We start from the raw sequence: 288,358 nt of genomic DNA on the forward strand, positions 1-288,358 counted from the left end.
AGAGGGATATAATCTCCAACATGCTCAAGATAAAGTGTATATTTAAGTGCTTTATTGAACCAGTGCTTTTGCTGCAACACAAAGTACATTTGCCCAGCAAAAGCTGCTCCTATAGATGTAATTCCATAAAAACTGGGGGATGGGGGAACCTGTGGGCATTTATCAACATAAACCACACAGCATCTCTCCTGACAGATCACACCTGGGATCTTGGGAGGTGTGAGAAACCTCTGGGATGTAAGAAACCAGTGGATCAGCTTTGCAGGAGCTGGACTGTGCTGGACAAAGGACAGGCCCAGCTTGGATGGCTGCTGGGGTCCACATGGCTGAGATTTTGGGAAGGTTTGAGCTCTGTGTTGACTTTGGGGAAGTTAAATATATTTCTACGTTTGATATATATTTAAGAGAAGCACTTATGAATACCCCAGACAAAGAAATTCCTATTTTCCCCCTATTGACTTCCTTGCATGAATAGATACAAATTCATCCTCAATTTAAGTCATTACCTGACACCTTCTAAAGGCCTCCAGCCTGCCAGTGCTGCAGGTCTTCCAAACTATACTGTGGAATTTTCTGCAAAATTCTGTTGCTACTTTGGGATGTGGTGAAGGCTCCTAACCAACCCCAGAGACACTGAGTGTCACCCTGGTGTCACCCAGGGCAGGTTTGTCCCCAGGGCAGGTTTATCCCCATCCAAACTCTCCCCAGAGGCAGCAGCTCCCACTGGCAGTACAGAGAACTGGTGATATTAAATTACATCAAAATTAAAATCTGACTCTGCCTTCACTCACAAGGAGAAGCCACGGGGCCATGCACAGACATGGATGACGGTTCATCCAGAAGTTACAAGTGTTTTAATTATATGTGCTATTATATAATATAAATGCAGTGGATAAACACAACCCCATTTACCAGGTCCGTTCTGTAGCATGGCTCTGGTGGATGGAGGCTCTGCTTGTTTCGTTAAATTGTTTTGGTACCACTCACACCAAACATGGACCGGCCAGCGTGGGGTTGTGTCAGCACTTGAGAAAGCACAAGATTGAACAGGGTCCCCAGAATGAGTTTTTGAGCAACACAACCCTGATTATGGAGAAAATATGCAATAATAGCTCAGAGAAACAGCAGCCTTCCAGTTTGTTCCAAGCCCTATCCAACCTGGCCTTGAACACTTCCAGGCATGGGGCGTCCACAGCTTCTCTGGGCAAATGTGTGCCAGGGTCTTGCCACCCTCAGTGTAAAAAATTTCTTCCCTACATTGAGTCTGAGTTTACCTTTTTTCAGTTAAAACCATGTCCCAATCCCCTGCTGAAAAGTCTCTCCCCCAGACTTGCCCTGAGGAGCTGGAACATTTCCAGCCCGTGGGACACAGGATTGATCCCCCATGGGTCACAGGATTGATCCCACATGGGACACAGGCTTGATCCCACATGGGACACAGGCTTGATCCCACATTGGACACAGGATTGATCCCACATGGGACACAGCTTGATCCCACATGGGACACAGGATTGATCCCACATTGGACACAGGATTGATCCCCCATGGGACACAGCTTGATCCCACATGGGACACAGGATTGATCCCCCATGGGACACAGGATTGATCCCCCATGGGTCACAGGATTGATCCCACATGGGTCACAGGATTGATCCCACATGGGACACAGGATTGATCCCACATTGGACACAGGATTGATCCCACATGGGACACAGGATTGATCCCACATGGGACACTCCTGATGGTTTTGGTGGCCATGGGCCTGGCCCATCCCTCTGTGTGTTTTATTTATTGGAGAGCTTCTAGTGCCAGATGAAGCTCAGCCCTTCCCAAAGGTTCTCATGGGCTTCCCTGGACCATGGCCCCACTCCAGCCCTGTCACACGAGCACTGGGGCACTGAAATCTCTCCTGGCCCCATTTCACTCATCTGAAACCCCTCTGTGAACACAGGCAGCTTGTAGAGCTAGCAGCTCTGCTTTTGGGGATTATTTCCCAGCCCTTTGCCAAGGGATCCACTTGCAGAACACAGTGTTCATGTCCTGCTTTGTGCTGGCAGGGCTGGGAATGACCCAGCCTGAATGAATTCATTACTCCTATCAATACTAACAAATGCAATTGTGGCTTTTAAGACAAGTTTTATTCCTTTTCCACAAGAAACTGAAGGCACACATGCTCCTTCCCAGGAAAAGGCCAGTCTGGAGTGTGCTGGGCCAGTCCCAGGACAGGGACCCACGCAGGGACAGTGGGCTGGGAAAAGGCTCTGCTCCCTTCCAGCCCCACCTCTGCACCCACGGAAGGCAAAGCCTGAGTTTCCATTTCTCAGTTAAAGCAGCCCCACTTCACAGCAGAAGTGACCCAAGCCTTTTCCCCACCTCCCTCCCTGATGTGCTTCCCACTAACGAGCATCAGCCCAATTAGGTGAGGCCTGGAGTGCCCTGGGAGGGGGCAGCCAGACAGATTTGGTTAAAGAAACGATTCCTAATATTCAATAAATGGCAGTTTTAATTTCTTCTTCATACATGATCTTAAAATGAGATTTTAAATTTTTTTATTTATTCCATAAACAATATAACAAAACTCAGCAAGTTAACAATATGACGTTTTCACCATACAGAGTCAGTCACAAATATTTAAAACCTTTGCAACAAGAACAACAAAACCCAAAATATTACAAGAATAATTTACAAGAGGATCTATAAAACAGCAAAGCGCTCACAAATTTTCCAGTTTCCTTTACACAATATCACTACACTCTTTCACAACATTTCTTTTTATTACAAAATTCCCAACAAAAGTTTAATTTTTTTCTTTGTATTTTGGTTTTTAAAACCAGAAACTCTTAAGTATACATCCTTTTATTAACACCCGAAGGTGCAAAAAAAGGGAAACCTCACACATACAAACACTTCACAGCACTTTTCTAAGAAAAATATACACTTACAAAATATTTTACAAATTGGCACACTTAAAAATATACAAGATTTTGTAGGCGTCTTAGAGTGATCCTTAAGAATTATACTTCAATTGACTCTACAGAATATTTATAAAGCTTATTCTAAAAGAAAAAAGGCAAATAATTTCCAAACATGTTAAAATTGCAGTGTAAAATGTGGAACAGAAATGGATATGTTACATTCATAAAAAGGGCCATTTAATAGTTCTTAAATGCTCGAGGGGGGGAATAAAAGTTTTCTTTAGCACCATAAAACAGGAGCAACTTCCTAACGAGGTGCCTCTAGTTCTATGGAAGGGAACTCAAGGAGCAGTACATTCACATCTCTGGAGGCAGCAGTCGAGGCGCCCGGCGGCGCCGGGGCAGCGGAACAGAGCAGCTCCTTGGATTTCTACCCTGCTTCCCACCGGGGGTAAGAGACAAAAGGAGTTTCACTGGTACCTTGCTTTTGTGTGTTTGTGTGTGGTTTAGTCTAGGTTTAAGTCTTCCCTTTGTGCTTTAGAAATGGACGTCTGTCTGTCTGTCTGTCTGTCTAGCTAGCGAAGGGTAGTGAAGAGACCAATTTTATTTCTCGTTTCCTTTTGCACCAAGTGATTAAAGGCTCAGTAAACGTGTCTGGCAACCCAAGCGTCCTGCGAGATGGAGGGAATCCTCCTGCTTCAGATCCCAATTCCCTTAGATGGCTGTTACTCCACTGTCATTAGTGTCACTTGTTTACCTGAGAAACAGATTTGAAAAGCCTTGCTTCTACCACAGACATTGTACTTGGTTTAGTTTATATATTTTTCTTTTTTTTTTCTTTTTTTTTTCTTCTTTTTTTTTTGCATTATTTCACATGCTGAAGAGATAAAGAGGCACATTCTCCAATAGATGTCAGTGGTCTGAACCATGCAACCTCCTCTGGCCACCCTGGGAGCTGCACAGGCAAAGTCCAACACACTGAGCTGAGAAAGTAAAGGCCTGATCCTGCACCAACCCAAGCCCACACTCCTGATCCTCTTCCCACTTACACTGACTTCAGGGGAGTTTCTCTTGGGACTTGACATCACTGGCTGGGAAAGCACTTGGGAGTGAGCTCTCACCTAAGTGCTCTGCTAGATTGGGAGCTTAGAGAAAGAACATGGTCCAGCAGCTCAAGGATGACAATGCTTAAAACATCTTTATTTTGGTTCCTGGCTTGTTTGGCCCATAATGCTGAAAAAATTAACAGCGATCCTGATTTTTTAAAAGAGCAAACGGTGCAGCAATGGTTTCTCCAAGCAATCACCAGCCAGCCTTGGCTTCTCCTCTCCAAGCCAACCCAGCCTCAGCAGGACAGCACAGCATGGCAAGGACAGTCCTGTGGCTGCCCCTGCCCTCCTCTTCCTCCTCCTCCCAAAATGCCTGGCTACCTCTGGTTCACAAGTCATTATTCTCAAGATGTTCTTTAAAAACATCCATCCTCCTATGCTCAAAAAAAAAAAAAAAAAAAAAAAAAAAGCAAGATGTAAACCTGGTAAATGTATTTTGTAATAAAAACCCAAAAGGTTTTTATTGGATCCCCATCACTGATATTTTTCTATTTACAAAACCTCTAAATGCAATTGATGGCCATGGGCTGGGTTGGCTCCTGCTGCAGGATTCCTTTCTGCAGGACATCTCTCCTATTCCTGTGCCATGGGAGACCCATGCTCCTATGGCAGAGTGGTAAATACCACCTTTGCCCTGTGGAATTCTCCTATCAGATGGATTTTACAACCTTTGGAAGTGCCCAGTCCCTGCTTTGTAACACCAGTGCCAATTCTAAGTCACCCAGATCACGGTGACACCACGGCTCAGCAGCACTGCTGGCACCACCCTCCCATCCTGCACTGGAGTTGGAGTGAAAAGAGATGAAGCAGAAAAGACATTTTAAGGGATGCTGCAGAATAAATATCTTTTGTGTGGCTTGGCTTCATCACTCCCAAGAGCCAACAAGGTCCTGGAGCCCAATGAGGAGATGCAAGAGGAGGATGGAAGCTGCAGTGGGACTGGGCAAGAGGATGGGCCAAGGTGGGAGCCAGCACAAGCAGGGCAGGGAGCCCTGGGGTGTGGGGTGGCAGCTGTGAGCAGTGCCATGAAAAACAAAAATGCTATTGGAGAACAAGAGCTTGTACAGTGAGGGATGAGGCAAAGGTGGGAAGTGAAACCCTTGAGGTAGTGATAGGCAGGTGGAGATGAATCCTAGGAAAGTAAAGTGCTGGCTCCTCAAGGAGTGGATCAGGAGGATCCCCTGGGAAAGTGCCCTTGGGGAGAGGGAGCACAAAAGAGCTGGCAGATCTTTCAGGATGCTCTTCACAGAAAGCAAGAGCTCTCAATCCCCAGGTGTGAGAAATCAGGCAAGGAAGGCAAGAGACTGGCCTGGCTGGGTTGAGACCTGCTGGTCAGGCTGAAGGGCAGGAGGAGATGCACAGGCAGCAGGAGCAGGGACAGATATCCTGGGAAGAGAACTGGGATACTGTCAGGCTGTTCAGGGACAGGGTGAGGAAGGCAAGGTGCAGATGGAGCTGCATGTGGCAAGAGACATAGAGAATAACAAGGGCCTCTACAGGTGTGTCAGCATGAAAAGGAAGGGTCAAAGCAGGTGTGACACAACTGGCAGACTGGCAACAATGGATGACAAGGTTGAGGAAACCTCTCTTTCCATCTCCCATGAGTGGTGGAATCACAGGACAGGGATTGGAGGAGCAAAGACCCTCCCACTATAAGAAAAAATCAAGTTTGTGACCATCTGAGGAACCTGAATATACCTAAGGCTATGGAACCTGATGAGATGCATCCCAGAGCCCAGGGGGAATTGGCTGATGGAGTTGCCAAGTCACTCTCCACAGTATCTGAAAAGTCCTGGCAGTCAGGTGATGCCTTGGATGACTGGGAAAATGAAACCATTGAACCACTGCCCTGCCAGCCTCCCCTCTGTGCCTGGGAAGACCAGGACCAGACCCTCCTGGAAACTCTGCTGGGGCTCATGGGGGACAGGGAGGTGACTCAGGACAGCCAGCACAGCTTCACCAAGGGCAATCCTGCCTGGCCAGCCCAGTGGCCTTCTAGGATGGAGTGACTGCATCCACGGACAAGAGAAGGGCTCCAGGTGTCATTTGTCTGGACTTCTGTAAAGCCTTTCACACAGTCCCCACAACACCTTTCTAAACTGAAGAGAGATGGATTTGAAGGATTGAGTGTTCAGCAGATGAAGTGGTTGGACAGCCACATCCTGAGGGCAGTGGTCAACAGCTCACTGTCCAGGAGGACACCAGAGCTGAGTGCTGAGCCTCAAGGGTCTGTCCTGGGACCAGCAACGTGGAGTAGCTTCACCAATGATGCTGACATTGGGATTGAGCCCCCTCAGCAGGTTTGCAGATGACACCAAACAGAGTGGTAAGGTTAACACACCTGAGGGACAGAGTGACATCCACAGGGACAGGGACATGCTCGAGAAGTGGGCCCAGGGGAACCTCAGAAGGCTCAACAAGGCCAAATGTGATGTGCTGCACCTGGGATGGGGCAGTCCCTGGGATCCACAGGCTGGAAATGAAGGGGTTTAGAGCAGCCCTGCCGACAAGGACTTGAGTAAGAAATGTTTTATGAGGGTGGTGAAACGCTGGCTCAGGTTGCCCAGAGAGGTGGTGGCTGTCCCCTCCCTGGAAACATTCAAGGTCAGGTCAGACACGGCTCTGACCAACCTGGTATAGTAGATGTCCCTGCTTTTTGCAGGGGAGTTGGACTAGATGGCCTTCAAAGATCCCTTCCCACCCAAATACTCCATAAGGATGAAAAGGGAGGAGGGCAAATGGTCAGCTCAAGGCAATTTCTAAATGTTGGGGTCAAGCAGCAGAGTGATGACCTTTTCAGCCACAGGGAAGGGCCAGTGCCACACCATGAGGGACCCAGGCTCTTTAACAGCTCCCCAGCAGAGATTTTTGGAGGACATGGGATGACCACCAAAGCTGTCAGCAACTGGAATGGTAGAAGGACTGAAGGAGAGCAACAAGGCAGCTGGAATTGTGATTAACACCGTTCTGGAACACCCAGCTGGGTATCCATGGATAAAACAGTTGATATGTTTCATGCCTGATCTTCATGCCCTATTGCACATTTCTCAGATGCAGTAAGTATTGCTATCCCATCCAGTCAAGGGGTTTTATTCTGAGTCCCATATTCATAGCATTAACCATAAGGAGCACAGTGCAGGCCAGGTGAAATGTGCTTTCAGCTGATGGTTCTGGGTCAGAAAGAAGGTCTGTGCCACATCCCAGCCCTGGGCCTGACCTGTCTCTGTAAGAGCAGCAGCCAGAACATCCAAAGGAAGGGAGCTGCCAGACCATTCCTGCAGCACATGGAGGGAATGATCAAAAACTGGGATATGCCACCACCACAGCAGTGGTTGGAGCTTGTGGTATGTGATGAGCCTGTGAACAGAAAAGAGAGCTGCTGGGGAAGCAGGGAGAGTGTGGTGGCTGCAGGCCAGCCCAGAGGCCAGGGATGGAGGCCTACCACAGCTCTTGTCTCCAGAGGAAATCCTGAGCATCTTCTGGACCTCCCTCCTGGAGCCAGAGCTGGGGTGGGACGCTGCATGCCATGGGGCACCAGGGACCACTCTCATCCCACTCCAGGCAATGCCAGCATTTATTCCATGAAAAAATGAACTTGCAGGGTGTTTTTTTAATTACTAATTTTTTTTTTTTCAGAGTTTGTCCTCTCATCTGTTAAATAAAACACAATGCAACTACCGAGCTGTTCTCTCTGGGATCGCAGAGCTGAGCTGAGCTGCACCCAAGATCTGCAAGTGCTGAAAACGTGATTCTAACCTAACACTCTGCATCTCCACTCTGATTTTAAGTGATTACTCTGCTTTTTCTGCTAAATTAACTTAAACCAATTCTGCTGCTTCGCCTGGTGTGTGGGTGGAAAAAAACTGACTTGGGAGGAAACCTGAGCCCAGTCCTGCCCTCTGTGTGACACCACATCTACGCCTGTGGCCGTATCAGCAACGAGATCTGTCCACTGCTAGAAAGGCTCCTCTTCCTCACCGCCTGCTACTGCATAAGGTGTCCAAGCCTCACTTCCCTCTGCTCCCAATCGCTCCCAGGGCTCTTGCATATCAAGGGTTTTCATGAGAAATCAGCAGCAAAACGCACAGGCTCTCAGTTGCACAAGGAAGATAGATCTTTGTTGAGTTCCTTATTCTCGTGGAGGGCGAGGGTGTGGTGAGGAGGGTTACAAATAAGGCCTTTTGAGAATACATTTAGCATTCAGTACTTAACGCTGTCTTAATAAAGTCCAGTCATGATCCGGCCCTGATTGGTGAGATCACAAATAGCTCCATTGGTTGTATTTGTTTCATGAACTGAATCAAAGAAAAGGTTCAGAGTTGTGTTTTAAATGAATGACTCTGCTTTTGAAAGCTCAAACTATATTGGCATCGCAAGGTTAGACATGGAGGAAACACCAAAGCCATGATGGGAGAGCGCTTCTGACAGGCTCTGCATCGAAAATGTTTAAGAAACTATCCAAAGGAAAAGTGAATAGCACTCAATGTATGAAATGTATTAGTTCTGTTTTTATACCTATTTCAGAATTTATCCCAGGTTCTTATAAAATATATAAAACTGAGATACAAAGAATTAGCAATGTAACTTTGCATTTCAAATGATCTTCAGCTACAGGTTTTGCTTTAAGAAAACAGACACTTGAAAAGCAGCTGTTCTGTAGTCTCTAGATGCAGACACTTGAGTTCCTGGCAAACTTACCGTCAGTGGTTTTCTGAACTCCTCCACCATTGCAACTCTCTCCTATAATGAAACTCAACATTTCACCATTAAGTTTTTCTGCTCGTGGTTTCAAAGAGAGGACGTTACCATTTCCCAGCATCGGTTTCAAAGTTCCTTTTTTTCTTTTTTTTTCCCCCCTTTTTGTTTCTTTTTTTTTTTTTTCTTCCCTTTATGAGCTTTAAACCACAGGGTGAATCCATGAAATGAGGTAAGTAAATTTGGCACACTTCTAGTCATGTCCATAAAACTTTTGGTAAGTTGTATCAGTGAACAATATCATTTTTCATCGTGAGTTACAGGTGCTTTCAAAGGGGGATGGTTAGTACTTAACAACTGGAATGTTTCTAGTAAAACCAAAAGGCATAGCTGCAGAAAACACTCACAACCCAATGTTGATAGAGAAGTAAAAATATCTACAATACAGTCACTTGTTCATAGTTTGGCACAATTTTTTGTTGTTGTGGGTAATAGTGCATAAACTACTGTACAACAGTATGACTTTTAAAACAGTCTTTCACAGAGAATACCAGATTAGGTTTGCTTCCAGATAATAAAATTCCCACAATTTCAAACTCTTCATTTCAGCACTTACATTTCAACAGACCACAAGGCAGATTTCAAAAATGAACCGATGGGGGGAAAAAAAGAAAAAACAACCGGGGAAAAAAAATCGGTAAGAAAAAAACCAAACATCAACCGTCTTTCTAGAAAAGGGAGTCTCTTCTTCAAATACAGGAAAACCCAAAAATGCTGTTTCTGCTTTAAGAAGAATGGAGTCTGATTCCCTGCGGGAAAAAATCAAACATTTGATGCCATCTTAGTTAGCTCGTCCGGAGTCACCACGACGGAGCGAACGCGCTAAAGGCGGGCGGGTAGAGAAGATGCAGCTTTAGATGATGCAGGTTAGGAGACACAACAGCAGAGGGGGCCAGAAAGCACTCAAAAATTGCCACGTGAAGCTCAATTAGGAACGAGTTCTCATTTGCAAAGTAAAGAGCCTTTAAGTTTTGAGATCTTGGCTTTTGGATGCAGAACCTCTTTTTTTTTTTTTTGTGGTTTATTTTTTACAAAATGTTCCAAAAAAAAAAAAAAGTCTTTCCTTGTCAAAATCATTAAAAAGAGCATGTAATTTTTTTTTCTTTTTTAGTTTTTTTGTTTTTCCCCCAATAAATAAGTAATTAAAAACTGAAGAAGCCAAACAGCAGAAAAGAGTAGCCTTGTTAGTTTTTTTAACCCCAGCCAAGCCAGAAAATTGGTCATTCTTTTAGGTAGCTTGCAAGTCATAAGTATTTTCATGCATTTAAAAATAATAATTAAAAAAAACCAAACAAACAAAAAAAAGAAACCAACCCCAAAACCAAAACCAACCAAAACTGTAAAAGGGGAATGTCTTTTTTTTTTGTTTTTTTTCTCATGCAAACTTTTGCTTTCAGGAAGGAAAAACTGAGGAACAGCGGGCCTAGCAGGTGGGAGGGAGGTTAGGGGCATTCCAGCCAGTTTGGTGCAGCATTACCTCAGTTTCTCAAAAGCAGCTGTCACGGGTGGGTCCTTGTGGGGCTGTTCGCGGTCCGTCCGCTTGATTTTACAGTTCTCATCCCTCAGTGATTTCGAACTGGATTTATGACGGTAGAGTTTTTTATGGGTAGGTCCATTATTGCCTAAAGTGCTCAGGTTACTATAGTTTTTATCAAAAAAGGGAGCGTGAATGTCCGTGGTGAACCCGGTGGAGCAGTTGGGGCGCCCGGGGTCGCAGGTCACAGCTTTGCTGTTTTTGCTTGAGCCCTTGTTGTTCGACTTGTGGTTCTTCGCCGCCCCCGGCGAGCCACCGTTCGCCTTCTTCTTCGACTCTTGGGACGTCCCTGCCAAAATTTTAAGAGTTTTCAGTTTCAGGCTGTTGGACTCCGGTGACCGGAATATGTCTGGAACGCTGTTGTGGCCGACGGGCCCCCACAAGGGCTCAATGGAGGCCATCATAAACCTCTGCACATCGGCCATTCCCGACGCGATGTTGGACAGGATGTTGGAGGGTTCCTCAAACTCCCTCTGGTCATCGTCCAGGAGGCTGGTGGCATTGCCCAGGCTGGCTTCTGACCAGCCCGTGCCCCCCTCTTTTCCCAGTGCCCACTCTCCAGAGAGCCCGTTGTGCTTGCCCAGCTTCACCCCCGCCGGGCCGCAGTGCTGAGTGCCCTCGGCCACGCCCTTGGTGGCCGTGGCCACGGTGCCCAGCTGAGTGACCACCCTGCCACCAACAGCTGGAGCCTTCTCGCCGTTGACTCCTGCTGCATTTTTCCCTTTCCTGGTGGATTTGGGTGCCTGCCTGGAGTTTTTCCCTTGCGGCTTATCGGTTCCTTTGTTGGTTTTGGGTGATTTTTTCCGGGTGGCTTTCTGGGAAGAGCTTTGGTTTGTACCCACATTCTTGCTGGATGAACTTTTCCTCTTCGATTTTGACACTTTGCTATTGGTGCTAATTTGACCAGATGGCTCATTAAATGTTGACAAGCATGGACTCTTTTCGAGAAGGCTGACAGAATCTTCATCGTTGAACATATGGAACTGGAACTGGTGATTATTTAAAGCAAACCCATTATCTGCCTGATCCTCGGTCTGCAGGACCCCACAGTTCCACTTGACCTTCTCGGAACTGTTGAGGGAGGCCTGGGGGCTCTCCTGAAAGCCCTTCAGGGTGCCCAGAGGCTTGGCATCGGAGCCAGCTATCTGTGGGGACAGGTTGGGAGTGTCTGGAGGGGACATCTCCGAAAGCGACGACTGGCGGAACCTATCAGGCGTGAAGTTGGAAATGTCTAAAAGGTCCGTGGACTCCTTCAAAGGGGTGATTTCATCTATGCTCTGCTGGATCACTAGCTTGGGACTGCAGTGGGCCAAGAAATCATCATTAATATCATCCTCGCCGTCCTTTTCACAAGACTTTAAACTTAAAGAACTGTAATTGCTAGAACTAACTGACAATGAACCCACTGAATCAAAACTAATGAGCCTGCCATCATCCGTACTGAGTGTACCTCGTTGGAAATGAAAGCGCCCCTCTCCATTATTGAAATGACATGACTGATAAGAATCATCAGACTGCACTTGTTGGCTATCCGGCATGTAATTTTTTTGGTATAGCAATTTGCCGCTATTCAGATTGACTTGAGTGTATCCAGAGGCGGGGAGGCCGTCCGTGCCCGGCGCGAACTCGCTCGGCATTGCGGCCGCCTCCGGCACGTCCCCGGGGAAGTCCTGGCGCTCGCTGCCCTTGCTGGCCGGCCACATGCTGCCGAAGCCGCCCTGCTCCATCTCCAAGTGGCCGGGCGACTGCTGCAGCTCCGACTCGGAGGGCGGGGAGAGCACGCAGCTCTGCGCCGGCTGCAGGGACGGGAAGGGCTTTTCCGGCGGGACGATGCTGGGGAGCGGGTGCTGCTGCTGCTGCTGCTGCTGCTGCTGCTGCTGCTCGGAGGGGTGCTGGGCGAAGTACGGGATACCCGTGTTGCTCGACAGATCTGAAGCATCTAACAACGTCTGCAGATACCCTCCGGGGATCAGGGGTACATTGGTGGTGATATTAGCAGATGGCAGAGGCTTGTCTGAAGAGGAGGTGGATGGTAGGAAAGGAGAATTTTTAGCAACCTTATCCTCGTGGCACTCTGGGAGATGGGAGCTGTCTGAAGCACAGGGACTGTTTTCGTCCTTCAGACGCGCTGCGGAGTCCTGGTTTTCCAGGGCTGGAGAGTCCTCTGCCGTACTGGTGGCAGCTTTAATCTTCTTGCACTTCAACCTGGCCTCACTTTTGAATTTGATTCTGCGGAGCACTTTCCGCTCCGTCCCCTTGTGCTCCCGCTCCTGCGGTTTGCATTTCACGGCGATGCCCGCGATGTCGTGGACGTGCAATCCGTTGGCACAGCTGGGGGTGGCAATGGCTAATGCCGGCAGCCCTTTCAGGCCCACGTCCTCCTTACTGCTGCAAGGCTGCTTGTGATCAGAGGAGCACGAGCCCAGCTTGTTCACTGATTGCTCGATGGCTTTAATTCTTTGAATCCGGTGCCTGTTTGCTAGCTTGCATTTTCGCTTCCGTGGGTGAGGGAGGAACGAAGCATCTGAGCCGTTAAGATAGAAATTCTGCTTGTGGTAGAGAGACGATCTGAGCAAATCCAGCCGGCTCTGCTGCCTCTCCTGCCAGAAGCCCTTCAGTGGGGCCAGCTTCTTGTATTTACTGAGCAGCTCCTCGTTCAGAGTAACAGTTGTCTCGTTGGCATCCACTTTGCTGAGCTTCACCAGCATATGCTTCTCCCCTTTAAACCTGTTAATGATGATGTACTTGATGATCACGGGGGGCTCCTTGCGAGAGACTTTTCGCCGTTTCTTGGGGCACCACTCGTCGTCGTCCTCCTCCTTGGGCCCGTCGGGGAGCCACTCCTTCTTGTCCAGGATCTTCTCGTTCTCGATGGAGTCCACATCGTACAGGTAGTCGTCGCTGTATCGCACTTTCCTCTTGGCCCGCAGCCCGTAGTTCTGCTGGATGAAGGAGCCGGAGTGGTCCCGGGCCAGGTACCGGCTGCAGTCCTTGATGTCCCGCAGCACGTCGTAGGAGGACTCCGTGCAAGTGCTGTCGTCGCTGAACTCCCCGGAGTCCTCTGTGGAATTCACCGAGTCCAAGAAGTGGCTCCTCTTGGAGCCCACGTACTGCACCATCTCTGTGCTGTTGCAAGATTTATTTAAGGCAGCTTTCTCCTCCTCCTCACCGTCCTCTTCCTCGCCGTCCTCCTCCTCCTCCCCCCAGATGATGCCTTCCTCGGATTTGAATTGAGAAGGGTCGGTGGCACCGCTGGGCCCCCTTTTCAGGGTGCTCCTGCTGTCCCTTTTGGTGCAGTTGCTGAACACGCTGGGGAAGAAGTTGAACTGGGCGTCCTCTTGTAGCGTGGTGGTCTTCTCCCGCACATTGTCCTGGAAAGATTCGTATCTAATCTTTAGGGAGCAGACATCACTTCCCAAGGTGGAATCGTCATCATCGAACATGTAATTGTCCACGTCTTCCTCGGAAAACAGATTTACAGAAAGCTCATTTTTGGAGCAGAGGTCAAGCAGCTCAATTTTACTTTCACTAATGAAAGATTCAAAATAGCCCCATTCCTGGTTGGGATTTGTTAGTAAAGGTTCCTCACCATTGCATTTGTCTAATAGTAATCCCTCGTAATAATTTTTCTGAGTGGGGTCCTCTGAATCACTGTCAGATTTCTCTGCATCTCTTTTGTCCGCTGCCCTCGATTTATGCATAGGGAAGCTTAAAAGCTGGTCTGAAAGCAGTTGATCCCCATATCTCATGGTTTCTCCTGTGCTCATGCAGTGAATCCCTATATCAGAGACCGAACAGGTGTCATAATCCCTATTTATATCCCCCACTTTCAAGCTTATTCCCGGCTCCGCATCGATGCCGTCCTTGGATTCAATGAAGCAGCCCAGGCAGGTCCGGCTCGGCTGCATCAGGCAGTCTCCCGTCAGCGCCGACATCCCCCCGGGCTCCATCATGCTGAACGGAGCCTTCTCGCAGTCGCCCGGCAGCGACCACGAGCTCATGCCCTTGGTCACGCACGACGTCAGGGAGATGGCGTGGGCCGACGAGTCGTCCGAGGCGTGCTCGGGGACATCGGTGAGGCGCAGCGGGGACGGGGGGCTCAGCAGGCACGGCTTCTTGGCCGTGGGGACGCGGTGGCACGCGGGGCCCTCCTTGGGAGCCGCGCTCAGCGCCGGGAACGGCGCCGCTGCCTCGGCCGCGCTGCAGGGCCTCTCATCGGCGTCCAGGGCGTGCGACTCTGCGGGATGGAGCAGAGGGAGAGAAACACACAGAGGTTACCAACTATCCCCTATTCAGCCACAACCAAACTTCCCTTGCAGGCAGAAAAACAGAGAGGGTACAAAGGTTACCACCCTTAAAAGTTTCAGGCTCGCCACCCCGCTCCCCTTCTCCCAGTGACTTTTCCCAAGTGCTCCTTTGGGAAGCCCTTCCCAGCAATCCAGAGTCCAGGGTGTGCGACTCTGCAGGGATGGAGGAGAGGGAGAGAAACACACAGGGGTTACCACCTATCTCCTATTCAGCAACAACCAAACTGCCCTTGGTGGTAGAAAAAGAGAGAGGGTACAAAGGTTACCACCCTCAGGCTCGCCACCCCGCTCCCCTTCTCCCAGTGATTTGTCCCAAGTGCTCCTTTGGGAAGCCCTTCCCAGCAATCCTGGATCCAGTTAACGTGGAGATGTGTGTGGAAGGCAGAGGTAAACAGGCTGCTCCCTGCAGCCAGCTGGAAGAGGTACAAGAGTACGTTTAAATCACGCAACGCATCCGCTCTTCCCTCCTCATATCCATACGGTTACCTGGAAACTGCCTCTCAAACCTCACAATGTTATTAAAAAAACAAAACAAGCCTAATAAAAATGTTCTCATTAACATTGAAAAAATTAACGGGAAAGTGAGATTCTTAAAGAAACAAAGCACCCCCCCTGCAGGGTCTGAGCTTGCACACACACCTGAGCTGCTTTACTGCTCCAGAGTCAGGGAGTGATGGCTGATTTTAAAAACCCAGCGGTCTTTCTGTCACTGTCCACGCCAAGAGAAGGCAGAAGATAACACAGAGTTTAAAGCAATTATTGTTAGAATTATTGTGGGGTTTGCCATTCTTCCCTAATTGCTAAAAATGCCTTTTTAGTCATGTAAGGATTTTTTAACCTAAGGATTTTTTTTTAGTTTTACCTCGCTGCGCTTCTTTTATGGCAGAATAAAGTTATGAATGTACTTTTATCTGACTCGTGGCTCAACGGACGGTATGACCCTTGAAATTTAAATACGATGTCTTTTCATCCATGAACACGCTCTGATATCTCTGTATTAAAAAAAAATATATTCCAATGAGTGCATTCATCCCAGCCAGAGAGCTCTGCCGACTCCGAGCCTGCTGCTTTTGTCATGGCTCAGGTCTCTCCTTTTTGGTGGCTCTGCTGAAGGCACAGGGGTGAGAGCCAAAGCTTTCCAAGGAGGGACAAGTGCTTTAAAACACAACTGGAGCACCAGGATGTGGCATTAAATGGAGCATGCAAAAGGATTTATTTGGCTGCTGTGACCCTCCACAAGTGTTCTTATTCCAAACTGAGAGGAAAGTGAGTGTCCTGCATCCTTGGCAGCCTGGGGAGGGGAGGCTGGTGCTGGTACAGGTACCACCAGCACAGTGGAAAAGCCCCAGGTGGGGAGGATGGAAAGGAGCAGGATGCCATGGAAGGAGTGGGGTGCCTGCCTGTGCCAAGCAGGAAGTCAAAACCCCCCTAATTTCACTCCAACAAGTTTTGTGCTACAGGGGCCTTAGGGATGGAGCCATCAGTGAAGCCTGAACAAAGCACAAACTGCAGCTGGAACCTCAGAGCACTCCCAGGACTTTAAACCTCTTCCCAAAGACTCCCTAACTCCAGAAGTGCAATGCAATGCCTGTCATCATCTTCAACATGTATGACTTGGGAAAGGCCAGACTGGCTTGCTTGAAAATGGTTAAAAAAAGGAAATAAATAAAAAAGCTGATTTTTGAGTCCCTCCCACCAGTCTTCAGATCAGAAATGCAGAGGTGGTATCTTTTTCCTTAAGCACCAAAACAAATTAACCAGTGCAGTTCCACTTCAGAAGTAAAATAAAATAAAAATCAGCTTGGAGCTGACAGGAAGCATGGAGAATTTGAGGATAAAAGAAGAATGTCTGTGAATGCTGTAAGACTCAAAGAAGGGGGAGGCAGAAAGCTGAAATTCAATCTCAAAAGCCACATTCAATAGGCAAAGCTGCTATTATATAAAATAAACCCTCTCTGGGCGTTTCTTTAGGTTTATACTTGTGTGAGTGAACTTAACTCTTGGGAAATACAAATGCCAAAACCTGATTTTCTGGGGCTCCATATCAGCCTAAAATCAGGCCTGTGTTCAAGTGATGCTCCAAGGGAATACAGTTCAGGCAGAAAATGCTGGAGAAGCAAAACCACTTTTCCCAGTTTCCCTCAGCATCCACCCAGCAGCACATGGGCAAGGGGAGGTGGCAGCTCCAGAGCTTTGTGCTGGCTCCTGGCCTTGGATTCAGCAGCAACTCCCACACAGCAGTGTTCAAACTGAAAGCTCAAACTGGCAGAGGCTGGGATGGGATGTGGGGAGGGAATTCTGAGCCCTGAGGGTGGGCAGGCCCTGGCACAAGGTGCCCAGAGATCCCTGGAAGTGTCCAAGGTTGGATGGAGCTTGGAGCCACCTGGAATAGTGGAAAGTGTCCCTGCCCATGGCAGGAGTGGCACTGGATGGGCTTTAAGGTCTCTTCTAACCTAAAGCAGTGGTCTGTCTAATTAAAGCACTTTTATAGCCCTGTTTAATTGAATTCCATGGAATTGGTGTGAGGCTCTAAAAACCCCCTCCCTACTGACCAGGGCAGCACTGACTTTGTTGTCCCCTGGATCAGACAAAGGGACCATGGCTACAAAACCCCTCTGCAGCTCCAGCAGCTGCAGCTTCACCCTGGGTAGTGAGGAAAGGGATGGGCTGACAGGGACAGAGCCTCCCAAATTACATCCCAGGGACAAACAAGGGTGAGCATGTTCCTCACCTGCCACCAGCACCAGCTGTGGGGCCCTCATGGGCACCCACGTGGCTGGAGCTGCTCCAAGGTTTTGGCAAAGAACATTTGTCTCTACCACCTTGCACAGAGCTGACAGAAAGATCTGAACATATGTCAGAGGACAAAGTCCTTGACATCTAACAGGATCAAATTTATATATAAATAAAATATATCTATCTATCTCAAGATTTATGGGCCAATACAAAATGTAAAAAGCCATGAAATTAAACATAAAACACAGTGAAGAATGAAAGCATCAGGCTCTGCCTCCCTTCTGCATTCACTGTGGCCGGAGATTACAGTCCAAATGACCTCAGAAAATGCTTGGAGGCTTATTTATTTCAATCAGGGTTTCAGACAGCTGAGCACTGTTACTCCTAATTAGTTATTCTGAGAGCAAATATAGAATCAATGAAAGAGAGACAAAGTTGGGCATTCTGGGATGGCTGCAAGGGGCTGATCCTTCCCCACCTGGCTGCTGGCTCCCGGGAACCCTACCTGTGTATGCAGAAAAGGGATTACAGGACAGGGAATCCCATGTGCTGGGTGATGGGACACAGGCAAGAATGAGCTCACAAATCCAACCTTCCCTTCCCAAGAATCCTGGTTCCTTCCTCCCACCCAATCTCTAATTTTCCCACAGTTTGTAGGACTAAGTATCCTTCAGCTAAATCTTGCTAATATTGGCTAATGTAATGCCAAGGGAGGGGAAGATTCCCCACAGATAGAGGGGGCTACAAATCCTGGATGACTTTTTCCTCCAAGAAACCAAACTAAAATCTCTAATTCACACTGCATGTGCATATAAACATTTCCAGCCATGCACAGGTAAGAGCAGTTCTTGTTAAGGCCTAAAAAGGTGTAGATTTATGGCTGGAATGATTCCTGTGCAGAAAACACCCATTTACTCCCCTGCTCCACATTGCAGAGATACCCACAAACTGCTAATATTAAATGCACAAAAGGAATTAGGAAAATAAGTTGGCTTCCAAGTTGTCGCTGCTCCCTCATGTACCATAATTAAATTCCTTACCATTTTCTTTCACCCCATTAATCAGGATAGTTTCTTGGTCTTCTGAGGCACAATCCTGCTCTTGTTGGTCATCCATCAATTTAACCTCTTTCTGTTCACTCCATGCCCCAGTGCATCTGGCCAACCTGCACATTTCCAGAAACACAACCACAGTCAGTGCAATCCCCAGGATCAGCTCAAGGAACCGTGAATAAAAAATAACAACAATAAACCACCCCCACACAGCCTCACACGCTGCCTGCAGCCTCCTTAAGAGGACAAATCCAATTTATTTAGGCTCTCAGCTTGTCACTTTTCCACTCCAAAAGCCAAGTCCCATGTATCTTCAGCGAGGTGAAAATGTTGTGGATCAGCATTTCCATCCCCCAGGTCCTGCTCTGGGAGGTGGGGAGGTGCTCAGCACCTCTGCAGGACCCTCACATCACCCAAAACTGCTGTGCAAAGGCACATTAGTCATGTCCAGCCAGGAAAGGGCATCCATCTCCAGATGGATCAGTGCAGAGATGAAGGACACGACTCATCCCAGTTCATCAACAGCAACTCTACGATGGAGCTGGAAAATCCACAGGCGTGGAGTGACAGCTGCTCACCCTCACTGTCAGCCCTTCCAAGCACTGGCAGGCATGAAAAACTTCCCCAAAAAGAATTTTGTTGTGGAAAAGAATCTCCAGTGTCACTGTTCACCATGGGAGCCCCATCCCTGGAAGCCTCATCCCCCAGACCCCATGGCTGCCCCCATTGTCCCCAGTGGGTGAAGCTCCAGCTCCAGGGAGGGCTGAGCAGTCCAGGCTTGGTGGGGCTTCAGCAGAGCAAAGAACCTGAGGTGAGGATCCAGCCCAGATCTTCTCATTCCTGCACTGAGGGCTCCCCACCCTTCAAAGCCACCACCTGCCCGTGGAGTGATGTTGGAACCTGGGCATGGCTGGCACTGGAGAACCCTCATCAGTGCTCCTGACTGACAGAATTTCACCTCTTTAAATGCAAATCCAAGTCAAAATCTATTTTATGCTCTTCTGGCAACTCAAACTCAATTTTTTTTCTCTCTCACAGAGCAGGTACTAGATTGCAGCATTGGTTTAGGTGTTTTTCTGGGTTTGGGTTGTTTTTTTTTTTTTTGTTTTTGGCTTTTTACTTTTCACATCAACATTTGTCAGTGTCTGCCGTTCCCACAGCACTCATTGCCCTGGGGTTCAGCAGCCAAACTTCATTCATATTCAGATTTGCAGTGGAGTCCTCTTAATTAACGTGAAATCTTTACAACCGCCTTAGTAAGTGAAACCTTCACCCAACTTAAAGATGTTGTGACACCAAGAGGAAGATAAGAATAACAAGCATCAGTAACTCCATTCCTTTGCATATTTAGAGGAATATTTAACTAACCCCGAGAGTTTTCCTTTGATGCAAATCCCCATCTCAGAGCTCTCCAATGCCAGCCTGTTTGCTGTGCTGAGACCCCAGCACCCTCCCCACAGCCTGAGCTCCCTCTGTGCCCTCTCATTGCTGACATGCTGCAGCAGGAGGGGCTCCAAAAGCCAGGCCAGAGATCAGAGCTATTTTTCCATGAAGGAGATTAATGTCTGAGTGTGGAAGGTGCTCTGCATCCGCCACTGACAGGCTGCAGCTTTGTGTCTCCTCGATAATATCTGCCTGGTAAATGCGCCTTAATTAAGAGAAGTATTAATAAATTAAGGTTTTTAGAATATCTATTAATGAAAATATTAATAAAATATTCTCAGGGGAGCAGAGAGAAGCACCACTGGCTGCACACATGGGCCAGTGGGGCTGCTGGGGAGGGCCCTGAGGTGTCACAGAGTGGTTTGGGTGGGAAGGGACATTAAAGCCCATCCAGTGCCACCCCCTGCCATGGGTGGGGATGTCACAGACACCTTTTCTGAAAAATCCTTTCCTTAGGATTTTTCCTCCTGAGAAGCTGAGAGGCCTCAGGAACAAAATGTAAACAATGATTATCTGCTGCTGTGGAATGCAACAGGTGCATCTGTGATTGGTCTCATGTTGTTGTTTGTAATTAATGGCCAATCACAGTGAGATCTCTGTCTGAGACACAAGCCTTTGTTATGATTCTTTTTCTATCCTTAGCTAGCCTTCTGATGAAATCCTTCCTTCTATTATTTTAGTATAATTTTAATATAATATATATAATAAAATAATAAATCAGCCTTCTGAAACATGGAGTCAGATCCTCATCTCTTCCCTCATCCTCAGACCCCTGTGAACATCATCACACATCACACAGGGACACCTGCCACTGTCCCAGGCTGCTCCAAGCCCTGTCCATGAGGAAGGAGTCCATCCTTCCTTGATTCTGATGGACACTCAAGGGCCAGCCTTCATGGAGAGAGCAGGAACAGATGGGGGAGAGCAATGAGCACCCAGGCACCAAGGGAGAGTTCACAGACCCTTAATCTCATGGTTTATGATTTTTGGGGATGTGTATGCACAAGGGGGAGGGAACACACCAGGGATGTTCCTGGTGGATGAGATCCAAAGGCTGGAGAAGACAATGAAGACAATGAAATGCATCAGCAAAGGGGATGTGCTTGAGGAGAAGCCTTTTCCCTGACCCAGAGAGCAGAGCTGAGCTCCAAAAGCAGCTGGGAAGAACTGAGCAGGGTCCAGGTGGGCCATGTTCCCACTGGGACAGACAGCCCAAGTTTGCTGAGACCTGCTGCACAAGGGGACCTTTGGGACCAGTGTGAGACCCCAAAAGGGACTGGGAGAACCAGCAGCAACTGGGAAAGAAAAGTGATGCAGAGCAGGAAGGAACAGAAGGCTGGGGATAACGAAGAGGAGAAGAACAGCTGGTCCCAGGCAAGGAAAATGAAAGCAGGAGAGGTCTGGGGGATAAGGGCAGAGAATACTCTGGGCAGCAGGAGAGCACAGAACACAAGAGCCATCTGCAGACTGAGGTACAAAAGGGAGAGAATATAAATTTCAGATGGAGTCAGGCTCTGAAGAGAGGCACTGCTGGGGTCAGGGTATTATGGAGAGCTGGCAGGAAGAAAATCAGGCACCAGCTCCAAGTTTGTGAACTTGACTGGAGCCAGAGTGGATGGAGGAAGAGGATGGTGGGTGGAAGGGACGTGGGGTCAGATGAGCTGCAGCCTCTGGAGGAGGAGGGCAGGAGCACAGAGGGGCTGGCTGTGCTTCAAGGACAGGCACAGCACGTTCAGGCCCAGGGAAGAATGCAGAAGCACTTTTGGTGATTGCACCATGGAGTTCAGGGCACTGGGCTGCTAAGATCACAGCTGGCAGCACACAGAGTCACTGGCCAGCAAGGAGGTGGAGGGGAAGGAGCAGCAGGAAGCAAGCAGTGGAGATGAACAATAATCCAACTCATTTTAGGCACAAGATGGACAAATTAATGGACAGAAGGGCAGGATGCAGAGCTGTGGCAGCAACACCCAGGGCTCACTGACCTGGAGAAATCCCTTTCAGCCCTATTGCCCAGGTCAGGTGAAGGTCTGCAAGTGCCTCTAAACACCCTCAGCATCACAGCTGAGGAAATTCCCCATTTCTCACAATTCCTGTCAGTTTTCCTATTTCTAGTGCTAACAGGACCATACAAAGCCTGTTAGTGACCAGCCCACGTGCACACAAACAGCCCCACAATGGAGCCTCTGCCACAAACCTCCTGCTGCCTTCCAGCAGGTCCTTCATCCAGGGGGCCAAAAAACCCAAAAGATGCTTTTGTTCTGTTTAAAAAACCTCCTGAGACACTCAAGAGGTGTTAAGGGTGTTGGTGCTGCTGGAATGGAGGCAAACATGGCTGGGAAATGATGACCCAGCTGAGGCTCCACCAGCTCCCTCTGCTCCCAGCACAGAGCAAGGTCCTGGTGGAATCCTTGGAGTAAAACCAGATTATTTCCTGTTCTAGAAATTCCTAGAACTGCAGAATCCCAGAATGATCAGGGCTGGACGGAACCCTTGAACAGAGAAGGAAACACCCAAATTGCAAAGCTACAAATCCTGGACATGTTCCTTCACTCAACTCCAGTCACACAAATGATGGAGCTGCTGCTCACTTAAGCCCATCCAAACTTTAGGATTTAAGCATGTTCCTATTAACACTGATTTTACAAAAACAAAAGGGGAAATGCCATCCTTTTAAACAACCAAAAAATAACATCTGCTCAATGGCTGCCCTCTACAAAGAGAGCAACAAGTTGCTTTGCTTCTTTGTCAGCCAGGAAATGCCCATTTTCTGCTGTTTTTCTAAATGGGTTTTCACAAAGCACACAGGCCCATCACTGCACTCTGTCACAGGTGCCATGGGGAGGTGACATCCCCTTCAGCCTCTCGAGCCCCACAGATGCCAGCCCAAGGAGGAATTGCACCAAGGGACCTGCTGGAGAGGTTTCCTGCCCCTGCAGACTCTTCCTTGGGCAGCATCAGTGATTTGGCTGATGGCATTTCCCAACAGAGCCAGGGATGGTCACAGGGATGCCCTGGATGCACTTAGAGAGTGTCAGGGTCTCTAGCTGCTCACAGGGACCCTGAGATGTGTTAGAAAGTCTCTTTTCCCAGCCTGGTGCTTGAAGAATGAGTCAGGGCTCTTCATTTCTCGGTCTCAAGGTTGTTTATTTTATCTTATCTATAAAATTCCTTCTCCTGCCCTGCTGAGGTCCATCCAGCAGGACAGTTCCAGGCACTCTGCCTGCCCCAGGGCAGTGTTATGGCTTTATACTAAAAACCACGTGTACAATGTTTACAGTTACTTTCCAATACCCATCACCTGTGTTAGACAGTGAGCTTCTACTCTAAACCAATCCAAAAGTGCCAACATCACAGCAGAAGATGGAGGCCAAGAAGAAGAAGGAGAAAGGCTGGATGCACCCAGTTCCCTCCATCTTGCCCCCATACCAAAAACCCCAAAATCTACTTTTCCACCCTGTGATAACTTCACTATTATTCTACCTAAACTGTTGTGGCTTGCTGATCTTCATAGAAGGTTGTTAATTTGCTCCATGGGTCACAATCAAACCCACAGGTGTTTTGGGCTCTGTGCCAGGGTCTCTGAGCCCCCTGGCAGGGTCCTGGCCATCCTGGACAGCAGAGGGATGTTCTGGGTCCTGACAAGAGGGGACAAACAAAGGAGTTGGTCATGATTGCCACAGAATCCAGTGCCTGGCCACTTAAATCTATGTATCTACATCTCAATATAATCTATAAATACAAATATTTATCTGCTGCTGCTTGAACATCACCTCATTCATATTTCCTGGGTGTCACCATTACACTACAGAGCTCAATACTCTGCCCAGGCAGAGGAAGGAAAATAAATCTACCAGGAAAAATAAGGAACAGCCCATGACTGGAAGCTCAGCTGCACACTGGGAATTCTGGGAGGTGGACAAGGTTCTGAGCTGGGGGTGGCTGCTCTGGAATTGAAGTTACAAGAGTGTTTCTCCTTCAAGCTGAATAGACAAAAAGCCACTCACACCCAGACAAAACCCAACGTGCCAGCTCCTATTTACACACAGCTTCCACATCCTGAGTGTTGCAGCTCATAAGGGGAGATGGAGAGGGAGTATCCGAAGTGAAGGAGAATCTTTTTATGGAGAAGTGGGGGAAGAAAGCAAAGAAGAAGAAGAAGAAGCTGTACCTTTTTTTCCTGCAGAATTGTGAATAAGTGCAGGTGTTCTATATATGCAGTTGTATCTTTCAAAAAAAGAGCTTTAGAGAAATTAATTACATATCAGAGCCTCTGACAGGTCTTTTAAGAATTGTGATACTTTTGAATGAAAACATTATATACTTAAAAAGAAATACCATGTAAATGTCTCTGAGATATTTACAGTCAGTGGAGTAATAGTAGGAGAGGATTCAGCTCTCCCTGTGCATGGGGGATGCTGAGCACACCCTGCTCCTCCCAATGTCTCCTGCCCCTGCAGGACCTCAGCAACTGCTGCAGGAGCTCAGAGCAGAGCCAGGAATTGCCTGGGAACACAACCCAGGCTCTCCCCAAAATGCTGAGCCACCTGTCTGTCTGTCTGTCTGTCTGTCCCCTCCATCCCTGAGCACCAGCTCCTCCCAGCAGCAAGGACATCACACACCCCTCCTCCTGTGCTGCACCTCTGCAGAGGACAAAATCCGGGTGGTTTTCTGCTTGGTTGGCTTTTCCTTGGGTTCTTTTCCCCCACTTTTCCCCCTATTTTAGTCCCACAGCAGGACACAGGACAGAAGTTCCCATGGAGAAATTGTGGTGAGGCAGCACCAGAAGCCACAGCAATGCCAGGCTGGTGTTCACTGCCCTGAAGGAGGCTGCTTTCCCACCAGATCCTGAAATCCCCTGATCCTTTATATTCCAAGAATGCCATCTGATCCTTGTTTTTTCACTGTAATTTCACAACTGGGGGATGAAGTGCTCAAAATTTTCACTTGCCAGCAAATGAAGGTATTAATAATGTTAGAATTTTAATACTAACATTTTATTTTATTTTAATACTAGCATTTTATTAGTAATGTTAGTATTTTAATGCTAATAGCACCTATCTGAGTAAAGCTCTGTTTCCATTATTTTCTTTTCTACCTATGCCAAGGGTCTCTGATTTTTGGTGAAATAAGGAAAAAATGCAGAATACCTGAGGTTTCCACATCTGACAGGGTCAGAATTCCTAAGGAAATGGTTCCTAAGCGTGGAACCATCTCCGTCTCTGACCAGCACAAAGTGCTGCTCCAGTCCACCAAAGGGATGTTGGACTTGAGACTTCTGGTTTCAAAGCTTTTTTCCCAGAAAATTCTCACAAGGAAATTGCATCTCCCAGCAGCTCCCTGGGCTTCTCCTATCAATGATGGTGAGCACACAGGAGAAAAGCCCAAGTGAGGGAGAAATAGGAAACAAAGAAGGGTTTTGTGGGTCAATCCCAGCAGTGAGACATCTAAAACCCTACAAGAAGGTAAGGCCTGACAGAGCCAGTGTTGGCTGAGAATAGGTTCAGGTATAAATACTGATAAAAGCCTCCAACGAGGAATAAATCTGGAGTGGGGGGATAAAGTTGATTAAAGAAAAAGGAGGTTGCAGAGAAAATGGAGAACACAAAAACCATTAAAATAGGAAACAATTTCAGAACTGGTGTGTTCCCAGAAGGTGCAAAGGATGGATGAGTTGTTAATATTCATAGCAAGCCTCCACTTTCCCTCAGCTGAAAGCAGATGCAACAATTACTGCAGAGCCCAAGCCCCAACTCCTGCAGACCCCCAGATATGATATTAAGAACAGGCTATTTAAAGCCAGCTCTCAAATAAATGACAGTTTCTGACCTTACTCTGGGAGGACATAAGGTGTGAGTGTTTCAAGACCTGTCACAAACAACTTAAAGGCAAAAGGAAGGAAGTGAACAAAATTACAGCCTTCCTGACAAAGCACACGTTAAATACCAAAGGAGCTCTCTCTGCAAATGTATTCCCAGCCATCAAGAGCAGCAGTGTATCACAAAGGGAAAAAGGTGGCAATTAAAATCCTGGAGGAGCTGAAACGCATGAGGGAACGTCTGAAATGTGGAGAGGGCTTCAGCATAAAACTGTCCTGGGTTAGGGAAGGCAGAGCTGCCAAAGCCCAGGGAGGAGAGCTCCAAAATGCAAAGCAAGGAAGGGAAGAGTCAGGGGAGAATCACTAGTGGGGAGCTCGTGGGGAAATGGAGAACAGAGAGAATGAGGAGATGGAAGGGAGAAGGATGGCCCAGGCCACAGACAAAGGCCTCAGATGAGCACAGCTCCACTCCACATCCCCACAGTGACCAAGAACCTGAGGAAACCTTAATGATTCAAGGCAGGAAGAATTAAACATCCCTTTTTACCAAATGTGGGATGAATTTGCACATGGGGCAGGTTAAATATTCCTGTGGGAATAATGAGGAAACGCAGGAGCCCAGGAGGACCTCATGAGGGTTTCAATGAGTGCACCCCATTCTGAGGACAAGAAGCATAAAGAGAATTCCTGCCTACCCAGAGCAAGGGAGGATGATTAAGAAGAGTCGCTGGGGTTTTTTTTGGTCATCCTCTCATATTTTATAGAAGTGGAAGGAAATGAAGCAATAATTAGTGTCAGCAGCTGCATAGTTTTGAAAAGCACTGGCAAGTGAGGGGGAGATTTTCATCTCCTGAAAATGAGTAAGAACACAAACTTTGGTTTAGCTGTGATGGCCAGAAGTAAAAACATTCCTAATTAATAGATTCACAGAATGGTTTGGACTGCAAAGGACCTTAAAATTCATTCCACCATGTTCCACTGTCCCAGGCTGCTCCCAGCCCCAGTGTCCAACCTGGCCTTGGGCACTTCAGAGATCCAGGGGCAGCCCCAGCTGCCCCTCACAGTAAGGAATTTTCTCTTCATTCCTAATCTAAATCTCCCCTCTGGCAGTTTAATCTCTCTGTTCTGTCTGGAAAGCCTCTCTCCATCTTTTTTCAGAGCTCCCTTGAAGTAGCAGAGATGCCCACAGACAGCCCATGATGGTGCTTTTTTCCTTTCTTCCTTAAGGGCAACTGTATTCCAAACATGTTGTTTTCACTCCATCTCTGCATATGAAGTTAAATAAAATCAGAAATGTTAAGGGCCTGGATTTCTGAGAAAATTAGAGTGGAATGATTGAAAACTCCAACTCTCATAAATCTGCAAAGGTTGAAAATTCAGCAGGATGGTGGGGTATTAACCTCACAAAAACACGAGGACTCTCCAAAGCTAATTATACATCAGTCTGCTCTAAAATAACAAAACCAATAAAGAATGGTTTGGGATGGAGATTTCTTGATGGGCAGAATTGCTTCATTTAAATGAACTTATTACCCAGATTCCCTTTCTGCTGCTGTATTTATGGATCCATTGACAAACCAGCTTAACAAACTCTTCCTGTGAACATCATCAGGAAAGAGGAGAGGCCAAGGTCACGTGCATTAAGATTACAGAAGCCGATGAAGAAAGGGGATGTTTCAGAGTCCCTCACACACTGGGTTTTATGAAATAACTCAGCTGAAGAAGGGTGTGTAAAATTTTGTTTAGAGATATGGATTAATGCAGAAACAAAACAACACAAAGAGTTGGATTTCACAGGGATATGCTGAAGAAAAATCTCAGTCCTAAATTTTGCCATTGCCTCTTTCCCTATGAGAAACATTCTCTTATTTTCCCTGTTAAAAAAAGAACACCAGGTTTAAAAAAAGAAGGAGGAAAAGAGGAATTTTTTTTTTCTCTAGAATTTGTAATATATTAAAGTTTGGGCTAAGGAGGGTAATTAGGCTGGTGCCGGAGGAGGATGTGAAAGCTCATCAGGATATTTGCAGTAACCCTAGTGGGGTAAACATTTCTCTTTTCTAATATCTTCAAATTAGAAATTTTATAGGAGAAAAAGAAATTTTAACAAATCTCGTTTGTCTCTTATTAGCAATTAGCCAGCGTGGACTATGGATAAAAAGTGTTAATTTCTAAAGTACACATAATTTTCATAAAAGCACAGATAGGAAACCCAACAGCAGAGTGCTTGGCTCAGGCACAGGAAGGAATTCAGATGGAGCAAGGGAGGAAGGGCTCATTCCTCCCATGTTTTACCCAAAGAACTGGTTCACGGAGCTGCTGTTCCCTTACTGTGGGACATGGAATCCCAGAATCCCAGGATTGTTTGGGTTGGAAGGGACTTCAAAGCTCATTTGTTCCCATGAGCAGGGCCATGCCACATGCTACATCCCAGGCCATCAGCTTCAAGAAAGTAAAGATGGCCAGAAAAGATGCAATGGTGAGAAATCCCCCCAAAAAGGGTCATGTTCCACGGGGATGTGGAAGACAAAATCCCCTTAGACATTATATCCAAGTTCTAGCCAGATCCTTTGAGTATTCCTGAACAACTCCCAAGCTTCATAAGGATTTTTCCTTTCTATGTACATATAAATGATTGCACTGATAGCAGATGGGCCCTTCCATACGATTTCCTTTTTAAAACTTCCAGCTCCATGCAATTCCTGCATATTCCTTGTGCTTGGAAAGGAACTCCTGTGCTTTCAGCTCCAGAGCACAAAACTGGGGTTACTTCTGCTCATTTGGTTTTAAAACTTTTAATTACACAAGCAGGTAACAGCTCTTAAATACATCATCACCATCATTTTGCCCTGAGAAAACCTCAGTGCAGTGGCTCTGCCTGGCAAGGTGAGCTTAAAAGTGAGCCACATTTTGGAAAAACATGCAGCACCTACTGCCTTGGGTTTGTTTTCCTGAGTAGTTTCCTGCAGCTGACACAGCTGGACCACAGATTTTCCAGGTAAAACAGCTTCCCAGTCTCATCCTGTGATGTGCATCCCAAGGAGTAAATGCTTCTGACTATAAAGGGAATCAGGGGAGGTAGGCAAAGGAAATGATCAAAACACTTATCACACCAAGAAAAGAACTTATTAGGCCCGATAAGGAGTTGGAATTGGTGACAATTATAAGATACCATCCATTTTTAGCTAATAATTCAGAAAATGGATGAATTATTTGAGGAATAATATGTGATCATTTATTTAAAGACTTGTACTAATGTATACGCTGGAGGAAGTGGAGCTGAGGTTGTGGGAACACTTTAACACTTCCATTCCTGGTGGTTCTTCCTTTCCACTCAAATATAGAGATTTAATAGCACTGGATTTGGTTTGAGGGTTACAGGGCCCCTGCAGAAAACATCAAGCCATTTTCCAAGGCTGTTTTATACACAACCTACTTTTCCTCCACTTGCCTATTCACGTGTAAGAAATCCACCAACATTTTCCCTTTGAGAACAGTTTCATTTATTCAAAATTCCCCACACCAAACAACCCCATCCCCACTCCACAGGCCTTAGCAGATCCCACAATTAGATGGAAACAACAATTAAATCTAAAGCCACGTCTCTTAATTTTACTTGGGAAGGTTTTGGGTTCTGCCAAAGGTCGGAGGCGATTTCTGAAGGGAAAATCCCACATTAGGAGAGATTGCATTTCCTAAGATCTCAGCCCAAATCTCCATCTGTATCCAGGTAACAATCTGGAATGCTGATATTTAAGAAGAAAAATATCTGGACAGCTGCCCCAGCTCCCTGGGAAGCAATGTTTAGTTAAAGTCTTGGATATCACTGAAAGAAGATGTGGAGATGTCACACTGAGGCTGAAGCATTTTTTCAAGTGCTGAATTATTCACCCGTGAATCTCAGATGTGAAATCCAAATGCTCCGGTACTGCCCCGGCTTTAGACAATGGCTAATTCCTTTCTGTGCCACTGCAGGGTCTCTTCATCAGCTTTCTTTCATCTATAATCACAGCCAGGTCATGGATTATTAGTCATACTCAGTGCAGAATTCAAACCCTGCCACACCAATCAGCCGGGCCGGGGCTCCCCCGGCGTTAACAGAGCAGCTCCTGGCACGGCCTCACAGGGCAGAGGGAGCCACAGACACAGCAGCACTGCCCAAACCAACAGGGATGGAGCCTGAGCTGGGACAGGACACAGAATGTGGGAACCCAGGACATCCCTCTGCTGTCCAGGATGGCCAGGACCCTGCCAGGGGGCTCAGAGACCCTGGCACAGAGCCCAGAACACCTGGGGGTTTGATTATGACCCATGGAGCAAATTACCAACCTTGGATGAAGATCAGCAAGCCACAACAGTTTAGGTAGAATAATAGTGAAGTTATCACAGGGTGGAAAAGTAGATTTTGGGGTTTTAGTGTGGGGGTTCAGGAGGCAAGATGGAGGGATCTGGGTGTGTCCAGCCTTTCTCCTTCTTCTTCTTGGCCTCCATCTTCTGCTGTGATGGTGGCACACACAGATTGGTTTAGAGCAGAAGCTCACTGTCTAACACAGGTGATGGGTATTGGAAAGTATCTGTAAACGTTGTACACGTGGTTTTTAGTATAAAGCCATAACACTGCCCTGGGGCAGGCAGAGTGCCTGGAACTGTCCTGCTGGATGGACCTTGGCAGGACAGGAGAAAATTTTTTATAAATAAGATACAATAAACAACCTTGAGACCAAGAAATGAAGAGCCCTGACTCATTCTTCAAGCACCGGGCTGGGAAAAGAGACTTTGGAACTTTTCTTGAGGTCCCTGTGAGCAGCTAGAGACCCCGACAAAAGAACAACCTGGGGCTGCAGGGATCTGCCCCAACATCCCACCTGCAGCACCAGGCACAGAGGAGCACAAATCAAGGCATGGCTTGGGTTGGAAAGGATCATAAATAAAGATTAGCCCATTCCAGCCCCTGTCACAGCAGGGACACCTTCCACTGTCCCTGCTGCTCCAAACCACATCCAGCCTGGCCTTGGGCACTGCCAGGGATCCAGAGGCAGCCCCAGCTGCTCTGGGAATTCCATCCCAGCCCCTTCCCACCCTCCCAGGGAACAATTCCCAATTCCCAATATCCCATCCATCCCTGCCCACATTGCCTGTGTCCTGTACCTCCATGCCTTGTCCCCAGTCCCTCTCCAGCTCTCCTGGAGCCCCTCTAGACCCCTCAGGGCTCTGAGCTCTCCCTGGATCCTTCTCCAGGTGAACACCCCCAGCTCTCCCAAGCTGGCTCCAGAGCAGAGAGAGTCAATATGTTTCCCCTCCATGTAAATGTAGTGGGAAGAAAAAATCCTAAAGACAGGAATTTATCAGCCTGTGCTGGAGGTGTTACTTTGCATATCAAGCCATGAGGATGCAATTGTTTCATTAGGACTTCGCTGGTGTTTGTAACGTTTAATGAGTCTTGGAGAACAGAGGAAGAAAATACTACAGGCATTGCTGCAGCCAAGATAAATAGGTAAACATCCCCTGCCTGACATCAGCTAATGCATCACAGCTCTGCTCACTTAGGGCAGCCATGAAATCAATTCTTCAGTAAAAATAAAAAACTCAAATCCCAATCTGCGCTCACGAGTTGAGGGACGATGTGAGGGAGGGAAACTTCAGCTGGGCTGGAGGCTCCAGGCCTCTCTTTGTCCCCTCCTCATGCCAAGCCCTGCTGAGGGCTTTGCTTTCCACAAAATAAGGGTTTTGTGACTTTTTTCCTCAAAATAAACAATCTGGCTTTTTAAAAACTTTTTCAGGAGTCAGCAGCAATGTGTTCCCAACCTCTCAAGGACACTTCACTGTCACTTCCAAAGTACCCCAGATAAATTGAGAGCAATGATGGAGCTGCTAAGAAAAAGTCAAACAAACAAAAAACCCAACTTCGCTTTAGCAAAGCTAAAACACATTTTAAATCACTTCAAATCCTATCTTATTTTTGTCTATACTTCTCAGCCTCCCACTGTAAAGAGTAAGATCTCAACAAAGTCAAAACCCAGCTGAAAACAGATTAACAAATTCCAGCTGAAGGATGAATTCCTGGTTTGGTACCAATTCCCCTGGAAAATCAAGACCAGATAAAGCACAGGATGCGCCCTGTGGTTCCCCCTTTGGGTGGGCTTTGCTCATGTCACCCACCTGTGTCACCCTGACCCTCAAACCCTGCCAGGATTTAAGGGGTGACCACTCTTGTGCCATTAGTTTGCCCAAGGGGCAGCACACCTCAGTTTCCAAGGGGAAGATGGATGTGATGGACCCAGAGCTCCCCACCCAACATCTCCCAGCAGCACATTGGCTGATATTCCTCCCACACCCTGCAAAGAGCAGGGAGAGGGGAAATGCAAAGGGAAATGGGGCCCATGGGCTCTGGCTTGGCAGCAGAAGCACCACCAGGGAGGAAGAGTGTCATGGATGTGCCTGCACGGTGCCATCTGCACCCTGTGGTGCTCCAGCAGCTGCTGCCACTGCTGCTGGCCCGAGGTGGCCAAAATCCAGCAAATTCCACCCTCAAAGTCAGTGCCAGTAGACGACCAGGGTGCACAGTTACCACCTGAAAGAGGAGAACCTCTTCTAAAACCTCACCTCTAAAAGAGGAGAACCTCTTCTCAACCTCACCTCTAAACCTCCTAAACCCAGCCCTGCTGCTGGGATTAAAGGAGGTGGGAAGGTGTGACCTTGGCATCACAAAGAGACACAGCCACCTCCAAGGGATTCACCAAAATCCCCACAACTCCTCCTTCCCTTTCAGCCTCCACAGTCTGGTTCTCCACCCTGAAAGGAGAAGGGGTGCAAGGCAGGAGCTTGGGGATCCTGCACGTCACAGAGGCACCTCAGATCCTGCTCAGACTTCACAAAACCATTCAGGGCTTTTTTGGGCAGCAGCTTCCATCTATTTTGGGCTCCAACTGATTGGCAATTTTGAAGAACGCGCTGCAAATTGCTCTGCTAATCACAGCAACTCCAGCCGTGGAACTGTATTAAAATAACATCAGTGCTGAGACACAAAGCTGAGATCAGCCAGGGAATGCTGAGCTGAGGCTGCCTGCTCTGGAGCCATCATCCTGCCTGCCTGGAATGCTGCAGCTCCCCAGTTTTTCCCTGCTGATTCCAGATTCCAGCTGGCTGCTCGCATCAATTCAATGATAACAACACTCAGGGTTTCAGTATTTACAGAAAAGCAAGTGGTTCTGTGGTGGCCATGGCCTTTCCCAGGCTGCAGGTGCCTTCTCAATGCCACCCAGCTTGGCACACAGGGATCAGGCTGCAGCTCTGCAGCTCTGACATGCTGAGTGTCAACCACACCTGGGAAAGGCCATTCATCCAGCTGAAAAATAGGGATCTCTCCAAGGAAATATCAACAGACACAAAAGAAGATTTAAAATTCCTCTTATACCAAATTGTCTCTAAATCCTTTTCGTGGAGGCAGGAAGAGACAGGGCTTTGTGGCCTGTGGGGAAAGGGTCTGCCCTGAGCACGTGGGTGCCTCTGTCTGACCTCAAACCCTCCTCAGCTCTGCTTCCCCCAGCTCCAAACCAACAGAGCCCTTAGGGAGCATCATCTGTGGCCTAACAGCCTGCAAGGAGGGTCTGTGCCTCCATCCCTGAGATGAAGATGGATGAATCCCTCCCTTCTGCACCACAGGTGAGATGCCAGCACCTCTGTTGACGATTGCAATGCAAGATGTTTTCTGTTACCATGTATGGCAGATTATCAAGTGGGCAGTTTGCCTTATCTCTCTCTTTGAGTGACCACAATCACTCATCCCTTGGGAGGGGACATTGCTGATAACAGCTATTGAATGTCCCTGCATGGCTGATAAGAACTACAGCATCCCATTGGGAGATGTGAGCCCAGAGGGAGGAGCCAAGCATTCCTACCCAGATATAATCCAGAGGTTTTGAGACACCAGCACGGCTTCTCCACTGGATTCCCAGAGGAACAGCAGCTGCCTCTCCTTCCACTGGATCTTCAGAGGAAAAATCCATCCTTCTCTACAGGATCCTGCTCCAGCAGAGCCACCCCTGACACTGCAGGAGGGCTGAGCCACAATTCCAATGGGACTGCTGCCAACACCCTGACCCACAGGGTGTCAGGCTGGGTTCTGACTCTGTCAGTGTTGTTCTAGTACTGCATTGTTTATTTGATCCTTTTTTTTTTCCTTTCCCTATTAAAGAACTGTTATTCCCTGCTCCCATATTTTTGCCTGAGAGCCCCTTAATTTATAGCAATTGGGAGGGATGGGGAGCGTTTACATTCTCCATTTCAGGGGAGGCTCCTGCTTTCCTTAGCAGACTCCTGGCTTTCCAAACCAAGACAACCTCTCACCAGGGTCTGGAGAACTTAGGGCATCAACTCCCACCCCAAGACACAGAATCTCCCATCATGGAGACACAATGAGACTGTGACACTGCGTTGTCTTATTTTCCAACTCATCACTTCAGATTTCTAATGAGATAAAATGAAAACTTCCAGTTGGATAAACCAAAAATCATCATTCAAACTGCAAGCAGGACCACACACCCAAGGCTGGTCCTGAGCACTGCCATGGGTCAGCCCAGGTTGTTTGCATTCAGTGTGTGCTGCAGAGGTGGATCCTGTGGGAAGGGGCTGTGCTGCATCCATGTGGGACAGAACCAGCAAGTGTGGAGCAAACAGCTCTTCAGGAGATGTGGATTAAAAACCTTCTGGCAGAAAAACGAGTCTCCCATGTGCAGAAGGGTGTTCCCACCACTGACTGTCCCAAAAAAACAAAAAGGGACGGGGAACAATGCTCTCTCTGCTGGCTGGCAAACACAAAGGTGGAAATGGAAGGATAAATCACCCAGCTCCCCTTCCACCATTTCCCTTACACTGGTGAAATATCCTCCACAATGGATGGAATCAAAGTCCATCCCCAAGTTCAAGAACACATTTGATGCAGATCTATTCATTCCAAGGAGTGTCTGCACAATGGACAGCCTTCCCCTTCAAAAATTATTCCCAACGGCACGCTTGCTTTTCATTCTTCTGCATCTTAACATTTAAAAAATATAGCACATTTGTAATGAAGACACACGTTGCATAAACCACAGCCTGCTCTAAAAAGTAGATTTCACAAAGACTTGCCACGGTACAGGGACAAGGACCACTTGTTGATAAATTACTTTCACTCCCAGAGTGGAAAAGTCATATTTGTACACAGCATAAGTGGTGCTATTGTTGAGCAATTTGATGGAAGTCCAGCAAAACATGTTGTGCAGGTTTTTATTTAACCTCATTTAAATCAAATTAACCAACAGGGATGGTGTCTAGAGACGAAGCAGGATCCTGTACATAAATGAACCAAATGTATCACTGAGTGCCACATCCAGCCTTCCCTTACACACCTCCAGGGATGGGGACTCCAGCACCTCCCTGGGCAGCCCCTGCCAATTTCTAATCACCCCGACTGTGAATAATTTTTTCTTCATGTCCATCCTGAACCAGATGAGCTTGCAGCTTGGAGCCAGGTAAGCTTTACAGTCCCTCCCAACCCAAATCACTCTGTGATTCCATGATTTGCTGATGGAAAGATTGGTACCCCTGCAAGAGTGACACATGTGCATAAAAAAGGAAATAACAACGAAATCCCTCTGAGCATAAAGCCAGTGTGGGAACAGAGCTGAAAGTGAAGACATTCAAACTGCACAAGAGGCTTTTAAAAATCAAAGTGAGGGTAAAAGGTGCAGGGGGTAACTGCTGCCCAGGGAGAAGAGCCTGGGGTTTGCTCCTCCTGAGCCCCAGGGATCTGTGCCATGCCCACCCCAAAATGAGGAGGTTCATTTGGAAGATTCAGACTCCTGGAAATTAGTGCAGAGCTCCAGATCACAGAGATAACAGGCTGCCTAAAACTGACCTGGGATTTCATTAGAGCTCATAATGGTGGGAAAAAACCCTTCCCCAATGTGCATTACCAATTCAGTCTGTAGAAACTCTTTCAAAGGTATCCTGGTTAAAGCAAACCATGGGCTGGCATTTGATTTGCACAAAATCAGGGATTCTGCCTCTGTGAGCAGCAGGTGGTGGGCATGGAGGCTGCAGGGAACGTGGGGCTGAGACTTTGCTAGGAGGGACAGAAGGAACAGAAATCTTTGTCCTGGTCCTGGACCTCTGGTGAACTCAAAATCCCAAAGCAGAATTGATCAAATCTCATCATTGCTGAAAAAACCACAGCTGGAACATGGGAGTCTGTGAACTCCAGCATGGAGGGTGACCATGGTGGGATGCAGAGTGCTGGGCAGGAGGCAGAGATGTGCTCACTGTCACTGCAGCCTTTCTGCTGATGCAATGGGGAAATCTTCCTGACTGAAGACTAGGAAAATGGTCTGGAGACAGGGACACAGACTCACAGAATAGTAAAATGCTTTGGGTTGGAAGGGACCTTAAAGATCATCAAGTTCAACTCCCTGCCCTGGCAGGGACACCTCCCACTGTACCAGGGTGCTCCAAACCACATCCAGCCTGGCCTTGGGCACTGCCAGGGATCCAGGGACAGCCACAGCTGCTCTGGGCACCCTGTGCCAGGGCCTGCCCACTCTCACAGAGAGGAATTCCTTCCCAATATCCCACCCATCCCTGTCCCCTGGCAGTGGGAGCCATTCCCTGTGTCCTGTCACTGCAGGCCCATGTGTCACATCCCTCTCCAGTTCCCCCAGAGCCATTTAAGCAATGGAAGGGGTTGTAAGGTCTCCCTGAGCCCTTCTCACAGGACAGGAGTTACATGATAGGAGTTACATCATTCCCATCACCTTTTTGGCCTCCTCTGGACTCACTCGAGCAGCTCCATGGCCTTCCTGTGCTGGGGACTCCAGAGCTGGAGGCAGCTCTGCAGGTGGGGTCTCTGTGAAATACCCATCCTTTATCTTATCAAGACAGCAACAACCCACTGAATAACCTCCAGAGCAATGCATAAATTAAGTCCTAAACCAGTCCTCTAGCTGTGCCCATGGCTCTTGTTTAAGGAAAAGGCATTAGCACAGCATCTTAAAGTCACTTAGAGGATTCCTGGATATTACCCTGGCGAGGTGACGCCGCTAATGATGCTGCAGGCAGAGTCTGTTTTCCCAGCCTGGATGTTAAAAAAAGGGGATTGGCATGTCCAAGTATATTTAAAGCACAGGGGACAGGCTGCTCTCCCAGCAGGACAGGCCCTGCAGCAATCCAAAGCCAGGGCTTTTGGCTCGCCACGCTGGAGAGGTTAATGGGGAAGGCCCGTGTGCTAAACCCACATGATATCCCTGCTAAAAACCTCTGAGCAGGAGCTGATAAATGGGCTGTGCTGAGCTCAGGGCTGCACAGCTCACGCTGCACCCCAAGAAATGTGAGAGGTTTCCAAAGGAGCCAATTTAGGCTGGGCACGGTGAGGTTGAGGCTGTCAGAACAGAGCTGTCAGCTCGGCCAGGCCTGGCGCCCATTCCAGGGGCTGGGCTCTGCTCTGGGAGGGTCATTTGTGAGTTTTTTGTCTGTATTTAAAAACATTTTGGGGTTGGAGTGAGTCCAGAGAAGGGAATGGAGCACAAGGAGGGGCTGAGGGAGCTGGGAAGGGGCTGAGGCTGAGGGGGCTGGGAAGGGGCTGAGGGTGGAGAAAAGGAGGCTCAGGGGGCCCTTGTGGCTCTGCACAGCTCCTGACAGAAGGCGACAGCTGGGAAGATTTGGGACCTTATCCCAGGGAACAGGGACAGGAGGAGAGGAGATTGTTCCAGAAGAGGCTCAGGTTGGCTATGTGGGGAAATTCCTTTCTGGAATGAGCACAGGAGCCCCCATTCCTGGAGGGATGTAAAAGCCATGAGGATCTATTACCTGGGGACAGGGTGAGTGCTTGGGGGAGTGGTTGGACCTGACAGTCTCAGAGGGATTCTCCAGCCTGAATGAGACTGTGATTCCATGACTGTGTAAGAAAACCAGAGCTCTTCCAATGGCAAGCAGTAACCTGAGAGCTACAGCCTGCCTCACCTCGGTTTAAAACAATTTATGGGATGGATTGAGGGCTTCTGCTTTGGGCTCATCCTCACCTGAAAAACACAAAGGTCTTGCCAGAGGAGTGACTTATCCCAGCAAGAATTAAGTGCTGCAGAAAGGAAGCAATTAAACCCCTCACAGTGATTCAGTCCATAAAACATTTTCACTGCTATTTGTCTGGGAGTAACTTGCCAGAAATGACAGACCCCACTTATGTGTAATGGCTTTTGGAAGAGGTGGGAATCCCCTGGGATGAGACACCCAGGCATCCTGCAGTGCTCTGATTCTGCACCCAGCCCCAGACAGGGCCCACTCCTTGCTGATCTTTCCAACCTTAATTATTCTGTGAAAAAATCCAAAAACCCCAGATCCAAGGGAGGAAGGGAGCAATTGAAAAGCACAGCTCAAAGTGGAAGCTTCCAAGGTTCACATCAACATCTTTAAAATCTGAGAATATTAAATATTTCCTGGCCTTTTTTTCTTTAATAGACAGGGCTGTATCAAGGAGATAGCCCATTACAAAGTACCTGAAGTGGCTCAGAGAAGAGGAGCCAGGCTGGGGGTGCAGAGGATGCTCCCCAACCCTGGGCTCACTCTACATCCCTCAGCTGCCACTCAAACACCTGGACAACAACAACCAGGGCAGGGAGTGATGCCTTGGGAAGGCTGACCTAGAACAGAGGCTGGACAGAGTTAAAGAATAAAGCAGGGATTTATTAAAAGGCCTCAAGGGATCCACCTTGGGCGGCACAAGAGCCCAGCCAGGGCTGCACCCAAGATGAACCAAAATGGTCACAAAATGCATGAGCGGGCATGAGGTCTCTCACTTTGATCAGTTCTGCTCCATTTGCATATTGGAGTTAATTATCCAATTACAGCTTTAGCCCATCCTTCTTGCTTTTCTCTCTTCATTCCACATTGTTTGTGCTCTTGGGCTGAGATTTGGATCATTTGTCCTTGGTCCCTAGCTGGAGCAGGAATTGTTTTGTCTCCCTGCTCTGTGCACAGAGCTCACAATCCCCTGATATGAAGTCCAAACCCACACACTAAAGCAGCACAGAATGTGAGAAACAGAAAAGCTAAACCTGAGGCCTCAGGAGGAGCTGGGCAAGCCCATCTCCCAGCGGTGATTCTGGCCCCCAGGCACCTTCCAGCCCCACACTGCTGCTCCAGGGGCAGCCAGGCTCCCTCAGGAACCCTCCCCATTCCATCAGCCCACGGACAGGCAGGAAATTTCCATGTGCAAGCCCTGTAAGGTTTATCCAGCCCAGCTCCGTGCCTCAGTCTGCCAGATGACAAACGTCCTTGGCTCCCATTTACTTCAAGATGTGCTGAGAGCCTTTCAGAAATTAAACCTCTTTATTCCGAGGTAAATGACGCATGTTTTGCTGCACAATCTCCTTCCCTATTATCCCCCATGCCCAGCACTGAATGCAGGTGTCACAGATGGTGCAACTCCATCCCACTAAAGGGTTTTTGCCCTCCTTTCTTGGAGCCAGGAATATTTTCTCTCAATAGCAATCAGATCTCTGGGTTGGATTGGCTCAGTCGTGTCAGGTCACTGCTGCAGCTCCCCTGTCTACCAGCACAGATTTCTTTTACTGTTGCTTCTCCTGGAGAGGATCTGCCAATATTTCATTAGCAGATCCCTGGTGTCTGTTCTTTGCATGGATGGGGAGGAAAATGACAGAGCTTCCCTCTCTCTTTGGGCCTGGCTGTGGGAGGGAGGTTAAACTCCACAGAATTTATAGGATTGAAAAGGATGGGATCAGTTTGGAACTCAAAGCACTTCCGTGGTTTTTTCACCCAGGTTAACACCCCAGCAGCACTGCAGAGGGGAAAGATTTTAAATGATCTAAATTTAGTGCTTCCAGCTTGCCCTGTGGGATCAGCTCTGACTCTTTGGTGTCTTTCTCCTGGAGCTCAGACCCGACAGTCTCACCCGAACCAAAGCCTCTGCCTGGCCCACCAAACTGTAAAGAAATGCTTGAAAACATGAAACAAGTGTGACTTAGAAGCTCCAAACCCCAGCACACACATAAAAGAAATCAGGATTTACTTTTTAAATCGCATGGTTTCAGCCAGTCTCACAATTTCTGAGCATGTGAGGATTCACCATGTTCCTTATCTTTCACCATTTATCCAGTCTGCCCACATTTTTCCCTGACTCCACCCTTACACAGTCACAGTTGCTACAATTCCTGCTCTGATTTACCTGCATGATGTCACCATTGCATTAAATGGTGTTGGTTTGCTTGGAACTGCATTGTTTCCCTCTTTTTACAGAGGTTCAAAAAAATCAGAAAGCCATCCAGTTCTGAATGGCAAATTAAATTGGACTTAAAATAGCATGCAAAGAGCAGTTGTGTTTGGGACCAATTCCCCATCACAGGTCCCTTTAACAGGCACAAACCCCTTCTCATGTAACAAAGCAAAGAAATCCAAAGATATACAAGAGATTTTTCTTGAAAATCTTACAACACATAGATGCAAATCCATAAAAATATTCCCCAGCAAGTCAGAATTTACTTTTTAAAACCACAGCTCTAAAATGGCTTAATGGATGAAAACCATTTTTGGTTTTCTGTTATTTTTTGGGGGTGGTTTTTTTTGGTTTGTTTTTTTGGGCTGTATTTTTTTTTTTTAAATTGCATCTGGGCTGACAGCTTGAACACTGAGCTGCAGCCTGTGAGACAGAAATACCAACTCACACAAGTACCAGCAGTGCTGCTCCCAGTCGCTGTAATGATCTTAATCAAAGAGTATTGTGATAAAAAAAGGGATTCTGGTCTGCCTGCCTTTGGCAGATCCTAAATATCAGTGTCCACATTCCACATGATGCAGCTGGAAAAGAGAAATTCCCTCCATGGTGAATCACAGAATGGTTTGGACTGGAAGGGACCTTAAAGATCATTTTATTCCAGCCCTGCCATGGAAGGGACACCTTCCACTGTCCCAGGCTGCCACAACCCTGTCCAAGGTGGCCTTGGGCACTGCCAGGGATCCAGGGGCAGCCACAGCTGCTCTGCCCTCTCCACCCGCACAGGGAAGGATTTCTCCCCAATATCCCATCCCTCCCTGCCCTGTGGCAGTGGGAGCCATTCCCTGTGTCCTGTCCCTCCATCCCTGGTCCCCAGTCCCTCTCCAGCTCTCCTGGAGCCCCTTCAGGCCATGGAAAAGGTAGTAAGGCTTCCCTGGAGCCTTCTCCTCTCCAGGCTGGCTCCAGAGCCCAGGGTCTGTGTGTGGCAGGCTCAGTGCTCCCACAGCTCCACCCAGTCCCTCTGTGCCCCAAAGCCAGCAGGAACCCAAGGGAAGAATGCTGCTCTTGTCCTTGCCCTCCTGCCATCCCTGCCCCAGAAAGGGCTGGGCAAAGGAGATGTCCATTAAATATCCATTAATCCCTGCTGACCTCGTGTGCTCCCCAGCCAGCTGCTGCCTGACCCAGGGGTTCCCCTGCCAGGTTACACCAAGCACCAGCAGCCCCACCAGGACCCAGGAGCATCCCAGCAGGAATTACCCCACCTAAACAGCACTTCAGGAACCAAAGCAACAACGTTTTGATGCTGCTGGTGGTACCTCATGATGTTGGTAATTATTCAATGCCAGCTCTTAATCCAGGTGTGAAAGAGCAGCCACCTGGGACCATCTCAGCTCAGCAGACCCTACCCTGCTGCCACCCTGGTACCCTGGGCAGGATCCAGCCCTGCAGGGCTCAGAGCCCCACAGGAGCCATTTCAGCCCTGCTGGGAAAATGTCACACTGTCATTTGTGCAGAGCACAACAGGGGCTGCAACACAGGCAGGGAAACAGGAGGAGGAGGAGGAGGAGGAAAGTAACTGTGGTGTTTGTGAGGTCCCCAGGATGAGGTGGGAGATGAGAATTTGACTCCATGTTCTCAGAAGGATGATTATTATATTATATTATATTATATTATATTATATTATATTATATTATATTATATTATATTATATTATATTATATTATATTATATTATATTATATTATATTATATTATATTATATTATATTATATTATATTATGTTATGTTATGTTATATTATATTATATTATATTATATTATATTATATTATATTATATTATATTATATTATTCTCATATGATATTAAATTATTATTACATTATAATATTATATACATTATGTATTATATCTTACTATATATTAATATATATTATATATTACATATATATTATGTGCTATATAGCATGATATGATACGATATGACATTATATGTATGATATGATATTATATGATATGATGCTATACTAAAACTATACTAATGAAAGAGAAGGATACATCAGAAGGTTTAACAACAATGAATAATAAAAACCCCTGACTGACTCCTCAGAGTCCAACACAGTTGATGGTGATTGGTCATTAATTAAAAACAATTCACATGTTTGGATAAACAATCTCCAGAGTAGCAAAACATGGAGAAGCTGAGGCTTCTCACCTTCCCAGGAGAAGAAATCCTGGTGAAGGGATTTTTCAGAAAATATCATAGTAACAAGCAACACCAACAGGAACACCTGGACAGGCAAGGGAGAGGCTCCGTGTAAATCCTGTGTGAGCTCCAAGGGAAGCACAAACAAGGTGAGGAAACAAACATGGAGCTCCTGCCTCCCCCTGACTGCCAGGTGCAGAAATAGCTGGGGCAAGTTCAGATAATGAAAGCACAAAGTGCAGAAGTGTTCCTGCCACACAGCCCCCCGTGACTGCATGCAGGAGGGCTGGAGGAGGCTTTCCCTGTGCCAGGTAGGCTGTGCAGGAAGAGCTGCAATGCTGCGTCTCCTGTGGGTGACAGTGCTGTCACAGAAAATGTTTAAAAACCTCACAAGCCCCTGGGAATCTGTGCCTCTGGGAAAAAGCAGGAGGAACAGGGCAGCCCAAGAGCTGGCAGTCTGGAATCTGGGCTCGAACCAGCGGAGCAACCAGGGGAGAACCACGGGATCATCAAGGCTGGAAAATGACCTCCAAGATCACCAAGACCAGCCCTTACCTGGACACCACCATGACAAACAAGGAATACCACAAAGTGCCACAAACACTCAGTTTTTGGACACTTTCAGATATGGGGACTCCACCACTGCCCTGGGCAGCCTGTTCCAATGATTAACCACTCTCCAGGGAAGAAATTTTCCCAATATCCACCCTGACCTCCCCTGGCCCAGCCTGAGGCCGTTCCCTCTCCTCCTGTCCCTGTTCCCTGAAGCACAGCCCGACCCCCCGGCTGTCCCCTCCTGTCAGGGGCTGTGCAGAGCCACAAGGGCCCCCTGATCCCCCTTTTCTCCAGGCTGAGCCCCTTCCCAGCTCCGTTGCCTTCTCTCCATCCCCTCCATGTGCTCCATGTCCCGGGAGAGGAGGCGTGGCAGAGGCACAGTGTCCTGAAAAGCCTGGAACACCAGTGCTAATAATAACAACCTCCAAAAGCCTGGCCGTGTTTATCCCGGGAAAAACAAAGAGTGAGCATCTGTCACCAGCCCCTGCTTGCCAAGATGCAGCTTCCAGAGAACTCTGTGCAGTCCAGATTGGCAACTCTGGGCCAGAGCAGCATGGGTACGTGAGCCACACGTGTGTGACACGTGTTGGGGACATGGTGCCCCTGTCCCCAACGCCTCCCCTGTCCCCAACACCTCCTCTGCCAAAGGTGGAGCTTCCCCTCAGGGTCTGCAAACCCCTCAGGTGATCAGTCCATGGATGCTGTGGCTGGAGTCACAACTTGGACCTGTTTTTCTACAATGATTTTTCACCAGGAAGAGCCTGTGTGAACTCCACCAAGTTGAGCATTCTCCAGTCCTGCTGGAGAATCCGTGGTGAAAAGCAGGAGGAATCGCAGAAATTCAATCACAGAAATTCAGCTCATGGTATCTCTGTGCAGTTTAGATCATAACAACTCTGTGGCTCCTGGGCAGTGTCTGTCACCTGCTTCCATGGGCTGGTGACAGAGATGGCTGAGACTGCAGTAAATCCACCTTGGGTTTCCTCCCTACCAAGCCACAAACTCTCCATCACTTCCCAATTTTAAAGCTGACACTCACACACTGTATGGACCAAGGGTGACTTTCCTCCTGGTGTTATTATTAAAATAATCACACTGGCTGCAGCACTACTGCAAACAAAACAACATTTGCATTTCACTCCACAAAGGTGGCTCTGCTGGGCAGGAACATTCCTACCCTTGCACCCTGCCTGTGTTTTGGGGAAGCAAAAATAGGAATAAATGTTCACATGGAAACACAAGTAGATTTAGGTGAAGCTTAAGGCTTGAGTACAGCAAAACACAGATATGAGCAAAATAAACATTTCCTCTTTATTAGCTTCAATTAAAGAGCTATTTTGTTTGAACTTCTCTCTTCTGTGTTTAAGCTGCACCAAAATTGCATCATTGTTTGAAGCCATAAAATCAGAGAATCATGGAATTGCTTAGGAAGGAAAAGCCCTCTAAGATCTTGAGTCCAACCATTCCCGCAGCACTGCCAATGCCACCATCACTCGATGTCCCCAAGTGCCACATCTACACAGCTTTTAAATCCCCTCAGGGACAATGATTCCACCACTGCCCTGGACAGCTCATGCCAGGGCTGGGCAGCCTTTTCCATGGAGAAATTTTCCTGCATTCCCTGACCCTGGGACACATAGGGAGCACTCCTCACCACATCTGGGGGAGGTTCTGCCAGCAGGAAAACAGCAGGAATGGTGGTGACAATGACAATGATGAGGAGGGAAGAGAATAGTGATGATGATGATAATGGCAATAGTAACAGTCATGATAATAATTACCCTATGAAAGGTGTCATTAAGTTTATGCAACTTCTAAATACATAATATAAATAAATATGCAATAGATATATAGTGTGTACATAAAAATACACATATTTTACATTTATATATATTTTATATATAATATATATAATATATTATATAATACATTATATATAAAATATATATAAGAGAATATATATAATATATAGTCTATATATAATATAGAATATATTAAATATTAAATATAAATAGATGTAGAATATAATATTTTAATATTATAGTATACATATATTTATATTTAATATTTTGTATATAAATATTAACTATAAATATATAAAAGTATATATAAATAATAAAAATATATAAAATAATATAAAATATATAGAAAAAAATTAAAACATATACAATTTTTTAAAAATAATGTAATATTTTTAATAATTTTAATTTAAAAAGCCCTGTGCACATACCTGACTAACTGCCTAAATAAATCTGAAATGGTGCCTGAAAGCTTTTTTGGCCAGGAAGCGCTGGATGTACCAGGGGTGAGGTGCTGCAGGTGGGCCCAGTGTGTACCAGGGGCTGAGAGGGATCCAGCAGGGCTGGGTCCAGCAGGGCTGGCTCTGGCACACCCAGGGCCTCTGTGCACTTGCAGAACTGGAGCCAGGATCCAAACCCATCCCTGTCCAGCTGCCAGCCCCCAGTAACTCTGCTGAGAGTGGAATCACTGAGCTCTCACTGCTAAAAAGCCCCTTTGAACGTGCTGGAGTGTCTTACATAAGATGGCAATAAACTGGCACCAAAAAAGAAAGCAAGTAATTACACTAGTGCCTTGTAAGCTTTGATTCTGTGCTGTTTGGGAACAATCTGAGGATTTTTTTTTTGTTAGGCTTATGAGGATAATGCCGAGAACAGCAAAGGTTTGGAGGTGGGGTGTCCAGCTTTCAAGCTCCCATGTACAAACACAGGTTTCCTTAGAATTTCACAGCCTGACAGGCACAACCAGAGAGAAGCAGGAGACATTTCTGCCCTCTCCTAGCAGCTTATGTATTATTCCTTAAAAAATAAAAAATAAAAAAGGAAAAGAAAAACTTCCAGAGCAATGTGGTGCCTTTATTCCCTTGTGTTGTTTAAACCATTTTTCAGGGCACTACACAATGAGCTTTCTTTGGGAAGTAGAACAGTAGCTTTTCCTCAGACCACAGTGAAGCACTTACAGCTCCGGTGCCTTGAGAAGGTGGTGGATAAAATAGGAAAAAAGGGAGAAGAAGCTAAAAGGAAGAGAGAATGAATTGGGAACTTGAATCAGGAAGAAAGAGAGGGGGGAAGAAGGAACAGGCATCAAATGCAGGGATAATTGCAAAGCACCACCACACTCCTGGCCAGGGAAAAAAAGGAATTGTAGATGAATCATGAGAGTGACAAAGAATCCCTTCAACAAGTTGTCTTTTATCACAACTTTGCTGCTCTACAGCTACACTGCAAGCAGGAGAAATTGCATCATGTCAACAGCAAGTTTATAGAGATAAAGTGACTGGAGCAGGGGAAAGACGCTGCAGTCACTTGGGCTGCAATGAATTCCCTGAGAGCAGCACACACAGGGCATGAGAACAAGAACACACCCCTGAAAGGGGCAGCTCCAAAATATCCCTGGAGGGAACCTCCTAAAAATCATCCCAAACCAGGGGCGCATCCTTCACTAGATCACTATGACTCAAAGCCACAATCTTTTGTTGAGGTTTAGATTGGATTTTAGGAGAAATTTCTTTCCCCAAAGGTTTGTCCAGCCCTGGCAGCAGAGGAATCCCCATCTCTGGAGGGATTTAATGTGGATGTGGCACTTGGGGACACCTGGGGTCAGTGGTGGCCTTGGCAGTGCTGAGGGAGTGGCTGGACTGGATCTGAGAGGGCTTTTCCACCCTGAACAATTCTGTGATTCTATTCAGTGACTCCCAGCCTTGCCCAGCAGCTCTGGAGGGATTTTCCTGCCTCCTTGCCCAGGCCCTTGCCCTCCTCTCCCCTCTGCCCCAGCCCCCAGAACGGCTGCTGGCTCAAATGCAAATAGTGCACATGCAGGCACAGGAGCTTTTTTTAAATTCTGAAAGCTGAGACTTCTAAGTTTATCTCAGAAGGACACTGGAAAGATGAATAGAGAGAAATTATGCAGAGAAAGAGAAAATATTCAAAGAGTGGAATTATGTATGCATAATTGCCTGGCTCCCTGGGGTGCACGGGCGAGTACACCAAGTCACTTTGTGAAATCATTCCCCACAACTCCTGGATCCTAATTATAGTGCAGTAAGTGGGGAGAAGCTAATTTTTAAACAGTCCTGATGGGGTAACTGGAAGAACCATAAGGATGCTGCTTAACCCCTTGCCTACTGAGAGGCTTCAAGCAAAGAAGCCACCACAGGAGGAATAAATGAAATGCTGGTGAAGCCAGTGCATTGTTCTCTGGTTGATTTAAAGGTGGCCAGCAGGAGAACCAAGCAAGCACAAGCCTTCAGGTTAAAGGAGAAAAAAAAGGGCAGACCTGAAGAAATAAGCCAAAATTAAAAAACCACCAGTAAACATGACCTCTGCCCAGGCTTCAAAGGAGACTGGAGGCAGCATTAGGGTGTTTCTGAGTCCCTCTATCCTGCACAGCAAATTCTCAGCCAAAAGCTTTATAAATCCTAAGAATGCCTGTGCAGGAACCTCTTTATCCATGCAGAAAATACATCCACAGCTGCCTGGTACCTCAGCACATCCCCAGTGCAGCAGGAGTACCTGCAGCACAAAGAGCCCTATTTAATGCTCCCTGGAACCCTGGCTGGCTTGGGAAGGACCTGGTTCCAGCAGGGATCTGCTGATCCAACACCTTCTGAACCCTCACAGGTCACAGACATCAGTGGGACAGCAAGAAAGGACAAAACTGGGCGGTTTTCCTGCATTATATGTGCAATGCTAAACCTGATTTTTTACAGCAAAATAAAAGCAGTAGCAGGACATCCCTGCCCTCAAGGTGTGCCAGAGGAGGTTTAGGTTGGATAATAGGGAAAATTTCTTCCCCCAAAGGGCTGCCCAGCCCTGGCACAGCTGCCCAGGGCAGTGGTGCAGTGCCCATCCCTGGAGGGATTTACAGCCATATGGATGTGGCACTTGGGGACAGGGGTCAGAGGTGGCCTTGGAGGAATGGTTGGACTCAAAGATCTTAAAGGGCTTTTCCAGCCAAAATAATTCCATGACCCAACCCATGCTCCCACACTGCCCTGCGAGTTCAGCTAATGCAGAAATCAGCCATCAAAGGCCTTTTATTCTCACCATGCTCGAGTTTAAGCCAACCAAAACCACTCCTGGAAGTCCTTAAACTCAGATATTTTGACTAAATTCCCTTTAAATTTCTCAGCCTGGTAATGTTTGTTCTCATTCATTCCAAACCCCTTCCAATGTTCCAATTAGCATTGTTTTTCCCCTATCGGAACAGATGCAGGCACACAGTACTAAAAAAGAAAAATTAAAAAAAAATAAAATACACCATTTACCCATTCTAGATGGACAAAGAATGATTTTGTCCCTCAGCCATGCCTTGCACAATGGCACTAAAAGCGTGAAAACACCACTCAGGACTCCCAGGGATGCAGAACACCTGGATCCAACATCTGCTGCCAACAGACACAGGGGGAAATGCTAGGCTTTCACTCCAGGTTGCATTATTTTGAATCCCCAGTGTGTTTTTCAGCTTTTGTGTTTCTACCACACCCTTTTGAGTGGAGAGACCCCTGGAGATGGATCCCCTTCAGGGGAGCTCTTAGCCTGGAAAAGGGAGGCTGAGGCTTGCAGGGCTCCTCTCTGAGAAAAGCCACCTCCAAAATTTTATAGATATCCACAGGGTTTAAGACCAGAAGACCATTTAGGAGGACCTCCTAGAAAAATAAGCAATTAAATCTTCCCCAGACACCTCTTTGTTGAGGCCAATTATTTGTTCGGAGGAGAATTTGCAGAAAGTTGTGCTTGACTTCCAGCCTTGATCTCAGATCTCAGCACGTGAAGAACTCTCAGTGCAGCCTTACAAATGATGAACTCTGCCAGGCCCACATTAATACCTAACCCTCATGCTTAGAAAATTATATATTCTACTCAAATTGAATAGTTTTTACTTTTTTTTGGCCAAAGTAATAGACACAATTTTGCTACTTAATCCTCTCCTATTGTCTCAAGCTCACTCAAATTACAGCCATTTGAACTTGATCTGAGCTCCCCCGTGCTTAAGGAACTCATTAGACCAAGGACAGTCAAACTTCCCAGCTCCCTGAATACTAAACTCCTTGTCTGGCCAGGAGCCACAGGATGAGCCCTGGGTGCTGTGGGAAGGGAAGGAGGGAAGAGCAGGAGCAGGTCCCAGGTGGGTGGTGGCTCCAGGGACATCCCAGTGCCTCCTGTCAGCTCCAAGGCAGGGGACAAACACTGAGTGGAAGAGACAGTTCATGTTTTCACTACTTCCTTGGAAATAAATGTTCTGTTCCATCTGAAAACAAGAGGAAAACCTGAGGGAGAGCCTCCAAACACTGTTCTTTGGGGCACTTGTCCCAGAAGAGGAGACTCTGGTTTATAATCTCATTTTGGGGTGGGATTCCACCTCTCTCCTTTGAAAACCTCACAGGGAAGCACGCAGTTTGCCTGAGTTCAGAGGCCCCTCAGGCTTCAGGCTGAATCTTGTGTCACCCCCTGTTCTGTCCTGTCCTGTCCTGTCCTGTCCTGTCCTGTCCTGTCCAACATGGGCAGGATGGCACAGCCAAGCCAACCTCAGCAGGTCTGGGGTGGCACTTGGCTGTGCCACATGAGGTCAGTGCTGTAAAACACGGACACACAGCACTGTTCAGGCAAATTTCCTCCTCTTTTTCTTGGGAGAAGAGAGGGAATCAGGCTCCAAGGGTAATAACATTTCAAAACAGATGTAAAGGAGGAGTTTGAGGATGAGAGGAGGGGCTGGGACCACAACTTGGCAGCAGCACCTCACCTCCAGCTCCAGTCTGGCCCCAGAGCAGGAGTAAACCAAGGATTTCCTGACAAGGTTTATTGCTGAGCCTGCTTGGAGCCTGACAGCACAGCCACCTCCTGCCTGACAGGACACCAGGAGTGACAACACCTACAGAAACTGAAATTGCTGTCTGCACTTGAAGGTGGCCCCGTCTGAACTAAAACGTGCAAATAAATTTGCACCACCAGTGTTGGGTTCTCTGGGTGAGCTTCAGGGCTGTCAGTAAGATTTAGAGAATTGCCTGGGTTGGCAGGAACCTTAAGGAACATCTTATTCCATCCTCCTGCCATGGGCAGGGACACATTTCACCATCCCAGGCTGCTCCAAGTCATGTCCAAGCTGGCCCTGGACACTTCAGGGATCCAGGGGCAGCCACAGCTGCTCTGGCCAAGGCCTCACCACCATTAACCACACTGATTTCTAATAATCATTATTATATGTGAAATCCCCAAAGAAGAAGCCTGTACAGATGCCATGCCACAGAAAATTTGACTGGGTGCAGCAGCAGCATGCTTGCCATCAAGAGATAAGGGTGGAGGAGCCACAAGAGGCAGAGAGGCCACAGGGTGAGGGCACAAGGAGGCCTCACAGGGCCAGGCATGTCTGCTGCCCTCACACACCATCACCATCACCATCACCTCACAGACAGTGTCACAGGAGAGTTTAGGGAGATCTGTAGGGAAATATCCCTGCAGGAGCTTGCTCAGACAGCTTTCAGTGTTACACAAAAGGAAACTTCCAAGTGTTGGGAAGGCCCAGGCAGGATTTTCTGCAGGATGTGCAAGGGTGTTCCAGACTGCAGGACCAGGAGCCCTGGACAAGGGCAGGAACCCCAGGAGAAAGCTGAATTCAGGCAGGTTTCCACAAGGATCTGCAAACTGGCTAAGAGGGTGCCAGAGGACTGAGACTCAGCTGGGTGCTGTCACCTCCTGGAGACAGATGATTGTAGGGATGTGCCCCTTGTTGATGGAGTGGCCAAACTATCCTTTGTCTCTTTAAAAAGGAAAAAACTCAGAAGTTTCTCTCCTCAATTAGGTAAAAAGACACCTCATAGGACCTGGGGGACTTCACCTCAAACTTAAGGATGGCCAGTTGGACAGAAGCCAAAAAGTCCCACCTAAGCAAATTCACTAGAAAAAGAAGAGAACAAAGGAAATAATCACTTTCATGAGGTGTTTTACCAGGAGCAAGAACTTTTTGTGCCTGGCTCAGTTTTTCTCTGTAAAGAGTTTTGTTATTTTGCCTTTTACTAAAACCTTTCTAAGCTAGTGTTTCTAACACTATCACAGAAGCCATCCTGCTGATTTTATGCTTCTAAGGTAGCTGAGCTATCTCAGGTGTGATATAGACCTCCAAGAGCTCATGAGACCTGGCTGGAGGAGACCATATATCAGATATATATATATCTGTATATATATATATATATCTATATATATGTTTATATATATACATATGTATATATATCTATACCTTGGGCTGTGCCCTGCACGCTGGGGACACTCTGGGATGGGTCACAGCCCACAGGGGAGATCCAGGCAGTGCCACCCTGATCCAGCCTTCCAGCAGCACCAGGAGCAGCCCCAGGGCAGCAGAGAGCTCTGTCCCTTTTCCACCCTCAGAGCTCCCACTGGGTGCAGATGATCTTGTGACAAGATCGATGGATCCTGATATAGCAGCACTTGAGACAAACACTGCTGCAAAGGGCTCTTGTGGGAGTGTCTGGTGTCAGGAGGAGTTTGGAGGGATGGGGCTGAATGAGGGACAATGGAACACCTCCAGCTGCTGGGAGCACTGTGCCACCTTTAGTACAAACACACCCTTTTGGGGTGACACTTAACGCCATTTCTTATTTCCAAGCCTTCTTTCCACAGCCCTTACAAAAGCTTTTTGGCATCAGCACAGCTGCTGGATGTGTCTGACACAGAATTCCTGTGTCACTGGCTCAGAGTGCTCCTGTAGATGGCAGAGCCATCTACACCTCAGTGGTGAGCCCATCTCCTCAGCTCCAGCACCTACACCTCAATGGTGAGCCCATCTCCTCAGCTCCAGCACCTACACCTCAGTGGTGAGCACATTTCCTCAGCCCCAGCATCTACACCTCAGTGGTGAGCACATTTCCTCAGCCCCAGCACCTACACCTCAGTGGTGCAGAGCACATCTCAGCCCCAGCATCTGCACCTCAGTGGTGAGTGACCACATCTCCTCAGCTCCAGCATCTACACCTTAGTGGTGAGTGACCACATCTCCTCAGCTCCAGCATCTACGCCTCAGTGGTGAGCACATCTCAGCTCCAGCATCTACACCTCAGTGGTGAGCCCATCTCCTCAGCTCCAGCATCTGCACCTCAGTGGTATAGAGCACATCTCCTCAGCCCCAGCATCTACACCTCAGTGGTATAGAGCACATCTCCTCAGCCCCAGCATCTACACCTCAGTGGTATAGAGCACATCTCCTCAGCTCCAGCATCTACACCTCAGTGGTATAGAGCACATCTCCTCAGCTCCAGCATCTACACCTCAGTGGTGAGCCCATCTCCTCAGCTCCAGCATCTACACCTCAGTGGTGAGCCCATCTCCTCAGCTCCAGCATCTACACCTCAGTGGTGAGCACATCTCCTCAGCCCCAGCATCTACACCTCAGTGGTGAGCACATCTCCTCAGCTCCAGCATCTACACCTCAGTGGTGAGCACATCTCCTCAGCCCCAGCATCTACACCTCAGTGGTGAGCACATCTCCTCAGCCCCAGCATCTACACCTCAGTGGTGTAGAGCACATCTCCTCAGCTCCAGGGAGATGAGCAGGGCCTCACCTCCTCCCTGCAGCCCCCAGTGCTTTGGAGGGATGTGCTCCAAAATCCTGGGCATTGTCACTATCCTGCTGTGGACCTGCTGTACCCTGGGGTGTTACAGCAGTTAAACAACTCCAAAATATCACAATTCCACATCTCCCCACTGCCTCTGGCCAGATCAGCAGGAAAACAATGATCCTGGTGCCTCAAAGCTGCCACAGCACTGCCCATCATGGCAGAACATGGCAGAGCTCTCATCTCAGAGGGGCTGGTGGCACATGGCATGAGAGAATCCCAATCCCTGCAAAGCCAAGAGGAGCTGAGGCACACCAGGACATCCTTTGAGCAGGACACACCACTGAGGACACAGATCCATAGGCAGACAACAGCTTCCTCAGGGACCTGATTCCTAGAACCACACCAGACTGAATTTTTACACTGATTTTTAAAAAAACCCTACACAAACACACCCGTAAATTCAGGAATCTTGCCCCACCCTTTGGCCAGGTAAAATCACGTGAAAGCTCCAGCTCTGGCTGGCACAGGGGCCAGGATCAGGAAGGGGAGGGGATGTTTATGAAATGGTTTTAACCAATTCAATTTTGAGGCAATTTGTGCGCAGCAGCAGCAGAGGCAGCCCAGGCTGCAGCAAACAGGGAGCAGACTGGATCAATGGCAGGCTGGAGGTGGGGGCAGGAAAGCAGGAGCAGCAGACTGTGGCACTGAGGCTAATGGCTTTGGAGCCATTTATTCCATGGGAAACACAGAGCCACACGGGGTATGGCAGTGCCTCCAAGGGACAGTCCCCAACTCCAGGGAGGATCAATACCAAACACTCCAGGAAAAGCAGGAAACTTCTCCACTTACAAGAATAAATAAATGACAGTTAATGGATGCAATCAGGCTGTCTGCAAAACCCCAAAATTCTGCTGAAAAAAGCCCCCACCCAGCAAAAGTTCCATTGCTGTGCCAGCATTGCTCCTGGGACAGCCACTCCTCACAGCCACCTCACCCCAAACAAAACCCTGCTGCCAGAAATGGGATGGGCTCCTCATTTTCTGTACCAACAAGGGAAAACACATGGAAAAATCTCCAACCCCTTCCCCAGCTTGGTCCTCAGCAGCCAAGCTTCACCTGGAGACACCATTTCCCCTCTCCCCCATCATCTCCATCCATGCTGTGGAGGAATATTCAAGGAGTGGACAGTGAGAGCTGGTTTGGGGCTGGAACAAAGGGAAATGGCTTTCTGGACCTTGGTTTTGACAAATGAGGGGAGGAATTGCCCCTGATGGCTCTGTGTGCCCTGCAATGCAGGATCAGCAGCTCTGGATCTCTGCACCAGCAGAGTTTGCTGGGAACTGCTCCTGATGGTGTTTGCAGCCCAAGGATAATGTGCTGCTCTTTCCACATCCCACTATCTCCATGCCCAAGCACATATGGTCTGGCTAAATAAGAAGCCTTGGAAAGGCTGTCAACAAGACTAGAGGAAGGTGGGCATCTGTGCAGAAACATATGCATGTCCCAGCACTGCACTGTGAGCACGGAGAGGATGCCCAGAATGCCACCAAAACCTGCCTGGCTCCAGCAGAACTGGACCAGGGACACTGTGGCTGCCACTTCCCTTTGTGCTGAGGGACTGCAAACCCATCATTCTGCTTCCAAGAAAGCTCCTGCCAGGAAATCTGAGATGTTCCCTGCTCTGGTCCAGCATTTCAGGGCATTGCTGCTCCAGCCCTCGTTTATAGACTCACTGATGTGTTTGCTTCAAAGTCTTGTGTGTTTGCTTTATATTCATCTGTAAAAAATCTCCCCCACGGTACTAAAGGCAGTGGAATAATCTACTATTGCAACCCGCATTCCTCAGAGAATTCTGCAGTTAAAAAAAAAAAAAAAAAAAAGAAAAAAAAAAAGAAAAAGGGGAAAAAAACCTGGTTGAATTTGATTAAACCTTTGGAATCTCTCCAATATTTCCAGTTATTCCATCTGTAGAAACACTCTACTGGCACTTGGCACATTCAGAGCTTTAACTGCCTTCTAAATCAGCAGCAGTTCTGCCTAACAATTTGGCATTTGCACAGTGCCTTGTAAATCACCCACCTTACATCTCTGGGTACGAGCACCAAACCCTCCAAAAAGCCCATTACTGCCTCAGAGAAATTCTTCAGCAAGAAAATACCTTCCTATGGGCTTGTCTCCTGACAAAAGGAGGGGGGCCCTGGCATGCAGTGGGCACAGTATTGACACCAGGGCTCCTGGTGTTACTGTGGCGCTGAAATGAAACCCAATGCAGCCAGCTGGTTGCTGCACTGCTATTAGAGCTTCTTCTCTGTTTCTGACCTTTCTAGAACTCTCCAAAATGCATTAATCTGTACCAAATCCAGCCAGGATCTAAGCTTGATGCAAGGTGAGGGTGTTGGTGTCCTGGTCCTCCCAGCGGGCACCATGGAGGAAACGATTACGATTCCATCAGACCGGATTTGTTTGGTTGTTTTGTTTGGGTTTCTGGTTTTTTGGGTTTTTTTTTTTGGAAGTCAGGAACCAAGCTTGGAAGGGCTGCAGCTCCAAATCAAGCCACAGAGCAGCAGGAAAGCACTCAGCAATATCGGCAGCGATTTGTGCATTTCTTGCAAACAAAGAGCGGAGAAGGTCGGCGTTGTTGCCTCCCTGCTTCCACCTCTTTTGTCTTCCCAAATCGTTGGAGGCTAAAAACCTCCCCTTCCCAAACTGCTCCTGGCTCTTCTGAAAATGCTATCCCCTTATCTTTATGCACACCTGACCCTCTTTTATGCCTCCCCATCGACAAAGTGTAAGAAAATCATCAATTTAAGCACTACGCTCACGCCTTGCCCCTCGCCTGTGCCTCAGATGTTGCTTTGTGTGGGTCCTTCCCAGCATGGATTTGGGCTCTGAAGTGTATGGGGGGAGATAAAAAAACAAAGAAGAAGAGGACAAGGTAAAAAAGAAATAAAACACATGGGGTTAACTCCCCTCCTACCGCCCTTTGCTTCCAAAATCTCACTGATTGTCACACGTGCTGTGACCCTGCAGCATCAGAAACCCTGAGGGTCACCTGAGGACTTGGAGATGGTCACTGGGCCATGCAGAGTGACCACTTGGAATGTGCCAGCAGGACAGAGTTCAGGGCTCTGTGATTAAAGAGGACTGGCCACCGCAGGCAGGGCTGGGAGGGAATTTCTGACTTGTTCTGCAGGTGCAGATCCAACACGCAGAGTTGAAACACTCTGGGCCTGTCCCACTATGGGAGGCAGTGACTCCAACTGATTTACTCATTAATATTCCTTAGGAATTAGTGGCTTAATTAATGCTTCCCATGCTAACATTTAAAAAAATTGCATTTTGTCCATCCTTTTATATCCTTTGCTCTAGCCCTGCTTGGTGTCTTTCTTCTTTTAATCCCAAGCAGGAATAATTTCCCTCTCTGGCTGCACTAAGACACCTGCAGCAGTGAGCACCCACTGAAGTGTCCTTCACCATTTTCTATCAGTTCATCAGGCAGAGCAAGGTCCCGTCCTACATCTACCTACCACAGGATCCTGTGCCACATCCATAATTCTGAGGTTTGGGTTCCCCAGCAAACAGCTTAAACCAGGAAAAACATCCCAGTAAAAAGCTTAACCCAGTAAACAACCCAGTAAACAGCTTAACCTCTCTCTGGAAGGAGCTGGTGGGGACAGGGTGTGACCAGGACACCCAAGGATGCTGCCCTGGCACCAGGGGCTGGGGCAGGAGGAAGGATCCTCAGCAGGAGCTTTGGAGAAGCAGAGCTGAGCTCAGTGAAATGCTCCCCACCAGGGCTGGGAGAGCAGCAGATCTGTGGCCACTCAGCTCTGCACATGATGAAAATATCTGTTCCCTCCCAGCCAAAAACCCTAAAAATAATAACTGAGCAGAGCTGTGCCTGCAGCCAGCGATGCATACGAGATGATGGCCTTCTCAACACGAGAGCAAAAGGGCAAATGAATCACATTACACTCCATGAATAAAACCAGAGCCTCAATGCACAGAGACTTAATGAGTCCATTCTGGATGCACGAGAGAGTCTGGCCTCGTTTGCAGGGGTGCTGAGCATTCCCAAGCGCCCCTCGGCTCCTGGGCACAGCCAGGACTCTGAGCTCTCCTGACACCCCTCCACTCTGAGGAAATCCCCCCACTGGCAGGGAGGCTTTCCCTGAGAGCTGTGAAATCAGAAGCTCTCAGCAGCTGGGCTGGGCTAAAGACCTCATATCTCGGACCTGCTGCACCTGAATCCATCCCTGGGCAGGTGGGATTGGGGGTTGCAGCTCTGTTTGAACTGTGCTCTCATTTCATGCAAAGGGAGGAGGAACAAACCCCTGGATGGTGCCCCTGGAGCAGGGAGAATCCAAAATGTCCCCAGGATGTTCCCACTGGCACCAGGAGGCAACCATGGCATTGTCCCAGCCCACCTTGGCACATTCCCTGGGCACAGTGGTACCCTGAGGAGACCCCTGAAATGGAGAAAAGAGCATTTCCAAATGACCTCCTCAGCCAGGAGCTGATGGAGCTGTGACAGAAAAGCACATCATGGAGAGATGGCAGAATAAACCCAAACCCCAGTGTCAGGGCATTGCTGGGAAGGGTGCTCTGCACAGCACAGCGCCCAGGGAGAGTGGGAATCACCTCAAATGGGATCCTGCTGGGATGCTGAACATGCCACCACCCCTCCCTGGGCTTTCTGGGCTCCCCATGGCGTTTAAACCCAATCCTGCTCCCATTTTGTTTGGTAGATCTTGCAAGGGTGGGGATTCTCCACAGCAGCTCCAGTGTCACACCCCTGTCACAGCCACCACACAGGCAGTGCTGGCAGGGTGAGCTGCACCCCAGCCTGGCACCAGCCTCCTGGGAGGGACTGAAAATCCTCCATACCTTCACTATTTTCCTACATCTGCTTGGAAAACAGAGCCCAGGACAACCTCTTCCAAACATCAGTCCTCTGGCAAACAAAAGGAAGTCAAAGGCAAACTATTTATTGCCAAACCCTCTTCCTTCGTTGTAAAATACTGCTTAATTTTATCCCTCAGGCATCTATTATCTCATAGCCCATATTATTTTTCCAGCTATTACTGCTTCATTTTCCCCATCCAGAAAGTCCGTGCAGGCAGCAGCCAATTTCCGTCTTGGCAGAATTGTTTAGGAGAAACAAGCAGCTGTTTCACTGGGGTCCTAAAGAATTGATGGGGAATCAATGCTCCTCCTTTCTTTGGCCACAAGAAACCTTGGAGGAAAGTCACATGTCCTCTGCCACCAGCACTGTCACCCTGCCAGGGGACACTTTGTGATCAGAGAAGCTGGGGGGGATCCACCAGACCCCTCATTTACAGCCCCACACTGAGGTGAAAATAAAGGTGAGCATAAATACTTTTATTTTTTAAAAAACTTTAAATAAAAGCTTAAAGCAAAAAGTAAAACCTGGGGCTAATGGAATCTGCCTGAACTGCTTCTGTTTCCCATTTCTGATAGAATTTGTTTTACTTCTTGTTGGTTTGGTGGGGTTTTTCTTAGCAGCAAAGCTTCTGTGGGGAGCTCAAAGTATTCCAAAAATGCCAACACTGGTAAACACAGGATATTCTCCAGGCACAAAGCCCATAACCCTTATTTTATGGAGACTTTGGAAAAGTGATTACCAGCATCAGCTGGCACAGGAGGGACCAGCACACACCTGAGGTTTGCAGGAGAGCCCCCAGGAAACCATCTCTGCTTCCAGACTAGCATGGGGCAGGTAAAGGAGCTTAGAAACAAACTTAGAAACAAGCTGAGAAACTCTCACCAAATAAAAATGATTGAGCCAATTAAGAAATACACAAAATGGTGAAATACTGTAAAGGCACACAAGGAATGAGCAAGTTACTGGCAAAATCTGTGAATTTTGTGTGTGTCTGTGTGGGTGAGATGGACAGGGCCAGGAACCCATCTGGCCTGTGTTCACAGCATTTTCCATGCAGAGGTGTGCCATAGAAACATGGGAGATCCTGGGCTGGAAGGGACTAACAAGATCATTGAATCCAAGTCCTGCAAGGACACAATCCCATCCTGTTCCTTGCAGTGCTATCCCAACCCTCCTGCAGCTCTGGCAACCTTGGCACCATTCCCTGGGGAGCCTGGGCAGTGCCAGCACCCTCTGGGGGCAGAACCTTTCCCTGATCTCCAACCTAACCCTGCCCTGGCCCAGCCCCAGCCCTTCAGCCCCTGTATTTCAGCCTAATTCCTAATTCCAGTCTGGGTTGAACATTTGCTGAAGCACTGCTGACACCCTTTTCCCCAGACACATATTTGTGATAGTGTTGGGATTCTGGGTGCTTGTGTAGTTGACTTTTTGTGTCACAAAGCACCTGCACATCCAAGGGTGCCCTGGTGAGTGGGCAGGAAGGGATTGGTGATAATGGAGGGAATGGGAAAACATTTTTTAGGGACCATGGAAGAGCCTTGATGGGCTCAGCACATGGACAGAGCGTTCCCCACACCCTCCTTCCTTTTAACACTTTATTGCTGCTCCTGAAAAAAGGCATTTTCCTTTCCCTTCCTGGCTTTAGGAAAGAGAAAAGAAGCTCCCAAGGCAGTGGGAAGCATCAGGGCTTTGCTCCAGCCTTGTCCAGTGGGAGTTCCCAGAGCAAACAGGAACTGCAAGGCAAGGATGGCAGTGAGTCAGGGAGGCAGAGAGGCGTGAAAACAGGATGGATGGAAGGCAATAAACCCCCAGTATTTCACTGAGGGACTCAGCTCTGCATCACCTCCATCCACCAGCACCAGCAGGGCTGTGCTCACACCAGTGGCACAGGAGGGGCTGTGGCCATGTGGGAGCATCACCAAACCAAGGGCTGAGGCCACCCAACATCCATCACCTCCAGCAGCTCAGATCCCCCTCCAGAACAGCAGGGAAAAACACTGCAGCTTTTATCTGTACATGAGAGAAAAGGGATGGGGCAAATCCCACAGCCAGGAAAAGGAGCAATCCAGGAAAGGCCCTGACGGTGGATGCAGGATTGAAATGATCCTGCTCAGGGACTCTGCCCAGGAAGGATGAAAAGGGCTCAGCCATCCTGGGTCTGACCTGCTTCAGGAAGAGGAACCTGAGGAATATGTGTAAAAAGGAAAGTTGTTCCCTGCAAAAATCTGGGAAAAAATTCAGAGTCAAATCAGAGAAAGGTCACCCCCAAAACTCCCAGTGTCCCTCATCCCCCATTTCTCATGGAAGCAAAAAGCAGGGCAGCTTTTTTTTGGGAACTAAAATGAGAAACCTCCCCTCTCTCTTTATCTACAAAGAAATCACAAAAACATCACCAAGAACAGAGGATGGGAAGCACCTCACCACCTCAGTGCTTCATTTTCTGCAGCTCCATTCCATTTCAGAAAGAGACACTTGTTTTCAGAAGGATTTTAACGGGTTCCTGCACCTCCTGCCATCGCTGCCCATCTCTCTTGTTCCAGAGATCCAGCCACAATTCCTCAGCAAAAATAGCCATGCATGAGCTTTGCCTGCACACCAGGCTCATGGCATTCCACAGAGAGCTGGCACCTCCCAAACCAGAGCTCTGGCAGGTCCAGCTGACCTCCAGCCTGGACACAGGTGGGGGCACCCACCCAGGCTGTGAGTAAATCCCACCACTCTCTCTCCCCAAAAAGAAGCAAATTCCCCATCAGAGCTGCAGCAAACTCAGGCAATCAGCAAGAAGAAAGCTTTTTAAAGAGATACAACCCAGGATTTCTGTGTTGAAACACACGCCACAGATGGTGGAGCAGACGAGGATTAATTCATGAATCATATTTCTTAAACGATACAATCTCTCTTTTCACTTCCATGCTTTCCCTTTTTGACTCAGAAGCAGGGATTTAAGATGCCCTTCCCAGATATGAATTTTGCATGAACAAACATTGCAGGGGTAAAAAAAAACATAAAATAAAACCAACAAAACTTAGAGCAGCAATAAACCAGAAAACCCAGATGTTTAAAGAGAAGTTCTCAAATGTAAGTGAAGGTGGATCTTGTCCATCTACATGAGAACATGTGTGGAAATCCAATATATGCAAGCACAGAGCTGGGAATGGGGTGGGAAAACGAGCTCACTAATGCTTCAGCCAGGGTTCTGGATTGCACCAAAGCTGATTTTCTATCTCCTCCTATCTCATCCCCACCCTCGCAGCAAAAGGAAAAGCCTGGAGGCAAACATTTCCAGGAGAGGCCTCCTGGCTCTGCCAGCCAGTCTGTGCCTCCTGCAGCCCCCATCCACGCTTCCCTTTGGAAAATCCCAGCACAGGCACCGCCAGCCTGCTCTCCAGGAACTGAGGGGCTGCAGGGAGCAGCAGCAAGGCAAAACATCCTGCCCCACAGGAGCACACAGCTCCCCACCCCAGCTGAGAGGGGCTTGAAGTGGGGAAGAGAGAAGGAAATGACACAAGAGCTCTCGAGCAGCGGGAGACTCCGATATCCCGGCTGGGGGCTCCTTCAGGCCAGCCACAGCCATGCCAGCCTGAGCAGAGCCTCTGCTCCCCCCAGGCAGGAGCAGAACCAGCACCAGCACCCCAAACTGCCCCTCACCTTGCTCTGATCAGCAAAGCAGCATTTCAGACATTTTTTTCCACTTTGCACACAGAGCAGCTGTGTGTGTGCCTAACAGCTTCTTTACACAGTCTTGCACTTCCTATTGTAGCTTTACACACAGAATAAGAGTGAAAGAAAAAAAAATCACTTACCCTTCAATTATTTCAACCTTTCCCTGCTCTGTGTGTGACGTGGGCTTCTCTTTTGGTTACTATTTCCAGATTTGGTCTTTGGGTAGGTGAATGGAAGAGGAGAATGACAGGAGTTGTATTTGATGACGATGGAGACTGTAAAATAAAGAGAAGCATTTTCAGCACAGAGCAGTCCTCCCCTATACATCCAGATCAGATTATATTAAATTAAATTAGTGACACCTACATAAATGCTTCCTACTGTTTTTATGCACACATACAAATATCACAACTGTCAAGGAGAACGCGGCTGTCAGTGATACGGCAGGGGGGAAAAAAGAGCAATTTCTAAAATGGAAGGGAAAAAAGGAAATCTAGGCTAACAACCAGCATTTGAGCAGCAGCACAGGGGTCTGCAGGAGGGCCAGGAGGCAGCTGGAACTGCCACAGGAGCTCGGGAAAGGGCTGGAGCAGAGGACAGCATGGAGGGAGCACGGGCAGAGAAACTGCAACAACAACCCTGACAAAATGCTCCTCTGCTTCCCAAAATACCACATCAGCTTGTGAGGAAGGGAGGAAGGAGCTGAGAGAGAGCTTCAGGAAACACAATCCCCCATCCCCTGCAAGGATGGAAGGACTCCTAGCACGGGAAGGAATTAATAACGTGGTCATCGTAGCAGCAAGTACCCCCCTAAAAACCAGATTAATCTCCCACCATCTGCTTTAATAGCAGAATTTCTGCTAAGTGGTTTTCCCCTACACAGCCCCACACACCCATGTAAACAGACAAACAAACCATTTGGCTTCCTGCAGTCCCGGGGAACGCAGCTGCTCCGAGCAGGGCTCGCTGCCTCTGACACTGTGCCAGGCTTGAATTCCTGCCATGCCATCTACTCCCACACCTCTGCCCACACCCTGCTCCTCTGCAGCCTCCTCAAGGCTTGGGGTACCCCAAATACTGCCCATCAAACATGGCAGCTGGGATCCCTAAAATATCCTCTGATTGTAGCTGAGGAAAACAAGGGAGGTGAGGAATCAGAGCGATGGACTTGCGTGCTGTTATTTTCCTTGTGGCAACTCTCCCATCCTCTGTGCGCAACTGGCACCTCCAGCACCACGAGTCCCAGCCCAAACACTGAAAACACCCCAAAAAAAGCATATTTACAAAATCACTTGGAAGATGCCACGGCAGGCAGTGGAAAAAACCAACCCCCCGAGTGAAGGAGATTGTCTGCTTGGTTGGAAAAACACAAAGGTCACCGCAAGGAGTATATAAAAATACATGCTAACATTGAAGAGGTATAAACATAACACTAAATAACGCTTTTTATACCCAGCTCAGCATTTAACACTTGCCCAGAGGCCTTTGATAAATCCCAGGTGCCTGAACAAAGCAAGGAAGCTTTTTCATTGCTATTTAGCAAAACAGGGAAAGTAAAGCACAAGAGAATAAAACTGTTCATGACATCAAGGACCGAGTCAGAAAGAAACAGCCAGGTCTCCACATCCAGCTCTTCCATAGCCAAATGCCCTACCAGGCTGCTGGATGGAAATAGAAATACTATTGTTAGCCCCAAGCCATGCAGACTCATTAACATTTATTTTAGTGCTATAAAATATATTTTTAAATACTTGAAGAAATAATCTGGAGGAAGTGCTAAAAGCTAGGAGCATATTTTCAATATGTCCCAGCTTTTCCAGGGAGATTTGAGAGCTCCTGGAAAGACAGTGACTGTCTTGGAGGCTGTGGGAGCATGAGGGCACCGCCAGCCACCCAGCAGATGCAATCCCCTGCTCTTGCTTCTGCTCCCAGATTGTTCAGTGAGAGGGAAGCCTAAAAATGTCATGGATTTTAATTACTTGTGGACAGCAGAATCCCCAAAGTTATCGTTTCCCACAGGTTTTTAATGTGTGTGCTTATATGGGAATAACATCTGAAACAGAGGAACTGATGCCTGTGGGGTCACTTCAGCAGGGACAAATCCTGCTGAGCACCTTCCACAGAGCCCTCATCCCAAAAGTGCATGGGGACAAAGCATGTCAGAATTATGAGGAGCATCTCCCCATCCTTGTGGAGAGCAGCAGCCCCATGGATCCTCCAGTTCTTAGCGTTTGGGGTTGGTGGAGAGGAGCTGAGGTTATTCCAGAGGCACTCATAAGCACATCCAGAGAAAACTATGGTGTGGGAGAGGAGATTCAACAGGGAACAGGATCCAGAGGTACACGGGGACACAGGGGCCTGTTCCTGCCACGCCCAAATGGATCAAGCATATGGAGAATCCATTTTATCTTAAATAAACACTCCATAACACAACTCCTGCTTTCCATCTGAACCAGCCAGCCTTGGATAAAATAAAATGGGAGGAGCCAGGGACGGACAAGAAACAGTTCTCTGTCGCAGACATCTTTTATGAAAAATCTTTTCTTTAAGATTTTGCCTCCTGAGAAGGCTCAGGAACAAAATGTAAACAATGATTATCTGCTGCTGTGGAATGCAACAGGTGCATCTGTGATTGCTCTCATGTGGTTGTTTGTAATTAATGGCCAATCACAGTCAGCTGGCTCAGACTCTCTGTCCCAGTCACAAGCCTTTGTTATTATTCCTTTCTATTCTATTCTTAGCCAGCCTTCTCACAAAATCCTTTCTTCTATTCTTTTAGTATAGTTTTAATGTAATATATATCATAAAATAATAAATAAAGGTTTCTGAAACATGGAGTCAAATCCTCGTCTCCTCCCTCAACCTGAGACCCCTATGAACACGGTCACAGTTCTCTCCCTTTTCCTTGTCAAAATGTTGTTGGAGATTTCATGTTTCATGAATTTGGACGGTCTTTAATCGGTGTTCTGGCAGGGGAAACAAAGGACCACGATCATTTGTGCAGTTCCAGGGCAGGTTCAATAAATGTCCACTGTGCTTTGCCATGCCAAGCTTGGAGACACCACCTTCCCCAGCACCAAGGGGACCAGCCTGGCCCGGGGCACTGCCCATGGGATGGCACAACAGATCTGGAGGCACCAATGCTCCCAGGTTTCACGTCGCTGGTTCTCCCCTGCGCTCTGGAGATCAGCAGATCGTCGCACTTTGGGTGCCCGTCCCTCAGCAAATTCTGCACCAGGCACCGAGTTCAAAGTCAAAAGGAGCATTTGTTGTACAAGAAAACACACTGCAAACGACCCCTAACAAATTGTGGCTGCTGGAGCAGCCAGCTCAGAGCACAGCAGCGTTTCCCAGCCCCGCTGTCACTGCGGGCGCTGCGAGTGGCAGCGCAGGCACAGCCACAGTTTGTGTTTCAGCACAAATTACAGAGCTGGAGAGGCAGCTCTGCTCTTCCCTGCATTGCTTCCCTCACGTTTTGATGCCCAATAAATTCCTTCCCATTTAGCTGCTTTATTTCAGCTCCTGGCTGCATAAAATCGCTCTGCGAGCGCCGAAGCCGAATAAATAATGGCAAAACTTTCCCTGCAAAAACTCCACGAGCTGTTATGTAAAGCAGGGAGGGGATCAGTAGATAGAGACAACTTGGAGGCAACCTGAGGGTTGGGATTCTGTGTCAGCTCGATACACAGGGGAAATAACCCTTTAATCCAGTGCAGTGTATTTCATTTACTGTAGTGTTATCCAGTTCGAAGATGTTATGAAAGGAATCCCTGGAGAGACTTAAGACTTCAAAACCAGCCTGAGTTTGAACTTAATTCCAGTGTTGCAAAAGGCTGGAGCTGTGGAAGATGACCTTTTCCATACCTTGGATGCCAGGAGCCATCCTGCCTCATAATGTCACGCCAAATTAGAATATTCTCTTTTTGTTTTACTCGGGATTTTGTTTTGTCGTTTCTTTTTAATTAAAAGCATCTGTCACTGTTAATGAAACGGGGGGAAAGAGAATAAAAAATATCATAACACACACAAAAAAATTACAGCTGGTGATGTCCAGAGAGATGGAGAGAGTCAAAAATCTGGATAATTAACAGAGGAACTTTCACCTCCCCATGAGATCATCAGCAGAGCCCAGGTCAGGACCAAAGGATCACCAGGGCCATCTCCTCGCTGCTCTTCACCTGAACAAAGCAAAGGGATGCTCCCCACACACATCCCCCAGATCCCACTGGCAGCAGGGCCTTGGGTGGCCTCTTCTCCAATAGGAAACGAGTTTTGAAGTGCAAATCCCAAAGCTGTTCAGGTCTTGCCAAGGTTACCCTGAATGAAAGCTCAGAAATAAAAACCAACCCATAAATCCATGCTAGTGAACCAGAAGCTGGTGGAACCCCAGGGGTGAAGGTGTGAGGTCTCATCTTTCACCAGCTGCAGGAGCTTCCCTGCCCAGGGGGTGTTTTTAAGGAACCCTGCAGGAATTCATCGAACAAGTCATGGAAATCCCAATTAAGGTTGCTCACTACTGTTAACTGCTTCCATGGACTTTCCTGTTTGGAGGTGAACCATAAAAGGCCAGTTTTCACTCGCTGCCTCTTCCAAGTCAGATTGTGAGTGCAATTAAATGTAAATTTGTGTTTTCCAAAAATAGGGTTCCCCCACAAAATACTAAATTAATTACAAAATGTATTCCTAATGTGAAATTATTTAGCCTGTTAAAGCGGTACAAACAGCTTTATTGGATCATTAATGGTTAGAAATGTTCAGTCAGCACAGTTGGAAAAAATGTAAACTAAATATGTCAAGGATACGTTGCTTTCTCCACTCACTATTTTTTTAATGTCTTATTTCATGGTAGATAAGTGAAAAATCTTTTTACCTGACTTAGTAAGAGGCTCATTTACTCATGCAAATTTAAAACCAAGTGTCATAATACAATGAAATTATAAAAACATATCAAAAAGGAGTTAGTGAGTCACTAAATTTAGCTCCTAATGGAGTTCAAGCTGTCTTATACAGTTGTATGTTAATGGGAAGAGCTCTGGTGGTCTGTAAACACCAGAGCAGAGCTCAGCCACCATCCCATGTGCCCGGGGGTTCTGGAGAAGCCCTTTGGGTTTCCAGCCCTCCACACCTGAGGAAATCTAAGGGAAAATACAACCAGTATTAAATAAATTAAAATCCATTGCTATGAGCTTTGCAGAGTCACATCCCAAGCTCTGCTACCAGACCTGGGGTGATTTACAGGTGTGATCCTCAACATCCACAGGGATTTTCCTAATCCATCCAAAATATTAGGGCTGGCATGGGGGAGCACAGACTTTGTGGGTTGGAAGGTACTGAGCAACACGAGGGCTCGGCTGGGAATCTGGGCAGATCCAAGGAACAAATTAAAGTGGTGCCTCCGAAACAACAGCAGCAATCCAGGTGCCAGGGCAGGAGCAGGATCCTGGCTGGGGTTTTGTCACTCACAGATAGTCCAAGGACAGCACTAACATGAAGTCTTTACATTCTGGAACAATCTCATTCCAGGAGTAAGGAAAGATGGTGTAAGAGAAGAAAAAGGGAGGGCCAAGGTTAAGAGATGACCAGAGCTCCAAAATCCATCAAATCCAAAGCACGTACTGGGCAGGGTGAGAAAAAGAGGATTCTGCAGAGAAATTGGCTTAAGATACAGGGAGGCAACTTCTTAAAGGTGAAATGTCCCTATAACACCTTCCAGTGCCTAAAGGGGCTCCAGGAGAGCTGCAGAGGGACTTGGGACATGGGGATGGAGGGACAGGACACAGGGAATGGCTCCCACTGCCAGAGGGCAGGGATGGATGGGATGTTGGGAATTTGGAACTGTTCCTGTGAGGGTGGGCAGGCCCTGGCACAGGTTCACAGAGCAGCTGTGGCTGCCCCTGGATCCCTGGCAGTGCCCAAGGCCAGGCTGGACAGGGCTTGGAGCACCCTGGAATGGTGGAAGGTGTTCCTGCCCATGGCAGGGTGGAACTGGATGGGCTTTAAGGTCCTTTTCAACCAAGTCATTCTGGCATTCCCTGACACCCCTTGTCCCTGGGGCAGGCTGGATTTAGGTGCCAGCCCAGCAGGATGAGGTGGCTGCAGGGAGGCTGTGGCCCCATGCAGCCCCTTCAGCTGCTGAAGGGCAAAACTGGGGTCCAGCACACCACAGAAGGAAGAAATAAATATTCCCAGTGTTTCCTGACCTGGCAGAAAATCATGAAAATAAGGCCCTGTAAGGAGAAGAGGCGAGGGAACTAATGGGAAAACATCTTGTTGCATTAAGGGTTGTGTTAAAGGTTTACAGCATCATCTCCAGACAAGCCCACTGATATTCCTGAACCCTCATCGATCCACAGGTCAAACCAGGAAGGAAAAATATCAATTTCAGAAAATATCACTGGCTGAGATACAATAAACCTACCCTGTTCCTATGCACAGGTAAATAGAGAGACCTTTCCACGTGAGAGAGAAACCTGCCAGAGAGCTTGGCTGTAACTACAAAATCCCTGACCTGTCCCCATCTCTAACACTCACAGGCTGATGCAAGGAATTAGGGAGATGTCCTACATAACTGCTTTAATTAATTTGTGAAATTTTGCACCCTTCCTGGAGGCGGGCGACGTGGCCCTCTGTGCTCCCTCGGATTGCCACCGCTCTCAATTTTATTTTTATCCCGAGTTTGATATGAATCAGGCTTTGCAAAAGACAAAACAACCCACTGTAATCATCCAGCATGCCAATTAAACTAAAAGATACCCTGGAAATTAAAATTAAATGCCATATCTATGAAAAGCAGCAGACAGCTTCCTCAGAAACAACAAAAAAATCCCATTTTATAGGAACACGACCGTAGCAGCCCAAAATCAGCGCTGAAGCACTTCTGTAACTTACTGCCACCCTTCACATCTGCATACTGGAGGTCTTCATCAAACTGGGTATGTTTTTGCACGTTTATCATCAAGATTTATTGAAGTTGATTCCATAAATTTCATTGAGTTGTTCACTGCTGCTATTTGTTTCCAAGGCAACAAATGCACTTTGCCCAAGCTGCACAGTACATCACAATTGTTCAGGATTTGGGGGTCCCTGCCCCTGGAGCTGCACAGCACCAGCACCTCCCAATGCCAGCCTGGCAGTGTTGGCAATTAATAAATTTGAGGGGATTTCTGGAAAAAACAATCCCTATTAGGGGAGAAAAATGTCAAATGAAGCAGGCAGGGAGCAGGGTGCTGGCGAGAAGGTGGGATTTGTGGAAAGCCCCCGCTCCCATCTCATTTACACCTCGGATAGCTGGAGGTTGAGAAATCCATTCGCAGGTTCAGAAGGAGTTGGAAGGTTCTTTCTGCACAAAATAATGACAGGAAGTCGCCTCTTTGTCATCATTGTGGAGAAAGGGACAACAGAAGTAGAGAGGGGAATGGAGAGGAGGAGGAGGATTTACAAACACTGCACAAGCAGCTCCCCATCAGCAGCACCCAGAGGCACAGAGAACTTGCAGGCAACCTTGGAAAAGTTTGGCTTGGGAGTAGAAAAACCAAGCACCAACTGAAAGGAAGCACTGCTGCCCAATTTCCTGCTATTTGAAAAGTGGCATCGCTGCTGTCCTGGCCCCACCAGTGCTGGAAAAGCTCAGGAGCACCTCTTCCTCTGCACCACAGCACAAGGCACAGCGCTAACCCACACAGGACCACCAGAACATCTCGTGAATAAGTGGCAGTGACAGAGGCAACCTCAGCTGCAGGAAGGCAAAATTCAAATGCAGCAGACCAAGGCAAAGCAGGTTCTGCTCCTGGGGACTCCTCTGGGAAAAGCCTCCCACAAAAAGCCATTCCATCAGCATTTCTAAAAACAAAACCAATCTTGGACACAGCGATGATGTTTCAACAGGACACAGTATTTTTCCAAAGATAATGAAGATATTTTTGTTTATCTGTCATAAGCAAATATCCACCACTGAAAGAAGGGGTGGCTGCCAAACTCAGCACACCAGGGCTGGCTGGTACTGACTGAACTGGAAACTTCATGATGTGAGTCGGGGAAACCTGAAAACCATTCAGCTTCCAAACCAGAGTGCTGTGTAGATGCAGAGGAGACAGCCCCAATTATCCAGAGCACAGGAAGCTGCAATCCCTTCCCTTTCCCCTTTTTTTTTTTTAAACAAAATTGCTTTGTTGGGTAGCACATTCCCTTGGATTCCCAGAGCGATCAAAAAACACAGCATCCCTGATGACAAAAGCCACTCGTTTTCCTGCTTTCAGCCTCAGAAACGTTAAAGGATTGTTTGCTTTCTAAGTGCAAGTCCACATTTAAGAGGAATAAAGAATTTCTCTGGCAGGCTGGATCAATGATGCAGCAAGCCAAGCATGCGACCTCCCGCAGGGAGCCTGGGTCCGGCGCTCCTGGAAACAATAAAATAACCTCACACTGCTCCTGATCGACTGCACGATGTGGGGAAGGGGGGGAAAACTTACTCCTGACCCTCAGTGTGGGAAAGGGAGGGAAAACTTACTCCTGACCCTCGAGGCAAGGAGCCACCCCCTTCTGAATGAACCGATGGCTTTCATTAACACTGCTAGGATCATTTCATCCCCTTCTCCCCTTGGTCAGGCTGGCAGCCAGGATGCCACCCCTGCTCTCAGAGCCGTGGCAGTGGCTCCAGCCCATGGATTGCCCCCTTCTTGCAGGAATGATGTTGGAAACAGACGGTCCTTGCAGTCGGGCGACGGCTGAAGAACATCCCACGCCGCCGAAAACACTGAATGTAAGGATATTCTCCAGCCAGCAGCACAAAAGCAGGGAAGGGTATAAATAGCCTTTGAGGAGGGTGTATAAATAGCTGTAGGTAACATTTGTATGCTATAAAAACCCTTCATTTTTGGCCCAGCTTTGCAAGAGTGAGTTTCCTCTCGCAGTACTTTGGAGAGCGGCTTCCCCTCGCCTTGCAGGCAGCGCAGCAGGGAGAGGGCAGGGGCTGCTCTGAATCCACAACCGCAGCCCTCGGAAAATGGTGGGAGTGAATTTCCCTGGCTGTTTGAAAGAGACCCTATCAAGGCCTATCCTAATAGGAGACCAAAAATTGGATAGCTCCAGGCTGGGGGAGCAGTGTGGTGCCAGCAGCATCTGCACATCAGGCCACCCCTCTGTGTCCCTCCACCTGCCTCGACCATCCTTACCAACCGCAGAGGATATCAAGGCCTATCCTGATAGGAGACCAAAAATTGGATGTATTGGGCCAGATCCTTCTGTGGGGGGCAGGCATGGGGCAGTGTGGGGCTGCAGATGATTTTCATGTGCCTTCCCTCACATAAAACCCAAGTGATTACAAGGCCACACACACATCTCAAGCTCTCCCTCTCCAAACAAACCTATCTGTCAAAGTGGGAATGGGGAGCAGTGTGGTGACAGCAGCATCTGCACATCACACCACCCCTCTGCGTCCCTCCACCTGCCTGGACCATTCTTACCAACCAGCAGAGGATATCAACGCCTATCCTAACAGGAGACCAAAAATTGGATATATTGGGCTAGATCCTTCTGCAGGTGGCAGGCATGGGGCACTGTGGGGCTGAAGGGGGGTGGTGATTTTCATGTGCCTTCCTTCAACATAAAACCCAAGTGATTGCATAGCCACATGCACATCTCAAGCTCTCCCTCTCCAAACAAATCCTATCTATCAAAGTGGGAATGGGGAACAGCGCAGTGACAGCAACATCTGCACATCACACCACCCCTCTGCATCCCTCCACCTGCCTGGGCCATTCTTACCAACCAGCAGAGGATACAAATGCTCTTTAAAAGGCTGTATCTTCCTCCCAGGCTATTTGCTGGCGGTGCAGCCTGTGGTTCACACAGCCAAAGCAGAGGGAATTTCACATTCTGACGGCTCAGCTCGGCCGTCCCCCCTCCTGTACCACAGCATCAAAGATGCTCAAGCCCAACCCCATCACTCTCCACACCCCCTTCACTTCTCCCCCTGCCGGAGCAGTGTCCTGGCACACCCCAGAGCCCCGATCCCAGCTCACAGCCCTCCCCAAGCCCCGGGGAGGCCGGGCAGGGAGCAGCCCCTCCGCTGCACAGCCAGGCTCGGCGTGAGCGCTGAGCGCTGGCACCGCTCGCCCACCCCCGGCAGCGGCTCCCCGCGGCGTGCAGGTGGCTCCTTTCACTGCTGATTGCTCCTCAGCCTTCCTTCCCTCGGGCTGGCACCGTGCCTGGGGCAAACTCTGCAGCGAGCGGGGCACCCCACGCCGCTCCAGGGATGCTACCGGGATCGGCTGGGCCCCGGGTCACCCCACGGAGGATGGGACACCCATGGAGGATGGGACACCCCATGGAGGATGGGACACACCAGGGAGGATGGGACACACCATGGACACCCCATGGAGGATGGGACACACCATGGAGGATGGGACACCCCACTGAGGATGGGACACCCCATGGAGGATGGGACACCCCACTGAGGATGGGACACCCCATGGAGGATGGGACACCCCACTGAGGATGGGTCACCCCATGGAGGATGGGACACCCCACGGAGGATGGGTCACCCCATGGAGGATGGGACACCCCATGGAGGATGGGACACCCATGGAGGATGGGACACACCATGGACACCCCATGGAGGATGGGACACACCATGGAGGATGGGACACACCATGGACACCCCATGGAGGATGGGACACCCCACAGAGGATGGGTCACCCCACAGAGGATGGGTCACCCCATGGAGGATGGGACACACCATGGAGGATGGGACACACCATGGAGGATGGGACACACCATGGAGGATGGGTCACCCCACAGAGGATGGGTCACCCCATGGAGGATGGGACACACCATGGAGGATGGGACACACCATGGACACCCCATGGAGGATGGGACACACCATGGAGGATGGGACACACCACGGACACCCCATGGGGGATGGGACACACCACGGAGGATGGGACACACCATGTGGGATGGGTCACCTCACAGAGGATGGGTCACCCCATGGAACAGCTGCTCCAGGGATGCTCCCGGGATCAGCTGTGCCCTGGCTCACCCCATGGAGAATGGGACACACCATGGAGGATGGGACACCCCATGGACACCCCACAGAGGATGGGACACACCATGGAGGATGGGACACAACACAGAGGATGGGTGACCCCATGGAGGATGGGACACAACACAGAGGATGGGTCACCCCATGGAAGATGGGTCACCCCATGGAGGATGGACATCCCACGGAGGATTGGTGACCCCACAGAGGATGGGACACCCCATGGAGAATGGGTCACCAGATCCCAAATGCCTCTCCAGGGCAAATGCTTCCCCCTCACCAACATGATGCCCCCCAGCCAAAAGCTGGCACAGCACGAGAGCTGCAGAATAGAGGTATTAGAAAAAAATCCCTGTTGAGTTTGTCCACCAATTCATTGATGACAAAATGTTGCATCAGAACATGCTGGTTTCAGCAGAAATCACACCAGGAATGTCTCAGAAACCCCAACATTCAGAGAGGGTCACAGCATCATCTGCCAGGCAGAGACCTGGGTTCAGGACCCTGCTGTGTCCACCTCCCACCAAGCATCTCCCAAACCTCCAGGGAAACCCAGGGAGCAAAATCACTGCACCAAAACCTTCCAAGGCTATGGAACAAAAAACCATGCAAGGTTGTGGAGCAAAACCTTCCAAGGTTGTGGAGTAAAAACCATGCAAGGTTATGGAGCAAAAACCATGCAAGGTTGTGGAGCAAAACCTTCCAAGGTTGTGGAGCAAAAACCATGCAAGGTTGTGGAGCAAAAACCATGCAAGGGTGTGGAGCAAAACCACCTAAGGTTGTGGAGCACCACAAAAAGGCCCAAGTGTGTGGACAAGCCTCTACAAAGCTAAATACCCAGCCTGTCAAATCCACAGCTCCACAGGCTGGCAGCAGCAGCTCTCCCAGTTCCCTGTTCTTCACTAAAGCTGGGAAGCACAGGACCCCAGTGCAAGATCCCAGCACCCTCCAGACCAGGCAGGCAGTTTGGGTAGTTTGGGCTTTTTTAACTTTGCCCAAACCCTGCTTTAGTTCATTTTGGGCACAGGGTGTTTCCCAGTCTGGATGTGACCCTTCAGCTGCAGCTCTCCATGAGTGCCTGCACCAGCAGGGACTGTGAGTATTTGTGGGAGAATGAAGGAGCTCATTCAGAGCTTTGGTGAGATGAAAGGAAAAACCTTAATTAAAATAAGTTTTAAAGCCCATCAAGATTTTTTTTTCTCTTATTCAGATTAGCAGCCATGCTAAGATTCCACTCTAACTCCAAAGGTGCTGCTTCCCTTCTGCTACTGTAAGACACCACACCCCACACCAACCTTAGAAAATAGAAATAGGGGGGAAGAGACATCTGACAGTAACTGAAATTACACAGACTTCTCCAAGAATGCAACGTAATGCCCTTATTTTGTAAAAAACTCATGACAAAGAACTTATTTTGTAAAAAGCTCATGACAAGCACTGCTGGGAGCACACCCTTACTCACAGAGGGTCCAAGCAGCTTTCCTTCTTCATGGAACCATGGAATAGTTTGGGTGGGAATGGACCTCGAAGCTCATCCAGTGCCACCCCTGCCATGGCAGGGACACCTCCCACTGTCCCAGGGTGTCCCAGTGTCCAGCCTGGCCTTGGGCACTGCCAGGGATCCAGGGGCAGCCACAGCTGCTCTGGGCACCCTGTGCCAGGGCCTGCCCACCCTCACAGGGAAGAAGAGCCAGGTTCACACAAGGTTTGGATGACAAGGACACTCATTCATTCCCCTGTGGGTTCTCCAGAGCCAGCAGACACTGACAGGAGCAGCCTGACCGAGCAACTCCAACCTCCCAGGCATGGAATTCTCCTCTCAGCTTAGGGAGCTTTGTCCCAGGGCAAAGGCAGAGGTGGGGCAAGGACACATGGCCACAACAGGCTGATTTTAAAGGAAAATCCCAAAGCCACAGAAGCTCTGCATGTTCACAACACTCACAACTGATCCTGGCAGAGACAGAGCAATGAGTGATCAACAGCGCATGAGAAATGCAATTTAACATCGCAGCCCCCCAATCCCTGCCTCTGCTTCCACCACTGTTTGTGATCCCCAGGCATCCCCAGCACCTCCAGGAGAATTTTTTGAGGAACATCTGCAGAGTTACAGCAACAATCTCACACAAACGTGTTTTACAACGAGGAGCAAGCACACAGAGAGTCTCTCCCTACCATAATTCCAACTAACAAAACTGAATCAAAGATAACAAAAATCCTTTGTGCTCAGAGGTTTCTGCAGCAACACCAGTCCTGAATTTCCAGTCACCCATCTGCCCTCCAGCCCCAGAGTACAGGATTTGGATGCTTGCTGTGATAGGGAAGAGGAAAACCAGCATTTCCAGGCAAACCTTTTGAGAGATATTTGTTCTCAACTCCACAGCAGCCCGAGCCAGGGCATTACCTGTATTGCATACCAGGTACCATCAGTTTGATATTGAGATTGCTTAAAGAAAAAGAAAAACCAAATTGATTTCTTGGGAGGATAAACTCGCAGCTAAAGGGAAAAAACTACAATTACACTTTTCAGCCATGAAAAGTAAATCAGATGGTGCTGAAATCCCAGCAGAAAACACAGATTAATTAAAGTCTGCACTTTCTAAATCTGTTATTCAACTAAACACAGCTGTTAAAAAAATGATGCCTTTGCTGTAATTTCCATGTACATTCATACCACCGAAATACTGCAAAAAACATTATTAAGTGTGTTCAGTGGCTGCTCGAGTTGAACAAGAAAAGAAAGCACACACATATCTTGAATTATGACAAGGACTGCTTTCTTTAAAAGAAAAAAAATTTTACTTGGGAGCTCAAATGCTGCTTCCATGGATGGGCTGGGATTTATTGCAGTGGGAGGAGAGCAGGACTGGGACCCTGAGGTGGAGCAAAGCAGCAGCATCTCAGCAGGGTGGGAGCTCAGGGCGCTCCCTCCTCCTGCATCACCAGGGGCATCCATCAGCCAGATCCCAGCTCTCCTTCTGGTGCAAACCCACTTGTGCTTCCAAGTGCTTTTGGCCATCTGTCCGTCACAGCAGTGCTTCCCAATTGCACTGATTTCATTAACCCTAATATATTTTAAGATCTTGCACAGATTAAAAAAAAAAAAACCCAACCCACCATCAGTTATTCTGCAGGGCCTCATCTAAAAGCCCATCAAGGCGAGGAGAGGCTGGTGCTGACCCCTGTGGATCCAGCTCTGCTTCCACACTTTATTTATCAATTATTCACCAGGAGACAGCACAGTTACCAACGCAGGGAAATCCTACAGGACACATGTCCTGGTCCCTCTGCACATCCCAGTCCCTGCCAGGCTGTGGGGGAACCTGGCAGGGTGAGGAAGAGCTCAGAGCTGGCAGAGCACAGCCACAGTGCCACCCTGCCAGGTGGGGACAACCCAACACACCCCAAACAAAAGCTTCCCTTCCTTTTCCCTTCCTTTCTTTCCAAGTCACCATCAAGATTCCAAATGGAGAAATTGGGATTTCAGTGGGACCTCAGGGGCACTCTGCAACTCAGCCCAGCCATGAGAAGCTTCCATCCCAGCCCACCAGAGCTGAGATGGAGGGGAAAGCAGCACCTGAACCTCAGCTCCTCTGCAAGGGGAGAAGGCCTGGGAGAGCCTTGCTGCCTCCCAGTCCTCTGAAATCATTCCAGCTTGAAATATAATTATGATGATCTAATACAGTCATATATTAATGTTGGCAAGAGCTCCCTGCCTTAATACCAGCCCGGAAAGCTCCTGTAATGCAGACCTGGGAGGTGACAGCAGTGCCACCAACACCCCCCCACAGGCACTGGCACCAGGGAGACCCATCTGAGACCCTGGAGAGGGGAGAGCCAGCAGCAACCAGGACTCTGTGAGACACAGCCACCATTGGGGTCACCCTGTCAGGACTCTGTGAGACACAGCCACCATTGGGGTCACCCTGTCAGGACTCTGTGAGACACAGCCACCACTGTGGGCACTCTGTAAGGGCTCTGTGGGACACCAGCCACCATTGGGGTCACCCTGTCAGGGCTCTGTGAGACACAGCCACCACTGTGGGCACTCTGTAAGGGCTCTGTGAGACACCAGCCACCATTATGGGCACCCTGTCAGGGCTCTGTGAGACACAGCCACCACTGTGGGCACTCTGTAAGGGCTCTGTGAGACACCAGCCACCATTATGGGCACCCTGTCAGGGCTCTGTGAGACACAGCCACCACTGTGGGCACTCAGTAAGGGCTCTGAGAGACAGTCACCCCTGAGGGCACCCTGTCAGGCCTCTGTGAGACACCAGCCACCATTATGGGCACCCTGTCAGGGCTCTGTGAGACACCAGCCATCACTGGGGTCACCCTGTCAGGACTCTGTGAGACACAGACACCACTGTGGGCACTCTGTAAGGGCTCTGTGAGACACCAGCCACCCCTATGGGAACCCTGTCAGGGCTCTGTAGGACACAGCCACCATTATGGGCACTGCAGAGCTCTGTGAGACATCAGCCACCCCTGTGGGCACCTCAGGCCTCTATGAGACACCAGCCACCCCTGGGGTCACCCCAGGGCTCTGTGAGATACCAGCCACCACTGTGGGCACCCCAGGCCTCTGGGAGACACAGCCACCCCTGTGAACACTCTGTAAGGGCTCTGTGAGACACAGCCACCATTATGGGCACCCCACAGCTCTGTGAGATACCAGCCACCACTGTGGGCACCCAGGGCTCTGTGAGACACCAGCCATCATTATGGGCACCCCAGAGCTCTGTGAGACACCAGCCACCCCTGTGGGCACCTCAGGCCTCTATGAGACACCAGCCACCCCTGAGGGCACCCTGTCAGGCCTCTGTGAGACACAGCCACCCCTGAGGGCACTCTGTCAGGGCTCTGTGAGACACCAAGCCACCATTATGGGCACCCAGGCCTCTGTAAGACACCAGCCATCACTGTGGGCACCCAGGCCTCTATGAGACACCAGCCACCCCTGTGGGCACCCCACAGCACCCCTGGCCCAGCAGGGAGAGCACCCAGCCACCACCACCCCCCAGTGAGGCCCTGTTTGCATTTAACCTCAACAGAAATCACCATCTCTTCATTCCCCTGCATTGTTTTTTGTTCTTTTTTCTGTTGTTGGTTTGGTTTGGAGTCTTTTTTTTTTTTTTTAGGAATGAAGAAATGGATGAGAAAAAACATACATTCAAATGGCTGTAAGGAGGCTGTAAAGAAAACCACTCTCAAGCCCAGGGAGGCCCCTGAGTGTCCTCCCAGCCACCTGTGTGGGACAAGGAATGTGTTGTGTCACAGACATCCTTTATGGAAAATCCTTTCCTTAGGATTTTTCCTCCTGAGAAGCTGAGAGGCCTCAGGAACAAAATGTAAACAATGGTTATCTGCTGCTGTGGAATGCAACAGGTGCATCTGGGATTGGTCTCATGTGGTTGTTTGTAATTAATGGCCAATCACAGTCAGCTGGCTCAGACTCTCTGTCCAAGACACAAACCTTTGTTATCATTTCTTTCTATTCTTAGCCAGCCTTCTGACGAAATCCTCTCTTCTATTCTTTTAGTATAGTTTTAATGTAATATATATCATAAAATGATAAATCAGCCTTCTGAAACATGGAGTCAGATCCTCATCTCTTCCCTCATCCAAGAACCCCTGTGAACACCGTCACATGTTGAACAAACTGGGCTAAGCAACTCCTCCACAGATCTACAGAAAAAGACACTTTTCAGGAGGTTTCACTGTTGCTGGCATGAAACACCTCACTGCACCTACTCATTATTACCTTTATACCTAATCTACCCAACCTCATCAGTGTGCACCTTCTGGGAGCTCCCAAAACATGATCAACTTGGAGAAAAAAACAATGAAAACCAAGGAACTTCTGGTAAAAAAGAGGAGCTGCATTTTTCAGGGATGAGGAAGATGCACTGGTAGCAAAGTACTTCCTATAATCTTCCATTACAGGGTGAAGGTTTTAATAAAGTGCAATAAAAAAAGCTCACATTTTGATCTTTTCCCAGAGCTAGACATGGTTTAATTAGCTTGATCTCATTATGTAAACTGGAGAGGAAAAAAGAACACCATTAAAGCAATATCCCACTGGCAAATGAGACAACCTTGACATCAACTATGATATTTTCTTGGAGAACTCTCCCCTGCCTTTGATGCAGCTTCCACACCTCTTCCCCATCACCACATCCTCATCATCCCACCTTTTCCAGCTGCCCTGCTCAATCCAGTGGCATTTCTTGGTTTCTGCTTTCCCCCAAGCAGCCTGGAAAATGCTATTAGGGGAAAAAAAATAAAATAAAAATCCAGCTAGATGCTGCCTTGGTTGTATTTAGCCCGAGATCACTCAGCATGCTCTTTAGAAAAGATCAACTGGAACTAAACGTTGCCATAATATAACTCCATCTGTTAAAGTACATACTTTTGTAATAACACATTCAGAATTCAATGAGAAAAGCCAGAATTACAAACAAGGTGTCCATAATGAGCCTCAATATAATTATTAAAGGAGATAAAGTAAACCTGGGTTTCAATACAAGGAAGTTATTTGGACCTTAATGATAATGAAAAGTAAAAAAGCATCTGTAATTTCTGCTGAAATGTATTTCAGAAAGTCAACTAAGTGCACGTCACTTTGTTAAGACTATTCTTATTATTGTGTTTGCACTGACAGCAAAATGCTTCTTAGTTCCAGCTCCTGGGATATATAAAAATATGATTAGAGCACTATAACAATACAACAATGGATTAATTTGCCCAAGCATTACATTTGGATCTGAAAGACTTTGATAATTTATTTTACCAACTGAAAGGTGGTTATTTTGGGATCCTGGCTCAGAACTAAGTAGTTCAGTGCAGCATTTTGAATTTTATTTTTTTTTGTTATATTCCAGCACTGGCAGCACTGGGAGGTTCCAGTGATTTTCTCCTGTTTGCCTGTAACCCTGAGCTTTTGTGGCAAGCCTTATCCTGGGATTTAGCCTACTCCAAAGGGCACCACACACCCCACAGCCTGCAAAACATCCAGGCAGTGCTGATTGATCTGGTAAAACTGCCACCCAAGGAACAGAAAATGATAGGGTTTGGGGATGTTGAACAATCTTACCTACAACAGGCAAGGAGAGCACAGAGAACTAATCCATGTTGAACACTGAAGGTAACAAAGATGGACCAAAAGCTGTTGGGAAGTCTGGCCTGGAGGGCAGATGATATAAAGGAAAATAATGAACTCATCTGCTGAGTGTCGAGCAGAGCCATCCTCTACAATGGCAAGATTAGCATGGAATAATCACAGATTATCAGCAAATCCAGGTGCTCCCTCTCAAATGAGAAGGTGATTAGGAAGAAGTTGCCATTTTGGCCAAAACCAGGTACCAGAACCACGTTTTCCCAACAAAGTAAAGGCCCCAGGAGCTCAGCTATGGAGCTGTTCCAACGGAAGTGGGTCTGCAGAGGCAGGAACAAAACACAAGCCAGAAATACCCAACATCATGAGACAGCACAGACAGGATGAGCTCCGACCCCAGGCTCTTAAATCAGGGAATCACAGAGATCATTTCAGCAGGAAAACCCCTCTGAGATGATGCAGTCCAGCACTGCCAAGGCCACCATCACCCATGTCCCCAAGGGCCACATCCCTGGGGGTTTTTACATCCTGCCAGTGATGGGGACTCCACCTCTGCCCTGGGCAGCTCTGCCAGGGCTGGACAAAGCTTTCCATGAAGAAATTGTCCTTAACATCCACTCTGAGCCTGCCCTGGCCAGCCTGAGGCCATTCCCTCTCCTTCTGTCCCTGTCCCTGGGAGCAGAGCCCAAAGGTGCCCCCTGAGCCTCCTTTTCTCCAGGCTGAGCCCCTTTCCCAGCTCTGGATTATTGTTTCAGGAATATCCTCAACTCTCAGGCAATCAGACTTATTATGTAGCAAATTGCCCAAATCTTGCATGAGACTTTTTTTTTATCCTAAAGGAGATTTTTAGGATGATTTAAATTTCCCTGCTCTTCATCTTCCTCCCTAACTCTAGTTATTTTGCAGTCAACCTTTATGCTTATTTTTTGGTTTGATAAACAATAATTTGGTCAAGTATAACATGTCATATGCCCTTTTTCACTTGAGGAGTAAAACAGACCAAAATTTTTTTTTTTTCCCCCAGAAGAGAAGAAAAACAATAATGGGGTCAGGGCTCAGTGACATGGCTCTTTAAAAGTGCCAGTGAAGTTTTCTGGAAGGTCTTGTTCTGCAAGTTTTAATTAAAGTCATAAAGCTTATAAATGCTCTTTGACAGACTTTCTTCCCTGGAGAGCTGGGGGCAGAAGCTGCTGGGTGAGGATTCCAAACAGGATCAGCAATTGGCCTCCCCAAATGGGCACCAGGCAAGGATGGGAAGGAAAAATTTGGAATTTTGTGAGCATTTGAGCAGCCTGAAATGCTGTCTGGAATTCATATGCAGTGTTTTGTAAAGGGTTTGTCCCCTCCCCAACCTACAGGATAGTGAGATAGCATGGATTTGGGAAAAGAGGAGGAGGATAAAGGGCAAATGGAGGCTGGTCTGTCTCCTCAGAGTCATCTGAAAACTCTCCCTGCCCTGCTTTCCATATGGAACCACGTGAGCTTCCCATTCATTCCTATCAGTGCCTTGCAGATTTGGATGATTGCCCAATGCTAGTGTTGTTGCCAGAAATCCCAAACTTCTCAGGGGTGATTCATCTGAGCCTTGACAGCTCTGGAGCTGGGCTGGGGCGGGGGGGAGACCCAAAAAACCAAAGGATGGAGGGATCTCAAATCCTCCTGGAGCCACAAACAGAGCAAAACTCTATTCCATGGCTCTTCCATCAGGAACTGGAGTGACAGGACGAAGAGCAATGGGTTCAAACTGGAAATTTAGGTTAAATATTAGATGGAAACTCTTCCCTGTGAAGGTGGGCAGGCTTGTGCCAGCTGTGGCTACCCCTGGATCGCTGAAAATTTTCAAGGATGGCACTTGGAGCAGCCTGGGACATGGAAGGTGTCCCTGCCCATGGCAGGGGTGGAACAGGATGATCTTCAAGGTCCCCTCTGACCCAAACCACCCCATGGCTCGACCCTGGCAAAGCCCTTCCCCCCTGATGCTGTCTGAGTCTTGTTTATACAGTGCTCGCTCATCCAAAGAGTTCACAACTGGAGAACAAGGGAGGCTTTGTACCTCCTTGCTCTGCTATGTTAAAAATTGATTTAGCATAATGGTTTCAAAGAGATTCAAATCCAATTTTGTAAATCAAAGCAGGAACTGTACTGACTCATTCCACAGCAGCAGAAAGGAACCTGCTGAATTCTGGAAACGACAGTGGCAGCCCTGAGCCTCTGCTCACACACACACACACACATACACACACTCAAAAAGTGATGAACCAAACAAACCCACAGTTTAATAAACTGCTTTTTATGGACAGCATCTGCTCTCCACATCTCTAAGAAGGGATTTTAGAACCTCAGAACGGTTTGGGTTGGAAGGGACCATAAAGATCATGTAGTTCCAACTCCCCTGCCACAGGCAAGGACACCTTGCACTAGACCAGGTTGTTGCATGCTAAATCATCATCATCATCATCATCATTTCCAGATCTTCTCCAGATGATTTTCATCTGGAGAAGAAGAGCAGAAGAAGCTGTGGTCGGCCCCAGCTCCTCAGGTAGCATCATCCAGCTGTCCTGCTCATTGTGGGGCACTCATGGCTAACCCAACATGAGATCCTTTCTCCTCCAAGCATTTCTCATCATTCAGGAGTCAGCTTTGCATTATTCAGTTCTATAAATGGCTTTCAGCATTAAACCTGATTTACAAAAAAACCACACCAACCTGTAAACAAACACAAATGGGCAAAATAAGATAAACTGAGATAAAACAAATGCGCTCTGCACATGTTCTAAGAACTCCAACATACAAACTACCTCCTTCAAGGAAAACACATTCCCTTTAATATCCTGGATATGCAGAAATAGCTGTAAAGCAAAAAAAGCATGCATTCAGAATCATTTACAGTGAGTATCTTTGATGGTGATGGCAGCTCTTGAAGCAAACACAGGCAGAGCTGACAGAGCCTGATTCCAGGCAGGACAGAGATGTTCTGCTGGCTGCAGACAGCCCTGCACTCATTAGATCTTTGAAACAAATTCTGCCTCATTTCTTACAAGCAGTACAGAAATCCTATCACTAATTCACATATAAACAAGCAATCTGAGCTTTAAAGAGCACCTGAACCCTGCACAGGCACGGGAGGAATTGTGGATATTCCAGCTCAAGTACTTACATAGATAAGGTGGGGTTTGGTGGGGTCATTTAATTTTGTTTTCTTTTAGCGAGAAGATATTGACATTTTTTCCTGGCTTTCTTTTCAATTCAACACTTAACCTTGTTTATGCTACTGATTTCTCACCTAAATCAAGATCTCTGTGCTACAACACAGAAATATTTTGTGTTTATCCTTAGTTCCTCAGCTCTACCAAATCTGTTCTACAAAATCCCTGTGGAAAGCTAAGGGCTTGTTCCCTATTTAGGGGGATGTGGAGCCAGAGAAGCAGGAGGTGTGGAGGAAGCCCTATGTCACAGATATTATCCCAGTGATGTTTTAGAGTTGGGAGCAACAGGGAGGAGGCAGTGACAAATTTCCCATTGAGAGGAGTGAGATAAAGAAATTCCTACAGAGAATGGCACACCTGGGGTTGCTGGGGAGGAGTCAGACCCCACGCCCTGCCTGGGGCTGCAAAAACAGCCCTGGCCAAGCCCAGATCCCAGACAAAACTCTGAGAATGTTTGAGACAAACTGGGTGAAGTTCTTCACTCATCCTCTTTTCTTCTGGCGTCACTCCAAGCCCCCACCACAGCAGGCACCAGGCACCGGGGACTTCGCATCCTCCTGAGCCCCCTGGACAAATCCCCCTTTCCCTGGGATGGGGAGCCCATCCCAGCCCCACAGGAACAGGGACAGCATCCCAAGCACAGCAAATCTGCCAACTCTGCCTGTGGGCCAGCACGTGCCACCAGAGCCATCCTCAGGAGCTGCACTGGTGTGGCTCAGATATGGATTAGGGAAGGGGAAAAGGGAGGAAGAAACTGTTCCTCCTTCTCCCGCTGACACGTCAACCAAATACAAACATCCCTTAATTAGCAACACCCTCCAAATCCCTGGCAGCTGCAGTTTTGATGGGCATTTCATCTAATCCAGCAATTCTTTGCATGGAAAACAACCACCTTAGCCCCACTTGGAGGATTATGGATTTCCATGGATTTCTGGGGGTGCTGAGTTAACTCCTGATGCTTCCAGCACCAGTCACAGCTCTGAGACATTCCCAGGGGACACCTGAAGTGCCTCAGCTCCAGCCAGGCCTTCCAGCCCAGCTCCAGAACTCCCTGACTGGGACAGATCACACCAGCACAGCCAGAAAAAAAAACTTTTCTTTTATCCCTTTGTAAAACTGCAAGGAATATTTTGGAAATGCACCCATCTCTCCTCTGCTCTATCATCATCATCATCATCATGAAGAACCTTCGGTGCACAGCAGCAGCTCTCACCTCACAAGGTTTTTGTCCCTTCTGTTGCTTTTAACTCACATGAAGTGAGAGGACGAATGGGGGGCTCTCATTTCAAGGAGAAAACGATCCTTTTCCCAATTTCCATGCCCATGGGAAGGCTCATCCTGGGAGGACAGCTGAAGATCCTGGCTGCTCCTCACAGACCCAGGAACAGGTTCTGTACTGAGAGCCGGCCTGCAGCACGGGATTAATGCAAATGAGGAAAATGAATATTTAAATAAAACATTTATTAAGGACAGATTAACTCTGTCAATCACTGCTCACTTTTGTTTTGCTGCGCGTGCGTTCGGAGCGGCTGCACAAAAACCAGTTTTGGTTTTTCCAGGGTATATTTAGCTCTGTATTTAGAAGTGCAGCATCCTCCAAGATTTTTTTTTTATTATTATTAAAAATGAAGTGCATTTCCTTGTGCAAAGGAGTACAAATTGCTACTTAAACTTTCTTCTATTGTCTATTTGCCTGCAATTTCCACCTCATTTAGAGCCTTTTTGTGTCTGCCCTTTTGTTTAGTTTTTACCTTTGACGTTCTCTTAATTTCTCTTCAGAGATACCTGACACCTTTACATTAAACTCACAATACCCATAATTCGGGAGTTTTTGGAGAAAGGCTGCTCAGCAGCAGCAGCAGTTCCCAGGTTGAGGAGCTTCGGAGAACAATTTCCAAAAGGAATTTTCATTTCTTGTCTCCAGAGTGTGTATGGAGAGGAAGGAGTACTGGCACACTGTGGTGGGCTGACCTCAGCCGGACCCCCACTCAGCCACTCCATCCCTGCCCTCCCCAGCTGGTTATGGGAGAGAAAACACAGGAAAAGATTTGTGGGTTGAGGTGAGGACAGGGAGAGATCACTCAGCAATTACTGCCACGGCCAAAACTTGGGCAAATCAATTTCTTTTACCACCAATCGGATCAGAAATAAGAAAAGCAAATTCCCCCCACTCCTCCTTCTTCCCAGACCAGACATCACTCCTGGTTTTTCCATCTCCTCACCCCCAGCAGCACAGGGGGACAGGGAATGGGGCTGTGGCCATCCCCAGGGATCCTGCAGCTGGACAAGGGCCCAGCACAGGGCACAGCAAAGGAGGATGAGCATGAACCAAGTGCCCAAGCGCCAAGGCTGTACAAAGACATCCCCTCACCTCCACAACTCCCTCCTCCTCCTCCTCCTCCCATTTGCTGCAATGACCTTACACATGCCCAGGGCTGCCAAGTGCCCAGATCCCCACTGATATTTGGGAAGCAGGAGCTCTACAACCATCCAAGGTCTCAATCTCCTTCAGAACTGTCACAGATTGAAAGATTCAACCCATCTTCAACCCCACTGTGTGGGGATACAATCCTACCTCAGGAACAGCCCCACCAGCACAGACCCCCACTCATCTCCCCCCTATGTCAGGTGAGTCCCATCCCCACCTAAATGGGATTTAGTGACCCAAATGGGAATTAGTGACCCAAATGGGATTTAGTGCCCCTCAGCCATCACTGCCCAAGGCTTCCTGGGTTTGCAGAGGAAGCACAGCACCCACCCTCCTCACAGGCCCCCCAAACTGAACCCAGCCAAAGCATTTTTGCTTCATCGTGGTCCTTTTCAATCTTGATTTCCTTTCAGCGAGTGTTCCAGTGCAGCACTGCTGCTAACAATGGGGTTATAATACATTGCTGCTGGAAGACATAATGAGAATCTCCTCCACCTCAGCCTCTCCCAGAGCCTGCCAGGGCTGGAGTGGCTCTTCAGAGCACACCAAGGACAGGGCACACTCTGAATGGTTACTGTGAAAAGCACTGAGACCATCACCCCAGCCCTCAGCAGATCAGTCATGACCCTTCTGCTAATGCTTCCATTTTGTTTGCAGAATAAAGTGAAACTGGCTTGCCCCTAAATGTTTGCTCCCTTTCTCTCCAAGCACTCCTGTGCTCTTGTTTCCTCCCCTCCTGATGTCAAGCCAAACCAGCTGTTTGGTTTTGCTCCCCAGGCAGCACAATCAGCCTATTTCCCTTTAATAAAGGAGAGGGGAAAGCAAAACAACCCCAAAACTCAAACCCAAGAACAGCCAGGAATTGGCATCTCCATCAAACACACTGGCATGACAGTAACAGTAAAAAAATAAAGCAAATAAAAAGACTCTTGGCCATGAAAATGTGAAAATCCCAGAATTTTCACTGTGTCCCGAGGCTGAAGGGCTTCATAAAATTGGTTTGGGTTGGGAAAAAAAACATCTTGATCCACCCTTGCCATGAGCAGGAACACCTCCCACTATCCCAGGCTGCTCCAAATCCTGTCCATCCTTGGGCACTGCCAGGGATCCAGGGGCAGCCACAGCTGCTCTGGGCACGCTGTGCCAGGGCCTGCCCGCCCTCACAGGGAGGAATTCCATCCCAATATCCCATTATTCCTCCCCAACATTCCTCTGGCAGTGGGAGCCACTCCCTGTGTCCTGTCCCTCCCTTGTCCCCAGTCCCTCTCCACCTTTCCCTGCCCACCCCAATCCCACAGCAGAGAGGATGAAGCCCTGTGAGCTGCCAGCACCACATTTTCCCCGCCTGCAAACACTTCCCACCCACCAGTGGCACAGAGATTTGATTTTCATCTGCTTTGTTGAATTTCTGCTAATTGCTCCTAACGCGCTTCCTCCCGTGCCTTTATGGCTCCATTCCTCCTGGGCATTCCAGTTTCACTGAGTGCAGCAGGAAAATGAAACCCAACCACACTCTGATGATGGAATCACTCATGGCCTTCACAAAAACCAGAGCACAGCTGGGGTTTTTGGGAGGATTCGTGTCACCATCATATTTTCTGAAAAATCTTCTTTGCCCAGGATTCTCCTCCTGGGAAGCTGGGAAGCCTCAGAGAAAAAGGAAAACAATATTATTTCATTTGCTTCTCCTGTGTTTTGCTGCTTTGGAATGTGGTTGGAGATTTTCTTTTATCCAACAGGTGAATTGTTTTAATTTAATGACCAATCAGGGTCAAGCTGTGTCAGGACTCTGGGAGGAGTCAGGAGTTTTCATTTTCATTCTTGGTAGCATTCTGTCTGTATCCTTTCTCTATTCTTTAGTATAGTTTTAGTATAGCACTCTTTTATATAATATAGATCATAAAATAATAAATTAGCCTTCTAAGAACATGGAGTCAGATTCATCATTTTCCTCCTTCATCCTGGGCACCCAGCAAATGCCACAGATCTGGGTTTTCTGTGACCAACAGCCATCATCAGGTTTTGTAAATCAATGAAAACTGAGCAGAAAATGCTTCAGCCCCATAAACACCATGAGACTGGGTGTGATGGCAGCAAGTCCAGTGTTTTAAAATTGATTAGCACATGGGGAAGTGCAGCAGAAAGACTCTGGAGTGGAAAAGTTGGCTCAGAGGCTGCCCCTGGATCCCTGGCAGTGTCCAAGGCCAGGCTGGAGGGGGCTTGGAGCAGCCTGGGATGGTGGAAGCTGTCCCTCATTCCCTGGTGGAATGAGATGAGCTTTAAGGTCCCTCCCTACCCAAACCACTCCAGGATTCTATGAAGTTTTAAGAAAATTCACCTCTAACCTCCCTGGTTTAGACTGAGAGAAGCTGTCACCACAAAATAAGAAACTTTAGCACTTCTCCAGTCACCAGCAAGCTGCAGCCAGCAGGAATTAGTGCATTAATGCTCTTTTACTCCCTGACAACAAGGATGGAAGATCCATAACTCCCAAACAATATTATGCACAGCACATACTTTTCATCATTACGCATTAATAGATTTGGGAGTGAAAGTTGGAGGGGTGGTGTTACATGTCAAAATTAATTATAATGCCAATAAGCTGAAATTCAACAGGGAAGATCAGGTTGACTAAATTATTGTGTTGAGTTATCAGCACTGAAAAAATCAACTGCAAGAGGCTGTAGCCTTTGGCTGCAAATCCAAATGTAGACTGAAAAATAATTAGAAGTAAAAAAAAAAATACCAAAATTCCCAGCCCAACCCATTGCAGTATATTTGAAGTGAATGAGAGCAGTTCAGAGTTAGGCTGAATTTATTTGGGATATAATTTTGCATTGCAGCTGTTGGAGAGTTCAATTGGACCTTAACCTTCCATCACAGGCTCACTAAAATTGGGGACCAGTGGTCACAAATGGTGTCAGCTCAGGTAAATCAGGCTCTTTGCTTCCCCTGCACTGGAAAGGAAAGTGCAGCCCCATTTCTGTAAGACTTTCCCAGTGTCTTTCCACATGAGGCACCACCAGCATCCTTAAGACAATCAAAGGGAGACCAAAAATTCCCCCCATGCTGAAAAGAGGCCACCTGGCAACTTCAGAAGAACATAAACAGCTTTTTTTAAACAATATTGTTTATATTATATTAATTAATAGGTTTTAAACAATATTAATATAATGTTGTTTTTATTAGTTTTTTAAACAATATTAATACAATATTGTTTATATTAGTTATTAACAATATTAATATAATATTGTTTAAAAAAACCTAAACCAAACAAACCCCAAAACCCTGCAAGCAGAGACCCTCCCCAAGCCCACAGCATTTAAGGCTTTGCTGCTTTCCTAAGAGCTGAGTACTAAGAAAAATCTTCTTTTGTACAAGGATGAGAACAAGCAAGTACCACATGGACATTTGATTCCTCCAGAGCCAATTAAATGGGAACAATAAAATACAGTCTGAGTTAATGCTGGACAAAAGGATTAAGGAATGAGGGAAGACTTATTTATAAACATCCACACGAAAACCTGGTTAAGAAGATGTAGGGGAATTAATAAAATATAAAAAGGAATGATTCCAATATGGCTAAGAAGGGGAATTCCTTTATTAAATTTGTCTTCAAAAGTAAATTAAGGGAAGATGCCTGTGCTATCAGAGTGATGGTGAGCTTACAAAAATAGCTTCCACTGAAGGAGGGGAAAAGGGAGTATCTGGAAAATGCAGACATGTGCCAAATCACTCAATCTGTGCAATTAACCAAGGAAATAAAGTGTTGTTGTTTGTAAAGAATTATTTTTTCAAAGGGAAATCTAACAAATTCCTTCAAAACATAAGGCTAATACCTAATTCTGGAAATTACTGAAATGGATGGATGCAATTAAGTTCTATTCCAGGCAAAAGAATGGGGAGAACATCCAAAAAAAAAAGAAAAAGAAAAAAGAAAAAAGAAAGAAGTCTCTGTTGCAGAGAGCAGCTCAGCAAGCTGCAATAGAGTCTCACAGAGAACACCTCTCCAGGCACAGTCACTCAGCACAAACTATTTATTTAAGGAAAAGAAGAATGGAAATGCCACATGGATTACAGGAGCATTTTCCAGAGACAATCCTAAAATTAAAAGCAAAAAACTGAGCAGCTTCAACTCTCCCAACTTTAGAAGGATTAGGATTTAGCACCTGCAAGGCCAACTGGAAACAAAGCCAAGGAATCACATGGGTCTGTGTTAGAGTTAATTTTAACACTTTTGTTAACAATGTGGGAGAGGAAAGAATACAGTTTAATAAGTTTCCCCTACTATGTAGTGAAATGTATTGCAGGATTAGACAGGAAAAATAAATACAAACAAAGGAAATCTTGCTTTGATTGCTTGGGACATCACAAATTTGGGAAGGTGCCTCACTTCACTCAGGACCACCAAGAAATCTCCCTGCCCTCTTGAGGAGACCCTCCCCAAACTGCCAGGTCTGAAAGCAGATGTCAAAATCACACAAAGATTTTTCCTTTTGGAAAAAACAGAACTGAAACCGAGGTGGTATCACCAAACCACACCACACTCCAAGAAGGAGCTGGAGTTGGGGATGCATCCACCCAAAGAGGGAGCTGGAGATGAAATTGCAGAAGGATGGGGCAGCTAAAAGGACAGTTTTGTTTCAGAGGCAGAACACACACGTCTCACATAGCAGGATGTTCCAGTCTCCTCTCTGCACAGATGTAATTAATCCATAAATGGAATAATGTATTCACTTCTGGACACCTCATTACCAGAGAAGACATTGACAAATGGAACCGAGTACAAAGAAAACAACAAAAATGTTTAAGGGTTTGGAAGTGAAAAATTTCTCTGGGAAGATCAAAAGATTTGAATACATCCAGCTCTAAGCAAGAGCACAGCTAAGCTGGAGGAGATGTGTATCAATATGTGCTTGAAAGGTGTAAACATCAAGCAGAAAAACCAGCATGGAGGGCTTTTAGCAGGAAAAACGGAATCAAATTAATAAAACAGAAAACTTGAGATGAAAATCTTGTTGCCCTATTAGGATGTACAGTTGGTCTGGAGGGATTGTGGTACATGTCTGCAAGGGAACCAGACTGGACCTGTCCAGCAGCCAGGAGAGGTTTAGAACTTCCACGGTGATCTCTGACATCTGTCCCTCTTATCTTAGACACTGATGTAATCTAGTTGTGGACTTTCACATAAGTACTTTATCTAAACCTGGACCAATTTAATAAATCCAAGTATCAGCAGAAATGCACAGCTCCCCAGCTCACATCACAGCTGAAGGACTCAAGGCAATCACCCTGATCTCCCAAAACTGCAGTGGGTCTCTAATGGTAACAAAAACTGCAAAGACAGACAAAATGGGAGGAAAGAACCTGTTAGACCTTCTTTAAATAACCCCAGCAGCTCTCACACCCTCCTGCCAGGGCCACAGACCTTTCCCAAGCCAACCCTGTCTCCAAGTCCATCAGACTTTGCCCAAGGAGCTCCTGCCAGGTCAGATTAAGCCTTTGGATGAGGACATGTTCAATAGCAAAACATTCCTGCTCTTGTGCTCACCTCAGAGTGCACCAACAACTCACTGAAATCAACCTTCTACTGAAAGGAGATAATTAAAAAACTGCATTAAGGCAGATGCAAGCCTACAGCAGCATTTAATGACTCCTGTCAGCAGAGTGACACTTGGTAGCTGCGCCCCATCCAGCAGGTTGTTATCTGAAGGACTAAACCATGGAATTTCCTTTAAAAAGAGCATTTTAGAGCAGCAAGTAGGGAAAACCCAAAACCAAACCAGCCAATTTGATAGGAAACTCCACACCACAAATCCTGGTGTCATCCTCCCCTCTCTGCTCTGGGAATATCCAGGCAATACCTTTCCATTGGCACATGGAGCTGCCAGGCTGTCCCTGGCAGTGCTCCTGCAGTCAAGAGCTCTGAGCACATGGGATTTATTTCCCTTTGCTAAGGGATGGCAGACAGCAGCTCCTCATCCAACCCCAGAACCAGAGCCCTGGGCTGAGCAGAGCTGCAGACAGACATAGAGCCATAAAATACCTCAGCATTCCTGTATCCTTTTTTTTTCCTTTTTATTTTTTTTTTTTTTTGGAACTTTAACAAAAGGTTAAACTGCAAAAGAAGGAAAATGTGCCAGGCAGGTGATGTGGAGGCTCTCTCCTGGCACCCACAGAGGCTGTGTTTGTGGGTTATGGATGTGCCCCAGCCTGGGCTGCTGCACACTCGGTGCCCAGGGTCTCTCCTTTTCTCCAAACCTTCTGAAGGAGAACAGGAGGAAGCTCTGCAGAGGTTGGCAGCCAGTGCTGCCCTACACTGCCTCATCACCATGACAAAGGGAGGTTTGAACATCCTGCAGCAAACTCAATGGTTCCCTTCTAGCTCCCCACTGCAAACCTGGCACTGAGCATCCCCAGCTCCTGAGATCCCATTTACCCAGGCAGAGGAACAGCAGCAAATACATTTTAGGGCTTTCTGCAGTTCTTAATGGAATTGTCTGTGTCTGTAGGATTCCTCCCTGTCTCACAGCACTGCCACAGCGCTGTGCTCACTGTCTGCAGCCCCTGTGGTAGCTCCCAATAAAGTCATCATGAACTTCTTGACCAATCCTCCCCTCCCCAAAACACTACAAGGAGGGCTGGCAGGCTTTCACCGAGTGAAAATGTCAATGTTTGTTGCTTGCTGAGGCAGGATTTGCAGCCAGGCTGAGCCAAGCAGCTTGTTTCACACCCTCCCATGTCAGGGGAACAGTGCTCTGCTCTGAAGGCACCTCCCAGACACTGCAGCAGGGCAGGCACAGATCTGTCCATCACCAGGAGCAGCAGAGCTTTCCAGAGGGAGATCCCAACACAGAATGGCCAACTGAACATCCCACCCTGCTGCTTCCTGCACCATCCCTGCCCCACAGCCCAGCCTGAGGAACACCACTGGAAATTCAGGATACACAGGAGGGGGAACTGTCACGGACATCTTTCATGAAAAATCCTTTCCTTATGATTTTTCCAGCTGAGAGGCCTCAGGAACAAAAAGTAAACATTGATTATCTGCTGCTGCGGAATGCAACAGGTGCATCTGTGATTGGCCCATGCTGGATGTTTTTAATTAATGGCCAATCACAGTCAGCTGGCTCGGACTCTCTGTCCCAGTCACAGGCCTTTGTTATCATTCCATTCTTTTTCTATTCTTAGCTAGCCTTCTGATGAGATCCTTTCTTCTATTCTTTTAGTATAGTTTCAATATAATATATATCATAAAATAATAAATCAGCCTTCTGAAACATGGAGTCAAATCCTCATCTCTTCCCTCATCCTCAGACCCCTGTACTGTCACAGGGAACAGCACAACTGGGAAGAAAGTCCTGAAAAAGAAGAGGATTTTGGTAGCTCTATGATGATATTGTAGGCTAATATGCAAATGAAACATGGCTATTCTAATAAAGCAGGACCCAAGCTAAAATCAGGGCCAGCAAGAGCCAAGTGCTGAGGTTTGGCAGGAAAACCCAGGGAGCCTTCAGAGGGCACATTCCTGAATCCCTAACTCTTCAGCTAATGTGAATTTATGCTGAGATGTGATTAGATCTGTGTCACCTCTGCTTGGGAAGTAACTCCATGTGAGATGAGCACACTTGAGAGGCCCCTGTGCTGATCCTCAGGGGTTCTGTGGTCACAGGAGCCTGGTTAAACTGCACAACCTGCACACAGCACAGGTGAGGGATGCCATTTGCACAGCAGTTCCCTGACTTTTCTCCCAGCCCTGATGTCCAGGAGGGTTCTTTCAGCTTGGCTAATTCAGAAGAAACTTCAGCCAACACCCTGAGACCTCTGGAGGGGTGTGCACCACACAGGATTTGAGCAGGAAAGCAAACACACCCATCCTGCTCTCATTTCTGCAAATTCCATCACACTTTCTGCTACCATGTGCATGTCAGATCAGCCTCTCTACAGAGGCTCTCATTTCCTCCTGTGCTGCGCCCAGAATGAAGCTCAAGGGTGGTGAGAACCCAGAGTTATTCCCCTGTTTGCCAAAGTCCTGCTCCCAAACTGGGCCTCCCCTATTCCCGCATCATCAACCCCTCAGTCAAATCCCACAGGTTCCTTCTCCTTACTGCACAAGATTTCCATGTCCAGCTGTATTCCAGGAGGTTCCACAGCCTCTCTGGACACTCCCCTGCCTCCAGCTTCACCTCCAAGGAGGATGTGCCGCCACACAGGTGACATAAGACATGGCTGAGCTGGGAAAGGCCCCATTTGTGTGACACAGGTGCTGCATCCCAGTGTGGTTTTAGATCCTACAAATCCTGTGTGAGGAAGGGGCTTCTGGATGCCCACAGAGCAGGAAAGGAACACTGGGATGCTGCTCTCCCTGAGCCCTGGGATGCTCCTGCTCTCACAGCCAGGCAGGGGTGACAGGGTGACACCCCCAGCCCTTGTCTCCCCGAGGCTGCTTCTCACCCCAGACAGGCTCGTGCCTCCATGTGAACACAGCTGACATCCTGACAAGCACAACAAGTCTGCCCCAGCTGCTAACAAGCCTCCCTCTGCTTTTATTTTATTTTTTCTGGATACTCTACACAGAACAAGCAGGTTTCTCTGTATGAATTGTAGGTGCTAGAAAACAAGGTGTTGAAATGACTTCGATTACACTGGAAGAATATCCCACTGTGTCCTTAGGGAAAAGAGAGAGCAGAGAAAACACATTAAAAAAAAAAAAAAAAACCAACATTTTTACTGGCTCCTGTATAAACCTACTCTTACACTGGGGCAATGTTTAAAAAGAAAAAACAAAAGATCTTTGTGCAAGTTCATGGAGGAGGAAGGTGAATCCAATGAGCAGATTCACTCTCCTACTCAGCAAAGCCACAAAGGAGAATCCCAGAGTGGTTTGGGATGGAAGGGACCTTAAAGATCATCCTGTTCTCCCCTCTGCCATGGGCAGGGATATTGTATTTGCAGGGTTGCCCCAACAAAGGCAGGAACAATGCATCTGACTCCATGTTCTCAGAAGGCTAATTTACTACTTTATTATACTATATTATATTAAAGAATATTACAGAAAGGATACTTATTGAATGCTAAAAAGATAATGATGAAAACTTGTAATAGCTTGGCCCCGATTGGCCAAAGAGTAAAAACAACCAGAATCCAATGAAACAACCATCTGTGGATAAACAATTTCCAAACACATTCCACATGAGCACAACAAAGGAGAAGCAAATGAGATAATATTGTTTTCCTTTCTCTCAGGCTTCTCAGCCTCCCAGGAGAAAAATCCTGGACAAAAATTTTTTTCAGAGAATGTGAATGGCACATAGGGACAGACACCTCCCACTGTCTCAGGCTGCTCCAAGCCCCAATGTCCAACCTGGCCTTGGACACTTCTATGGATCCAGGGGCAGCCACAGCTGCTCTGGGCACCCTCTACCTGCTCACAGGGAAGGATTCCTTCCCATTCTCTGCTGAAGCTGAGCTGTGCTGGGATGCTCTGCAGCCAGAGGGATCTGGGATGCAGCTGGAATGGGGAGCTCCAGGCTGTGGCTGCACGGCCACACACACCCAGCACAACTCAAGCTGCCATGGGAAGAGGTTGTTTTGTTTGATTTGGGGATTTTTTTCTTAATTGTTTTTTCAAAATATCTGAACATTTTGTTTTTTGAGTCCTTAATTTTTTTGCCCTAAATTTTCTCATGGAGCTTCACAGCTCTGCTTACAACAGCGCTTGTCACCCCATCGGGAAAAGACAGCAGGCATGGATTAATTTTTGAGGAAAGCTGCTTTCATGCCAGTGCACTTGGCAATAGAGAATACAAGAAGAGCTATCCCAAAAATGCAGTATTTATGAGAGGAGTGGTTTCTAAAATTGTTTTCGCTATGGATACCAAGAAGCACCACCTGATTCCTGACTCCCCTTCCCCACACGTTTTCCGGGGATTATTTTTAAGGCAACATTGATTTTGCAGAACTACAACCTCAAAGCAAAACAGTTCTAGCTGGACATCCAGCATGACCCATTTCCAAAAGTTACTGTGGAGGGTTTGCAAATGGAAACTGCACTTTTATATCCACAGAAAAAATAAAACGTTGCCCGCAGAAACAGAAAGATTCTCTCGGTGCGGTTGCGATTCTGAGATTTAATTATCTCAGCCCAGAACTGCAGGTATCAATGCTTCAGAGCTAAAGAACAAACAAGGCAATTATTCCCAGAAGTCCTCCTTTTACCCCTCTAACAATCGCCAGGGTTACAAACATGCCAAGGTCAAAGAATGTGTAATAAAGAAATGTATTTCCAATTGGAATGCACAGAAACCTTGCACTATAATGGTGGAAGAGCAGTGGTGTGAGCTCAGCAGCACTGAGATGAATGCATGGCTAAAGATCATAAGGACTATCACGGAGCTGTGGCTGAAATGACAAGGAATAAAATTACCCAGCATCTTTCCAAGCAACCCCAGCTCCTTCCTCCTCCAGATTCCTGCTGAGCCCGGAGCTCTGCCATCCATCAGCCACGTTCCCTGTGCCCTGGGATGGCTCCAGGACCTGCTGAGGTGCTCTGGGGGGGAACTTTTGGGATTTGCCCTCTCCAGTGTGGATGGACAGTAGAGAGAGGGAAGGAAAAGCCCTTTCTGGTGGCAGACTCCAAAGGGCCTAAAAGCCACATAAGAACAGGAGTGGAACATGTTCAGTTCCCTAATTTATCCCTCAACTGCAAAATCCTGGGATTCCACAGGGGATATTCATGGGCAGCCACCCCAGCAGCAGCGCAGGCTGGAGCCATGGACATCACGAGGACAGGGAAGCATTAAACACCAACCAAATCCTCCCTGGTCACCTGCATGGACAACACAGGGAAAACTGACCATCATGAGGGCACTGACAGACAACTTTGTAATTTAAAATCTCCTTTAAAAAGCCAAGATGTTGTTTATTAAAAAGAAAAGCCAAACTGCAGACAATTACTTTGTGCTTACATTGATATTATAACTACCTTTGCCCTATCTCCAACATGGCAAGGCTCCAGCAGCTTAATTTTTTGCAACAGCAAATCATGATATTTTCATACATAAGGGCAGGAAAAATGTAACTGGGTCTAAAAACAAGACAATACCCCATGTATTCCAGTGGCCAGAAAAAACAGAGCCATATCACTGCTACAGAAAATTATTGACTGATTACAGCCCAAAATAAACTAAAAGGCATGAAGTGAAAATAACTATTTTAACAGTTTCAAGCTTCGTCCTTTGGACTTCTTAAAAATCCTGTTAAAAAATAGTTTTTCCTTCAAACAGATACATTTCTGTGCTATTCAACCTGCAACAACAGCATTTGACTCAGACTTTCCACGTGGCTCCCACTCCCTCTCAGCCACAAGATTTTTGTCATCAAAGTTGGGCAATTTTTGAAAACAGCAAAACTGCTCATGTGCCATTTTATGCAAAATATGCATATTTAGGAGAACAAACATGGACCTGGTGCATACCACAGACCCTATTGATAGAAACTTTAGAGCAGGGATATCTGTCCTGCACTGGGCACTGATGAGGAGCCTCCAGTCCTGGGGCAGTTCTGGAGAAGGACATGGAGGGGCTGGAGCAGGTCCAGGGCAGGGAATGGAGCTGGGAAGGGGCTGGAGCCCCAGGAGGGGCTGAGGGAGCTGGGAAGGGGCTCAGCCTGGAGCAAAGGAGGCTCAGGGGGGACCTTGTGGCTCTGCACAGCTCCTGACAGGAGGGGACAGCTGGGGGGATTTGGGATCTTAACCCAGGGAACAGGGACAGGAGGAGAGGGAACAGCCCCAGGCTGGGCCAGGGGAGGTTTAGGTTGGGTATTAAATGAAAGTTTTCACTGGAAGGGCTGTCCAGCTGCCCAGGGAAGTGGAGGAGTCCCCATCCCTGGGGGGATTCAACAGACCTGTGGATGTGGCACTTGGGGACACGGGTCAGTGGTGGCCAGGGCAGGGCTGTGGAACCAGCTGGACTTGATGATCCCAAAGGTCTTTTCCAATCTAAATGATTCCATGATTCTGTGTTAAAGCACATTACACGTTATTTTAAACCTTCAATCCCCAAATCAGATGAGCACAACTCACTTCATTTTGTGGCTGGGCATGGATTCAGTCAAGTACCAAACAGTGCAGAACAGCTCAATCCGGATTTAGACACAGATATCTGAATTTCCACTCCTTCCAGCCAGCACACATGCCCTGAAACGATGGCACTGGACCTGGTATTACACACACCACCCAAACATTCTTGCTCCCCTTTGCTAGAGACACAGTCTGCTGGGCTGAGTCCTTCCAGCTGGTTTTTGTAAATGATAGGAAAAAGTGAGGGTGGGATCATTTTGATTTGGCTGTGTGCATTACAACTTACTCACTGGCACATGCATAGCATTATGGCATGTTCTCAACTTTTTTTTTAAATTGAAAAGTCTGAATTTCTTGCAAAAAATTCCACCCATTGACTGCTCTGTGCTTGGCAGGGAAGGGAAAAGGAATAAATAGAGGATGCAGCATTTAGGTTAAGAGAAAAAATACTATCTTTGTTCCAAAGCATAACTTTACTAGAAAAATATTGCAAATGAAAACCACCCAAAATTAAATGGCAGTTCTGTGAATTTGAACTTTGCCAGCACCTTCAGCCAGCTCCTAACCCTGGCTCCCAGCAGGATGGAGCTGCAGCAATCCCAGAGCCTCACCAGGCACAGCTCAGACACTAAACCCACTAACAGCCTCCTCCAAGGGCTCCTCATGCGCAATGAGCAAATTCAGACAAAAAAACCCACAAGTTTTTAGTAATAAGGGAAGGAAAAAAATCCTGCAGTGTGTCCTGGAGCACAGGAGAGAGATGGAGAGCTCAGCCAAGCCTGCTGGGTTTGTGCACACTCTACAACACAGGCAGGCAAACCAGCAGTAGTAGCACAGCCCAATAAAGGCAGGAATCTGTGGTTTTGGGTGGGAATCCACCCTGGCTGGCAGCAGCAGGGAATTCTCACCTCTCCCAGCACAGTGCCAGGCAGGGGAGTGCTCATGACAGGCACAGCCCCACCACAGAGGGACAAAACAAAGCAAGGCAGAGAGAGAGAACATGGGGGAATGGCTTTAAACCCAAAGGGAGTGGGTTTACATTGGGTATTGGGGAAAAACTCTTCCCTGTGAGGGTGGGCAGGCCCTGGCACAGGTTCACAGAGCAGCTGTGGCTGCCCCTGGATCCCGGGCAGTGCCCAAGGCCAGGCTGGATGGGGCTGAGAGCAGCCTGGGATGGTGGAAGGTGTCCCTGCTCATGGCAGGGGGTGGATCTGGGTGACCTCTAAGGTCCCTTCCAACCCAAACCACTGAACCATCTGTGAAGGGTGGGTCTGCTGAGGAGGATGAGCAGAGCTGAAAAAACAACATCAGCAAAGGATGAGCTGGAGCCAGCAACCAAAACCAACCCATTTTTTGGAGCCAGCCCCAAATCAAACCATTCCTGCCTCAGAGCTGGGGCACAGAACAGTGGGGTGAACCCCAGTGTGTGCCTGCCAGGCGGCTCAGTGTCACATCAGTGCCACCAGCACCACACACCCCCAGGCAGGAGCCTGCAGCCCCACTGAGGCCTTAACAGGGGACAATGGCAGCGGTGCGACCAGCACTCCCTGCAGTGTGGCAAGGCCACAGTGGGAATGCACCCAGGGCTGGCTGCAGAGCTGCAGGGTGAGAGCAGCACCTCAGCCCTGCCTCAGCCAGGTTACAGAGCTGCAGGGTGAGAGCAGCACCTCAGCCCTGCCTCAGCCAGGCTGCAGAGCTGCAGGGTGAGAGCAGCACCTCAGCCATGTCACAGCCAGGCTGCAGAGCTGCAGGATGAGAGCAGCACCTCAGCCATGTCTCAGCCAGGCTGCAGAGCTGCAGGGTGAGAGCAGCACCTCAGCCATGTCTCAGCCAGGCTGCAGAGCTGCAGGATGAGAGCAGCACCTCAGCCCTGCCTCAGCCAGGCTGCAGAGCTGCAGGGTGAGAGCAGCACCTCAGCCCTGCCTCAGCCAGGCTGTCCCTGTTCCTCCTTTCCCAGGGACAGACACTCACTGTGAGCGAGTCTCTCTTATTACAGCGACAATTCTCCACCTCTCCCCAGGGATCAGCCCATGGAGCTCACTCTCTCTCTCTGTCGCTCTCTCTGGTTTTTGTTGCAGCTGCTGTTAAACTGCGCTCACCGATCGATCCATGCCTGAAAAAACTTGAGGAAGCTCGTGCTCCTGGCTGAGCCCTGCCAGGGGAGGAGCAGCCACATCCTGCCAAAGGAAAGCTCCTTTGACAGCCTCTCCCTACCCATGGGACAGGCCATGCAATCTGCAGACCAGGGAGAGAGCAAGGGGTGGGAAAACAGGTGAAAAAACCAAATTCTCCTCACTCTCTACCAGAACTGCTGTTTGTGCAGGGATCATTTTGGGTGTGATGCCCTGGCCATGCACAACCACTCCAGACACTGTTCATGCACCAGCATTTTCTGCTTAATTTTGCCTTTACAAACAGACTGTGTTTTAGGGCACTGATTTTCAGACTTTAGGCTGTAAAGGACATTTTAAGGTGCAGCAGTCCATAGGCATCACCACTGACCTCCTCAGGGCACTCTGCAAGTGCTGCCAAGTGGAGAATGCCCTCATATCTGTGCAAATGCCTCATCTGAGCCTTGGCTGTCTTTGGCTCCTTCTGGAGACCACCACAGTCCAGGGAAAAACCAGGGAACACAATGACCAGGTCTGGTCATCACTGCTCCTCAACAATCTCCTCAAGGAAAAGCCAAAGGATGCACAGACATTAACAGCACCAGCTCACAGCAAACTCTTCCCAGGATAAAGATTAGCACAGGCTGCTCAGAGGTGCTGCAGGCAGGCAGATTTTTCACATATTACCACAGAAAGGCAGTCCCTGATAACAATAACACAGTTTCTAAAGGCACTCACCACCCTGGCTCCAGATGTGCAGCAGCTTCTCCAGCTGCTGCACAAACAGCAGCATTTTCAGCCTGTTCCAAAGCCCTGCAAGGAGACAGCACAAACCCAGCCTGCCTGAAACCTCCTTTCTTCAGCAAAATACCAGCAGACAGAGCTCTGACCTGCTGCCTCCAGCAGAGCCTGAATATCCCCGTTTATTTGTGTTTTATTTGTGTTTTCCCGAGGATTCCGAGCCCGCAGCCCCCCGCAGCACACACACAAAGGAGGGAGGACCACCACAGCTCCTCCAAAGAGAACAGAGCTCCTGGGGTCTGAGCCAGCATGGCACAAAGGTCACATCACTGCTGCAGGGGCGGGGGGGCCCAGGGAGAGCAGCCACCAGCTGAAATATTTGGGGAATAAACGCGTTTGCTAATTCATTTTTGCTCCGTACGAAAATGTAAATCGGGTGCAAAAATAAAACAAACAGAAGAGGCCTAATTATTTATACAGGCATTTTAATCAAACAATGAATAGCGCACAGCAACCTTCTACATCAATTAATAAAGCTGGCTTCTGCAAAACAAAAGAGTTACACCATGTGCCCTAATTATAAAATCCAGCCTGGAGATGCTGCTTGGTTTGTTTTTTTTTTTTTTCCTTTTTCCCTCCTCTATACACCTGGCTTAATATATGCCCACTGCATTCCTGTGCTGAGGACACTCGTTAGCCCTAGTCTCTAGTTACAAATTCATTACTGTGCTGCATTTTTCCTCCCGGCTGTGGCAGTAGGAGTGGTCACACTGCAGCACTCCAGGCAAACCAGCAGCTAATTGAAGGCAGGGGCTGGGGGGGCTCACAGGAGGGTCTGTCCTTCTCCCCGTGCAGGAGGCAGCTGCTTCCACTTATGCCAAGCACATTTCAGGAGAGGAGGGTAAAGCAGGAGCGATGAGACGCTTGCACTGGATTGCAGGGAGGCACCTCGGTGTGTGGCGTTTCCAAAAAGCGTTTTACAGCGCGCTCCTTCTTGGGCTCCACTCCATCAAACACTGCTCACCACCCCTAAATGTGTGACCAAACTGGCTAATGATGAGCTGTCCCTTTCCTGACAAGACAGAGCTTGTGTCTCCTGAGAGCTGATCTGTCAAAAGCAGCCCTGGTGCCTCGCAGCTCTCTGCACATCCCGGAGATTTTTGGGCTCAGCCCCACAAGGGCTGGGCAGGAGTTGCAGCACCTCCAGCAAACAATCCCCACACAAATCAAATCCCCAGCAGACAATCCCCAAGCAAATCAAATCCCCAGCAGACAATCCCCATCAAATGCATTTTGTCCCCAGTTCTGCTGGGTTTGGGGAGCAGGGATGTTGCTTGTTTATTTGCAAGTAGTGACAACAAAAGGCAGCATGAACATTGTTGTATCTATTTAGACTTATGGCATTAAACCACAAGTTTTATGAATCTATCATCCCAAAACTTCTCCAGGGCTAAGCAACACGTGGTTTGGCCCAGGGCACGTGGAAAGTAGGACCAGAAGACACCTGGCACTGGGGTCATCCTGCCCTTTAAAAAGCACAGATGAAGCTCCCACCCAGCTCATCTAAACAAACACCTGGAAACTCAGATAATGCCTCAATTCCTGTTTTCACATTTCTCCCTACAACTCACAGGTGGGCAAGACACATGGGCAAGGGTTTCCCAGGAGGGATGAGGAGGTAAAATCCTGGGAAAATGGCAATGAGGACAGCTGAGCAGAGATGGGCACTGGGCTGGGCTGGGTTTCCCACCACACCCACCCAGGTGTCACCACCCCAGGTAATGCTGGCAGGGGAGCAGCCCCAGCCCAATCCACACTGCCAGCAGTGGCACCAACCTCCAGGGAGCCAGCTCCAGCTCCTGGAAGCTCAGGCAGAGCTCGTGCTCCTCTCTGAGCCTGTGAAACCTGTAGGCACTGGCAGGGCTCAGCAGCTCCGGGCGCATCCGCTCACCCAGCTGTACAAATGGGTTACGAGTACAGAGTGTTTTCAGGACTATTTCTAAAAAGGACAGCTCATATTTTGTGTTCAGCCCTGCAGAACATCTAAAAATGGTGATGAAGTCAGACCAGCATTTATCCACACAAATGGGAAAATATGTCTGTGAAATAAATCTAAATAACAGCGACAGATTTGCTTTTGTCTCTTTTAGCAGCACGAGGAAAGAGACCGATAAATTAATTTAAAAGAAAAATCACGCTCAGTTAATAAATTTGGTCTAAATATTAATCTAGAGGCAGTGTTACACGCTTTAGAAATTTGGGGAAGAGGACTTTAAAACCCAGAGTGTGTGTTTACAGATTATATTCCATTTTGCAACAGGTAGGACAGGCTGGTAAACAGCAACAAAAATGATGATTATCCTTGGCTGGCACCTCACAGAAACCATCCAGATTTACTTTGATTAAGTCCTTCATCCAGAAGTCAGGCACTGCAGTGCCAATACTGCATGTGGTACTTTCCACAAGGCAGGAAAATATAGAAATGCAGTATACAAATATAGAAATGCAATTGCAATTGAAATCAGTAAGGAAAAAAAATGGATTTTTGAAACACACCAAATGTAATCAGATACTATTGTTCAATTATTCCTTGTTACATTTAAAAAATTTTGTTAATATACATTTGATTCTCCTAGAGAATATCACTCAATTAGAAAGCTCTCCAAATTTCAGAACCAATGCTTATGTGGAGTAAGTGAAAACGTTCAAAAATGTACTTGTCAGTTCCTGTTGCATAATAGGCCTTGTGGCAAAGGAAAGCAAGATGCACATTCAGTGCCTGCAATTCCAAATTACCACCATGAGTCACGGCTGGGGCTCGGCTGCAGGAGAAGCCCTGTGCCCTAACTCTGACTTCAGAGTTAAATAACAGAGATTTCAGCAGCCCTGGCACTGACAACAACAACAGCAGAGACATCGACAGAGTTCCTGAGGGAGGACAGAAAACATCCTCTCCTCCTTGTTACATCCTGACACTGCAATTCCAAGAAACAACAGGAAAGCAGGAGCAGCTCCTGAGCTGTTGGATCCACACTCCAAATCTGGGGGTGAAACAAGGGGCACCTCTGAGACCCCCTGCCTTGTCCAAAAATGGTCCAAAAGCTGCTCAGATAGCACCAGAGAAGAGATGGAGAACCTCTGCCCTGAGGAAAGGCTGAGGGAGCTGGGATGGCTCAGCCTGAAGGAAAGATGGCCCTGAGGAGACACCAGAGCCCTGCCAGGGCCTGAAGGGCTCCAGGAGAGCTGGGGAGGGACTGGGGACAAGTATGGAGGGACAGGACACAGGGAATGGCTGCCACTGCCAGAGGGCAGGGATGGATGGGATATTGGGAATTGGGAATTGTTCCCTGTGAGGGTGGGCAGGCCCTGGCACAGGTGCCCAGAGCAGCTGTAGCTGCCCCTGGATCCCTGGAAATGTCCAAGGTTGGTTGGAGCAGCCTGGGATGGTGGGAGGTGTCCCTGCCCAAGGAATCTTAAAATCCCTTCCTACCCAAACTTGGCTTTAAACTGAAAGGGAGTAGGTTTACATTTGGTATTGGGGACAAAACTGTTCCCTGTGAGGGTAGGCAGGCCCTGGCTCGGGGTGCCCAGAGCAGCTGTGGCTGCCCCTGGATCCCTGAAATGTCCAAGGTCAGGGCTGGAGCAGCCTGGGATAATGGAAGGTGTGACACTGGATGATCTTTAAGGTCCCTCCCAACCCAATCCCCTTCTGTGATTCTCTGATTAAAAGCCAAAACAGCAGTGACGAGCTCCGGGTCCATTCCACCACTACAGGATTTCAGGGATTTGCAGTCACCAGTGCACAAACCTCAGTATCAGCAGCACAAACAACCTTTCCTTATTTCTTCCCATGCCCTCAAAGTCCTCTTCAGAAGCAGAGGACACTGAAGAGCATCTCTGTTAGCCAGGGAAATATTAACACATAATAATCACTGTTAGATTGTACAACCTGACACCAACCTTTTCTCCTCCTCTAGACCCTAGAACCAGCTCTCCAATAACAACATTTATGAGAGTCCTTTAACAACTCCTGTAATGATTCACTTAAAAAAGAAAATAAATCATTTTTTATTGCAGTTCCCTGCCTCTTTAGGCAGATACAGCATCCTGACAAATAAAATGTACCTACTGAACAACAAGACCTTAGCTGTGACATTGTGAGCAGTGAAATAACACTTGGAGAATAGATGTATTCCAGAACCAAATATCCCCAGGGAGCTTGGATGTTAAAAGCAACAGCACTTGCAATTTTGGATATACACATCTGAAATGTCCTTCTAAGCTACACCACAAATTTCACAGGTGAGAAAAACAGGGGAAAAAAAGCCCCCAAACCCTAAGTGCAAACCAGAAATGTGCTTCAGAGAGGAGAGATGCTGCTTGCTTTCTCAGCAAGCAGCAGGACTTCCCCTCTTTGTGATTTACAGATACTTAAAAACAAGTAGGTTAATGAAGCAACAATACACTGACTGCAGAGTGCTGATTAATACAAACTTCCCTGCACTGTGATCCATGAGCCAATTCAGCACCAGGGCAACGGCCTGGCTGTTTGGCTGGGCTTATTAAGGAAAACAATAAAAATAAAAATAAAAATAAAAATAAAAATAAAAATAAAAATAAAAATAAAAATAAAAATAAAAATAAAAATAAAAATAAAAATAAAAATAAAAATAGAGGGGGAAGCTTTGAAGAAGCAACAATGGCATTTATTTGGTGTTAACTAAATAAAATAATTCCTAAGAAATAACTGCTTGCATTGCCACTCCATAAGGACTAAAACCCCACAGCTTACAGTATTCTACTTTGCATATTGAGCTTGGCTTGCTCCACTATTTTCACTATTAGCTTTTTCATAGTTTAATTTAGAAAAAGTTTGGCCCAACCAAGCTGATGTGCAACCATCAGGGCTTTAAATATGCCTCTGGCACTCTGTGAGTCTCTGCCTCAGTTTCCTCTTCTCTAAAGAAAAGGCAACAGCCCTGGCTGGGGATTGACCACAAACACGCTTGGGAAGCCTCTTCAGCACTTAAGAAGATGGAATTTCTCTGTCAGGAAGCACAGGAGCATCCTCTCCTCACCCAGAGGACCAGGAGCCCCCACACCACCAGCAGATGACAACAAAATCTCTCCAGCACCTTCCACAGTGTCCTCACCAGAACCACCTGGAGATGGGCTTCAAAAAAAAGAAATTAAAAAATGCAGAAGCATCTTCAAGCTCTTCAAGGGTTTTGTTTAGGGCACAGTGATGACTTTGGGAGACTCTGGAGCACAACAGGAGCGGTGCAGGGACTCGTCACCCTGGCTGGTGGCACAGGCTCAGAAGGGCCAAACTTATGCTACACACAAACAATCCAAAAATCCCTTCCCAGAGCTGCACAACACCTGGAGCTGAGCCTTCCCAGCCCAAATACACTGCTGGAGGAGAGGAACCACCCAGCTCCTGCCATCACTCCAACAACCCAGACATCCCAAGCACTGTGCTCCTTCCAGTGAACCACAAGACCCTGCAGCAACATTTCCCATTTTTCTTTTTCTACAACAAAAAAGCACAAACTTGCACATTGGTATTTCAGCTGTCACCTCCAATGAAGATTTCCTGAGTCCCACCAAAACAAAGGGACGGGATTGAAAGGGGAGCCCTGAGTGGGTGAGACCATCGAGGTTTTCTGTACCAGCTTCTCCATGTTGGGTGAGGGCGTAGCCAAGCTCAAAGTGATCTGCACTGCATGGTGGCTGTTCAGCAGTCAATGATACACTACTGGAGGTCTCAACCCAGTTCTCAGTGAATAAATGGCTGTATAAAAATAGCCATTACCTAAGACGACCATTTTCATTCCAGGACAAAAGAACGTCAGGCTGGAAATTGCAGAATTAATCCCCTGAGTCTGCAACCCACCACATTAAACACCACAACGTCTCGTGTTTAATTTGCAATAAGGGAAAAAAAATCACATGATGGTGACCAAGAACAAAGGACACAAAATAAGAATTAATTTTAATATTAACTACCACTGAAACAAAGGGTAAATTGCTCCCTCGCCTAAAAGAAGGTTCCAAAGAGACCTGAGAGGTCCTTCCAGGGCCTAAAGGGGCTCCAGGAGAGCTGGAGAGGGACTGGGGACAATGGATGGAAGGACAGGACAAGGGGGAATGGCTCCCACTGCCAAAGGGAAGGGATAGAAGGGATATTGGGAAGAAATCCTTCCCTGTGAGAGGGGTGAGGCTCTGGCACAGGGTGCCCAAAAAAAGCCCCATCCCTGGAAGTGTCCAAGGCCAGGCTGGATGGGGCTTGGAGCAGCAAAGGCACATTGATAGAGACAATGGGCCACCTAAAATAACCGTCCAGGTGTTCCCTGCTGCCCAGCCTGCTCCATATCCTCTTTCTTCACACTAAAACTTGCCAAATTTATGCCAACAACAACAACCACCTGTCCATTCAGACCCTGGGAAGGGCTGCTCTGGGATGGAAATGGAAAGCTACAAATCAACCTTCAGGAGAGCACCACAGGATGGAAGGGCCATTTATACAGGCAGAGCATTTATTTGTTGGGATTAATTTGTTGAAAGGAGTAGCAGGTTAGCACCAGGTTAGACGCAAACACAGCAGCTGTGGTTTGCAGTGCCTAACCAGGGATAACAATTTAATGCCAGAGGAATTCTCCAAACACACCCAAAGGAGTGAAGGTGTAGAAGGCTGAGTTAGTGATGATCAGAATGAGGGAAAAGTCAGCTTTTCCTTCATGGTTGCTGTAGGGAAGCTCAGGAAAATGCTCCTGAGTGATGCCAGCAGCAAGCACTGCCTCCCACCATTCCCAGTGCTCCCAGCCAGCCACATCCCCTCTCCTTTTTCACCAAATGTCCCTCCCTCCAGTGCCACCAACCCCAAAATCAAGCTGTTGCACATGAAGGATTAAAAGGACAAAAAAAAAAAAAATCAGAATAATCATAGTAATAAAAACTCAGTGAACCCATTTTTTAGGGTTCACAGAGAACCTTTTAGGATGTCAGGGTCACCCTGTGAATGCTGGTCTGCAGGTGGCAGCTGCATCCTGCCATCACTGGAGTGGATTAAAACCATCTGAGCACGCTCCTGTGCTCCCTGTGTATCACTGAGTGTTCAGGGAAGAGCTGGCAAAGGTTATCCCTGAAAGTTTACCTCTGAATCAGAGCTGATAGGAAAGAAAAGCAAGCAGATGTTGGAAGAGTACCTTGAACATGCTTAAACGGGCTTTCAGAGCAGTCAGAAAAAGTAAACGTCCCTGGGGGATTTCTCAGGACTTCATGTTTAGCATAGTGCATATTGATTAAAAGCAGTCACTGGTGCAGGTATGTAGGAACACAATATTGGGTTAACACATGGGCAGACTGGGACTGACAGCTTCAAACACATCTGGAGTGCCCAACCACATCCCAGGGTAACAACACAGCCCTGGACAGGGACAGCTGCCCTCAGTGCAGCTTTCAGAAAGTCTTCAGGACAGAGTATCAATGCAAACCCTTCTAAACCTGCTGCTTGTACCCTGTTTTCTAGGTGCAAGTCTGATGTGTCTCTTCCAGAGGAAGCAGTGATTGGTTTGGTTCTCACTGTCCAGCTGGGAAGAACAGTTTGGAATGCAGAACACTCGCACCTTTCAATGCCCAAAGAGTGGCTGCTGGAAGAAATGAGGGAGCAGACACAAAAAGAGCAGCTGATGTGCATTTTGACTTGAAAATCCAGGTACATTTTGTGTTTAGCCCAGTTGGAGTCGAGTGTCTGCTGCAGGAAGGGGGCAGGAGGAATCCCTGAAGGCAGAGCCCAAAAGGATGAGGCAGAAACACACAAGGATGAGGCAGAAACACAGCTGGAGGTGACCAATGCCTCCTCAGACAGGGGACACAGCCACACTGCTCTGGGGACACACCTTCCTCCTTCACTGCTGATCCCTCAGGAACTTCCAGCCCAGAATCTGAACACCCTCAGCCCCATGGCAGAGCCTCACAAAAGCTCACATTTCCTCAGATTCCTCTTGATTTATAAATCTGCCTCTTGCAAGCCCCATTTCCGACACCAGAATTCCAATTTGCTATTGCGACCTTCAAACCTACAACTAAAAACTGCCGTTTTCAACACTGCCCAAGTGGCAAACCACAAAGAAACTCAAAACCCCAACCACAGAGGTCTTTAAAAAAATAAAAAAAAATTATTTAGAAACTCCACAAAGCCGTTCTGGCTGCTGCACAGCAGTGGGAAAAGCTCTCACCAGCCTGACCGCTGGGCAGGGGCCAGCATTCCCTGAGAACCTGGCTGGCAGCAGCACTTCCACAGGTTCTCCACCACATGCTGCTTGAATTTGCTTTTTAACTACCCAGAGATATGACATCAGCCTTTGCTGGCAAAACAGTCTCCAAAAAACCCAACAAAAACAAGCCCAAGTAATGCTGAGCTGCAGCTGTGTGTGTGTACATGGAAAGGTGCAATTCAGCAGAGCCTGGGTTTGGACAGGGGAGCCCTCTACAAAGAGAGATAAATAAAAAAGACCCAGGTCTATTTAGAAATGAGAAAGCATAGATAAAGCAGTAAAAATTTAATAAGATTGCCATACCCCATTTCTTTTCTTCTCTCTTTCCACCCCATTCATCTCCACCTATTTCATTCAGGGGCTGTCACTCAGTCCCACACAAGGGAGGGATCTCCACTGTGTCTTACACAGTCTTGTAGGGGAGGAGAAGCTCAACATGGCTTCAGGTGTTTTTCTGGCACACCAAAACCAAAGCCCTGTACAAAACCAGCAGGTAAATACCCACAAGGAACAAAAAACCACTGGATAATAGAAAAGAGGCAGCCAACACTGCTCTGATTTATAAATATAAACCTGATTTATATGGTGTATAAAACCAATCAGCAAAGGGGGAAGTAAGCCCTGTCTCCACATGATTTTGGGGGTGTTTGTAGCACCCACACACCATTTTCCAATTGCTATCTGCAAAGAGTGCACTCTGGAGGAGAAACTGAGGCAGCAGCAGGCTCCAGGATCCAGATTTTTCATTTCCATCTGTGTTTAGCCTGTTTCTCCTCTCCTCTGTGACTCACCAGAAAAATGGAAGTGGAGGAAACTGCTCAGAGATTAAGCTGAAAAGCAAACAGAGAAAAAAGGGATGACTTCACACTCTGGGGTCCGAGCAGTCTGGTGATGCTGCACACCAGCTGCTCCCAAAATTCACAATTCACCCTGCTGGCTGGCATTGCCTCCCCATCCTCAGGGAGAAAACCCCAGGGGACAGGGTGGGCTGCCTGCACTGCTCACAGAGAGGCCTCTCTGAGTCTCCTGATGCCACCCAGGGTTTTTATATGGAGCCTCCAAGCACAAAATGTCCTGAGGACAAGTGGTCTCATAATTGGTTAAAAAGGCAGGGAGGGTCAGTCTCTGAAACATTAGGCTTGTGGCTACCTCAGTACTCAATTTCACTACTATGTCTCTTCTCTCCACAGTCAAATCCTGCTATTTACTCCCACCTACATACCATCAGGCAGATGGGAGACACTCAGCATAATTCTCCACTCTGATCCCTCCCCGTGTCCCTCCAAAACCTGATTTGGTTCCCTATGCAGCGAGACAAAAATCATATTAAACTGCAGGGAGGTAAAAAAAAAAAAAAAAAAACAAACCCAGAACCCAAGCAGCACTGCTACACACAGGATTTGCATCTGATCCCAAATTTCCTTCCCAGCCTGTGCTTATGTTTTGCAGATTTCCAGCGTGGCAGGACTTTTATCCCCTCCCTCTGCACAGCCACTGCTTGTCTTGCAGGGTGAGATTGAAGTAGACAAGTGTGAAAGAATCATACAGGGCTCAACATCATTAGGCTCACCCTGCAAGCACAAGAGTTGACAAGGCTGAGGAAGAACTTCCCATTTCCCCCTGGGGCTCAGATTTGGGAGCTGGGAGCTTGGGGAGAGAAAGGAAGATCTTTAAAAAAAATAAAGCCAGGGAGGCTGGGTGTTTGTGGTGGTCTCTGCAATCCTGGGGGAGCTGTGAGGCCACCAGGATGTCAGAAATTATGAGGAATTAAATGGCTATGAAAAGCCTCGAGTTAAACCTAAACCCAAACTGCGAAAACACAATGAAAGTTCAGCCTGTTAGAAATAATGTGCTGGGCAAAACATTAACACATTTACACTTGAAAGTTGTGAAAGAGTCAGAATCACCCTCCTTAAAATGTATCAGTCAGACGAGATCTGATTTCAGGACAGAGCATCCTGCACATACATAAAAGAAAGTACTTGAATAGGCGTCATAACACAAACATCCATTTATTTTCTGCCAAACAAGATCAGTGTTCTCTCTCCACAAAATAATGTTCCCTGCAAAACGCTGCAGCTCAGCTTGCTCCTTTTTTTTTTTTTTACAGAAAATCAAATGGCCCCAAATACTTCAGTTATTAAAACAGGCTCAGTTGCACACTTCAGGGCATTTGTCCTTAATTCAGACTGCTGGGTTTACACAAAATAAAACATAAAATAGCCTTACCCTAAAGGCTGGCAGATTAGCTCTGCCTGAAAAGTCAACCAGGCTTTCCACAACTGGATCAATGGCAAAGTTAAGAAAAAATCTGAAAAAAAAAAAAAAATCAGTCCAATGAAAAAAATCCAGTGGTTTTAAACTTGGGGCTATTATGCAATGATCACCTCATCATCATTCCAGGTAATCCTCAGTGGTTTGTGGATGGATAAGTGGAATCTCTGAATGGGAGCTGCAGCTTGAAACAATATTTGTGGGGGCTTGGTTTGGGGTGGTTTTAAATTTATTTTATATTTATGTGTGGAAATAAGTGTGAAGCAACAGCCCCATCACATCTTGGTGTTGATGGGCACCAAGATGAGAATCAAGCCTGATGGCCACAAACCAGGCAGGCAGGTACATTTTGTACTTCTCAGGGCCTTTGAGTCTGCCTTGTTCAGAAAACAACACAACAGCTCCAACCAGGCAGCACAGGAGAAAAGGGCACCAACACAGCCAAAGGGGAGGGAGATCAACAAACCAACAGGATTTACAGCAAGGCCACCCCAAAAGCAGCCAAGGTGCATCCCAACAGCTCAGAACCAAGGGGAGAGACAAAGAGCTAACTCAGGGAGTTGTGTAAAAAGTATCCTTCATGACTTTTTAAATAAATACACCTGGCACACAGGTTGCAATGGGAATATACACTCATTAATTTCCAGGCCAGTGTCAGCTTTCCAGGTACCAGCTTGTGCCACAACAATGGCTGTAACTGAATACAAACCCTCCAGGTCACTGCTCTGCCTGGGGTATTAAACAGCACTGAGGAATAAAAGGCACAATGAATATTTCAAGGGGCTGCAGCACCAGAAGTAATGGATGGGGATGAGGAGTGAGCAGCTCCTGGGCTGAGCTGAGCCATGGCACAAGGTTGGCTGGCTGTCAAAGCCATGACCAGCCAAAATTTCCAGAAGCAAGCCACAATTCATAGCACTCCCATTTATACCCTATCCAGGTGAGATATTTCATCTGCTTTGTTTCCAGGCATTCAGCACTTCTGAAATCACTCCTCCCCATCACATGTGGGTGCACAAACACTGCCTCTCCTACAAAATTTGGTTTATCTTCCCCTGACTCACCTGCAACAAGATGGAAGTTCCTTCAGCTGTAATCCCACAGTTCCCAAAGTTGTTGGGAGGGGCTGATTGAGGTCCCCTCCTTTTAATTTACTGATCTCTGATATCCCCCAAAACTGATTTAACAACTCCTGCTTGCTAAAGTGAAAACCAGGCAGGCAGAAACTCTTCCTGCTATTCAGGTGCTTGCCAGAAAACTCAGCTGCAAAATATTTCTGTGCAGCACCGAAAGCCTCTCCTGAAACCTTTCATGTGTCTCTCTACACGTCAAGCTCCCTTTCTTCTTCCTTTTATCTTCATATTTAGATAATTCTCACTAAAAGCAAGGTGGTCGTTCTTGTGAAATTACCATAACATCTCTTGATGGACTTTTAAGATCTCTGCTGCTTGTTACACAGCGCGGGGATGTGTTTTGCCAAGAAGCGAGACATTGTTTATTCTTGTATTAGGGAGACAAAGTGTTTCCCACTTAAAGGGCTTCATCTCTCCTAAAAACACAGCAGAGAGAGTGGCAGAGCTGGAGGGAGGAGGCTCCTGATGGCACCGGAATTTCAATCCCATTGATTAGCCAGCATCGCTGGAGGAAGGAGATTTAGTGCCCAGCCCGGTGTAAATTGGATTCCAATTGCTGTCCCTGTGTAAAAGGGGGTCTCACATAAAGGATTAAACGCAGGCCAAGGGTGCACAATGAACCCACTGGCTCATTCACAATCAGCTTTGTGTACTCATTAGAAAAGGGAGCTAATCACCCCAGTTTGTGCTGGTTTCAGAGCTGCCAGCACAAAAGGCTGTGACCTCCCACTGCGAGTCAAAGACAAAATATCCCACTTTCTCCCATGTACCAGAACCTCTCATTTTGTGCCTCCAAAATTCAACCTTCTGATGGACCCACAATAAAAATTAGCTATGGTCAGCAAGACTCAGCTACCCCTAAAATCCCAATTATGTTGCTTAATATAGGGGGTGAATTAGGAAAACCGAACATGTGTCCAGTGAGGAGTCTTCCAGTGACCTAGTTCTGTCCCAGTGTGTGGCTGGCTTGTAAATGTGATCAGAGCATGTGCAATGCAACAAAGCCCACAGATTTCCTAAGCAATCTCCCAGGTAGTCAAAAATCACATTTTCAAGCAGCACATGGAAGTGTATTCCCACACTTTTTGGTGCAGCACAGGAAAGCACAGGAGTTAAACCAGAAGTCGTAAGGAATTGAAAAAATGGAAACTTTGCTGTGAGTGCAGTTTTGAAAGAAAGTGCTGGGCAAGGGGTGTTTTGTTCCCCCACAGCCCCTTGGGTCCTACAAGCAGCTGCTTGAAAAGAAAAAGCACTCCAAGGCTGGACAGCAGCCCTTGCACAGCCCTGTGTAAATTCACCATGCCAAGGTTGGGGTGATGGCACCTCCATACACGGAGGGGTCCCTGAACCCTCCTCACATCTCCCTGGTGAAACATCACAGCCCCTGAAAAACGGGGTGACTCCCACGCTGAAATCACCCCCCAGCCTTCCCGGGGGTGACACCCTGTCAGAACTCAGCGCATCCCTCTGGCTGTCCTGAGCAGCCCAGACCCCTGCCAGGGGGCTCAGAGACCCTGGCACACAGCCCAGAACACCTGGGGGTTTGATTGTGACCCATGGAGCAAATTGCCAGCTTTGTATGAAGACCTGAAAGGCACAGAACTAGTGTAATAATAAAATTATCACTAGGTGGAAAAGTAGATTTGGGGGTTTTTAGAATAGGGGTTTTGGGGACAAGATGGAGGGACTGGGGTGTGTCCAGCCTTTCTCCTTCTTCTTCTCTACCTCCATCTTCTGCTGTGATGGTGGCACTTTTGGATTGGTTCAGAGTAGAAGCTCACTGTCTAACACAGGTGATGGGTATTGGAAAGTAACTGTAAACATGTTATACACAGTTTGTAGTATAAAGAGGTAACACCACCCCGGGGACAGTCAGAGTGCCTCTGTGTGTCCTGCTGAGCTGACCTCAGCAGGGCAGGGGAAAAATTTTTATAGATAAGATACAATCAACAACCTTGAGACCGAAACATGAAGAACTTTGACTCATTCTTCAAATGTGCAGGCCGAAACAGAGACTGTTCATGTGTCTCGGGGCTGCAATAAACTGCAGAACTGCCGAGAACACCCCTGTGCTCTGCCTTGAGCCCCCACCCTGCTGATGTTCCTGTCCCTGGTGTGCTCTCCTCAGCACACTTCTGTTCCTGTCCCTGGTGTGCTCTCCTCAGCACACTTTTCTGTTCCTGTCCACTGTGTGTTCTCCTCAGCACGCTTCTGTTCCTGTCCCTGGTGTGCTCTCCTCAGCACACTTCTGTTCCTGTCCACTGTGTGTTCTCCTCAGCACTTTTGGCCCCCACATCTCTCCCAGCAGAGCTGCAGCCACTGCCTCCCTCCTGTCCAGCACCTCCAAATAGCCCCGTGCCACTGCTGAGAGATCTGGGAGCAGCAATCAGCATTTACAGCACAACACACGTTTGGTCCTTTGGGACATGAGTTAATTGCCCTGCTTCCTCCTCCTCTTCCTCCTCCTGGCTGCCTGGTGTCCCCCATGGCCAAGGATGTGTCCACACCAGCAGTGAGGGTGTCACCAGCAGCTCATGGAAGCACCATGGGCACTTCCAAAGCATCTCCCTGGCTGGGAGAGCAGCTGGTCCGTGTGTCCTCTCACTGCACACCATGACACAGACATCAGCAAATGCCACAGGGCCACTTGTGATGCTGGAGTAACCCAGGAGGCCACAATCCAACACATATTCTCACAGATTCCATCCAAATTGTGCACACTGTGTCAGAGAGACCAAGACCCTCACAAGCAATAAACTGCACCCACTTCATGAAGATTTCAGGGAAAAGTACATCATAGCAACAGTGAGGGGTCAAGAAAGGTTCAGATTGACCTTGCATGATGTTAAATTATCCTGTGCCTTGAATAAAACCCTTGGTTTCCAATTTCTCTTTTACTACAGAAAACCCCAGGCCACAGAACTGCCAGCATCCACCCATTTTCAGATGAGGAAAACCAAGTTTGAAATCCCAAGTCTGAGGAGGTAGGACCCAGTATCACAAGTGCCTTTACTGTGCACAGCTGCTTTCCCAAAAAATCAGGGAAGCAATTCCTGCTTCTCTTGCAGAGGAAATGGACCCAATGCAGCCTCCACAGCACAGCACAGCACTCCTGCAAGGAACAACCAGCACCAGGCACACCAGGGATCTGCCACACCAGCAAGGGCACCAAAATGGAATGGCTGATCCATTTATCCCTCCTTACAGCCCTCCAAGCCAGTGTAAAACCACAGGCACACCAGGGATCTGCCACACCAGCAAGGGCACCAAAATGGAATGGCTGATCCATTTATCCTCCTTACAGCCCTCCAAGCCAGTGTAACACCGCAGGCAGCACCACCCTGTGTGCCCCCACAACAGGATCTCAACCCAGGCTGAGGGACACATCACTGCTGTCCCATGGAGAGGAAAGCAGGTCAAGGAAACTGAAGAAATGCAGAGAAAAAGGTCAGAATGGTAATTTTCGTATTATTTATAGCACAGCTATTTTATTTTTCCTTAATAGAGGATGTTTAATAGTTTGGAGGAAATCAGTCGACCTTTAAGAAGGAACAATTCTGAAGGAAGACAATCCAAAAATATGCTGAAGGACCACTCTTGTCAGTGGGGAACAATTTCTCTGTCCACAGGGACCTCTGTCAGGCAAATAAAATCTTCTGTCAGCAGCTGCACACAGAACCTCCAGTGCTGGAGGATAAAATCTGATTGTGTGCACATCTGAGGAGATGGTATCTATTCACTGCCTATTGGCACACAATGTGCTGGCTAAAAACAGTTTAAACTCAAATCTCATTCTCCTCTTTAGAAAAAGAAGGAAAGAAAAGCTGTAGGCCTATGGCAGCATCTCCAGTCCAGATGTGTCTCTCTGCTGATTTTTATGTAAGCATCAAGTGTTTTACTGAATTTTAACCTATTGGCAATAAGAAGGGAGAATACTCTGGATGATTTTCAGTGTCACCAAACTGAACTATTTTTTAGGATATATGACAAAAAGCCAAATCCAAATGACACACAGAAGTCACAGAGCATTAAAATTACCCTCTAATATTTTAGACTGAACAATCCCCCAACAGTTATCAAAAAAAAAAAAACACAGATTTTTGTTGTTATTGGAGTTGCATCACATGCACCAGTTTCAAGCCACTGTGTCATAATAATATTAGCAATAATATTCACTGGTTTATTGTCCTGGGAAATCAGTGCTTAGCAGCTTGACATTTCACTAACACGACTGAAGCACTTGAAAAATTCCACCTCACATTTCTGCCACTCAAGCAGCACCCTGCAACCAGCACACGAATCCCTGCACTCCTCCATCAATATATTCACCAGATTCTCCCACCAAGATGATAATACTCAATCTGCACTTATTTTCCAGATGATCAACTGGACTTCTGCACGCCTTACAACCTGGCCTTTGGCATTCTCAGCAAGAGCAGCATTAGGTCCAATGATCATTATCTCCATGACTTCAATTTTCCTCTCAGCCTCTCACAATCTCAAACCAAAGCTTTCCAACTCCTTATCCACTGCAGCATGAATAGCATCTCGCTTTTCTATAATGTCTGCCAAGCACTTAGCAAGCCCAGCACTGCTTGATAAGCTGAATCCATGGCTCCTGACAGTACAGAGCTGGGAGCAGCCAAGCCTGACCCTCCCAGCTAGGAGGAAGTTGGAAAGTGAAATATCAGGGCCTCAGAGTGGCCACTCTGCCTGGTTTTTGCTCCAGAGTTCCTGCAGGCACACAGTGCCTGACATCCCATTGCTGGGGGCACACCACAGCTCTGACAAGCTGCCCACATTTGCAGCCCACAACCATCAACCCTAAAGGTCCATGTTGGTTTATTGCAGCTTAGATGGAGGAATAAGCTTTCCATTCCCAAATATTGGATTACACCCCAATTCCAGAGGTAAAATGGCATGGCAAACAAGGGAGGCAACTGTGTGACCTGGCTTTCAGAGTTACAAGAGGTGAGAGAAGGGCCCCAGGCACAAGTCCCTTCCCCAGAGCCACAACACCTTTCCTTTTTCCTTTCCTTTCCTTTCCTTTCCTTTCCTTTCCTTTCCTTTCCTTTCCTTTCCTTTCCTTTCCTTTCCTTTCCTTTCCTTTCCTTTCCTTTCCTTTCCTTTCCTTTCCGCACAGACCAGATGAGTTCTTCCCTCCCTCATGTAAAGTGAGGGAAAAAAAGCTGCCTGGGTATAAAAACCACATGGCACCTCCTTCATAGAAACATCCTCACTGATTTCCCTTCTGGGGTAACTGGGATCCCCAAGTCAGGCTTTGGGAGCAGCAGAGTTCCCACTGCACCTCTCCATGGATTACCCAGTGCCAAGCCTCATCTCCTCTTACTCACTTAAACCCACCCTGCTTTTTTCAGGTATCTACAAAGAATCAGTTGTGGGCTATGAGAAGAAATTCTATGAAATAAAGATTTTTTTGGTTGAGGTGAGGGGAAGGGGGAGCCAGAGAAGAAGGAGGGAGGCTAGAAAAGATATTAGCTCTCTGAAAAAATCAAAACAGAGACAACTACAATTTGATACTTCCATCACCTGAAGAATACAAACAGCACCAAACTGCACACACTGTAGAAAACTATTACCTGAAGGACTCCAACAGAATATTTGATGTACAACACCTCCTCGGCTCTGAACTGCAGCCTCTTCCATGAGGGAAAAAAAACTGAATTGGGTAATCATCAAGGTTGGAAAATCCCTCCAAGATCATCAAGCCCAACCACTCCCTCAGCACTGCCAAGGCCACCACCAAACCACGTCCCCAAGCGTTTTTGGACCCTTCCTGACAGTGATGCCACCCTGCCCTGGGCAGCTGTTCCAGAGGGAAGCTGACAGGGGGTGGAGGACAAGGAATGGTGTTCATGTCTGGATTTAAACATGAGAACTTGGAGAGCTGGGAAAAAAGGACTGGGGAAGGAAGGGAGGGCTCTGAGAGCCACTTGTGGAGATGGGAACAAGGAGCACAATGAGTGGAGGATATGAGGATGCAGCAGCTCAGACTGACAGGAGATGCTGCTTCCCCCAGCAAGCCCTGTCAGCAGAGAGCAGAACCCAGCAGCTTGATTTTGTATTTGTTATTTCTTTCTTTAAGAGCTACATAAACGTTCTGATTAATAATAATGGACCTGTTACTGCTTCCACTATCCCCAAAGGGAGGAAAATCAGGTTTGGCATTTGCAATTATGACTGCTAAAGCAGGAGTTATCAAGTGTCATGTTAGAGAATAGAGGGCTTGATCCTGGGCAGTGCCGAGTGCTCCCAGCATCGCTCAGCGAAACCATCAAAGCATCTATTAATTTTGGTTTAATACACCTAAATTCATCCTGTGCCTAAAGATGTGCTCGAGCCACGTGCCTGGGTCACAGCAGAGACAGGCACTGGGGACATGGAGGAAATCTTTCCCTTGGGAGAACTCAGCCTGGAGGAGAACATGAGATGCAGCAGGTGGCCCAGCACAGATCACATCCCACATCCTGCAGGGATCTGCTCCCTGCTTGGGTGGGCATAGGGCACACAGCGAGATAGGGGGCATCCAGAACCCCTGAAGCTCCAAAAATCCATTCCTGAATTGTGGTGGGCATGGGGCCCACAGAGTCATCAGGCTCCAAGAGTCCATTCCTGAATTGTGGTGGGCATGGGGCACACAGGGACATCAGGCTCCAAGAGTCCATTCCTGAATTGTGGTGGGCACGGGGCACAGTGGGAGGAGATCAGGGGCACACAGAACCCATGGGGCTCACAGAGTCCATTCCTGAATTCAGGTAGGCATGTGGCACAGAGGGACATCAGGGGCACTTAAAACCCATCAGGCCCCAAGAATCTATTCCTCAGCTAAGGTGGGCATGGGGCACAGAGGGAGATCAGGGGCACACAGGACCCCTGAGGCCCCAAGAATCCATTCCTGAATTGTGGTGGGCATGGGGCACAGAGAACCTCTGCCCTCTGTGTCGGGCACACAGAACCCACCTGGCTCACAGAGTCCATTCCTGAATTGTGGCAGGCATGTGGCACACAGGGAGATCAGGGGCACACAGAACCCATCAGACTCCTAGAGTCCACTCCTGAATTGTGGTGGGCATGGGGCACAGAGGGAGGAGATCAGGGGCACACAGAACCCATCAGACTCCTAGAGTCCATTCCTGAATTCAGGTAGGCATGGGGCACAGAGGGACATCAGGCTCCAAGAATCCATTCCTGAATTGTGGTAGGCTCGGGGCACAGAGGGAGATCAGGGGCACAGAGTCCATTCCTGAATTGTGGTGGCCACGGGCCACACAGAACCAAAGAGGCTCCAAGAATCCATTCCTGAATTGTGGTGGGCACAGAGGGAGATCAGGAGCACACAAAACCCATCAGAGTCCCAGAGTCCATTCCTCAGTTGTACCCTTAAGGACTCCAACACATTTGTTGCTGGAGCTAGTGGATGTCTCATCCTATTTACATAATATATGACCTAATTTTGTGTTCACTGAGTATTTAATTACAGCCGATTGAATACAAAAATGACTCAAAATACTCCCAGCACTAATAATTAATGTTTTAATTGTGTTTTCTTCGTGGGGTTGGTTTTTTTGCCTCGCATGCAGCATTTAAATAATTTGAGCACATATCAAAAAAAAATTTAATAAAGAAAATGCACTGCTCCTTCTGGAAGCAGCTCAGAAGGGACTGGTGCTTGTTTAGCATGGTGGCCCCTCCTTTTTCTCCACAGACACAGGGATTCTGTATTTCACACTCCTGCTACCAGAATTAATAATTCCAGCCCATTTTGTGAACTAGAACCTCTGTCAGCTCGCTCACCCAGCTGCATCCCTCCGGGACAGGCCCTTGTCAAGCTGTGGAGCATCATCTGCTGCCTGTGGCAGAGCTGAGGCACAACTGTGCTGAGAGGAATCCGAGCACAGCTGCTCAGTGATCACCACAGAGCGTCTCTGTGAGGAACACCAACTCCCCACCAGGGTTTGCAAGGTATTTCATAAGGATCTCCTTAATAAGTGACTATTTCCATCCCAGGCAGGGCTGAAAATCCCCATCCCATTGCCAAATGTTTGCAGCAAATCCAGTCCTGACCATTTCTCAGGGCAGAGTGGGCTTTGCAATATTGTATTTCAGCTCATCAAAAGGCATCAATGACCATTTAAATAGGCCAGTTCAAAACACTTCACACTTCAGATAGCAACAGATTTTAAAAATAAATAAAAATTGAAAAAAGAGCAGAAGGACTAGTAACTGGAGAATTGCTCACATACCTCAGATTGAAAGGGTTTACATGTTGTAAACACTTCAGGAATTGTGTGTACTGAACCCATAAGGAACAACCCCATCAAAGAATCACTACCACAGTGAACTGGAGCAGCATCAGTCCTGCTGCAGCACATCCAGGACTACTCCCTGTGTTTTCTTCCCTGGGAATGACTCAGATAATGACAGCAAGTGGCAAATTAAATCATACCAGTGCTATCTGAGAGCTGCAATCCTTTATAATTAGGGGGCTTTGTTTGTTTAGGGGAAAAAAAAAATCACATCTATAAAAAGCTTATCTCAGGGATAAGGGAGCATTGTTTTTAGACTGTTTTTTTAATAATGCCAGACTTTAAATAAAGAAAAAAAAAACACACAAAAAACCAAAAACAAACTCTAAAAGATCTTCTAAGCAGAGAGTCATTATAAATAAAACAAAACATTAGCCTGTAAACCACTGTTTCCACAGAGCCAAGAAATGCTCAGACATGCACAATATGTTGATCCCACACTAAGTTGGACCACTAGTTTTCACCTTTAACCAAATTAGGTATTCTTTCCAAAATTAGTTTATATTATTATTAATAAAATATATAACATAATATTATATATAATATTAATATACTCTATAAATATTATCTACTTCTATATAATTAGTTTATATTAGATTATTATTCTAAATAATCTCCTCCTCCTCCTGATTCTTCTCCTGAAATAATAACTCTGTTATTACACGGCCATAATATACACCAAGAAAGCAGAGTGCTGTAGAAAGGCCTGTTAGCTTTTGAGATCAATACAAATTACTATGCTCAGCATTCCTCTCTCCAGATATTTACACCATGCTCATCACCTCAGTATCCCAGCTCAATACAAGAAAAGCAAAAACTTGTTCACAACGCCGCATATTTAATCTTCAAGTGCTTGACAAGCACCAGCCAATATCCAGAACTCCCAGGTGGCTGCTCTGATGGAGCAGCTCAGAGGCTGAGCAGAGACAAGGGCTCAGTGCCCAGGGCAGGCTGGGCAGGAATTGGTCTCACCTGGTCCAAGAACCCCCAGGTGTAGCAGCCCCTAAATCTGCAGATACCTGAGCTCATTGTCACATGCCCCAAGGTGTTGAGTCCAACACCTTCAATCCCTCCAGCTCTGTGCCCAGCATCTCTCTGGATATAAAGAATTGTCCTTGCTGTCCTCTCCTGCCTGGGCAACTCTGGAAGGTGCTCCAGATTCTCCAGGCTTTAAAAAAAAAAATCACCTTATCCAGAGCCAAACCCTTCCAAGCAGTCTGTATTTAACCCAAATTTAGGGCTCCACGCAGCGATCCAAGCACTTAAAAAATAAGATGCTGCAAAAGCCAAGTCTTCTATTAAATTTAATCCCAAGCAACCTCTGACATCAGAGGCACAGTGACTAATCCAGCAATGATCAGTGAGCAGCTCTGCTCCACAATCATTCAGAAAAGACTGGGAACAATTTTAGGATTTGGGTCTTTGAGAACCTGGTGCACATCACCCACACAGCCCTGGGAGGGATGCAGAGTCATGGCTGGGTAATCACTCTGTGGGTTTGTGAAACACAAGAAATGCAGGAAAACCAGAACTGGAGAAGCCACTCACAGGTGACTCTGTCATGGACAGAGACCCCATGGCAGCAGTGACATTTGGATCTGATTTTGCTGTCATTGCCTGAGGTACAAGGTAAGGCCCCCTCAGCTTCAGTGCAGAATAAAGACTAACACTGCCTATAAATACCCTTTAATGCATCCCCCTTATTGTTTCTAATGCCTCAGATTAGGTTTGGTTTCATTTTTAAATGGAAATTAGGTCTTCATCAACCTTGAATGCTCGTTCTTGATCTCCCAGTTACACAAATTATCCATTCATCCTTGCTGGGCTTTGGTGAGGATTGCTGGGATACCTCCTGGAAATGAACAGCCCTTGGTAATCACTTAATAAACACAGCCCCAACCAATACCTAACCTGACTTCTAACCACAGAGACCCTAAATAAGCTGTTGTGATGTTCTGTAAGAGTCCAGAACATGGTGGGGGTAAGAGTGAATCTGGAAAAATTACTCAAAGGACTTGCCTCATTGTTTTATTTACTACCTAGTGACACTCAGTTCTTAACCAGCCATTTTCAAGGAAGGTTTTATTAATTTTAATGGCAAACACACAACACAAGTCCATGTATACACATATATTCATCTGCTTTAGTCCCATTTAACTCCTGCTGAACACAGCTTAGCACTGGAGCTTGGACACAGTTTTCTCTCACTAGAACAGCTATGAGATTTCCCAACCTCTGTGATTACAAAGCCCACAAACATTTCCAGGAAAGGAATAAATGGGGTATTACCTCAATCATTATACACACAAGTTAACCAAGGAAGGACAATTCAGAGGAGGATGGTTAAAAAGTAAGGAAGAATTTCTAATCTCCAGCAGGGGTTTGATGGTTCCATCTCCCCCCTGGAATATTCCTCCTGTCCAGACCAGGGCTCTCCATGCAGGAAAAGAAGTTGGGGGAAAGAAGAAGAAAAAAATAAAGCTTTCTTTGTCTTCAACGGATTTTATAGTTTCTGTTTAGCATTTCAATGAAATATTTACTTTTCTTGTACTTTATGCTTTAATTATTCATTACTGAAATCAGTTTAAAGAGCTGCCATGCTCTTAAATGAACTTCTAAAAGCGATACCTTGGAGCTCCCCATTTATAAACTATTGTAGTTTAGTGACTTTCATCTCAAGTCTGCTCTGACAAACTCACCCAGACAACACACGAGGAGCTGCCTACAAACCCCAGGCTGAGGCAGCAGCAGGGGCAGATCTGGCTCATTCTGCCCCTGCAGGATGGGGAAAGGCCAGCACTGGGTCTGACTGCAGGGTTAAACACCCCTGGGGGACGTGGGAGGGTTTGGTGGCACTGTGGGTCCACCACACAAGTGGCAGAGATGATCAACATCCAACTTTAAAGGTAAAAGACAGGGGAAAAAAGAGCACAGAGAATGCTGAGAGAATACTGGCTCCATGCAGCACATGAAACACCCAGACAGGGCTGCAGAGGGTTTGCAGGTAAATCCTCATCCCCCCATACTCACAAGAGAAAAGCAAAATACAGCTCAGAGCAGCAAAATAAATACAGCCACAGCAAACCCAAGTTTAAAGTTCACCCGGGGCCTTTTCACAGCAAGATGTGTCTGTGGACAACCCAAAGCCCTGCTGGCACTGGCAGGGCCTAACAAAAAAATTCCTGCCTGAAACTTCTCAGTTTGTCTTCACAAGGAAAAGCAGAGCTGTCATCACCTCACCTTGGCTAACCCAGGGCAGCTTTCAGAGGCAAAGTCCCTGCAAATGGTGCAGCTTTTGACAAATGACCGTGGTCAGACCAGCCTGGAGGTCCCCATCACCTGCCAGCATCTCTGGAAATGCGTTCCCTGGTCTCTCCTCAAGTGCAGCTGGTGGCAGTGATGACAGTGAGGCCCAGCTGCTGGTGCCAGCACTGAACACAGAGATGATTTCAGCTCACAGTCCAGCTCAATATCACTCTGGAGGGAGAGGGGAATAGGAACAAGCAGCCTACACTGGTCAGTGTGACAGTCATTTGTCACCAGCTGAACTCTTGTCAGGTCCGGGGCATTTCATTTTTTTCACTTGTTCAGCATCACAGCAGAGGAGATGACTGAGAACAGCACTGTGGTGTCTGCAGCGAAGGCTCCCGGGGGGACAGCAGGATGCTCACTGCGGTGGGGCAGGAAGGGAACACAGGTTTGAGGGGGTTCTTGTCAGAATCAAACAGAACAGTCGGGGTAGGAAGGGACTTTAGGATTCCTTGGGGACACCTCCCACCATCCCACTGCTCTGAGCTCCATCCAGCCCTGGACACACCAGGGATCACCACAGCTGCTCTGGGCACCCTGTGCCAGGACTGCCACCCTCCCAGGGAAGGATTCCTTCCCTCCATCCCATCCATCCCTGCCCTGCCACTCCCCCTTTCTTTTATCACTACATGTCACTGTAAAAAGCCCCTTTCCAACACATGCTGCTGTTATTTCATGAACAGTAGATACAATATAAAATCAGACCCCGAGAGTAATTATGAGGTTCAGGATAATGCTACTATTATTTCTGGTGCTCACTTTCTCTATCTGGTGTCTAATGCATCTCAGAAGCTCATTATTAATCTCAAAAAAGAAAAAAAAAAGTGTCTCTATCTAATTCATGAACTGTGAATACTAAGTATTTCAGATTGTGTTTTGTTTGTTGTTGTTGTTTTTTTGAAGAACTCAAAATTTTCAAAACATCTAGAGGGCTCCTAAGGAATAGCATAAAACAAATACTTTGCATTTTCAAAATTAAAATTCTGGAAGAGGCTCTAAACCTAACACCAAACACTTATGCAACTTGAATTTTAACCATCTTCACATCCTTAATCTTCATGATGTTTAGTACATTACATTTCTTTGACAACTAATCAATCAAAGGCATCATACCTTCTGTAAAGCTGCCAATTTAGTGTCATTTTGCCCTCTCTCAACAACGATTTATTTTCTACAGAAACTTCCTTGTTTATTTTATATATGTATAATTTATATATATACAAAAATATAGCAGAACCAAGAGGAGAAATAAGAAAAGCAGAGCAGCCAACACAATATTTCACCACTCAGGACTGTCAAGAAGAAACCCATGGCTTTCCATGGACCATCACATCATCGACGACATCCCCACGCCTCGGTGTCCAAGCAGGGAAAGCAGAGAATTGGCTCTGAAAGGACTCAGAAGCTCTGGAAAGAGGCCACGAGGAGCCAGCAGCAGTAATGAGCTCTGTGAATGAAGAGAGGAGCAGTTTTTTCCCAGCTCTGGCACAGGGGATGGCTGTGAAACGCAGTCTGGTGGTGGAGAGCGCTGCCGAAAATAAAACCCCGGCACATCGCTGTTTGTCCAGGGCCTGACAGAAATGTCAGGAGAGATAAAGGGAGAGTGGAGAGAGATCAGCATTAAATACTAACAGAGGCAGCAGCACAGAACTGCTGAGGAAATGGCAGCTCCAAAATCACAGCAAATCTCCCCACAGCAGGGAAGGGAACACCGAGGGATGCCCACCAGAGCAGGGGAATTCTGCAAGGGAAGCCAGAGCCCTCTGCCAGGTAGTTCTGCTCTCCCCAAAAGGGGTTTTCAAAAAGAGATTGATTTCCTAAACGGGAACAACACCGCAGCCTAATTCCATTATTTTCAAGGGAGCTGAATTTGAAAGGTCTATTCAGGTGTGATGGCACCTTCCGGGAAAAGGCGCTGAGGAATCAATTCCACAAAGCACGGTGATTGAGGCCACTTAAGGAAAAACAACGGGAAAAATCAAATCTTTCACAACAACTCAAAGAACCACCCCTACAGCACCTGACAGCCCCAAGGGCAGATTGTTCTTGCAGGAGGACACCTGGCTCCATCCCTGACTGCCCATCATGGGAATCCACAGCTCCTTCTACAACCTCCAGGCTACTCCTGGGAGCAGGATTTTCCAAAAAAAACTTCAGGGTGAGGAACTGAAGATTCCTTGGGCAGGAACTCCTCCCACCATCCCACTGCTCCAAGCAACTTTGGACACACCAGGGACCTAGGGGCAGCCACAGCTGCTCTGGGCACTCCCTTCCTCACAGGGAAGGATTTCTTCCCTCCATCCCATCTTCTTTTTATTTGTTTTATGCTATTCCTTAGGAGCCCTCAAGATGTTTTGAAATTTTTGAGTTCTTCAAAAAAACAACAACGAAAAACAAAACACAATCTGAAATATTTAGTATTCACAGTTCGTGAATTAGAGACACTTTTTTTTTCTTTTTCTTTTTTTTTTTTTTTTGAGATTAATAATGAGCTTCTGAGATGCATTAGACACCAGATAGAGAAAGTGAGCACCAGAAATAACAGTAGCATTATCCTGAACCTCAGGACCCCAGGGCTTGCTCTGGCTAAGTGGTCTGGGGGAATGGGGCAGGGACATCATCCCCTTACAGAGCCTTGGAAAGGCTGGAATGATGCCTGGATGCAGGGGATGCCAGCACTGACTGGTACAAAGCTGATATAAAGATAAAGATACATCCAGCCCACAATCCTCCCCCTCAGAGTGAAAGCAAACCCATCCCACACCATGGCAGCACTGCTCTCAACCAGCTTCAGGAAGAATCCCAGGATTTCAGACATGAATCTGAATGACAGACTGGGAGAGAAGGGGAGGGGAAGCTCCCACCTGCAGGAAAGGCTCACAGGTGCTTTTAAACTCATTAGCAGAAACCTGCACGGGCAGAGAGTAAAATTCAAAATTCAAACACCCAGTTAGGGAGGGTAGCTGGGCACACAGCAGCCTCCCAGCTCCCAGGATATTGGTTTAATGTCCAATTATTTAATGGCTATTCATAAACTTTACCAAAACTTCCTGGTCACCTGCTCACTCCCTGCCCAGCTGGTGCTGAGATCTGCACAGTGACCTTCCCACACCACATCAGCACCCATAATTTGATGAATTAACAGTTCTTCCTGCTGCTTTTGAATACATATCAAATGAATTCTGAGCTACCACTCAAGCCTTAAAAGCTTCTTACAACCTACCCTAGAGCCAGATCCAATTTGGAGTGCTGGGCACAGAAAACCTGCAACACTGCGAGCCCTCAAGATCAAGATAAAAACTTCTGCCTAAAATTTATTGCACCAGCACCTAGAAAATGAAATTAAATGGTCCAAGGTCACAATAGGCCCTAAAAGGCCACAGGTACCTCCCACCTTATTTCCATAAGTTGTACCCAACACCTTGTGCTCAGAAATTCTTGCACTTCCATTTCCTCTCTCTGAGACTTCAGTAATTCAATTATTCCCTTACACTGTGCAAACTGAGACATAAAACTTTGCCCAAAAACTATAAAGGATGTATTCTATGCAGTAAGATGTATGAGAGCCCAGATTTCATTATTTTCCTCCGTTCTGATCACGTTTCAGGCAATCTTGTGAACATCACAAACAGCAACTCTGTGACGGTATTCACAGGGGTCTGAGGAAGAGGAAAGAGATGTAGATCTGACTCCATGTTACAAAAGGCTTGATTTATTATTTTATTATATATATTACATTAAAACTACACTAAAAGAATAGAAGAAAAAGTTCTCATCAGAAGGCTAGCTAAGCTAAGAATAGAAAAAATGAATCAACAAAGGTCTGTGGCTTGCACAGAGAGAGAGCCAGCTCTGCCATGATTGGCCATTAATTACAAACATCTACATGAGAGCAACCACAGATGCACCTGTTGCATTCCACAGCAGCAGATAACCATTGTTTACCTTTTGTTTCTGAGGCCTCTCAGCTTCTCAGGAAGAAAAATACTAAGAAAGGATTTTTAACGAAAAGATGTCTGCAACACAACTCCTCTGCTCCATGTGTCAACCCAAAAGCCAGCCATGGCTGGGCAACTCTGCCAGGTCCTGCCCGTCCCACCTCAGGAAGGCTGGCCAAGCCTAGAACTGGTTTTAGCTGTCTGTGAATATCCCAGAGCTGGACATCAATGAGGGGAAGAGAAACCATCAGACATAAAGCACCCGACAAAGAAATGCAGACATATTTATCAGCTTGCACTCACCACCCTGCACCCTGTGTAGCTCAGGCAGCACCTTAATCTGGCAAATATTAAAAGGTGTAAGACAACATTGCTCCACCAGTGAGGTCCTGAGCCTCTGTGCTGGCAGGGGACATGTCCCCACAGCTGTTCCTCCTTCCTCTGATTCTAATGAATCCTGTTTACTCCTCTCCTGTGCACCTCCAGGCAAAAATGGCCCTTTAGCTACTGTACATCTTATTTGTCCTTGCTTTTGCAATAAGCACTCACATCAATGAGTGTTTAAAACACTGCAAAATTCAAAAGAAACTCCCCTAGGTGGTCTATGCATACAAATAAGTATATATTTTGCTTTTTTCATAAAAAGACACCCTGCAGGTTTCAAGCTCCTCTCACTGCAAGAGATATTCTCAGGCAACAATGCTGATTTGGTGTAAGCTGATCCGTATCACTGAATCCTGCCTTTGTTTTTGGCAGTCCTCTTTCAAGGTGACTAAATTAAAGTGGAAGTACAATTCCAGGCAGCTCAACAAGGGGCAAGGCTGTTTTGCAAAATCTAAAAAGGCTAAATAAGATGAAGCAGACCTTCAAGCTAAAGAATTAGCTCATTAAAAAAGAAAAGGCATCGAGAATGTCACTGGTCATCATGGAATCAGAATCCCAGAGTGGTTTGGGATGGAAGGGACCTTGAAGCTCATCTCATTCCAACCTCCTGCCATGGGCTGGGACATCTTCCACCATCCCAGGCTGATCCAAGCCCTGTCCAACCTGGCCTTGGGCACTTCCAGGGATCCAGGGGCAGCCACAGCTGCTTTGGGCACCCTGTGCCAATGCCTCAGCACCCTCATAGGGAACAATTCCCAATTCCCAATATCCCATCAAATCTATCCTGTGGCAGTGGGAGCCATTCCCTCTTGTCTTGGCACTCCATGCCCTTTTCCAAAGTCCCTCTGCAGCTCTCCTGGAGCCCCTTTAGGCCCTGGAAGAGGCTCTGAGCCTTTCTCAGAGCCACCTTTTCTTCAGTCTGAATAGCCCTGTATCAGACCTGGAAAAATTACACCAGCAGGTGAAACCAACACCAAAGCTCCTGACTCAGAACCCCTCACATTTAATGGTCAGGGGTATGGGCAGAGTTTAAGCAGCTGCTTCCTCAGTGAACGACTGCCATGAACACAACAGGTTTGGCTGAATTCAAGCAGTTCAGCCCAAATCACATGGCTCGTCACTAACCCCAGTCCCTCCAAAGGCATCCTGCACAGCAGATACAAAGAGACAAATGGAGAAGATAGCTGAGTTCGTTCTAAGTGTGTGAGCCTGAAATTGCTAAGAAAAAATATTTGCTGTCTGCACCTGTGTGAAATTGAGCTCAGGGCTGTAAGTGCTCTCAGCACCGTGCACGCTGTGGCACCAATACACTAATCACCCAAGGGTTCAGCAGCCTCGTTAAAATGCAGCAGCAAAGAGCACATTTCCTCATGTAACAGACTCCAAAAATGAGCTGATGCACCCTTCCTCTGCAGCAAAAGCGGGGCTTGGCAATGTGGGCAGCTGTGTGCACCCTGAGCTGAGCTGTCAGTGAGGCCACGGCCCATGGCAGGGTTACCCAGGGGTGTGAGGGGTGCCTGCAGCATCCAGGGCTGCCAAAGCACATTCTCAGCTTTTGCACAGAGTAAATCCCCTCAGACAGAGCCACTCCTCACACACACCAAGGCTGGCTGAGATACTCCAACTCACCACACACAAACCTTTCAGTCTGGCCAAAAACCACATCCTACAAGGGAGCCACTCAAAGGTAGCACTGCTGGGAATTCAGAGCACACAGATCTCAGCAGGAGACCTGGAAGGCAAAATCTGCAGGTGTAACATCTGCTGTTCCTATTCCTATACCTGCCAACACCAATTCCTGGTGTGGGAGGCACTGGACACCCCTGCAGCCCACGCTCCTCACCTGTGGGGCTGAGGGTGAAACCAGGAGCCCAGCCCAGCCCAGGGAGCAGAGCAGGGTTCTGCAGGCCAGGCTCTGCTCACAGAGCCCAGCCCAGCCCAGGGTGCAGAGCAGGGGTTCTGCAGGCCAGGCCCTGCTCACAGAGCCCAGCACAGCCCAGGGAGCAGAGCAGGGGTTCTGCAGGCCAGGCTCTGCTCACAGAGCCCAGCCCAGCCCAGCCCAGGGAGCAGAGCAGGGGTTCTGCAGGCCAGGCTCTACTCACAGAGCCCAGCCCAGGGAGCAGAGCAGGGTTCTGCAGGCCAGGCCCTGCTCACAGAGCCCAGCCCAGCCCAGCCCAGGGAACAGAGCAGGGTTCTACAGGCCAAGCTCTGCTCACAGAGCCCAGCACAGCCCAGGGAGCAGAGAAGGGGTTCTGCAGGCCAGCCCTGCTCACAGAGCCCAGCCCAGGGAGCAGAGCAGGGGTTCTGCAGGCCAAGCTCTGCTCACAGAGCCCAGCCCAGCCCAGCCCAGGGAACAGAGCAGGGGTTCTGCAGGCCAGGCTCTGCTCACAGAAACCAGCACAGCCCAGCCCAGGGAGCAGAGCAGGGGTTCTGCAGGCCAGGCTCTGCTCACAGAGCCCAACAGAGCCCCTGAGCCACAGCAGGACCACAGGAGAGCCCAGGCAGGTGCTGCTGCCAAGCTCACCAACCCCACTCCAGGCCAGACTGCTGCACACTAAAATAGCTGCTGCATGAAAGGCACAGCCAGCTCTGCATATTCAAGATCAGAGCAGAGATAGATGATGAGATTCTCTGAGCTACTCACAAAAGCCAAAAATCACCAGTGCATTTACAGTTCAATATTCGCCTAATCCCATCTTTATTTCTGCTGCATAAATGAAGCTCATTACAAATTATTTTCTTCAGAAAGCTACCAGCAACGCAAAATAATTTATGAATGTGCTGTTTGCATTTATACATCCTTGACACCCACAGCAAACATCAAAACAAGGAACTCAGTCAGTCACATTGGTTGTAATACACGATTCCTCTTTTCTCCGTGGATTCTGTCAAAGCTACACCCAGCAAGCTCCTCCAGCAGCATCTTTTATGTTATCAGGTGAACAGACACACACAGGTACACATCTCCCCTTCCTGGGGGCTCAGCCTCAGCCCACCTTGCTCTCCTGCATGAGCAAAGGCATTTTGTGACAATGAACAGACACCTGAATAATCATTCAAAATAAACGGTAAAATGTTACAAAAATGGTACAAAATAAACAGTAAAATGTTCTGACCCTGCTCCCCTCCTCACGCTCGCACTACACCATTTGCCCACCAGTAAATGGTGAGGTCCTGACGTGCAGGACACACCAGGGATGGCAGCAGTGCAGGAATCACACACAGCACTGCCTGTGCCACCCAGAGAGACCTGGAGCACCTGCCAGCCCAGGACAATGCCCACATCTGGAACATCTGCCAGCCCAGGCAGGGCTGGTACAGGATGCTGCCATTCTACCTTCCCTGCTGGGTGACTCTCCCAGCACCCAAGAGGCAAAGCTGATATATCAGGACTTGCTTTGCACTTCTTTGAGCACTTCAACAGGACACAGATCTCAACAAACAAATTCAGGGACAGGATTCCCGTTTTTTTTTTTTAATTATTATGATTACAAGAGCACACACACATCCATGAACACCTCAGCACACAGAGCAAGGACAGGATCATGCAAGGGCTGCACACCTGGCCCAGGGACACAGGTGGCACATGCCCAGGTGATGCTCAGGGCACCCTGGAAGTGCCTGGGTGGCTCTGCCATGGCTGGTGCCCACGGGGCAGGGTGGATTTGTTCAGCCCCCAAAGCCTCTCCAGCCTCTGAACCTTGGCACTGCCACAAGGAGTGTTGAACAGCAAAGCCATGGCTGGTGGGAGCTGAGCACACACAGGAGGTGCTGAGAGGAGGGAGGGATGCAGAGGAGCCCCCACCCCTCCATCCCTCAGGGCTGTGCTGCAGGAGAGACCCTGATGCAAGGGGAGGGTGCTTGGAATGGGGGGAGACTCCAGCCCTGCTGCCTCTGGCCCCTGCAGCCAGTCTGGATGGGCTTGGAGCATCCTGGGCCAGGGAAGGTGTCCCATGGCAGGGGTGGGATGAGTTTAGAGTCCCCTCCACCCAAACCAGCCTGGATTCCATGAAGCAAAAGGCCCCCAAGGCTCCCAAGAGCTCTCCCATGTGCAGAACCCAGATCTCTGTGTGCCCAGCACATCCCAAATGTTTGGATGTGCAGGACCTGGTGTGACCACCCCAGAGAGAGCCACCAGCACAGCCTGAGAGCAGCACAGCTCCCTTTCTTCCTCGGGGCTTTGTGTTTGCAGGAACCAGACACAAAGAGGGACTCTTATTATCAGCTCTGTGCTGAGCACACACACACAGACACACACACACAGAGCCCTCCTGATTGCACACACCAGGTAAAATCATCATCAGGAATTCTCCTCAAATGTTATGTTAACCTCACTCCATCAGCCAATAGCTCTTTTCCTTCTAAGTCCTTGAACACCAGTGATTTTATACCAAATTCAATGTTTGGTCTGTGTAGTATGACAATTTAGGGGGGAAAAAAATAAGGAAAAAAAAATAAGGAAAAAAAGAGAGAGTACTACACTTAACACATTTGGAAATACAATTAATCAAATACAACTTCACAAATAAGCAGTCCCCTCTGCCCTCAAAATAAAAACCTAAAACTAGAGTGCAAATTTAGGAACTGAGAATGGAGCTTGGAAATTTGCCACTAATGGAGAAGAGGAGCTATGGCTCATGGAATAACCCCACCGTTTCTGTGGATAATCATTATTTTCAGTTTGGCCTCCCTAAATTAAATCAGTTTTAATCTTTCCTGCTAAACTGGCACAAGGCTGACTCCAGCTTTTGGGTGTCCATTTGTTCTACCACATGACATCACGAGATGCCTGCCAATAACAGAGAGATGCCTAAAAGCCTTGAAATTCTTGGCTTTGGGACTCCAGGTTTTCTGAGAACTGTTAATTTACTTTGGCTTAAATCCTAGATTTTGGCTCCACTTGAGAAAAAGTATTTCTCACACAGTAATTAAACTTGTAGTGGACAACACTGAAGCAATAGGGGACGAGCTGCAAAGACAGGATGCTGTCTAGGCACGTTTTTCTGAGCTTTCTCTTCTTGCAGCCATGAGAAGAAAGCACTGAAGGACCAATAACACAGTTTAAGTTCTAATTAGAGGAATCAAGCAAGAAGAAATGGCATTTGTTAGACAAAACTTTATACATAATTACAAAATTGGAGAAAGCCAAGCTGTCAATTGGAAAACAAACTGAGACCATGCAAAATTTAGAACAGGAAACAGCAGCAGTGAAATTACCTTTCCCCAAGGAACATTTCCTGGGGTCTGAGCAGCTTCTTTGTGCTGGTGCACAGCAGGAGAAGCTTCACCTCTCCCACCTGCACGGGGATTCTCCTTGAAAACACAGTAAAACCAGGGGACAGCACAAAACCAGCACCCTGACCCTCAGAACCAGCCAGGACAGAGAGCCTTGGCTGCTCCTAAATGGGAATTTGGCTGCATTTCCCTGCCCTGCTCGTGGAGCAGGAGAACAGAAATGGCACAAGACTGCAAGTTCAAATACATGACAAAATAGTCTGCAAAAATAGCTGGGCCTTGTAAGAAATATCCTTCTCCATGGAAACCACCAGACGCTCCCAATTCTGGCAGACGGAGAAAACGGGTTTGTATTATTAAAGGAAATGTCTGTGTGTACTTGGGCTTTCAGAATCGTAACCTTCAGCAAGAGGGGAGCAATTGCTGGTGTCCAGCACGGGTCAGCTGAACTTCCCCCAGCCTCTCCTCCCCCAGGGATGTGAAATTCCCCAGGGACAGAAGGATGGGCGGGGGGGTTTGCTGTGCAGGTCCCTGCAGTGCTTTTAATCACAGATATGGAATGGAAAGAAGCAAGGAACAAAAAAGGCCCCCTGGGGTTTGAAAACACCTGTCCACACAAATCAGACACCTCCACGGATCTCTGTGTGGAACGAGGCAGAGCAGAGCTCCTGCAGCACATTAATAAATGCAATGTATAGATTCCAGCATCTGTGCGTTGCAAACCTCTCACACTCAGGCAAGTGCAAGAAAAGCCATTACTATTCTCTCCCTCACCCAAAACAGTTTCCACTTTGGATGCCAGGTGGAGAACTATAGATTAATTAACTCCCAACTGGCACTGATGGGATAATTACAGTCTCCTGTCTCTGGATTTCACCATTTCCAGCTGAACTCCCACACCAAAAAGCAAATCCTAACCATGAACCTCCACTTCTCTGCTGATTCCCAACAGGGCACTGACCCCTTACCTGTGGAGGCTGGGATTCACAATTCAGAAGAACTTAATAGAATATTTTTAAAGAAATAAAAGTGCTGCAGCCTCAAAACATGAAAGGGCTGGGCTACAAAGGAGCACTCATATAGAGAGCAATTATATTTTTGATATCTAATGGTTCTGCCTCAGGAAGCAAGAGCTGGCTAGCATCAAACTGTATAAAAGAAAGGATTATGGGCTCATGAAAAAAGAATGCCATTTTGATTTAAAACCCAGCAAAGCATAGTGCAGATTTGTTATTTTAACTCACAGTGCTTAATTCCTATAACAAGCCTGAATGCCATTAAGGACGAAAAATACACGAAATACTTGTGGTACAAGACATTAAAAGTAACCTCAGTTCTCATCAATGGCTCTGAACATGCCATTCTCTGCTTCCTGGAGCTGCTCTGCACCTGCACAATGCATCTGGGCTACACAAGGCTGCAGCAGGGAAAATTAAACCCAAAAAAAAAAAAAAATTAAATTAATTTCCCAGCATCAGCTTCTCCCCAGCATCTCCCAGGTTAAGGAGCCCAAAACGTCCTCCACCAAAAGCAGCTCCCACCTGGCTTCTGAGTGATTTCACTCAGGGCCACAGGTACCACAACCCAGTTTTTAAAAGAAATTCTCAGCATTTAATCCCCAGCACCAGCAATCATCATCACGGGTAAAATACAGAATTTGCACAAAAAGAAAAAGATTTAGTTCTTCCTCAATTCATGAAATTAAAGGATAATCCCCAATTATTCAGAATACTTTTGTAGTCTGGTATCTCAATTTGCCTTTTACTTTTATAGAGGGGTTTTGGGTGGTTTTGTTGTGGGTTTCTTTTGAAGTCACTCGTGTCCAGAGGATTTAGAAATTATGCAAAAACCAGTTGCTGCTCCCTGTTTTGAAGAAATGGGTGTGTTCAGTGTGCCTTGTTCCATAAAGCAGCATGAGCAAATAAACAGAGAGAAATGTGTTCTTGCTGCATTAGTCCGTTAAAAAGAGAAAAAAACCAAAAGAGAGTTCTAACAAGCAGATGAGGACGTGGTTTCTGCAGCACCTGCACCATCACCACAATCACTGGGTCACAATCAGTGTGACACTGGGCACACACACAAGGGAGGATGGCAAAGGAACCAAGGCACAGCACAGGGGTGGAGAATTAAATCTGGGCTAAAATGTGATGTTTTGGGATCCCTGGCAGTGCTCAGGGCCAGGAGCAGCTGGGACAGTGGAAGGTGTCCCTGCCCTGGACCAAAATGGGCTTTACAGCTCTTTCCAACCGAAACCATTGGAATTTTTTTTTTTCCTGCTCAATCATTCCAAAACGTGTTTGAAACTTCCCATTTTTGTTAGGTAACCTCTAAATAAAGACCCTGGAAGATAAATTAATAAACTGTAATGGTTAACAAGGTACCTTTTGACAAGATTGATAATCTATTCATTCAAATTCCTCTGCTTGTCAAAAATCCCAATCCCACACCTGTGATGGTTCAGGAGGGAGAAGAATCCCCTCCTGTCACACCCCATCCATCCCAACCCACCCCATTCCCCCCAAAATCCCACCTTCATCACTAATAAAGCTGTGCAGGCACACTCTGGAGAAGATTTCTGTGGAAAAGCTGGGGAATGGTGTCAGGGATGGAACAAGAAGTGTTCTGCTGAGAGCTGTAACAGGAGATGCTGCTTGCTCACTTTCTGCTGTGAAATGACAGCAGCTGAATTTCCTCTGCTATTTCCTCTGCTGACATCTCTTTCCATGGCCACCACTTTCTTCTAAACCCTCCTGAAAACCCAGTCCCTGAAACTTTACACCAAATTATCCAAAGGGCTGAACCAAGGGAATGTCAAATGATTACGTTAAAGAATAAAATTAAGTAATCTGAGAATGAAGTGATCCAAAAGCCATCTAAATAACTCCACTCCCTTCTTTTCTGTCCCTCCCTTATCCCATTTCTCAGATCCCAAGCCCAGAGGCTGCTTCAGGATGCATTTGTGTATTTTGGGATGCAGGTGACACTGATTTCTGACTAATTCCAGCTGGATCAGTAATACAAAACAGCACATTCTGTGAGATTTGGGTGCCTCAAGCTGGCTCCTTTAAGAACACTCCTGTGAAAACCAGCCAAACCACAACTATTTTCTAAGATTACCCTTTAAGTAAAAGTCCTGGGTTTATTTTTCCTGAATCAATAAAAAAAAATTTATAAGGGTTTTTATGACTCTTTTGATATTTATAAGAGCCGTTTAGCAGGGAATAAAACAACCCTACTGACTATTCAGGAAAATAAAATTCTATACAAAAAAGAGCTGTCAGAAGCCTTGGCTAGTTAAAAAAACTTGCTAATTTCTATAAATCACAGCTTAAATTTTGGGTGAAGCCACAGCAGGTACATAAGGGCAAAACTGTAGTCCTCTTCTTAACGTCTCTCAAACAATCAGATCCAGACAGAAGAAAGAAAATTCACTGCTTTCAAGTGATGAAGGCTATAAATTATTATTAAAATATTTAAACATGAAATCCGAAGAGACAAAAGGCTGCTGGAGGACAAGCACTGCAGCAGCCAAATTCAGATTTTCAGCCTCTGAAGGCTTCATGCACTCAGCCCATCCTTCCAGGGGTCTCTACAGCTCCAAGCAGTGGAAAAACATCAAGGAAGTACAAAGATGCCCAAAAATAAATGGGGATCCTGACAGGCAGAGCTCCACCAGGATGAGCTCCATGGAAGCCTGGGCAGGACCCACTCCCCTCCCACAGGAGATGCATTTAAGCTGGGACAGCACATGGAGGATGGACCCATCAGCTGACAAATGCCCTTTTTGGTTTCTACAGCTCAGGAAGCTTTGCAGCTCATTTAAAGGAAATGTCTTGGATTTTTTATGGTTTAAAGCTTTGGGTTTTTCAGTAAACAGTGTCACAGCTCAGAATCACTCCTGCCACACACACAGTGAGAGGCTCCTCAGAAGTGGCCTCTGCTCCACCACCTGCCCTTGCCCCAGAAGCTCCATTCAGGTTGCTTTTCTGGGGAAGAGGGAAACACCCCAGGAACACCTTTCAATCCCCACCACAAAGCCTCTAGCTCGCCTTCCACTGACCTGTATTTGCAAACCTGCACAAAAAACTTCTTTTCCCTCATATTAATTTAATTTAATTGAGAAGCAGGTGCCTGCTGCAGTCCCACAGGGCACATCTGCATCCTCCTGCTGACGTTCCAGAGGTTCCCTGCCACTCCTGCTGAGCCAAGGCAGCTCTGCCCAGGCAGGCAGGGACAGGCTCCAGCTCCTCCCAAGGCTGCCAGGAACTGGGGCAGTGTCCTGCTCCAGGAACCACAGGGATGGAGGGATCCATGGAGGGAGGGATGGAGGGATCCATGGATGGATGGAGGGATGGAGGGATGATGTATAGATGGATCCACGGATGGATGGACGGATGGATGATGGATGGATGGATGGATGGATGGATGGATGGATGGATGGATGGATGGATGGATGGATGATGGATGGATGGATGGATGATGGAGGGATGGATGGATGGATGGATGGATGATGGATGGATGGATGGATGGATGGATGATGGATGGATGGATGGATGGATGGATGGATGGATGGATGGATGGATGGATGGATGATGGATGGATGGATGATGGATGGATGGATGATGGATGATGGATGGATGGATGATGGATGGATGGATGGATTGACCCATGGATGGATGGATGCATGCATGCATGGATGGATGCATGGATGGACGGATGGATGGATGGACGGATTGATGGATTGACCCATGGATGGATGGATGGATGGATGGATGGATGGATGGATGGATGGATGGATGGATCCATGGATGGATGGATGGAGGGATGGATGGATGGATGGATGGATCCATGGATGGATGGATGGATCCATGGATGGATGGATGGATGGAAGGATTGACGGATTGACCCATGGATGGATGGACGGATCCATGGATGGATCCATGGATGGAGGGACACACAGCCACCTCCTTGCCCAGGTGGCAGCTCCAGTGGCAAAGGCTTCCCTGGGGTAATTCCAGCTGTTCCAGGTGCCCAGAGTAGAGCTGTGTCCCACAGTATGGTGGCCATGGGCTGCTGGGGCTCAGCTGAGCTGCACTAACTGGTTTATTGATGACCAGACCCCTTGCAGGAATCACCACAAGCTTTGGTCATACAAGGGTTGCAGATTTCCAATGCAGAGAATTAAAGCCACAAAGGCAAAAATAAAGCTTCAATGGGAGTGACACAGAATTTGTACCAAGGAGGGCAAAACAGGACAGGGAGGAGCACAGTTAGAATTTGTTCTTACAGGGAGAAAGGAGAGGCAACCCAACAGGCCTGGGCTCCTTTCCATCATTTCTACTATGGTTTACACCTCTTGATACCCAGAACAAGGCAAAGTTCACTAAAAGGTCACAATGCAAGGAGCTCCAGCCATTCCATATCCAATTTTAACAGATCTGAAACTCTCTGAAGTCAAAGCAATATTTCCCTGAACTCTTATGTGCCTTTTGCTTCTGTCTTTTCTTTTTGTCATTTTCTTTTTCACAAGTTTTTATGTCAAGAATATTCATACTCATCCTGTCCACTCCTCGGGAGGGTGGAGAGGTGTTCAGTGCCAAAGGTATAATCAAGTGCTCAGATAAGCTTACAGGTTTACAGCCAGACATCAGTAATAGAAGCAATCACAGCCATCAAACTACCAAGATGAGCAGTAATGGGATTATCTGTCAACACAAACAAAAGGATAAATACAAGCAAACCCATCAGTCCCTGAAAGCTAATTCTCATGTTAATCTGAGACTATGGCAAGAAGATTAAAGAAGCCTAGGATCAAATAAAAAGTTATTGATTGTGAAATTCCTGCCTTAAACAAAGCAGGTGTCTGTGGTTTGGGATGTGTATGGCACCAGCTGGCTAAGGACAAAAACTGCACCATCCCAAAGGAGCAGCAAACAAGGGACACAAGGCAGGGAATTCCCTCTTCCAGGAGGGGCTTGGAGCAAGCAGGGATAGTGGAAGAGGGTTGGACAAGACCCCCATTCCTGTCTCCCTGCACCACTGAAGGGAGGAGGTACAGCTGGAATGAAGGGAGAAGTGAGGGCATGTGTTTTCAAGGCCTTATTTCACTTCTCATTATCCTGCTTTGGCTGTGATAGTAATAAATTCAATTAATATCTCTAATTCAAGCCTGTTTTGCCTGTGATGGTATTTAGTGAGTGATCCCTCCTGGACCTTATCTCAGCTCATGAACCCTTCATTACATCTCCTCTTCCATGCAGAAGGGAGTGAGAGAGAGGCTTTGGTGATCAACCCACTACGTCTCCCTTCACCACATCCCAGCAGCAAGGAAAAAACCCAACTCACCACTAAACCACAAAGAGCTGAAGGCAAACACACCATTGGAACTCAAACCCCCTGGCACTTGGCCAGACTGACTGGTGTGCACACAGCCAGAGCTGAAACACCCAGGGCACAGGGACAGCTCAGGGCTGAGCTGCTGCCCTCCCCACATCTGCATTTTACAGCCCAGCATCACCTGCCTCTGCCTCTTAAACTGCTGGGAGCTGTGTCAGGCAGGAAAAGAGCCCCTGGGCTTGGGCTGCCAGGTGAGCAGGGGAGGTGTAAAACATGAACACAGGTGTAAAACACATGAACAGGGTGTGAAACACATGAACAGGGTGTGAAACACATGAACACAGGTGTAAGACACATGAACAGGGTGTGAAACACATGAACAGGGTGTGAAACACATGAACACGGTGTAAAACACAGGAACATGGGTGTAAAACACATGAACACAGGTGTAAAACACATGAACAGGGTGTGAAACATGAACAGGGTGTGAAACACATGAACACAGGTGTAAAACACATGAACACAGGTGTAAAACACATGAACAGGGTGTGAAACACATGAACAGGGTGTGAAACACATGAACACAGGTGTAAAACACATGAACAGGGTGTGAAACACATGAACACAGGTGTAAAACACATGAACAGGGTGTGAAACACATGAACAGGGTGTGAAACACATGAACACAGGTGTAAAACACATGAACAGGGTGTGAAACACATGAACACAGGTGTAAAACACATGAACACAGGTGCACACACTTGACCACAGGTGTAAAACACAGGAACAGGGTGTGAAACACATGAACACAGGTGTAAAACACAAACACAGATGCACACACATGAACACAGGTGTAAAACACACAAACACAGATGCACACACATGAACACAGGTGTAAAACACACAAACACAGGTGCATACACATGAACACAGGTGTAAAACACAGGAACAGGGTGTGAAACACATGAACACAGGTGTAAAACACAAACACAGATGCACACACATGAACACAGGTGTAAAATACACAAACACAGGTGCACACACATGAACACAGGTGTAAAACTAACAGGTGTGATACACATGAACACAGGCGCACACACATGGACACGGGGTAAAACACACAAACACAGGTGTAAAACACAAACACAGACACACACGAGAACAGGTGTAAAACACACATGAACACACATCAACCCCACAGGCCCTGGCAGGACTCTGAGCACAGGGAGGGATCCAGCCCTGTTCTCCCTCTCCCCATGCTCCCCAGCACACCCTGCAGCTGCCCTCCTGCCTCTGCTGGGTTCAGCACAGCTGCCAGGGCTCCATGCAGATGAAAGGGCTGCAGCATGGCACAGAGCACCCACCCTGCTTCCCTGGCAATCCAGGTACTGCACTCACCTGAGCCCAGGGAGCAGGGAAGGGAGAGAGGAGCAGGAACAGGCTGTGGCAGCTCATGGTTAAGGTGATGGCACCCAAGTTCTGATCCAGTTCCAGCCCAGCACTGGGGGACTGGCAGAGCTGTTTGCACCTTCCCACCTGGATGAGTGATCCCAGAGCTGTGCTCATCCCTTGGGGCTGCACCCTCGGATTGCTGCTCAATGAAGAAATCCTCACTTTTTTAAAGGATGGGATCAGGCCCTGGCTGCACAAAAAGCCACAGTGATGGCTACAAAACTGGCAGCACAGCCAGTGGGAATGCTCAGAGAGATGCCTGCCTGTGTCTGGTGTAACAAGGAGTTATTTCCCTGACCCTGTCTGCTCCAGATGCTCTCCCCACACTAGGATTTCAGATACACACACATTTATAGGAATCTGCTCCTCCCCTTTTTCTCCACAAGTGCCTCAAGTCCACGCTGCTCCCTGAGTGCCAGGCACAGCTCCAAGCTCCCAAGGAAGGGTACATGAGACACCAGAAGGCTCCACATGCATTTTTCATCTTCTTATGCAACCACAACCGTGCCCCTCCACACTTGGCTGAGGAGATTTTCTGCAAGCAGTTCAGCCATCCACCTAATGCTTACTTAATGGCAGTGTTTGCAGAAAAACACTACAAGAATTTTCAAATAGAAACAATTAGCATTCACAGTAATTTGCATCTACTTTCCCCCATTTCTAAAGCAGCAGGATCTGCTTTAATATTAACCCCTGCTTGCTCCTCAAAGCCCAGAGCAGGGGAGTGAGCCACACAACTCCCATTAGAGACCACAGGAACAATTCACTTCAGTGGGGAGAAGATTACATGGCAGTGCTGGAAACTTTGGGGGACAAGCCTTTGTTTTTGAGCATCCTGTGTGTCAGCAGAATGAGCAGCTTCCACCACACCACAGCTGTTTCCACCAGGGTTCCATTTCCTAATCCATCCAGGCACCACTGATGGGATTTACATGTGCAGCATTCACCAAATCATTCCCCCATCACCCAAACTGCCCTGAACTCACGATGGGCTGAGCCCAGAGCAGCCAAGCTCCTCCAAAGGCTCAAAAAATCCCTGAGCCTGTGCTGGATAGCAGGAGGGAAATATTTCATTAACCAGAAATTGTGTTGTAGGCTCATTTTTGAAAGCCGGCTATCCCATGAACATTTACATCCTGGAAATCACGAATTACACTGGGAAATCTGGGTTTTCCATGGCATGGAAGAGCAGGTTCTGCCTTCCAGACCCTGCCAGCTGGCTCAGACATCCTGCAGACAGCAGGTACCACTCCCTGTGCCCAGGTGTGCAGAGGATGGGACAAGGGAAGGCCAGGATAACTCCCATGGATGAGGCTGTGTTTGTAGGGGTGCCCCAGAGAGTCACAGCTCAATCAACACGAGATGAGCGAACTCTGTGGCAAAGAAGAAAGGGAGCAGCTTCTTATTAATACACAGCAGCTTTTCTGCTGTCTAGCACTGAGTTCCACAAGAGAGCAGGTGGGTTTTTTCCCCCTCTTCCAAAACCCTGAAGAATTCCATGTAAAATAAGTCCTAGCTTAAAGACTCCAGATCTGACAGCATCTAAGCAGAGCCCACTTGAGCAGAGCAGTGCTGTCCCCTGTGTACACAAGCTGCTTTTCACTCTTTAGGAGATCACAAACTCCTTTTCCTGCAGGACCTCTGCCTCCCTCAGCTCTCTGGTTTTATGGGAAGCAGCAAGGGATGCAGAACAAACAGGAAAAGTCTTGTCAATCTCTGTCTGATCCAGGAAAAAGTTCTGTTTGCAGGGCAGATGTGGATTTATGCCTGTGGTACTGAAATACCTTGTGGGAACCCAGGACATCCCTCTGCTGTCCAGGATGGCCAGGACCCTGCCAGGGGGCTCAGAGACCCTGGCACAGAGCCCAGAACACCTGGGGGTTTGATTATGACCCATGGAGCAAATTACCAACCCTGGATGAAGGTCAGCAAGCCACAACAGTTTAGGTAGAATAATAGTGAAGTTATCACAGGGTGGAAAAGCAGATTTTGGGGGTTTTGGTATGGGGGTTCAGGGGGCAAGATGGAGGGATCTGGGCATGTCCAGCCTTTCTCCTTCTTCTTCCTGGCCTCCATCTTCTGCTGTGATGGTGGCACACAGAGATTGGTTTAGAGTAGAAGCTCACTGTCTAACACAGGTGATAGGTATTGGAAAGTAATTGTAAACATTGTACAGGTAGTTTTTAGTATAAAGACATAACACTGCCCTGGGACAGGCAGAGTGCCTGGAACTGTCCTGCTGGATGGACCTCGGCAGGGCAGGAGAAAGAATTTTACAGATAAGAAACAATAAACAACCTTGAGACTGAGAAATGAAGAGCTCTGACTCCTTCTTCAAGCACCAGGCTGGGAAAAGAGACTTTTAACAATCTCAGGGTCGCAGTGACCCGAAAAGATCCCGAGATAGCTGAGCTCTGTAAACAGGATGGTTGGTGTGCAGGGAGGGGACAGAGCCAAGGAACACCTTGGATGCTCTGGATTATTGCTGGTGAGCTGGGTGTGACACCACTCAGCATTGACAGAGTGCTGCCCAAACAGAGGGGACACCCTGAGTGAATAAAAGTCTCTCTTCTCTCTGGTGACCCATGACAGCTCCCACAGAAATGGCTGGAGCTGGGCCAGGGCAGGTTTAGGTTGGATTTTAGGGAAAGGTTCTGCCCCAGAGGGTGCTGGCACTGCCCAGGCTGCCCAGGGAATGGGCACAGCCCCGAGGCTGCCAGAGCTCCAGGAGGGTTTGGATAATGCTCCCAGGGATGCCCAGGGTGGGATTTTTCAGGGGTCTGGGAACAGCAAGGATTGGACTGAGTGATTCTGTGGGTCCAACCCAGCATATTCTGTGATTCTATGACACACTTAGTTGTTTAAAGCATTACAATAGAAACTGTAGAACCAAGGGATTTCCAAGGGATCCTCTTTGCAAAAACATCTTCTTTAAATGTAGGTGTTGAAGGGCTTTTTGGGTAAGAAGGCTTTTGTTTGGTTTTTAGGGATAAAGAAGTTGAAATACCATTATATCACTAAATTACCCAAACGTGTCTGGCATCAGCAAGACACAAACCAGACTGAACAACAGAGGCCCCATGTCAGCAACTCCTGAACAAGGTAAATGCAGCAGATCTGATAAATGGATCTGGTGATAAATGACTCCCAGAGCTGCTGAGCACACACTGCAGGACACCCCAGGCCTGCTGCTCCCCAGGATGCCCTCAGAGCCTGCAGGTACAGGGTGACTCCAAAAACCCCAAATGCTGACCTGTGCATGAGGAATAGGGTGAGTTTTATCACAGGAACAGTGACACAGGCACACACCACCCCTGGGGCAGCAGCCTGCACAGCACCAACACCTCCTGCATATTCTGACATGAATATTTCCTCCTCACAAAAATAAACACAGTTAAAGGCAAACCTCAGGAAAAGGTAAAGCTAAATATCACATCAGGCTTTGCAAACACCTTTCTTTGCCTTCTCATTAAGTCATATCCTGTAGTAACTGCAATGCCAGGGAGATGAGGGTGCTGGGAGTGTTTGCATTTCCCAGACACAAAGCTCAGAATGAAAAGCCACTCCAAAAGCCACACCAGGCTCTCCTGATTTTCCTGGGAGCTCAATTAAAGATCTGCTCAACCTGCCTCCATACAAAATTCAGCAGCCTGCAGGACTTTGAAACGCTTTATACCCTGGTGTGGAACAGCCACTGGATCATTAATACTCCACTTCAATGTAAATGTTTAAAAACTATGCAAGAGTTGAAAATGAGATCTGTCTCTGCCAGTTGGGTTTGTACACTGGGAAAAGTCACATCTGAAGAACTCCAAAGTGCCAGCAGCAGGTACACTGAGCACTTGGCAGGGCCACCTGGGGACCAGCACTGCAGAGGGTGATGCTCAGGCAATGAGAGCAGAAAGCCTTGGCTGGACCCAGAAGATCCAAGCCTGGGGTGGGCTCCAGAATGAAATCCAGAGCACAAGGATGTTTGCAAAAACCAGGAAATTATCATTCCCACAAACACTTCCTTTGGAAAGTGCCTTCTCCCCTTGAAATTCAGCTGCCTACACTTGGCTTTTTTCTGGCTGGTGCAGCAGTGATGGCTCTGCTCACACCAGGAGCTGACACATTCCCAGGCACAGAAAACACAAAGGAAGCAGAGATTTTGTCCATCACCTGGAGATAAAACAGCCATCCCAAGCTTGCCTCCTCAGCTCTGGCTCACTGCAGCAGCTCAGCACTGCTTGGAAGTGCCTGCTAAATAAATCACAAAATGCATACATCCAGGATGGCTCTCCTGGAACTTTGGGAACAGAAAGATCCCAAGCAGCTAAAACACTTCCAAAACCAGTTTTCAAATAGCAATTTATCCTCATGATATTGCTTTAACTTAGGCCTGAATTATTTACCTCTTTTTTTGCAGATGAGGATCTGCAAGGAAAGGCTAAGCAATACTTTTCTGGGAACCCAGACATCTGCTGCAAGGTGTTGAGACTGTTCACACACCTCCAAAATTCTAAGGAAAGGGAGGAAAAAAAATATAATTTGACATAGATTAAATGCCAGCACATATCTGTGGGAATGTCTAAAGAGCAGGACCTCCCAGTGCCAGGTGTACATGGGCAAAAAGGAGTCTGAAGTCCTTGTGTTGAAGACTGCAATGCAAGATGTTTTCTATTCCCATCTGTATGGCAGATTATCTTTTGTCAAGTGGGCAGTTTGCCTCTGAGTGACCACAATCACACCTCCCTGGCAGGGGACATTGCTGATAACAGCTATTGAATGTCCCTGCATGGCTGATAAGAACTACAGCATCCCATTGGGAGATGTGAGCCCAGAGGGAGGAGCCAAGCATTCCTACCCAGATATAATCCAGAGGTTTTGAGACACCGGCACGGCTTCTCCACTGGATTCCCCAGAGGAACAGCAGCTGCCTCTCCTCCCACTGGATCTCCAGAGGAAGAATCCATCCTTCTCTACAGGATCCTGCTCCAGCAGAACCACCCCTGACACTGCAGGAGGGCTGAGCCACAATTCCAATGGGACTGCTGCCAACACCCTGACCCACAGGGTGTCAGGTTGGGTTCTGACTCTGCCAGTGTTGTTCTAGTGTACTGCATTGTTTATTTTATCCTTTTTTTCCCTTTCCCTATTAAAGAACTGTTATTTCCTGCTCCCATATTTTTGCCTGAGAGCCCCTTAATTTAAAATCTCTAGCAATTTGGTGGGGTGGGGAGGGTTTAAATTCTCCATTTCAGGGGAGGCTCCTGCCTTCCTTAGCAGACTCCTGCTTCCCAAACCAAGACACCTTGTCAGAGTATATTGGAGTCTGTGATGTATTAGGAGAGGAAAAGGTGTTTAGCAAACAGGAACAGCACCTGCAGCGAGGCCTGGAACAAGATCTCCCCATAGGAACTCATGGGAGGTAAATAACCAGGAAAAATTATGGCAACTTGGGGCAAGGCAGAGGAAAAGACAAAAAGCTCTGGAGTGAGGACAAGGAGAAGAGCAAGAGGAACAACAGCCAGTGATCCCAGCTCCTCCCTCCCCACACGGCTCCTGGCTGTCCAGAACAACCCAACACCCACTTCTGTGCATCTCAGGATGTTCCTTTTCCCTTTTATAACCCCTGAGCTCCCTCAGAGCTGCAACAAGGACACTGCCAGAGCCCACCCTGGAGTGAGCCTTCCATGGATCCTGCACACCTAGGATGGTGAACCCTGCACTCACTGAGCTCAAAACTCACCAAACCCTTCCTCTCTCCCTCCCCAGGGTAAGAGCAGGCCTAGGGATGTTTATCTGGGATGTCTGTGTGTGTCTGCAGGCACAAGGATGGGTGTGCTGCCTGTTTGTGAGCTGTGAACCAGGAGTTGAGCAGGGAAATCTGTGTGTTTCTCCAAGGACTGCTGGGGAGGAAAGCACAGCACTCTGTAAAGGTCACAGCCTGTGCAATCATACATTCTGCATGGGTGAAAGTCACTCCTGTGACAGAGGGAACAAAGGAGTGACAGGAAGGTGGAACAGCAGTGGCAACACTTCAGCATCCCAGGTAAAAAGGCAAATTGCTACTCTCCAATTTGAGTGTTTTTGGGAAGGTGGTTTCAAAAGCAACTTTTCTATTTTCATGGATTAGTCCCTCATTTTCTTTTCTTACACAATTTGTTTAGAAAAATCTCCTGAAAGCACATGCTAGATGTCAAATATTGTACAAGCCACAACGGAAAATAAAGGCTTAGGCAAAAATATATACTGCAAACATCACCTTTTTCATTTGGTTGAAGTCATTTACTCCAGTAACACTGTCATGCTGAGAAAATGATCTTTTGTCTATAACTGCTACATAGCTATTAAGCATTTTAGCATATAAGTATGATATTTTTCTTCTTTAGTGTGTAGCTCTGCTTGGATAGGTGTGGGGGAAAATAAAATCAGTGATTAAGCTTGGATAGGAAGTTCAAAAAACAAACACAACAGTCAACAAGGAGATGGTGTTTACACTACAGAGAGAGAATTAAAACAGCATTTAAGTAGAAGCACAAATGGCTGCCCCATGACAAAGTCACTGATGCCACATTGTCAGTTGTGCCACGGGTCAATCACTAAATAAAAAATGCTCCTTAGAAAACATCAAACAAGAATTTACCTCAGCAAACCCCTGCCTGGGGGTGCTGATGGAGTAACAGGTACCAAATCATGGATGTCTTCATTTATATATCACCCTCATCAAGCCAAACAACCCTGTGTTTGTTTTTTGTCTTGAATGAGAATTCAGAAAAACTTGAGGCCCCTGAACAAAAAGAAAGTTCAAGTGGATGCCCAGAGCCATGCTCAGCAGCCAGAGCAGGGCAGGGAGGAGCAGCAAGAGGCCACATCCTTCCCTTTGCCATTCTGAGGTGCAAAGACTTCTCCAACACGACAGATTTTTAAGAAGCTATCACACATTCATAACACTAATTGATTTTCATAGAGGAGAGAGCAGATGAGGTCTCTTTGGGAACTGCCTGCTACATTTCTGCTTGAAAGAAGATCGCTGCTGGTGTGCCTCAGCTCCTTCATAAAAAATTTAATTAACAATATCTCCAAGAAGGAAGGCACGGTGAGGTCCCCAGCTATCATGTGACTGCCAGCGCTCCGATGCACCACGGCAAATTAAACCTGAGCAAACAACACCTGGCACACGTGAGGGGCTGGGCAGCACCCCCAGCAGCACAGGGATGGGATGGGAGGCAGGGAAGGACACACAGAGAGATGCTGCACCCAGCCTGGCACTGCCAGCTTGTGTGGGAACCCAGAACATCCCTCTGGCTGCCCAGGATGGCCAGGACCCTGCCAGGGGGCTCAGAGGCCCTGGCACAGAGCCCAGAACACCTGTGGGTTTGATTATGACCCATGGAGCAAATTACCAACCCTGGATGAAGATCAGCAAGCCACAACAGTTTAAGTAGAATAACAGTGAAGTTATCACGGGGTGGAAAAGTAGATTTTGGGGTTTTGGTATGGGGGTTCAGGAGGCAAGATGGAGGGATCTGGGCATGTCCAGCCTTTCTCCTTCTTCTTCCTGGCCTCCATCTTCTGCTGTGATGGTGGCACACACAGATTGGTTTAGAGTAGAAGCTCACTGTCTAACACAGGTGATAGATATTGGAAAGTAATTGTAAACATTGTACAGGTAGTTTTTAGTATAAAGACATAACACTGCGCTGGGGGCAGGCAGAGTGCCTGGAACTGTCCTGCTGGATGGACCTCGGCAGGGCAGGAGAAAGAATTTTACAGATAAGAAACAATAAACAACCTTGAGACTGAGAAATGAAGAGCTCTGACTCCTTCTTCAAGCACCAGGCTGGGAAAAGAGACTTTGGAACTCTTCTCAGGGTCACTGTGACCAGCTAGAGACCCCAATGTGGGGTCTCACAGGGGTCTGAGGATGAGGGAAGAGACGAGGATCTGACTCCATGTTGCAGAAGGCTGATTTATTATTTTAAGATATATTTTGTATTAAAACTATACTAAAAGAAGAAAATATTTCATCCTAAGGCTAGCTAAGAATAGAAAAAGCAGGAATGAATGTGTCTCAGACTCTCTGTCCAAGCCAGCTGACTGTGATTGGCCATTAATTAGAAACAACCACATGAGACCAATCCCAGATGCACCTGTTGCATTCCACAGCAGCAGATAACCATTGTTTACATTTTGTTCCTGAGGCCTCGCAGCTTCTCAAGAGGAAAAATCCTAAGGAAAGGATTTTCATAAAAGATGTCTGTGACATCCCAACACTTGTGCCCCTCACTGCCACTCCAGAGGGTTCCTACCCATGGCAAGGGCACAAAGTAAAATGTTCCCCAGGCCAAAACTCCTGTTGCTGATCCTGGTGGATCTGCCTGTCAGGAGAGCTCCTGGATCCCCAGAGCCTGTGAATGGAGTGTCCCAGCCCTGTCACCCCTGAATGGCACCAGGAATAGACAGGCATCACGTGCCAGGCTGCGTGTCCCATCTGGCACAGCCACGGAGGGTACAAGACAGATCTGAGTTTCTGTTCCCTCCAGCACCACGGCCACCCTCGCTGCCTCTCCCTGGAGCAGCTCTCATCCCTGCAGGATTTGTTCCTTCCACAGACTGAAAGCAGGGGGGAAGAAAGATCTGAAAATATCCACATCCAAGGCTATAAACAGATTAGCAAACTGTCCCTGCACACAGACTGCAGGCTCACACACAGCACATGGAAGCACATGTCTGAAATCCCCCCAGCTGCACAGTAATTGGTGCTGATTTACAGGGAATGGTGGGGCCAGCAGGACTTGGGAAGGGATCATGTATTTCCCTGGGCGGGGCATTGTTGTCATCTTATCATAGGGGTTCCATACTGCTGTCTCCTTATCACAAAAGTTTCACACCTTGGTTTCTCATGGACAGCTCCTCAGAGCACTGACTCTTTCTTCTTCACAAAGCAGCCAACTGACTCCAGCTCCCTTCTCAACACCACCCCACTCTTCTATAGCATCTTCTTCTCACTGGTTACAGCTGTGGCCTGTTAAAGTCAGGCCTGCTCCTAATCTTTGATAATTGGCCCAGCTGCAACTCCTTAGGGGTAAGGTTACTTTCTACTCTAATCCTTCCTTCCTTCCTTCCTTCCATTCTATCCCTTACAGGGCACTGCTGAGGAGCCTCCAGTTCTGGGCCTCTCAGGACAAAATGGACATGGAGGGGCTGGAGCAGGTCCAGAGAAGGGAATGGAGCTGGGGAAGAGGCTGGAGCCCCAGGAGAGGCTGAGGGAGCTGGGAAGGGGCTCAGCCTGGAGCAAAGGGGGATCAGGGGGCCCTTGTGGCTCTGCACAGCTCCTGCCAGGAGGGGACAGCCCAAGGGTAGGGCTGTGCTCCAGGGAACAGGGACAGGAGGAGAGAAAACAGCAGGAGAAGTTTAGACTGGATATTGGAAGCACATTTTTCCCAAAAGGGTCACAAAGCATTGGAACAGGCTGCCCAGGGAAGTGGAGGGTCACCATCCCAGGAAGTGTTGGAAAAACGTGTGGATAGGGCACTAGGACGTGGTTTAGTGGTGAACCAAGCTGGACTTGATGATCTGAGAGGTCTTTCCCAACCCTAAACACCTCCAGGATGGGCAGGAGGCAGTGCCTGTGCTCCGATTCCTGTTTTGTCATCCTTTAAAAACTTGCACCACTGCAGAGTGATGCCAATACACTTGATTTATTATCTATAATGTCAAAATTGAAAAGGTTAATCACCACTATTAGTCAGTGGAAATGAGGCAGGATTATCACTTGAGTGACAAGGCTGACAGTGGAGCAGGGAAGGGAGGGAGGGCACAGGTGGGACCTGCCCAAGGCACAGCTCCTCCACCCTGGCATCACCCACAGCAGGGACAGAGCCCAAAACGTCTCCACCAAACAAAGATCACACCAAAACCACCAAAATGTGAACAATTAGACAGCACCTGGTGCTACTTCTTACAGCAATTTTTAGCTCTCTGAGTGAGCTTTCGTTTTTCCTGGCTGACAAAACTCTGGTGATGCTGTTGCACAGACCTGGCAGAGGCGGGTTTGGGAAGCAGGATAAGGAAGCAGACACCCCTCAGAGCCCCTGGTGCCATCCCCATGGCCCCCAAAACCAAACCAACAAACACTGGGGATTCCCAGTGACACCCTGAGCTGGAACAGCCACTCTCCAAGCCTGGGTAAATTCACCCTTGAGAAGGAGCTGCAGAACCAGCCACGCTCCAGCTCCTTTCAAAGGAAGGCTGGGGAGGGAAGGGAGCATTACAAACACTGAATATCCACCTCATCCATCCCCAGTTGGCAGCATTATCTTTTTCTTCAGCAGTTCAAAAAGACAACAAAAAAAAACCAACCACCAAACCAAACCAAACTAATGGGATGGAAAAAATAACTATTTTTACACAGGCTGTGTTTTCCAAAAGCCCTGTCAAGCCAGGGATGTGGGAAAGAGGAGCTCCAGAGCACCCTGCTGCTCTAGTCCTGTTGGGAAAACACCAGGAAAAATCACCCCTGGGAAAGGGCAATGCTGTCCTGAAGGGAAAGGGAAAGGGAAAATGGGAAAGGGAAAGGGAAAGGAGCAGCAGGAGGATGGATCTGACCCAGGTTCAGATGGGAAAAGCCCACAGGTTCCAAGAGTTCTGGGATCTGTTTGTATCCTGGGATTACAAACAGGAACACGGTTTGCAGATATAAAACTGAGAAACGGTGACACAAAGTTGTTGGATATTTGAAAATTAGAGCAAGATGGTTTTGGCAAGGAGGTCAAAATATGAAATTAAATCATTACATTTAACTGCTGTGATAGCTGTACATCAACAAGACTCATGGACACACAGTGCAGTATTTCCACAACATTATAAACTCCCTTATCCTTATTTTGAAGGTCTGTTCTAACCTGAAACTCAGCATAAAAAAAGCAAAGCTCTGGATCTACTCTAGAATCTGCTTTTCAAAACCAACCAAGTGTTAATATGAGGGTTGTAATGCTTACATAAAAACAAAAATGAGATTATTCCCTGAAGTTGTTGATTGCTGATGTCTTTGTAGGGTGGGAGACACTCAGAAGTGACTTATTAAAAAAAAAAACCCAACATAAACATACCTATTGACTATTTTTAAAAAAATCTGTTTACTGTGAGATTATAGGCCATTCTATGTTCATAAAAACAGGCTTTACTTTCACCATTTTCATGTAAACAACACTGTCTTGGTGATTTTTTAAAACAGACTTAAACTTGAAAAGGCCATGATTATTTACATTAATCATTAAAATTTGAGTTCTGTGTAACAAGCAATTGTAGCAACTATTTTCCTGTCTTTTTATTTATTAAACATAGCAGGCCAGTGGTAAGGAAGGTATGCAAATATAGAATGAAATATTTATGTTTGGTGAAGTATCTTTGAGAATAAAGAAAAATTAAACTCTGTGAGGTGCAGGCAAGGTAAAGGTGATTAAAACAGTGCTCAAACCCAGACAGGTAGGGCTAGTAATGGGGTAAAAAATCCTCATATGGATGGAGAAGGGTCAGTTTAGCTTGCAATTGATCATTTGAGAGGTTTGTCTTTCAAATTAAAAGCTTAGCACAGATAAACTGATGTCATTCTCAAAAAGCCACATATCCAATAAGTACAGGTGATACCAAGTATTTTGCCTCTGCTGAGAAAAAAACCAAACCAACAAAACAAAAACAGACAGCAAAACAAACCACAACAATAAAGAAGATCCAAACAAAAACCCAACCACGCGGAGAAAACAGGGAAAAAAACAAAAAAAAAAGCTGCAACATAAAAACCAAGCACAACACGGGGTGGGGATGAACCATATGCTTGCAGGCGGTGCTGGGGGATGGAAATGCAGGGAAATGCAGGCAGGAAGGAGTTAAGGGACGCTCTAAAAGCATCTCACCCTGTAGAAGCATCATCTCACCCTGCTCTGCTCTCGGTGCTCACACTCCAAAGCTCCATATGCTGCTCTGTGATGCTGCCACAACAGCTCTGCCACAACCCTGGGCTGCCCAGGAACCCAGGAACCTTCCTGAGCCCTGCCAGGGCTGTGCCTCTTATAAATGAGAAGCTTGACTGGGCCAATATTCAATCAATTTATTAATTAATATGGTAAAGAATGAGCAATCCAGCGCTGGGTACAGTGGGGGAAGTTTTCCCTCCAACTGCACACCCACAGTTGGGGCTTACAGGTATTTATAGGGGTTCTCATCAGCTTTCTCAGCAGTTTCTATTCCCAATTTTTACATCACAATTCTATACACTATTGTGATTTAGTTTTTCTCAGGATGTATCAGAAAAGGAGTATCCGCAGATGCTGGGGTCCAGCTTCCAAAAGAAGGAAGAAGTGTCCCAGCTGGTGAGGTCCAGATTCCAGATGTGGGTCCACCTTTTGATTGCAAGGACTGTAAATCTCATAACAGTGATGTCCAGCTTCCCTTGGTCCAAACTATTAACCCTTGAGTTGATGTTCATCTTCCTTTCTCAAGCTGCTTTTCACTGTTTTGTTGAGGCATGAGATAAGCATATTTCCTTTTTATATATTCTAAAGCTATAGTTTCAAAGATCCTTTCTACAAGCAATATTTTAAAATTATACTTCAAAAGGCCATTATTGCAAAACTCTTTAAGGCTTAATTACAAGCAGAAAGTTCCTGTCTAAAAGCAACATCCTTAAAGCTTTAATTCGAATCTCCTAAATCAACTTAAGACTTACAAAGGTTAATTGCAAACAAAGGATAGGTTCAAAGGCCTTCTTCCATATTTTACTTCCTCAGTTATTTATTAGAATTCATCTTTATAACTGTCCCATGGTGGTCTCCATGCACCTCACAATCACAAACATACACATTGCCTGTATGTATCTGACACCAAACACAGTTTTGTATTTCACATGCCAGGCTGTGCCACCCTGCCCAGCCCATCCTCAGCATCACAGCCCTGGCACAGCCCTGGGCACAGCCCAGCATCACCACAGCAGGGCACAGCACCACCAAACTGAGACAGAAACCTTAAGGAATTTAGAGATGTTAGAGCAGCTAAAATTTTAGTTAAAGATAAGCTTTATTGGAGTTAATTAAAATAAATGGGTAGGCCTCGATGAAGTTAAGAGTTAGTAGTTAGCTAATAACTGATTGCTTGTCAACACAATGTTTGGTTAGCTGGGTTTGTGATGAAGAATATAGAAACTGATAAATAGCTTTTGGGAACATAAGACAATTGTGGCCTCCTCTGTTCTGAAACCAACTGAAGACTGGGAATAGCAATGAAAAGGCAGAAAGGTCAGAAGGAGGAATACTTCATTCATTTCCTCCTTTTGGGACCCCTCCCCATGGAAGGGACCACCCACCCATTTCAAGGAACAAACTACTTGTGCTTAATGGCTTTTGAACTAATTACCATTGGAATGGGATGTACCAAATCATGAATATGCATTTGTATTTTGGGTATTCAATACTTGTATAGATAAAAGGACTCTGTAATCACCTGTAAATTGTGGTGTGTATTTGGGAGCTATCCCAAAATAAACATTCACTTTCTAACTTTAAACTGTTAGAGAGTTTTTGTCCCTCACAGTTAGATATCAGTACCAGATCAATATCCATATTTTTTAATAAATCAAAACAAAGATCACACCAAAACATGAACAATTAGAGAGCACCTGGTGTTACTACTCACAGCAAATTTACTTCTCTAAGTGAGCTTTAGTTTTTCCTGGCTTTAGTTTTTTTGTGGCTTTGCTGTTGCACACGGCTGGGAAAACTTTGGGAGGGCTGGAAAAGGACAGGAACAGCCCCCAGTCCATGGCAAGCATTGGGGGGCAAGCACAGAAGATGCTTGGGAGGGCTGGAAAAAAGACAGGCACAGCTCTCCAGTCCATGGAATGCACTGCAGAGCTCCCAGAGGATGTTTGGGAGGGCTGGAAAAGGACAGGCACATCCCCTGGTCCACAGCAAGCTCTCCAGAGCTCCCAGAGGATGCAGTGCTGGAGACACCCCTGGAATGTTCAGTTCTGGGTTGTTCCCCTGCCCAGTGGTGCCCAGATGCCAAGGAAGGCACAGCCAGAGCCTCAGGATGTGCTGGACTGGAAGGGACCCACAGAGATCACAGAAACACAGAATATTCTGGGTTGGAAGGGACCCACAGAATCACTGAGGCCAACTCCTGCCCTGCACAGCACCATCCCCCAGAGTCAAGGCAGAGCACTTTCATTACATTCATAAATCAGTGTAAATCCAGAATTCTGTTGTTGCACATCTCCATTTGGTGCAGATGCAACACTGGGCCATCCCTTGGATTTCTGCTCAGCTCACCCTGGGCAGCACAGAGCTCTCCATCCTCTCTGTCACCACCAAGTCACTTATTTCACAGCCACAAAGGAAGTTTCTAGGTGTGAGGACCTTCCTTTTTGTCCACAGCAGTTTTCTCCAAGGGAAAACTGGCCACTGCACTGATTTCAGTATTGTGCTAATAAATGCAGATAAAAATATCCTAGAGAGAACAAAAAGAGAACAACTTTCCCCAGTCAGAATCAGTAAATAACACATAATGGCACCACAGTGCACAACCCAGCTATGGGGAACTAATCCCTTCAAGAATTTCCACATCAACAAATCATTTCAATTATTGATGAAAAACACATAAAGAATATAATGGTTTAATTTTATTGTTTATACTGCATGACAGTATCTGGATAAGATAATAAAATAAAAGGCCAATCAGATTTTTAAATCCATTAAAATTTACAGGACTCGGAAATTAATTTCAAATCTTGCTGTCAGTTTCCCCCCCAAAGAACTTACAAACACTATTTTTTTCCAACACGAAACCTTTGTTCCCTACTTCAGCTACGTGAAAAATCTATATATAATATGGAAAAACTCTTTGAATGCACTTGTATCAGTATCTTCAAAAAAATAGCCGGGGAAAAATAGAAGAACTCTGATGATCTTTTCTCAGGATAGCTTATTTTAAATGCTACTTGCAGCACTGGGAGGTAAAAAAGCCTTCTTACAAACAACAAATTTTGAAGGTGATGACATCCCTTTGCAAACAGGAGCTGCTGCCAACAACTAGCCACACATTTTTTTCTCCCCCTCTACCATACCTACACTTGTAAGGAACACTCCTTTTAATTAGAATTAGAGCAAGAATACACGAAATGGGAGCCCACAGCATGGCAGCCTAAAAGCCACACACCCATTTTTGCTGATTGGAAAGTTGATTTTTTTCATTGTCTCGAAAAATAAAAAAAAAATCAAAACCAAACCCAAAAACCACCTACCACAAAACCAGCCTCATCACAGGACCCAAAACCAAACGCAAACCAAATAAAAATCCTTCCAGCAGCTCTCCCCCAGCACTCAGAACATAATGGAAGGAAGACAGGAACACAATAAACCCCAATTTCAAATTCAACCTCTGCCTGCACTTCTCAGCCCGAGCAAGCCATGCTGAAAGCATTAGCTGGGAATCAATTACCAGCATTTAAAACAATTTGTCTAACCTCAGATACAAAAATTCTGCAATGCATTTCTCACAGAGGTGCACCCAAGTATGGCAAATGTAAAAGCAAACATCCAGTTGAATGTCAAAACGTTCATTCCAGGGTGCTCAAAATGCTTTTTATGCTAAATTATCACATGCAAATATAGGCAATATGACATTTTTTGAGGTGAAAGAGCAGGAGGGAAGCAGAAAGAGGTTGGTTACTTGCAATTGGGCTTTTCTTGCCAAATTTGATGCATTTGATTTTTAGAATTAACACAGCCTCCGAGACGAGTGCCTAAAGCTCACGTCTCAATATGCTACATATTCAGTACAAAAATTAATTAAGAGATTACCCACTGAAGGTCACACACACATCGACAAGGACTGGAAACAATTTTGTGGTGGGGGAGAAAAAAAAAGCTTAGACCTGAAAGAAAATAAATCGTGGCGCTGAAGAGAGAAGAAGAGCTGTGCTGATTTCAGACACCACCTCAACCAGAAAATCATCACCACCCCACTGCCTGGGTGTGCTCACACACCTGGCACGGAGAACTGCAGAAATTTGGGAAGTTTGAGTGCTCCAGTGTGGGTTTCTCTGGGTCTGGATTGAAGGCAGTTCATGAGAAAGTAGCTCATGTTTGGACTCAGGTGTTTATTATTTATTATCAATAAAACAGTCTCACAAACACGACTTTGGCAGCAAGGCACAAAATGGCCAATAGTGTCTGTTACAAGGTCTTTTAAGACTAAACTATCCAATTAAGAAAGGACATCTAGATTATTTTCCCTTTTAACCCAATAATTGATCCCAAAGAGCCCACAATGAGGACTTTTCTGCCCAATTACAAAATGCCACCCAAACCCATGGAGAAGGAGGAAGAAGAAGCATGAAGAAGAAACCCAGGATGACACCCTGTGCCCTCCATCTTGCTTCCATCCACAACACACTAAAAATCCCAAAACCTCAATTTCTCACCAAGTGACTCACCTGCACTGCTCTCTATAATCTATTTCACACTTTTGTGGATTTTAGTCTATCTTGAAGTCTGGGAAACTTTCTCCATGAGTGAGGGGCAAAGTCACAAAGGGCAAAAGCGTCAAAGGGCACCTCAGAGCAGACAGAGAAATATTCCCCATGCCCTGGGTTTGCACACTCCAGATTTGGATAAGGTTTGGAAAACTGCTCTGGGAAGAAGATGAGGAAGAGGAAGAGGAGGATGAGGAGGAGCTGCCCAGTTTGGAGGGGGCAGAGCTGGCGCTGGGGGTGGCAGGGCTGTGGCACAGCTGCTGCACACGCTGAGCACAGCTCCCCACTCCAAGTGTTTATCAGATCCCAGCAGCACTGCGGCATCCAGGAGCGGGGATGTGCTGTTTTGTTCACATTTTAATGTGCCATCTTGCAGTAGATGCTTGCACAGCAGAGTAAATACAATCTCTATATATACCCTGCGTGGGAGGCAGGGGTTATTTCTGACTGTCTTCATTACACTTCATTGCCAATTTGAATGTAAAATAAAAAAAAAAAAAAAAAAAAAAAAAAAAAAAAAAAATCCTGACCAAAAAAAAAAATAAACCCTCAACAATTCTCCAAAGTGATTTCAGTCTGATTTTTGTAATTATTTCCAGAACCTTTTCATTATGCAATTTTGAATACTTATTGAAAGCTCGCTCTCTCTTGCAAAGTTATCCTTGATGCAAGTCAAGCAAAGCAGACAAGCTGAAGCTTCTCCCTCTTGCTGCTTTATTAATAAACACAGACATGAATGACATTCACAGTGTTTAGCCCGGAGAACAGTTTAATAATAATGCTGCATCTCCCTTTATGGGGAGGCAGCTAAAGAGGAAACTCAAAGGCTAATAGGTACAAATATCGTGCTTCAATTGCAATAAAAAATAGTGCTGAACTGTAAAAATGTAACTGATAGCAGCAATCTCAGAGATGTGGGTTCTGGTAACCCTCAAGCTAAAGCCGATTAGGTTTTGTTACATGGGTCCTTTGTGTGTTTTTGTGCTGCTGTACCAGTTAAATTGACCTCTACAGGCATGTGTGTTGCTTTTATCCTTTAATGGCTTCCCATTCCAAACCCGACTTAGGCTAGCAAAACCAAATAAATAAAAAATCCCCCTCCTTCCACCTGTGAGAGGGAGATCTCTGCACATGAACACCTTGCAGTAAAATCCTGGGAATGCCAAGCAATTAGCAGGATGGCAGCAGGATGTGAGAGCTGTCAGGCGGGATGCTGGGGCTCCAAAATGGAATTACAGCCAGACTCCAGGCAGAAATGCCCAGCCCCAGCCTGCAGCAGGTCAGGAATGAGCATTTCAGAGGGAACACACAACCTGCAGAGCAACACCAATGAAAAAACGACTCCCAGACTTTCCTTGGTTTTGATAATTGCCAGCTCTACAAATAAAAAACAGCAACTCCAAATCTAAGTCCAACCACTTCCATTTCCAGCACAGTTGGTTCTGTATTTCCTCTTTGGGGCAGTAATTCAAGCAGCTGGCCCAGCCTCTTGCTCGGTGTGATGATTTTTTAAAAAGTAGACACCTCAGGAGTTTACTTAAGACAAATATTTTGCATTTGATGATGTGAAGGAGCCCGAGCAGCACATCCACACAGAACAAGCCCCCTCGGCTGGAACAGGGAGCAGCTGCCACCTATGACAGGCTCAAAAAAAAAAAAAAAATGAGACAAGACAGATGGGAAAATTGATCCAAAATTTCCTCACATTGAAACACCTTGATTTGCCCACTTAAAACAGCCCAACCTCAGGGAGACGTCACCGAGTCGCTAAAGGGAAGTTTGAGCCACGTTCTAAATATGTGTATTTTTCTGGAGCTTCAAGGAGGCAGAATTAGTCAATTTGGCTACAGGCCATGAAACGTAATTAGTTATGTGAAGTATGTTTAAATATGTAACTACAACTGCTAATAGGAGTGCCCAGCCCCATAAATACACCGGGATGTGATGGGAGAGCAGCTGGGCACAGGCAGAGCACGGAGACGCTCCCAGGGGAATCGCCACCTCTTCAGGAAGAGAACTCAGAATTACAAACCTAAATAATGACACACGGGGCTGAAACCAGGCAGGAAGGAGGGGGAAATGGTCCCCGTTTAGAGCACGTGGGGGAAAAGACAGTTTGGGATTTGTGAGAAGAGAAGCAGGAGGAATCTGGAGCAGCAGCACATTTCCTGCCTGCAGGAAATTCAAGGGTCAGTGGAAACCAAAGTTCCTTCCACTGGAGATACAACAGCCACCACCTGGAACCCCTGAAAAGCTCCCAGACACAACAGCCACCAGCCCAAAGCCCAGAAAAGCTCCCAGACACCGCTGAGCAGGAACAAACCTGCAAGATATGAAAATAAAAGAATGGTGTATTAAGCGATGTGGTAACTGCAATTTGTCATTTAGCACTGTGAATCCATGGATTTTAATGACAGGGTCTCATTTACATTTAACAATCAGTGTGCTAGAACATTTCTTGGGAACTGGGGGTATTTTCTTGTCTCAGTAGGAATATATAGAAATTTCTTCTTGATTAACAACAGACTATAGGAGTTTTGCCCTGAAATCTCAGTCCCTTGGTTTCTCTCTGGAGCTGGATGAATTTCAACACACCAAACTGCAATCCTGACAAGAAAGCTCTCCAAAATTCAGCTGTTTGTAATAATTATGTATTTAACAATTCTTCCACAAGAATAACATTATAAAGCACCTTTCATTTTATTGTTCATCTATATCACACAACTGCTTTAAAAACCACTAGCAGCATATCTTGTTCTTAATGATGCACTTTGGATGTGACTTTCAAAAGCATTTACAGCAACTCAGGAGCATAAATCCCAGTGATACTCAACAGTATTTATGCCCTTAATGCCTGTAGCCATTACTAAAAATCTCATTCTTTTCCAGAGCTTTGGAGATATTCCAGAGGTCGTACATGCAGTAAGAAATGGCAAGTGTCACAAGGTATTTTGTGTTTTACAGAAATGCTATGCAGCTTTAGGACAGGCATCAAGAATACTGAATACATGCACTTAAAACAATAATGGGCAGTTTAGGAAGCAGGAAAAGGCTCTAGTGGAATTTAGCCAGTCAGTTTGAGGATAAGGTCGCTCTCTGTTGCATCCAAGCCAGTAAAAGTGGGATTCTGGTTCTTTTTTATTCCACTGGAACGTGAGGTTTATTCCACTGGAAGGTGGAGCTGCACTGTTGAACACTGATCACCACCAACCATAAATGCCTTCTCCTACTCTGACAAAAACAACCAAAACTTCAGGCCTCCATTAGTGCTAAACTAAACTGCTGAACAGTTCAATTAGGCCATTTAAAATGCATATTTTTGGGCAAGTCCTAATTAGCTTTCAGCAAGCAGAGGAAGCCCCAGCCTTGATTAACAAGCTCATTTACTCTGAGACACTCCTGCAGAGCCCGGTGATCGCTGCCTGCAACCCCACTGGAGATCAGGAGCTGGTGTGCAACTGCAGAAAACACGGAGTTGTAAGTACACATGGGATTTCACATGGACCAGACAAACAGAATCACCATGGCCTGGGCTGGAAGGAACATTAAAGCTCATCTCTTTCCATATAAACAGGCAGAGAAACCTTCCACCACCCCAGGCAGCTCAGATCACCCTCAGACCTGCCCTTGGATGGGGCAGAGCAGCCTGCAGTGCTCTTGTAGCTGCCACTGCTTCAGGTCTTGCCAGCACACAGAAAGTACAGTAAATAAAATTAATAAAATCAACACAATGCATGGATGAACATCCACCAGCTCCTGTGCCATACAGGGAACCCTGCACTGAATGATTCAATGGGAGAACAGAAGTTTTTTTGCTCTGCAGCCTGATTGTCATCACTGACATCCTTGGGAACTGGCAGCCTACAGCACCTTTACACCTTTACACAACTGCACCATAACTCCCTACTCTCAGTTTAACCTTCTGTAAAAAAAGGGTTAAAAACACTGGCTCTTTTGCTTACTGGTGATGTTCATTAACAAGAGTGCTGCTTTTGCAGCAGAGCTAAATTTGATGGATACCAAGAGCATTTAGCACTTGTACACAATCACACAGCCATGATGAGTCTGTGGTAAACTTCCACATACTGCAAAAAGGGTTTTTATGGAAAAAAAGCACACAGAAGTTTGTTCACAACAGACACTGGAGCTGTATTGTTATTCTGTCATCAACTGAGAAGCAAGAATAAAATAGAAACTTCCCAGTGAACACAAAGAAAAAATTACACTCTGAACATCTGCTTACAAATCTTTGAATCAAGCTTTTTACAAAGCCTTATCTTTTAATTACCTCCTGCCCCCTTCCATGCCATCACTTTTGGCTTGCTAATTTAATTTCTTGGACATTTTTGTACTTGTGAGTTTGACTACATCACTTGGTTGCACTTGTGAGTTTGACTACATCACTTGGTTAAACCAACGAGAAACTCCGGGTAGTTGTGAGATGAATGACCATAGTGAATTTTATATTTTAAATATATACAGACCAAACACTACAGGCTGCTGTATTCTGTACAAGGGTCCTGCAAGCAGTAAATGAGTCCTGCAAGGGCTCTGTGTGAGTGGCTTGGCTCCTCCTGCCTGGTGGCTGCCAGCCCCTCTGTCACCTCCCTGCTCCCTGTGACCATCTGCAGCTCGAGAGGAGCCCTCCCTGCCAGGAACGCAGAGGAGCCGAGGCAGGGGAAGCCAGGGAGACAAATCAAACAGCCAGGCAGTGCCCCAGCTCTCCTGCCAGCACCGTTTCAGGCCAGCAGCATCATCCAACCCTGTGCAGACTGAAGGCTCCTCCGGTACCGGCACCGCCGCTGGAGATGGAGCTCTGCCATCCCCTCATCACCACCACTGCTGCTCCAGGGCTCTGCCATCCCCTCATCACCACCACTGCTGCTCCAGGGCTCTGCCATCCCCTCATCACCACCACTGCTGCTCCAGGGCTCTGCCATCCCATCATCACTGTCCCACCATCACCATTCTGCTCCCCAAGCTCTGCCATCCCCTCATCACCGTCCCACCATCACCATTCTGCTCCCCAGGCTCTGCCATCCCATGGGAAGTGGATTTGTAGGGAATTCTCCAAGCCTGACAGAAGACTCACTCAGAGTGCATCTGTATGGAAACTTTGAGATGAGAATAGGACAGATGTTGTTAAGTGAGAAATGGACCTAGAAACAACTTTCAAAGGATAGCCTTTTAAATAAGACTGGATACTTCAGAGAAACAGAACTATGAAAGGTATATTGTAGTAGAATCCATGAGGGGTAATTTTAAATTTTTGGTTTTAAGACATTTACAGCATGGTATGGCTAAAGCTGATAGGCCAAGAAACACTTATAGTGATTGTAATTAGGAAATATTTGGCTTCTGATTGTGATGGTGTGAATTATAACATCTGTGCTGTCTCACCCTTCTCATGACACTGAAAATGGAATAAAAGTTTTTAAAACTCCTCTCAGTTGTCCCATCTCTTGGTCAGAAAAGGCTTTAATCCAACACAGCTCTGCTGCCTGGGCACCCCCTGACCTGCCAGAGGGTGACACTGTCCCACAGCACCCAAGGGACACCACGGCCAAAGCGTGTCCCACACCACAGCTGTATCCTTTGGAGATGTTGGTGTGATGCTCCCTGCAGCTCCAGCTCTCCCTTAGGCACAGCTATCACCCCAAATTTTTTTGCTGGACTACTTTTCTGCCCGGGGGGCTGGAATGAAGCTGTAGAAGATGAGTGCTGTTCCTCCTGCCCCAAAACAAGCATTTGCTGCCCCCTGACAGCAGCCAGCCAGAGCCAGGGCTGGGCTCTCCCCGGGCCAAGCACACACACACCTGGCAGGTGACTGCTGACCCTGGCTGGGATGGCTGAGCTGTGTTAAACCAGCTGTGCAGCATTTCCATACAACCCCGACTCCTTCTCTCACAGTCCTGCTCCTGGACATGCTTCAGACACATCATGAAGCTCCCTCAGGAGCACACACTGAGTTGTGGAATCAAGACTTCCAACACTGCTCAACTCACATAATCCTTAATTAGGTTTCATTTTTTAATGCAAGGCTTCAACAATTAGCTCAGGAGAAACTGTAAAAGCAGAAGCCAGGCCACCAAGGACCTCTCCCACACACATCTCTCTCTGCTGGTGTGGCTGCACCATTATTGCACAGCTCCAGCACTTGTACAAATCCATCCTGTAAAACCCAGACACCTCTCCAAAGTGCACTATTCCCTGCAAAACACTTGCCTGCCATGAAACTTGCACACAAAGGGAAATATCCACGTAACTGACACCTGCTTTGAGCCAGGAAATAATCCTATCTCCCTGATGTCTGATCTACAAATGAGGTCTTTATTGTTTTCATTATACACACTGTTTACACATGGTTTCATAAAACTCACCACTAACAACTCATCTCTGTAATTAATTGAAGTAGGTGGAAAGCAGAATAAGGATTAAAGAGAGGTTTTATCAGCTTAACTCAGAGGTGTCTCCCTGCAGTCCCACACCTTGCAGGGCTGCTGCTGCCCTGGGACAGGGAATTTGCCATTTGGGCACTCCCACTTTGGTCTCTGCATTCCTCTGCACCCAGACCAGACAGCCACTGGTGGGAATTAGCAAAGGTCTGAGTTATAACTCATGATCTGAGCTTTGAATTGTGACTTTAAAAACTTTCCTACAATGTTTTGACTTAGTAAAAGCCAAACAGACCTTCTTAGTTAACATGTACAGCACTAGGAACAACAGCTTAAAAAATAAATCATGATTTAGGACTAAATCCTCTAGACCATCTAATCACATTATTTAGCACCTTGACTGTGCATTTCCTGCTCTGACAGGAGCAGCTCCAACCCAAGTCAGAGAATTCCATCACCAGCACACACAGAGAGTCTGCCAAGGAGGGGACTAACAATGGAGATGGAAATATTCATTTTATTCCTTCCAAACTAAAATCCATAAGCGAGTTCAGCTTAATATTAAGTGATGCAGTTTGTTATCCTCTGCCTGCCTTTTTCCCCCCAGAGCTCCAAGATGTTCAGCCAGGTACAACATGGAAGCAACCCCTGAAGTTTTAAAGACACTGAAGGCAGTTTCCAAACGTGCTGCTCTGGCTTCACCCTGCTCACACCACACAGCAGCCACTTCCAGAGCAGCCCCAGACCCTCTGAGCCCTTCCCTGAATTCTGGAGCACAGACTCCTGCAGAGGGGCAGGAGCTCATGTTCACTTTTCCTGAAGCACCTGTCTGAAAAGGGTGGGTTTTAATGGTGTTATTTACAACTATCAGTGTTATAACCCATAAAAACCTGAGTTTATAGGTTTCTTTCCTGCAGTAATGTTTATCTGACAATAATTTTGCAGACCACAGGTTTACAGAGCAGGGACACCTGGTCTCCAGTTTATTCTGAGGTGCAATTAAGTGGCAGAGGCTGCTCACCCTCCTCACTCCTCTATCTCAGCCATCTGAAAATTCAAATCTCCTCCCCCTACTTTACCTTTATCGCTTATTTTATTAATGTTACTAAACCTACAGTCATCTTGTACATATTTATCTGAAATTCCTTTCCATTGAGGCTCCACAAAATCACCTTTATAACTCTTACAACTTGTTTAAGCCTAAACAGTCACTCTCAGTCTGCAAAGGAAAATTGGAAAACTTAAACTGGACCACCTCAGTTCCCATTCAGTTCCAAAGAGAAGCCACTTTCTGTTCTTGCAAAACAGAAACTAATTCTGGATACTCCTGGATGTTTAAGGCCACCCTGCTCTCTAGATAAATTAAAAAATAATGAATGTCAGGGTTTTGAAAGAACAGCAAGGACTGTAAAGAAGGTTCTGTTAACCTTGAATAAATATCCTAAAGAGAGGTATTGGAAACACACAGAAATAGTGGATGAGTAAGAAAATGCAAGACATCTCGTACTTAGCAAACTTCAAATAGTTTCTCTTTTCTGAACGCATTTCAGGCAAAACAAAGCTACCTTTGTTGAAATGAGCCCATTGCAACACTGGGGCAGCACACCTTGATAACCCAGAGCTTCTTTACTGTGATACCCGGAGCTTTTTTACTCCTGATCACCCAACCCTGTCCCAGCCCAAGCAGCTCAGCAGGAACTGGCACAGCCACCAAACCCAGCAGCTTCTGGTGCCACACAGCTCATTCCAGGCTCAGGGAGCTCAGAGAGATCACAGAGAGGCACTCCCACATCACCAGGGCTGATGGACAGTTCTGTGTTTACTCAGAGATAACACCTGCCTCTCACAGCATTACTTTAGCACCTACTATAATGTGTTTAAATGAGATGTAGGTCTACAGGCACCTGAATTTGCTTTTTGATATATTTACTAAAATGCTGGCAGGTTTGATGCATGCTTTGCAGAGGCCTATTTTTTAAAATAGAGGAATTACACCTTGTTCTTACTTAAAAGTTTCTAAAATATTAGGCTAGACAGAGATCCAATTCCAAGCTTTAAACTGCTTGATAGACCTTGACAACAGGGTTGGCTTTTATGCATCATCTTGTAATGCAATAAATTTCGCTTGAAACATCTTCACCTGTGTACCAAGACATGTCACTATGATACAGAAAACCTGACATGAAAATAAAAATAAATTAATAAATTAGTTACTCAGAGAACAACTGTCTCACGGCCAGAAAAACACACTTCCTACCACAGACTGAAAGAGACAGTCTTATTTTATGGAAAGGTAATTTAAGTAAGGAATAATTATGAAGTACAACTAATCAGGCAGCAGGTAATTTAAGACTGGAGACAAAGGTATGAGAGCTGATAGCCACAGTCCTCCGATTTCAGGCTGGAAATGCAGTTAATGAGAAGCTGGGATTTTAACCTGAAGTTAATGTTCTACCCCCAACGATGGCACAGGAAGTTTTGAAGGTGTAACCTGAGCACCCAATAATAGAAAACAAACAGAATAACCCAGCATTTCTTAATTTTTAACGCCCATGTTTCTGCATGCTTGCTTTTTGAAACCACGTGGAGATCTGCTCCTCAGAGAAAGCTCTCTTCCTTTCCCCAGATTATTTGCCAGCCTTCCTTTCCATTGTTTAGCACCACAATTCCCCCTCTTTTGCCTACACCCTCTCTGCTGAATGCATTCATAAAAATCCTCTGAATTCTCCTCCTTCTCCCTTTCCAAGCCTCCCCACACAGACATTTTCTTGTTCACAACCAACACATGAGTCAATCCAATGATCTGACCCTTTCCCATGGGGAGCACCAGCAGAGATCCAGGAATGCACATTTTTAACCCACAGTCCCCTCTCCTGGACCTGATGTGCAGGGAGCTGCCAGGGCCAGTCCCACACACTGCCCATGGATGTTCCCAGCCCAGCAGCACAGGCTGTGGGAATTCCTGGGAAGGAAATCCAGAGTTTTCCATAAAGAGTTTTCCATAAAGCACGCTCTCTCCTCTGCAGGATGCAGCTCTCTGCATGTATCTGCTAACAACATCTCAGCATTTCTCCACCCCCTCCCCATGTTTCTCCTTTTTGTCAGGCTCCCCAGCATTTGTTCTGGGATCTAATTAAGGTCCCTTATCACCATGGCAAGAGGGGGGCAAGGTCTAACAAAACAGCATTAATGAACCGATTGTTTTCGCTGGGCACATACAGAGCTCTAATCCCCAAGATTGGAACATACCAACACTTGGAAAAAAAAAAAAAGATTTAATCTAAAGGACTCTGTGTTTACATTTTTGCAAGACTTGAATTAGAAGCCCTGTATTGCTGGCATAATCCAACAGCACCTCAGAACTTATTGTTAATGGGAGTTTTATTCTGATTAGGACGGGCAGCTTCATTTTGTCTCCTCTTGTGAGCATATGCAGAAGTCTCGCTCCTACCATCTGACTCTCCTTCAAAGAGATGAGCTTCCCGTAAACTTCATTAGTTAGGTGCCATTTTGTAGGTAATTCAGAACCTCTTCCCACCTTTCTGGGTTATTAAATCTATTAACATCCCAGGATATTGTTATGTAAGTACTGCTCATCTCCATTATGCAGCAGAATTAGACGAGAGCGATTAGAACCAAGTTTGTCTTGTTTCATCTCATTCCCTGGGTGAACTCGGGCACCAAGACAACCTTCAGGGGATGCAGCTTTGATACTGAAGGGAAAGACAACCAAAGGAGAACCAAAAATTCCATGAGGGGAAAGAAACATGGGCTGCAGGTGAGAGTTGTAAAGAAGGTGCTGTGTTCCCTTGCCCTGCAAGAGCAAACTCTTCACTCCTCCCAGCATTCACATCCTTGCTCCCTCCCTTCATCTTCAATCCAACTTCCAGGAACATCCAAGGATTTTAACACCACCTACAGATAACCCCCCTTGCAAGGATCCCCTCCAAGAAATATCTCATTTAAATGCTACAGAAAGTGTTCCTCTCAACTCGACCCCCTCTTGACACTGGCTCCCCAGCTGCCTTTTGAAAAAACTGCTAAAGGAGTTTAATTTTTGGACAAGAAATCAGTCCTGGCCACAAGTAATCTGCAAAAAGAGCTCTCCACCTTTCACTGGAATAGAAGTCTTGAAAATAGAATCCTGAACCTTTCAATTAAGCATGAGAACTGCTCTATGTCATCTGAAGGGGAAGGAGTTATACAGCCCATATTTTGAAGGTTGCCTCCTATTCCCATTCTGTGTAATAAGATACATACTGAAAATCAGACTCTCCAATACAGGATAAAATGTAACATTTTATAAAGCAGGATGCAGACTGGAAGAGCCATGGGATACCATACACAAGCAACAGGAAAAATGCAAGGAGGAAACTCCAGCAGAGGAGGAGTTAAACTTCTTTTTAGTAAAGAAATCAAGAAGTTTTTACATTTTTTAATTTACATTTTTAAGGTTTTTAAATGTTTAAAGCAGTACTGAGAGACTTCTTCAAGAGTGTTCCAACTTTAACTGATTTTCAGGGAAGCAAACACACCCATATTAATAATCCCATTGAAGAAGTGGGGTGAACAGGACAGAAAAGTGATGGCACTGCTACAGGGCCAAGAGAGAAGTCAATGCTGGCTCAATGGGACCTCCTGTGTATTTTAAATGCAAACCTACTTCCCTTGTCCCCTGTTCTGCTGTCATCACACCTCTTGGAAAATAAAAGCCAATGCCAGACAGGGTGACAGCAACTTCACCCCACTGCTGCACATCCCACCTAACTGTAAAATCCTGCCTGCCCAGCGTGGGCACCTGCCCTTCTGGACAGCAAAGTGTCTTCTGTGGGAGCCCTTCTGCCCAGAGGAGCATCACAGAGTGCAAACAGAGCTCAGCACACGCTGTTTGCTCTCCCTGCTCCCTGCAGGACAGCATCACGTGCAGGGCTGGGGTGTTTTTCAGTAAATGCACCTTTGCAGGCAGTGAGACCGTGAGGGATGGCTGGTAAGAGCACAAAGTTGCTGTGTGTTAATGTAGATGAAACACATCCAGACCAGTTTGTTTTGCCCTTTGCTCCCATGGTCATGGTCTCCCTGGCCTCAGCAAGCACCTGGTACCCCACACAGGTTCTGATCAGGGTTGAGACAAAGTCTGGCCGTGCCAAGGAACCAACACTGCCAGAACAGGCTGGATGTCAAAGCCTGCGAGTGCTCTGGCTCTCACAGGCACAAGGCACTCACCTCCCTGCAGACAAACCACCAAACTCCATTCACAATGAAGCAGGAGGCTGACAAAATAAAGGGAAACTTGGCTGGGTTGCAATGAGCTACAGCACCCCATCTTTCTCACCTTCAGTCCTGCCCAAAATGCAGAGTGCTGTGCAGAATCACTTGGGGTGGAGAAGACCTCCAGGATCATCAAGTCCAACCATTACCCCAGCACTGCCAAGCCCATCACTAAGCCACATCCCCAAGTGCAACATTTTGGAGGTTGACTCTGCATCAGAGTGCTCAACCTAATTTTATTTCTGGCACAACAGTAATAAAATTACTTCTTATTACAGCACGTAACTAGTGGCTAACTTTCCAAAATAAAAATGGTCAGAATCAGGCAATTCTTCTACAAATCAGTAATTTTTTTGCTCAAGCTCTCCCCAAATACAAAACCCCTTACATTGATAAATGCCACAGAATTACAACTCTGACCTATTGGGAAAATTAAGTCAATGTGATTTTAAATGATTCAAAGGGCTCAGAGTTGGGCTCGATGTCCCTGTGGGTCCCCTCCAACCCAGGATATTCTATAGCTCTGTAAAATTCCAGAAACCCTGTGCTCACAGACACTCCCTACCCTGCACATACGTTCAGGAACTAAATACATTATCTAGAGGTAGTAAACAGATTTGTAATGGGTGTCACTTATCCCTGTCAGCAGCGCTGATGAATAACACTGTTAACATGGATCAGATCGCCCACCAAGCACAGTCACGGGCTTCCCCTGCCCAAGAGCCACACAACTTCTCCAATTAGCTGCTCACAGCTAATTGTCAGATGCAATTTTCAGTCAGCATTTCCTTCTCCCTCCTCACCATACTCCTTGTGCAGGCATTGCCCCCAGCCTGGCCCGGCCTCCTCCCTCCCTCCCAGCCCTGATCTCTGCTCTCAGCTCTGGAGCACAGCTCTTCCTGGCAGCTGACATTTAAATAAGCTCTGTATTGACTTTCCTCTGCTGCACCTCGAGTCCTCCTTGTTTTCCTTATGTTCATATTCCAACTCTGCTGCTCTGCAGCTCCTTCTGAAGGTAATGGGAGCGGAGCTGGACTGATAATCAATAAACACCTTCACCTTGCCCAGGAGGAGACTTCCCTCTCTTCCCATGCATATTCACTATTTTGGATAAACTTTCAGAAGGCAGGGACAGGTTCTTTCCCAAATCTGCAGCATGTTTGAGACGATGCTAAGCCTGTGAACTTTCCTTTAACTCGCGTTAAACCGATACAACTTTTAATTAAAAAAGTAATTTTGAAAAATTGCTTGTGCGGTGCGGAAGGTGATGTTCAGACAGCATCACTGATCCCTGGAGTTCTGCAGCCTTGAGTTTAATAAACTGAATTTTCAAAAGTAAACACAGCTTGCATCAGCACCAACCTTCTATTTCAGCCCTGTATTTTATTTTCCATCCTTCCCTTAGCCAGAGGAGGATGTTTCCAGAGCACCACACACACCAAACACTGCGTGGAATGGAAAGGGAGAAAATTCCCACTCCTGGAGCTGTGTCCCTGTGTCCCTGCCTCTGATGGAGCAAGGAGCAGGGTGAGACATCTCCTCCCTGACCCAGGACCCCAGAGCTGAGGGATGAGCTCACCTCTCATCTGATCCTTGGGGAAGAAAATCCCCGGCACAAGCACTGCCCTCCAATTTACACCTGAGCCTCTGCAATTTTACCCTCGTGCCTCCTCCGACTGTAATTTAGGATTTATTTTGCACAATTTGTTATTTCCTGTAGTAGGTAATCCAGCAAGGGGGAGGGGCAAAGGGCAGAACAAAAGCAAAATAAAAACTAACCTAAATGTCTTGCCCTAGGCAAGAAACAAGTCAAAAACACTCTCAGGTTTCATTCTGTTTGTTTTTATAACTGTTCACCTGTTTTTTTTTCAAGTTCTTTTAGAAGAATCAGTTTTTTAATTATTTAATCAATGAATTATGTTTATTCCACAACTTCAAAAAGATGCTCCATGACAGTGGGTGTCATTTCTCCCTCTTCTCTCCTCTTTCCCCCTTATCAATTTATCCCAATTATCCGCACAGGCTCAAACAAGGGCTGGGAAGCCAAGATTCTGGGGTTCCCTTCCCAACTGCATTTCTAGCAGGTCATTAATTTCCCTGTGAGCTGCTTTGCTCCTCTGTAGAGCAGGGAGAGGTGGGTTGTGCAGCTTTATCCCTGTTTATAAAACAAATACTCTGAGAATCCAGGCACACTGTGCTGATCTGAAACACCAGGCATTCTGTTATTATACATAAATAAATATAAATACAGCATCTACCAGTTTCACTCTACTTATTTGCATTTCTACTATTTTAGAACTTCTTATGTTGTTAGAAATGCCAAAAAGAGATGATTTCATGTTCTCATGCCTATTCCACCCAGAAATGGTAGGCCTGAATGCATTCTTTTTTCCTTCTGCTAAAACTGTACTCCTAACTGTATTTTCTCAGTCAAAGCTTCATAAAAAAGGAACTTTAAAGGTGCTGTTTGCAGCTGCAATAAACACACATTGAGCACTGCCCATGCTGAGAGAGGCATTTCATCTCCACATCCTTTAACTCTGAGCACCTCCAGTGATTATCTCATACAACTTAATTCTGGAGAGCATTTTATTAAATATGCATTTGGATTTGGTCTCGGTTCCATAAAACATTTAATCATGTGCCTAAACATTACATACCCCACCAAGTTTGGGGTTTTAGGCTGTCTGGTAACACACACACAACAAACCCCAGAAGATAAAACACCTTCATTCTTTATCTGAAGAGCTGCACTCCACAGATCAGCCTTTCAGAGATGTGCCAGCTCCAGCCCTAACTGGCTCTTCACACTTTTTTTAAGACTAATAGGCTCCACATATTCATCTCCAAAGGGTATAAATTCCCTTCCTCTCTTTCCCTTTCAAATATGTCAGGCAACATTACAAAAAAATAACATCTGTGCCACAGTTATGCAACAAGCAGCATGATAACCATTAAACTGCACTTTGGAGAGAGTGGGCTGAATTAAAAAACAAAACAACGAAAAGGAAACAGGGGAAAGAAGTTCACCTTTAAACCCAGGGATCAGGGAGGGTTTCAGCACCACCACCCTCCCCTGCTTACCCCACACTCCTTGTTTTGCTGCCCTCCTTCACTGATGCCCCATGGCTGTTAATGGCAGCCTGAATACACCAGCCATGAACTGCAAAAATGGATTGAATCTGGCTGGAAAGGGCTTAAACATTCAGTAAGGAGATGAAGAACGCCAAAAGTGGTTTTAGTATGCGTGTACATTTTGTCAGAGTATACCAACAGCACTATATATTCTTTTCTTGCAATGCTTAGCAAGCCTTCTCTTTTCATAAATATAGGTCAACAGAGCTAAACTCTGTTTTTGCCTCAACTCCCACTTTAAATGCATAAAAAATTAGATTTTTAGGAAGCAGAATGAAAGGAATGGTGTATTTCATGCTATTATATACCCAGCCAAGGATCCCAAAGGGTTTGTTTGGGCTTTAAAAACAAAACAAAAACCCTTGGCATTTGTCAGACTAAAACCATTTTTCTTTGGTCTTTGCACAACCATCCTTTCCAGATTTGAATAAATAACATCAAACAAACTGTTTTGACTTGCATTTACCGTGCAATGCACAGAAGTTGTTCAAGGATGGACAGAGCAGGGTGTGAAGCGTTTGGGGGCTCTGAGCAGGACCTGGAAATGCTCATTCCAACCCCTCTGCTCCCCTCTTGTCATTTATGTTTAATCAGCTTTATATTGCCCCAAAGAGAAATTATTGAAGCAGCCACAGATAACAAGTTTAGCGGGCACCACCACAGGGTATGGCTGTACCCACAAATGCAGGCAGGGGGATGAAGGTATTAACAAAATAACAAAAATTCTGACTAAACTCTGAGCTACACATCAAGATTTCAACCTGAGCCTCACAAATGTAGGAGTGATTTAACACAGCCCCTTCAGCAAACGCCCAGGCCCGAACAACAGAATATAAGACAGGATAATAACCTTAAATATAATGATGTATTATATATAGATACAATATATTATATAGAAATTATGTAAATATTGTAATACCCTTAAACTGCCTTTTGTTTCAACACCAGCCCAGGATTGCAGGGTGAGAACTCATCAATTATACTGGCAGCTGCAGAGTTCAGGTATTTTAGGTTTCCTGCACGTTGCAATGGGGAACATAACCCCTTCACATGAGGTTTAAGGCACAGGACAGTCATTCAAGCCTTTCTGATACAATATTTGGACTCCACCAGGCACAAAATCACTGATCACGATGCAGATGAAGACTGTCCCATACCACACCAGGCCAAAAAGCTTCAAAACACAGTTTAGGCAGCATGTTCCTCTTTTCCCCATCACTTTCACTGAAATCCCTTCCTAGGAGCCACCTTCCTCCACTCCTGCTCCTTGCTGGCATTGAGGTTGTTTTGTTTTTTATCCCCAAGCCACTCATCTTACCCAACAACCCCTCCAGAGCACCTGCAGTGGGTGAAAAATTAATCCAAGATGCTTCCAAGCTCCTCCTGAACCAACCTTCAGCAAATCTCGAACTCATCCTAGTGAGGAATCCAGCACAGAGATTGTGCATGGAGAGGTGAACACCACAAACAAGGGAGGAAGGGAGGATGTAGTTTATAGGGAAAAAACCCAGAGAGAACCTGAGACACCAGGGTTTGCTGAACACACGAATTGGAAGCTGTAACTCCACACACCAGCAGTCAGGATCAGTAATTCACAGAACAGCCAACACATCAGGCACTGAGGAGCTCCAGCTCCGCAGCACAACCAGTGCCCATCCTTCTGCAGAGCCAGAAATGCTCCCAAAGGCTGGAACAGCACCAGACCCTGTTGATGATTAAGCAGCAGCTCAAACACCCTTTGCAGAAGAAGAGAGAACTGTAAGGAGCACGTGGCTCTCAGCTCAACACTGCACAGAAACTACAACCTGAATGGAAATCCTGAAACACAACTTTGTGCTGCTAAAAGAGCCATAAATTGTGATGCTGAGTGATCAAGCCTTTCAAAAATTCACTCTTTCAAACCAGAAGCTCCTTGGGAACCCAGTGGCCTGCCCATCCATCCATCTCCCAAAAAGCTGCAGCTTTATGGTAACTGCTGAGTGCCCAAACCCAGCAAGCAGCAGGCAAGGAACCAAAGGAACAGCCAAATTAACCAAAAAACAGCCACAATACACAAAACTCCTCTCCCTGCACAACAAACCCTCTCCACCAAACTAACCAGACAAATAAGACAATCAAGTAAGTGCAGGTTCCAGGGTCAGGACAATTATTTGTTCTGAACTCCCCTGTACCCATGGCACAATTCAGCTGGAGCCAGAGCAGCTGAATTCCTGCAGAGCTGGCACTGGATGCTCCATGGGCTCCAGAATGAACCTCTGGCTCTCTCTCACTGCATGGACAGGTGATTTGGATATAGGAGATTTCCTCAGAGGCAGGCACAAACAAACCATGGGAAATGATTGTGTGCTGCTCCCTACAGAGCCACTGGTGGCACGGAGATTGGGGTTTGCTTGTTGGCTTTAACGTGAGCTGAAAAATTGTGGCCAGCAGCACTTTCCCTTCTGCTCTTCCCAAAAATTCCACCCACCCTGCCACAGCTGGCAGTGAATTAACCTGTCCATGTAATGTTGGCAGTAACATTAAACAGAAAAACCCACATCCCAACTTTTTGTAGCTAAAATCACCCCACTCCCCACCAGTTTTCTCATGCAAATGAGAACAGTGACCACCCTGAAAAAGGCAATTTTCCTTTTCCCCCCCGAGGTTCAGAGAGAGCCAAGATTACTAATTGCTCCATTCCCTGGAGCAACATGAAATAAGATCCAGCATCCATCTGTATTACCACTGAAATACCAGCATGACCCTTAAATTCACATTCAGAGTATTAAAACATGACCTTGCAAGGCTACTAGAAAAAAATAAAATAAAAAAATGCTGCTTGCTGGCCAAACAGACACCAGATTCCCCCTGTACTGGTTTAATTCCCAGCCATCCTCACTGCCATGAAACAATTCAGTATTTCTCTGAAGTTATTCAGCAGCTGTGAAGGTCAAGTATTGTCCAGTCACAAACAAATCCACCTTTCACACCCATCTGTGCTTCAGAACCCCAGCCAGAGGGGAAAAAGGACAGGGAACAGGAGCAAAGTGTCCCCACCTTCTCTGCAGAGCACAGCTGATGCTTGCACAGGGCTTAGCTGACCCAGACAGGGACCTGAAAATTGGGGCCAATGCAGTGGATGGGAAAGAACTAATTTTTTTTTTCCATGTGTAAAACTCATAGTTTCAGCTAAAATACAAGAAATTAAAAAAAAAAAAAAAAAAAAAAAAAAAAGAGCTTCAGTGGCACTTCTGAAGAATAAAAAAAAAAAAAGGCTTTGGAAGCTTTAGATTTGAAGCTTCACAAGCTTCTTATGAAAAATGCAAGCTTTGAAAAACTTCTGAAGAATTAATATTCTTACTTTGGGCTCTTCTACTGCCAACGGACTACGGATGCTGTAACTAATAAAAAATAATTAATGCCAATAAACAGGCCCTTCATAAGGCTTCAGCTTCTCTCCTCCATCAAAGACTCATCTCATTCATTGGGACATTGTGCAGGAAACAAAATTCACCCACAGAACTTGTGTTTTCCACCTTTGGTTCTCCTGTGCTGTAACTGACAATTAAAATCCTCCCAAGTGAGAGGAAAGGAATCTGATTTTTTTTTTTTTTTTAATAAGGACACAGCTCCAGAGCATGGCAGAGAGCTCACCTGGAATGGAACTGGGAATTTGTGCCCAAGCCCTGCCCAGGACCCAGGTCTCATGCTGGGAATGAAGCAGCCAAGGAGTTCTGAGCACCTCAAACACATCCTGGCACTGCAGAGGGTCCTGCAGGATCCACAGGAGCTCATTTTCCTGATAATCTCCATCTGAGTGTCCAAACACCCTCAAAAATCTACGAGTCTCATTGTATCACCACCTTCTCAGCAGTTTCAGGAAAAGGACAGTGACAATGTTGGGTTTTAATGTGTGAGGAGCTCCCACCCCACGGGAGAGCAGAGGCAGAAAATGCCCTGGCTGTTTGGGGTTATTTTAAAAAATCCTGACTCTCCTCTCTCCAAGGTCCTCAGTGGAGCAGAGTGGAACAGCCCCACACAGAGGAAGGGACCCTCATCCCAAACCCACCACCAGCAGCCCCTTCTGCACCACACAAACCCCCCAGCAGCAAGAGGAGGAAGCTGATAAATTGGCAAAAACCCCAACCTGGTGTCAAGGCCAGGCCTGTGAGCTCTGCCAGCCCAGTGACACAGAGAATGGCACTGCAACGCCTCTCAAGGGACACCACAATCAGAGCCCAAGCTCCCTCTTAACAGAGGCACCCTGGTCTGATGCCTGAGGAAAGCAAAGCTACTGACAGGGACAGACCAGAAAGGTGTTAAACTGATGGGGCACGTTAATTAGCTGGGGTCCAAGCAGGAGCAATGCTGTTGGGCCAGCAGACTGTGGGTCCACCTTCCCAGCAGGGAGAAACACCAGTAAATGAACACAAGGAGACTGACCAGGAACTTCTAGTGACACATCCACCCCGATTCTGAAGATGCAGCACAAAACGAAGATGTGTATAAGATCAGTGAAAGGCAACAATTAGCCAGCAGAATTCTCCATCATGGGAGACCATCGAGACAAGAGCTTGGATAAATTAAGCAAATCAGTTATCTCGTAGTCAAAAGCTTTTTTAAAGGCAAACAAGGCTGCAAATATAAATCACCTCGTGAATGCTTAAGGGTTAGAAGAAGATTCTGCCCAGGGATGAGAGCCCCCGATCCCAGTGCAGCTCCTCCAGCTGGGCTGGCACAGGCCCTGCCTGGGACTGGAGGGCACTGGGCCAGTGCCTGGATTATTCACAGGGCTGACGTAGCCCTGCAGACACAGATCCACCTCATCCGTGTCACTCTTTGGAGGCTGCATAATCATAGCTCAGCCCATGCCAGAGCAACATGAGGAACACCTTCTGTACAGAAGAAATTCTCAAGATTTAAAGTTTTAACACAAGCTAACAAACGCCAGGGATGAAAGAAATCCTGGGATGAAAGATCTCCGTGACACCTGCTTTGAATAAAAAGACATTGCTACAAAAATATCACAGACCCGCTGGTCTAGAGCCTTTGCTTCATGTCATTCCCCAGACATCAATTTGCAATAGAGGCACACAAAAGCAGCGTTACACAGATTACATGCTACTCCCCTGAACTGCAAACAAAATCCACCCAGCACCACCACCGCAGTCCAGAGCACCACCAGAGCCATTCCCCTGGCTGCTCCCAAGACAATGTGCTGAGGATAAGGGTTCAGCACTCAGTTGCAGAGCTGAGGGCTCCTCCTGCAAGCTTCCCTCTGGCTCAGCTTTCCCAAACACTCCCCGTTTCTCCTCGTGTTAGCAGTGCTACCAACCCTCAGCACAACAGGTTTTACACTCAGTTCCTACATCCTTCAGGCAAACCCCCACACCTGGATGCTCAAGGCAGTCCATCATCTTCAGCATCTGTAATTTCACTGCTTTCTACACGGCACAACACACAGCAATTATTTAATGTTTGGTTGTAACAGCACCCAGGAGCCCTAAAATCAAACCCCAAAAGGCTGAGATCCCTCTCACAGCACACACAGGTAGGCAATCAGGTGGATCCTTGTGCTGGAACAGCTCAGACCCATGCACAGGTGACAGGTGACACCAGGGGTGTGAACCACCAGCTCAGAGAAAAGAGGGAAGAGCAAGGTTCCAACAAAACATGGTTTGCTCAGTTTTATGCCACATGCCTCATTTACTCACTGCTGGCAGCATCCACAAAATCAGGCTCGTCAAGCACCTGACTGTACACACAGGTAATGATTATAAAGCCAACTCAAGCGGGGCTAAAAGTACACAAAGATCTAGCAGAAAAATAAAAAAGTGCAATCCTCTCCCAGGTGGAAAACAGGACTTTGAACGTAACAGGTGGATTACATAACAATTATTTTGCTCCCAATTCTCAAAATATATTTTTTTTAAAATACCCTCACAGACCAAAAGCTGTCATTACTGAGAAGCAATAGCAATTTTACTGTGGTAAACAGCCAGGCTACCCAACCTCTCTCAGGGCCAAACACAAACTCAGCAGTGGCAGCATCAAAGAGCCCCCACACAAGGACCTGGAGCATCCATGGCTCTCCTCCCTGGATTCTGCCCAAGGAGAAGATTATTTCCTAATGCTGCTTTTTGTTTGCAACGGGGCATAAACTTCAAGGGGATGGTTCACTGCTGTGCTGGGGGAAAGCAGCACGGTTGGCTTGCTGCTACAATGGAAAAGCCTTAATATCCAAAAAATGCACCTCGCATCCCACACCCAGGATCCAACCTGAGCCAGACCCTTTGTCTGGGAACACTTTCTCCCCAGGCCTGGGGCCTTCTTGGTCCTGCAAGCACATTTGAGCCTTTTCATACGTTTCTTTGCAGAGCCACGAAAAAGATCCACACGTGACCCACCACAAAACCATCCACGAGGCCTCAGCATCTCAAAAGAGAAGGGCACCACCGAGGCACTGCCCCACACAGGCGTACTCCCTGTCCCAGTTTGGAAGTTAAAACCCACTGGCCACAACCTCTTCTCTCTATTTTTCAATCTGAAAGAGACTCCTCAGCATTCAGAACTCAACCTTTAAGTGGGCTGCCAGAGCCTCGCCTCCAAAAGGCAACAGCAAACACACAAAAAAAAAGGAAAAACAAACCCACAAAAATCCCCCCTCCCCGCCCCCAAAGCTGAGCAGAGGAGCAGAGAGGGAAAGGGGGACGAGGCACACGGGGAAGGCGGCCGGGTGCTCCCCTTTTCTGCCTCCCTTTTATTCCTGCTGAGTGTAGTAACACTTGAACTGGCTCTCTTTATTTGCAGCCGGATACGCGCTTTCAAAGATACTGTACTACTGTGTAGGCCAAGCAGGGACTCTCTTTCTTCCCTTGGTTAGGGCTTTTGGGAAAATAATTATTCACCAGAACTGCCATCGTGAACAGAGCAAGCTAAATCAATGTAGCTTTGTATGGGCCATTGCCACTGCAAAGCAAATACTCCATCAAGACATGGATCAGTGAGAATTTTATCACTAGGAATCCTTATGCACATCTTTGTGTATTTTTAATATCCACCTTATCCCTCCCCACGCTCCTGCACCCCACCCTCCCCACGGATTTGTCTTGTGTCACTGGCAGCTATGGGGCTTGGCCACGAGATTCATATCCCTAAAAACGCCTTAAATACACAGGTTTATTCTCCTTAAAAAAATTTATAATAAGGCATTGGTGCAGAGCAGATTTATTCACTGAACAGGTTGATTTATTTAACAGACTTGACATACATCAAAACCTACTATAGGCTTACATAATTGTTATCCATTTAGCAGGTCTGGTTCTTTTGTCAAGTATTTGTTTTTCAAAAGTGATTCACTAAAGACTGCTGCCTTCTGCACAGCTCACATACCTTAACAAATGCAGTCTTGCATGGGGTATTAGCTGAAGTGACTTTAAATCGCATCCTACCTGCTTGAGCGCTGCCGCTATTTTTTTTTAGCCTATGTATTATTCCTTTACTAAACCACACGCACACCACCTAAAAAAAAAAAAATTTTTCAAACAGCAAAGCGAGAGGCAGGAGCGTGTGTAGAGCACACGGAGCCCCGCTGGCAGCAGCGTGCGCCGCGGGCTCGGTGTTACCGCAGTACCACGCCGCTCCAGCGATGCCAGCAGGTACCTCCGAGTACCAGGATGTTGATGGCTGCACAGAGGTTTCGGGGCAGGGGGGACGAGCGCAGCGCCGGGCGGAAACGGGGGGAAAACCTCGGCGAGGATGGAAGGAGCGCGGAGCCGTTTTGTTTTCCCGCAAGAGGCTCACTGAGGAGGCCTCGGCTCGCACAGGCGCACCGCTCCCTCCGGCCTCACGCATCCACCCCCGGCTGCCGGCCGCGGATCCCCCGCACACGCACCCACCGTGCGCGGCTTCCCCGCGGAACGCGCCGGGGCAGCACCCGCGGCACGCCGATGGCCCGGCGCTCACCGCCGGAACCCCGCGGCTTGTTTGGGTTCATCCATCGCACCGCGCACCGCTCGCTCGCCTCGGGGCCGAGGAAGGGTCGCGTTTCCCCCCCCGGCTCCGGCATCCTCCTCGCACACGCACACCGGGCACATCCCGGGGCTCGGGCACGGCAGCGCCCGGGTGCCGACCGCACGGACCCGGCGCTCCGCCGCCCGCCAGACAGATGGTTAATTACATTCACAGCCGCATTTTGCGCTGGGATAGAGTTTCAGACAATGAGCCAGTTTTATTTGATTAGCCAGTTCTCTAGTTTAATGCGCGCGGTGACAGCTACTCCCAGGGCTGGGGCTTTTTTTTTTTTTCCCTTAAATAAAAATAAAAATCCCATCCCCCCTCCTTCATTATGTTTTTGTTCTGGCCGAGGCTGAAGTAAGCGCGGCCCCCGCGGCCGCCGGGGGGCCCGGCGGGGCGGCGCCCCCGCCCCGCGCTGCACCTGCCCGGGGCGGGGGGGGGGGACACGGCGCCAAGTTGCCGCCCCCCCCCCGTCACCTCAGACCACCCTCGCACACACGCACACCCCGCAACTTCCCCGCAGGCCTCCGCGCAGGCCGGCGCTGCCATCAGCATCCCCTCCTCCTCCTCCTCCTCCTCCCCGCTGCCCCCGCGGTGTGCCGGCGCGGGAGGGGGGCTGCGTGTGGCCGAAGCTCCGCCGCGGCGGGACTCACCTCGGCGCGGGGCCCGCGATGGAGCGGGGGTCCCCCGCCCGCCGGGCGCTGCCGGTGCTGCGGCTCAGCGCTGCTCCATGCGCCCGGGGCCCGGCGCGCGCAGGTGGACGCGCCCGCCCCCGGCCCCCGCCTCCCGCCGCCGGCCCCCGCCCCTTCCCCCGCCGCCGCCGCCGCCGCCGCCCCACGGACGGGCCCCCCGGCCCCGCGCTCCCTGCGCAGGGACGGGCGGAGGGCGGGAGGGAGGATGGGGGGCGGCGGCTCCCGCCTCGCCTCGCCCCGCCGCCGCTGCCTCCTCCTCCTCGCCGCCGCCGCCGCCCCCCAGGCCTGCGCCCATTCAGGAGGTGCCGGGCAGCGCCGCCGCTGCCATTGTTCGTTCGCTGGGAGCGGGACCCGCTGCCCGCCCCGCGCACCCGGCCCGGCACGGCCCGGCCCGGCCCGCGGGAGCGCGCACTGCGCCCGCTCCGGCCATAAAGGGCGCGCGGCCGCCGCCGGGCCCGGGCAGGTGCCGAGAGCTCGGCCCGGGCTGAGGGAACGGGAAGGGCCGGGGCGATGGAAGGACGGACGGGCCGGGCCGGCGGGGAGGGGACAATGGGCCGGGCGGGTGTCTCCCCCAGCTCACGGAGCCCGGGAGGGGAACTGGCTCCCAGCGCTGTCCATCCGGCTGAATGCTCCATAGTGGATTATGGGAGTCACCTTAGGGCTTGCAGCAGCTTTTCTGGTTTATTTTCATGATTACGTTATTAATAACAGCGTCTAAACCCATGGTTTACCTTCAGATGCCCATTCCCGGGAGGAGGCTGCCTCATCTCAGGCCGGCTGAGGACTCGCCGAGATGCGGGGCACGCAGAGGGAAGGAAGGCAGGGACAAACCAGGCGCTGCCTTCTGCCGAGCAGGAGGGCGACAAACAGTCAAGGCAGGAGCCAGCAGCATCTCCAGAGCGTGTGAGCCGATAACATCCTCCCCTTATCGCAGAACCCCCCCCGTGTCTCTGTGACACCCTCACTTGAGCACCGTGAACATCCTCCCCTCCTCGCAGAGTGAATAAATCCCCCTCGTGTCTCTGTGACACCCTCACATGCACCGTGGCCAGAGTTTCTGCACCGGGGACTGGAGGAAAACTTCTGTTATTTCATCTCCTGAGTCAACAGAATGGTTTAGCAAATAGAAGGCAAACCAGACACACCTATTAGCCTTTAGGTTTATTTAAGTTCACTGTGATATTTAAAAGAGGTTTCTAGTCTTAAGTTATCACTTGAGTTGCTTTTTCATGTTAAACAACACATACAATTTAAAAATTGATTAGCTAAATCTGTGGCTAAAATATTCAAGTATCAAGCACTTTAGTCCTTGTTCCCACAGTATCAGAGACCCCCATCCATGCAGTAATAAAACAAGAACATATGACAACATATGGAATGCTCTCTGAATTCAGAGTATTTTACACATGAACCTTCAGCATTGCTAACTAAGAAATAATCTCATTTTTTCTTCATTAACAGCAATACCCAGAACCAGAACATGCTATATGTCACATGTGAATAAATTATTCATTCCCACTGTGTCAGGGCACACTCTTGAAGGGGTGCAGAAACTGAGACCAGCAGTAAATGGCCAAAGGCCACAGAGTGAGGTGGTGTCACAGTTTCTGGGAAGTAGCCATTCCCAGTCCTATCCCAAGTGTTGGTTTTCCTCTCCAGCCTCACCACATTGCTGTGGGACTCACACACTTCAGTCCCTGAGCCTTTGCACGTTTGCAATGCTGCATTTTGTTTCACTACCCCGTCATTTTTTTGGCAGAAAGATTCGAGTAATATAAATAAGTAATTAATCAGGGTCAGGTGAGATGGTGACAGCACACCTGGCAGTGCTCACTAAAATAAACACACAGGTGGATGGTGGTCATGAACTGCTTTCCAAATGAGCTGGGGGCAGGTTTTGCCCTCAGCAACCTCACACAGGGGCTGTGCCCTTGAAAAGTGCCACCAAAGGCACACAAGCAAATTTGGCAGCTCTACTGCTGAGGCACCTCCCAGGGCAGGAATTACATGGCCAGGAGCACCTGGCAGAGCCACCCAGCTGCTGCCAATGCCTTTGGGAAGGTGCCACACTGGAGCTGTGTGCTGGAGGTGATGGCAATCACCTGAGTGTAATCACCAAGATAAGATTAGAAGTAAACCTGGGGGGACCTTGGTGGAGATGAAAAGACACATTCAATTAAGTGAGCCTTGCACCTGGATCCAGTTTAGAAAGACAACCCAAGTATTTATTTAAGTGCTGTATTTTAGGGGGAACACAAACATAAGGCTCAAAGATTATCCTTGGGCTGTGAAACAATACAATGCCTTCGGTTCCACTTACCCACACCACTGACTGAAGGTCCTTCAGTTACAGAACCACCACAATAGTGATTGACAGGCAGCCTGAAGTTCTGCACAGCATCTCAGGCAATCTGAAAAATTAACACTGTGATCTTGCCATGTAGTGCCACAAACAGATGTGGAGGGGGCACTGGCAGGGTACCCTTGGCAGGGTATCCATTTTCCCACCTTGGCAGGGTATTCATTTTCCAGGCTGTCGAATAGAGGCTCACAGGTGTGAGAACAAGGTGCTAGGAAAGCTCCTTTTGGCAGGAGGGCATGGGCAGCCCCTGAGCCAGGGGTGGTTGTGCTGCCAGCCCAGCCCTGCCCCACAGCCCTGCTGCTCTCCTGCACCCCTGCAGCTGCACTGCTGCAGCCAGCTCTGTGAGCATTCACTGCAACCTGCACCACAGAGCAGATCAGACATGTACATCTGTCCCAGCCTTCCAGCTGTCTTCACACAGAATCCATGTGCCCAGACATGGATATATGCCAGGATCCTCTGCCTGCTGCTCTCTCTAGGAGCCAGGAGTCAGTCTAAGAGAAAAGAACCTGGGTTATGACAAGAGGCCAATGCCACGGTGGTTTCCAGGTCTCTAAGTGCCCATTTTCTATCATTACTTATTTTCTTCATCATTCCTTCTTTTCCAGATTCATGGGAGCCACTGCAGCACACCCAATACAGGTCAAATCCTTATTTTTCTGTGGCCCAAATAATTTCTGCTATACACAGCCCCTCTGCTAAACCATACCAGAGGCAGAGGTCCACCACAGGATTCTGGTTTGCCCATGGCACAAGTAGAACACAAATGGGATTTTCAGATTTCAAATCCTGCATTCTTAGGTGAGCCTGGTAAAGCAGATGTTATGAACCTTACAAACTCAGAGAGAAAGGCAGCAGGGTGGCAGGAGACATCACCCTCCAATCCCACTCTAACACAAACAGCTGGAGAGGATTTCTCCCCCACTCTCTCAGACTTCCAGGACCAACTTCTGAAGAAGAACACTCCAACAGAGACCACTGGCAGAATGAGAAGCACTCCAGGAGGTGGGGTGGGGTTTTGACTCATGAGGGTGAAGGATTCCCCCCCTCTCCTCCTCCTCCTCTTCCCAGATCATGGCATGCCATTCAAAAGCAACAGTGTGCTGTGGGAAATAACACTGAGCCTGCAAACAGTGAGTCCTTACTGAGCCCAAAGCCATTCCTGGAGAAGAAAACTGGAATCATGAGCTGCACACACTGAATTTCTCCTTTCCTCTCTGGCACACCTGTCAAGCCTCACAGCTTTGTCAGAAAACCATCCCTGCCCACCCAAACCAGCAGTGCAGGCTGAGCCCCTGCTGCAGACAGACTGCCCCTGCATTCCTGGCCGTTTGCATCCCCCTGAGCTCTGTCCCAGAGCAGCTGCAGGAGCAGAGCTGATGTTCAGCCCACACCTTCTCTTTGCCCCCAGGCTCCAGACACACTCAGCAGATGCTCAAGGCTGTCACTGACCTTGAGGAAAGACAAATTTCCAACGTGCCTGGCAGAGCTGCGGAGGGACTGAAGGTGAGGAGGGTCCCTGAGGAGTTTCCAGGCTTCTCCATTCCTTGACAGGCTCCTTGCTCCACCAAACACCCCAAAGACACCCAACCCTGCCTGACAAGGCTAAAAAGCTCCTTATTCATTTCAGGCAGTTCCAGCAGGGTCACAGCCTCTGAGGCTCCCCTGGCTGTGCTGCTCACGGGCTCTGAGCCCCCAAATCTGTCCCTGCCTATTCCTTCCTTTCTCCCACCTTCCTTCCAACATCTCAACTTTAGATTGCAAATCTTCCTTTACATTGTGCATTTCTCTTACCAGTTCCCATGGCCAAAGCCCTCCTTGGTGGTGCCCTCTGAGCAGGAGGAAAGGAAAGCAAAGCTCCCATTTGTGCCTGGGCCAAGGCGAGCGCTCTGGGCACAGAGGGCTCTGTGTGCCCTCGTTCCCCTGGCAGCAATAACAACCTCGGCCACTTCAGGGGAGGTGACTGCATTAGCAGGGCACAAAGGGAAAAAGGGCAGAAGAAAAGCAGCCAGTAACAGCCAAAAAGTCTCAAGCATGGCCTGGTGGATTTGCAGTGAGCCAGAGCACAGGCTGGAACAAAACCTGGAGAAGAGAAAGGGATCAGGGCATCACAGAGCCACAAACTGCTGGGGATTCACTGCAGGTTGGATCTTCCCACAGGCAGGAAATCCATGACCTGGGCAAGGATGAACTGCAGAGGTACAGGGCAGTTTCTGGTACCCCAGGGTTCAAGGCCAGTTGCTGGCTGGCATCTGGAAGTGCTGGGTCAGAATGGCAGAGCCCAGAGGGCTGCTCAGGACTCTTTGGTCACAGCTGGAAACTCAAATTCTGTTCTGCAATTCCATCCTTCCCATTGCACTGCGGCTCTTCTGGAGCTGCTCCACAGACCAGCAGAGCCAAGCCCTGTTTGTTGTGGATGGAGCTGTAACTTGTAGTTTCTATAAATTATTTCCTTTCTTTAGGAAACATGCAACTCTTCATGCCCAGAGGCACCTTGTGCTTTTCTCTCCTGTTCCAAGTGCAGAGGACGCTGCAGTGGTGAGCAGAGGTCCCATAGAGCAGAACTGGTGGAAGGGGTTGATTTTAATGCCAGCAGAGCTGCCACAAAACACAGAGCTCTTGGCATCTGCAGAGCTGCTTGGCCAGCCCTCAGAAATAAACCCATCTCACAGGAATCATAAAGGTGAATTCCTGTGTTCTCTGAAGGGAACATTCAGGAAATGCCCACTGCCTTTGAGCCCAAACATCCTGGATCTGTTCTCCTGAAGCACCAACACCTCAGTGAGTTCCCTGAGTTGGTTTGCCACTCACCTGGGTAAATTCCATGAGCTGGTCTCACCTCTGCCTCAGCCTGCACAATCACCGAGGTTCAGCTCTCCTTAAGCCCCATCTAATTATGCAATTGAACTGCAGCAAGAACAGCAGCTTTGCTGAATATGCAACAGTCCCCTCATTGTGTTTTGATGGGGGGAGACAGAAGGAAAAGGCAATTTCGTTTCAAATTCAGGCATTTCTATGGGGCTTGTCCAATGTGAAGGAGACAGAGGCCTCTCTGTGTCAGGTGAATCTGGAGTCAGAGACATTTTCCTGGTGTGTCTGGGTGCAGCCACAGCTACCTGAACACAATGGCACAAACCCTGGCGTTTTTCCTGCTCATTTTTCTTCAGGACTGTAGTTCATTAACTCCAGTAACGCAGTTTCATTAATGTGCATTAACCAATGACTTTCCCATTACTGCTGCTGTCTCCAATCAAAGACTCATTTATGGAAAACAAGGGCAGAGGGAACAACATGCTTTGGCAGCTGTAAGATCATACGCCCAGAGCTTCATACCCTCTGTCTTATATTTTTACGTTAAAGTATCACGAGCTATTACCATATTTTTCATTATTATTTGTGGCACTAAATACTGCAGCTCCCAGTGCCAGATGGCAAATATTCAGAATAAAAATAATGCAAGGCCAATCTTAGAAAGACTCAATGTGAGTGTAACAGCATGTATTCATCCTCCTTTCCTAATGCACATGGTTAAAATATTAGCAGACTTAAAATCTGGTTTTCCAATTTAGAGGAGTCACATATTACAGAATGATATGCATGCATATATACATATATTTAAATATGTACATATAAAATTTTTAATTTCTTTCCATTCTATTTGCATGTTTCAAGGGTCTTAACATAATACATGGACACATCATCTTTCACTCCTCAGGAGGTTATTTTAACCAGGAAAGAAAACCAAATAGTTTCAAAATGGAACATAAGCAAAACCCTTTTTCTAGAAATTGTTATTGGTACAAAATACTTTTTTTTTTTTAATATATAAACAGCTTGAGTCCTAAACTTAACCAGATGGAAACGTGCCTACAAAGCGTTGGATCTAATTCAGAAGAGACTGACAGCCAACAGATGAGCCAATTTAGCCCATCCCATGCCAAAAATGGTCAATCATGTTATCTTATGTGTGACTCGACTCTGGCAGATGCCAACTCTATCCAAACAACTTCAAGCATCTTTTTGGAAGACTGGATTATTTTACACACACTTTTAAAAAATCATAATAATGCTCGATTTTTCTGGAAACCTTCCACTTAGCTTCAGCATTTTCACAAGAGATTTTTGATTAATTTATTTTAAGGATAAATCCTTTTATTTTATAGCCTAACAGAAGAAATGCTTTTCAACCAAACAAAGCCTGATAAAAAAAATTACTAAACTGCAGATCAGTGACAGACCCCCATTTGTTTAAATATTCATACAAGGAAAGCTTTACACCTGTGCAAATCTTCCTTAAGCCAAATGTTTGCTTTCAACAACACAAATCACAACAGGAAGCACAAGTTAAAGGTGCTTCCTAAATCCTTCATTACCTTCCCCAAAACTAAGAGTGAAGTTAAAACTAAAGGAGTTTTTTACATGCTGAGTGATTACAACCAAGGATTTTTTAAAAAATATTAATTCATGATCTCTCAGCAAATTTTCTTTTGTGGCTTATCAGAAGACCTATCAATCATCTGCCTCCACCTTCACCAGGACAGGATTTCCACCTCAGTGTCCTCTGCAACCAACATAGGATGTCTGGGCAGCACAGTGCTGGTATACTGTTTTTTCCTTGCCCCTAATTTGAATAATAAAAAAGGAAAAAAAAACTCCACTTATTCAGTGATTACCCGATCACTGACAGCACAGGACCATTCAATCCCTCTCCAGTGCTAAGCCCTGTTTCTGCTGTCAGCTTGGGCTCTGCTTAAACTCAGTCTGAATTTTAGCTTTCCCCTAGCACCCTGGGAGGTCTCAGGTGATGAGAGTCCTCTGTTGGACTGAGAGCTGCAGAAACCACTGCAAACACTTAGCAGCTCATCATCTTTCACTGGACACCTTGAAAGGGCACATTTTAGAAGATGGACGTTTTCAAATCCATTGTTTCCAGAGAACAGAGCCAGCTTTCCTGCCACACAGAGGGCAGAGGTTCTGCTCATAGCCAGCACTTTGGGTTGTCTTCTTGGCAATCACACACAAGGTTGCAATTTCATTTTCCATTTGTCCAGGAGGTAATTGCAATGCCTGTGTGAAGTGACCTTCCTGCACACAGAGCCAGGTAATTATCCACAGGACTTGCAGCAGCCTCTCCATTTCCAACCTTTTTATAGAGCTCTTTGTGATGGCAGGCCCAAGATTTTGAGATCCACAGACACTCATCTAGGCTGAAGTCTGGACATTTTTAGAGATCTTCCAGGACAAGCAGATATTCTCAGCTGTGTGTTTCCTTACACTGGTCCTGCTCCTCAGAAATAAGATGGTGTCAGGGTGTGTTTGGTCAATGGACTTGGCTGCAGGTGTTCATGTTGGACTTGAGGCAACTCTTACAGAAAAGGTCACACACATTTAAAGGATTCACTTCTGCACTTCCCAAGCAAAAACCACTCTGGTTTCAGCGGATTGAAACATCAGGGTTTAGGTAACCACCCCTTTCTTGCATCAAACTTGTCCCTAAATGATCCTAGCTATAGATTTATAGATTATAAAACCATGGAATCATGGAATTGTTCAGGTGGGAGAAAACCTTCAAGATAGAGGATTTATAGATTATATTGTTCTCATACCTTCTCATCCCTAAGGCTGGTGAGAAGGTATGGAGTCCTTGGAAAGAATCACAAACTGCTGGAGAAGCCTTTGGAAAAAATGGAAAAGTTAGATTTTTTTTCCTCTAGGTGGGTTTGGGTTTTTAAAATAACAATTATTTCATTTCCTCTGTTTATGGATATTTAGCCAGTGGGTAACCAAACACTTCAGTCAGTCTCAGCCAGGCTGATCTCAGCTTCTCATGGGCCCAGATAACCTGACTGAACAGCAGCTCAGCACTCAGACAGTGCCAAGGGCATCCCTTCGTCCTCATTGCCACACTCACAGCCACTGCCCACCTCTGCTGTACAGCCTGCAGTGCAAAAACTGGGCCTGGGATTCAAAAACTCTGTTGGCAACAGTTGGGTGACTCAACAAGTATAGTTTTTCTACAGCCATGGTCTTTTCTGCACCTATTTTAAAGAGCAGCACTGGCTGAATTAGTTGTTGTGTGCTGTCAAACCAATGTTTCCTTCAGTTCCTGCCACAACTCCCACAGGTCTTACAGCAGGTTCAGTAAGAACCTCAGGCCAAGTGTGCTTTAAAACAAGTAGATGGTGCCTACAAAATGTACCATAAACTTTAGCTGCACTGAAGGAGCCCTGTATTCAGTCACAGGGCACAACTGACTCATCCAGGGTATCTTTAGAAAGACACAGCTTCTCCCCTTGGCTGCTCACACTCATGCCTCGTGTGAGGTCCCCAGATACACTGGTGCACCTGTGAGTTTACAGCTCTCCTGCCACTGCCCATTTCAGTTTAAGTCAGGGCAGAGTTGCTGTGAACCATGAAGTCCTTAGTGAGTGTTCACTCCCCACACAGCCAGTGCTGAGCACCCCAGAGCTCTCAGCAGCCAGGGCTTCACCAGCCTCCTCCACCTCCTGCTCCTGCAGAGTTCATTGGCCACTGGTTTCACTTCATTACCTCCTGCAGTCAGGGAAGAACAATCTGTTGAGAAACTTCCTTTTAATCTGGCTCAGGTATTGGGATGTGGCCATTTGCATGAAATTCACTGGGTGGTGGCGTGGGTCCTCGAGGGAACCGCTCTGGAACACAACCACTCCTTCTCCATGAAATATCACTGGATCTTGCTGCAGTCAGTGGGAATAAAAACAAGTGTGTTTAACAGATGTCACAAACCGTTCCCAGGCTGTCACAGCTTTCCAACATTTTCCAGTGGATTGTTATTAGCAGATCCCTGCGAGTCAGCAGCAGCGATGCCGGCTCTGACTCCGCTCATCCGCTCCGACTGATGACGTGAGCTGTCAGACTGTAAACTCAGAGTTGTCACAGAGCTGTAATTTGCAGATTTAGTAAAAGAGCTTAACATTCCTTTGAGTAAAGTACTTAAGAGATGTATTCCATGGGATTTATGGGCTGTGAAAGTCTGTGTGGTTTTCAGCTAGAGCGGGATCTCCATAGGACAGCTCGAGTGTCAGTAAAGCAGCTTTGGCCTAAATCAGAGGCTGCCATTAGATGTGAGCTTATATCCACTGAAGGAATTTCCACAGGGACTCTGCTATCAAGTCTGAAAACATCCCTTTGGAGGATTTGCTTTTCTAGATACCTACTGGAATCACATGGGCATTTATTGACTGGAACTTGACTGCTCCCCAGCAGGCTAAATAATAGTAAGAAAGTTTAGGACCTTCAATTATATTAAACAAATCCCACAAAACAATCAAAAAACCCACTTTATTTTCAGCTTCCAGAGCTGATCATCCACTAAAAAGTATTTTTTATGGCTCCTTTTTGTTTTCAAGAGTGTTATTTGCATTTGACCAGCTATCAATGATTCCTGGACCATTTCAGGAATCAGGAAATAATTTCAGTGCTGCAGCCCAGCTTCTGTTGTTCCCTTCTCACTGGACATACTCAGTACATTTATACATACCAGGGGTTGATGGTGTGGCCTTTCCTGTATGAACTAGGAGTTGAGAGATTACTCACCTGTGAATCACACACACACCTCCTGAGGGAAGATACAAAGAGTGTTGGAAACACCCCACACCAGCACATGCTGGACACATGGCTGTTGTGCCAATAAATTCTTCCCAGCTTCAATGCCACTGCATCATGGAAATATCCAGCTAAATCTGGCAGAATTAAAGTAATTCATGTACAAACCTAAGACAGAAGTTGCACAAAGTCTTAGGAATATTTAAGCAACTTTAGCCATTTTTTGATACAACATATTTTGATTTGAGAATTCATTAACTGGTCGAAGTTCCAGCTACCAGTTTTGCTCAGAGCATAGCTCAGGCAACAGCAACTATTAAAAATCCCACCTAATGGGCTAAATCTTGCTCATGCTGCTCTTCAGGAGGTAACATTTTAGCCATGGAGTTCTACATTTGGTGACAGAAGGTTTCTGTGGTTAGCTGGAGATTCCTAACATCAAAAATTCCAGGGATTGATAAGAAAGTAGAAGACTGAATGCAATTGCTCCACATATTGCAACAGCACAGCACCCAAACACACCTTCAGCAGCCAGGTTTGATCTCTGCAGCAGCACTAAGCAGGGTTCTTGTAAACACTGATTTTTAGTGGATGTGGCATTCAAATGGATCTTTCCATGCTGTGGGAATCGTGTGCACAGGCTGCTGTCTGCAAAGCTCCCTGAGCATTCTGGAAGCACAGCTACCTCACCCAGACATGCTGCTGAAAATGAGACACCTGCAGAACCCCAGCACCACCTGAGCCCAGCAGGCAAGAACCACCTGGAGCAGGCTGTTGGAGCAGGCTGCTGGTTCAGGTGACCTGGAGGCCAAACTGGAACATGCAGAGGCTGTGACACAGCTCCCCAAGCAGCATTTCACTGAGCAAACCTCTCCCTGCAAGGCTGTGCCTGCAGACATCCAGGAGCCTCCACAGTGCCCCATTCCACTGAGAGCACCTCTGGAGGCAGCACCTCTCACAGAACATGTGGGATAAAACCCCTAAGACTGAAACTGCAAATGCTCCCTCCAGTTTATAGACAGGAAGTGTTTCAGGGAGAATTAGGGAATTACAGCCCCAATAAGGGGAGAGGGAGGAAGATGAGGCACAAGGTAAGGTCGTGTCTAAGGAGGATCACAAAGCCAAGACCCCTGCATGTGGCCACCATTATGCAGGGCCCAGATTAACATTCACTGTGGGGAGTGAAAGGACTGAATGGAGAAAATCTTCCTTCTCCACTAACCCAACCTCAGCACTCTGCATTTCCCTTCCTCTGACATTTAACTACTGTAAAAAAATATTGTTTTTCTTCAAAAAAAGTTTCTGTACTGTACAACATCAGGTCATTAATTTTTACCCTGTAGATTTCAGAAACATTGTGTGTGTGTGTTACCATCATAGTCCTTGTGTGGGCTTTGAAGTGAAGCAATTTCCACAAGGCAGAAGGAACAACTCCAGCCTAAAATACTTGTGCCTTGTGCTCTTCCCCCTCCCTTGTATCCTGCCAAGTATCCTACGTTCCTGCAATCGCAAGTAGCAGCATCGACACGCGCTATCACTCATCACCTTTTACAGATTCTGCAAACACTGTTTTCCCCAGAGAACATTCCCTGGTTTTAATTGTAAATAAGCTGAATCTTTTATCTGTGTTCTTCAAAAGCCAGGAAGATTTTCAATTCACTGAAGAAATAAAGATTTTTACAACTCTGTGAGCAAACACACGAAGATGCATTTCCATGTTTTAAAAGCTCGGAGCCCGTTCTGTAATTCCTCCATTGCTGTTCTTGAATGGTTCCCTCCCAGCTACAGACTGACCTTCAATTCCATTTTCTCTGACAAGTGCAATATGGAAACTTTTCATCTGTTCAACCTCACTTTTCTAAATATTTGTTGGTGTGTACAAGGCCAGTAAAATCTTCAGCTGACACTTGCACAAGGCACTCAAAGACACCCCACCACCTGATTTATTCTGCTCCAGGCTCTTTATTCTTCTCCATAATAGAGGGGAAGAACTTGTCTCCTTTCCTCTCTCCAGCACAAAGCTGAGAGCTTTACAAGTTTATGTTGGTGTGACTTAAAATGCTTTACGTGACAATTTTATAAAGGGCATTAGAAACTGGAAATTAATGTGGGGGAGCTGAGATGTTACATGACTCTTTCAGCTTTAGGGACGCTGTTTTAAATTCTGCCCAAAGACACCAGTAAAGCATTTTGGCTCTTTTTCTTTTAACTAATAAATCCACTGTGCCATTTAGTACAACTGACACTTCTCACCTGGAGGAGATCCCACACCCCAGCCTGCAGCCTTGCCTCTGGAGAAGTCCTCTCTCAAGGTTTCTGCTGCTTTTCCAGGCTGGGTAAGGCTATTCCCTGAACATCTGCAGAAGGGTCAAAAGTCACCATTTAAGAATTTTCTTATAAAGACATCAGACTTATCCACTAAAGTCAAAAAGTAGATTAATCCTGTCTGTTCTATACATTGTTATATATCTGTTTATGATTTGCCTCTTGTCCTTCCATCCATGATGTGGCCATTCCATTAATGTCAGTAACATTTATGGAGCACTCCTGCACTGTACCATTACAGGATTTAAAGGTAGAACAAATGAACACTTAAAAACAGCAGCTGAAAGTTCATCCAGTCAGACCTGAAACACCCCAGGCTGCTCTAGGATCTGCCATCCATCCATCCATCCATCCATCCATCCATCCATCCATCCATCCATCCATCCATCCATCCATCCATCCATCCATCCATCCATCCATCCATCCATCCATCCCCATGCCCTGTGCACAAGCTCACAGAGCTCAGTGACAGCAGGGCAGTGGCTGTTGTGGCTCAGATCAATACAGTGCAGGGCACTAATTAATAATAATATTATAATAATAAATGTTTCCTGCATTCTGCTTTGATAATGAGCTATAGCTGCAATTAGAAGTCCAGTCAGTGATTACACTGTCATGTCAAGGGTTCAAGCAGATTCTTAAAACTGCTCTACTTTGACTGAGCACACGTTAAGAGCTTACATTTATAAAAACTGAGTGTTTTAAAGCAAGATACAGTCAGGCTTTTCACCACGTTCATTCCCATCAGGGGATGCAGCCAACACCTCACCTGCTTTTGCAGCTCCACACACAAATGTAGGGGGTGTGAAAGCTGAGTGGGGGCAGAATCCAGGTGAGATCCATGAACTCACCCCTGATGGATCTCTGGAATTCAGACACTTTATGCCAATTCACACCCCAGGATTGGTTACCGGCTCCACTGGCACCACCAAGCACCACAAACAATTGCTGAATTAAGACTCACATTCCACAGCAGTGACTGCTTCCTCTGGGAATTGCTGCAAGCTGGAAGAGCTGTTGTGACAGGACAGCCATTTTTATTCACAAAGATAAATCCTTTATTTAGTAAGAATTATCTACACACAGATGAAGGACAGGAGTGGGGTAAGGAGTCTTCCAGCAGAAAGGTTACACAATCTCATCTCAGCTGAGCTTTGTGTTGTTCTGGAACATGTCACCTTCTTGTACAATATAAGTTTTACATTTCCATTCTGAAAAGTTGAACAAAATCTCAGTGCTGAGAGATGTAGGTAACCACACCTCCATGGAGCAGGAGAGCTGAGATACCCTGAGGGATCACCTGCAAGGAGTAAGCTTTGAACATCCACAACCTCCCTGCCAGTAACTCGTTCAGTTTCCTAACTTGGAGGTTAAAATAGCCCCAATTTTGTGTCTTGTGACTTGATATCCTGAGCTTAAAAAGTTTTTACATGGAAATTAGGATTGATTTCTCTAAGTTCACAGTTAACAGATCACTACACACTGCAAGCAGCAGCCCATTTTTAAAGTCCATTTTCTACAAACACATTTCCTCTAAAAACAGAAAGAGAAAAAAAAAAAAAAGTCTTTTTCTACTCTAAAATTGCAGGCAAAGATTTTATAATGGGAGTAGATAACTTGAGTTTTGAACAACAACCAGCTACGAGTCCAGAATATGAAAAGCTGCTGTTCAGAAAAGGGATGTTTGAGTTTGCAGCAGAGCAGAATTACCAAGATCCACTGAGGCTGGGAGAGAGCCCCAAATCAATCTCTGAGAGAACTGTAAGGCTTTTCTGAGAGGTGCCAGGCAGATTGTCCTAAGGGTCACTGAATCTCTCCAAAGCCACCACTCTCCCATTCAGTGCTTTAAGAATCTGCTTCAGTGGTGACACTTTGGAGTCACAGTACAGGAATAAAACCCTCAAAATTTAAATGAAAAACAATAAAAAGAGAACAAGTTTGACTCTGCAGCAGACAGGAGACTCAGCCAGTATTGCTGCAGCTTCTCCACAGCAATTCACCACAATACAGCCACCACCAAGCCAGGAAAGTTTACCCAGCAATTCCAAGACATGAGAAAGTTTTCAGTCATTTCCAGAAACTCAGTGCACTTCTTTAAAATACATATTTTAGTGTATGAGCAGGTTTAGGAACTGCCTTTGTCCAGAGTTCCCTCCTGCCATTCCATGTGAAGTTGGCCAGAGCTGCAGCACATCCACTGGCACCAAAGGGATGGCAGAGACAGGTAATGGCCTCAGACCTGCAAACCCTACAGATTTAAACAATTATTGATCATTCCTGGCATTTACCACCTGAAAACCATCCTCATTGCAAACCTGTACTGCCCAAGACTCTCAGTCCTTGCTAAGTCCATCCACAGTGATAAATCCATCAGCTTTCATCTGAAATTGTCCCTCACAAACACAATCAGACTTGGCATTAAAGTGGGTTTTGATTCCAGACATTCCACAGACAATTCCTGATTCTGTGCAGCCTGTAGGGACCTTCTGGGATGTCCAAGCCCTGGAACATGGAAACCTTTTCACTGAGAAAAGCCCTTTCCCTCCACATTTCAGACCAGAGTAATTTCTCATCTTTGTGCCAAAAGGAAAACAATCTTAGCATTGCAACATTACTATTTACAGCTTTTGCCTGTTACCTGCTGCATGAACAGCAGACAGATTAATTCCAAAAATCAGCTCTTGCAGAGCAGGGGGAGAGCCATAGTTTGGGGTTTGCCACAATGCAGGAGATCCCTCATAAATAAGATTTTCAATAAACCTTTGCTATTTCTGGCAGCTGGGAGATAACTGCACCATTACAGTCCCCTCACTGCTGTCAGCAGCTCAACCAGGAGACAATTAGGTAAAATAAAGGGAAGGTTGTGAGCTGGAATTCTGCACTGCCACTACATTAACTGGACTTCACTTTGCTTCTGCACTCCAAGGATGAAAATGAAAGTGATTTTAGAATAATTTTTAACAGGAGATTGATGCCAGGTTGGTTTTTCATCCATCATTTTAAGAGAGTGAAAACAAGTAACTAGAAAAGGTTTCACTCCTTTTAAGTTATGTTCCTATTTTGAGTTGTAGGGGAGGGGTATAACAAAAAAATAAATGCTATTTGCAATTAAATTTCCAGAAGCACCAAATTCAGCCCTTCCCTAGTGCCCACACTGAGAAATCTTGCATCTGATTTACAAATGTAATTATATCAATGTAATTATACCGGTGTAATTCCTCAGAAATAACAAAGTTATTTTTCAGCATCCAAGAGAAAGATTTTAATTCTTAAATTTAACACGAAGAATTACACCAGGATAGCTTGTGCTAAAGAGATGGTGAACTTCCCTGGAGAGACAAGGCCTAAAAACACAACCCTGTTATGGTGGGATGAGCCTGGCTGGATGCTGGGTGCCCACCCAGCTGGGCAGGGAGAGAACACAACAAAGGGCTTGTGGGAAAGGCAGGGACAGGGAGAGACCACTCAGAATTACTGTCCTGGGCAAAACAGACTCCACTTGGGGAAATTAACTTCATTTACTGCAAATTACAAGTGTGAGTTGGGTAATGAGAAAATGAAATAAAATCTTAAAACGCCTTCCTCCCATCCCTGCCTTCTTCCCAGGCTCAACTTCACTTCAGAATTCCCTTCCTCCTGGGGAATGGAGGCTGTGGTCAGTTCATCACGTTGTTCCTGCTGCTCCTTCCTCCTCCTCATTCTCTTCCCTTGCCCCAGTGTGTTTTTCCCATGTGTCCTCTTGCCACAGGGTGCAGTCCTTCAGGGCAAGGCTGCTCCAGTGTGGGTCCCCCATGGGGTCACAGCAAACCTGCTGCACCACAGGCTCCTCTCTCCATGGCTTCTGCCAGGGGCCTGATCCAGGGTGGGCTTCCCCAGGGCCAGAGCCTCCTCTGGGAACATCCTCCTGCCTCCAGCATGGACTCCTTCCCAGGCTGCAGGTGCATCCCTGCTCCATGCAGGGCTCCTTCCCAGGCTGCAGGTGGATCCCTGCTCCATCATGGACTCCTTCCCAGGCTCCTGGTGCATCTCTGTTCCATCCAGGGCTCCTTCCCAGGCTGTAGGTTCATCTCTGCTCCATCCAGGGCTCCTGGTACATCTCTGCTCCACCCAGCTCTCCTTCCCAGGCTGCAGGTGCATCTCTGCTCAATTATGGACCCCCATGGGCTGCAGGGAATCTCAGCTCCAGCTCCTGGAGCTCCTCCTGCCCCTCCTTCTTCCCTACCCAGTGTCTGCAGGGCTGCTCCTCTCCCATTTCCCACTCCTCTCTCTGGCTGCAGTTGCTCTTACACTTCCCAAATCTGTGATCCCAGCAGTGCATTGCCCTGTTGGTGATGTGCTCAGCCTTGGCTCTGCTGGACACAGGGGAAGCTTCTGGAAACTTCTCCCCCTGCAGCCCCCCCCAACCTGACACACCCCCAGTGTCCTGCAGATCCCAAAGTCTGAGGTTTCCTCCCACTGGAGAAGTTCTGGCTGTTGAAATGAGGACATTATTATAGCAATGCTTTCAGCATTATCCAGGTCATTTTCTCATACATTAATGAGATAACAGAAATTTATGGAAGTCTTTATTGAATCTTAATTGCTCCCTAAGACCATGACTGAACTAGAAAGAGCGACTTCATTCTGCTTTGACTACTACAGCAGATGGTGAGGATACACAATCCTGAACTCAGATTTGTTCATTTTTCACCTAAAAATGCTGTTAGTTTTCCTTTAGAATAATACCAATCCATTTCCTGATAGTGCAGTATGAAAGGTGCTTCTGAAAGGTGAGAGGGGTAATTCCAATATTTAGTTTGCTACTAGAAGTCTGATATTTTGTTGAGGCTGTTCTTACTCTCTACAAGGAAGATTTTTAAACCAGAACACCACTGAAGAATTTAAAAGGCATCTTCCTCACTAGCAAATGAGTTCAAATTAGCCCAATTACAATTAAAACATGACGCATTTATCAACCATCAATGATGAGAAATAATGTAAATCAGGGACAAATCTGTTTACAATTTAATAATCCACATCAGGCAACTACCAGGAGAATTTATCAATGCCTAAAAATTGCCATAAATTACACCCTTGGTTGGGAAGTTTAAAGTTTTTGAAAAAAGCTCAGCTCTTGCAGATGCCACTGAATATTAGAGATTCCTAAAGATGCAAAAATAGAACTCCTTTGGTTGAAATTATGTCCCTCTGTGAAACTGTAAAATCCAAAAATTGCAAAATCCAGAAGTTTTTGAATGCTGACTTAAAAACAAGAGCTGTATTTCACTGTATTCTTGTGCATTTTTAACCTGCTATACAAGATCCAGGATCCTATTCAGCACGAACAGTTCCCACAGCCTTTCACACTGTTGATAATTTCTTCTTCTAGCTTCTTCCTTTCCTCCTCTTTGGATGTGTGGCTGGGTCTCTCCTCCCAGTCTGGCTGGTTGTGACTGTGCAGCACTTTGCTGCTCTGGGTGTGCCACATCTCATAGTAGAGATTGCTGGGGTTTGCCAGGAGCTCTGCATGCCTGCCACGTTCTGCCACTTTACCCTGCAAAACAAGGGCAGGAAATCAGCAATCCACATTCCCAGATCTTCAGCAATAAACCAGCCTATGGAGCAGAGTTTTACAGTATGGATTAGAGCAGGAATTCATGAGGAAGAGCTTGAAACAGCAAGGAAGGACTGACTGCACAGTGCACTCACTTGTGTGGGCACTGCCAGCTGAAAACAAGGAGCTGTGCCCTTCTCACACTGCACCTGCCTTTTGTCCATCTGGGCAAAATCTAAAACTCACAGCATGGAAAGCTTCCTATCTAAACTGCAGGAGTTATCTAAAGTTTCCTATCTAAACTGGAGGAGTTATCTAAAGTAAAGTTTCCTATCTAAACTGCAGGAATTATCTAAAGTAAATGTGGACCTCTATATGAGCAGCAAGGTGTTCAATTACTCCTGCAAAGGTGACATGAATGTACCAAAATAAACACAGATTTATCTTTGCTCAGTAACTAACACAGGGGAGGAAGCTAAAAGAGAGGAGCAGACAGAGAGGGGTTTATATTAGAAAAGCAATGCACATCTAAGGTCAAATCCTGAAAACAATTAGTGTAAACTGCTTTTATGGGTGCTCTGTAGCTTGTGTCACTGCAGTCACCACCATGGAAATTGTGTGAGCAGTTCAGTTCTCTGGGCTGTTCTCAGAGCAGAGATGATTTATTGACTATCAGCATGGAAAGGAAGAGTTGGAGAGGAGAATCCCATGAGAACTCCAACCCTACAGAGAAATACCATCACTCTTCAAAAAAGCAAACTAATTTTCTGCTTTGAGAGACACATTCACTGACTTCAAATTAAACTGATACATTAATTCATTCTTCAGCTACTTTTCCTTCTCATTATACAGACAACTACATGGATTTGATATCAGTTCTAAATTCTGATCTACAATTAAATCTACCTCCTTGTGACATCTGCTGATGGACAAGCTGGGAAAGAATTTTTGTCTTGGCACTTCTATTAGTAGTTATGCCAGTGGAATCTGAACAAATATAAATTTGATCAACAGAAGTGCAGAATTTACTTCAATTCTTTAAGTGATTCATTTGGAGTAGAGAGCAGGTTTTGAATTATGGCTTTTTTTAGTAACTCTTGACCAATCCTAAAAATGGAACTTCTCTGCTCAGCTCCACAGCATCAGGATCTGTATCATTACTCCAACATTTACTCACCCAGGAATGATTCTGATTTTACCTCAGCAAAGGTGCTGGAATTGTGATTCCCTGATTACCATTGCTAAGCAAAAGCAGCCACAATCACCCTGTGTCATCCCTGCTCCTGAGCCTGACTTCCCTGGCTGCTAACACCTCAATCCTGCTGGATGGCAGAGGCACAAGGCAGTGCTGCCTCCCTCATCCACAATTCCATCCTTCAGCAAAGGAAGCACCCTGGCTCCCTCACAGTTCGAGGCTGTGCTTTTATTTTTAATTTAACAGTTACACTACAACACAAAACACGCTCTCAGGAAGCTGTGAAAAATTGCATGGAAAACAAAAAGCTGCCAATTGCCTTGTGACACGTTACAAAATGTTTGTGAGATGTTTTAACGTGCACTTGTAGGAAGGATACACCTTAGGAGAGGCTTTTTCAGCAAAAGCTGAAAAAACAAAGCAGATCAAAATAAACTAAAAACTCCATGGAGCACTGCAAGTGATTTATTCCACTACTTCATCCTTTTCAGATTCATATAAAGCTGAGTTTTGTGTAGCAAATGTCACTATTTCACAAAGATATGGTTCTAATTGTCCCTGAAGTCATTGAATGTAGTGTAAGAATAATTTATTTGCTTTTAGATGTGTATTTTAAGTCACTAAAGACACCTAGGAGCACAAGCTTATAAATAGCAACTGATAAAAATGCATGCAGAGATAAATTTAACATCTATTATCAGCAGATCAGAGCACTGTACTTTCAGCATTATCAGTTAAAAGAATAATTATGAAGTTATCTTAAGGACATTTGTTTATTTTAAATCTCTTGCCAGATACAGATAATAGAGAAAAAAATGGACTTTGGGTGAGTATGAGGTAACAGCTGAATGCTGATATTAGGGAATCGAATGTTGAGACATGTTGGTTTTTTCTTAGGAAAAAAATCTACAGAAAGGGAACAATCACACTTTTCTACAGGTACAACAGAGAATGGTGCTCAGATTTTAAACATAATGAGGCTGAACAATCCTGCAATAGTTCTATCTGCATGGAAACAGAACACACTGTCCTCTCTCTTTCCACTGAGAGGAAAAATGGATGTATGTGAAAAACAGACCCTGAGCAATGAGAGTGAAGCATAAATTGGGGGAACACATTAGGAAACTTCAGATGACAGAAGCATGCAAAAAATTAGATTAAAAACATGCAACAGTAAGGCATAAAAATAACAACATACAAGGCAGTCACACATGCCAAGCTTGGGTTGGAATTTTCAAACATGCTTCATTTCCAAAGAAAAAACTTCCAGCAGCTTGGTGGGAGTGAATTACAATTCAAACTGGACACAGAGGGGCCCTAAAGCAAACCCTGCCATGGTGTGAATATCCCAGAGCACCAGGTGAGCCCTCACCTGATCCAGCACGATGATCTCATCTGCATCCACCACCGTGGACAACCTGTGCGCAATGAAAATCGACGTCCGGTGCTTCACCATGTCCCTCATGGCCTTCAGAATGTTCTGCAAGAGTGGAACAGACACAAACACACACTCCTGAGTGAGATGAGGAGAGATAAAATGCTCCTGGAAATATGCAAATTACTGTAAATAAGTTTTGAAAATCATCTCTGGTACTGCTACAGCTTCCCAATAACAAACAGCCATGCGTATGTACAGGAGAAACAGAAGAGTCCCAAACATGAAATATCTGTGGTTTTGCTAAAGCCTCAAACTGAAAAAAAACCTTGTATTCACAGAAAAACACAGCTATCCCCAGGGACACAGGAAGAGAAGTGTCACTTCATTTCAGGAAAAAACTTCCCCATGGAGCCATGCTACACAAGCAGCAAACAGCAGTAAAAGCATCTGAAAATAAGAACTCCTCGTGGTTGTAATATTAATGCTTTCCCATGACTGTTAAAGGAAAAAATCCCTCTCAGTATTATGCTAATGTGGAACAAAGGCAGAGCAATTCTGGGAATTATCTATCTATCTATCTGTCCGTCCGTCCGTCCATCGTTTCCTTTGTGAGCTCTATGGCACCTTCCAAACCACACCCTCCCTCTGCAAGGAGCACTGATGGGGAATTTGTGCCCTCACTACCATAAGTGAAGTGTCCACTTTATTTCTCTGAAAATTTTTGTCAGAAAACATTTCCATTTCCAGGCATACTCTTGTGGAAAAGCCTCATTTTCATTTGCTGTCTTCCAAGTGCATTTCTACACTGAAACTTTCTGCTTTGCTTATGACTTTTGCACAGATACAACAAAACAAGAGAGGAAAAATGTGAGAACTCAGTGTGATGTGGACATTTCTGGCCCATGAGGAAGCTGTGCTACATTTCAGAGCTGTGCTACATGGATGTACAGTTCATCCTCTGGATTCTTTGCATCTGGAAAATGAAAGTAATTTAGTGATTACAGGTCAATAAATTCCCTCAATCTGCATAAGTGAACAGAGCCATAGCTTAGCTCATTTTTGATGACATCAGTTTGGGAAATTACTGCTGGTGATGAGAGTTTTGTGCTTAAGCAAAGATGATGTTATGAAGGCTGATGCAGCTCCTGTCATGGTGCCACCACATTCATGTCACAGCTCTTCCTGTGGAATGGGCACAAATGAACAGCAGCACTGCAGGTCACACCTGATTCTGTACAATGAACCAGGGGGGCTTGTCCTGCATTAGATCTCAATTATTTAGAGGGATTTTTTCATGGCTACCTGCACCAGCTTCAAGGGATAAATGTGTCAAGAGTGGAAACAGAAAATATCCCAGAGACAGCTGATATCCCTCACTCTCTCCAGACAGATGGACTGAGCTTCTCTGCTCCACATTTTAGAACAACAGCTTCAACACAGCATGTCTTAATAATACTGAGAAAACACTTGAAAAAAAAACAGAATTCTGAGAGGAAAAGAACAAGGAGAAGCATCAGAATCAAACATCATGGTATCACCTAAATTCTAGATTTTTTATCCCAATTTACCTCTTCTGTAATTGAATCTAAAGATGATGTGGCTTCATCATAGAGAAAAATAAGTGGCTCCTTTAACATTGCTCTGGCAATTGCAACTCTTTGCTTTTCTCCTCCTGAATGAGGGGGAAAGAGGAAAAAAAAGAAAAAAAGATTAAGTTACAATTGTGATAGTCTAAATTCAACAGCAGACATGATTTTGAAGGGTTGGTTGTTGGGTTTTTTCTCCTTTTTTTAACAGACATCAGAGTCACTGCTGACAAATGTCTGACATGTTACATAAGATAGCACACAAGTTCCTGCTCCCTGGTAAATTTAGTGATTCAAGATTGCTCATCCTTTTGGAAAAGGACAGAGAACTATTTTGTATCTGCTCCAAGGCAAGAGTCTGACACAGGTGAGTAACAATGCTGTATAGTTACTCACTCTGTGCACCTGGGAGTAGGAGCCCATTCACCTGGCCTAAGATCTGCTCCATCCAGTAACTCTGCACACACAAATCCAGTTTTCTCTCACCACTGCTCTGTCCACACCTGCTGTATTGGATTTCAGGCATTTTGCTCATACATTGTGTCTTTCAGGTCTGTCCTTGACATTCATCCAACTTCCCACCCCATAATGGCAAATTTCACTCAAGAACAGTTAATATTGTACTGCAAACCACCATCAGCCTGCAATCTACAGCCTGCTGGTTTCTGCTATAACCCAGTTTCAGACTAGTTTCCTTCCTAAACAATTCTTCCAGCCAACATCTACTCAAGAATAACTCAGGGCAACTTTTACAGACAGGAAAACAGGTGCATTTGAGAACTTAAAATCTGCTAAACATTTGGTACGCGACGCAAACACGTCACATTTGTGCACTTGTCCTCCTTTGTTTTATGCAAGACTTCAAAACATTCCATTTAATACCATTATACTCTTGTTAATGTTCCATTCCTATCAGGAGAGAACATGCTTTCATAAACCATTTAAAAGGCTGGTGGTAATGCTGCAGTTCACATTTTAAACTGTCTTTGGCAGAATTGAGGAGCAATTAGAACTGTATGATTTACTCAGTCTGTTTTAGTGTGCTCTCCCTCCCTCCCTCCCCTGTACAGCATCTTCAAAACTCACAGCTTGACAATATCCATGTTTGAAAGACATATTTCAGTACCCAGATCCCCCATATTTTCAGGGAATGTTGCTCCCCATTCACACCGAGGGCAGCAGCACAGAAATGGTTCCATTCACAGAGTCAGGGATTTGCAGCTCTGCCTGTTACACATCTATTAGCCAACACTGATGTGGGTTCTAATTGGAACAACCCAAACAACTTGTTTTTCACTCTTTACTCTTGATGAATCAATCCTTGAGAACAGTAAGAACTGCACAAAATGCTACATCACCACTTAAATTGGCAAATCTGTCACTGCAGCTAAAATCTTGTTTTTCCATTGTGCACATAAACCCCTGGATTTTAAAGAGAATCACTTGAATTCACACACCTTTTACTCACCCTATTCCTGCCACAAAGTAACAGGACAAAGCAGGACTTTGTGTTCTCCTTGAGGAAGCCTCACCTAACTTAAAAAAAACCCCACAAACTGATTCTGAAATGAATCAATACATATCTTTATAAGAATTTAGGGAGCCAATCTACTATTGAGAGAACTATAGATTGCAATTAGCAGTAGCATTTTACAGAGCACTGAAGGAACTCAGAGCTTTCCATTTGATATCTCCAGTCCTTTGCACAATGACAGTTCTGAGAGCACTGGCCTGAGACTCCTGTACCCTGGCTGCACACATTCCTGAAGCTTCTTTACCACTGGTATTTGTCAATATTCACCTAATTGTTGAAAATAAGAAACTGAAGCTGTTCTTTCAGTGGCAGATGCTTATTCAGAGCTCAAAAGAATTTCATTTTCTTTCTCCTGGGTATTTTACATATTCTTTCTTCTTTAAATACAAACAAAGCAGTAAAAGAACACAATTCCCTTACCTTTCTCAACACCACCTTTGTGGGAGCACTGGCAGGTGGGTGCTTATGACCATCCCAGTGGCAGCACAAACTGAAGGATGGAGGAAAGGCAGAACCATTTTCTGAAAGGCTCTGTTACAGGAGTCATGAGGTCAGAAGGAAACTCCAGCACACCCCCACACAATGCTCCAGACTTAGAAAGGGACACAGAATCATGCAGGTTGGAAAGGCCCCACAAGACCATGGAGCCCAACTGCTCCCCCAGCCACCACTGACCCATGTCCCCAAGTGCCACATCCACACAGCTGTTTAATCCCTCCAGGCATGAGGAGTCCACCACTGCCCTGAGAACCCTGATCAAACCTTTGGGTGAAGAAATTTCTCCTAAAATCCAATCTAAACCTCAACATAAGGTTAAGGCATGGAGCAACCAGGTCTAGTGAAAGATGCCCCTGCTCACAGCAGGAGGGTTGGTTTAGATGAATTTTAGAAGATTCCCTCCAACTGAAACCATTCTATTCTTCTATCAACACCAAGACATTTCAAACCTATTGTCAGTCAAATCCTCTTTCCAGCAATTATGAGTGTGGGGAGACAGGCAGCACAAGACAAATCTTTCATTGTTAGCACGATTCTCTTCAGTTCTGCCAGTACCTATTTAGCACCTTCTATTCCCTCACCCAGATCTGTGCTTCACATACTTTATTTCTCTTTTAGGTCTCTGCATAATCCCCTTCTGCAGCATGCACACTTTCTCCTGCACTCACGTTCTGGGTACAGCCTGCACCCTCTGACCCCCTTTTTCAAAAGCAGCAGCTGCAGAGAAAGAAATCCCCCTCAGAACTGTCTCTGCAACAGGCAGCACCTCTGTCTGCACCCACTGCATCCCTCAAAACACACAGAGTTCCCAATTCTAGTCCACTACCCAAACAGATCATGAGAAAAATAATTTTTACTTAAATGCACTGCCAGCCTCACTTACAACCTCATTTAACAGTATCCCCTGAAAACACATTCCTTTGAACATCTTGCAGACTACAGCTGCCTTATACTGCACACCTTCATATTAATATTCAGCCTTACAGGTAGTTATTTTGGGCTCCTCTCTACAAGGACATGAAGGGGTTGGAGAGTGTCCAGAGAAGAGAATGGAGCTGGGGAAGGGTCTGGAACATAAGTCCTGTGAGGAGCAGCTGAGGGAGCTGGGAAGGGGCTCAGCCTGGAGAAAAAGAGGCTCAGGTGGGACCTTCTTGCTCTGCACAGCTCCTGACAGGAGGGGACAGCTGGAGGGGTTGGGCTGTGCTCCCAGGGAACAGGGACAGGAGGAGAGGGAACAGCCTCAGGCTGGGACAGGAGATGTTTAGGCTAGATGATAGGAAAGATTTCTTCACTGAAGGGTCATGCATTGCATCAGGCTGCCCAGGGCAGTGGTGGAGTCACCATCCCTAGAAGTGCTCCAAAAAGGAATGGATGTGGCACTTGGTGATGCAGTTTAATGAGCATGGTAGGATTTACTCAGAGGTTGGACTTGATCTTGTAGATCCTCTCCCACCTTAATGATTCTGTGTTATAAACTAAATAAACTAAAAGCAAACCTGAGGACTAAACTCTGCAAGAAACTTTGAGGCAGCAAAAGGGATGCAAAGAAGCTGGAAGCCCACCTGAGAGTTTGAGTCCTCGCTCCCCAACCTGGGTGTTGTAGCCATTGGGCATCCTCAGGATGGCATCGTGGATCCCTGCCAGCTTGGCCACTGCATACACCTCCTCTGCTGTGGCCTCTGTGTTGCCATAGAGCAGGTTGTAGTAGATGGTGTTGTGGAAGAGAACAGCATCCTGCATTGGTGGGAAGAAGAAATGATGAACATCAGCTTCAGAACTGTCCCCTAAATCAGCTTTGCTGGGTTCAGGGTGTCCCCAGCAAGCTGCAGGGTCCAGATAGCACAGTCCTTTATGGGACAGACTGAGTTCCCAAGGAGCTCTCAGCCACAGGCAACCTTAGCAAGCTTCAGTGATATCAGCTCTTTGTGATTTCAGCTCTTTAGTGATTATCAGCTCTTTGTGATTCCAGCCCTTCAGCCTGCTAGGTGCCCAGGCAGGCAGACACAGGGAGAGAGAGGAGGCTGTGTGGGGTTCCACAGTGATGTCTTTATTGATTCTTCTGAGAAGGGTTCCAGTGACAGCTTTTCCACCAGAACTAGGCTAAACCAGCCCTTTTTATAGGGTACAGGGGATCAGAAATGGAGAGATAAACAGGGGTCCAAAGGTGGAACAGGGTCTTTCTAGCCCATTCACCATGGCTTGGCATTTCCTATCTTTAGAATTCTGCACACCACGGGGCCCTTGCAAAACCAGGGCATGCTACAGTCCCCAGCCCGTGAAAGAATCAACACAGAATGGTTTGTATTTTTCTTTACACAGCCTGAAGGTAAAAGTGTTTGGGGACATTTCTTTTCCCAAAAAAGGGATTAATATATTTTGTGTCCTAAATATGTATGTCATGCATAGTTTCACCACTTTGCTAACTCATTACGGGTGGTAATCAACTATAAAGCTAAATCACTTAAAGCTGGAGGCAGCTTCTCATGGGGAGGCTTAAACACATTTCAGAAATTGGATCTATATGATGATGCATATAAAAACATAATATTTCCTGGGGGAAAAATCTCTAGTTCCTTTGAAAGTCACCATGCAACACCACTGCATTAGGAGTGGCCTTCACTGAACAGTGCCAGATACTGAGAATCACTATTAGAATTACTGTTCCAATGGAGTGTCTGGGGAGAAGGAAACATGGAATACCTGAGGCACAACTCCTATTGCCTTTCTCAGACTTTCCAAACTGACATCTTGGATGTTCTGTCCAGCAATATAAATGTTTCCTTTCTGAGGTTCATAGAAACGAAATAATAACCTCACAATGGTGCTTTTCCTGGAATTGAAAAGAATTGAAGTGAATGTTACATCCTGGTTGCCATTTACAATCTCCAATGATGTACAAACAATAAAAAGCAAACACAAGCAGCACCATATTTAAGAAACTAAATTCTGCATTGATTGGCATATTTAGTCCATTTACCCACCCTGACCCACTACCTCCTACAATGGCCACTTTCTTTCCTGCAGGGACTTCAAAGGACACTCCAGCAAGGACTTTCTGCCCCTTCAGGTATTCAAAATGCACATTGTCAAAGGCAATGGAAGCAGTCTGGGGGGTGATCTGCAGGGGTGGAGCCAGCTCTTTGTCCTATGAAAAGAAGAATTCCACTTTATCTGCTGCCCTGCCCAGAAATTATCTCCAACACTTCAACAAGCTCAACAGTCCCTTTCCCACCTCAGAAACAGGCAAACAGACACTCCAGCTCAGATATGTGGAAAATAATCATAATTTGCTGCACAAGTGACATTGGTTTGCTCCTCCTTTTCCCCAAAGGAGGTAAAAATTCCTGCTGTAAACACTCTGCCTCATAACTTCTTTTGCAATATATTCTGCATCATTAATTACCAATAAAAATTCAAGCACAAGGCATGAATACTTAAATAAAAAAGTCTCAATACAAACACAGCTTCCATGAAGCAAATTTGCTTCTCTACAAGAAAAAGAAAATTAACTTATTGCAATAACTGCACTTAAGAAGAGGCAGAACAGCAACCTCACACACAACAACTCTTTCATGAATAGAAATTAAACCTGGAAGATAAGAACATGGTAAAATGATGGCATTGCCCTGTTAAATGCCCAGATACTTCAGGGAAATAAGCTACTACTTACTTTGATCTTGGTATCTACACTGAGCAGTGTAAACAAGGTATTCATATCTATCAGTGCTTGTCTTGTCTCTCTGTACACTGTTCCCAGGAAGTTCAGGGGCAGAGAAAGCTGGAACAGCAATCCATTCACCATTACCAGATCTCCAACAGAAAGGCTGCCTTAAGACAAAAGGGGTGTGAGAGAATAAGGAGACTTGAAGGGTTTTCCTTTTAGGATGCACCAAAAGAATCGATCAAGTCCATCAAACCTAATTGCTTTTATCTCATTTCTAAACCCAGATTTTTAAATAACAAACAAAACCACAGAATCCATTCTCAGATTTTATATAGGGGTGCCTGAGAGGAATGGCAATGTTTGTGTGGATTTCACTTTAAAAAGATGTAATAGCACTGGCAAATAAGGCAAGCAGCACATACAACATCAGACTGTAAAATCCACAGAGAGGCCTAAGGAAGTTAAAAGGGAAGGAAATAATATATGGAAGCACAAATCAGGAAAGACAATCTTAAGTACAATTACAGACAAATGCAAATGATAGATTCTGTCATGATCAAGAGAGAGCTTTCTCACTGCATGTACCACAGAGCTGCTGAAACACACTGAGCAGCTCTGGGCAGCTCGTATCAAACAGGCTGATCAAGGGAAAGCTCAGGATGTCACAGCAGCTAAAGGTAAGTGGCAGGTCAGTTCAGCTGAAACAGGCCCAGAAAGATGATTTAAAGCCATATGTCTACCATCCTGCTTCAAGCTATTCTAAATCTTGCTAAGAACAGCTATAAACTGCACCTACTGACTGATCTCTTCAGTGTAACCCTTCCCTGGCCTGGCATCTTTAAAAAGGGCAAAGCAGATGCAAGAGAGAGCACATGGTATAAAGGTCTGCCCTTCAAACACTGCTGGATGTTAACAGTCTTTAAAGCATCATTATTTTTACTCTAAAGCCACCTTGCTTTAGCAGAGCTTCATCCCAATTCTGTATTTGAAGCTTGTACTCTGTCTTCCTAATCAAGCAGGCTTTATTTTATGTAGTAAATTAGACAAGTGCAGAACAGATGGAAGCAATTCTTTTAATAATGTGCCCTTATTAATGGAAGGAAAGTGAATTATTGGTAACAAAACTACTGGAGACAAAGCACAGGGGTATAAATACATGGAGTCTTGCCAAAATGGGAAGGGAGAAGGGCAAAAAGAAAGGATCTTTGTACAATGTCCACAGAAATATTTTTATCTATAGAAGTGCCTTTCAAAAACCTTTAAGAAAAATTTCCTAAAGTGACATTTTCTTGGGATCTTTCTTTAACTGCTAAACTTTTATAATGCTTTTGATAAAATCGTAGTATGATTGAGAGAGCCATTGAGAGAGAGATAAAATGGAATTAATAATACTCCAAGAAGCAGAAATATATAGACAAAACTTAAGCAAAAAACTCTCAACCAAAAACTCTCAAAATGAACTATCACATCAACCCTCAGTTAATGAAGACTAACACCTCTGTTGTGGATGAACTGAGGTAAAAGAGACTCATTTCAGGCTCACAGACAGGTGAGTTACCTGCAATAATGCCCTGGCTGGCGAGCACCATGATGGCTGTTAAACCCACACTAAATATGGCACTCTGGCCAAAGTTGAGGAGAGCTAAAGTGGAGGTAGTCTTCAGGGAGGCTCTCTCATAGGTCTTCAGGAACTCATCATACCGTTGGGCTTCGTATTTTTCATTATTGAAATACTAGAATATAAACAAAAATGGGAAATGTGACAGTACAAACATGTTGGAGTGTTAAAGTGGCTGTAAAATCCAGCATGAACAGAGTGCAGTGACACACACACAGCTCCTCTCTAACAGCTGAAGGAAAGAATCACAGAATATCTTGAGCTGGAAGGAACCCACAAGGATCATGCAGCCCAGCTCCTGCACAGACACACCAATAATCCCACCCTGTGCCTGACAGAGCTGTCTGAACACTCCTGGAGCCCTGGCAGCCTCAGGGCCATGCCCATTCCCTGGGAGCCTGCTCAGTGCCCACCATCCTCTGGGTGAAGAACCTTCTCCCAATATCCAACCTAAACCTCCTCTTCAAGACTAAGTTTACTCTCTGCAGAAATTGATGGTCAAGGTGATTCAGCCATGAAAGAAACTTCTCATTCTTTATTAACAAAGAGATTTTTCCCACCCCCACTAACAACCTTCCTGCTACTCTGTCAGTGCCACGCACTCCTCTTCAAATGAATACTGCTTAAAAATACGCTATTGCTCCAAATATGCAGCCCTTTAAAGATGAATCTTATGACTCACTTCCCTAAGGCTGACAGAAGCAAGACAAAGAGCCTGGTAGTAAAGACTGGCCTTACCTTCACAGTCTCATAATTCAGGAGCGAGTCAATGGCAGCGTTACCGGCATCGTTGTCAGCTTTGTTCATTTCTATCCGAAACTTTGTCCTGGGAAAGGAAAGGAAGGCTTCATCCATCACTGATGCTTTTATTTTAGCTTTTATATTTTTCAAACCCTGTACTGCATTAGTGTATAACTCTAAATTCCTTATAGAGTGTCAGTTAACTGTCTTCTCATTTTGGTCAGACTAAACAGTTCTTCTAGGCCTGAGATTCAAGGGTACTCTACTGCCTCAGCCTCTAAAAGTGAATTGTGGGGGAGCAAACTGGGGGAATGTAAGGGGACACAGCATGGGTGAATGAAGGTGGTATAGAATGTAATCTCATCCCCTAAAGAGTTGCAGCTGAACCAATTACTAAAGATTAGGAGCAGGCCTGATGTTAACAGGTCACACCTGCAGCAAATAAGAACAGTGTTATAAAAGAGTGGATTGGTGGGATCTGGTGTCAGATGGCTGCTGTGAGGACCAGGAAGAGTCAGTGCCTAGAGGAGCTGCCTATGAGCAACACTGAGGAGGTACAAACCTCTTGAGTAAGGAGACAACAATGTGAAACCTTTGCTATATAACAACAGGGGAATATGACTTCACTGCCTGAAGCTGGAATTGGAAGATTAACCCCTGATATGTAAATGGACCAAACTTATAATTGTCTGAAAAACTCATGACCATCATCCATCCAGGGTGTGTCCTTGGTGGTTTCTGCACTGCCCAAGGTGAACCTATTGAAGGCCTTTAATAAATTCCCACTTTATTCTCTCAATCCTAATATCTCTTATTCTTAATTCCAGGCAGCCACTGAAGGCACCATGCCAAGCTGAGGAAGATGAGGGCAGGGCCTGCCTTACCTCCACTGTGTGATTCCTATGGTGAATGCTGCATAGGCTCCCAGGGTCCCCAGAGTGACCAAAGCAAACTCAGCACCACATTTGTAATACTGCAAGATTTCAAATCAAATAATAATAAAAAAAGAATCATTATTGTTCTCAAAACTTCACTGATGTCTCCAGCTAGGCTATTCTAATTTTAAGACAAGAAATGATGGTCCCTCCCAACACAATCCCTGCTCTGAACAGCTTAAGGCTAAATAAAGGCTTAAACTCAAAAGGAAAGCAGCAAGAAGGATTTAGATGAAAAGATTGGAGGCAATAACCAAGAGCTAGTGTATATAATACTGCAAAGTTATTTTTCAAATTATAAAACATATAAATGCTGCTGATGCTTGTGCTGTTTTCACAAATAAGTATTTGTTTCTATGCTTTTGCAGATTTTGAAAGAAAGCTGGACTGTAGAAGAAGAAATAAATGGCCTTGCAAAACAACTTAGGAAGCATTTTCTGTACTTCAGGGCACATCAGGAGAGAAAAGCCCTAAGGAGGGTTGGCTGACAGCCAGCCTGGTCTGCAATTTCCACTGGTTAGAAAATGGAACCCAACAGGCATTTCACTGTTCCATTCAAACTTGATTAAGTCTCTCCAAAAAGACCAATAAATAGAACAAGATTCTTGTTTTTAATTTAAACCAAGATACATAATCATGACTCAGATTTTTGCACCCAAATAACACCCAAAGATCCTGACTTCAAAGACAGAATGTGTGATTTATTTTGTAGAAGTTTAAATTTCAGGGCATTAAGCTTAAAACCTGCCAGGAGAAGCCTGTTTTCCAAAAGCTCATTTTCACTTTTAAGTTCTGGATAAGTCCAGATCGGTATTCAGGAAAGAGCCAACAATCACTCCCTCCTCTGTTCTGAATACACTGAACCACAACATTTTTATTCTGCTTCCTCACTATTCACCTGGGTAGATTTGACACTTGTGTGCACAGTTTACTTTTCTGATTTCATTTTTCCAACAATTCTGAAGAAAAACATTAAAAACTGTCCACATAAATGCAACTGGCTGAAGAGAGGCTTTAAATGTGAAAACCAGTTCAAATAAGCTTACATAAATCAACAGATATTTGAACACTATAGGTTGCTCTCTTTTGAAGTAGTTGCTTTCACATTGTAAATTCAATTATTATTATTATAATTAGTAGAATTTGGTAAGAGCCTTATTCCTAAATGAGACAATTCCAACTAAAGCACACTTACCAGAATTCCACTGACCAGAGCCACCTCAAACATTGTGGGGCCCAGGTTAAACACCAAAGCACTGAGAACAAAGCTGATGCCCCTGGTGCCCCTGTCGATGGTTTTTGACAGAGCTCCTGTTTGCCTGCTCAGATGGAAGGCCAGGTCCAGGTTGTGAAGGTGCAGGAAAACATTCTTGGCAATCCTCCTGATTGAATTTTGAGCTACCTTCCCAAACACTGCATTTCTTGCTTCATTAAATAATGCTGCCCCAGCTCTTGAGATACCATCTAAAAAGGAATGAAAAAGTTTACAAAATGAAAATAATTATATTTTCAACTTCCCTTCATGCATGAAATTACACTAGACTCATTCTTTATATATTTTCAACAATTTTAGTTCAAAGGTAATTTATACTTAATTGGCCCAAGCTTTATGCAATTTTTCATTTATAAACCATTGTGCACACATTTAAATCAGTTTCTTTTTATAGCTGGTTATAAGAAAGGGCAGGATTTATAATCAAGAATAATTTCTATAAGCATTATTTCATTTTTTAATTGGAATACCAGAAGCAAGGTCAGAGAATATTAGGAATAGACATCAACACAGTGTAACAATGAAATTGTTACAACACTCTGAGGGGTGGAGCTCCTCTGCTCTGGGGGCTCTGGCAGAGCTGGGGGTGCTCACCTGGAGAGGAGAAGCTCCAGGGAGAGCCCAGAGCCCTTTCAGCACCTGAAGGGGCTCCAGGAGAGCTGGAGTGAGACTGGGGACAGGAGATGGAGGGACAGGACACAGGGAATGGCTCCCAGTGCCAGAGGGCAGGGATGGATGGGATATTGGGAATTGGGAATTGTTCCCTGGCAGGGTGGGCAGGCCCTGGCACAGGGTGCCCAGAGAAGCTGGGGCAGCCCCTGGATCCCTGAAGTGTCCAAGGTTGGTTGGAGCTTGGAGCAGCCTGGGAGAGTGGGAGGTGTCCCTGCCCAAGGAATCTTAAAATCCCTTCCTACCCAAACTTGGTTTTAAACTGAAAGGGAGTAGGTTTACATTTGGTATTGGGAAAAAACTGATCCCTGGGAGGGTGGGCAGGCCCTGGCTCAGGGTGCCCAGAGCAGCTGGGGCTGCCCCTGGATCCCTGAAATGTCCAAGGTCGGGGCAGACAGGGCTTGGAGCACAGCTTGTGCCCTTGGACACATAGAACAGCTCCCACTGCCAGAGGGCAGGGATGGATGGGATATTGGGAATTAGGAAGGGTGGGCAGGCCCTGGCACAGGGTGCCCAGAGCAGCTGTGGCTGCCCCTGGATCCCTGGCAGTGCCCAAGGCCAGGCTGGACACTGGGGCTTGGAGCAGCCTGGGACAGTGGAAGGTGTCCCTGCCCACAGATGACCTTGACGGTCCCTTCCAGCCCAACCCCTCTGTGATTCTGTGATTCACAAGCAGCTGTGATGGCCAGCAGAGCAAGGGGCAGGAGCTCTGCTGAAGCCCTCCCTCCCTCCCTGCAGCCCCTGAGGTCCCAGGCAGGGTCTGGAGGCACTCACAGCCCACGAGGACAGCAGTAGCCAGGGTGGCCGCGGTGCTCGGGGCATCGCCCAGGTTGAGCACGTTCCCAGACACCTCGTTCAGGCTGTCCACTGCAAACTTGAACATGAAGGGAACCAGGATATTCATGGCCTGAAAGCAGGAGCACACCAGTTAGACCATTTGCATTAAAACATCTCTGCAGCATGACTATTATTGTCTGAAATTGCTCTGCTGTTATATTTAGTCCTTGAGCACTTAGTGCAGGTGAGTTTGCTCTTGACTTCAAGCAGGATGTTAAACCCTCGCTGCTGGCACTGCAGGGTTACTTTGTCTCTCTCACTGTCTTCTTTTAAATATGGATTTCTGTCCTCAACAAACCACACTGCAAAGGCCCTGGAATGAGCTGAGCTCTCAGGACAGCATGGCAAGCCCAGGAAATGAATCAAGCAGCAGCCACTGCATGGCACACACAGTGCTACTAAATTGTGCCATCATTTGGAGCTGTTTGCTCTTTGTGGTGCTGGCAGTATTCAGTGTGAAGAAGCTCAGTTCCACAGGAAACACTCACCTGCACTTTGCTAACACTGGCATGGATTCAACCAAAGCTCCAAGGAAGTCAAAGAAAATAAACCAACCCCTCCTTTGTCTCTGTTAATACTCCCCTAAAATTTAAATAATGCTTCTCATTTGCAACATCACTCCAAATATTATAAACCCTGGGGTTTGGCACAGCAGCACAAAAGATTGTCTGTACAGTCTATAAGACACTACAAATTACTGTACAAACATTAGTTTTCAAACAAAAAGTCACATCCACCACCTATCACCCAGTGTGCCCCTCTAGATGTGAAACCCCAAACAGATGGATATGTAAACACATCAACTTCAGCAGTTTTTTATTTGCACAACTGCAGCACAAGAAAAAATGGAAAATCTCACAGAAAACCTAAAATTCCTTGTTAATGCACCATTGTTACATTGCTCACTTATACCAACAAGAAAGGCAATTTACAAACAAACTTCATAAAATTAATAGAATTTCTTAATTCAAACTGCTCCTAACTGTTGAGATTTGAAAATAAGGACACAACTTTTTTAGCAGTTGAACAAGTAAGTTATGACCTACAATCTTGCAATCACAGCAGATGTTAAAATACTTTACAGCAAGTTGAGTTAGCTTAAGGTTGGGCTTTTTTTTAGTATTTGGAAAAAACTTGTGAGGAGATGACAAATAATTTCACATGAGAAGAAACAAGAAACAGAAACCAGATTGATACAGATATTTCAGCTCTCTCCACCAAATGTTTTGGATACCCACTTAGATCTCAATTGTATTTAGGGACATCTGTCAGAGCTGAAAGCCCAGGGTAAAAAACTGTAGATAAATTGGATAAAACCAGATTTTGAGACAAAAGAGTGATAAAGTTATTCTTAAGTTCAGTCCAAATTCAAGGGGGAAGACAGAGTTCCAGAAGTTCTAATGACAGGATCCAATATTTCCAGTTTTACAAGTTATGGCAAATAGTGGAAGGTACAAACTTCACCAAGCAGAGTAATTGGGTTTTGAAAATATTTTTGTAAACTACAGATTTAAAGAATATAATGTAAATTAATTTTTTGAATCTGTGCTGTTAGTTTTTTCAGACAGTGTTTTAGGCTAAAGATTTAAATGCAAATGAGGAAGGAATTAATTTTCTCCTCTTCCCCCATGTGTTCCCTATGAAATACATTATAAAAAACACATCAAAATTCTCAACACAGCATGATTTAGGTAACTCTGAGAGGAGATACATGAGATCTGAGGGCACCTGGGTGAGGTTAGTGCTGGTTTGTTAGTGACTGAAAAGAGAAAGCAGCTGAAAGATCAGGTGTTCCACCAAGCATTTCTCTGAAACTTGTCCAGAGCAGCCTGAGAGTCCTTTAGCCACAGCTCCCCTCTAACAGATGGGAATTGTGGAAATCTCAAATCCCTCCCCCAGTACAACCAAATAACTCCACTTTGCCTTCAGAGATACTGAAACTCCATTCTGGGGTGGCATTTTGTTCTTGATAAAGATGAATCTACTGCCATGTGTGTTCCAGTGACAACCAACATGACAAAGTGCAGGTTTTCCTGGGAGACACCTCTCAGGAGAAAATAAGAATATTGCCATGCAGATGGTCCTCATTTGCTGCAGATTCTCACAAATCTCTCTGCAGGGATTTTATTCCTCACTAGACTGTGCTACACTACAGGTAGTTTTGAAATAGAACCACAGATATATTTGAAGTCCATTTAAAGAAAAGAGATGTATTCTTTAAACTGCTGTTCTCCACTCACAATTAATTTAACTGGTAACAGCCTACAATTTTGTAGAAATGTCTTCTTTTACATCAATATAATTCTTCCCAATAGAGTTTTAAATGAAATTTAAAGCCTGGTCTCAGGTTATAGTTGTTCTGACTCCGGGAGGGTAAAGCTTGAATAAGAACAAGGCAGCACAGTATTGCATTTCATTAGCAATCAAGACAGTCTGCTTTCCAGTAATTTAAAAAGAAAAAAGTTAATCTTACAAAGTTTATAGCAAGAGATGAGAGGCCATTATTAGAAACAGGCCTTTCCTACTCAATTTGTTAAGTCAATGAGATCACGTTCACAGTAATGGAAACAAAATTTCATCCTTCTGCAAAAATTCACATTCTCTCTTTGTATTTGCTGGCACAGAACAAAAAGCTTTAAGCACACCTTGGTAGACCATGAAAATCTACCATGAAAAACAATTGTCTTACACAATATATCTGCACAGGCTTCCCTCCTCTGCCTAATGCCTGAAAGCTTGATAACAATTCCCATTAAAAAGACTCTTTCAATATGAATTTGTGCATTTTCTATTTCTGGGTTTGAATTAATAGCTTATCCTTGCTTGAATTTATTGGAAAGCAAATACAGCATCCCATGAAATCATCCCAACTCAATTGCCCACATTTAACAGCAGGTTGCCCTGGAATGAATCATGAGTAAATGAGTTTAAACATTTTTTTAATGACTGCACTGTTTTAAGCTGACAGTGCAGGATCATCTTTATTCCCCCATGGGACTACACTACATTTAAGGCAAACAGCCTTATCTTTCATTTTGCTCTTCCCAGCATTTTTTGTTTAATAAAGATGATGAATTAATGACAGCCTGAGCCCCAACAAGATAAAACTGGTCCACAGTGAACTGTTCTTTGCCAATAATTCAGTGAGAAATGTTGGCATGAGGATGACTGAATTTATCTCTGGACCAATATAAACATACACATTTGTGGAGATCACACAGAAATCTCCATCCCTTGTGGAGGCAAGACTGCTAAAGAAGCTCCAAAATGTTCTCCAGATGAGGGAAGAAGCACCTGCCTTCATGGCTTCAAATTTAATGATCACCTGAACTACACTTTTTCCAGTAGGGAAAAAAAAACTCAAACCAATTTAAACACTTTTCACCTGAAACTCCTCAAAAAGCTACCAATTTCTAAAGGTTTATTGCAATTATCTAACTCCATCTGAGCCCCCAGAAAGAGCTCAAACACCAAGATCACAGGAACATGCTTCACTGATCAGCTGGATATCGTTATCTTCGCGTGCAGGCAGAATTTGCAATTCAACCCTTGTGTCCTGCCTCCTCAGCCAGCCATTCCTGCTCTGAAACTGATGGAATTAGCAGTCAGTAGAAATGCAGAGAGTCTGAAAGAATTCTTTGGCTCATGAATAACACATGCCTGCTCTGTGACCAGGAGGCCAAAACCCATTGCAGGCTGACAGAGGTGACAAGTGATTTTGTCATATTCATGTGTTTAATCCAGCTCCTCAGAAGCCTCAGCACTTTTCTCCTTGTGCCACAGAAGAAAAAGGGAAAAAAACCATAAAAGTAAGGAAGCATTTGCTATACAATCACCAGTAGAGAAGCCAAAAAAAGGTGGGAAAACATGGAAAAAGAAAATGCAGATATGCAGAAGCTGAGCAATGTCTGAAAACACAGATTTTTCCCTGTGTACTCCTCTCACCTGCCTTCCTCTTGCATCCTTCAGATCATGTACACACATCTAGAGAGGCTATAAATATTTAAGGTAAAAATTTCAAGTGTGTCATAATAATACAACACATCTTGCAAGGAAGAAAAGACCTCACTAGCCCTGGAGCAGACTCCATCCTGTCATAAAGAGCCATCCTAACAGCTTGCTTTGAAGGCTCACAATACCACGGGCAGTTATGTGGAGACAAAAAGGAACCAAAAATCACAATAATTTGTTCAATGACAGGCAACTGGGCCCCACAAAAGTAGTCAAGACAGATTGTAACTGCAGGCTCTTCAGTAACTGCACACAAACTGGCTTTTGTTTTGAAAGTGAATTTTACTGAACTGCAAGATTTAAGGAGACAAATTATTTCTCAAGCAGCAGCACAAGGAGAAATGAACTGCAGCTGTTTTGTGAGTAAGTAACCAAATTAAACTGGGGGTATATTCCTTACATTTTCCCCCACAGCTGAGAATTTCATAACCTACCTGTCCTCTGTGATTCCTTGGAGTTCTCACAGAATAAAACTGAAGCCACCTTACAACCACAGTATTTTAACTGGAAATCTATTGCTGTAAATTCATAAAATCTGAAAATCTTTTGTCAAACTCAGAAGGAATTGGGCACAGGGTTGACAGAAGTGTTTCTTTTGGGGGAAGGTGACTTGCAGCAGCCATCATGAACATCCAGTTCTCTATGCAAACCCCCTCAGAACGAGGGGCCTTTAGACAAAATCCACACTAAGGATGTAAATCCTTCAGACACAGAATTCACTTTGTTCCATAGTGAACAAAGAAATCAGGACTGCAGTGAGGAAAAAGACAGGCTGGTGTTCCTGTGCTGACACAATGATATAGCAGAAAAACTTTACCAAACAGCTTGTGTGGTCTGTGGAGTGCATTGTAATTAACCTCACAGGCAGGCAGAACAAAGGGCTCCCAAATGGGATAATGAGGAAAGCACACACAATTACACAGGGTGCAGGAAAGACACAGGTAAACCACTTTGTACTGCATTTTCTCCAGGACAAAGTGACCTTTTGTGTGCTCTGCAAGGGCAGCAGATGCTCAGGGCTCAAAGATGTGACAGACTCACCACAGCTCTGGAATAAACTATTGCACATCACTTGTGTCACACACACACAGAATGTGTAAAGCATGAAGCAATTCAAGAAAAGTTCTTCCCACAAAGGAAGAGTGAGCACAGCTCCTAAGATGAGGGGTAACTCCTTAATTTGCAATTACCCAACACAGCTTTGCAATGACAGAACAAAACAAAGAACAGCTAGGAGACATCCATAAAATTTTCCACCCCTGCCAGTTATGATATTTATTTTCCATAGAGAGTTTGCTGTGTGTTTTCCCAATGAAATCCTTGTTTGCCCAAACAAATATTCTCACAAAACACTTCTGCTTTAACAAGCATCTCCTAAAACCTGGGCAAAGCTCACCAGGTTTTCTGCTTTTCTTCTGAGACTCTGCTCTGGACATCAGGGCTTCTGGGCTGCCTTGTACAAATACAGAGTGGGAAACTTAAGAGAACACTTGAGATCCAAACATCAATTACTTCCCCAAAGAGTTAAATGATTTTCTGATGGGGAAACATCTCTCTCTCCCAGTAGAAATATAATAGCTCTTTTTTACACCAAATACAGAGCTATTTGCAAGAGTCAAGGTATCCTGGTCACCAATTTTGTTTTCTTAACATCCCAAAAAGCTGCTTGAAACATTAATAAGACTTCTTAAAGGCAAGGTACAGTGCTGCCACATGCAGGATTAGAGGCTGGATACACATTCTCCATCATATCCATATAACACTACAAATTAGAGAACAGGGAATGGGGGAGAAGAACAGGAAAAAATCCTTCAAACATTTAAAAAATTGCCTTCAGATTATTATTAACATTACTAATAAAAGTCTTTAAAAAGGAAGTGAGTGAGAATAATTTTCATTTCCACCTGGTAGATCCACATCACAAAACCTCAAGGCATCTGCATTTTGAGGAGAGTTTTAAAATGCAGTGGAAAGCAATGCTGTGTGTTTTGCCCAAAGGGCGAAGCTCACTTGCACAGTCCAGCCATATTCTGCATGTCATCACCTGCATTATCAGCAACATCCTGAGCTGCAGCACAACCCAAGTATCTGCTGGAGACAGTACCCACAAGTACCTGAGAGATAAAAACCCCTTGAGAAACACTGTAGATCAGCTCCAGCTCACAGAAATGAGCACATTTCTCTCCCAAGCACTCCTCTTTTAACACCTACAGAGCTGAAATTTGTCTCTTCTCTCTTTTCATAACATGGCAATGGTGCTGAGTGCTAATATTAGCTTTATGTTTGGTTAAAATTGCTGTACTTAAAAGCAACCCAGCTGAGCTGTATGTCTCAATGGAATTCACAAAACTTCCTCCCAGTGTTTTGCAATCAAATATTTCTTTTTTTTTATTTAAAGCAAAAGGAAGCTAACATTTGCTCTTCTGAACTATTTCTGCAAGGTTTGCATAGAATTTGAATTATATCCCCTTTTAATCTGCAGAACAGTTTTGCATTCCAAATTCTTTGAAAGAACAAATAAACACTAATGTTGTTGCAGGTAAGAATATAGATCCTTTCACATAATGAAATAAAAGTAAGAGCAATCTTCCATTTCATAATCAAACTACATGAAAATCATTTGAATGAAAGCAGGGTTCTTAAATACAAAAGGTTATACAGCTTCTCTCATATTAGGACACCAGGGGAGTCCCCCAAATAATTAATTCTCTGTTATCTCATAGAGAAATATCAACAGAGTGGAGCTCAAATCCCTTTCCACAGCACAGCAAGACCTGTGAATAGGCACCACCACATTGATCACATTCAGGGTTCAGAATGGGCACTGCCTGACAGCACCACACAAGGAGAGAAGAACAGCCTTTAACTCCCGTTTCTTCTAATTTCTAGGGTAAAAAATTAACCAGAAATGGAAAATCCTGGGCTAAACTAATGAAATCAAGGGAAACAAAAGTTCTAGTTGTCATCATCACCTTCCTAAACACGCACATGGGTATTCCCTGCAGATACACCCTGTTCCAAAATCCAATCTATAATTTCTCATATATGTTCCTGTGAAAAATCTTAGTAGCATAAAAGCCTTTAAATACCAGAAAAGCAAATGATTCCTTGCACAGATGACCAGCAGCTGTGGGAGTTTCTGCCCTTACCTTGGCACTGGCCAGGAAGCCCAGGGAAAGGGCGACCCTGGCGCGCAGGTCGGGCCGGTCCCTGGGCCACACGTAGGACAGCATGGCCCTGATGATCTTCTTGGCATCAATCTCCTTCAGCTGGGGGGGCACAAACAGAGCACTGCTTACACACAGACTTGGCAAGTAAAACAACTGTAAATAATGAATTTCATACAGTTGGATCACTTCTGTGTTTTATTTGGTAGGAAACAGACATGTGACGATGCCCGACACCACGACTGCCTATGAACATTTCTAGGTGGAAGTTTTTGGGTTTATGTCCATGACATGCCATTGAAATGTTCCATGTTCTCCAGAGCACCTGGCTGGCTGCAACTGGAACACAGAGAAAACCACAATTCCCCATCTTTAAACACTTCACTGACCCTTCTCTTCTATCTCCTCAAGACTGCTGTACAAAAGTCAAGGGTTTGCTACTTCTTTTTTTGGAAGATGTTTTAAAATAGCGGGAGAGAAATGCAAAAAAATTAACAAATTACCAAAATAAGGCAAGAAGGAAGCCTGAAAGGTCCACAATAAACATAAATAGTTTGGAGAACATTCCCTGCCATGGCTAATCAGGCTAACAAGGCAGAAGAAGTACATGGCCACGTGCTGGCATTTTGTCACCAAATATCACTGCAGATGTATTGGAACATCACCCAGGATAAGCACAATGCTCAATATCACTGAGCAGTGTTTAAGGTTTTTTTTTTGTGAGGGGATTCAGCAATATCTGCTACAGGTAGCCCTAGCTTGAACTCCTAGAGTTATATTAAGAAGTTGGAGAATCTGCACACGTTTCATGCTCGGGTTTTTGCACTCTAACAAAGTGTGACAAAAACAACGTGAGAAAAACTTGTATTTGCAATAAACAGAACAAGATCTAGACACAACCTCAAGTTTTCACCTTTAAATGATGCTGTCAATTTTAACTGAATTCTTAAAATAGCTTCTCCTCCAAATCTCAAATTTTGCTCTAAGTAAGAGCACAATCCATTCAACAAGACAGCTTGAAAAACATTACTTTTTCTTTTTGTGTTTAAGTTTTCCTTTGGGATTATTTTTCTGTTGTTGGGTTTGGTTGCTGTATTTTTTTGTTTTGTTGGGGTTTTTTTTTGCTGTATTATTTTCCAGATGAAAAGATGTTTATCACTGACACTTCTGATAATAACACTGAACTCCCAAGCTAAATTATCTGCAGCCTAAACCATGTTTCCTAATTGACAACAAGTACCAACAACTCATTTTTCTGGGCTGGCTACACTGGGGTTAACTTGAAAGACACAAGGGTTATCTAAGGGAGAAAGGAGGGCAGCAAGGGCAGCTAATCTCCCCATTTCAGGCAATATTTTGTAGTGGGGAGGAGGGAGAGAAACAAAAAGTTAGTGCACACCTTTCAAAGACGACTCTTGTGACAGAAGTCAGTAGGAAGGGGGAGTGTTATAATAAATCTTCCTGTTTGAGGATAAACCAAATTAGAAAAGAAATTCTCTGTTAAGGTCTGGGGTGAATAAGTAAGAAAGGAGAGGTCTGTTAAAAGGTAAAATTGCTGAGGCAACCAGGGAAGCCAATCCTATAAAGGTAAGCTTTTAAAAGCACCAGGAAATTCATCTCAGTTTTTCTAGTCACAGCTTCAAGCAAAACCAAGGCATTTTGTCATCAAATGTCACTGCAAATGTATTGGAACATTACACAGGATAAGCACATTTCAAAGGACTTTTAAAAAATGGGTATATGGAAGATTTGTCAGTGGAGAGAGGATGCAAAAGTGCCTCTGTTGTGTCCTACCCTCTTAAAAATGGAGATATCTGCTGCAGCATATACATGAATCTTTCCATTTGAGCCCAGGATATGCATAAAAAGCAGTTCAAACATGTGGAAAATATCTTTGATCACCACTTACAGGTTAAAAGGAAGTTAAAAAAAATTGGTACCACATTAACACAAAAGATACAAAAGTGCAATCAGAGCAGTTCTAATTATATGTTGCTATTGGCTAGGCAGACTTTGCACAGAAAACCTATTAAAAGGAACAAAATATATTGGCCGCAAACAAGGAATCTATTTCCTTTTTTCATGGCTCTGAAGGGTGACAGAAGCAAATCCATTTAGAAAAAAGTCAGGAGGCAGCCACTCACTTGCCAAAGGCCTTGCAAAGGAACAAGAAGAAATATCAAAGGGTGCAAAATGCACACATATTACATCAAAGTTTACCATGAAATAAATGTTACTGTTGTACAGAAACATGAGTTAAAAAACTGTTTAAATATGCAAGTGGCAACATTAAGAATTCAAATGAGCAATCTGTTCAATGGACTCAGGCTCTTTTTTGATTCTCTGAGGTACATAAAGGTTAAGAGATGAATTTATTTCACCTCCTTTTAAATGGTAGTAATATTTAGCATTTTCTTTACAGGTCTATTTCTACAGGAATGGAAGGAAAAACATTATACAGCAAGGAGCAAAGAAGGAAAGCCTCTTCCTCTTCTTGAATGCAGCATGGCTCTAAAACACTCTGTGCAATACTGAAGGTTATTTGCAAAAGAATGACCATGGACCAACTTCCTGCCCCTTCTACCCATCCCATCCAGGTTCTGGACCTTTTAAAATACCTAAAGAGGGGGAAAAAAAAAAGAAAGCCATAATTCCTCTTCACCATCTCCATGGTTATTGAGCACTGCAAGGCACTCACTGGGCTGACCCTGTCACTTGGTGGATAAAGGCTGTGCCAGGATGATGAGCTGTCACAAGTGGGATACAAGAAAGGGGTAGTTTGACTGGAATTTAAGCTGTCAGAGCTGATGAAGAGAGAAAGACACAATTCTGGCTCCCTGTGTGCTCCCTCAGGCAGCTCTATCATCCCTTCCATTGTACCAGCACAACTTTCTCCCCTTGCATGAGGTTATTCTCCCAACCAGCACCAAAAAATCCCCCAAAGCTGGTAAAGATCAGTTCTGATCTCAGCACTCAGCACAGCAGCCACTGCTGTAAGCAGATTTTGGAATTTTAAAAAGTGGAAGTTTCTTTAGTAGTGAAGGTAATGTGCCCTGCACTCTGGGCTCAGTGCTGTAAAAGGGGCAATTTAAAATGTCACTTCAGAAGTCAGAATAAACAGCCTGGTGTTTCAGAAAATATCTGCAACAGGGAAAGGTGTAATAGAGCTGACAGATATCTCACCTGCAGTTCTCCTAAAAGTATAATCCTAGGAGAAAAAATGCAGTGAATGGGGTGCCAGTATTTGTACCCACTGAATACAAGTGCAAGCACACAGGAGATCCAGGAGCTGCACTTGGAGCAGCAGAGCTTCTCCTTCCCTTCAGTTTTGCTGAGAAACTCCTGGCAAAGCCAACATTACCTGTTATTTTCCACTCCTCACACATTTCACCTTCTCCACAGCTGGTCCTTGCTGCTTTCCCCTGAACAGCTGGTATTTGTTTGGTTAGACAACAGCCTTAACTGACCATGGCCTGTATTAAACAGTTTCAGCTGCATTTATTGCAATAAAGAAGTTAAGAGATTGATTTCCACAGGAATAGCTGCAAGTGGAGGCTGAAGGGAGAATGCCAATGGAATTTTACACTGCCAGCAAATTTAAAAAATATCATCTGGCATCAAAATTTTTGGATAACATATTGCTAGTGAGTTTTAGCATTAAGGAACATCCCACATCCCTTAAGGTTATTTGTGTTGTGGTAAACAGAACCCTCAATTTCCTTTCTGACCAGAGAAAAGCCTGGAATTTAAATATGTCAAACAGAGAAGGAGACTCAGGTTTGAAGTCTGTTTTGCTCAGGAAATCTCTGAAAATCTCTTACACCTGTTGCAAGGAGGGTTTAAAAGTGAGTCTGAAGTTAATGTTACATGCACAGCCCTGGTACCTATGACTGGAGACAGGAAATTATTTTGTTTCCCCTGTGCCTCATGCAGAAAAGATCAGAGATGTTTACTAAAACAAGCTGGCTACACCTCAGGTTAGGAAATTCCCTCTCACTATAAAACACACACATCTCCTGACTTCTGCCTGTAGCACAAACAGGTCTGGATTCAATGAAGGGCAACTCTCAGATAACAACTTGAAAGAAAATCCTAAATTGAAATCTTCAAATTCTTTACAACTGAAGAATTGTAGGAGAGACATCATCAGAACAGTTAAACCAGCAGAGCAGCCCTGGAAGACCTGGATTCTGAAATTGAAAGTTGTTTGTCATCAATGAGATCTCCATTAATTTTAGAGAAGATTCCACCCAGGTCTGAACAAGTTGGAAGACCTGGATTCTGAAACTGAAAATTGTTTGTCATCAATGTGGTCTTCATGAATTTTAGAGTGGATTCCACCCAGGTTTGAACAAGTTATAACCATTGACACAGAATGATTCTGCAAATACACAAAGCATCAGAAAAAAGTGTGCCCAGGAAATGAGAGGATGGAAGTTCTGTACACTCAGGAGCTTTGATTTGGCAATTTTAATCACATAGTTGATACTGTCCTGTTTTAACCAAAAGTTTGCCTCATTTTCTGATTGTAATCATTTGGTCTAATAAAAGATCCTGCTTCTCCTCATATACCATCATCATTACTTTAATGTGCTTCCTGAATAGAAACACAGTCAAAATACACCAGAGGTATTACCATTAATTCCAAGTAAAAATGAACACAGTTTAATTGCTTCTCTCCCCTCCTATTTCAAGTGTGATTTTATCAAGTGATGCAACAACCCAGGAGCTGATTTCCACCATCCTGTCTGCCAAGTCACAGGCAAATATCAGTCACAACCCAGATCAACACACCAGTGAATGACAAGGAAACATTTTCCATCCAAAGAATCCAATCCAGGGCAATTTCAAGGGTGTAACAGTAAAATGGTATTTTTAAAAAATAAATGAAGCCCTTCAACACCATTATCACACATTTGGTGATTTAAGAGCTAGCAAGTCTACATTGACAATTTAACAGTATCTACTACAATATTTATGTATCTGCCAAGAGAATTTTGGACAAATTGCTGCTTGAGGTCTTCAGTTTTTAGGTTCAGGTTTTTTGGGGAAGCTGATAGCATTTTTTATTTAAAAAGCAATAATAATTGAGCAAGTTTTACCCCTTCCTTTGGATCTGTGTGAAGCCCTCCACCAGCATGGCCATGCCAACACATCCTCTTCTCCATCAGCTGCCACCTGGGCAGGATCTGTGTGAAAATGAAAAGTCAATTTGCAAGAACCTCAGGAAACAGGCACATAAAAGGCAGCAGAAAGAACTGCTGGCTTGTTTTACCTCCCTCATCATCAAACAGTTTAAACTTGTTTTAATAAAAGATCTCACCTCCCTCTAAAAACCTTGCTTAAGAAAACAGTAATAAAAAAGGGATATAATAATCCCAGCAGCCAGGAGGAAAGATAACAGATCCTTAAATATTGAAAATGAACTGAACACAGGAAAACCTTGAGGTTTTGGAGGATAACCATACTCAGGCACATTAATGTAATGTGGAACACATTTAAGCAATAATACTCCCTCCATGTATGTAAGGGTAGCTTTACTTGAGGGCAAAAAATGAGATAAATCTGCTTCCCACTTGTCTTTGCTCCCAGGATGGGAATGGGAATGTTATCCCATTGTTTGGAAAAGAACCTGCTTGTTAAAAACAAATTCACTTCTTTTAGCATGTGGCCAAGATACCCTGGGGAAAATTTCTGAATTTATTTATGCATGTAGATGTACTAAAAAATAACAATCACTACCACCAGGCATTTTTCCAAGTTCAAAGTGCCTGCCACAAACAATGGACCTGTTAAAGCTTTTTTGAAAAGAATCTGCTTTTTGTTTAAAAGATTTGCTACATGTTGGCAATTTCTAAGTTTAAGTTATGTAAAAGCTCATTAGCAATCTTATTTTATGTATGTTGGTTGATAGCAGACCCCAGGTTTCCCAAATCAAAATGTCACTTTTCACATTTTAAAGTAAAGCATCAAAAAACCAAATCTAAGTAGATTTCATGCTCTGAAGTCACAATGACCCTCAAAAGATTTTAGCTACTTAAGTCAGCTGTGAGTGGTTATTTTATAATTAAAAACAAACAAAAAAAAACCAGGCAAGACAAACACATTTCTCAGCTTCATTCTAACAAGTCTGTTACTCAGAAATGTGTCAATTCTTCCACAAACAGGAAAAATTGCAGCTGTCCTGTGTCTGCAGTGGTTTTAAGGCAAGCAGACCTCACAGGAGTAAGAGCCTGACATCCTGATGAGAATATTCTACAATCTAACCACAATTTTGAAGGAATAAAGCCCTACATATTGAAGGAAAACTCAGTTTCCTAACTGGGTATTTTCTGTGCTTAATAAATGACTCTAAATATCACCACAAACCCACAATTTTAAGATCTCTTTTTTGAAGTTACTGTGTTACCATTAGTTTGCAAAGACTCAAAAAGATTTCTAGGGGCAGAAACGTAAGTTGCCATTTAACTTCAGAACTGTAAATAGTGAAATTAAAAAAAAAAATAAAAGCAACAAGAGTCTAAACTGAAAGATGCTGCAAAGGCTTAAGTTTCTCATGACCTGTAAGTTGGAAGAACAATTTATACCCACCTCTGAATGCTCCAATAATGGTCTTGAATAATTCCCTCCCAGGCTGTGCCATGATCCTTGCCTGCAGACTGGTGGAATCTACAGAATAAAACAGGAAGAAAAAAGAAAAAAAAAAGAAATGAAAACAGAGTCATGCAGAACATGCACTTCATATTCAGAGAATATTCATCTAGTTTATGTAAACAAGCATAACATGAAAAAAGGCAGATGGCTTTGTTTTTTAACAACTGACCATAGAAAAAGAGAATTGGTGGGGAGCAGCTGTAAAATAAATTACATTCACACATCAGAACTGCTCAGTGACAATGAACTGCATTTCCCTTCCCTGAATCCCCACTCTCATCAGACTTTGTTTCTTCTGTACAACAAAAGCCCAGCTTTCCCTTTCCTCTCATTTTCATTTTCTCCCAGGTTGTCTCCTGAGTTCTTTCAAACAGTCTTTTGTCCTGTTTTTCATTAAGAAATGTTCTTTTTATGCTTATAGCTTCTGCCATTCCCAATTGCTCTCAGCTCAGCTCATGCCATGCTTGTCTCCAGAAGGCAAATCCAAGCTCCAGCTTTGCCTGGCAACCCTGGGACCATGAGAGAAGTGGAGCAGGGCTGGCAGCAAGTTCTGGGTTAGCAGCACACAATAAATGCAATATTCAGAGACCCTGCAATGCACTTAACCTGTAACACACAGCTGGCAGAACTGCACCATGCTCCACATGTTACCTTGCCAAGCAATCCATATTTGTGTGTTTTAAAGGGCTAAAATAGTTCAAAAGGAGCATTTGTTTTCCTCAGAGGGAGTGGCTGGGAGTCCTTCCCCATGGCAAAGCACAGGGACCTCTCTTGGTCAGCACGGAGGGTGCCCATCAGCCCTGACACTCAGGATTCCATTTCCACTGCTCTGGGACAGAATTAACCTCACTCCAAGGTATAACAATCACACCAAGAGGTGTTTGTCCAGCCCATGGCAAAGGACAAACAGAAAAAAAAAGAAAATAAAAAAAGAGGGACTTGATCATAAAAAAGGTAATTTTAACCTTATCAAAGAGCAGCACCATCATATATTTTATACTTTGCCTTAAACATGCTTTTCTTCCTCAGACATATCTCAGTTAATAATTTCATGAGTCATTTCAAAGAAAATTAAAACCATTTCTCCACAACTTATCACATGCACCTGCTATTCCAAATATTTCTATTATATGACATTATATAGAGAAAGAGTGAACATTATCATTATACATTCTGCATTTAGCAGAGCTAACTGGCCTGGGTGAACCATCCTGATCCTTCCAAGACCTGGCTTAAACAAAGGAGCTGCATTTCTAAAGCATTTCCCTGTAGATGCATTCCAGCTCTGTGTCAGCACAGAGGATTCCATCTACAGCAAGACATTTCCCACAGGAATGTTGACAGTGCCATAAACAGAAAATATAATGGAAAAAATATGCTTCAGCAGTTTTGGAAAGTAGCTAAATACTGTTTTCTGGGATGTATACACAGGACAGCAGAGAAATGTTTCACTAAAGTTCTCAGAGTTCACTTCTGACTGAAACATGAAGCAAACAACATCACAGAAACTGAAACAGCAGCAGATTTGGTCTCAATTACTGCATTATATAAATAGTCTGATTTCTTGACTGATGCTATGAACTGTCATGGGGTTAAGTCAGCAAAAACATGAAAGGTTTTGCACAAGATACACAGAAAAACCTGTTCTTATTTTCAGTCTTGAGCCTGGAAGAGTGGAGGTTTCAATCCTCTCAAGCTCCTGCTAAAAACAAATCTGAGCAGAGAAACAAAGAGTTAAACAAGGTGAACACTTTCCTTGATGGTAATTCCTGACCATGACAGCACAGAGAGCCCAAATGAGAGGGGCTGCAGCTTCCCCTGCCTCTCCACACTTCCTGAGCACTCCACTTTCCCTCACCAGGGCTCCCAAGAGCTTTAAGACTACAAAGCAAAGCCATCCTTTAATCTAATCACAACACATAAAAGAAGCAGGTTATTGCTTTAAAGAACCAGGAGCAAGTCCTGCTTATTGCAGAATTTAACAAATAATGCAGGCAACTGAAATTCTGGCATTTCCTACCTCCTGAATGCCTGACTCTGCACCATTATGTTCTTTTCATGTATTTTTGGATATGATTCTCTAAACTCTAAAGGATGAAACAGATGTCTAGTACTGATTGCACATAAAAGTCATGTTGTTAGAGTGTCATGACTGTGGGTAGTAGTTTAAATGCTACAAATGCAAACAAACAACAGGGATTAAACACATTTGTGCAAGGTCAAACCCACACTTAGAAGCTTCTCTCTGGAATGTGCTATGTTGTGTTCCAGACATGCTGCACTCATCTCAGGGGGACTTTTTTTAACTAACTGTAACAGAAAAGATAACTGAAGGTGGGATTCAGGTTCCTCTGCAGCATTTAAGTCCCACAGTTAATCCTGCTGAGTTTACAGGGCAAGAAAAGAAATGATGCATAGGAAAGAAAATGGAGGAAAATGAGAGAAAAAGGTGAAAATATTCTGGTAAGAAGATAGGCTAAAGAATGAACCATGCAAACTTAACTGGAGCTGCATTTACCAGTGGCCAATGTGCAATTGCTCTGGGCACTTGGATGGATAAAGGAAGGGACCTTGAAGCTGACCCAGTGTCACCCTCTCCACGGGCAGGGACATCAGGCTGCTCCAAGCCCGTCCAGCCTGGCCTGGAACTGTCGCAGACATTTCTCCACAGAAATCCTTTCTTTCGGATTTCTGTGTCTTTGGGAGGCCAGAGGCTCCAGAAGACAAGGTAAACAATTATTATCAGCTGCTGTGGAATGCAACAGGAACACCTTGATTGGCTCATTTCCTATGTTTATAATTAAGGGCCAATCACCAGTGCAAGCTAGGGGACTGAGTCCTTGAACACAACTTTGCTGTAGATTCTTTCTATCTATTCTTAGGCTAGCCTAGCTGCTCTGCAAACCTCTCTCTTTATTCTTTTAGTATAGTCTTAATGTATTCTATATAATATCTTAATAAATCAAGCCTTCTGATTCAAGAAACAAGATTCACTGTCTCTCTCTCACCAGCTGTGACCCACTCAGGCACGGTAATATGGAACCCTCCCAGGATGGAGCATCCTTACCCACAGCAATTCCAGGTGTCCATTTTTATAGGCAGCCATGGGATTGCTGCCCTGCTCAGCAGCAACTCCTCTCTAAAGGGGTTTTAAATTCAGGGGATTTCCAACAGCCCCACACAAAGCAGGTGTGCCAGGGACTGTCCAACTGCACCTTCAGAGGCCAGAGAAGAGAATTCAGCAATGCACACAAACACATGAAGTGTCAGCACAACAAATATCAGTGCCACTTTACAGAACAGACCAAGCTCCAAGTGAAAATAAATAAATGACTGAAGAAAAATAGAAACAAATGTAACAAAAATACCTGAAAGTTCTCTTGCAAGCCCTGCCAGAGCCAGGGATATTATTAAGTTATGCAGAAGGACAAGCTCTTTATCACCAGCAGCTGGAAGGGCAAGATAATGGAAGGGAAAAGCCTCTATTCTGTTCTGATACAGTTACAATAATTTACACAGCCCTGCTTCCTACAACTGCCACAGCTCTCCCTGAAACAAACTTCTCAATGTATTTCTCTGCTTATAAAGATTCCTAGCAAAATAATTATCCTTACTTAAAGGCTGTTTGACCCTTCCAGTCAAAAGCTGTTTTCTTTCCATTTGGCTAATTTAACTAATTTTTAGATTCATTTAATTTCCATATTTACCCTGAACAGAATTTGTCATTGCTTTTATTTTGAGTATAGGGCGAAGATCTACAAAAACCAAACAAACAAACAACAAAAAAACCCCAGAAGTTTCCTAGAAAAAAACCCAACAGCAATTGTTCAGTTACTCATAAAGTTATCCAGCCAATGTTCCAGTTCTGTACTGAGCAGAGATCCCAAATTCCAAACACAAGTTTTGACATGATGAGGCCCTGCCTGCTCCAGCCACAGGAGGGTGAACTGAAGGAACTGTGGTTATGGAAATTCAAGCTGATCTCAATAGTAAAAAATGAGGCCTGATCCCAGCTCCTGAAACCTGTTTTTCCCCTTCATAAATTTAGATTTTTTTTTCCTCTCCAGCATACAAATGTTATGTGGCTTAGTATTCAGAATCTAATCAAAACTACTGAAAAATATAAGTGTGAGGGGGAAAAAATACTGGAATCTGTATTGTAATAACACCCAAACAACTCTATTGTATTTGACTCTCATGGTACTAAGTCCCATAGAAAATATATATTTTGTATACAATTAACTGTAAGCTTAAAAAAATCTACAATGGACATGAAACTATGAGGACAGGAGACCAAGCACCACATGAATGCAAAGCAGAGCAGAAGGATGAGAGCCAAGTCTTTGAAATTAACTTTTTCAAAAAGAATGGTTACAACTTTGCTCTTACAGCCATTTCACAGAGCTCCTTCCTGTCTTTAATCCCATTTTTCCTCAGGAGTTCAGCTATGGCTGTGCTGTCCACCAGCTTGAGCTGAAACAGGCACAGCTCTTGACTGACCTGGCTCTGGTGCCACAAACCTCTGTTATTTAATTTTTAAAAATATAGAATTTATATATATAATTAAAGCAGAACTGTGGCTGTGGAGTTCACTCCCAATGGGGTCTTACCCCAGCACTGAGGAGCTCTGCTGTAACCACAGCAGGGAAAGTCCTTCCTGTCAGGAAAACACATCTTCCTCTGTCAGCAAATTTATCTAAATGCTTGAAAAACCACGTCCCAGAATTCTGAAAGGCATTATAACCAAAAAGCCCAGGACACTTAAGTCTGAGCCTCCTGTTATAGTTTTTGTTTAATAAAATAAATGCTCTTGCATTTCATGAAATCTAATATTCAGCCAAATAGAGCTTGATGCAAAAGTGAAAATTCAAAAGTGAAAGATCATCAAAAAATGCACTCATTGAGCACTTTCTAACACAAAAATGCCTAGAAATTGAAAAGCCAAAGAGAGGAACACACACACACACACATATATATATATATATATATATATATCCCACAGATGTAGTATTTACTTTCTAGTTCAGCAAATCCACATTTAGTGACACGTGGCAATTAAAACTGCTCAGCAGGGACTGGCATTTCTCACATGAAAATAAAGTCATTCAAAAGGAAAGCAGGAATATAATTAATACTTCTATTCATCACCATGATAACATTGCTGTTTGTTCCCTAACAGCTGAAATTCATCTCCAGGAACACCAGACAATACCGAGTGTTCAGGTGTATTTAAATGCATGCAAATACACGGGGAAAATATTTGATCTGCATCCACTTTAGTTCTCAGCCTCTTACACAAGTTTCAAAATTAAAAACTCCAAAATTTGCCCTTTCAGTCCCGCTCATCTCATTTAGTACCATAAAGTTAACCATAGTCCCTGACAAAATTCTGCCTGTCGGGAAAAACTAATCAAGGCGGTTGACAAAGGAAAGTTACTCATAAACAGCAGCAATCCGAGAGGATAAAGAAGTTTATTATCAAACAGAGTTACAAGCTGAGAGTTTATGAAAGTTCATTCACTCAGTCTTTGGGATACCAAAGATAAGTCACTTTGAAAAATGCACGTGAATTACCAAAAGCTGGATTTAGTTTGAGATAAAGTACTCAATACTTTACTTGGAATAAAAAATATTTCGCTAGGGCATATTACAGCGTTCCAAAAGGGATTCTAAGTCCACCTGCCGGTCCGCACGTAGCGGCGGAATCACGAGTCGGGCACTACACAGCGTTCAGCATCCGCCCAGAGACGCTGAGGGCTGTAATGCTGGTCACAAAGAGAGCCCACGGCACCCCCGGCAGCTCCGCACGAGTGTCCCCGGGAGACCCGGACCCCGCGCGGCGGGCACCGATACCGGCCAGGCAAGGACGAACCGGGCGGTGCTCGCAGAGCGGGCGGAACAGCGCTGCGGGCACCGGGGCCCCTCAGCGCCCAACCCTCACCCCCTCATGCCCAACCCTCAGCCCTCACCGCTCACCGCCCGCCCCTCATCCTTCTCAGCCCCCAGCGTCCCCTCAGCCCCTCACCGCCCGCCCCGGCGCCCCCACCCACCTGTACTCCTCCCGGGGCGGCTCGAGGGCCTCGCCGTCCGCTCCCCACGGCTCCTCCGGCGAAGCAAGCGAGGGTGGCGGCGGGCGGCGGGCGCAGCAGGGCCAGGGCGAGCAGCAGCCGCCGCTTGCGGGAGGCTGCGGCCGCCAGGCCCCGCGGTGCCCCCAGCACCGCCATCTTGCGAGGGCCGGGGCGCAGGGGATTGTGGGACGGCGGCGGACCCGCGGGAGGGGTGGGCCGGGGCGGGGCGGAGCGGGGCGGGTCTGGCCTCCCTGAGGGGAGGGTGGCTCGCCGTGCTATGGCGGGAGCCGGGCTCGGCTGCCCTCAGAGCCACCATGGCGGGCAGAGAGGGGCTGCCCTGGGCCTCCTCCTGGTATTCTGTGAGAGGAGCTGCTCCATGGTGGCCCAAGATGGGCAGCTTTGAGCACCACCATAGCACTCTGACAGATGCTGCCCTCGACTCCACCATGGCACCCTGAGAAGGGCAGCCCTCAGCCCTGCCATGGTACCCTGAGAGGAGCTGCCCTCATTCCCCATGGTGCCACGAAAGGAGATATCCCGAGCCACGGTGCCCTGAAGGAGCAGCCCAGAGTACCACCATGGCACCCAGAGCAGGGCAGCCCTCAGCCCCACCATGGCACCCAAAGAGAGGGAGCCCTCAGCCCCACCATGGCACCCAGAGCAGGACAGCCCTCAGCCCCACGACTGGACTCAGACAGGAGCAGCCCTGAGTCCTGCCATTGCACTCTCAGAGGGGCTGCCTACTGCCCCATCATGGAGCCCAGAGATGAGCAGCCCTTGGCCCCACTATGGTGTCTCAAGTGTCCCTGAGTGCCACCACAGCACCTCCCAGAGGAGCAGCCCACAGCCCTAGCAAAGCATGCAGTGAGAGGGGCTGCCCTCAGTCCCACAACATCCCCAGAAAGGGGCTGCTCTCAGTCTTGCCACGGCACCCTGAGGGGGACAGGCACACCCCTGCCGAGCTGGGAATTAACCAGGCCCTTCTAAGCCGGAATGAATAAGGGAATGAATGAAGGGCTTTCATGCCCTTCTCAGAAACCTTTCTGTTCTGACTGTGCAGATTAAAGCCTGCTCTTTGAGGCACTGCACTCTTGGAATATGGGTGTCCTCAGCACCAACTGCACAGTTGCAAGCACGGCTCATGTTGGTCAGCAGCTCTGTCAGTACTTCACGCAGGCTGCTCATTCCAAGCTGCTGCTAGCACTCCCACACTTTGTCCTGGTGCAGCTGGACACTGTCATCACTGCGCACAGAAAGAGATGCTCATGTTGGCACACAGTCTCTCTGGATTTTGGGTCCCCCACAGAGCAGCTGCCCAGGCAGTTTCCTTGCCTGGGGCACAGAAAAGCCCTGGCTCCAGCACCATGAGGGAGCTCAGGCTGGAGGGGAAGGTGTGGATGGCACGTGAGATGATGCATCTCCATACACACCTAATCCTGTATTGCACACCCTACCTAGGGTTAAATTCTGAGCTACCTCAGAGGCCTCCTGCAGCCCACACAGCTTAGTTGTAGTTCCTTTGAGCCAGAATAATGCAGCAATAGTACAGTTCCTAATTAAACACCCACTTAGGAAGATAGAGCTGTGCCATGGATTACATTTCCAGTGGCCTATATACTCCCATGTGATCGGCATGCAGAGCTGTCAGAAGGCTGGAGCTCTGTGTGGCACTTCTAATCACACAAAGATTTCCTCAAAGCTACCAGAGCTTGACTGCTGATGCTCTTGCCTTGAGGGAGAGTTGTAAGCTCATTTGCAGGGGAGAAAGACAGACAGACAGACAGGAATGAAGAGGACAATTGGCTTAAAGTCGATTTTTAATGAGGCAGGATTTCTCTAGTCTGTACTTGGATACACAACTTTGCTCCTGACCAGGATCCACTTCAAATGACAAAGGCGACATTTCTCTGGCACTAATCTGATTCCTCATCATAATTGCATTTGGCAGAGCTGGCTCTGAACAGCGCCGCCCCGTGGCAGGGATAAACAGGATAGGGATATGGATAGGGATAGGGATTCAGAGGGATAAACAGGAATTCTGGGCCTCTGGCTTCCATGCATCCCCTTCCTTCCTTTTGCTCTGCTCTGCAGGGAAGTTTGACCAGGCAAAACGGGATAATCACAGCTCTGTCTGGGATGGCCTGGACAGACAGGCTGGCCAGCATGGCAGCATCTCTGGAGTGATTTCAAATGTTTCTGCAATTTCCCCACGTGCACTGCTGCAATGGTTTCATGCAGTGTTTGTGTGCACAGGCAGTGCTTTTTGGGTCAATCCAACATGCAGCACAGGCTCTCAGCCCTGTGAAATGTGACCAGTGTTTTGACCATGTCAGGCTCTTTGGACACTGCTGCATGGAACATCCTGCACAGGGATAACAGCAGCTGCACTGTGGTGTCACAGGATCTCACAGCTCCAATGCCTCTAAGGGAGATCCCTCAGCAAACATTTATTGTCAAACCACACAACCCCTGCATCATCTCAACCTTGCCATTGTTAGATAATGTACCATTTTATTTTTTCCAAATGTAATATATTTGATATTACTGCTATACATCTCCCTGCAAATTTTACTTTAGCTGTTCCTTCTTCTTTAATAACTCCCCCACGCTACTGGCTCTGTTTCCTCCTGCTAATATTTCAGTCTTGTTTCCTCTTCTGATCTTCTCTTTCTCCTTTTGGTACCACTTTATTTATGTGACCTCAGATTACTGATACCTGCACAAGGCACTGCTCAAAGCCTGAGAGACACCCAGGGTGAAAAGAGCCCAAATTCCTGTAGAAGTAACAACCTCTATCCCAGAGTGACTGAACCAGGGGAACAGAGCTCATGATAGAGACACAGAAAGCCAACAGAGGAGTTTTATGAACTTACACTGTTTAAAGTAGCTCACCACAAAATAAATATCTATTTCTCTGCAGATTTAGCTGTGGAAGCAGAGGATCTCCTTGGAGACAGACAAATCAATGCCTGCTCCAGAGCTGGCACTCTGGAAAGACGACAGAAGCAGCTCAGTTGAAGAAATAGAAGCTCCAGTAATGGAAATAACTCACCACAAAGGAGATTTGTGAATAGAATCCTAAAAGATATCTAATCTGGCCTTTTTCCAGGAGCTGTGTAGATGACAAACCAGGGCTTGAGACCAAGGTCAGTGTACTAAATGAGAACATGTTAGTTTTTTGGCTAGAAAAGTTTATAGAAGCAGCTCAGCAACACAAATATAACACCAATCTTGTGGAGATGAAATAACATTTTATTTAGAGTTTCTTGAAGTTCTTCTTTCTCATTAAAGGTGCTTAATATGATTCTAGCACTGTAATGAATTTCACTTCTAGCAATAAGAATTTATATCTTCTAGAAGTAATATTTATAATTAATAACATTCCTATAAAATGGAAAGAATCAACACTGAATTCCAGATAATCAGTATTCCAAAGGGAGACTGAACCCTCTGTTCTGTATGGTAACATTGACAGTTCCAGCTGTGGCAGGCATCAGCCTAAAAGAAAATCCCCCAGGGCTGTGGGAATCCAAATCAATTCAGGAGTCAGGCTAGAGGAAAAAGGAAAGCATCAATATTCAAACATCTTTAGAATCAATGATATTGGAAGGGGATGAATGCTTCAAGGAAGTATATGAAGCAAGAGGGAAAATTAATGAGAACAAAGTAATGCAAAGAAAATAAAAATAGAAAAAGAGGACAAGGTTAAGGGCAGATGGAAGCCCTTTTTCTGAGGTGTAAAATGATTTTGGCAAATAGAATGCATGCTGAAAGGCACAGCACTCTTTTGGATTTAGCAACTAATGCACTTATTTCTAGAAAAATATGAACTATTAGTCCTTAGACCCTGCATTTAAGAACTGAGCAGCTGCACACACTTTGGAAATGCAGTGTGAGTTATATCTCACAGCCAGTTAAATAAGTAGCATAAAAGAGCTGTATTTTAAAATGTGTTTGATTGTGTTACAAAAGTGACATATCCAGTTGTTTTCACTGAAAATGTGGTTAGGAATTGGAAGGAGTCCCCTAGGGCAGTGGTGGAGTTACCATCCCTTGAAGTGCTCAAGAAACAACTGAAGGGGCACATCAGCCCACCACAGAGCAGAGGCATCCAGCCTTGCCCAGGTCATGGATTTCCTGCCTGTGGGAAGATCCAACCTGCAGTGAATCCCCAGCAGTTTGTGGCTCTGTGATGTCCTGATCCCTTTGCCTTCTCCAGGTTTTGTTCCAGCCTGTGCTCTGGCTCACTGCAAATCCACCAGGCCATGCTTGAGACTTTTTGGCTGTTACTGGCTGCTTTTCTTCTGCCCTTTTTCCCTTTGTGCCCTGCTAATGCAGTCACCTCCCCTGAAGTGGCCGAGGTTGTTATTGCTGCCAAGGGAACGAGGGCACACAGAGCCCTCTGTGCCCAGAGCGCTCGCCTTGGCCCAGGCACAAATGGGAGCTTTGCTTTCCTTTCCTCCTGCTCAGAGGGCACCACCAGGGAGGGCTTTGGCCATGGGAACTGGTAAGAGAAATGCACAATGTACAGGAAGATTTGCAATCTAAAGTTGAGATGTTGGAAGGAAGGTGGGAGAAAGGAAGGAATAGGCAGGGACAGATTTGGGGGCTCAGAGCCCGTGAGCAGCACAGCCAGGGGAGCCTCAGAGGCTGTGACCCTGCTGGAACTGCCTGAAATGAATAAGGAGCTTTTTAGCCTTGTGAGGCAGGGTTGGGTGTCTTTGGGGCGTTTGGTGGAGCAAGGAGCCTGTCAAGGAATGGAGAAGCCTGGAAACTCCTCAGGGACCCTCCTCACCTTCAGTCCCTCCGCAGCTCTGCCAGGCACGTTGGAAATTTGTCTTTCCTCAAGGTCAGTGACAGCCTTGAGCATCTGCTGGGTGTGTCTGGAGCCTGGGGGCAAAGAGAAGGTGTGGGCTGAACATCAGCTCTGCTGCTGCAGCTGCTCTGGGACAGAGCTCAGGGGGATGCAAACGGCCAGGAATGCAGGGGCAGTCTGTCTGCAGCAGGGGCTCAGCCTGCACTGCTGGTTTGGGTGGGCAGGGATGGTTTTCTGACAAAGCTGTGAGGCTTGACAGGTGTGCCAGAGAGGAAAGGAGAAATTCAGTGTGTGCAGCTCATGATTCCAGTTTTCTTCTCCAGGAATGGCTTTGGGCTCAGTAAGGACTCACTGTTTGCAGGCTTAGTGTTATTTCCCACAGCACACTGTTGCTTTTGAATGGCATGCCATGATCTGGGAAGGAAGGAGGAGGAGAGAGGGTGAGTCCCTGCCTTCCTTTTCTCAATCAGTTTCTCTTTTTTAAAGGCACTTTTTGGAAAAGAAAGCCTTCTTTATATGTATTACTGCTATACATCTATATGTCTGTCTGTGCAGAAAGCTGCATGGAATAATTGAGCTTTACACCTTCCAAAATTGCTGCCACTAAATTTCTTAAATTCCTCCTTTTATTTCTTAAAAAAACCCAGGAAGATTTAAGAATTCAGAAACAACACAAACATTTCCCTACCTGAACCTTCCTGGTGATCAAAATTGTAGAAGATTTTCCAAACCTGAGTTCTGACACAAACACCCACTGGGGTTTTTTGTATATCCCGTGTTCCTTTCCAGAGCTGTCCCGTGCATGGACAATTGTAACCAGGGTGGAGTGAATTGGGCTGTGTGTAACAAACAGGCAGGGCTGAGGTGGCTCCTGAGCTTTGCAAAGGAATAAAGCAGCACAGAACTCCCGGCTCTGATTTCCTTGGCAGACAAGAGGCAGACAGGAGGAACGAGCTGCTGCCTCTGTGACCCATTTCCCTGTGGTACCAACCTCAGAACAATTCCAAAAATCGGAACTGTGCTTCTCCTGGGCCCAGGGAAGGGTTGGAGGGAAAGCAGAGCCACCGGTTCTGTTCCCTTGCGGCCACTAAGGGGAGCCGCTCGTTGGCAAATCGGGTTGTGTGACCCAGGGGTTCCAAACCCCCAAAACTGGTTCGTGCTCTTTGTGTTACACCCACTGTGTGCTGCACCAATCCTGATTTCAACTTTGCTTTTGTCCTCCAGGGTGAATAACTGCATTGGATTTTCTAACTACAAATTCTTTCTACTGTTCTTAGCCTATTCTTTGTTGTATTGCTTGTATATTGCTGCAACAGTCTTCAAGTATTTCATTAAGTATTGGACAGTAAGTCATGAAATCCGGTTACTTTTTCATCTGCTCTCAGTCTCGTGGGCTTTGGTGACTCTCGGTGCTCTGTTGCTCTCAGGCAGTGGAGGGGCTGCATTTTCCTGGGAGGTGTTTCCTGGGCCCTTTGGGACTCCACCTCCTGTTACATGTTCATCATGCACAGAGCAAGAAGTCAGGAATTTCAGACTGTAGATTATTTTCTGGCAGAGAGGTGCTGTCCCTTCCCTGTCCTTGTGTTTGCATGGGTGTACCTTGGAATGTTTGGCACTGATGTATAAGATCCTGGCAATGATTTGTACATATTTACTTAAGAGAAAAAGATGGGTAAAAACCCATGTTCATTTTCTAACCCCCCCAGGCCTCCTTTCTCCATTTAAAAACAGCGACTTAAAGGAGGCTTTTATTTAGCTCCCGGGGGCTGTCCCGGAGCGCGCAGTGCGGGCAGGGCCGGGGCAGGGCCGGGGCAGGGCCGGGCTGGACCGGGGCAGGGTCGGGGCAGGGCCGGGCCGGCGCGGGGGAGGAGGTGCCCGCCCGGTGCCGGTCCCGCCCCGCGCTGCGCTCCCGCCGCGGGGCTGAGCGGCGGCTCCGGCCGCCAATGGAGCGCGGGCGGCGGGCGCGCTTCCCCCGCCCCGGCGGCGCGCACGGGGGCGCGGCCCCGGCGCATGGAGGCGATGCCCTGCCAGAACCAGCGCCTCGGCCCGCGGCCGCAGGATGAGCCGCCGGCGGCCGCCACGGCCACGGCGAGCGGCGGCTCCCGGCTGATCCGCTTCGCCGAGCCCAGCGAGGACAGCGGCTGCCCCAGCCCGGACAGCAGCAGCAGCAGCAGTAACGGGGTGGTGGCGGTGGCGCCGGTCCCCGCCGGGGAGGGCGGCGCGCCGGCCATCGGGCCGCAGCTGAAGCTGCTGCCCATGAACGACCAACTGCGGGAGCTGCAGACCATCATCAGGGACAAGTGAGCGCGCCGGGCCGGGCCGGGGCGTGTGGGCTGGGGAGGAGCCGCGGCGGGCCGGGGAGACAGAGGGGGATCGTCGCCTGTCGCTCGCTCCATCCTTCGCTCTTCAGGGAGCCGCAGCCCCGCCGAGCCGCTCTCAGGCGGGCCCTGGTGTCGGCTGCCCGGCTCGGCGCTGCCTGCGGTGTCCCGGCGGGCCCGAGGGCCCAGCCCCAGCCGGCGGGACGCGCTGCCGTGCCGCGTGTGCCGGCTGGAGCGCCCGGGCCGGCGGCGCGGCCATGTCTGCTGCTGAGGCGGGCCCCAGGGCACGGCAGGGCAGGCAGAGCTCCCGGGCCCCCTGCCCACCCCGCCGCGGGGCTGCCGGGGACCGAGCGGCTCGGCCGGGCTTTAAACCCCTCACACACTCGGACGGTCTCTGATGGCGCTGTTTGCTCACCTCCGCCCTGCGGGCGGCTCGGAGCCTGCGTGCCACATCATCGGCACAAGGAGCGCGCAGTACGATGTGTGTAAGCCCTGGGGAAAGCAGGCTCTACCTTAGGGACAAGCGGCGGGCCCGGCAGCAGCTGGGGCTCATTACCGCTCTCTGAGATCGTATCCTGCGGGCAGCATGGGGCACGGAGCCCTTCCCAGGCTCTACCTGGAGATACCTGTGAGCACCATGTTCCACAACACAGCTCAGGTGTTGAACACGTCCCTCCCTCCCACTGATCACTGTAGCTGTGATTGTTCAGCACTGGGAGGGTGATAGTGGAAGTTATTAAATATAGCTTACAACATAAGACAAACTTCAGTAGCATCCATCTATTAAAAACTACTGGTTTGCAGGAACCACCAGCAAAGAGGTGTGAAATCAAGTCTATTAATAGAATGATCAGGTTCGGAATAAAACCTTCTCTTCCTGTGACACAGTGGCTTTCTGACATCTGAAGTAAGTCATTGCAGAGACACTGTTCCTTGCTGTGTTTCACTATCTGCACAGTCCATGTTTTGCTATTTTCTGGCTCTTGAGGCTCAACTTTGTAGCTAACAATAATTAATTTTTTAATGCAAAACTGATCACCATTTCTCAAACACAGTACCTCCAATAATTTTATTTACTTAGTTGAGCCTTGTTGCCTTAAACTAGTTTGGGGAGGCTTTTCCTTAATTTTCAAAGCATTGTGGGAAAAACAAAACCTGGCAGCAGGAACACCAGAGGCAGTGCAGCCTTGATGTAAGGAGGGCAAGACCACACAGATCACCCACCTGGCAGCTTCTCTGTGGAGCAGAAAAGGAATCTGGGAGAGGGCTAAGCAGAGAGAGACAGAGAGGGAATCCAAACTAGGCTTGGTGATAGCCTCTGAAGGGTTTTGAGGTTAGTGAAAACCATATAATTTTGATGTCTAGACAAATACTAGCAATGTAATTACTTTACTCATGGGTTTTATTATTATTACTTTGTTGTACATGGGTTTTGACCACTTTCAAATACATTTAAGAGGTTTCTGGTTACAGTGAGCTTATCCAGAAAGCAGCAGCTGCAATTTTAACTTGAAGGACATTCTTTGGAATTACATCTGCTTTATTGCACAAGACTTTGGAAGAGGAAGTCTAGAATAGGGCTTGTAAACAGTGAATTACTCAGAGCAGCTGCAGCAATTGCAGGCTATGCTTTATTCTGATGTTGCCCTGGAAGTGGGGATGGAACTGTCACTTCCAAGCTCCCTTCCCAACCAGTGAGGAAAATGGGGTGGCAGCCTGCTCAGAAAGGTTGGGTTTGTAGGTAAGGACAGTAGGGAAATATTATTTTTGTGTTCTGTCCCAGGAATTCAGCTGCATCTCATTAAGAGACCTTGAACTGGCCTATTTACGTGCCTGTCATTCAGAAAGATGCTGAAGGGAGGAAAGGATTTTTTAGGCACTGTTCATGAACCTTTCCCTGGGCAGCTGCAGTCTGCCCTAAGACAACTGTGTAGCTACTGTAGCATTCAAACCAGGTGCTAAAAGAAACTCCTCAAACTGTGTTTGTGAACTGGCAGCAGTGTGGCTCAGAGCAGCTACTGGTCAAAAATCCAGTTTAAGCTGGTAGAGAGGAATGTTGGCATACAGTGCTTGGGAAGAAGGAGAAGCTTCATCTACAGGCAGATAGAGCCCTGTCACTTAGACTTTCTGGACTAAATAAGAACAGGTAACACCTTAACTCAAGGAGAATATTTAGAATCCTCAATGCTGCAGAGGATGGATGTTCCAAGTACAGGAATACCTGAAAATGGCAGACATTAAAAGGCAAGCTCCTGGGGAGTGAGAAATGGAACAAAAGTAGGGAAAAAACCCAGTCAATTTGGGCTATTACTGTAAATGAGGAAGGGGTAAATATTCAGATAGATAATCCCAGTGAGCTGGGATGGAGCTGAGGTCTGGTCAGCCAGGTGCAGAAGGCTTTTAGGATTCTATTTTGTCCATAGCATGAGCTGCTCAGAGAAGTGGAAAGCTCTTTCCTTGTTCCTGAGAAGATTCAGAGAAAGAAATCATGGCCTTTCAATTGGTATTGCTGTAAAGAAAAACCCACCTTGGCTGGTGATGGTGTCCCATGGGATTCAGAGGTGGCTGGCTGGGACAGGGATGTCCTCCTGGCAGACTGAAATGGCACTTTTGCTTCTTTAAAATTAACAAGAACTGTGTCTGTGTGCCAGAGTCGGGGAGATGGAGATCACCTCAACTTCACTGTGCCTGGGTTTCCTCATTTCCCTCAGCCTTGTCACTCTTCTGCTCAGCAAGTGCTTAATGGCTGCCTTTCATACTGAGTGGGATATGGACCTTGAGTGCTCTGATGGGATGGGAGCTACTGAACATTCTAGAACAGTTACAGTCTCTTTACAAGGAGAGAATGATCTCAAGGTAATTTCCAGCCTCAGATGTGAACCAGGGATCTGGAAACTGAAATGAATAGTGCAGTGATGTGTTTATATAGAAGAAAATTCATTAGCTCAGGCTGGCAGTCATTTTAACTCATGATTTAACAGGATCTACGATTTAAATCCAGGGACTTTGAGGTTCCTGTGTCTGTTGGGTGAGATAATTCTGTGGCATTCTGCTAAAGCTTCTTATTCCCTAAGGAGCAGAGTCATAACATAGAAATTCAGATGGCAGAGTGGCTGGATGTGCAGCCCTGGCTGCTGCACAGGGCAGGGGCTCAGCAGTGTGTAACTCACCTGTGCTGCAGGCAGGGAGGCTGAGTGTGTAACTCACCTGTGCTGCAGGCAGGGAGGGTGAGTGTGTAACTCACCTGTGCTGCAGGGAGGCTGAGTGAGTAACTCACCTGTGCTGCAGGCAGGGAGGGTGAGTGTGTAACTCACCTGTGCTGCAGGGAGGCTGAGTGTGTAACTCACCTGTGCTGCAGGGAGGGTGAGTGTGTAACTCACCTGTGCTGCAGGGAGGGTGAGTGTGTAACTCACCTGTGCTGCAGGGAGGCTGAGTGTGTAACTCACCTGTGCTGCAGGGAGGGAGGGTGAGTGTGTAACTCACCTGTGCTGCAGGGAGGGTGAGTGTGTAACTCACCTGTGCTGCAGGGAGGGTGCCTGAGTGTGTAACTCACCTGTGCTGCAGGCAGGGAGGCTGAGTGTGTAACTCACCTGTGCTGCAGGCAGGGAGGCTGAGTGTGTAACTCACCTGTGCTGCAGGGAGGGAGGGAGGGTGAGTGTGTAACTCACCTGTGCTGCAGGCAGGGTGCCTGAGTGTGTAACTCACCTGTGCTGCAGGCAGGGAGGGTGGGATCCCTCTGCACCCCAGCCTCTGCATGGAAAGAATTAAACACTGCAGTCCATTAAGGACTGAAGTGCTGCAGGTGGAACATGGGCCTGTTCCCAGCTACCTCATCTCCCTGAGTGCCAGCAGCTCATCCAGTGCCTTCAGTTTTCTTAAAAGCCTTTTACAGATCCTCTGTAGGGAAGTGGCTTTTTTCCAGCCTGGCCCTCACCCTGGTGTCTCTCAACGAGTTCTGTGAGGTAATGGGAGAAACAGGAGTTACTGAAGCCCCAATACCTGCAGACCTGGCAGTGTTTGTCACTGGTACCAAGTGCTAAGGCAGGAAGAAACCCTGCAGCTACTTTATATGACAATGCAGTCCTAAAAAACCCATTTCTTCCCACCTCCCAAGACAGGCACTGTGATGTCAGCCACACTCCCCTGCCTTCAGAAACAAAGTGAAATTCATTTATATTGTGTAACACAGTGTTCCTGCTACAAGTTAGGTTTTAATGCCTCATATTTTTAGATGTTGTCTTGTTACTTGATGAAGCTGCTGAAACAGTTTCTAGTCTGACATGAATTGTTGCTTTATGTATTTTAGCTGGTATTTAGTAAGAACAGTTACAGTGTTTTCACTTAAACCCTTTTTTTTCTGCCCCTGGCAATTCTGGCAGGATGTGGGGTTTGAGATGTGGTCTCAGCTTTCCAGCTGCCCCTGTGCACGTGGTCTGACATTTTCTGTATTACTGTTATTTGTGTGCACTGTCATTTTCCATTGCCCTCCCTTCTCAAAAAGCAGGTATGACCAATGAGGGGTGTTCAGTGAACTGTGCAGAGGAACATCTGTGTCTCCACGGAGGAGTTGGTTCAAAGCCTCACAATCTGCATTAATATCTCAGAGTATTCACTCAGAACACGTTAGCACTTTGCAGTCAAAACTGTGGTCTGGACCTTGTTGGGTCTATCTTACACCTATTTGTGAAATTCAGCTAAATGTTCTGAAATTTCTAGGTTCTGGAAGAACCTAGATAGGCCACTTAGCTACTTCAACTTTTAAAAATACTTATCTATACCACAGATAGAAAAATGAAACTTTCCAAAAACCTTAATAAAATCAGGTCATATAATTGTATAGGTTTGGGATTGGTTTTTTTTTTTTTTCAAGTTTTGGGGTCTTTTTGAGCATTGCCTGTCTAGTTAATGTCAAAATAGCAGAAAGTTAGGAATATCCTGTCAGTACCAGAAAGAAGGGGGAAAAAGGGCAAACAGTATTTTAACAGTGTGTTACTAATGCAAGGAATGAAACTAGATTAAGTTATTGCTCTTTTTCAAAGTGGGAATCAGTGACTGGTTCCTAGGCAATGAGCAGGCAAACCTTTTGACTTTCATTCATGTAAGCATGAGGTGTCTCAGAACCTTGGGGATTAAATGAAAATGGTATTTAAGGAGACATGCAGAGTATTAGGGTTTGAAAACATGAGAGGGATTAATAGAACATTTCATTTAAAAGTACTCTTACCATGTTGGGTTTTCAAAGCCACTTCCTTGATCAGAAGTGTGTCCTGTTCTGGTGTAGTGGGAGTTGCTCTTGGCATGGGAAGCAAGGTGCTAAAGCTGCTTTTAGAATTCAGGCTTTCAACCTTTCATTTTGCCTTCTGAAGGGGCCAAAAGCCACACAGGCACACCAGCAAAAGGTTGTACCCAAAATAATAAGAGGCAGAGAGGTGTTTTCATGGGAATGCTCATTAATCCCTGCTCAGTTTAACCTCACATTCACTGATCTCATCACACTCAGTGAGTTCCAGATAAGATAGGATGTGTCTCCTGCTTATCAGGTGTGTTGTCAGCCCTGGGTTAAGGATCTGCATGGTCATTGCCCCACAGCTTCTGTCTGCCAGGAGGACAGGCAAGCAAAGCTCACCTGCTCAGAGCTGCAGGGAGTGCAGGAATATCTGAGCTCAGGAGGGGTTTGGGAGCTGAGCTGGAGCAGCAGCACCATGGGAAACCCAGAGAACATCATCCTCCTGTGTTTGATTGCTGCTGGTACAGAGCCAAACCCCAGTGCTGGGTCACTGCATCTCTGCCACCAGCCAGGAAACCCAGAACCTCTGGGATAAATTCTGTATATGACAGGAGACTTTTCTCTGATCTGCCTTGGAATATAGTATTTCATGTTGTGTTTAAGCAATGTTCTTAAAGTTATTTCCCAGTTTAAAATGTAAATTTTACCTTTTCCAGGAAATCCAGTAGAGGAGACTTCGTATTTTCTGCTGATCGTCTGGTAGGTGAAGAATTTCTTCTTGATATTATACTGTAACTCTTCCATGAAATGGGTCTTTCAGGACAGAAGAATGGTAGTGTGACAGCAACTTTTCTATCCAAAGGAAATTGCTGTGTGACTGCAACTTTCTATATGGGGACTTCTGTTCACTGTTTCATCTCAACAGGTTCCAGAAACCATGGTGTTACCAGCCACAGCTACTTGAGGACAGAGACCTGCAGTAATAAGAAAATTCTGTTCAAAAACAGATACACAGAGGCTGCAGATAATTGAGTTTGAGTTTGAAGCAGCACTTTTGATCTTGTGAACAAAGCAGTACAATTTCTTACAGCCTGGATGTTACCAGTGGCTTGCATGCAGCAGTGCCTCCTGGCACTTGGTGTGGATTAGATTATCAGCTCTGGGTGCATCCACATGGAGAATTTGTCTTTAGCCATATGGTGGTTACTGGCAGGGACAAAGCAGTTTGAAGTTTTCACATGTTTTAGTGAGTCAGAACAAAGACTGCTGGGAGTGTAGCTTTTATCTCATTTAAATTACAAGCTTAAAGAAAGCCCCAGCACTTGCTACTACACACACTTTCTTGTGTCCACAAGGGTGTTTGCTTTTTGCAAATCCACTCTCATTAGCAGAGGGAGGTGTTTTTCCCCTTCCATTCACAGTTACAGCACAGCAGGCAGCTCTCCTGTGCTGAGCCCAGGCTTAATCCAGGCGTGCTCAGGCTTAGATATGACCACAAGCTGAGATTGTGACTGCAGTGCTGTTTATCTTCATGGCTTTCCACTTTCCCCTTCTTGAGGATGTTTCCTGCATTCCAGTACCTTACTGTCAGTGTGAAGGACCTTTCTCCATGTACCTTCTCACCTTTCTTGGGTGTCCTGCCCTGTTCTGAGGCAAACACTGATTTTTTTCTCTCCTCTCATTGCTGGAAGCTGCAGATCCAGGCAGTGAGTTCAGGTCCTTGCAGCAGTGTCCTCTGTGGGTGACCAGCACAGCCAGGGAGCCTCTGTGTGCTGCAGCTCCTTGCCACAGAACCTGCTGCTCTGGTTTCCATCTTGTGGGAGGAATTTTGCACAAAAGAATATGTAGCACTCTCATTTTCTGAATATTTTTCCTAGGTGTGACAAAGAACAGTTATAATTTCATGTGGAATTTGCTCTCCACTAAACTTGGCAAGGTGCAAACAGTTATGACTTGCCTTGTTTTCCACCCAGAGAGCAAACAGAGTTTAATGGCAAGAGGCAATGCATGGAGAAAAGTGTGGGATTATAGGGGAAGGAAATGCACCTTGTTGCAGTGAGGAAATGAGAATGAAGTTAAACTTGGGAAGGAGAATGAGGAGAATGAAGTTAAACTGTTATGGGCAGTGTCTATGAGGTCACCAGAGGGAGAGGCCTTAAGGAAGGATTCTAAAGGTGATGGATTTCTGGGGGTGCAGTTTTTTCTGGCAGTTTGTTTCACACAAAAGGGGATGACACAAAGGAAATGTTTGAAGGTACTTGTGAGAAGAAGGAGTTAATGGACAGTGGAGGTTGGCAGGGAGTGTCTGAATGGCACTGCCAGGGCTGTGATCCTGAAGCTGAAGGAAGTGAGGTTAAAGTCATGAGGAGGAGTCATTTCAAAATGGTTTGAAATGCTGAGTGCAAAGAGCTGTACAGATGCAGAGGATGTTCTGCCTCCTCTTGAGCTTCCAAGAAAAGCCACACATAATGGGTTAGAGGATTTTCTACCTTGGGACCAAAGCTTTACTTCCTGTTTGATGAGGGGCTGTAATAACACTGGTTTTATCTTCTAAGCAATGGCAGCCACCCTTTGGGAGAGGAGCAGCTGGTTCTTGGGGCATGAGAGAAAAGAGGAGGAAATTCATCCGTGACTGTGGAGGTGGCAGGAAGCGCAGTGCAAAAATAAATGTTTTATCAACACTGACAAGTTTACAAAGAATCCTTCCAGCCTCTGTGTATAGCACTGATAAGTGCAGGGAGATCACAGAGATTATTTGACCATAAGATCATTGCTGGCTTACTCCAAACTTTTGGCAGATTATGTGGAGCAGTGTCAGCACTACAGCAAGATGAAAAAGGCTTTTCTTCCAAACCTGGCAAATAGGTTGGCTTTCTTTTTGTGAATTAAGTTCAAAAACATAAAATAAAATTGGGTACAAATGTCCCAGAAACTGACCACAACTTCTGAGTATGGCTGCCACAAACACAGCTCTAGGAAGGAAAAGTTGTATAGAAATGACTAAAAATACCTTGAAAAAGAGATTATAAATGTAAGGGACCATTTCTAGCAGAGGCTGCTTGTGTGCCAGGAGCTGGGGCAGAATGGAAGGACAGGGAAACCTTCCAGGCTGCCCTCTGCAGTAAGAACTGCCTGAGGTGAGCAGTACACCTGCTCCATCCCAGGAGCATTGCCTCTCTCTCCATCCCACAGTGAATTTTGAATAATCAGTGAGTTTTAATGAAAGCTCTTGCTTGGCAGTAGCTTTGCTTGAGCAATTCTGGCTGTGAATCTTTGGCTCATGAACAGAGAGAATTCTCACATCTTTAATCCCCAGAGCACCCTCCAAGTCACCCATTCTGGCTGCAGGTGGCTGTTTGGTGCTTTGCAGGGGAGCACCAGGGGAGGGCTGGGGGCTCATGAGCTGCCCCTCCACCTGGACCATCCAAAAGTGCAGGGATTGGCAGCACCACCTGGAAACCAGAGCTGGGAGGAGCTGGGAGATAAAGGTGATAAAGAGATTCTGACTTGTCTTTGGGCACTGCTGGTGTGTGTGCATTGCTGCAGCCTCTGGGGCTGTTCTGGCAGCCCAGCTGCAGTTCAGTCCTACAAACAGGGATGTGAAAATAGAGCCTGACTGAGGGGGAGCTTCACCTTTCCCTCCCCAGGATTTCCTGTCAGCAAAGGGAGTTACATTGGTGCCTCACTCATCTGTTGAGAATAATTTGTCTGTGAAGCCTCTGCCTACCAGATGTAAATAAAATCAGTTTTATGATTGCTTATGAACCCCTCTCTTTTCTCAATTTTGTTCTTCAATGCCTTTGTTTGATTTGTGGCCAAAACATAGGCCTCTCCCCCAAAAAGTCTCTAAATGCAGTCCCTAATTGCTGTTAGAGACCCTTTTAGACCCTTTGGCCTCACCCAGTCCTTGTAACTCCTACTGCCATGTAGTGCCTTATCTCCAGAGATAACAACCCCTTTAAGCTGAGCCATCTCCTTGGTTCCACAGATCAGACTCGTGGTTGAAGAGGGACTGAACCAACTGCCCTACACAGAATGTACTGTGACCACTCCCACAGGTAAGTGGGAAACCACCCCTGGCCTGGGGAGGACTGGAGCTGGAACTGGTATCAAAATACAGAGAATTATTCCAAGAGTTACAGAATATCCTGAGCTGGAAGGGACTCAGAGGATCATTGAGTCCGACTCCCTGCTCCTCAGAGAACAGCCTGGAACTGAACCCTGCAACATCCAGATGGTCTTTGAACTCTGACAGACTTGGTGTATATTAGATTATTGGTGCCACAAGCACCTCCCTGGGGAGCTCTGAGCAGGGCAGAGTGTCTGTCCCTGCTGCTTTAGAAAGCTACAAGGCACATATCAACACAACTGAGCAAAACAGTCAGCACTGTCATTTCACTGAGGATTACAGTGGCCTTGCAAAACCATGATGAAAATGTACCAGTGCATGTGCAGGATCAGTTCTCCTGCCCAGAACACAGCCTGGAACTAAAACTGGTGACATTTCACATGCCCATCAAGGAAAAAGTGCTTGGCACAAACAGCTTTGCTTTGCCAGCCTCAATCTGGCTCTGCAGCTGAGGCCAGCTGGGAGTGAGGATGGGCAGGAAATGCAAAGTGGCACTGGAGAAAACCATTGCAGGAGTTGTGGTTCCTCCTGTAAGGTTACAGATCCTCAGGTGTGCAGTGCTCAGGCAGCAGCTGAGTGCATCAGCAGCTTGGGGGGAGTGCTCAGCTCCATGGTGTGACCCACAGCCCCCTGTGAGATGGACACCAGCTGAGTCCTGTTCCCCCTGGGAACTCCACTGGCATTCCTGCAGGGTGACACTCCCACTCTGCAGGAAAGCATTGGTGTGGCTTTGTTACACTTAGAGAAATGATGAACTGCAAACCCTCAGCTGTGGACGCAGAGTTCGGACACACACCCAGGAGCAGCATCCCTTACCTGTGCTCATCTTTACATCAAACAGCAGTGGCTTCACCTTTGAGATTGGTGTCACCTCTGTTCCCATCAGTCTGTGACAGACCCAGGACCATCTCCTCTCTGTCAGAGGGCAGAAGGGAGCAGCCACTGAGCCCTGGTTCCTTTCCTCACAGGACACAAGTACGAAGGAGTGCGATTCGAGAAGGGAAACTGCGGGGTCAGCATCATGAGAAGTGGTAGGTGCTGCTGAAAGAACAGTTTAAATGCTTTGGAAACCTGAAGCAACTTCCTTTCAAAGATGTGCAACAAGAGGTTTACTCAAATTCTTTCTTAGGTATCCTTGATAAGAGAATGTCCAGGACTATCTCCCATTACCCTTAAGGAGCCAAATGGCTGGCACAGCTCTCCTGTGGCCCTTCCCTGGCCCTGTTCCCTGTCAGGGGCCCAGTGCCCTCCCCTGTTTCCCTCCTGTGCCCAGAGCCAGGGCCCCACCCCAGCCCCGCTCCGTGGGGCAGAGTCCCCGTCAGTGCCCAGTGCTGGGCAAACCTTGGCATCTGTGCTGGCAAAGCAGCTCTGGCCCCACACCCTGCCCCCCTCTGTCACCGGGGTGTCCCCAAACCCCACCCACCCCTCTGACCTTTCCAGCTGTGTCCTGTGAGAGCTCAGCACAGCTGGGAGCACCAAACCCAGGGCTGGGGAGCACTGAGGAGACTCAGCTTGCTGTAAACAGGGGAGAAGGGGAAGAGTTCAGGGGCTTTAATGCTTGGAGCTGTGCACCAGCACAGGGGGGCGACTGTTCTTTCAGGGACTGTTCCTTTGGGACCATCCCTTTGGGGGCTGTCTGTTTGAGACTGTCCTTTCAGAGACTGTCCATTTAGGGACTGTGCACTTGTGACTGTCCCTCTGGGAACTGTCCATTTGGGACTGTCCTTTTGGGGGCTGTCTGGGACTATTCCTTTGGGATGGTTCTTTTGGGAACTGTCCATTTGGGACTGTCCTTCTGGGGACTGTCCATCCAGGGACTGTTCCTTTGAGGGCTGTCTGTTTGGAACTGTTCCTTTGGAACTCTAATTTTGGGGACTGTTCCTTTGGGGGCTGTCTGTTTGGAACTGTTCCTTTGGAACTCTAATTTTGGGGACTGTTCCTTTCGGACTGTCCTTTGGGACTGTCCATTTTGGACCTGTCCTTTGGAGACTGTCCCTTTGACACTATTCCTTTGGGACTGTCCATTTGGGGACTGTTCCTTTGGGCCTGTCCCTGTCCCTGCAGCCCCTTTCCCAGTGTCACGCTGTGCTGCTGTGTCTGTGCTGCCCTGCAGGGGAGGCAATGGAGCAGGGCCTGCGGGATTGCTGCCGCTCCATCCGCATCGGGAAGATCCTGATCCAGAGCGACGAGGAGACGCAGCGAGCCAAGGTGTACTACGCCAAGTTCCCCCCTGACATCTACAGGAGGAAAGTGCTGCTCATGTACCCGATCCTGAGTGAGTGCCAGCACCCACAGCCGGGCTCCTCTGAGCTGGCATGGACTGAAAATGTTCTCACTGGGCTCTGCTTGGGGTTTCTGCTTGGTTTAGGGACAGAGCAGGGAACTGATCAGGCTGTGCCAGGACACACATTGCTCAGCTGCACCAGTGTGAATGTCGAGCAAATCGTTTGGGTGTGGCTGCTTTTGGGAGAAAGGCTGAGATTAAGATTTGACATAAATTTAATTATATGAATTTTGCCATGGGAAAAGAATCAAACAGTATTTTTCTTATTCTGAGACATTTCTAGATTAATATAATAAGGAGTTTGTTGGAATGAGGTTACTTGTCCACTCTGACAATTAGGAGAACAAGGAGTACACGCAGAGGTGATGCCTTTCCCATGAGAAAGGACAGAGTCACCATTCAGTCACACCAGCAGTACCACAGGTATTCTCAGACAGCTTAGGACAAGTTCACCAACCAGAAAAACCCCTAAAGGCTGTCCCCCTCTGGCTCCCAGGTACTGGGAACACGGTGATCGAGGCTGTCAAAGTGCTGGTGGAACACGGGGTCCAGCCCAGCGTCATCATCCTGCTCAGCCTCTTCTCCACACCTCACGGTGAGTGGGGCACAGGGTGAGCACTGTCTGTGGGGACAGTGCCATCAGTCACACAGGGGACAGGCAGGGCACAGCTGTGCCTCTGCCATGGCAGCATTGCTTTGCTCAGAGCAGGTTTGGGGGTTTTTTGGCTGAATTTTAAGACTGAGCAAAGACGGCGCCGTGTTTGGTGTGGGCAGTGAGGAGGGGCTGAGTGGCAAAACTGCAAATGGGAGAGTGTTCCTAAAAGCAGGAGTTTGCAGCACTGCCAGTGCATGGCTCACAGAGCAGTGCCAGGCCAACTGCTGGTCTGGACCATGGAGTGTGGGGGCTGCTCCAGCACCAGAGCAACACAGGAGTGGGAGCTGAATGGAGCTACAGAACTGGTCTGGCTGCAGGCTAAACGTAAAAGGGGATCTAAATGAGGAACATTTGCTTCTTTGGGAGGAAAGAGGATCCTTGTGTGTTGTCTTAGAAATTGGCCCTGGCAGAAATTGCTATCAGAAAACTCAGCTGAACTGCAGAGCAGCCTGTAACCACTTTAATTGGGAGTATGGGTGTATGGGAAAGGCAATTCCAAAGAAGAAAACCCCGAAACAGCAATCCCCTAAGTCAGGCAGTTTTCCTCATAGATGGTTAGCTAAGGCAGGAACAGGAAGACAGAAGCACATAGCCTGACTTACTTTTGCTGATCATGATTTGACACGGGCTGGAGCACTGTAGTCATTATTGCCTTTGCTGTCTCTTCCAAGGTGCCAAATCCATCATCCAGGAATTCCCAGAAATCACCATTTTAACTACAGAAGTGCACCCTGTTGCACCAACACACTTTGGACAGAAGTACTTTGGGACAGACTGACAGTCTTGGAACAACTGGATATGACTCTATGGCATTACAAGAGGTTTTTTTTACATTTTATTACTATTGAGTTGGCCGAGGGCGTGTTTAAAAAGCTTTTTGGCCAACTAGCTTAGGTTAGTGCTGGCCTGAACAGGGATCAGGCACAGTGACAAAGCACTCTGGTTACACGGTCAAGCATCTCCATGTTGGGGCTCTGTCATTGCCACACTCTGCTTTTACCTATTTATTCTTCTCCAGCCTGTCTGTGGCCTCCTGCAAGAGCAAAATAAACCCAACTAAACCCCCAGGGAGTGTCCTTCATTTCTAGGGTCACCTGCATCACTCCAGCCACAGCCACTCCCAGTGCTTCCAAAGCTCAGGGTCCTCCTGAGCAGCCATTTTTGGTCTGGCTGCTATAAAAGACACAATTCTTGGGATTTTGCTGTGCAAACATTATTCTCAAATAGTGAAACAGCCCTGGTTGTCTTGCTCAGGGCATCTGAGTCAAGAAGATTCCTGTTGCAGCAGAGGTGCAAACTGGGTGGGAACTGGGGGTGGGAGCAGCACTGCCTGTGGAAATTCTGCACACACAGAACTTGAGAGTTCTGAGAGACAAAACTTGTGGCTGTATCAGTCTCCCAACCCTTTAAATGACAGGAAAACTGCAGCAAAAAGCTGGAACTCAATTTCTAGTCCTGTTCAGGAGCACCAGAGCCAGAAGACAAGCGTGGCCCTCAGAGCTCAGCAGCCTTTCCAAAGCCTCAGGGCACTCATTGTTTGGGTCACATTAAACATCAATCTGCAGCCAAATCCCTTCTTTCTTTATCTGGCATCAAACACACCATACCCAGCTGGCCAGTACCTCCCCTTACTGTAACTCTGGGGAAATTCAGGAATACAATAGAAACCATTATTATTTTTAAATATATCCATATTCTACAATTGCAGGATTAGGGAATGTTGTCTCAAGTAATGTCCTTACCTCTCATCAGGTGAGTGGAGTGCTGAGGTCTGGGCTGCCCACACCAATGAATCTTTTTGTCACAGATGAAGAACCTTCCCTGTTCCAAGCAGTAATTCCAATTAATTAAAGTTGTATAACACTTCCAGAGAGGGAGTGTTTAGCCCAAGCATAGGAAATAACCATTCACAAGTCTATTAAATTAGACAAAAATGGTTTTAATGCAGTCCTTGCCTGCAGTGCAGTATAAACCATAATAAAAAACAACAAAGCAGAACATACAGGATATTCAGCTGTAGAAACTGTACAAACACTTGGAAAATGCCAGTGAAACTCCACAGAGCATCAGCATAGTCAGAGCATTGGTCTGACAGTAAAAACGAGTATCCAAGGCTTTTGTAAAAACCCATTTGATATCAAAAGTCTCAATGCCAGCAGCAGCAGCAGCATTAAACTCCTGAACACAACACCCCAAAGGTGGGCAGCAATCCTGCTGTGATATTCCTTGCAAAATAATGACTTCCCATTGAACTGGGGGGAGGGATGTGTATTAAACCAGCAGTTCTGACAGAACACCTGCCAGCCCCAGTCCGTGCTGGGCCATAAGAGCAGCTGGGTGCAGCTCCCACTCAGGGGGTGCTGCTGTGTCCCAGTTCTGGCAGCTCCACGGGGATGGCAGAGCTGATCCTGCCCCAAAGGGAGCCCCCAAAAGGGCTCCCCCTGCAGTGGGGTTCTGCTCCAGCCCCATCTTCCAGTGTGTGAAACCCCCTGGCTTTTCTGGATGACATTAAACCCTGCTGATACACTGACAGCACCACGCCTCTGCCATTCTCTGATGCTGAGATCCAGCTCACTTCTATCCTTGAGGGACCCCTTTGCACCACAAACAGCATTTTCAGCTGAGGAACAGCCATCTGAGCAGGCAGCTTATACATTTATAAAATAACAAGACCTTTCCTACTTGCTGTGTTCCTACCCCAAAGCTCCCCGCTCCAGCAGTGGATCTGGAGTCACTCTGGAGTAGCTCCATGAGTAGAGCAGAAAGCCATTCCATAGTGAAGTTAACTCCAAAGAAGGATGGAGCTCCAGCAGAGCAGAGGAACCACAGCTCCACCTCCTCCCCCCAGCTCTCAGGCACAGCCTGGTCCCTCCCAGGGAGGGGCACCTGCACCAGCCCAGCAGTTCAGGACAGCAGCAGAGTTCCATGTGCTGAGGGAATTCTGGGACACATCCTGGAGGCTGCCAGATCCTTCAGAAAAAGGTGGGGGAATAATAAACCAACACTTTCACTTTGGGCTTCTGCTTCTCTTACAGAGGGAAGTGCTGAGAAGGGCTGCACTCACCTTCCCCAGGTTAGAAGGGAGAGGGGGAGGCTGATTTTGTTGGGTTTCCATGGGATTTAGTGCAAGGTTTAACCCAAGGAAGTGCTTCAGGAAGTACTGAAACAGCAGGGAAGCCCTCAGGTGAGGTACCTGCCTGTCTCAGGGCTGTCTGACAGCACTGCATGCAAGCAGCATTTCTTTTCAAGCACAGCTGGAATAAGAAGCAGAGACGATCCCTTTGTCCTTTTTGTTGGATTTTTTGAGGGTTGTGGTTTTTTCCCCCCTCCTTAGCATAATTTCTTATTTTTTTTAACAATGGCTGTTACCCACTAAAGTTTTACAAATGCTGCTGTAAATCTTAAAACCTCATACAGAAAAAAATAGTATTGTAAGGAGCATGCAGGCATGAGCAACTTACAGGCTTGTATGTGAAATGTAAACTTACATTTTATTTCACAAGGTTTACATCCCAAATGGAAGCTGGAGAATGAAGAAATGAGGCTTTAGGAAAGAGAAAATGCAGGAAAGTGGGATCCTGCTCTAAGCAAAGCCTGATGAGGGGAACCACAAACCAATACCTGACAAACAGAGAATAATTACAAATAAAATACATGGCACAATTGCATAAAATGACACCTACTCACCTTCACAGTATCCAAAAAAACCAGCACAAGCAGCTCAAAGCTGAAAATATTTATCTGCATGTTCAGGAGGAAGAGGGAATACTCCAAGTGGGATGGAAAAAGCACAAGAGACCAAAACCCTGCAGCAGTGGGTGTGAGCTCAGTGTGTGTGACCAGGGCAGGGAATGCAGCCCATGGCAGAGCCAGTGCAGGGTCTGCCACACCAGAGCCCCTCTGCCATGCAAACACCTTCAGTGACCTGAGGGATCTGATCAGTTCAGGTGAGTTTAGCTTTGCAAGTGTTCTGTAATAAAGCAGAAGCTGATAGAATTGGAAAAATATCAATAAAATTGAGGTATTTTCAAGTACTATGGATCCATTTCAGAAATCTGTACCACAGGAGTCACTGAAATGGAAACATGACCCTTTTGAGTTAATTAGTTCTGCCTTAATAAACAAGGTCAGCAGTGGCTCCTTCCCCTGCTAATTAAACCCTCCCATGAGTGCCTCAGCTCTGCACAGAGTAACTGCTCAGCAGAGTAACTGCACAGAGTAACTGCTCAGTACATCATTCTTCATAGCTAAATTCAGGGAAAAAATTAGTAATTTTTTCCCCTTTTACATTTTACATTCATATCACATGACAGACTTTATGCATCAAGTTGTGCTTTCAGTCCAGACCAGCATCCAGAACTACAGAGCTGCAGCTGGTGTGGATTTTGCTGAATCCATTCCTGTTTGGCCCAGGAAGCAAACATTCATTGCATAGTGGGATTTGGAAGCTTCCTGACTCTCACCAGTGGCTGCACCCCTCACAGTGGGTACAGCCTCCTCAAACATACAGAGTGCTCCCTGCTTGAAGGAAAACAAGATTATCCTACTCCAAAAACTTCCAATCAGCAAGAGAAACCAAGTCCAGGTTCTTTGGGCAGGACTTGCTGGCCCAGGGCTGGATTTAGGACAATTGCACACAGAGAAACATCACTGTGATGCTCTGTCTGGGGTTTGTACCTGAATGGAAATGGAGAGAAGGGGGGAGGTGAGGAGTGGCTGTTAGGGGTCAGTTATTGTAGAGGATGAATCCAGGAGCAGAGGGGTAAAAATGGAGGCAGCACAGTCCAACCAAAGAGTTCCCTCCTTTCCCAAGGTGAGATCACTTGGAAAAGCTGCTCCAGGCTGAGAAAGCTGTAATGCAGATCCAGTGCTAAGCAGAGAAAGCAGCTCCTGGAGGGGTGGGGACAGTTCCCCTGCTGCCTGCACACTGCTCCAGGCTGCAGAGAACACCTGCAGCAGCCCCTGCAGCCTGACAGCCACACTGACAGCAGCACCACAACTGAGGCTCTTCATTCTCCAGGTTCCCTGGATGGAGCTGCACCTGCAGCACACACCCAGAGGGTGACAGTGACACTGGTGGCAATCCCAGTGGGGACACTTGGGCTGCTCCTGGCACACAGAGGGCTCAGGGGTACCTGGAATGCTGGGCACCAGCACAGGCAGTGTGAGATGGCCCAACATTCACATGGAATCATGGGCAGCTCCCAGAGCTGCAGTGTCCTTGGTGTTGATGGGACTGGGGGATGAATCCCACCCCTGGAATGCTGGGATGGAGGGGGCAGGCAGGACAGAGCTTTGCTGACACAGCCCTTACAGTCAGTGATGGTGGGGGAGAGCCTCTGCATGAGGATCAGGGCATGGAAAACAAAGGAGGTGCTGCAGTGAGTTACCTCTAAGAGCCATTTGCAGGTTAAAAAAGCCTACCACACACTGGGCTGAATATTTTCTCTTTTGTCACCAGCAGCCTGAGGAATTTCTGTTTTCCAGTGCATTTACTCAGCATTAAAAGGACAAAGGTCAGGGTAAAACAAGGATATCACCTTAAGTGAGCAGAAGGGGATAAAATGGAGCTGCTCACTCAGACATGTGGGTTTTCCCATTTTGTTCTGCCTCATTTTACACAACTTTTGGGTTTGTTTCACATTTCATTAAACTTTCCAGCACCTGATGTGTGGACATTGAGAAGTGGCTCTGAAGAGATAAACTTTGTGTTGTTCTAACAAGAGTTTGTTCCAACCATGGGAGGCTGAGCTGCTTTGAAGGAAAGGGAAGAGATGACCACAATTAATTACAAGAAAAGTGAATAAAAGTTCCTTGGAAACATTTAAAACCCTTTCTCAATCTGAGCTTGGTACCTGTGCCATCACAAAGATATCTGCCTTAGTATGAGAAGACAAACCCTGATTTTCAGAGCAGCAGCAGGAGCAGACAGAGGAGCTCCTGCACAGCTCACTGTTCCTGCCTGGCACAGAAACAACTCAAACAATGGCAAGGCTGGAACCAGAGCCAAAGCCAGGAAGGGCACAAGAGCCTGCTCAGAAAACTCCTGTAAATCCACACAAGCTCTGGGAAAATACACTTCAGCTGGCAGGATGAAACAAAGTCACCAAATCACCTTCCTGGTTTTATATACAAAGAATTTAAAGTTTTTAAAGGCACAAATAGCACCTCTGTAGGTGCTACATTCTGGCTGTGTTTAGCTGCCATCATCCTCTCAAGCTCCCCCTCCAGAGCACATTTTGCCAGGAATGAGGGGATTAATTCAGCTGCCACCTTGCATCACACACAGCACAAGGTCCAACACCAGATTTACATCAGAAATGCAGCTTTAGATTGACAGGGAAAACCCTTCCAGCACTCAGCAGTCGTTTGGTGACAGAGCCACTCAACAGATGGGGCTCAGGTGGCTGAATAGGAACATTTTCAGTGTTCAGGGCCCCCCTGAGGAGAGACAAACCCACAGGAGCCTGGGCCAGCCCACCTGGGCCCCTCACAACCAAATTCAGCAGTGACACATCCCAGGGAGGTCAGCACTGCTCCACACACACTGCAGGGGCTGAGGGACAAAATTCCATCCCAGGGCACGGATCAGGCAGGAGTGAAACACCTTCTCTTAGGGAAGGAACCTCTGCAAGGCTCTCCTGGCTCACAAACACATCCCTGCAGCAGAGGAACAGAGGAAAAAGGGGCTTATTCTGTAAGCAAAGCCTCCATCACCAACCTCACTCATCAGCTCCTTTCTCCTGTCATGCACAGCTGCTCCTGTAGTCACTGCCAACACCAGTGGGCTGATAACAAACACAAAAATGGGATAGAAAATGGTACTAAATGATCTTAGAGGCAGTACACCAATACTTTTAGCATGCACCTAATTCAAACAAGAATGATGGACTGGGCTGAATCATGCAGATTAAAAAAAAAAGGACTCAGGTCTAGAAAAATATCCATAATCCAGCCAGTCAAGTCTCAGTTCCATGCCCCAGAACAGAAACAGGGATTCACCTCTTTGACTGTAAATGCAGCAAAATGCAGAAACAAATCTGATCACCTCTTAGTGCAGAAACCCCTGAAGCCACTCAGTGCACTGAGCTCGGAAGAAGTCTGAAAAAATTCAATATATCAGTTGTGTCTTCAGCATTTTGGGGCTAAAGCCACCCCTGTGGAGTGAAACTCCAAACATGACTCTTGGAGCCAAACTTTCAGTGCATATTTCAAATTCCCATCTTCCTTTCTGACTCCATGAACACACAAATCTCCATCAAACACTGATCCAGGAATGAGATGATATTTTAACCCTAGGAATTAATGAAAACTGGACTGTCTGAAGTTCCCTTTTGCATTTTAGAAGCCTGCAAGTGGGATGCAAGAGCACTATAACCCAAACACCAGGAAAATAACACCCTCCCTAAAAATGTTTTAAAAAATCTATGGCCACAATATTCTTGAATCTTGATACTGGCAATGTGAATATTTTATTTTCACTCACAGCTGCACATGTACATGTGCATGTTCAGCACTTTTGCTTTCAACACTTTTACATTCAGCTCCCAATTTAGTGCCAGATTTAACTGGGTCTGTCTTGCATTGAGCTGAACTCACTCAGAATTTAAATACATGAGAAAATGCCACTTGTCAGAGAAGGTTGGAGAATCAGCCTCAAAATAAATAACCATCCCCAAGAATATTATGGCTTGGAAGAATTTCAAGAGCTCGAGTCCCTGATGTTTGCAAAATGAAAAGGCCTTCGGAACGCACTCGCATCAACATCTGTACCTGTTCTGAATAAAAAATAGATAGTATTTATAAAATAAAGAGAGCAGGCCAAAGATTGGCCACAATCACTCTGTAAAATTGTTCTGTTAACTCTGTAACTTAAATTTATAAAGCCTTGGGACATCTGGACAGCAGGATTCCTGGAGAAGCACTCTGGAATGCAGATTCCCATCAGACAATACTTCAGGATGTTTTCTCATCTTGAAGATCCACCTGTTTTCTGCCCCTCAAAACTGAAGTCCTTGCCAAGAGAAGGGATGTTGGCTCCTGAGAGAGAAGCTGAAATTTAAAGAAATACAAATGTGCAACCACTGCTGTTATGAGGGACTGAGGGCTGATCTGGGCTTTGGGAGTCATTTCAAAGCCACGAAGAACAAGAGGAAAATGCTGATTTTGCTTGGCCTGGTGGGATGGCAGGATGCAGCCCTCACTGCTGACAGAAAACACTCTGGGGAACAAGGCAGAGTCCCACACCCACTGACAGCAGTGTGGAAGGGAGCCAGGCAGGGATTGCAGGGCTCTGCCTCAGCAGTCACTGCCTGCCCTGCAACTGAGAGGGGCAAAGCCCAGCTGGCCACTCCACCTCCTGCCAGAGGGACAGCAGGGGATGCTGCTGGAATCTCATCAGTTCCATTCCCCTGGACAGCAGGACACTGTGCCCTCCTCACTGCCTGCAGCTCCGGGGGCAGGGTGTGGGTGGGGCATCTCCACCACTCTCCAAGGCAGAGCAGGGAATGTTCTGGAAGCAGCACCTGCCCCAGCTGGTGTCAGACCCACCTTTCCCAGGGGGAGGGAAAGCCTGGAGAGGAGTGACAGCTGATGTGACATTACAGGGCACTTCCTTGTGTCCCCAGCTGCACCTTGGCTGTGCTCAGTTTAACACCTCACCTGCCCCTTCCCACACCTCCCACAGACCCCAGAATTTCCATCCTGCCACTGTCCCAGCCCTGTTTTCCACAGGAGCTGCAGGATTGGTGTCCTCCCCTTCACAGAGTGCTGGGCTCTGTTGTCACCTGTGCCACCCAGCCCAGGGCCTCCGAGAGCCTCTGCTGCCCTCCAGGGCCCCTTGAATAAGGGATTGCTGGGCAAGCTGGAGAAATATTTTCCTGCTAAAGCCCAAACCTTTTCAACATCACCTCCCCAGTCCCTGCAGAGCAGTGGTGTTGAGGGAGATAAAGAAAGAAACACTGACCTTTCTGATGCAGCTTTCCACCACTGTGTGCTCACACTGCTATGTCTCCCTTTCTATGGCAAGGGATGGGGCCTCACCAGAACCTGTGAAAACCAAAGCAGTTAGAGACAAATAAATCTGATTTTCTCACTGAGAATACATTTTTCACTAAGCATGGGACTGTGTTTTTAAGGATAATTACAAACAAAAATAGACAACCACTTGTCAGAGAGAACTGAGCAGCTGTTTTTAACTGAGATTACTCTATTATTGGCTTTATTTATTTCATAACCAAGTCACAAGCTTTAAAGCCACAAAGATAAATAAAGGTCTTGCAGTTCTAATGGAACATTTCAGGTCTTTCTGGTTAGACACTTTTACTGATTTACCTCTGCTGTGTAAGAGAGAATTTGAATATTTCAGTTGAAAGGACCCACAGTGATCATCCAGTTCAACTGCCTGGAAATGTCAGTTATTTTATAAGCTCTATAAATTGGGAGATTTCATATAAGCTCCAGACCATAGTCTGGGGTGTGATCTAGCCAAAAATCACCTCACTGCCACTGTTTTCATATGGAAGATTTAATTATTTATTCATGGAATTTGAAGTTTGTAAAAATTGGAAGAAGCTCTGACTCATTCCTAAAGGAGTTATTTTAAGCATCATTAAAAATTCACAGAAATGCCATAGTTTGCTATTTTAAAGCAAATTTTGTTGGTTTAAAAACTCATTTGTGTTACCTTGTGTAAGTACCAATATGTATAGAAACCCCCTGGCAGAGCAGGTAAATTTACACTGGAAATAAAGCTGGACAAAGTATAAAGCAGCCTCCTAAATGCATCCCTGAACTCAGGTGTTTGCATGCCTGATTTCACACACTGCCACAGGATAAATACACTTTAAAAAAATCTAAATATTCTCCTCCTTGCAGGCACCACTTTATATCCCAAATAACTGGGCTGCATGCAGCAACATTTACATGTAAATGCTCTCAGTTTGTGGCAGCTTCACTTTCTCTAAGCCTTGAAACACCTTTTAAGTTCATTCACCTGCAAGTAGAAAGTTATTAAAAAAAGAATTGTTTCCAAAGCAGAGCTTATTTTAGTCTGTGCTCATTAATCAAGTCCCAGCTGCTCAGAGACTTCACCAACACAGTTTTTGTTATTTGATTATCTCTTATAGTTCATTTATTGGCTACTGTAGATCAGGATAAGCAATTTCACTAATTCCTTACCCTGAGGCTCTTCATCTATTCCATCCTCTTCCCACTGCTCCTCATTTGCCAGAAGAGGGTTCCGAGCTTCACTCAAGGTTCTCATGGGGAAAAAATGTCCATCCCCCTGGCTGCATGGAAAAGGGACAGAGGGACACTGCAAAAGCAGCAAGAAACTCTAAAAAATGACAATTTCTCTACATTTTTTCTGCAAAGTTTTCTGTTGCCAGTATTTCCCATGTTTACTTAAAATCATCTTTAAGCTTGAAAAGCACTGTGTTTGTCTTTCATTTTGGTTCTCAATTTTTTCAAGGTCTCTGCAGTACAAAAGTTGAAATTTGTGGCCTGGAATCAAGTAATTTTTAGCAGAAGGTAAATGTGATAATTTGGTCAAGTAATTTGAATACAGAAAAAAGGCCTGGAAAAATGTGGACAGTTAGAAGTGACAGGGGAACTAAGGAAAACATTTATGAAAATTAAGCCATTAATAGGTATAAATTTTATCAATTTATCCCACAGATTCTTCAGGGCAGAAATCTCACTTGTGTTTGGGTGACACCCAACAGGAAATGGCCCCACTCTTACTCAAAGACACATAAAACCCCCACTTTCCTGTGACCTAAACCTGGACACAAAATGTGAGAAACTGTAATTACAACAGCTTTTAGCAGGGTTACTTACCTAGAGGCAATAGGCAGCAACCAGAGCTTTTTTTCTTCCCCAAACACTTGCTGGAGGTTCTTCACAAAGCCAAGATTGAATCCATTTTTATCTGGGCCATTTTGAAACACTGGAGCTGAGAAAGCCTCTGCAAACAGAGACAATTTTGGTGGAAAAAAATGAAAATCAATGGCAAACACTGAAACAGGGTTGTGCATTTTATAACCATCTAAAGACAACATGATTTAACAGATTATAGATACACAGCAATACAGAGTTTCAAAATAATGGTTTTCCCATTTTGCACAGCCTGTAAAGACTTTCCAGCTGAAGGCAGAATTTGGTTGTGCAACTGAACCCAGAGAACAGTCAAAGAACCCACAAGGGGTTGTTTCATCCAGAGAATGGAATTAAAAGATCTTCCTGTGGGACTTGATGGAATTCAGAGAGTAAAAGTTTCTAGGTAAAAAACTCTGCATGCAGGATGAAGTAGGTTGGTGCTCAGTGCATATTCCAGAAGTGGCACTGCAGATTTAAATCACCTCATTTGTTAATGTTAGAATGAAAAAGCACTAGGGACAAATAAATGCAAATAAACTCTGGGCTCTGGTGGGGCATAAAATTAAAAAAAGGGAGGAGAGAAGAACCTTGAGTGCCTTAGGAACAGTTTGATCTCCCTGCTCAGCTGCTGCACAGGTCTGATGTTTTGGGATAGATGAGCTTCAGTGCCCCATGAAATGACTTTTGAAGTAAATAACTTGATAAAATCAGAATGTTTGCTCTTTCTTGACAGTGTCTGTTTTGTTACAAAACTTTTTCCCAAAAGCTTTGAAAGTTGAACATTTATCTGAGGAAAAGCAAAGAAACTTTGGCAAAATGATACTATTTTAGATGATAATTTCTTTGATTTTACAGTCACAACTTATTTGTCTTTATCAGTAAAGATGGACACTGTGTTTCCCAAGCTCACCAAGCTGATTGGGGTGCACCCCAGTACAAGAATAAACCATTATTCCTGAAAAGCTGCACTCATTTCACAGCAAATACAGTTTCACATATGCATAACACTTTTATAATTGGATTCTACACTTTTAGGCTCTGGTTTCCCTAACAAAGCTTTTGTCACACCAGCTAATAAATGCAGCTCATTTGCAGTGACAAATTTCTGCAGCTTGTACCAAGATCTTAAATCTTCCTCTCCTCATAAACCAGCAGGAATGTACAGAAATAGAACAAATGCATTTTTTCTTTTATTTTTTTCTTCTTACAGCACCTTTGGTATGTCTTACCAGAAAGAAGAGACAGAAGAGCCTTACCCAGAGTGGATCTGTTCCTGCTGACCAGCCAGCAGTGGTAGCCAAACAGGAACATGAGGCTCACAAAGAACATGATTGCCACAAAGAGAAGGAAAAGGATGTGGAATTTGGAGCGTGCATTGGTCAGCTCACCCTGGAAAGGAAAGCAACACAGAACAAGTGATGGGAACAAATTAAAGATGGAAATTATTTGTACTTAGAAATATAATTCTAAAACTCCTATTGGGAGTTCTCAAAATTTACAGGCAAAAGTGAACATTACTAAATAAAGCAAAAAGAGACAAAGAAATGAATGTGGTTCATTTCCCCTCCTGTACCACAGCACAAAGAGTGGGGGGTGTTATTAACCCTTGGCATGGCTCTGAGCCAGCCCAGCACAGCTGCCCAGGTGGGCATGAGGAGCACCCTGTGCCTGGGGAAATGAGCAGGCAGGAGCTCTTGAAGCCCTGATTAAGTTCTGCTGAGTTTCCTGTGCATACATTAAAATCCTGCACCTTGCTCAAGGTAAGCCCAGAGAAACCTGCCCTGCACATCTGCAGCTATTGGGGAGGGTTAGAACTGAGCACAGATGGACAGGGAAGGGTTAAAAGCCAAGGGGGACACTCCAAGCAGAAGAAAGGCTTCTTTCCCTCTGCAGCAGGAGAGCCAGGTGCCAGAGGTGTCCAGCAGGGACACGGGCAGGCTCTGGGGACATCCAGGGCTCAGGGCTGTGCCTTGCTGGGCGTGGGGAACAATTAGTGCACAGCCAAGGTACCTAAACACAAACATACACAGGTACTGAGGAGAGGAGAGAGAAATAGAGACCAAGGGCCAGTGTCCTGCTGGAGCTGTCAGCTGGCCTTGCTTTCACAGAAACAATCAGCAGTAACTGAGTAAAAGCCTCCTTTGGGTTGCTGTTTTTAAATTGAGAAAGGAGGCCTGGGGGGGTTAGAAAATGAACATGGGGTTTTATCCATCTTTTTCTCTTAAGTAAATATGTACAAATCATTGCCAGGATCTTACACATCAGTGCCAAACATTCCAAGGTACACCCATGCAAACACAAGGATAGGGAAGGGACAGCACCTCTCTGCCAGAAAATAATCTACAGTCTGAAATTCCTGACTTCTTGCTCTGTGCATGATGAACATGTATCAGGAGGTGGAGTCCCAAAGGGCCCAGGAAACACCTCCCAGGAAAATGCAGCCCCTCCACTGCCTGAGAGCAACAGAGCACCGAGAGTCACCAAAGCCCACGAGACTGAGAGCAGATGAAAAAGTAACCGGATTTCATGACTTACTGTCCAATACTTAATGAAATACTTGAAGACTGTTGCAGCAATATACAAGCAATACAACAAAGAATAGGCTAAGAACAGTAGAAAGAATTTGTAGTTAGAAAATCCAATGCAGTTATTCACCCTGGAGGACAAAAGCAAAGTTGAAATCAGGATTGGTGCAGCACACAGTGGGTGTAACACAAAGAGCACGAACCAGTTTTGGGGGTTTGGAACCCCTGGGTCACACAACCCGATTTGCCAACGAGCGGCTCCCCTTAGTGGCCGCAAGGGAACAGAACCGGTGGCTCTGCTTTCCCTCCAACCCTTCCCTGGGCCCAGGAGAAGCACAGTTCCGATTTTTGGAATTGTTTTGAGGTTGGTACCACAAGGAAATGGGTCACAGAGGCAGCAGCTCGTTCCTCCTGTCTGCCTCTTGTCTGCCAAGGAAATCAGAGCCGGGAGTTCTGTGCTGCTTTATTCCTTTGCAAAGCTCAGGAGCCACCTCAGCCCTGCCTGTTTGTTACACACAGCCCAATTCACTCCACCCTGGTTACAATTGTCCATGCACGGGACAGCTCTGGAAAGGAACACGGGATATACAAAAAACCCCAGTGGGTGTTTGTGTCAGAACTCAGGTTTGGAAAATCTTCTACAATTTTGATCACCAGGAAGGTTCAGGTAGGGAAATGTTTGTGTTGTTTCTGAATTCTTAAATCTTCCTTTTTTTTTTTTAAAAAAAAAGGAGGAATTTAAGAAATTTAGTGGCAGCAATTTTGGAAGGTGTAAAGCTCAATTATTCCATGCAGCTTTCTGCACAGACTGTCTCTGACCATCATCAGTCCAGAAACAATCCATGTGCAATTGTTGTTATTGGGAGCACCCCAAGTGCAGCTGAAACACTGAGAGAGCCCAAAGAAAAGGCTAAGCTGGAGTTCCTTTCAAATTTGAATAATAGTTAATGAGTGAATTAGCAGTTGGGGTTTAAACTTTATCAATATTATAGCATTTTTACACATGGGTTATGGAGCAAATGTGAATGATTTGTTAAAATTTAATTTCAGGCAATCTCAAAGTGCAATTATTTTTTAAGTTTCCCAAACTAAAGAGATGGATGGCCTAAAATGTGAGAGGCATACAGACATGAGAGGCATAAGAAATATATCTAAGTAACCTTTCCTTTCAGAAAACCACAAACCAGTTATCTAGGACATACCATGGACAGTGATGATCCATTTTTAGCACACACCTGCAAAAAGACAAAAAAGAAAAATGGAAGATTTTTAATTGGTACTTCATTACCAACTGCAGATCAACAGCAAAACTTTGATTTTTGTGAGGTTTCTACACAATAGATACTCAAAATGATGCTGTCTCTAAGTTTTTTGAGGTAGATATAATTTTAAGATGGAACATTTCTTAGTGTTTGAAGACCAACCAATGTCCTTGGTCCCTGTGGAGATAAAGAGACACAAGAATGATTTCTGCCCTAGAGCAGAAGAGCTGCAGCTGGGACAAAGACCCTGGGGAACCTTTTTGTGTACAAAGACACCTGAAGGAGCAGCCCACTCCCAAAACTTGTGATGACAGCAGCCCATGACTCACATGGCACAAACAGAGCAGTGGTGACAACGGTCAGGTTTGATCAGCTGGCATCTGTCACAGAACCGAATCCCTGCAGTCAGAGACAAATTAAAACAATGGAAAAGTGTTTTGTTTTTTTGTTTTTTTCTCTGGTAGTTGATACTGTGCTCATTTCCTAACTATTCTTTTTCTTTCCTCTATCACTTCAGCAAGTGACCTGGTGATTGCTGCAGGTCACAATCAGGTAAGCAACACTCATAACTCTGATGGAGACTTGCAGATGGGGCAGCAATGAGTGAAAGCACAAAATCACAGAACCATGGAATGCTTTGGGTTGGCAGGGACTCTAAAGTCCATCATGTTCCATTCCCTGCCATGGCAGGGACACCTCCCACTGTCCCAGGGTGCTCCAAGCCCTGTCCAGCCTGGCCTTGGGCACTGCCAGAGATCCAGGGGCACCCACAGCTCCTCTGTGAAGCTGTTTCAGGGCCTCACCACCCTCACAGGAAGGAATTCCTTCCTAACATCTATCCCAAATCTAACCCTGATCTAACTCATACAGCCAGCTCAAAAGTGACAAACCAAAGCTGCACACTTGCATCCACATTTACTCAACTACCTACACTTCATTTTGATAATTCTCTATTTATTCCAGTTCTCTGCTTCAAAATGGCTTGCCTGACAGAAACAAGCAGGTCAGAGCCTCCAATATGAACACAAATTTCTTTAAGCTGTGAAGGGAGTGCAGCAGGCATTTAACCACTGAACACAATACAGAAAACTGGTCACAGAAGTATGTGCTGCATCCCTAAGCCAGAGTCCATTTTAAGTAAAAATTCTGACAGATTTAATTATTCTATTTGTAAATGCAGACAGCACATGTGGGCTATTGGATTGTAAATCCAAAGGGTGACATCTTGCTCCTCAAAGGCAGCACCTGGAACTGCACTGAATTAAAGGGCTCAAGGGTTTTTTGTTTTTCCTGTGAGCAAGGGAGGGCAGGAGTCAGGGGGTGCCTGGCAGTGCTGCTGCTCAGCAGGATGCTCTGGCTGTGACTGGGGGGTTGGGGCTCCGTGCCGGGCTGACCTCCATTCCCGGTCCTCGTGTACACCGGCAGCTTCCTGGCGATCTCGGCGAGGATCTGGCGCTGCACCTCGGGCCGCTCCTCGTTCTCGTAGCGCTCCTGGTCAGCGTAGGACATGTGGAACTGCAAGCAGAGGGCACCACAGAGCATTTCACACCCAGCTGAGCCTTTCACATCCAGCTGAGCTTGGGAACGCTTTTACCTCCCGCTCCTGAGGTTAATTCAGCGGGGAAATGTGGTTGTTAAGAAGACAAAGGGAGGCAGTGAGTGCTGGAGAGCCAGAATACCGAGAGACAGCAATAAGAAATGAAAAAGTGAAATTAAGGCTCATAAAACAACTTACTAGAATTGCTCCTATTGCTACCCTAGATGAATGCCATTACTCACCTTTATAACACATTCAGCACCTCTCTAGTGAGCAAGAACCTTTTTTAATATTTAAAACTGGGATTAGTTGTTATTTATAAGTTTACATTCTTGTAATCAGGATCAGAGCAAGGCTGAGTATATTTGGAGTGCCACACAAATTCTGACCTCATTTTGCTGCCTCAGTCTGAGTGTTTTATTAGTATTTCATAGAGAGATAAAATGTGAAAAAAAGGTAAATCTAGTAACCCAAGCAACATGACAAAGTAAATATTTGGTTGAAAAGAATTAAGAGACATTTGCCTCTGACTCTCCTCTTCAGATCAACTGAAGACTGAAGGATTTTTGAGTTCTCTTTAACATCTGTGGTTTTCTTTTGCAAGGGATGAAAGGTGTTGGCTCTCTTACCTTTTTGCCTGGCTGTATTGGGAGAGTGAAAACAGACTTCCAGTATGTCCACACAAAGAGCACAAAGAGAATATGGAATACTACAAGATAGGCCACTAAAAACAAAACGAGAAAAGAAATAAACAGAAACAGAGTAATGACTTCTTAAGCAAAGGTTTCATCCACAATGGGCATAATTCAAATTTTGCACAACAAAGTAAAAAAAAAAAGGAAGAAAGGAAAGGACAGATGTCCATCCAGTGCCACCCATTATTGCAGTCCAGCTAAACCTCATGGCTGAGGGTCAGGAGTGACCAAACTCAGAGCCTCCCCTGCTCCACCTGATCCCATTCTGGGGGAGAGGAAGATGCAGCTGTCAGAGAATTGTCCCACAGGGCAGGTGACAGCTCCATATCCCTGGCAATGACAGGATTCCTGTCTCTTCCCCACATCCCAGGCACAAGCCCAGCACATCTGGCTGGTGCTGAGCAGTGCAAAGGTGAATTTTGCACCTCCCAGTATTGGGGTCCAGCTGTTGCTAAAAGCAGTGGGAAGCAGAGTGTGCACTGCCCACCCCTGCACCATGATCCTCTTGTGAGAGCAGAAATAATATGAGCTTTACATCACCAGAAAAAGCCTAATTTCTTATTAAACATCTTTTACATTTGCTACAATTGATACAATAAATCAGGAAAACTTCCCTGAATTTGATCAAAACCGGGCTTGTGATTACTGAGGGAGAATTGCAAACCAGCCCATGTCAGAACAGTCTCAGTTCAATGTGCAAACCTGACTCCTTTGGCATTTGCAGGCTTTCCATGGACAGGGAGCCAAAGGAGCTGTCCTTCAGCTGCACAGACTATTTGCCATTTCTTTAACTCAGCTCATTAAGACATTATCAAAGTTACAAGACTGTTATTGCAATGAAATAATGTGTTTAAATAAAACTATCTCATTTGCCCTTTTCATATAAGCTTCAAATTCCAGAAAATAAGATCAAAATAACTAGTTGGAAAGAGAAATCTAAAATCCAAACACTTCTTAACTATTTCAAAACACTTCTTTTCCTGTGTGAAAATGGGTACAAAAGGCCAAATGCATCAGTGAGAGCTCCTAATGAGACAGCAAACGATGGGACACATCTCCCAAGGATGTGATGGACTGTGGGAAGGAGCTGTGAATCACAGCTAAGTCATTCTCATGCTCCAAGCTGGTTTGAGATGTTATCCTCACACTACAGGTGGAGCTGAGCCATTTTTAATTAATATAGAGGGAGATAAATCTTGCAACAGGTTTAATTTTGTTGATCAGCCTAGCAGCACATTAGAGGAAGCTGACCTGGAGATGCACTAACAGATTAGGCAACAATTAACTTTCTTCTGCAGAGCAACCATTAACACCTTTCAGTCATTACCATCCTGCTTTCTGCAGTTTCTCTGTAGCAATTTCAAACATTTGAGCTGCTTTATAGAGGAATTTACTGGATGCAGCAATCTGGAGGATCTTTAAATGTCAGCTGGCACTGCTCTTCATGGAACAGCTCACACTACACCTACTCCTGTCCTTCACAACCCCTGAAGAACAAAGTCACCAAGAGAACACCTGGATTAGCCAAAAGCATCCAAAGAAGGAGAAAAATATTAAAATAGCCACTGACTCCTTACTCTTAGAACATGGCCATTACCTCCACCAACACACCTCAAGAATGTCACTGAGCAATCCTACTGTGCTGTGACTCAGGATCTGTTAGTGGGCACCAGAACTGAGGGAGAAAACTTAGCAAAAATAGCTTTCACTGAAAGATCAACCAGAACAGCAAAAAAAGCCAGGTGGGCTGCAGATGGGAACTAGTATTTTCTGTTTGGCTTGTAAAATCAGCTCTGGAAATGTGAAAGGGAAAGGGAGAAGAGGGGTGTGGGTGTGCACAGATACACACAGAGCTTTTCCTGAAGGAGTCAGAGGGATCAGAGCCTTCCCATGCTCTGCCCAGACAGAGCATTTCCCAGGGCAGCCAGGAGCTCAGCATGCTGAGTGCCTCAGGAGGGTGCAGTCACAGGAAGGAAACACTGAAAGAGGATGGACCTTAAAAATATGACAGCAGATATTTCTGATATCTCAGCCAGAACATTTGTGAGCCCTTTTACATGAGGGTTGCATGGCAAATAATAAATTATCACACATACCTTTCTCCACAGGGTTGCTCACAGTCACTGGAAAAGAAAAAAAAACAAACAAGTGTCCACAGAGGAAATATGAATCCCAGAGAAGTTTGTGGCAATTAACATTTCTGTGTGAAATACAGCCATTTTAGGAAAAATGTTCACATTCAAGAGGCAAAGAGAGAGCCCACAGCTCAGCATCAAACCAAAAGTATCCATAAGAACTCTTCACTCACGCACACACCCACAGCAAGATGTTCACTCACTCTCACTTGTGCTGTCTTTTCCCTGCTTATAAAATAAATTCTGTATATTTTGCATTAGAAATATGATAAAAGCAATCCTGTGGTGACAGGGAGAAGATCACCAGGGCTCCTCTAGCCCCTGTGTCTCTGTATTTACCACACACTTGCAGCTGCTTTCTACTGATCTCAAGGTGGTCTTGACTCTTCATTGTAAGCACTGTCCCAAAGCATTTCTGCATCAGCAGGATTAAAAACTTCTAAATTTCTCAGCTTTGGCCAAGTCAGCAACTGCAGTGAGTTCATTGTTTTTTTACACCACCTACCAGCAGAAATTTTACAACCCCTTCTTACTTCACAATGAGAGAAAAGGCCCTCCTAACAGAAGCCTCTGAGCAAGCAGCAGAAGGTGCATTGTTCAGTGCCTTCTTGCAGTGACTATTTGAAAATCCATCCATTATCTGAAAAGCCAGCATGCAAGTTTAACAGAAGAGACAAGGACAGCTTTTTGAACTGAAAACAGGGAGTTCTGTGATACTTTGATAAAGCATTGCTTGGAAGACAAAGCTTTGTGCCACACAGCAATGGAGATGAAAAAAGAAACCGAATCTTTGTTGTTTCTCTGCTCACTCAATTCGAGGTAAACAAGACTGTTAGGAAACCTTCAGTTTTCCCTTTGCTTTGCTGCCAATCAAGGCACGATGAGCTGTTCACAAGCAGTGCCTGGCTCCCTCCTGCAGCAGGGCCTGGCTAAGGATTTACCTGAGATACAAAAGGTTCTGGGGAGGATCCCTGCTGTCACCGTGGCACACAAGAACTGAGGCCTCCTCCTGTGACTCACTGGCCAGCCCAGCACTGAGAGCCCAGAGAGCATCAGGAGGTGCCTCCCAGACATCCCCCCAGCTCAGCACAGCTGAAAATGCAAATCCAGGTTCCAGACAAAGCATTCACTATTGACAGGCTCCCAGCAGCTGAGAAGAGGCAGCCAGCTCAGCAAGCCTTGCTGGGTTAGAAATTAGAGAGAGACAACATCCTGCTTGGCAAGTAACAGCACAGGCCAACAGTTCATGCTCCAATCCTGAAATAATTCAATCAGTGCAACTTCTGCGTAGATAAACTCCTCCACACACAAATAAAAGAGATGAGAGAGAAACGAGGCAAAAAAACCAGGTGGGTGTGGGCAAATGAATGAACTTAAGCTGTGATTCCACACAGCAAGCTGAGCTCCTGCCAGCTGAACCTGCACTTGGGGAGCAGCACAGCCCAACCCAAACCTCACTGAAACCACCTGAGCCTCCTCCAGCAGCTGCACTGGCACCTGGGATCAGCCCCTGCTCAGGATTACTGAATTTGCACAGCACATCTCAAAACACTGACAGTGTTCCAGGAAAATGCTCCACATTTTTTGTCACATGTTCTAATGACGGTTCCATGCACCTCAGAGATATCATCCTATGTGAATTCTTGAAAGAAACAGCCCACAGTCTCAGAGATGGGATAAATGTGATGAAGTGTTTGGGGGCTTTGCCAAGCTGCTGATTAAAACAGACCAAAGAAGCTGCATTTCATTCTAGCTCCCACGGAGAAAACACCAGCAGGTCTCACTGCACTGCCAACCCTAACAAACACCTGATTTATGTTTGCTGTGCAGCGCCAGCAGGCAGCTCCTGCCCCAGGAACATCTCAGTCTATCCTTTCTGGGACGTCTGGTTTCACTTGTCTGCCTTACTCTGTCCTGAGGAGTCACAGCTCCTTCTCACAATTTCACAATTCCAAGCTTCCAGCTCTTCTCTCCACCAGAGCTAACAACTCTTTTTTCCAATAGCACACTAAACCAGATATAACAAATATAACAAACATAAGAAAGTTTCCAACTTACTACACAGTTAAGTTGTTACATTAAATATACAATTACTAGCCAGCATAAAACTTCCTCTTCTCAAATGCAGTGTTTTCTGTGATACTGTAACAATTCCACGCCTGAGTGTGATCCCATGTAACCTATTTCTTTCCTTTTCAGAATACAAACATAAAACCATTGTAAGGCAGGGCACAGACTGATGTTTGTTACTGTTTAGCTCATAAATCACATCTGGACGTTATCAAATCACAACAACGCCGCCTTTCACGGTGGGATCACCGTCCCAGCCCTCTCAAACGCCACCTCCCTGCTCCAGGGACAGACAGAACCAGGGCCCAAGGACCGACAGACAGCACCCCCAGCCCGCAGCCCGCCCGGCCGGGCACAAACCCTGCGGAAAGCAGGGCAGCACATCCTAAACCCCACTGATCCCGAGCAGGGCTCGGCTCCTACTGAAGTGTTTGTCCCTGTGCACGGATCGCTGCCGGCATCGGAGCCTCGGGACACCGAGGGACACCGAGGGACACCGGGGCCCCGCTCACACCGCGGGCACGGCAGGAGGAGGAAGAGAGGATGAGGAGAGCGAGGAGGAAGTGGAGAAGGCGAGGAAGAGGAGGAGGAGGGAAAGAGGAAGAGGAGAAGAAGGAGAAGGGAAAGAGGAAGAGGAGAAGGAGAAGGGGAACAGCCGAAGCCCCCGGCCCGCCGCGCCCCCCGCCCGCAGCTCCGCGGGGGCCCCGGCGGCACCGAGGGGCGGCCCGGAGCAGGGACCCCGCTGGGCACGGGCGGCGCTCACCGAGGCAGAGCTCGCAGACGTACGCGTAGTAGGACCAGAGCAGGAGCAGCGCGATGAGCAGCACGGGCACCCAGGCGAAGGCGCGGCGGCAGCAGCGCAGCCCCCGCCACAGCGCCATCCCGCCGCCCTCAGCGCCGCGCATCGGCGCGCGGCTGCGCGGGCTGCCCCGGGGCCGGCGCGCTCGGCGCTCGGCTGAGCGGCCTGCGGGCAGCGGCGCCCCCTAGCGGGGCGGGCGGGCAGTGGCGCTCGGGCTGAGGGAGCGGCGCCGCGGCCGCGTTCACCTCACAGCCCGGCTGAAGGAGCTTTGCTCCGGCCGCTGTCCCCTCACAGCCCGGCTGAAGGAGCTTTGCTCCGGCTGCACCGTCCCTTTACAGCCCGCCCGTGCCGAGCCCGGCTGAGGGAGCTTTGCTCTGGCCGCGCTGTCCCCTCACAGCCCGCCCGTGCCGGCTCCGTGTGCTGGGGACGGCAGGGTCGCGGTGCTGCTCCTCTGCCCAGCCCTGTGGGCACACCCGGGGCGCTGTGCGCCCCTCCGGGCTCCGCAGCTCAGCACACCCGCGGCTGCCGAGGTGATGGCGGGGCTGGAGCGTCCCTGAGGGGAAAGCTGAGGGAGCTGGGGCTCGGCAGCTTCAGGAGGAGACGGCTGATCCATAAATATCTAAGAGGAGGTGTCAGAGCATGCACCAGGCTCCGCTCCGGGGGCCCAGCAATGGCACCCGCGGAACTGATGCTTGGGAAGTTTTAGCTGGACATGAGGAATAAGTTCCCTGGCAGTGCCCAGCCCTGAGCAGAGAGCAGAGAGTCTGTGGTGTCTCCTCCCTGGGGATATTCCGGAGCTGACTGGACACGATCCTGTGCCCGGTGCTCTGGGATGGCTCTGCTGGAGCAGGGAAGTGGCACCAGACGGACTCACTGTGGTGCCTCCCCTCTGACCCATCCTGGGACCTTGCAGCACTGTCCTGTCCTCTGCACAGACAAGAGCTTGGCATTGCCTTCAATTTCCTCAGCACACACCTAGGAGTATGTAAAAAAAAAAAAATACAAACACACTTCATATACAAGTGAATATATATGTAATATTCACTAATATTCACTTACTACTATGGAATATCCATGGGAGGATCATATTCCAGACAACTTGTGGAACAAAAGGAGTGCCATCTCAACATGGCATTTAATGTATAAAACAGAAAACAAAAATAACCCCCCTGCCCTAGACTGCTCCACAAACCCCTTTGAATTCTGGTAGGAATCTCCTCATTCTCACTCAGTGATTTGAGTTGCAGCTCCAGGTAATTAACTCCACTCTATCATGTCTGGTAAGGAAATTAGTTTTCTCATCAAGACAATGACTTATCTGACAGAATGTTCTTCTGACAAACCTCTGGTGTAATTTGTGACACTTTCTGGTCACCTCTTTGTTCAGCAAGGTTTTTTTCCCCTCAGAATTTGTTCTAAAACTTCCCTTATTGGGATCACACTCGGAGCTGTGCTGCCTCCACCAGCCCTTTTCTGTTTTTGGGTACAGGCACCACATTTGCCATTGTCCTGCCCAGATCAATGAATTAAGACATCAGTCACAAATCCTCAGACCACACCTGTAATTCCATATTTAGTTCTCCCACTAGTTGAAGAGGGATATGATCTACAACCTCTGTTTTTTTTCAAAAAATCTATTCACAACTGAGGTGACGGTTCTATTAACCTGTCCTCTACCCTACTCAGGCTTTACAATCAGTATTATCTTCTTCTCCAGCTACTCAATTCTTCCTTTAATATAAAACCTGAACATTTGGCACCTGTTTTAATTTTCTGTGTGGGGTTGAACTTAACCAAGATTTTGGGGAGCCCCTGCTGTACAAAAGTGCCTTGCAGACAGGATAACATAGGTTGGCCAGAGCTTAACTAGAAATTGATATTTTTTTTATACATACACACATATGAAAAATCTCCTCCCAGGAGATTCAGGAAGGGCATCTAGAACACAAACACCCCAAGATCTGAGGATTTAGGAGAAGAAGATGTGAGTGCCCCCTTGTTTCCCTCCTTCCCCCACAGTGTAAGTGCTGATGAGGAATATTTTTGCCAGCAATACATTTTATAATCACTAAGATTTAAAAATCACTTTTGTGAGTTAGATCACTCCCTGAAGCAGCTCAGAGAATCTCCTCTCCTGAGGCAGATGGGATCAACAGCACATCCATGGGACATTTTTCCTGCATGTTCCTTTGAAGCAGGAGGGCACCTTCCCCACAGACAGCAAAGGAACAGGCAGCAGTGAGCAGATTGTGTCAGGTAAAGCCTCTGCAAATAAAGTTCAGGCTTTTTCTTTTGTTCAACAGCCAGTTTTTCTACGTGCTCTAAGGGCCACATGGATCATCCTCAAAATTCTTTTTTCCTGGGCTTCCAGGGGACACTTAGTTATATAAACATGAGCTCATCTGAGGTGAGATTCCCAAACGCAGCTCTTTGAAACAAAACAACCAGGTGACATTAAATCTTGTGACTCTGAGGGTGTATTTCTGCACTTGTGGTTCTGCTGTAACTCCCCATTTGAAACAGCTGGAGTGAGATATAAGTGAGATAAGGCTCCTCGTGCCCTTTCCAGAAATCAATACTGCATGTGTTATTCCAAGTAAATATTAAATCTAAATTGACCTTCAGTTGCAAAAGGAGAGAAAAACCCTCTGGATGTGCAGCCTGATTGGGCCCCACAGGAAATACAACAGTGGGATTATCCTAAATAAGATCCCTATCCTTAAATTCAACCCTGACCACGAGCAGTTTCCTGCTAAAACACATTTCACCAGCTTTCAACAGGGAGAGGAACTTCTGCAGAGCTCAGCAAGCTGTGGTTGCACCATGGTGTAACAACACTGTTCAAAAGCACTGCCACAGACTGCAGACAAAGCCCCGGGTGCCAGCAGCTTTAGGGTAATTTAAAGAAGGCTCATCATCACCGGTTCTTCTGGAGAAACGAAGCGTTGGGTGCTTAAAGAAAGGAAGATGGTGGTGACTCACCAGTGGCACTCAGGGCACCAGGGAACACTCATCCCCAAGAGCAAGGCTGACAGCAGCTAAGATGGCTCTGGCACTGGTCCAAACCAGCTAAAAGAAATCAGGAAACAGTAGAAATCAGGGAAGAAATGCCAATTTTTACAACAATTGCAGAAAACCCCACATGTACCAATTTCTCTGAGATGCTCTTTCCTGTGAGAAAATGCTTTAAAAAAATCACTCATGGTAGAAAATGCTCAATTGTCCTGTAAAAATACCACAACTGGAAAATGCAGTTTGTCTTTGCAGTGCTGAATGTGAAACTGTGCCTGGCTTAATGTCTGAATTTCAAAATGATATTCTGATTCAAAACCCAAAGTTGCACAAGTTACTTCCCCAGTGTTCATTTCCAAATCTTGCTTAAGCTGGTAACACATGAGCCTTGGAGCTGTGGGCAAAGTCAGCTACAACCCCTGCAAGCTGCAGGGAGCCAAACCTTGGGCAGAGCCAACTTTTCCAACTACTCTGAAGCCAGGGCATGTAAAATGAAGGAGTGACCCAATTGTCAGACATATTTTTATCTGGGTAGGTTCCACGTGGTTTTGCTTATCAGTGACAGAGATCCAAGAAGATTTGATAATCCATGAGCTAAAATGGGAACTAAACCCAACCCTGGCTGGCTCCTGAGCTCCTGCTGAGCTAAAAAAGCTTGTGAGCCCCAAGGCTGGCCCATTTCTGTCCTTTATTGTAGGAAAACACAGCAACCCTCCCTATCTCAGACCCATCTTGGCCTTCCCCACGCTGTACTTGTAGGTAAGGAGATAAATCTAATCTGAATGCTCAATGTTATCATATCAGATTTGGGCTTTCTCTCAGGACTGCTGCAGCCAGCTCGTGCAGGGGAGCAGGCAAAGCTTTCCTAGGGCATGCACTGAGCATTGGGACTGAGCTACGAGCAAGTTGTATTTTTGTTACAAGCATTAAGAACTCTCCACTCCGTGGGATAAGCCACCACATTTACACATTAACACCTTCCCAGAAACCCCAGGAAAAGCCAGTTTTTGTTATTGCAGCAGGATTTTGCAGCTCTGTACTGGGACTCCTCCATTTCACAGGAGTTTGTGCACACACACAATGGTCCCACCATTCCTTTATCCACATAACCCATGGATGCTGCTTTGCAGTGGAGAAAGCAAATTAGGAAACTGCTAGAACATACTCATGTAAATCAGCAGGGCTCTAATGAAGCAGGTGGAGGCTTTGTTTGTTTATTCAGTATTAAGATTTCTCTTCAGCTGTCAGAGAAAAATTAGATTTAGACAATTAACCTCCCATTAATATTAAACCTATTGTCTATTTGACAATATTAAACCTAATTGTCTATTAGATTTAGACAATTATCTTCCCATTAATATTAAACCAAAGTGGATTGACTTTCCCCCTTCAGGTTTCTCAGATTTTTTTGTCCTACCCAGCAGTCCCAGCCCTGCCAAGCTGCACACGGGGTGTTGTTTGCTCTTAGTCATCACCTGCATCTGCTCACTCTGATTCCTCATTTGTCCCATCCCCCACTGGAACATTTTATCCTAATTTACCGTGGAAATACAGGCAGGATATATGGAGTGTGCAACAGGGTCTGACAGCACAGATTGCAATTAAAGCTGTTTAAAATAGCACAAAACTGTTAATTGCCACCGAGTGAAAAATTGGCCATTTGCAGCAGAATTGTTCTCATTATTCCACAGTTTGAAAGGATTTGTAAGGATTTAGGGACGCACAGGGAGCGAGTGCTGGCACCATTAGAGGGTGCTGGAGTCCACACAATCCGAATTCGCATCCAGCTCCATCCAGCTCCAGAGCTGCTCGGTCTCCTCAGGGACAGCAGAGTTCCAGGAAGACAAATCTGGGAATGAAAAACCATAATCTTGTTTTGTCACGTGTATAAACCTTGCCCAAATATCGACTGAAATATTTCCCCACAGCTATTGTCTTCACAGACTCCACAAAGATTCATGTCTGAGAAATGCACTTATAAGGTAGATTTAGGTAAAAATTGCCATGAAATGCCATAAACCTGACATTTCCTATTTTCTAAATTCTTCATTTTGCACCCTAGATAACATCCTTTAATAAGACAGCAGATATGTATATTTTCATACCTTTTAAAGGCAAAACATTAAAACAAGTATTCTACAGCCCTGCAGCCAACTTGTCTTACTCATCCCTCCTCTTCTCCTGGGATGACCAAGTGAATCCTGAATTTTCCTCACAGCCATTTGCTATTTGACACTGGATTAACCACAGTATGGGCACTGACTGACTCTACTGCCCTGACAGAGGGGCCTTTTTCCCTTGACTCTGTGAAGAAAAAAGGTTTTCCTCACACAGTGCTCTTAGAGAAGGAGAGATATGGAGAGAAACATCCAGGGAGGTTCCTCTGTGATGTCTTTTCAGCCAAAGATGTCCTTGTCCCACTTGACTCCCTCAAGGGAAGGGATGGGATGAATGCTGGGACAAACCCTGAGTTGCTGCAGTGGTTAAAACAGCCTTGGAATCCCAGATTTTAGGTTGGGAAAGACCTTTAAGGCTGTTGAGTCCCACCAGTCCCAGGTGAGTGTGTGCTGCTGCTCCTCTGGGGCTGCACCATCCCCTGTCCCTGAAATGTTTGTGCACAGAAAACCCCACGAGGGGAACACAAACACGAGAAAATGCTGCTTTCCAGGGCTTTCAATCTGCAGCTCTCCAAAAAAAGCAGGAGCATCTCCCAAGTCCCAGAGCTCCACCAGCCCAGAGCCCTGCAACACCTGCAGGGCTGCAAACCCTGACTTTGGTCCCACAGGAGTGGGGGCAGTGTCTGATGGAATAAATCTGACAGAAATCTGGTCTTTTTGACTCAATTCCTCCATGCTTCCCATCCTTTCAGGTCTGTGAGCACTACAGCAGGATACCCAGTGTCTGGTTTCTGAAATAGCTCCCTTCTATAATTAGTTTTTTTAAATCTGTGTCTTTTTCAAATACTCTCTGATATCCTTTTCCCCTCACATTACTGACTTTTGAAAGCAGATAAACACACTCCCAGCCAATTCTTTATTTCCTTATCTTTTAAAATAACACACTGTGGAGCTTGTAGTCCTCTGAGTGTGGTAAAGCTTCAGCAAAACTTTTTTTTTAATTTAAGTCTAGGCCATCTTTCAAGAATGAGATGTACACAGTAATGTGACTTCTTAGAGTTGTGTTTTAAGCCATAAAAATAAATATGCAGTCTCAGAGATGCAGAAAATAAGAAGACATTTTTGTAACCTCAGCATGTTTTGTAAATTGATATTTTTTTTTGCAAATCTTGGTTTTCTGTGTACCTGGTGGCCATGATTTCAGAGTTGAACAGCAGTGCTGAGTGCAGCCAGGCAGCATATGCCACGTGTAATTTTTTAATTTCCTGGTAGCAGCAATTCTTACAGGCACAATAGCAGGTTTGTTTATTTTTTGTTCTTCATCAAGCCTTTTATTAACATTGTTAGATCTCCTGAGTGCACCTGGCTGGGCAGTGACTGAGCATAATGGCATCTTTGCCCTGGGCTCTTGGAGACAGTGCATATGGATGGGGAAGGCAGCAGATAATATGGATGCAAATTTCAAATTACTGGTTTCATCCCCCAGGCACTGAAGGAGGAAAAATCTCAAGGAAATCGGGAGAACAATGTGGCTTTGAGTTTCTGCTCAGGGTATAGACTTGAAAACCCCACTCGTGGTCCTTGCAGGGCTGTCCTCTGCAAAATAATGAAACATGAATGAATTTCAGAGAGGAGAACCTGCAATCTGTGACTGAAAGCTCAGCCCCAGAGCTGGGTTTGCCAGGCAGAGCCTGAGGAAGAGCCTGCACAGGATCAGGCCAGCAGAAATCCAACCCCGTGGTCCTGCTGCTGAGCCCCTGGCACAGAACTCCCTCATTTGGATTAATCAGGGTGAAGAGGAGCCAACCTTAATGAACCAAGGGAGGCATTGTCAGCATTTGACTCAATTTCTCTCTGCCTACAGAACCACTCATATGGAAAAAGCAACTGTCTTTTCCTATTTAAGTAATTTTGCCTTATCTTACTGGAGTTTTCTTTTTTCTCTAAAGGGTTTCACACTGATAACTCCCTCCATGCCCCACGGGACAGAGGTGGTGTGACTCCAGCAGTTCACTGCTCTTCAGCCTCTGAAAGTAAAACACAAACTGAACCTTCTGAGCTGATTTCTCAGGTTTTGCACTTCCCAAGGCACAGTTTCCCCTGGAGCAGCAGTGTCCATTCCTTTAGTACAATAAGTCCTGCAGAAATCTCTCGAACAGCCTGCTACTCCTCCACCAGCATGAAAGAGAAATAAGCTTTGGCTTTAGGCACCTTTTAAAAATCAATGCCATCACTACTAGCAATGGATTTTCTTGCTCCTTTTTTCACAGATCCATGGCCATCTCCTGGAGGATGTTCCACTGTCATTCACATCTGAGGTTTCTTCCAAGCTTCAGAACCTGTGTCAGTCTGGTGATCTGTTGGAAGAGAGAATTAATTAAATTGGATTGCTAGAATGAATTCCACAATACCCTGGGAAGTCTGATATTTGTAATCAACTATGGAACTGTTGCTAGGACACTGGAATTGATTTTTTGGAAAAAAGATCTATTCAAATATTTGCCTGTCTAAAGCTATGAATCCAAGATATACAAAAGTTTAGCTGTGAAAATTTTTTAGTGCTTTCATTTATAATATATTAACTCCTGACTCAGAAAACATATGGAAAAGCCCACAAGAATCTACTACTACATGTGTAAGATATAGTCCTAAAGAGAAACAAATTAGAGCTGATGAATTGTTAATTCCATGACCTTTTTCCTCTGCTGCCCTACCCAAGCAGCAAGGACACACAGAAGACAATTAATATCTATTAACAATGTTAGATTTAGCTTGCACATCTGACAGTAACATCATCCCCCACAGCATAAAAAGATTTATAACATTGAAATATAAAGGACTTGGTGATGGAGCTTGTACCCCCTTAACCAGAGAAACTGTTCCTAAGTTCAGTGCTTACTCTCAGTTTTACCAAGTTCTTTTTCTCAGTTTCCACCTGTGGCCCCATGAAAAACCCTGAGCAGTTCTACTTGCTCTGCAGAGCTCAACTTCAATTACTTTCAGAAAGTTTTCTCATCCTTAATAGTAATTTATCCAAGTTATTATTGTTTAATCCTTTAATCTCTTGTCAATCATGACAATCTTCCCCTCTGTTTTTCTTTTCACAATGTTCAACCACCCCAGCAGTGACAGACAGACCCCAGCATGATTGTGGTGCACACAGGGAAACATTTTCTAGTGGGAATCATCTCAGAATGTGTCTTCTCAGCTGTGCACAGCAGACTCTGCATTGCTCTGTCCATAGTATTCCAATGGTTGAATTTTACTACAGTTTAGAGATAACATCCATTTTCTTCATTAATATTTTGTCTTCAGTTCCAATACATTTCCTTTGCTTTCATTGTCTGATAGAGACTTTGGGGTAGAGAAGCTGGAGGTGTAGAGAAATCCACAATGATGAGGTGCAACTAAAGCAATCAGAAGAAAAGACCACGTTATCCACATGGCTTTATTTCTAAACTTATTTTTAGCTGTCAGAAAGTTGGTTGCACAGAAAGTGATTCCCAAACCCTTATTTAATTCTTCAGCTCTGTTTCTCCATCACTTTTTTCCCCTGTTCTTATTCCATTAATGAGATCCTAAAGAAGATTTGTTGAGGATTGTGTAATTTAAATTGTTCTCTATTCCTAGCACATTATTTCTCTCTTCTGAGCTGCCATGGGGTCTGTCTTAGCTTCAGCAAATCCTATTCACTGTGATACAGCTGAGTCCATCAGCGATGAATGTTTTGTTCTCGTTGTTATGAATCTCCAATAAATCTATTTCACACAAAACTAGGACACTTTCAAATACCTGACATTGTCACTTTTAGCCTTCAATGTACAAAAAGATATAAAAATAGTGCAGTGGCTGCTGCTGGTCAAACCCACCTTTGACAGCCCACATCCCTTTTCTCTTGCCTTACCCGAGCTCCAACCCCTCTAAACTGTGACTGCAAGGGATGTGATGGGTGTTGGGAAGGATAGCTGATGACCCTGAGAAAAATGCAATTTATTGTCAATTGTCCATTCTAATCTGTGGGAAAAACAAAATCATTTTCTTGAAATGCTGTGTGAAAAAAAACAAGTTTTGGCCCCAAAGATTCGGAACATAATCTGAGCACTCGCTTCGCTCTTCCCTCGCAGTGCCGATGAGCCCCCAGAGTGCTCATAAATATTGGCAGAGCAGGGGAGGCAGGGCTCTGCCAGCTTTTTTCCTGCTGAATTGGAGTGAGTGTTTTTAACACAGCGATACATAACAACGCCCTTAATGCTGTTCCTTGGAACTTGGGCCTGAAATCCTGCTTCAACTCACTGAGGTCCTAGGACATGGAGATCAGCTGGAGATACTGCTGCCAAAAAATAGTTAATGCATGTGCTGGTAGACCCCAGGAAGGGGGGCCTCTGCATTTCAAACAGCTGCTCTTCAACTGGAGCAGGAGGAGAGGGGAAAAAAGAGGTTTTGCACTTTCCAGTTTTATTCACTTTTGTTCCACACACATCAGTGAGATTTGCATTTAAATGTAGAGTTCAAGGTACCAGAGTTCTAAAATTCCCATAAATGTGTCTTTTTGTGTCTGTACCAAGCTCTGCTCAGACTGAGATGTACATGGAGGAATGTAGCTGACACACACTGCAGACACATCCTCCTAAGGCATCACAGAAGGCTTTGCTTTCAATAATTAATTTGTGGCCAGCTCATTATTACATTGAAATCTAAAACGTCATTTCAGCTTGATTCAGACTGATTTTTACCTCTTTTTCTGGACTCTTTCCAGATTAACACTAGGGTTATTGAAAGAGAAGCCCTGTGAGTGAAGAAATGAGGTGGAAGTGGAGATACAGAACTCATTTTATCCCCATGGTTGTCAGTCCCAACTTCTGATCTTCTCAACCCCTGATCTCCTTCCCAGCCATCAATTTTACTTGTCAAGTGTGTTCCTGATATTTGTAGCAGGGCACAGTTTGCTTCCTTACACTTTCTGCTAGGACCCCATGTATTTTGGGATACCTGGAGAGAGCAGAGGCCGTGGCTGCACTGCACCACAGATGGCAGCTGGATCCTGCGCACGCTGAGTGCAAGTTTGTGAGATGCTGCTCACATAGAAACAGCACAAATCCCAGCCCAGACCTGGATCCTCAGCACATCAAATCACAACTTGTGTGTTTAAAGCACTGGACTTCTCAAGCTTGCTGTGCTGTTCAGGACCACAGCCCACACATGGAATATTATCCTGTTTTTTACCCTTCTAGTTTGCTTGAAGTTCTTTCTCCTAACAAAACTTTTTCATCCCAAATTGAAACCATGGCTAGTGCAGCCTTCTGAACCTCTAATGAGATGTGGCTGTGGGAATCCTCAAGACCAGTGAGTTTGAATCTTAAAACATATTTGTGTTTATGTAGAGGAAATATGAGAAAGCATATTTTGACTAATGGTATCACCCTAGAGAGAAACACACTTGTTATAAATATGTTCCATTGCAGTTGCTGGAAATCTAACAAAATTGCCATAAACAGGACTTACATCAATGTTTCTGCTTGACCTTTCTGGGAGAATAAAAGTACCTTCTGGGAATGCAAAACAAATGAATTTTTTGGAAACAAAATGAGTAACACAGCCCTTCCTCTTTATAAAATGGAGCCCTGATATAGCTGCTGCTTAGTAACAGCTCCTCCAAACGATCCATAAAACACCAGATGTAAAGGTGCGCACGTGTGCGGCTCCACTCCAGGCCCTGCTGCAAAACTCAGAAACACTCACGCTGAGGGCAGAAGAATTGGAGATTTTAGATGAACAGCAGTTTCCAAATGAGAACCATACCCTTGCAGCCATGGATAAGCTGTGCAATCACCTCCCCTGCCGTGGGTTCTGCTGGGTGATGTGGTGGAGCTGTGATGCTGTTGCTTCCCATCTCCCAGTTAGCTCTCTTCAAATTTTCCCCTTAGGGAAAAGATGTCCTGTCTGGCACTGAAAACCTGCTAGAAATAGTGTGATAAAAACCCACACGTTAAGAGAATGTGGTTAACCTACAAAAACAACTATCAGCACCAGAAAAATGGAATATATTTAATAGGACCAGACGGGTACTGAGATACTTAATGCAAATAATAGTCAGTGTTTCTGCCCATAATTAAATATCACAGATAAATGTAAATGCAGAACTGAACTAGCACTAAGAAAATTGCACTTTTCCCCTTCAGGCATTATTCCAAATAACCTGTTAAATTAAATTAATTATCATGATCCATAGAATCCTGAGTTGGAAGGGACCCACAAGGAACATCGAGTCCAGCCCCAGGGACTCCAAATTAAAGTACTTTATAATATCTTACACAAATAGCTAAAAAGATTCTTTAGTACTACTACCAAGTCCCATTTTTTATACCCATTGCTGGCAGCAGATGCAGAATGTTCACAAAAGGATTGCCATTAGCTACAAGTGTAACAAAGCTCCTCATCTCTGTAGCCAGTGGCCACTGAAGCACTTTGGTCCCGTCCTCAGCTCCTCTCGTTGGTGAAATAAGAAACTTGAACCCTTCTTTGCAAAATAAAGTCCCTCATACAGTTTCTTCTAAATAAAGGAAATAATTTAAACCCAATGATGCATCTGTTGTCCAACAATCACCAAAAAAATTATACTGAGATCACCATGTTTGCCTTGCAGAGCCTGACAAAGCAGAGTGAGCAACTCCCAGCCCTGCCCCCAAATCATCCTGAGCAGATCCTGCTCTGGCAGGGCAGGTTCAGAGCACCCTGAGCAGATCCTGCTGTGGCAGGGCAGGTTCAGAGAATCCTCAGCAGATCCTGCTCTGGCAGGGCTGGTTCAGAGAATCCTCAGCCGATCCTGCTGTGGCAGGGCAGGTTTGCAGCCAGCCCAGAGCACCCTGGGCAGATCCTGCTCTGGTAGGGCAGGTTCAGAGCACCCTGAGCAGATCCTGCTCTGGCAGGGCAGGTTCAGAGCACCCTGGGCAGATCCTGCTGTGGCAGGGCAGGTTTGCAGCCAGCCCAGAGCCTGCCAGCCCCAGCACAGCTCCAGTGCAGCTCTACCTTGGCTCTTCCTTGGTGCCTGCTCCAGCTGCAGCAGGCAGAGCCAAAGGCTGAATCTCACCCCTCCAGAGTAAAATCCCATCCTTCCCACAAGTCATGCCCTGGTGAGGGGTGTTCACAGCAGTGCTTGTGCAACCCCTGCCCAACCCACATTGTTCAGATTTTCCAAAGCCATCAGTAGATAGAGTCATTCCTGCTCACCCCATCCTACAGCTCCCCTCTCCTTCCTCTCTCTCTGCACATCCACATGTTAAAATTAAGTGGGACTTAACAGGTCCATAAGTGGGATATACCCAAGTGTTTCCAATTTACCCTCAGTGAACTTGAATGGAAAACATTTGAAAATGAAATTCTGGGTGAAATCGCACAGCATTGCTGCAGCATATGGAGTCAATTTCAAATAGCACTTTGATAATGTCATGATCTGTTAGAAAGTGTTCACCTTATACCAAAGCTATTACAAACCCAGTTGCCTCACTCAGAGTATCTTCATCTTATGATCCATAAGAAAGCTATTTAGTGCATTTGTAATATCAACTTCAGCCAGAGCTAATTTAAGAGAGATCGTTACACTTGTGATGGTGCAGCTTGTTTCTTCTGTGAGTTTTATATTATTCAACTGTTCACAGCTAGTAAATTCACATCTAATAAGCTGCAAAAGTTATCAGATGAAGCACAGCCCATTGTAATCCCCACATGAAGCAAATAGCTGATAAAAAAATTAGTTCCAGCATGTGTTACAAATATTTTTGCAAACAGCATCTGATAAAGGAATTGGCTTTATTAGCAGCTAACTCCTTCACACAATGGAGAAAATGCAGAGATGTGTTCTATCTCTACAGGCCACAGCATTTCTCAAGCACTGATGAGGGAAAAAAATAGACTTAACTGGAAACAAAAGCACAAATAGCCCACATCTCCTGGCAGGCACAGACCTTGGCACTGGGAATGCAGCGGTGGGAATGTGCTGAAATAGAAGGGATTTGCAGGATGTAAGGCACAGGCAAAAAGGCATTTGTGTAATG

General features: G+C 46.4%; 4 protein-coding genes across 6 annotated transcripts; 1 reads left to right on the forward strand and 3 right to left on the reverse strand.

Moving 5' to 3' along the window:
• Positions 1-2,485: 2,485 nt before the first annotated feature.
• NEXMIF (neurite extension and migration factor) lies at positions 2,486-180,989 on the reverse strand. Its single transcript, XM_063170323.1, has 5 exons — positions 180,948-180,989; positions 60,972-61,106; positions 18,397-18,521; positions 10,257-14,550; positions 2,486-9,528 (listed from the first exon to the last, which is right to left on the reverse strand). The coding sequence occupies exons 3-5, from the start codon at positions 18,470-18,472 to the stop codon at positions 9,339-9,341; spliced, it is 4,560 nt and encodes a 1,519-aa protein (XP_063026393.1). The 5' UTR covers positions 18,473-18,521; positions 60,972-61,106; positions 180,948-180,989; the 3' UTR covers positions 2,486-9,338.
• Positions 180,990-197,035: 16,046 nt separating this feature from the next.
• Positions 197,036-234,004, reverse strand: ABCB7 (ATP binding cassette subfamily B member 7). The gene is made up of 16 exons (XM_063170324.1): positions 233,831-234,004; positions 227,718-227,795; positions 226,229-226,315; positions 221,109-221,228; positions 213,886-214,018; positions 212,365-212,633; positions 211,119-211,207; positions 210,232-210,319; positions 209,434-209,608; positions 207,882-208,039; positions 207,193-207,356; positions 206,912-207,041; positions 205,774-205,945; positions 202,162-202,265; positions 200,588-200,695; positions 197,036-198,020 (listed from the first exon to the last, which is right to left on the reverse strand). Exons 1-16 carry the CDS (start codon positions 234,002-234,004, stop codon positions 197,802-197,804), a joined length of 2,268 nt encoding a protein of 755 aa, XP_063026394.1. The 3' UTR covers positions 197,036-197,801.
• A 4,586-nt stretch (positions 234,005-238,590) lies between these two features.
• On the forward strand, positions 238,591-254,344 carry UPRT (uracil phosphoribosyltransferase homolog). 3 transcript variants are annotated; one of them, XM_063170328.1, is made up of 7 exons: positions 238,591-238,697; positions 246,926-246,968; positions 250,198-250,267; positions 251,307-251,369; positions 252,452-252,613; positions 253,119-253,217; positions 253,949-254,344. In XM_063170328.1, the coding sequence occupies exons 1-7, from the start codon at positions 238,606-238,608 to the stop codon at positions 254,053-254,055; spliced, it is 636 nt and encodes a 211-aa protein (XP_063026398.1). In that variant the 5' UTR covers positions 238,591-238,605; the 3' UTR covers positions 254,056-254,344. The 3 variants fall into 3 exon arrangements, with proteins under 3 accessions (XP_063026398.1, XP_063026399.1, XP_063026396.1); XM_063170329.1 differs by lacking the exon at positions 238,591-238,697 and adding an exon at positions 238,991-239,104; XM_063170326.1 differs by lacking the exon at positions 238,591-238,697 and adding an exon at positions 240,675-240,964.
• Positions 254,345-255,195: 851 nt separating this feature from the next.
• Positions 255,196-275,284, reverse strand: ZDHHC15 (zinc finger DHHC-type palmitoyltransferase 15). The gene is made up of 12 exons (XM_063170325.1): positions 275,143-275,284; positions 272,271-272,297; positions 270,109-270,203; positions 269,337-269,457; positions 268,272-268,341; positions 267,883-267,915; positions 266,691-266,811; positions 265,412-265,544; positions 264,117-264,243; positions 263,457-263,566; positions 262,243-262,325; positions 255,196-261,329 (listed from the first exon to the last, which is right to left on the reverse strand). The coding sequence occupies exons 1-11, from the start codon at positions 275,282-275,284 to the stop codon at positions 262,282-262,284; spliced, it is 1,023 nt and encodes a 340-aa protein (XP_063026395.1). The 3' UTR covers positions 255,196-261,329; positions 262,243-262,281.
• Between the last annotated feature and the right edge of the window lie 13,074 nt (positions 275,285-288,358).

The sequence above is a fragment of the Melospiza melodia genome, chromosome 16 (assembly GCF_035770615.1).
Source record: "Melospiza melodia melodia isolate bMelMel2 chromosome 16, bMelMel2.pri, whole genome shotgun sequence".
Taxonomy (NCBI): Eukaryota; Metazoa; Chordata; class Aves; order Passeriformes; family Passerellidae; genus Melospiza; species Melospiza melodia.

Coding starts and splice junctions, on each gene's coding strand:
- NEXMIF (XM_063170323.1), bottom strand. CDS start 18,472: ATGGATGACCAACAAGAGCAGGATTGTGCCTCAGAAGACCAAGAAACT. Junction 14,551..18,396: donor TAATGGGGTGAAAGAAAATG/GTAAGGAATTTA, acceptor TCCATCCCGCAG/AGTCGCACGCCCTGGACGCC. Junction 9,529..10,256: donor GCTGCTTTTGAGAAACTGAG/GTAATGCTGCAC, acceptor TTTTTCCCGCAG/GGAATCAGACTCCATTCTTC.
- ABCB7 (XM_063170324.1), bottom strand. CDS start 234,004: ATGGCGGTGCTGGGGGCACCGCGGGGCCTGGCGGCCGCAGCCTCCCGC. Junction 227,796..233,830: donor CCGCCCCGGGAGGAGTACAG/GTGGGTGGGGGC, acceptor TTTATTCTGTAG/ATTCCACCAGTCTGCAGGCA. Junction 207,357..207,881: donor GTGTAGATACCAAGATCAAA/GTAAGTAGTAGC, acceptor TTCTTTTCATAG/GACAAAGAGCTGGCTCCACC.
- UPRT (XM_063170326.1), top strand. CDS start 240,675: ATGGAGGCGATGCCCTGCCAGAACCAGCGCCTCGGCCCGCGGCCGCAG. Junction 240,965..246,925: donor CAGACCATCATCAGGGACAA/GTGAGCGCGCCG, acceptor TACCTTTTCCAG/GAAATCCAGTAGAGGAGACT. Junction 251,370..252,451: donor GGTCAGCATCATGAGAAGTG/GTAGGTGCTGCT, acceptor GCTGCCCTGCAG/GGGAGGCAATGGAGCAGGGC.
- ZDHHC15 (XM_063170325.1), bottom strand. CDS start 275,284: ATGCGCGGCGCTGAGGGCGGCGGGATGGCGCTGTGGCGGGGGCTGCGC. Junction 269,458..270,108: donor CAATACAGCCAGGCAAAAAG/GTAAGAGAGCCA, acceptor CTCTGCTTGCAG/TTCCACATGTCCTACGCTGA. Junction 263,567..264,116: donor TTGCTGCCTATTGCCTCTAG/GTAAGTAACCCT, acceptor TTTTCCATGCAG/CCAGGGGGATGGACATTTTT.